At 55.0% G+C, this 280,976-nt stretch overlaps 6 protein-coding genes across 16 annotated transcripts in view; 3 read left to right on the forward strand and 3 right to left on the reverse strand.

The window, feature by feature from the left end:
* Window positions 1–4,537: 4,537 nt before the first annotated feature.
* CREG1 (cellular repressor of E1A stimulated genes 1) lies at window positions 4,538–12,405 on the forward strand. Of its 2 annotated transcripts, none has more exons than XM_036273496.1 (4): window positions 4,538–4,894; window positions 8,462–8,581; window positions 10,207–10,397; window positions 12,025–12,405. In XM_036273496.1, the coding sequence occupies exons 1-3, from the start codon at window positions 4,541–4,543 to the stop codon at window positions 10,393–10,395; spliced, it is 663 nt and encodes a 220-aa protein (XP_036129389.1). In that variant the 5' UTR covers window positions 4,538–4,540; the 3' UTR covers window positions 10,396–10,397; window positions 12,025–12,405. The 2 variants fall into 2 exon arrangements, with proteins under 2 accessions (XP_036129389.1, XP_036129388.1); XM_036273495.1 differs by having other exon boundaries at window positions 10,207–10,391.
* Window positions 12,406–14,616: 2,211 nt separating this feature from the next.
* Window positions 14,617–68,724, forward strand: CD247 (CD247 molecule). Of its 2 annotated transcripts, none has more exons than XM_036273117.1 (8): window positions 14,617–14,883; window positions 62,032–62,135; window positions 63,036–63,089; window positions 63,534–63,614; window positions 65,859–65,891; window positions 66,598–66,654; window positions 67,489–67,530; window positions 68,212–68,724. In XM_036273117.1, the coding sequence occupies exons 1-8, from the start codon at window positions 14,826–14,828 to the stop codon at window positions 68,275–68,277; spliced, it is 495 nt and encodes a 164-aa protein (XP_036129010.1). In that variant the 5' UTR covers window positions 14,617–14,825; the 3' UTR covers window positions 68,278–68,724. The 2 variants fall into 2 exon arrangements, with proteins under 2 accessions (XP_036129010.1, XP_036129011.1); XM_036273118.1 differs by having other exon boundaries at window positions 14,619–14,883; window positions 65,862–65,891.
* Window positions 68,725–79,777: 11,053 nt separating this feature from the next.
* POU2F1 (POU class 2 homeobox 1) lies at window positions 79,778–183,502 on the reverse strand. 3 transcript variants are annotated; one of them, XM_036272931.1, is made up of 16 exons: window positions 183,438–183,502; window positions 125,902–125,967; window positions 114,058–114,158; window positions 111,055–111,108; window positions 109,383–109,502; window positions 106,822–107,010; window positions 104,653–104,779; window positions 100,715–100,809; window positions 97,878–98,051; window positions 92,236–92,377; window positions 90,331–90,476; window positions 89,233–89,412; window positions 87,694–87,799; window positions 83,401–83,743; window positions 82,707–82,795; window positions 79,778–80,317 (listed from the first exon to the last, which is right to left on the reverse strand). In XM_036272931.1, the coding sequence occupies exons 1-16, from the start codon at window positions 183,496–183,498 to the stop codon at window positions 80,007–80,009; spliced, it is 2,304 nt and encodes a 767-aa protein (XP_036128824.1). In that variant the 5' UTR covers window positions 183,499–183,502; the 3' UTR covers window positions 79,778–80,006. The 3 variants fall into 3 exon arrangements, with proteins under 3 accessions (XP_036128824.1, XP_036128826.1, XP_036128827.1); XM_036272933.1 differs by lacking the exon at window positions 183,438–183,502 and adding an exon at window positions 141,281–141,377; XM_036272934.1 differs by lacking the exons at window positions 125,902–125,967; window positions 183,438–183,502 and adding exons at window positions 113,442–113,495; window positions 119,841–119,924.
* Window positions 183,503–215,633: 32,131 nt separating this feature from the next.
* On the reverse strand, window positions 215,634–232,594 carry STYXL2 (serine/threonine/tyrosine interacting like 2). The gene is made up of 6 exons (XM_036273767.1): window positions 232,518–232,594; window positions 231,803–231,929; window positions 222,383–222,477; window positions 221,882–222,113; window positions 219,638–219,855; window positions 215,634–218,814 (listed from the first exon to the last, which is right to left on the reverse strand). The coding sequence occupies exons 2-6, from the start codon at window positions 231,913–231,915 to the stop codon at window positions 216,038–216,040; spliced, it is 3,435 nt and encodes a 1,144-aa protein (XP_036129660.1). The 5' UTR covers window positions 231,916–231,929; window positions 232,518–232,594; the 3' UTR covers window positions 215,634–216,037.
* Window positions 232,595–239,791: 7,197 nt separating this feature from the next.
* On the forward strand, window positions 239,792–254,664 carry GPA33 (glycoprotein A33). Its single transcript, XM_036272011.1, has 7 exons — window positions 239,792–239,825; window positions 244,270–244,424; window positions 244,982–245,198; window positions 248,791–248,943; window positions 253,385–253,504; window positions 254,032–254,152; window positions 254,535–254,664. Exons 1-7 carry the CDS (start codon window positions 239,792–239,794, stop codon window positions 254,662–254,664), a joined length of 930 nt encoding a protein of 309 aa, XP_036127904.1.
* Window positions 254,665–265,155: 10,491 nt separating this feature from the next.
* The window catches only part of MAEL (maelstrom spermatogenic transposon silencer), a 23,584-nt gene continuing 7,763 nt past the window's right edge, over window positions 265,156–280,976 (reverse strand). For 2 of the 7 annotated variants that reach the window (XM_036272619.1, XM_036272624.1), the window contains 6 exons: window positions 280,938–280,976; window positions 280,687–280,828; window positions 277,647–277,709; window positions 275,931–276,063; window positions 266,267–266,345; window positions 265,158–265,749 (listed from right to left, as the gene is read on the reverse strand). The exon at window positions 280,938–280,976 is cut by the window's right edge and continues 85 nt beyond it. In XM_036272619.1, coding sequence (XP_036128512.1) covers window positions 265,553–265,749; window positions 266,267–266,345; window positions 275,931–276,063; window positions 277,647–277,709; window positions 280,687–280,828; window positions 280,938–280,976 — 653 coding nt within the window. In that variant the 3' untranslated portion in view covers window positions 265,158–265,552. Of the gene's footprint in view, window positions 265,750–266,266; window positions 266,346–275,930; window positions 276,064–277,646; window positions 277,710–280,686; window positions 280,829–280,937 lie in introns of all 7 variants that reach the window. The other 5 variants (XM_036272620.1, XM_036272623.1, XM_036272625.1 and 2 more) reach the window with 5 other exon arrangements.

The following is a 280,976-nucleotide window of genomic DNA, read 5'->3' on the forward strand; positions in this document are numbered from 1 at the left end:
CTAAAAGTGTGAGACAAAGGGGACCATCGTCACAGAAGACGGCAGAAGCCCCCTGCCAGGAATTGGGGGTCTGCCATCGTGGCCCCCACAGATGCATCCAAAGGGGTTAGCAGAAGCCCAGATACCCTTGCAAGGGCAGTGGCGAGTGGGGGAGGGGCTCTAGCAGGACAAGGGGGGAGTGTCAGTGGGGTGTAGTCACACCAGGTGTAGTGTTACCACCACCTGCTCTGCTCCGCCTCCCTCCCTCCTTGCCCCTCTCTTCCTCCTCCCTCCCTCCCTCCTTGCCTCTCTCTTCCTCCTCCCTCCCTCTCTCTCTTTCACACACACACACACACACACACACATCCTGCCCCCCATCAATGGCTAAAAGAAAACTGTCTTCCACTCACAACACTTCTGACACCAAATGTGGGGTTTTCCCCACATCAACCAGTTCCCCAATCGTCAGCACCTCTGGGGCGTCCACAGTTCGATCTGACGCCAGCTGCTGGAGTTAGCCCAGACCGCAGGTTAGGGGCTCAGTCCCACAACACGGCGCCCCACGTCAGATGCCAATGGAAAGGAACGGATCCCCCTGTTACCCACCCTTCTGCCTGACTTGGCTCCCATGACCCCCGCCTCGTTCGACGAGACCTCAGTTCTTGTCTTCCCGAAGGAAAGATTCCAATCACGAGACAAGTGTAGTAAGGCGGTGAGAGTGGACTGGCTGCGGCAAACACACTCCTCAGGACAGTGCGACAAGGGAGGGTGGGGAAGAAGCCACAGGAGACCTGGTGCGGCTGCTCGGCTCACTGGACCTCAGAGCAAAGGGCCTCGGAGACAGATTCAGGGGGGAGCCGGGGCTGCCCGCTGCCCCCTGGTTGCAAGTCTCCTGGGGTCCCTCAGAGGGAAGAAGGGGAAGGGAATAATGGCACAGGTGTGCTCCCTGGGGGAGAGCTAGCTGGGCCTTTAACCCAAGCGTATTTCTCTCTCTCTGGCCAGCGGAATATTAGGGGAGGGTCTCAAAAGAATAATCATCAGCTTTCCAGGTGTGCGCTTTCAGGCTCGGTCTCCACTGATTGGCCGGCGCCAGGCAGGGGTCATTAGTCGATGCAGCTGGTCCAGGCAGCCACCTCGTCACTTGTCTGGTTTTGCTGCTTTTCTGGGCCTGGAGCTGAAACACAGCTGAGGTCTCGATGTCATCCAGCGACGTGGAAGGTCAGGGGGTCTCAGCCACGTGACCAGTGAGTGACCTGCTAGGAAGGAAAGGTCACCCTGGGGACCAGCTTCTTATTTTCCAGTTTTGCCCCTCGCTAGGCTCCTGGGCTTTCTGCCCCGCCACCTTCTGCACCGGCCCGTGTCCTAGCTCTGTGTCCAACTGCCTAGAACACTTAGTAGCTGCTTGGGGACTTCACATGTTGTCGTTATTTTTTCAGGAGGGTTTTTTAATTTTTATTTTACAGAGGTCACAGTGGAAAGCATTGGATCTCAAAAGGAGATTAAATGAAGCGATTTACGTGGTCACGAAGGGTTAAGCAGACGCTGGGTCCCTACTGACACAGCTAGCAATCACTGAGCACTTGCTACGGTCTGGGTGCTGGGCCGGGCATTTCCATTGCATTTTCTCATTTCATCCCCATAAAACCAACGAGGTAGGAGCTATCATTTCCCCTTTTTAATGACGAGGAAACGCATCCTCTCGAGGTCACACTGAAGTGGCTCCCTTCCCCCTCACCAGCTACCTGCTGTCTCAAGTGTGCCCTGCACAGAGCAGAAAGCCCCCACAGCAGACCGCCTGAGACCCGCCGGCGATGGCTGTGACCGTCCCCGTACAATTCGTTTTGTCAGCGGCGTGTCCTGCGTGCCTGCTGGACACCTGGGACATGGACATGATGAAGCCACTTAGCCTGACCCAATGACACCAGGGCTGGAAGGGACCCAAACAAGTAAACAAGGTCACCCCACGTGGAAGGGGAGCATGCGGGGGGGGGGTTCTTGACCAGGACTCAACCCAGGTACATAGGGAGATCGTATTCCCGCTGGGGCTGTTCAGATAGAGACGGGAAGTCCGGAGGTGAACCAGCACACTCCCGGTTCCGGGCTCTCCCCAGTGTTCCCATGACGAGGGTTTGCTCATTAAGAGCAGGAGCACCCACTGTTATTCTTCGGTGCCTCCATTCCATTGTTACTTCCTATTGTTGACTTTATAAGAATTTCATCAGAGATTTATGAACCCGGGCAGTCATTCGATAAATATTCACTGAGCGCCTACTCCGTGCCTTTGGGGATATAGGACAGAGGTGGACAAGACAGACAGCAATCCCGCTCTCCTGGAGCTTATTCTAGCTGGGGACACAACTCTCAAGTCACTAAATAAATACAAGTGGTGATTACACTGTGGTGATCACTGTGACAGAAATAGGGAGGGTGGTCCATGGAGAGGAAGCCCTCTTAGAAAGAGTGGTCACGGAGGCGCCTCTGAGGGGTGACATCTGAGCAGATTCCGGATGGGCGTGGGCTGAGGGAACAGCATTTTGGGCATGGGGAACAGCCAGTGCAGAAACAGACCCCCAGGGGAGGTGCTTCCTTGTCCTGCTCTGGTGCAGGAGACAAGCCCCAGGCACTGGTTTTGTGACGCAGCTGTCATGGGCCCTGCTGCGGTTGTGCACACACCGGCACAGAGTGGCCCAGCGGTAAACAGAAATAATTTTTTATCTTCTTGCAAAAAAATGATTCACGTATGAAACTTATAAAAGGCATGTTAACAGAAAAATAGACTATAGAGCCAGAAGAGGGGTCGGATTGTCTAACCCAACTCCTCCTTTCAGATGAGAAAACGGTCTCAGAAAGATGAGCCCCAAGTCCCGTGGCCACGTGGCTGGAGGGTGGCAGGGTGACGCTGGAATTCCAGCTTTGCAGTCATGGATACGTTCTTTCCTCAGCAGGTTTGGGATGAACGGTCTGTCACCGGCAGGCACCCACTCTATTTGGAGGAAGTATTTGTTTTGAGAATGATACCCTCGATTCTCCTCCGAAATGTCTCCCATGTGGTTTTCCATCCAGCTCGAAGGAAACCCACTCTGAGCAAGGGTTGTGCACCCCCTCCACCTGAAAATGAGAGCTTTGGGGGTGACATCCAGGCTCCTGGAGTGAACTTGACGGAGGAACCTGGGAACTTGGGCTACACGGAGGGAGCTGAGTTTGAGACGGGAAGTAGAGACTGGGACCCACACACCTGCTCACAGCTGGCCCCAGCTGCCACGTGAAATAACTTCACCTCTGTTGAACCACAGCCTCCCAGGGCCAGGTGATGGCAGAGCCAGAATTACGAGTTGACAAAACCCTGCAGGGGCAGGAGGCACAGCATTCTTGACAATTAAGGCGGGGACTTGAGGCCAGGCCCACGAGATTAGGACTCACTGAGGATATATAACCAAAGCTCGCAATCTTGTTTTTATTTTTATCCTCACCTGAGGACATTTTTCCATTTCTTGTTCAGATAGAGTGGGAGGGAGAGAGAGAGGAAGAGAGAGAGAGAGAGAGAGAAACATCGACGTGAAGGGACACATTGAGTGGCTGCCTCCCGCACGACCAACCAGGGCTGGGGACTAACTGCAACCGAGGTGCGTGCACCTAGCGGGAACCGAACCCGGGTCTCTCTGGACCACAGGCCGACGCTCTAACCGCTGAGCCAAATCGGCCAGGGCAAAGCTCGCAATCTTCAAGGATGTGGGTCAGCAGGTAAGAGCTCACTGACCAGTTCCCAGACTATCAGAATGAGGAGGCACCCCCCAATGGAAGAGACCTTGCAGGGAAGAGTGAACCCCGAGTGGAGGGGACCTTGTAGGGAAGAGAGAACGGAAATGCTGTTTACATGGGGTGAGGAGAGTCAGCAAGAGCAAGAAATGTGTGAAACCACTGACCCGGAGCCTGATGACTTAACAGGTCCCCAGATGGTTTCCATTAGCTCAAATTCCCGCACGGAATAATGAAGACAATCAACCACTTGGTGCCCCTGTCCAGGAGCGTCCCGGGCCAGGAGTAGAGTATAAGTCCTAAACTCTGGGGCTTCTGTCCTTTCCCTGGGGCCCTTGCTACTCTTTGGTGCGGACAGCGACGCAAACAGAAAAGGGAAAATTTGGGTAGAAAAGACAGCATTTCCCCCGGTGCCAGAGACCCACACCCAAAGGTGCTCAAGGAAGACGCCTGTCTGCTCCTGTGTGTACGTGCGCGCGCGCAGAGGCTGGTCCCCTTCCAGAAGGATGATTTCACCAAGTCACTTGATTCCTACGAGTCTCCGTTTCTTCGAGTGTCAAACAAACAACTTCCCACGTAGGACCGTTTCTCAATCCTTACAGATCGGTGGGTGGAGCTGCGGGAAGACAGACAGACCAAGCCCGCAGGTTGCTGGGCGACCAGGGACCCGCCCCCTCCGCCCCCGGCTCCGATTGGCTCCCCTCGGAAGGGGCGGGGCCTGACTGCTGTGGGCGGGGCCCGGGCGCCGGGCGAGTACAGGGCCGCGGGAGGGCGCGGGGCCGGGACTGTCGCCGGAGTCACCGCCATGGCCGGGCCTGTCCGCGGGTCCGTGCGCGCGCTGTTCGCCGCCCTGCTGGCGCCGCTGCTGGTGGCGCTGCTGGTGGCACCGGCCTCGGGCCGGGGTGGCCGGGGCCACGGGGACTGGGACGCGGACTTGCTTTTGCCGCCGCTGCCGCCCCGCGAGGACGCGGCGCGCGTGGCCCGCTTCGTGACGCACATCTGCGACTGGGGCGCGCTGGCCACCGTCTCCACGCAGGAGGCGGTGCGCGGCTGGCCCTTCGCCGACGTCCTGTCGCTCAGCGACGGGCCCCCGGGCGCGGGCAGCGGCGTGCCCTACTTCTACCTGAGCCCCATGCAGCAGTTGGTGGGCAACCTGCAGGTGAGCGTGGGCCCCGGGCCGCAGGGCCAGCCTTCCCCGTCCCTGCACCTGCCCAGGGGCACCCGGCTCACACCTCGGACTGCGCTCCGCGCTGGCCCGGGCGGCAGCTGAATACCGGGAACGCTCCACCGCGCGTCGGGCGTCGAGATTGTTGGAAAGTTAAGCATTTCGGACGCTTAAGGGTTTCTCCGGCTCACCCCTCCTTCTGAGTTAGGAACGCTCCCTTCTGCACCAGGAAGCTGCTATCCCACATTGCGGGCCACCCCGGCAACCTCTAGGCACCCTGTGCACATTGGGGGCCTGGTGGGAGCCAGAACCGATGGGAGATCCGGCTCCCTCACCCTTGTCCACCTTTTGGGGGCCAGGTTTACAACTAGGGGGACGGCTGTCAGCCCACGAGAGTGTCACAGACAGACAGCTTGGGAGGCTAGAGCCACACGGTCCCAGATTGAAGCCCCATTTGGTGAAGGGTCTTTTGACAGAGATCCCAGATTCGGGGTTAACTGGGAAAGGACATCGGTGTTGATGAGGATGAGAGGAAAGAAAGTGATATTTGATTGAGTGCCTGGCCCACCTCCCAGGCGCCAGGAGGACCATCACTTTCCAGTCATTGTCTCTTGACAACCCTTTGAGGAGGTTTTACTGTCCTCATTCTAAAGCGTAGGTCAGTCACATAACTTTCCCAAAGCCAGTGGCCAAACTGGAATTTCACCCCAGGTCCACCTGCCTTTAACACAGGTCACAGACCCGTTTCTCACGGACTGAACATGTCCACCAACCAGCTTCCTTTGGCCCACACAGAGTTCTGTTTTGTTTTGTTTTGTTTTTTATCCTCACCCGAGGACATTTTTCCATTTTTTGCACAGATAGAGTAGGAGGGAGAGAGAGGGAGAGAGAGAAACATCGATGTGAAAGGGACACATCGAGTGGCTGCCACCCGCACAACCGACCAGGGCTGGGGACAAACTGCAACCAAGGTATGTGCCCTTAGCGGGAACCGAACCCGGGTCTCTCAGGACCGCAGGCCGACGCTCTAACCGCTGAGCCAAACCGGCCAGGGCCTGTTTTGTTTTTTAAATAAATTTGAGTTAGTTACCATCGTTTAACAATTGAGATTGCAATTAAAACTCTAAACTTGTAACTTCTTGAAAAATTGGAGATCCCGTGACAGGTCTGCACCGTCTGAGCGAAAGCAGAAGTTTCTCCTTAGCTGGGCTCACGCCGGCGCGCCTGCGCTGTTCCCAGCCCACTCCACCCCCGAGCGTGGGCTCAGAGCAGGCTTTCGCCACCCCGAGAGCAGGCTCAGCATTGATGGCAAATCCGGTCACCTGGGAAGACTTTAAAAAATGTAATGCTGAGGCACTTAATTAAAATGTGTTTTACTAACCAACCCTCCCTCCCAAACCCTTCCTGACACTTCTGATGAGGGGAGGTGGTTGAGTGCCACTGCTGTACAGGATATATTTGAACTTGTGATGATGACACAGTCGGAGGGGCCGGGACCCAGCCGTGACCAGCCCCCTGGTGGCTGGCAGGTAGGACTCCAGCCCAGGTCTGACGAATCTGGGAAGAGACAGGGGTGAGGACCTGCCCAGGGTTTCAGGTTTGCGCGATGGAGTGGGAAGGTGAGGCCACCTACGTCGTCTGGCTCGGATCCTACGTTAACCAGGCAAGGCTGGTCCGCAATTCCTGCCCCCCCCCCCCATTTCTGTCTGACCTCTGTCTGCTCCCATCCACCTGCCTACCAGGTTGACATGGAGCAGTCAGGATTGCCTTCTCTTCAGAAACCTTTAACATCTGAAGCAGAAGATCCACCCGGGGTGTTTGTTATTTTTTACTTTATTGTTATTATTATTATTATTATTATTTTAATCCTCACCGAGGACATTTTTCTATTTGTCTTCAGCTAGAGTGGGAGGGAGGGCGAGAGGGAGAGAGAAACACCGATGTGAGAGAGACACATTGACTGGTTGCCTCCCGCATGACCCGGACCAGGGCTAGGGATGAACCGCAACCAAGGTACATGCCCTTGACCGGAATTGAACCCATGACTCATTGGTCTACGGGCCGACTCTAACCGCTGAGCCAAACCAGCCAGGGCCCGGGGTGTTTGATTAAAATGTATGTACCCGCCCCGGCCAGGTAGCTCCATTGGTCGGAACATCATCCTGTACACCAAAGGTTGTGGGTTTGATTCATGGTCAGGGTACAAAGCTAGGTTGTGGGTTCAGTCCCCAGTGTGGGGTACGTACAAGATGTTTTGCTAGCTAAAAAATCAATAAACATATCCTCAGGATTCAAAAAAATGAACCACTATAAAAAATAAAAATAAATAAAATGCATGTACCTGGGTTAGGAAGGGAGCCCAAAAATCAGCATTTTAAAAAATCCTCACCCAATGCCAGCCTACAAAATACCATCTTGACTGCTGAGCTTGGGCTTGAGCCACCCTCCCCCCACCCGCTCCCCCAGAAAGCCCCTCCTTCTAGCAAGTTGGGTTTCTCACCACTGTTACCCTTTCCCAGTCCTGCCTCTGCAGTCAAGGCCCCTTGACTGTGAACTCCCTGGTTGGAAGACCGTACAAGACTCCCGACAGCCCTGTGTCTCTGGGCTCTGCCAAGGGCTCTACACCAGACTTGAAACCACTTAACTGTCCCAGCCACTTGGCGATTAGTTCTCTGCTGCCTTTTGATGTCTTCTGTATCTTTGTTTTGCATTATTTAAGCTTTGTCTGTCTGGCTTTTCAACCAGACTGTAAACTCACAGAAGGGGGACGCCTTGTCCCAGCCCCCGCCCCCTCTTTTTCTGCCTCTCCTGGGTGGCCTGCCTCATCACGTGCCCACAGCAAATATTTGGCTAAGTGGTTCCAAGAAGGTCTCTTCTGGCTCACGGTTTTGCTGAGTCACCGTGAGATGGCAGAGTGCCCCACACGAGACCCTTTGAGCCAAAGAGCTGAGCAGTCTAAACACAAAGTGTGGCTGTCCGGCTGCCTGTCAGAGTGCCTCCGTGCGGCTGACTTCTGAGGAAGGAAGCACAGGCATGTCGCGCGCCTGTCTCTGCAGCCAAGCGTGCCTCCCCTGCTGTCAGAGCAGGAGCAGAGGACAGCTTCCCCGTTTGAAATCCCGTGGCCGTTTCTGCCAACGCAAGATAACCTCGGAGCATGACTCAGCCGCTTTCTTGCTGATACTGTAGCATGAGCTCGTTGAGCAGCTGGTGTTGTTATCCACTGGTTCCGCCTTAGCATCTAAGCCTGGAGTCTTGTACTTGGGTGGTCCTGCAATTATAAGTTCCCCGGCGAAAGTGGGACAAGGTAAGAGTTTAAGAAGTATTAAAATACTTCTGAGTCTGATAGTTCCAAATATGAATGTCCCCTCCCCCTTTTGGAGAAAGTGTCAGGATTACTCTCTGCCCACATAGTAATTGTCCCAAGTGGAAGGTGGTGTTTTACACGTCCCTGTTTCCTGGAAGGACCACGGTCAAGCTCTGGGGACAGGGTGTATGTGACTTGTGAAACTCATTTCCCGTCCAGAGACGACGTTTCACGACAGGGTCTTTATTTCCCTCCAGGAGAATCCATATGCCACGCTGACCATGTCTTTGGCACAGACCAACTTCTGCAGGAAACATGGATTTGACCCCCAGAGCCCGCTCTGCGCACACATCATCCTGGCGGGAACCGTGACCAAGGTGCGCAGCTACCTAACGGTTCAGAGACGGTCTAGACGAGCGCCGTCTTGTCAGCAGGGAAGGGAGACCCAGGCGGAGAAAGAGTGAACGGGGTTTGTGATGGAGGTGCAGTTAGAATGTGCTCCGATGCGTATTTTATAAGCAGGGAAGGTCCCAATCGGTTCAGAGACGGTCTAGAGGAGCGCCGTCTTGTCAGCAGGGAAGGGAGACCCAGGCGGAGAAAGAGTGAACGGGGTTTGTGATGGAGGTGCAGTTAGAATGTGCTCCGATGCGTATTTTATAAGCAGGGAAGGTCCCAATCGGTTCAGAGACGGTCTAGACGAGCGCCGTCTTGTCAGCAGGGAAGGGAGACCCAGGCGGAGAAAGAGTGAACGGGGTTTGTGATGGAGGTGCAGTTAGAATGTGCTCCGATGTGTATTTTATAAGCAGGGAAGGTCCCAATCGGTCGCTTCCTGTAGGTGCTCCCTCAGACGCCCAGGAGCAGAAGGAACTGTTGTCTAGGCAAACAGATCTCATCGCGGTAAAGCCCTAGGGAGGAGCGTCTGCTCACCGAGGCTGCCTCTCTCGACCGTGTTGCACCCCGGATAGCATTCGCCGTGTTGGGGTTCCTGTCTCCTTCCTGTGACGGTGGCTGAGGTCAGGGAGTGTCCTGAGTCGGTTAGAAGGGGAGAACCCGTTACTAAGTCGTGGGTGCGCCTCCAGACAGTTTGGGGTGAGCGCTGGAGGGAGGAGGTTCAGTTCACCCGTGGGAAGGGCAGAGGGCAAGGTGCCTTGAGCACTGATGTGATGGCCGAGCCAGCAGATGGCCCCGCGGGCAAGTCCTGTTGGGGGCTGGAAGCTGCGTGTCCTTCCCGGGCAGGGGGGCGGGGCGGGGCAGCAGGGGCTCCTGACTCCACTGTGTCTTCTGAAGACTCGTCCCTCTGGGCACCGCAGCTCACGTCCCACCGTGCTCATCCCGGGATAGCGAGCTGACGTGCCCGTCACAGGCACCGGGCACATTTGCTCTAGTACCTCGGGCCAGGTTCCCTGACAGCCCGACACGACTGTCCAGCAGCGGGAACCAGGACTGGCGATGGTGTCCCCGTCATCGCCCCGGTCCTCACCAGCGTTTGAATCCTCATTGCCGTCTGCCTCGTCCGGGCTTCCTTCCTTCTCCGGTGCCTTAGGCTTATGGTCAGGATTGTAGTAGATCCTAAAAGTTCTCACCACCAGAAAAACAAAAAAGTAGAAAGGAAGCGGAGAACGTTTTTGTACGATGTGAGGTGATGCGTGTTGACCGAACTTGCCGCGGCGGTCACTTCAGAGCTCGGACAGTGTGCGCACACGGAGCAGTTTCCCCTGGGGCTGTTATTTATTCATTGTGTTGTTTTCCGTGCACACAACGGTTAACCCACTTTTGCCCACACCTGTACTATATCAGAGCATTATGTTGTACCCCGAAAACAAACACCGCTATGTGTCAATTATATCTTCACTTTAAAAAAAAAATAAACATGAGCAAAAATGAGGCTCAGGGACTAAGCAAACGCCATAGCATCCGTGAAACGCCAGGACCACGCGCTGTTAACAGACGAGACACTGAGACGTTCCCCCGTGAGAAGGTTCATTTCACGTGTGTCTTTCAGGTGAACGAGACAGAGAGGGACACTGCCCAGCAGTCATTGTTCATTCGCCACCCCGAGATGAAAGACTGGCCGGCCAGCCACCAGTGGTTCTTTGCCAAGTTGAACATAACCAACATCTGGGTGCTGGACTACTTTGGGGGACCCAAGATCGTGACGCCCGAGGCGTACTACAACGTCACGTCTCACTAAGTGTATGTTCACACATTGCGCGCCGTGGCTTGTGCCTTCCTTCAGCCAGGGCGGTGGTGACCACTCCACGTGCCGTGGACTCCTTGGGCACAGGGAGGGGGGTGCAGGCTAGTGGTCGCGTTGTCTTTGGCCTGGCAGAGCCACCGTCCCTCACAGGAACACAGAGGCGGCCATCAGGACGTGATGGCCAGGCAACCAGTGCCCCGGGAGACGGCGGTAAGATGCCAGGCGCGCTCTTCAGGGCCGAAGTGGACGTTCCCAGGTTATAACTGTCGCTGGAGTGCGGTTCTCTTCGTGTGAACACCACGCCCAGGGCAGGGCTCGCTTTAGGCACAGAATTAAAATGTGTTTTCTTGTAGTAAGTCTCCCTGCTGAGTGAGTGAAATAAATGTGAGGCTCCCACTTTACTGCACGGAGGAGGGGCCTTTTCAGCAGCTCAGGGATAAGAGGGGGTCCTTTCTCCTTGTCCTTTTGATGGGGGTGGGGCCGGGCGGGGGGACCAAAAGACTGCACCAGGGTGTGGCCCCTTCGGAATGAGGCAGTGAGCCAGAATCCTAATGGACGGCGCCTCCAAGCTGACCTTTCTGAACAGGTCTGACAATTAATAGTCCATCTCGGAGTCCAGGGTGGCCCCCCCACCACGCTGCCCACCCGGATTGCCCCAGAACTGTCCAGTGGTCCGGAGAGTGGACAGTAGTATCTGTAAGGGCCGAGGGCCTGCACGTTCAAGTCCTCAGGGAACCCCCCCCCAGGGGCCACATGGGCCTGCCGGAGCTCCCCCACTTGGTGGGCTGGCCCAGATCAGCTTTGGAGGGTGCTAGTCTCCACACCCCATCTGCACCCTGGACTCTGCTGTGCTCAGAGGCCTCTTCTGAGACCTCAGCACAGAGGCCACCGGGCCAGGCAGTGAGGGGCCTCACGGGATCCGGTTTGCCTCGCGGGGCTGCTGGGTCGACCTCCGGAGCGCATCTGCACACGGGGTGACTGTTTCCACCTCCACCAAGGTGTCTGCTGACCCCGAGTAAGCTGTTCTCGTAAGAATCAGCAATCGCCTGCACTCACGGCTAAGCTGGGCATGGGCCTCGCCCACCTCCAGGTGTGCCCGCCTGGCCCTAGTAAGGTCAGAGGTAAGGGGAGGCCACGGGTTACAAACCTGCCTGGACTCTCGTACCTGGAGACGGGGTCTCTGATGGCCGTGGTCAAGGCTGCAGCAGAAAAGTGGGTCAAAGTCGCCTCCCTGCCTGGATTTGATATCGCCGGGCACTGGCTGATTCAGACTCTTTTGCCCTAGTATTTGGGACCGCATCTGTTTTCAGCTGTTTTTGACTTTTAAACCTTCAGGTGTTCTTGAATGAGAACACACAGCCGAGTGACGTTGTGGCCCGCACGCTTACGGACATGTCAGCATGGTCTTGGGACAGGGGGGCTGCTGACGCGAGAATCTCTAGGCACGTTGATAGCAGAACTCAGGGGTCTCGGCGATGCTTCAGCGCCCAGAAGTGGCCGAAAGTAACTAAACTCTTCAACGGTTAGATCAGAAGTTTCTCTAGTCCTCCCTAGAATGAATCAACTTCTAAGATATGTCAGCTCGGTTTAATGACACACTTCCTCTTCCTCTCTCTCCCGTAGGTGAAGCAGAATTCAGCTATCTGACCACACGGGTGAAGTTTCTCGGACATTTGGTGCAGACGTGAAGGGCTCCCTCTGCGCACGGTGTCCCGGGACGCCAGCCCGCGGGCTTTCACACGCGGCCGGTTGGCTTGGTCACAGGGTCAATTCGGACTGCCACGGATTTCCTGGAAGATGAGGTGGCTAAATTTTATAAATGTATAGTTTTATAGCATATCCATGGTTCCAGGGGACGAGATAAGATCCCTCGTGAAGAGGGACTCAAGCCAGGGAACCCTTCAGTGGCCCAGAGAAGAGCTGATATGCATCATTATGTTTGAAAACAACACAATGAACCCGAAATCCGGCCAACAGCTTCTGGTGGGAAAAAAAAAAAAAAACCGATTTCAAAAAGAAAAAAAAAAGAAACATGTTTTCCACTTAAACTTGGTAAAATAGGTTTCTTATTCAAAGCATCAATAATTAAAAGCATTATTTTAAAGACATGAATTGGATTTGTTCTCGTAAACAGATGTCCGTTCATTCCACCGTCCCGGAGACCCTCTGCGTGCTCACTGTAGCCTGCGGCGAACCAGACACCGGCTCTTCCAAAGCTTTGAGGGGACAATGCGATCCCCCCTTCCACAGCTCATCAGGCCTACAATCCGGGGCGTGGCCGGAATGCCCCGGTGGTCAAGGGTCAGCCCTCAGCTCCTCCTTGCTGAGGTGCCTGTGATGGAATTAGGTCAAGGGCACCTGTTTTTCTTCCTTTACCCAGAATTTTGTCTTGACCATTTGGTGCCATAAGAAAACATGTCTGTGTTCAGGTCAGAGACCGTTACCATGGAGAAGAGAACAGCTGTGTCACAGCAGGGGTCCAGGTTGAGTGGGCAGGACATATTCCTGCTATGTTCTGATTGGCCACTAGAGGGCCCCGCAGACCACTTTTTGGGCAGGTATCTGTTCCTTTTCAGGGCGGAGCTGAGTGACACCATGGGCGGGGCTGGGGACCTGATGCCTGGATGAGATGACACTGGGCCAAAGGTGGCACCCCAGGGACAGGAGGAGACACAGAGGCCTGGCCTCAGGCTCACTCCCTGCACGTCATGTGCTTCGGGGCCCCTGCACTCTACCTCCTGCTGAAGAGGGGACAGAGCCCTGGCCTCGACCGCAAGGGCGTGGTGCCTTGGACAGGACCGACCGCCTTTGACCCAGAGGGCAAGGCTCTGATCCAGGAAACAGAAAAGGAAAAGTAGAAGGAGGGCCTGGCTGGTGTGGCTCAGAGGTTGAGCGCCGGCCCCTGCACCAAGAGGTCACCAGTTCGATTCCCGGTCAGGGCACATGCCCAGGTTGTGGGCCCGATCCCCAGTGGGGGGCGTGCAGGAGGTGGCCAGTTGATATTCCATCTCTCTCTAAAACCAATAAAGAAAAGTAGAAGGAGGGAGTGACCGAGGAGCCCGGAGCGACTGGGCTCAGCGGCTGCGTTTGGCCTCGGAGATGAGCTAACCGCCAACAGCCCTAGTCTCTTCCGTCTTCAGTCCAGTCTCCTTGCAGGCCCGTGGCGGGTGGAGAAGTCAGTCCTCCAGGGCCAGCAGACTGCGCACACACCCTGACCCTGCGTGCTTCCCGCTCAGCCGCCCTTCTCGGAGCCGAGTCAGCGAGGGGAGAGGAGACCCACTTCCCCACAACAGTGCACTGTCAGTGTCACCGCTGGAAACCCCCCCAAAAGCAGTCTACTTTGTGTCACGCTGGTAGGTCCATATTTCTTAGGGAAATTCCGAACTGTCACTTTAAACCAGGTCCATCTTCATCTGAGAAGACAGTTCTAACCCATGTCCTTTCGGGAGTTAAGGGTCATATCAATCACCCGCGAAACTGCCTCGTGCCCTGGCTGGTGGCTCAGTGGTTAGAGCGTCAGCCTGCACACCAAAGGGTAATGGGTTCGATTCCCAGTCTAGGGCAGGTCCCTGGGTCTCTTGTGGGAGGCAGCCAGGCAGTGTGTCTCTCTCATGTTGATGTTTCTCGCTCCCCCTCCCCCTCCCTTTACTGTGACTATTCATGTAAGTGTTTCTGTGGCCGCACATTTCCTTCTGTCTGGGTAGACACCTGGGAGTGGGTGGCTGGACCCTACGGTACGTGTACGTTCAACTTTTTAAGAACCCGCCGAACTGTCCTCCAGAACGGCCGTGTCGCCTGACATCCCCCCCTCGGAGTGTGGAAACGCCCAGCTCAGGCCAGTGCAGGACTGTGCTCAGGTCTGCGCCATTAGTTCCTGTAGACACCGGGAGGCCGGAGCCTCGTGCCGTGCGGCCGGCCCGGCACAGCCAGCCGGTCAGAGCCGCAGGAAGGCGCGGTGGCGTCTGCGTGGGGCCTGACCCCAGCCCGAGCTCCGTCACCCGCGTGAAGCGGCTCAGGCGAGGAAAACAGCGAGTGTTCTTCATGAGTCAGGGGCTCACATTTTTCTGGGGACCACGTCACCAATCAAGGTAGAAATTAGGCAGAAATGAGACCAAAATTCGGGGAAAAAAGATGAAAAGGAAAATGAAACAATGGTTAAAGGAGAGAAAAAGCAAAATTCAGGCAGGCAGGCAGGCAGACACCCTCACACCCCAAACCCTCAAACCTCCAGAGCTTCCTGCGCCGAACCGAGAGGGGGTGTGAGTCCCTGGCTGGGTGTGTGAGGTGCTGCCTCTCGAAGGCCCCTGGGCCTCCACTTCCTGGGGAGGCCACACAGAACCAGGCAGCACACACGCCTGTGTCTTCTTCGCCCCGGCACGGCTGCCACGGCCCCTGCGTCGCAGCACCATCCCGGCCAGGACAGCATGCAGTGGGAGGTGCTCGTCATCGCGGCCGTCCTGCAGGCCCAGGTCCCGCTCACAGGTAAGGCGACGTGTCGATGGCACTTTGAGAAACTCTTTGTGCTTGTGGGGGGCACCGGGGCGCTGGCGAGGACCCGGTGTCTTCTCTGAACTCTGTTCTTCCAAAGTCAATGGGCAGCCGAGCAGGGAGGGCCCAGCTCTGTGTCACCGTGGTGGTTTCACGGCGAGTCGGGCGTCAGCTCAGGGAGTGGCTCCATCCACCTGCCCAGGGTACGCGTTGTCGGGTGATCAGAGGGAGGCAGGGGGAGAGGAAGGAAGCGGGGGGCACCGAGGCGGCCCGTGTCTAACAGCGGCTGGTGGGATCAGAAAACGTCCAGGCCAGGTTCCGTGCTGCGACGTTGCTCTGGTGCCTGGTCTTCCTCCCCTGCTGGCTGCGTCGCCCGGGCCCCGTCCTTCCCTCGCCAACAGAGACCATTCACTCGCGGTCAGGCGGGGTCACGGCTGTGCGCCTGGCTGACTTGAGCCACCTCGATGGGCCGGAGTGGGGTGGACGGAGGCCGGAGGTGGCCTTCGAGGTGCCCAGGTCGAGGCTCAGCTCTGCACAGCCCAGGCCAGCGCCGCCCGTGACGCCCGAGTTAGGCCAGGGGCTCACCCATCCAAGGCCGAAAAGCCAGGCGCCTCAGAACGTAGGGGGACAGAGGAGAGGCTGTGACCTCAGTCACCACCACGAATGACAAACAAGCAGCCAAGGGAACTTACTCCTCACGCCACTGCCGTTCTGGGGGGACTTTTTACCCAGTGCCATTCAGGGGAGACTCCTTACCCACTGCCGTTCTGGGGGGACTTTTCACCCAGTGCCATTCAGGGGAGACTCCTTACCCCACTGCCATTCTGGGGGGGCTCTTCACCCCACTGCCATTCTGGGGGAACTCTACCCCACTGCCATTCCAGGGAGACTCCTCACCCTACTGCCCTTCCGGGGGGACTCCTCAGCCTACTGTCCTTTTGGGGGGACTCCTCACCCAGTGCCGATCGGGGGAGACTCCTCACCCTACTACCACTTATGGGAGACTCCTCACCCCAGTGCTGTTCACAGGGGACTCCTCACCCCACTACTGTTCGAGGGGGATTCCTCACCCCATGACTGTTCGGGGAGACTCCTCACCCCACTACTGTTCGAGGGGGACTCCTCACCCCATGGCCGTTTGGGGGAGGAAGCGTTTCCAGACACTTTTCACCCCTCCGTGTTTTCGCGGGGGACGGCGTTGTGCATTTTCGCAAGGAAAGGGACAAGCTGCGTTTGAACCTTTGAAATGAGGAGGGTCACCAATGTCCGTCCTCACCTCGCAAGGGACGCAGTTCGACGGCAGCGGGAGGCAGGAGAGGCCAGGGCACTTCCGCTCCTGCCTGGGGACGTGGCCCCGGCCTGGCCCAGCGCCGGGGTTTCGAGGTCTGCGGGTGCAGTTTTCTGTGAGAGCACAGCTGTCCTCAGAAAGGCCGCCTGGCATGATTCACCCAGTGCCGGGCGTGCGGACAGCAGGGCGCCCAGGGCAGCCATCCCGCCCGCAGGGGACCGGAGGACCCCCAGGGCCAGGCCAGCGCTCAGCCGGTGGTGAGGTTCAGACCCTGGGCCAGGGCGTGGGAGACAAGGCACCATGTGGACTTTCCTCGCGGCTCCGCTGGGGCCGAGGTCGGGCAGAGGGCTTGGAAGGGACAGAGCAAGCGTCCGAGAGCAGAGAACACAGCCCCACCCGGCTCACCAGATGGGGCCGTGGCCATTGCCACACCGGGGGGCAGGGGGAGCTTCCTACTCCTCTCTCACCGCCGTGGCCGCGGTGCAGGTGGAAATTCAACACAAGGAGAACTCCTCACAGATGCGACTCCTGGACAAAGGTGTTCAAGGTGTCCCAGGCCTCCGGCAGTGCGGGGACAGAGACTCAGAGGGGCCTCAACACCCCCGGCAACCGTCCCGGAGGGCAGGCTGCTGTTGGAGGTCGACCTCGGCTTCCTTCTTTTCTTGCTCAGTGAAGTTGCCCCCAAACCCTTTTAGAACATCTGCTTTCACTGAGACTTTTCACGTCCATTTCCTCGCACATGCCCAGATTGTTGGGGTCAAAGCAAGGAATGACTTCATGCATCTCCCTGAGGTTGCCCTGGGGAAAGCCAGCCAGGGGTCGACGTCACCAGGGTCCGAGGCGGGTGGAGACAGAGGATGTGCTGCTGCCGGGCACACACATTGGTGCACAGGGCCCGGCTCCACGGTGCCTTGGACTCCCCAGCGCGGCGGCCAGGGACGAGCTTGGTGGTCTGTGTGGCCTTCCTCCTTGGCCTGGTGAGGCCGTGCAGCTATGGCACAAGGCCTCAGGGGACATGGGCTCCTACACTCTGCTCTTAGACCGTGGGAAGTGCCTGTCCTGGCTGTGCAACCTTAGGCGAGGTCCTTAACCTCTCTGGGCCTCGGCTGCCTGGGCTCCAGAGTGAGGAGGACCTCACTGCAGGGCGTGAAGTGAGCAGTGGCCGGTCATTGGAGCCGCCAGCAAGTGGAGCCGCACCACCGATCGCCCCGCCGCCCGGGGCCTGTTTCCTCGCTCTGGGCGCCCAGGGAGGAAGCGGAAGCCCACGGCTGGGATGGCTGGCTCCCTCTCGGGTGTGTCGTGCAGCAGCCCTGGGCATTTTCTCCACGTCCCTTGGATTTCTGAGCATGCTCACACCAGCATGGGATGGTGGCGGGGTCCCTCCCGGCCCAGCGGGGAACCTGGAGAGAAGATATTGTGCTGTGGGGAATGTCCCCCAAAGTGCAAACACGCCTGAAATCTTTGTCCTCGGCGAGTCAGGGGAGGGACGCAAGGCAAAGCCCTGGTCACTGCTGGTCAGGGGCCACCGGACTCCGAAGGGGCGGAGGGTGTGTGGGTGCGCCTGGGGTCAGGGCAAACTCCCTGGGCAGCTGAGCTCAGGGGCGCCGGGAAGCGACGTTGGGGCGTTTTGACCAGCGGTTTCTTTCGGCCTCGGGTCCCGGCTCCGCTCACCCAGGTGGGCCGCCTCATTTCGGCCGCGGCCGGATTCTCAGACTCGCGGGCCCTCAGTCCACCCTGCAGCCTGACACGTCCCCAGAAGCAGGCCTGGGAAGCCCTTGTCCAGTGAATGGCCACCGTGTGTTTTTCAGTTTCGCCTCTGTCTTTGGAAAACAGGTTTAAGTTGTATCGCACGTTCGCTTTTCTGTTCGAGGCCCCAGGCATGGTTTCTGAGCCTCGCTGGGAGGGTCGGCCGCTCTGGCTCTCGGCCTGCTCGCCTGCGGGTCAGCGGATGGGCTGGGCACACCGCAGGTCATTCAGAAGGGACCCCTCCGCTTGGCCAGGGCGAGTCCTGAGCAACAGTAACGTGTGGGAGGACTTACCCCCCTCTGAGCAAACATCCAGTCCACCTGGTAAGAAACGACCAAACCGGTCATTCGACCAGTTAGTGGAAACCAAATGGTCATCTGAGCCGCTGCACACACACAGCCCTTTCTGAGGTTATGTTCCCTGAGGGAAAAGGGGCCTCAGCCCCTCTGCGCCCCAGGCCTAGCTCAGCGCCAGGAGCAGAGCCCGCGCGCAGTGAGCAGCTGCGGAATGAATGAATAGCTGGGTGGACGCAGGATCGAGGCGTCTGTGTAAGTTACCTTTAACATGTTGGAGGGGTGTTATTCAGACCTTCCCTCTAGAGAATGCAATATTAAAGTTGTTTTTTTTTAAAGAGAGAGAGAGAGAGAGAAATTGAACGGGTGGAGGGAACGGCCATCTGAGTGAAGAGAATGATCCAAAGCAGTTGTAAGGACGGTTTAAGGTGAAATCCTGCCGTCATCCAAATGTTCTGGTCGAATCATATGAACTGTTCTGGTTGAATCATATGAACTGTTCTGGTCGGATCATATGAACTGTTCTGGTTGGATCATATGAAATGTTCTGGTCAGATCATTTAATTTGGACTGACAAAAATCATCATTTCCTGGGACTCCATGAACAGATCTCAAAAATAAACACATGCACGAGGAAAGACATTCGTTTTTCTGACCTGGCTTCGGACTAGAGCGGGGCAGCAAAGGCGAGTGACCAGCCAGCGAGGAAAGGGACCGAGGAGAAAAACAAGAGTCTGTGGATTACAGCACAGCTCACGTTCTTCCGTTTTATCCACTGCCCGGTAGTCTCAAAACAAGGAAAGAACAGAAAACAACAACAGGATATCTGACCGCCATGTTCAGTTTGGTCCGGGTCCCTGCATAAATGTTCCACGGAGCCACCGCCTTCTCCCCGTCTTCATTTGAGGTGTTTTAATAGAAATACCGTAAACATCATTAGAGGAAGTTATACATTTCTTTAAAAAATCCATAAACTTACCAAGCTAGCCCACTAACTTTTCACTTTCACTTTTTATGTGCCATGCCAATGTTTTACTTACTTATTTATTTTTGTTACAGATGTTTCTCCTTTCCCCCCACTGAGCATTCCAATTTTTCTTTTTTAACAAGGGCACACAGAGCTTCATATAGTTGCTGTTATAAAAATGGTCGTCTGTGCTTTTTTCCTCTTGATTGGTGGACGTTTCTTCACGCTCGGCGTTCACGACAGCTCCTAGCTGCTCTGTGAACGTCTATAACGCATGCATCGTGTTTCTCGGCCCCTTCTTGCTTGTTGGACCTTTGGGCTGTTTCTGATGTTTGTTATCATAGCGACCCCTCCCAGGAAAATCTTTACGTATGTGGCTTTAAAAAGTTTTTTTTAAATTACGTCCTTGGGCTAATTTCTCCAGGACTGACCATGAAAAGGTGGATTCGAAGGACATCGCTCAGGGTACTTTGGGCGTCTGTGCAAAACGGCCCCGTGGAGGGAAGAGTTTGTTTCTGACTCTCCATGTGGTGGGGGCCGGGAGGAGGCCTCGGAACCAGGAGGATCTGGGCCCAAGGCCTGCTTCGTCCCCAGCCTGTCCCTGCCGAGAGTCGCTGCCTGCAGAGCCCTGAACTTCCTCTGTCAGGTGGCGGTCACGCCGTGCAGCTCAGGAGGTGTGGTGGGCGCAGGCACCTCGGACGGGCCTGCACACGGTGCTGGGAAATCAGCAGCCGTGACCGTGTGTGCCTCTGTTTCCCCACCTGCAAAAGGACAAGGCTGTCCTTTCCCCCACGCAGGACGGTGGCCGCCCCGGCCCCAGCAGGCCTTGTTGCTCCTCCTTGTCCCCAGCTGCAGTGTGGGTGTGGGCAAAAGCCTCCCTCTGGGCTCGAGCGTCCTATCTGTACAAAAACAAAACAGAGGTCAGGCACCCCTTTCAGACCAAATGCCTGCAAGGACATGGAGCCCCCGGCCCTCCACCCCATGGGCGCTGGCGCCCAGCGTCAGGACGCCAGACCTCACTCTGTCCGGCCCCCACTGCCTTGGTCTGCGTTTCCACCTCAGCACGATGGTTTTCACTCCCCAGCGGGAGCCTCTGGCGGGAACATGCGAGGACGAAGCCCCACCTTTGCCGGCTTGTTCCTTACGCGCACACCAGCCACAGATTTGCTGAGGTGCTGGGACTTGGCTGGCGGCTCTGACTTGGACGGAGAGCACACAGGGGTCAAAGGCAGCCAGACGGCAGTGGTGGACACGCCAGGCGCGTCGCCGTCCACTTCGCTAGCCCGTGGTGGTTAGTGGCGCGTCCACCGTCCACTTCGCTAGCCCATGGTGGTCGGTGTTACTCGGCAACTGATTTTCAGGCTCCAGGGGGAAAAATAAATAGAAAGCGTTCAAACAAGGACAGCAGGGTCCCTGTGCCGTCCAGCCTGCCACCATCCTTCTCTGTTTGCAAAGCGCTACGGACACCTCCATGGACTCGATCCTCCAGACAGTCCTGTGGCGAGTAGCAGAAAAGTCGGGGGTTCTTTTTATAGATGAGGCTGTGGGGTTTGATGACATGCCTGAGAGGAGAGCGTGGCCCCCCCAGCCAGGCTCTCCAACCCCTCGTTCAGGGCACACGTTCTCGAATCTTCTGTGCTGACGTCTACCGGGTCTCGGTCGATTTGCAGTACCTGCACCAACGCCCGCGCCCGGGGCAGACTTTGAAGGCGGTCTCCTTAGTAAGCACTTACTGCTGTTTCCCCTCCATGTTTTAAAGTAAGAAATCATTATTTTGATGCTGGACATCCTCATGTAATGTGACTTTCCTGCTGAGTAGGAAATATTTGCTTGTTTACACAGAGTTGTCTTCCTCTGGCGTTTTGTTTAGTTCTGAATTCACATGTCCCCTAAATCCAGTAACACTCACCTTTTCTGTTTTGCTCTTATACATATGTCTATTTTGGAGCTTTTTCTGGGGGAGGAATGGGCCCCAGTTAGCAATTCAACTTGTGTCCGTGAGCAGGTACACCCGCGCTGCCTCAGCCAGGGGTGGACATCAAACAGGTAAATCAAAATGGACTTATGTCGTGTTTCAGGGGCCCTGGACCTAGATACTAAATGATCGATCGTGGGCAGTGTGTGCCCTGGTGTGTTACGATGTGCGTGTGTCCTGCGTGTGTGTGCCTGTGCACACGTGTGCTCGTCTGTGTGCGGTCGGCTGCGTGCAGCACCAGCAGATGCGGTGAGTGGTCCGTGTGTCTCATGGAGGTTGGTGGCAGCAGCTGGCTCGAGAAGGAAGGGCCGACCCTGCTGCCCCTCAGAGCCGGTGGTCTGCACAGGCGCACAGCGGGGCGAGATGTCGCTGAGCACGTTCCAGGGACTCTGGGTGGAAGGGAGACAAGAAAGCTTCTGTCCAAACTAGAATCTCCAGGGTCCAGAGAGGTGGAGGGTCCTCCTCCTAGACGCACAGACTCCTCGGGCTGGGGAGACTCCCCCGAGCTCCCCTCTATCCCAAGGGGCCTCTGCCCTCCCTGCTAGGCATCTCCCTCCCAGGCCCCTCTGCTCCGTCCCCACCCCACCAGTGGAAACCCTGCCTACCCTTCAAATTCAAGCCAGATGCGTGGGGATCCCCCGCACCCACTGTCGACATTGTTACCAGCATCAAGGTGACAAAAAACAGTGGAAAATTATCGTTCTCAGAATTCGGGGCTAGAAACCCAGTGCAGATAACTCCCTAGGGTGAGGCCTTCTCTGGGGGGGGGGGCAGCCTGCTCATCGACAGGAATGTGTCCCCGTCAGCAGAAACTGCTACCAGCTCCCCGAATTCTCACAGTGCCACCCACAGCGGGTCCCTTGAGGTGGATGAACACGGTCAAGAGGCCTTTGATGCTCTTCCTGCCCCCAGGGCGGACGGGCCGCGGTCCCACAGCGAGGCTCTGGGTGTCCTACTGGGGCCGTCAAGAGTAGGTATTGCCAGACTGAGCTATTGTTAATATCTGATTATTCGAGGCATCTGTTCAACCGCCCGGCTTGTCAGTGAGTACATTTTGATCAAGCACACGCTTATGCCACCAGCCCACGGACCTGGCCAGCGTCTTGGAGAGGGACGTCACACGACTGAGAGCCCATAAGTCAAGGACAGATTCCCTGCTCTTGGGTTTTACGGAAAAGTCTTAATTTGCCCAGAGGCCTGCTTCTCTTTGGTCCAGTTGAATTCTCGTCGCTGCTGCGCCCGAGCTCCTCCCCACGCTGAGTTTAGTGGCCAAGGAGGCTCGTGTCGGGAGATGCCACCCGGGACTGTGTGGCGTTAGGCTAGAGAGCTTCAGAAATCTCCCCTTCGATTCCCTCCGATTAGAGACACTTTTGTCTTCTCGCCCACTTAACTCTCTGAGCTTCAGGGCCCAGCCCGAGAGAGCACACACCAGCGCTTTCCGGACAAAATGAAAATTGTCCGTCTCCTTTGGATGTCGGCGGGGACAATAGATTGAGCGACAAAAGGCTGGCAAAGAGGATTATTCCTTTTCTTTCTATTAAGCATGGAGGCTTCAAAAGAACAGCTCAGAAAGCCCAGTAATTGCACCCACCGCAGCCCCCCCGTCCGTCTGCACACCCGCCTGTGGGATTCTCTTCAGAAACGTGGCCAGCCCCCACCTGCCCACGGCCACCCCGTGTCGTTGAATGTCCTCGTCCCCGGGTCCCCGAGGCGGCTGCCCAACAGCGGTTCCCGGCCATTCCAGCAGGGCACCCCCTCAGGAATAGCTCCCCGGGGTGACGGGAGGGGTGCATCTGATTTTCAAAGCTTTGCGATCTCATCTTGGAGAGGGAGCTACTTAGAAACCAGAAATGGATCGTACATAAAGCGACACTCATGATCTCTTGCAATCCAAAGGGTCCTGCGGGAGGCACGGAAGGGACGATTGAGAACAGTGTTTGATTTGTTTAATTTTACAAAAATATCTTTTATTGAAGAAGGGAGAGAGAGAGAAACATCAGTGTGAGAGAGGAACGTGGACCGGCTGCCTCCTGCACACCCCTCACTGGGAACCGAGCCTGGCACCCGGGCTCTTGCCCTGACCGGGGACAAAACCAGGACCTCTCAGTCCCTGGGACAACGCTCAGCCACTGGGCCACACCGGCTGGGCAGTGTTTGATTTTCATGGCAATGTCTTGATGTGGTGGGTCTGGGAATAAAACACATCTGCTAGTTTGTAGCTGTGGCTTGAAACACAGTCTCCAATGAAGCTGATCTGATCCCTGGTTTGGTTCCAGGCCACAAAGTCCCGGAAATTCCCACCAGCCCTTTCGACCAGCACAGAATGACTCCTCTGTGCCAAGGGAAAAAGAGAGGATTCGGCTATTCAGACATTTTTAAATCAAGGGTTAAGCATTTTCTAGCAGCGTTCAAGCCTGGAGTGGTTTCAATTTAAAAAAAGAAAGAACTCTGACCTCCACACTGGCAATCATCTTAATTCAGTGCAGAGTGGTCCCCCCGAGACACAGAACCGTGCTGCTGGGTCCTCTCCGGGGTCCTGGGTGCACCCCTGGACAGGGCCTCCGCCCGGGGTCTTCCTCCATCCGTGACCCCCGTCTCACCTCCCTCCGTGCCTTCTCTTTGAAGGTTTGAAAAAGTCCTTTCAGAGGGATTATACGAGTCACATCTAATGAGCTTTGGAGTTATACACATTCAAAGTAACGCAACACAAAAAACTAACACAGTCCTGTGTCTGTGCACCCTTTGAAACACGGTGGCTCTCACTCCACACTCACCCCCGTGCGAAAGTCATTTGAATTTTGTGAGGTGCTTTGCAATGTGCCTCTCGGGTCGTGTAACTGACTTGCCATCGCAGGGGCTGTGGTCACATCCTGCTCGGGTCGGGCTGGGCATGCGGCCTGCGCACCTTCTCCTTCAGTGAGGAGAACAGAAGATGGGGCTTCCGCAGGGGCGGGGGAGCGGCTATTCTCTGAGGTGACAGAATCGCAGACCATCTCAGCTGGAAAAGATAACGCCAGGTTCACTCGCAGACCCAACCAGAGGGGTTAAGTGGTGGTCCAGGGAATCAGTCAACCGGCCGAATGTCACATGGCAAGCCTAGGGCACCTTTGATTCCTGCAGCAGCCGTCTGGCCTCTGGGCCATCGGCTCTCCCTGTTGTAAGCGATGCTTCTGGAGCTGGTCACTTGGGTCTCAGGGACCTGGGAAGGGGCCTCAGGTTGAAATGGCACCCACAGATCGCTCGGGTGGCCGGGCCGTGTTAGCTCAGCCGCTCAGAGGCCCTGATGGTGAAGGACCAGTGACATCCACGCTCAGAAAATACACTTAGGAGGACGTTCAATCATTTAGCCGTGTTCTCACTGAGCGGTTTTCATGAGCGTGAATTTCAGATGCTGGGTTTTCATGGAACGGACAGGCACGGATTGTCCTGGCGATCGATCGTTCAAGGAGGGTGACCTCCCTGGGGCAGGCAGACGTGACCCTAGAGTCTGGAAGGGTTTCTTTGAAGGCTTCTCTGTGATGCAGTTCTGCCCGCGGTCCTGACTCCCCCTGGCCTCTTGTCCATGGTTCAGAGGGAGAGATAAAGCAACAGCATCTCTGATGCGCCTGCTGAGACTGTCCAGGACCATGGTGACCACAAGGACAGGGACCTGCTGATCCACGCGCACCTCTAACAGTGACGGGGCGCCCCTCAGGTCGATCTAGTTGGGGGAAGAGACTAACACCAGTGAGAGAAAATCAAGGAACGTCCTGCTGGTGAAGAGAGCATGTTGTGAGATGCGTGTCATTATCAGAGAGTGATCAGACACAGGGACAGAACTCACCCTCCATGGGTTTTCTGACCAGCTCTCTGGCGTGGCAGGTGCTGCCCTGTGCCGAGGCCCAGCTGCTGTGCTCAGAGAAGTCGCATGTTGAGGGCTGATGGTCTGGGCAGTGACCGGCGCCGCTTCGGAGAGGAGCTGGCTCTGTGTGTCGGTTGCTGCCTCAGATCAGCTCTTCCTGCTGCGCCCTGATTGGCGTTTGCACTTTGCAGGGGGGACTGAGGCCCAGGGGTCCGTGCCAGCAGGAACCACAGCTGGGCTTTGACCCCAGGTCGCCTGCTCCCCACCATGAGCCATGTTGCTTCTGGGTGGGGGTCATAATCTTTGGGAAAGGGGTTGAGGTTTGTTTGCCACGTGGAGAAGGGGTTGGCAAAGGGCTGGTGGAGGGGGCAGGGAAACCAGGAGTCACCAGCCCACCCCTGGACTCTCAGTCCCCCATGTACTGCATGTCCAAACTCCCCCTTACCTAAGGACACAGGCGTATTGGGCGAGGGCCACCCTAATGACCCCATCTTACCTTGGTTGTCTGCAAACACCCTATTTGCAGAGAAGGTCATCCTCACATGTCCCGGGGCTCAGGACTTTGGCATTTTTTTTATGGGCTGTCATTCCGTCCGTAACACCCACGGAGGCTTCCTGGGGTCATCTCCCAGGTGAATGGCCCTTTGCCTCAGGGTCCACTCTTGGAAGAGCCCAACCTGAGGCACCCTTTCCAAGGTGGCCCGAGGTCCAGAGAGACGAGGCTGCAGGTGCCCTGGCCCCGGGGTTTCCCGCAGAAATCGTGATTTGATCAACACATTTATCGGGTACCTGACATGTTTCCTAACGCATGTGGCACAGTTTCTCCACAGCTCCGTCTGTTTTCCACCCTGCCAGTTCCCACGAGGGGGCTCAGTGAGGAAGGGGGCGACGGGTTCACATAAATAGGTGCCCAGGGGTCTCCGCCCCGGCGTCGTGCCGGGAGGCCACTCGCAGCTGCAGCAGAGCCGGGGCCCCCGGAGCCCCGCTGGCGGAGGCCCCGCTGCGGACGGCCTGCTGCGGAAGATGGAATAAGTATGTCAGAAGGGAGGGGCCTCCCAGGCCGGGAACACCAGGGTTGCCCTTTAGAAAAACATCACCAGCACCTTGTGCAGTCTCGAAATGAATCTGAACGTGATCAGAGCGGCAGGGCTGGTTCTGGGTTTAGACAGTTCCCCGGGCTGCTCCAGACCCTCTGTCCCCTGCTCCAACCAACACCGAGTCTGCCTGGCCGAGGGGCCCTGCGGGGGAGGGGAGCGAGCGGCAGCCGCTGTCCCCCCCCCCCCGTCCCCCCTCCCCCCCCGCGCCTTCTGCAGGTCTCCTTGGCTGGTGACGAAGAACAAAGCCAGGTTTCCAGGTCACAGCTGCCAGAGGCCCCAGCTGTGAGGAGGGTGGTCCCAGTTCAGCTCCGGGTGAGGGCTGTGAACGCGTTTTCCTTGGGAAGGGGTTCGAGGACCCGGCCATCCCCTGGGGCTGTCTGCAGCCCGTGGGCCTCTGAGAAATCGGGCGGGGGTCCAGCCTGGACTTGCAGGGAAAGACCGTGTGGTGCGGGTTTAAGAATCATGTTTAATTCTAGTGGAAACTGCTTGTTTACATAAGCCAGGGCTGGGGGTGACCTTGATTTTCTCTGCTGTTGCAAGTGTGTGTGTGTGTGTGTGTGTGTGTGTGTGAGAGAGAGAGAGAGAGAGAGAGAGAACTAGGAGTCAGGGAAGGGACAGGAAGGTGTATTAAGAGGATATTCCTGGGGAGAATACAGTCCCCATGATTCCTTTGCTCACTCAGATGAGCTCTGGCCGGTGGGAGAGGGAGGTTATGTTGACCACAAGGACACTGCGTCTTTCCTGCTGCTGGAAAACGGTCCTTCTTTTGAGAGAAGGCCTCCTGGTGTGTCACATACGGTCCATCTTAGAGCTCATGCCATCTATGCAACCCAGCGAGGTCAGTGGTAGGGCTCCATTCTTTGGGTGGAGAACCTAAGCTCTGAGCCACTGCGAGATTTGCTTCAAGGCTGGTCACTAGTAAGTGGTAAAGCCCAGGTCTGGACTCGGAGTCCCTGATGCCTGTCCCTCCCGGGGTCCCGGCTGCACTGAGCCACCACCCAGATGGCTGCCGGAAAGGGGCTGTCAGAGGGGGAGGCCCAGGCACTGGCTGCTGGGACCAAGTCTGAGTCTGCGCCGGGTGACCAGGCGCTCCTACCACGTGTCCCATCGGGCCCTCTCCCAGGGACTCGGATCACCGCCAGGCCGCCCGTGACCAGCGCTGCGGATGCCTGGTGCCTGGGGCTGCTCGCAAACACTCGTGGGGTGCTCTGAATTGGTCTGGGAGCAGTTAGTCTGGGCAAACCTGCCCTCCGGCCTCGCCCCTTCCCAGGCCAGCTGGCCACGCCTCCTGTGGGAGATGGCCTCTCAGACTCTTCCCCACCCTTCCTGACATGCTCAGACCCCGCCTCTGCTTTGATGCCTTGGCGGCCCATCCACCCCACAACGACGCTCCCTTCACGGAGCCCCGGAGCCATTCACCATCTGCCCTCTCCACTGATGGTGAGAACGTGGGGTCTGGGGTCACACTGACTGGGTTCGAATCCTGCCTTTGCTACTTCCGCTGTGCATCCTTGGGGCAAACAGGAGCGCTCGGGGGCTCTTCGTCCGTTTGCTGAGGGTGGTCAAGGCCCCCTGAAATGCACCGGAAGGCTGGGCTCCAGCATGTCAGTACCCGTGTGCGCAGGCTCCTGAGGCTGCTGACTCGCCTCGCCGCCCAGCTCTTGTGTTATCACCCAGCTTTGCAGGGGCTCCACTCCGCCTTCCTGGGGGCAGACTCTCGGCCGGGCCCTGACACCTGTTACTGTGTTCTCTCTGTGCCTGAAGAATCCACCACTGGGCTTCCTCCAGGGACACCCAGCGGGTGACAGTGGTCAGCACACTTGTTCACCGAGGGACCAACAGTAAACGTCTCAGTCCTCACAGGCTGCAGGTCTTGCTGGCAACCACCCAGCTCTGCAGACGTGGCTCAGAAGCTACTATGGGTGACATGTAACCAGCGCGCCTGGCGACTTTGCAATAAAACTTTATTTACAAAACAGGCCGCCACAGGCCACCCTTTGCCAGGCCTTGGGTAAGAGCCACTGGCTCAGATGCTTGCGTCCATATCTGCCCTCACTGCCCTCCTGCCTGTGTTCCCACCTCTGCTTGGAAGGAAGCCCTGACCCCACGTGACCGGCCGCCTCTGCCCGTTCCCGCCCCACGGCCCCGGGGACACCGACGTGTCCTCCTCAGGCAGCTGCGCGGCTGCAGCCGGTGCTTGGCCGGGGAGAGCAGGGGGCACAGGTGCCGCCTGACGCGAAAATGACACGTTGGCTGAGGGAGCCCCTTCCAGGGTGTACCCCCCTCGCCGAAGCGAAGTGGAAAACCCGGTGTGAGTCGCTGGCCCGGGCGACACAAGCGTCTGTTGTTATTCTCTGCTTTGCTCTGTTTGTGGGGAGTTTAGTCACAGCAGTTTCTGTTCTCAGGAACTCAGCTCATCACAACACAGCTCGTTCGTCCTCAGATAGCTGCTCCCAGAGCAGGCCTGTGCGGGCCAGAGGTGGCGACAATGAGGAGCCGCCTGTGGGCACGGCCACCGAGCTCCAGGGTCGCACAGACGGGAGTCCACACGCGTCCGTGGTCGGGCCGCCCCAGGGTCCCACTCACGCCAGAAGCTCAGCTTGTCCTGAGACGGTGGCGTTTGCTTTTTGAAGCTTTTTTAAAAAACCGCCCTTGAAATTGTGTTGATTTTGAAAGTAAAAATCCAGCATCCTGTTCATCAAGGGAGACAAAAACAAGCACACCAGCGAGAGCCATGAGATCCGGCTCCATGCGGCAGGAACGACCGTAAGGACCCCGGAGCACCGGGTGGCATCGGGAGTTCGTCACTCGTTCAAAGGGGAGCTGTGTCGTGGACACTGGCCTCCCAGAGGTGATCATGACCCTTTGGGTCACGAGTGAAAGAAGGTGGACTCGGCGTTTCCACGAGACAGGGGTGTCCCCGGGGAGCCTGAGAAGCAGCCTCCCCCAGAGGAGTGTACGAGGCAGCGACCACACGGGGCCACCTGAGACGGGACCACCTGAGACGGGACCACCTGAGACGGGATTGTCCTCGCAGGGAGAACGCTGTGCGTCCCCGCCCTTGTGGGGTGGGTAGACCACACTCTCGTCTCACCATGTGCTTTCCTTTCATCCTCACCAGAGGACTCTTGCATTTATCTTCAGATAGAGTGGGAGGGGGAGAGGGAGGAAGAGAGAGAGAGAAACATCGATGCGAGAGAGCCAGACCCGGGCCTCTGGTCCGCGGGCCGACGCTCTCACCGCGGAGCCAACCCGGCCAGGGCGCACCGAGTGCTCTTGTGTTGGTCCCTCCTTGCAAATCCACGGCCCCCGCTCCCCGGTGGAGGCAGAGCCCACAGGCCAGTGCTCCCCCCAAGGGCAGTTATCGGTCGAGCTGAAATTTCAACCCCATTCTTCTGGACCCCAATCTAAGCACACGTGGGCAGCCACGTCCATCCCCGTGGCCGGGGGGGGGGGGGTGCCGTGCGGGGGCGGGGGAGCCGCCTCATAGAGAAGAACACACTCCACTAAAGTTTGCCCAGGGGCTTCCACTATTACACATACTTTTTCATTTTCTGTTTGGTTTCCACTGAGAGACTGAATTTTCCGCTCCTGATTTCAACCCAGAGGAAGGCTCAGTACGTTCCACGGGCCGTTCTCAGATGAAGCAAACTGGAAAAAAACACGCAGCGTCCAGGGACAAGCCCAACGGGATGTGGACAGCGGTGGTCACAGCCACCTCCTGCACCGCCTCACCCTGGGAACGACAGCTGCCCTTCCTGTGCTTGCTGAGTCTCCAGCGGAGTCGGATCCCTTTGACTGTTTGGAGCAGGAGTTTCGACCTCTGCACGGTGACATCAGGGCTTGGGCGATCTGTGGCCGCCGGGAGCGGCCCGGGGCCCTGCAGGAAGTTCAGCCGCATCCCTGACCTTCTATAGCACCTCTGAGCTGTGACCACCCCAAACTCCTCCGGGGCAACATTCACCCCTGGTTGAGGGCCAGGGGATCGGAGACAGGATTTCTGTTGGTCCCTCCCTGAGTCGTGGATGAGGCCATGAAGGTCTGACTCATCCGGGGCGCTGAATTGACCAGCACCCGCTTGCTAACCACGGTCCCCAACATTCTCTGAAAGGGCGGCCTCGGGGCTGCCCCGTGAGCCTGGCTTTCGGGGTGGCTCTTGCCAAGGGGAGCAGCCCTAAACCACGGGAAGCAGCCACTCGACACCGGTGTCCACGGCTGTGCCACGTGCCTCCTTCCGCCTCCCATCTGCATTTCCGTCTAGACGTGGGGTCCAGGCAGGTCCGTTTCAGCGGGAAACGGAAGGAGCATAGGTTTATGGGCGACCAGACCTACAGTGACATTCTGGCTTTGTCATGACCTTGTTATGTCACCTTGAGCAGGCGACCAGACCTCCCTGAAACTGCCCTCTCCTTCATGAAATGAAGGGAGCTCCACCCACCTCGGAGAGCTGGAAGAGGGACGGTGTGTCCCAAGATCCAGGTGGGGCTGAGCGCGCAGTAGCACCGTAAGAGGTGTTTGCTATCACTGTTGGTAAAAGAAGGACGGGGTGGCCGTGTTCCTCTGCGGCTGGTCTCAAGGGCCTTCTGATGACCCCTGAAGCATGTGCTCATCTCCAGCTCCCTCGGGGTCTCTCCACCTGACCGCACCCCGGTGTCCCCGCTCCTCTGACCTCGAGGGACCTTGCAGAGCAGCAGAGTGAAAAGACGTGGATTCGTGTAGGAAAACACAAAGCATTGTTGGTTTCAGCAGCTGATCTGATCCGGGGAGTGAAAAACAACCAGTCACGGAGCCACAGAGTGACAGGAATGTGAACCGATGGGAGGACAGGAAGGTGGCTCTCGGTCTGAGTGGCACCGAAGCCACTACCTTGGCACAGGCTGGGGAGCAAGTGGGCACCCATTGCTCACGTGTCCTGGCACCCATAGTGCGTCTGCAGAGGGTCTGTACCAGGCACCGAGAAGAAAGGGCCAGACCCCGGGGAGAGGAAGGAGGCGTGTTCGGCAGTACGGGTCTGTGCTCGGGGAAGGACCTCGGAGACCCCTTTCATCCCAACCCCTTCATTTTGCTGGTTCTGAGAAGGGAGGTGGCAGGGGCTGAGCCAGAAGACGCTGTCGGTGGGATTCAGGCCATGGATGCGGCTCCCGGTTTGCTGAGTGCAGGGGTGGTGATTCCGAGCACCGGGGTGACTCGGCCGGGGCTCTGCTGGGCCAGGCCACCGCGCGCATCGTCTTGCTTTGCCTGAGTCCTAGGACAGCAGGCGTTCGCAGATCGGTCCTGCTTCCGAATCAAACACCAGCAGCCTCCGCAGTCAGACGTCCTTATCCGCTTAACGCTGCCCCTGAAAGTCGTCACTGACCGCCAAGAACGGCTCCCCTGCCGCGAACACTAAAGACAGTGACCAACAGGCAAAAGATGACCCGACGTCAGAAATTCCACCGCGGCCTGTTCTACATGGGATGGGCTTTATTTTCTGCCTTTCCCGCCGAAAACACACGCACGTAAAAAGACCCTTTTTTTCCTATTTCAATGATTCCAAGGTCATTCCAAGGTTGTGTTTTGGATTCACACAACAGCCACACGAGAGGTGTCGTTACGCATCTCTCGACAGAGATGCTGAGATGGTTAAGTGACTTGCCCAAGGTCATACAGCCAGACAAGGGCAGAGCAGGGACTCGAACCTTGACCGCCGACCTTCAGAGCCCAGACCTGTGACTGTGGTGCTGTACTTTTTGCAAGTTCTCCTCCCTCCTCCTCTCTTTTCTCGTCCACGGCTCCCCCTTTTCCTTCCTCCTCCTAAGGCAGGGGGCTGACAGCAGTGTGCCCCAGGGAACTGGGGAGAAGTTTGACTGACGACGAGGCAGCAGGCGGAAGACTCAAGCCCTGATCACCAGGGGATGCGGGTTTATCCCGAGTGGCGGCGTCCCAGCGCAGACGGCGGGTCTCTGTCCAAACCTCATCGCCCGAGAAGGGAACAGGGTCAGAGACCTCAGGAGCCGTGCTTCACCGGGGGTTGGTGCCATCCTTCCGAAAGGGTCAGGTGTTCTGCTGCCTGGGGAATGGCCAGGTGGGTGGCATGTTCTAGAGACTGCCGTGGAGTTGGCCTGAGGATTTGGGGTTCAACAAATACAGGGGCTTCCCTACAGGGCGGTGCGCAGGGCCTCAGAAACCGCACCGCTCCCCGGGCTGCGCTCGGCCCGTCGGGGACCTGGGAGTGATGTCCACGCCCTGGGTCAGGTGGCAACTAAAACTGTTGGGAGAACTGCTGAACTGTTTTCCGCAGGGCCGCCCGTGGCACCCCCCTGCCCCCCGCCAGCGCACGGCACCCCGACTTCTCCGCGTCCTCACTGACGCCTGTTGTCGTCGTTTTTGTGTAATGGCCATTTTTACAATGCCGCTTAGTTTTTAAGAGGAAGAAATGACAAAACTGGGATTTCGGAATTTATATAGAACAGAACATACGATTTTAAATTGGAAACTAATTTGACACAAGACCCCTTCTCGCTGCGCCTGGCCGGGCAGGGCCAGGGCTGGGGGCGTTCGGGGTTGTTTCATGCGTCGCGAAGCCCCCTTCGAAGGAGGAACTGTATCTCAGTTCTTTCTTTTCAGGGAGCCTCTGTGAGAAAGGGGAGCCCAGGAGGGTACCCCGGGCTTGGGCCCAGCAAAGCCCCCTCCTCAGCGGCCGGGCTCTTGCCCGGGAACCCCCAGCCCCCTCCTGCGGGCTGGACACGTCTCATGTCACAGATCTCGGAGAGGGGACCAGTGCCCGTCCTGTGTCCCTCTGGGCACACAGCCTGTGGGCGGACGGCGGCACCTTGCTTCTCTGTTCCCTGAATGGGGCTGGTGTCCGTGGAATCCCCGACCGCACCCGGTGAGCAGAAAGAAAATGACAGAGCCCGCCAGGTGGACAGGGCGTCGCTGGCCTCTCAGTGTGAGTGTCCCCGACGCACAGAGCAGGAGGAAACCTGTCGTCAACCCTGTCCTCAGACACAGACGCTGAGGGGGTGCCTCCCATCTGAGTGCCCCTCTCACCGAGGGCCACCTGCGAGCTTTCGTTTGTGTCCCTGGAATGCTACTCTGACACCCTGTCTGTGTCACACCGTCATACAAGAACTCCAAACCTGTCCCTACAAATGCAGAGTGTGTGTGGGGGGGTCCCCTTCTAGAAACTTCCCTTTGCCTTTTCGTTTTCATTCCGCAGTGACTCACCCGCCCTGGGAGAACCTGTCCTGGACTTTGGCTTTTGCAGGCTGTCGGGCACTAACACGGCGCAGACCCCTCCTGTCTCCTCGGCCCTGCTGTTGAAGTCGCCGGAAGGGCTGTGGACTGGGTGGGGGCAGCCCCGTCTGTCTGCCTGGGGAGGGCCCACCGCCCGCCCCCCGGGATCGCCCCGTCTCGTCCCTGGGTTCGCTCAGAGCTTCCCCACGCAGCCCGTGCTCATCAGAAAGGTCTCTTCTCTTTATTCAAAGTCTCAGCGGTGCCATGTCTGTCATGTTAGCGATGGAACCCTTGGTAAACCCGTCAGAGTTCGGTTAGGAGAGACCGCCCGGGCCACCCCACGCACCCCTCCAGAGTGCCCCGAGCCCGTCAGCTCTTCACCTCATGGCGAAGTGACAGGGACACAGGGGTTCTGGGAGGCCGGGTGAGCTCCGAAGGGACCACAGAATGAAGGTGATACTGAGGGACAGGACCACGTCTTCTAACGTCCAGCCCAGTGCTCCCTCCGTGTGGCCAGGCTGCCCGCCACGGAGCCACGGAGCCACGGATAAAGCGCGACTGAGTGAGATTAGTGACCACGGGGGTCTGTGGGTACCAGGCCGACACTGGGCAGGGCACCAGGCTGAGGCACCACCTGGAGGGGGCTCCCTCCAGTCCCCACAGGGGCCCCGGAGGGCTCTCTGTGCCTGGTGTCAGTGGTCAGAGCCCTTCACGGGCGTGGGGGCATGTCTCTGGCCCCACAGGCCTGAGAGAAAGGAGGTGGTCTCATGGGAAACAGGGCCCGAGTGGTGCCGGACGGGCCTGGGCCCAGGGAGGGCTGGGCTCTGGTCTCACACCCCCTGCTTCCAGCCGACAAGCCTGTTCGCTCTCTGTGGGTCCCCAGCCACCTTCTGAGCGGGCCCGGCCACCTGGCTCTGATGGTCGGAGGGGCGAGGCGACGCTGCCGCCCGTGGCCCTCAGGCTCTGGGGGCTGCACGGGTGTCCCTCGGCCTCAGTTTCTCCTGCGGAGCTGGAGCAAGTCCAGTGCAGACTCTGATCGCGCTTCCTGCCGACATCCGGGCCGCTCCCTCTCTGCCCCACGGAGCCCCAGCCGAGGGAGCCACCCCGGAGCACAGGGGCTGTCCTGTGTCCTGGCTGGGGTCCCGGGCAGTGTGGGGGCGGAGGCTCTGAGCAGGGGGACATGAGTCAGCTTCCCCACCTGCCCCAGGCCTCCTATGTGCTTCATTTTGGTTAGTGACCTGGTGGCTCAACCCCTGGGTCAGCACTCGGCTTCCTCCTCCATGCCCACCCTCGGGCCACACTGGTCTCCGGGGCTCAGCCCAGAGAGCAACATTCCTATTGTTCCCGGTGGGACATCACCAAGGGGAGCCACACCCTCCCACGGGCTGGGGTACTGAGCTCGGCTCCTCATGCCCCCACCCCTCTGGGGGCCCTCCCATGGAGTCTGGCCAGCTGTGGGCACAGTGGAGTCCCTAGATCAGAGCAGGCAGGGCCAAAGCTGGGGCTGAACAAGGGCTCTCTGTCCCCCATTTTAGCTCCTCAGCACCCTGGGCCCTGTCCTATTGGGCTGGCGGGGAACATGAGCAGGATACACCCCCTTCCCAGGGTGGGGGGCTCCAGGATTGCTCTCAGGACACAGGCCAGGGTTCCTGTCACTGCAGTTGTCCACGGTGCTGGGGGACAGGGCCTGGGCTTCCCGGGAGCCGCGTCCATAGCTGGGTCCCTAGAGGTCACACCTGCCCAGCCTGCGGCTGTTCCAGGTGGGAGGGTGTGGGCCGCGGCGGGGAGGGCGCGCCAGCTGCCGCCAAGGGGCTCGGGAGGTGCTCAGAGAGCAGAGGGGTGAGACGAGGCTATAAAAACGAACCTGGGCGCCACCCGGAAATCGGCCCCTTGACCTGGGGCTTCCGACCTGCCCCTCTGTCCCGCCAGCACCTGCACGAGCTCAGTGTTCTGTGAGCACTGGGCTCCGGAAGGTCCCAAGACAGACGAGGAGGTGTCCTTCCACCCCTTCGTCCAGAGTGCTGGGGCCAGCGGGCGGGGAGGGGTTCATGGCCCTCTCCCGTGGGAGGGGTTCATGGCCCTCTCCTGTGGGAGGTCTTTCCATGAGACCCAGGAAGGCCTCCGATTCCTGACAAACCCGTTCAGAAGGTTGAGCCTCCTTCTAAGAGTTGTGCAGACAGTGACCAGAGCAGGTCCCCAGGAGTCTGAGTTGAGGCAGGGGAGGGAGGGGACAGTAGGGAGGGGACAGTTGGCTTTGGCAGGGGTCACACCCCGTGAGAGGGACAGAGAGCGTGCTGCCCGAGACCCGAAACCAACTGCCACGGGGGCCTGGGGTCTCTCGTACACCCTCGCTGGGGTTCGTCCCTGCCCGCCCTGTGCCTCAGCCTGTCCCCTGTGAACTGGACAAACAAGAACTCCTGGCCAGTCTCAGGGGACTAACTGAAGGGATGACCCTGTGCCCCCTGCTCTTCCTGGAGGAAGTTGGGACATTTGCAAGGTGGCCCCCCGGGCGTGTCAGGGACCAGCACTCCGGCAGCTACTTCTAGAGACCCTGGTGCTCAGACCTGGATGGCGTCACCCATGTGCCGCCTCTTGGTCCCCGAGCAACATCTGGTTTGGGACAGAAACAGGCCTCTCACCAACCGATCAGAGCGTCATTCTGAACTTTTCCTTCACCCTCGACCACACTGTGGATGCACCGAACTGTGGGCGCCCCAGGCCCCGGCTCACGCAGCTCCAGCCTCCGCCCCGTCGAGGACGTTTGGGGAAAGCAGGAGAGTGTGGGCAGCTGCAACTCCACGTCACGCTTTTCCATCCAAGAAAGTCATTTCTGTCCAAGTTCTCGCAGCCCGACGATCAGAAGTAAGGCTTTTCTGTAACGGCTCCTGGCAGATAAGGTGGAGGATTCCGGGCGAAGCCGCACGTGTGCCGGTGTCAGCCTCACGTCGACGTGAGTAGCCACACGCGTTTCACACGGGCAGACGAGCGGCCGGTCAGCTTTCACCTGACAGTCCCAAGAATGTCTTGCGAACAAAGCCAAGAAATCAGAGCCAATCTCAAATTAAACAAATTATTCATAACTAAACAACCTCAGAAGCGAAATTATGAAGATACTTTTGTATCTTTTATAGCAAATTAACAATAAAGTCATTGTTCTTTTAAATAATACATTCCTATAAAATAACAATGAATATAGCCCTGGCCAGTGTGGCTCAGCGGTTAGAGCGTCGGCCCAGAGTCTCAGGTTCGATTCTGGTCAAGGGCACGTACCTCAGTTGCGGTTCGGTCCCCGGCCCTGGTCGGGGTCGTGCAGGAGGCAACCAACTGATGTGTCTCTCTCACGTCGATGTTTCTCTCTCTCCCTCCCACTCTATCTGAAGATAAATGGGAGAAAAATATCCTTGGGCGAGGATTAAAAATTTAAAATAACAACAAATATATCGTTATCAAAATAATGTATATCAACAAAATGACCCTGTAGTGTGGAGTGGGTACAGCTTGGTATTTGGTCCAAAGCAGGGCAGGCCAAAGACTTAAAAGATTTGCAAAGGTCCTGCTTACCCCAGCCTCCAAAACACGTCTCTGTGTTCTGTAAAGTCCCCGAGAAGGCCTCCGCTGTCCCCTCGTCGACATGCCCCGCAGCCTGCAGTGTGCGGTCTCAGGTTCTGAGTGGCTGAGCGGGAAGAGCCCTCGGGGGTGTCGAGGACAGGACTGGGGACGGGGTGGTCTCTACAGCTGCCGCAGCCTGTAATGTGTATGAGACTGGTGTGGGCTCTGGCAGCCCTTTAGCCTTCACTGTTTATTCCCTTCTAAGCTGTTTCCACCTTCACGCCCTGAACACCTGCCAGTTCATGTCTGGTTGGCACATGCTGCCCTGCCGGTTCATGTCCCGTTGGCACACGCTCCCTGCTGGTTCATGTCCGGTTGGCACACGCTCCCTGCCGGTTCGCGTCCGATTGGCACACACTGAGCAGCTGGACACCTCGTGTGCAGACAGCGACAGAGCTGTTCTCTCGGGGCAGCAGTGCGTCTTGGTGGCAGGGCCCGGAGGCATCGCCTCCAAGCTGCGGGCCCAGGGCCTTCGCACACCCGGCCGCTGCCTGGCTGGGCCCTGGACTCTGCTGGGCCTGGTGCCAGACCTCAGGCCGTGGGCAGCGAGCAGCACGGTCCAGCGGTGGCGTTTTGCACCCTGAGGACCCCTCAGGGCAGAGCTAGGCGGTCTGGCTGGGGGCTCACACCCGTGGGAGAGGCGAGACTCGGGCCGCGTGGCCGAGAGCCGGTGGGAACTGTGCAGGACAGAGATGACGTTTGCAGGAGCTCAGGGCCCGGTGTGGAGGGAGCGGGTCTCGGCCGATGGGCGGAATGTGGGTAAGGCAGGAGGGGCGTGGGCGCCAGGTGAGGGCTCGGTGGCCAGGTGTCGAGGAGGCCGCGGGGAGGCGGGCCTGACAGGGCGGGAGCGGCGTAGACAGGGTCTGGTGGAAAGTTGGTGACCAGAATGCGAGACCCTGAAGCCACACGCGTGCAGGCCGTGCTGGGGTTCCTGGGCCGCGCGGAGGCGGGGGGTCCTGCCCGCCCCGGCTGCAGTGCGGCGGGCATGAGCATCAGGCAATTGCCACCACCTTGTGGTCGCAGGCTCACGGCCGTGGAAACTGGAGCAGCAGGTCTGGGGGGGCCTCTGAGCTAACCGAGGCGACCTCCTTTCCCTCTAATTACAAAACTTTGCAGCTAATCCCAGACCCCCTCGTTTTCAAAGTCATGCACACTTCATTTAGAAAGTTTAAAAAGTGCAGAGACCACAGAAACCAATCACCCCCTTCACCGTCCGTCCCTGTCGAGCGGCCCCCCTCACCGGTACCCTCTGCCGCCCCCACTCCGTTCGGCCCCCCCGACCCCGTGTGTTGGTCTGTCACATGTTTGGGATTCAACAGTATAAGTGACCCAGCTGTCCACTCGCCATATGGGTTTGAACATTTTCGGTGACAGAGTGGTTTAAATCCTTGCAGTGACCAGGATCTCACTACATTTTTAAGCATACTGCGCTTTTTAAAAATAGAGATACCATTAAACATGTATTTCCAAAAAGTGTTTTTCCATTTATGAAAAGAAATCTGCAATATTTTAAAATGCAAAAATTAGCTTTGGCTGGTTTTGCTCAGTGGTTAGAGCGTCAGCCCTTGGACCAAAGAGTCACAGGTTTGATTCCCGGTCAAGGGCACGTACCTTGGTTTCGGGTTCGATCTCTGGCCCTGGTTGGGGTCATGCAGGAGGCCACCAATTGATGTGTCTCTCTCACATCAATGTTTCTCTCTCTCTCCCTCCTTCCCTTCCAGTCTATCAGAAAATCAACGGGGAAAAAATGTCCTCAGGTGACGATAAAAACAAATAAATAATAAAATGTAAAAATTAAAAACACTCGAAACCCTGCTGTCCAGAAATCATCTAATCGATTGTTGGTGTTTTTGATCATTTCTTCCAGTATTCTTCTAAAATAATGTGCATTTCAACCACAAAATCATAACCACGCCGTGTGCAATTTGGAGCCCGACATCTTGATTTGCCAGAGCATCGAAGTTCCCATTTTCTGACCCTTGTGGCCATTGTGTTACCATTTATCCAGCACTTAGCATGAACCAGGCCACTCAAAGCATTTTACATGTACATGCACTTTCTCTCCACAGCAGCCCTTGGACATAAGCTCTGTTTTGCCTTTTAATTCCCACTTCACAGGCAAGATAACGGAGGCAGAGAGCCCTGTCCCTAATCCTGTCTCTGTTGGTTTTTTTTTTACTTAAAAAAAAAAAAAAAAAAAAGTGTGTTGCTCCAGTGAGGAGCAACTGGCGTACTTGTTTGTTAGTCTCATATCTACGGCTTCCTTCCCCCACCCCCGCCCTGCCCCACCGTCTCTTTATTTCCTTGAACTCAGTGTGGAGGAAGCCAGGCTGCTTGTGCCCTAGACTCTCCCGCCACTCGCATCTCCAGTGCGTCCCTGTGTCGCCTGGCGACTTCCCTGCCATCCTGTGTTTCCGTGAAGCGCAGCTGGGCCTGGGGGCCCAGCAGGGATGGGGTGACGCTGCAGCGCGGACTCTCCCAGGGGGCCCCATGAGGGTGCTCAGGAGGCTGGTGCTGCCCCGAGGGCTTCCCTCGCCCTGCCGGCCCGGTGACCGCGGCCTCGCGCTGTGCTGCTGGGGATGAGGTCTTCCGTCGAGACCGCTCCCGGTCAGTTGGTCATCCTGACAGACACCAGGACAAAAGCTCGACTCCTTCCTGACGTTCCATGATTTGCTAGTTTTAGATACAATGAAGGCAATGATGCCTGTGGTTGATTAAAACAGTCCTGGGGCTGGGCTGTGCCAGAGCCATGAGCCTGGCGTCGCTGAGCTCTGGTGACCGTACACCCAGGTGCCTTCCACTTCTGTGTGTGTTTGACATATTTTACAATAAAAAGCAGATTCTTTTTTTTTTTTTTCCCCAGTATACATGTTCAGTACTGATTTGTTCCCTAACAGGGGCCTAAGGGCCGCGAGGAGCTGCCGGTCGGCGCTGGCGTCGGACTGGGCGGTGTTCAAGTGTTTTCGTCTGTGTGCGGTGCCTTGCAGGGGGGCTCCCAGCTCTCTCTGCAGAGCCCAGAGCCTGTGGAGAGCCCTGCTTTTGGGGGCCCTGATTTCCCAGGGGGCCCGGGCACCCCCAGGGCGGGCTGCTGTCTGGCCCAGGGTGGTCTTGGTGCCCACGGGTGACCTGGGGCTCAGCTCCCCCTGCAGCCGGGATCCTCTGTGCCTCCCAGCCGCCCGCACGCCCACCGAGCAGGTGTCTCCGCCGTTGCTGAGCCGGGGGTGGGTGGAGGGGAAGGAGATTAAAATCTGACTTTAAAGGCTGCGGCAGCCACTCGCCGGAGGCTGGCTCCCCTTCCCCAGCCCAGCCCAGCCCCAGGAGAAGGAAAGAGGGCACCGAGAGCAATCGCTGTCTCCAGCCGCCACCCACCTTCGGGCAGACTTGTCTGGCAGACGAAATCGGAGGGAGGCATTGGGGCGGAGCAGGGGGTGCCTCCCTCACCTTGCTGTATCTCGTCTGCCGGGGCGGGGGCGGGCGGGGGCGCGGGCAGAGCCCTCCACAGACGAGTGCCAGACAGACAACGGGGGCACAGAGGAGGAAGGAGTGTCGGCCCAGGACGGCCTTCGGCCTCGTGAGGCGACAGGGGGAAGACAGACCCTGTCGGTAGACTTTTGAGGGCAGAGCTAGTCCGAGGGCCGAGCTGGACTCGGTGTGGGCGACGAGGAGGACACACAGTGATGCCGTGCGGGCTGCCCCGTACAGCAGGGGTTCCCCTTTACAGGGAGCACGCCACCAAGTCTGGGAGGAGTCCTTGGGGAAGGGGGACCGAGCATGATGTGACACCATGGAGGGACATGGACCTCACGTGGCAGAGGAGAGAGACCTGGGCTCGGGGTCCACGCCCCTGTGAACTTGGTCTGGGCAGGTCCTCGCCACTCCTGCACCTCGGGGACAGGGCCGTGCCCCTTCCTGGAGCTGTCCCAGGTTAAAGGACCGGCTGTCAGGAAGCCTGGGAGGCGCTGGTGTGATGCGACCACTCCATCTTGTCCCCCTTCTGCGATCCTGGGAGCACAGGTGACAGAGCGCAGGGGTGGGGTGCAGGGAGGGAGGTGCCCTGGTGTCCCCAGGCCGTGCTCCGGGCCCTAGTCATTTCAGGGGTATCGGCACCCAGAGGCCTGCTAGTGAGTCTGACCAGAAAACCAGTGCTTGTCAAGGGAAGGCCTCAGAGCGGATGTCCCTGTGAGGTGTGTGACATCCTGAGCAGACAAATGGCAGGCGCCGAGGTGTCGGCCCTGGCCTCCTTCCAGGCCCGGGCACCGGGTACTGCTGTGGCTGAGGGCGGACGGGCACGCGGTCAGGCCGGAGGGGCCAGCAGAGAGGCCGAGCCAGGGCTGGCTGGGCACCAGCGGTGTCCCAAGACGCTGTGTGCCCGGCGGCAGAGGGCACAGACCAGGCACGGCAGTCACTAGACCAGGGGGCCATCGCGCCGGCTGGGAGCCCAGACGTGCGAGGGGCGCGACCCCCCAGGCGGTGGGCAGCCCCTGGCTTGGCGGCGCCCACAACTGAAGCGCCCCTAAGCCCACCCTGCCCCTCTGCTCTCGGGGCTTCAACGACAACGGTGGTCAGTGTGATTCACGAGCCGCAGGAGGCCTGATCTCCAAGGCCCCAATCCTCCCAGGGTGTCCCGACATCACTCACTGAAACACACAAAGTTATTTAGAAAACGGAAACAAATACAATTGGAAAAACCAGCAGTGGTGTCGGCTGCGTTGTCACGGCCCCAGAAACCCACAGTTCTGCCTTCTGCATTCCGCTGCGACCCCGCCGTGAAGCTGGCTTTGGGGCCTGCCCCCCCCCCCCACCTGCACGCACACACGCTGAGCACCCAACCCGGGCTGGGCCTAAAGCAACCCTTAATTTTTCTTATAAAAGCTTTTCAGGACATCACTGAAAATGACACCTCCCCGTAACATAAGTGAATACATATTTGATTCTAAATGAGGACATATTTTCTAAGTATATGAGTGGAAAACAGAAACTTGGCCACTTAAATTCCCACGTCTCGGTGTCAAGGACACCAAATGACAGATAGATGATAAAGTTGGAAACTATTCACAACATAGACGATGGGAATGGATCTCCCGGTATGTAATGCTCCTCGAACCCGCTTCTTGGCACACGAACAGAAAGCAAACAACGCCCTTCGTCACCACGCTGACGGTGGGCAATCTGACAAAACGAAAGCCTGTTGGCAGCTGGCGTGTACACAGCTGTCCTTGGGCGAGTGCACAGCTGTCCTTGGGCGTGTACGTCGCATTTGCGAGGTGATGGGCTCCAGTAAAAGTTCTTTCTTTTCAATGTTAAAGAAAGTTGTCACCACACAGTTAATAAGCAAGAGACACGTAGTGAAGGGCACGAATGAGCGATGTTTGGCGCCGCCAGCGGCTACGAAACACAAGTTTTAAAATCAGGTTCTGGACCATAAAGTTTGTGGTGAATACTAAGTATGTTAATTTAATAGAAGATCTTGCCATTTAAAAATTCTTCATGACAATTTCTCCAAGTTATAAAGCTCCTAGAATAAAATTTTAAAAAAGGAAACAAAAAATATTTTGGTGAAAAACTACAATACTGTGATTTTATTATTATTAAACTCAATATTAACTATTAAAAACAATTTGTGAGCCCTGGCCAGTTTGGCTCAGCGGTTAGAGTGTTGGCCTGCGGTCTAGAGAGACCCGGGTTCGGTTCCCACTAAGGGCACATGCCTCGGTTGCAGTTAGTCCCCGGCCCTGGTTGGTCGTGCGGGTGGCAGCCACTCGATGTGTCCCTTTCACATCGATGTTTCTCTCTCTCTCACTCTCCCTCTCTCCCTCTCTCCCTCTTTCCCTCCCACTCTATCTGAACAAAAAATGGAAAAATGTCCTCCGGTGAGGATAAAAAAATAAAATAAAAAACAAAACAAAATGATACCTATTAAAAAAAACAAAAAACAAAAAAAACAATTTGTGATTAAAAAAAAAAAGTCAGATTCTGCGTTTGCCTACCGAGCGGGCTGCCCGGGTTTCTGCTGTCTGGTGATGACACTCAGCGGTGGGAATGTGACAGTCGAGTGAACTGTCACTGGTCCTTCAGGAAGGACTTCAGCCCTAGGCCTAAAGATTTTCTTTGGGTACACATTTCCACGTGTCTCAGTTGATTTCTTAAGAGAGCATTAGAAGGCTAAAAAGATCTGTGCTCAGGTATGTTCGTTGCAACACTACAATACAAAACATCAAACATAACCTGTATTTCTAACAAGGGGAGTGGCGAAATAATTACATAAAGCAATACCTAAAAAAAGAGTAAACATATAGGTAGTCCTGAGGAGAAAAGGAATAAACAGAAACATTAAGATCCAACCCCAATAAAAAAAAAAGCATTAGAATGAACATCGAGAGAAAATGCAGCACAATGTTAACAGTGATTGCGTGCTGGGTTGTAATTTCCACCTCCTTTTTCACGCTGTTCTAAGTTTTCCAGTGTCGCTGTTAATAACATTTTTACTCCTGTGATCGGAAGAGTTGTATAGAATATAAGAATCATTTCCCGCCCTGGCCGGTTTGGCTCAGCGGTTAGAGCGTCGGCCTGCGGTCCTGAGAGACCCGGGTTCGGTTCCCACTAAGGGCATGTACCTCGGTTGCAGTTTGTCCCCGGCCCTGGTCGGTTGTACGGGTGGCAACCACTCGATGTGTCCCTTCACATCGATGTCTCTCTCTCTCTCTCTCTCCCACTCTACCTGAACAAAAAATGGAAAAATGTCCTCGGGTGAGGATAAAAAAAAAAAAAAGAATCATTTCCCCCGGTTTCAGCCGAGAGGTCAGACTCATCCTGACCCCGTGGCCCCAGGGAGGGCGGGCTTGGTGGGGAGAGGCCAGGAGTCCCGTTGAGGACAAGCGAGAGCTGAGGTCCTTTGGCCACAGGAGCAGATGTTGAGTCTGGATTCCAGGGCACTGCAGGTGAATGTTGGGTCAGCAGCAGATGGACAGCGTTTCAAAGCCCTGAGAAGGAAGGACATTAAGATGAAGGTTAGAGAAGGGATCCAAGGCCTTCGAGGGACAAAGGCATCAGCACAGGAGCCCTGGTGACCACCACAGAGTCCCAGTGACTTAAAAATGTTCCTTCAACCTTTGTGACCACCTTCAGAAGCCTGGAAGGCTATCAGCAGCAACAACGCCCACTTGGGCGAGCTGGAGGTGACCCAGGCCTAGGGGACAGGAGAGAGGGGATCCCTTCCGCCCGTGAACCCCACCCACCACCTTACAGTCTGCCTGCTGAAATCGGGGGTCTCCGCCCTGCAAGCCAACGCGCCAGTCCCGAGGACCTTGGCTTCGTATCAGCACATTTAGACTATTGAAATGCACAATTCTTGCTTGCTGGAATTTTTTTTTTTTAAGATTGATTTCAAAAGAGACCCCATCTTTTCAGTTTTGGACGCTCCTGGCTTTGCGTGCCCTTTACCTCTTTGCCTGGGGGCACACCCTCCGTGGGAGGAGAGGATATTTGATTTTTCGCCACCTCACGCACGGGAGGAGGAGTGAGGTGGGGGAGGGACAGGTGGACCCGGAAACCGCTGGAGATTTGCTGGTTACACTGTAGCAGCAGGCGGGGCTGGGAAGACAGACAGTGAGGGTCCCACAGCCTCGGGCTCCCCTTCAGGGCACAGGCAGTGAAGGTAGGCAGCCCAGCCTTGCCCAGGGCGAGGCCCTAGTGTGGGGCCCTCTGGCAGTCACTGGGCGTCAAGGAGGGGGGCAGCCCTGAGAACCCCGTTGGGCCACCAGGAGGCTGACTGTCCGGCGGCGTCCTCACGGGACCTGACGGACAGCCGCCGGGCAGGGAGGCGTTTCGGCTCCACGCCGGGCTCTCAGCAGACAGGCCTGTGCTTACGGGAGGTTTGAAAAATGGTTCGGATGAAAAACAGACTCTGTTCAATAATAAATTACAACAACGCTTTGTATTTTTAGACCCTTTTCAGCCGAGGGCGCGCTCAGCTCTTTGTGGACATTAACTCACAGTTCTCGCAACAGAGGGAAGATAATTTTGTCAGTTCAGTATTTGTGTATCCCCCCCCCCCCATACCGGGAGAGGAGGTTAGCTATCACAGGGGTGTTTTCTTATATTAATTTGGAAGCAATACATTTTTCTTTTATTTTCCCCCCCACTGGCTATCTTTTCTTAGTGGACATCGCATAAGAAATTAGAAGTGAATGGTGATGCCTACACCGTGTGTGCATTTATGTCCGTGTGGGCGTAGTATCCATATAAATATTTAATTTTTATGGTCTAAGCCTTCTAGCTCGGTGTTCATGGGCTAGAATTTATTAGCTACCGAATAGTAGGGCCATTATTATTTGCTTTTGCACCTAGATGATTTAAAAGTCGATTCCGAGCTGGCCGAGGGGCTGGGGGAGCGGTGGCGGGTAATTCGGCTCCGGAGAGTTCTGTACGAACGTCTGCAATGAGGAAGTGCCCGGGGGGGGGGGGGCGGACAGCCCCCGGGCTCGCCAGGCCTATAGAAACCGCCAGACGGAGGCCTGGTCACTGCCGGCTTCCTCTGGGTGGGGTAGGGCCGGGCAGGGGTGCTGGGGTGCACAGGCAGACACGTTACTCTGAGAATCAAGTGGGACCCCAGGATTGGCCCAAACTGTCACTGAGAACCAGACCAAGCCAAGGAGGGTGGGTCATGCACTTGGTTCGTGCTCTGCACCCTGACAGTCTTGAGGGTGAGCCCAGCCCGCTCCAGGGTGCCCGAGAGGGGTGTGACCACCCACTGCCTGTGAACATCCACCCGCTGAGGGCAGAGGGAGGCAGGAGGGCGGGAATGGCCTGGTGCTCCAGGAGCGTGTGTTGAACTGAACGTTCCCGACGGGGACCTCAGTGGTAAGGACAGCGTGACCCATGCACTGGGCCCTTGGCTGCCTCCACGACGGTCTCCCGCAGGTGGACTCAGGTTGGTCCAGCCCGAAATCAGCTGGGAGCAATGGCGAGTCCTGGGCAACACGTTTGGAGCCCACGGTCCATCTCACGGTGCACCGCAGTGCGCGCCCGTAGCACCTCCTCGGTGCCTCGGGTCTGGCCCGGCACTGAGCCGTCGAAGCACCTTTGGGAGAAGAGCCGGGCCCGCCGAGGTCTGTGCCCGTGACTAGCCCATCAAGGTGCTCTGGCGGCCGGGCCCCACTACCTGCTCCATGCGGACCCGGCCTTGGAAAACCGAGATGTCTGCACAGCATACATCACACACATGTGCACGCAGGTGTGTGAGCATGTGCATAGATATCCACGTGTAACTGCGTGTGTACGTGTGTGTATGTACATATCTATGCACGCACGTTTCCCCTGCAAATAATCTAAATTAAACTTTATTTTCAGTAGCCGGGTGACTCCGAGGGGGTAATTGGGGTTAAAAAAGCAAGGCAGGGCCCCAGCCTGGGCACTCGGTCGGTTGGAGCATCATCCTATACACTGAAGGGTTTCGGGTTCCGTTCCGGGTCAGGGCACATTGGGAGGCAACCAGTCGATGTTTCTCTCTCACATCAATGTTTCTCTCTCTCTTCCTTTCTCTGAAAAATCAATAAACATATCCTCAGGTGAGGATTTAAAAAATAATAAAGCAAGGCAGGGAATAAGTATTTTATAGGCTATGTCTACATTAAAATTTCCCCCCAAATCATCAGTTCCAAATTCTAATATTTAAACAAAGGACACCCAAGTAGCTCACACGTAGACGGACCCCCCACGAGCTGCCAGCACCTGGGTCCGTCCAAAGACAGGCGTTTGCTTTCCCTACTGGGGTCGGAGCTACCCTGCCGACGGGCGAGGCCGGGGTTGTCTTCGCCGTGAGTGTGTTGACTCTGGGGACCCCTGGGCGCGTGGCTGGCACGGGTCCTGACAGCTGCGCTGGGCCTCGGACTCCGAGCTGCGGCTCCAGCCCAGTGAGGTCACCAAGCTCGGGGCTCGGCTCCCGCGCGCGGGAATAAGCCTCACGCGCCGTCGGCCAGCGGGGCCCAGCGCAGAGCTCCGGAGAGCAAGCTGCGCAGTCAACGTCATTCGATTCCTCTTGAGGTGGGAGCTGGTGTCCCCCAAAAGCAGTATTCCCTGGTAATGCTGTCGGGAGCAGAGGCACCAGACAGTGAGTTCATGTCGCCCCACGTGTCCAAGAGCAGCTTTCTCTGCAGCCAGAGAAATATGTCGGGGGCACTGCCAAGCCATCAGTGACCTCCTGAGGACGGTGACCCCGAGTCCTGGCCGCCTGGGCTGGAGAAAGAACCCCTGCTGTGAAGTAAATGCCTCTGAACTATCTCAGGGCCCGGTGCTGGGCAGAGGGGAGCCAGGTCAGGGTCCAGGGGCTTTCCGCCCATGTCACTGGCCCCCAGAGTGCGACAGGCTGGCCGCCCAGTGAGGGAGGTGCTGGGGGCCCTTCCCGGAACTCTGAACCACATTTGTGAACCCCCGATTCTCAGGTGCTGTGGACAGGCCTTCAGAAAGGAAGGAGGGGGGAGGAGATGCACGGGCAGAGACGAGATGGCAGGCAGAACGGACAGAAGACAAAGGCAGGCGAGGGAGAAATCAATACGGGGAATAAAGGAGCAGCGGAGAGAGAGGAGACAAGGAGAGAGGGATTAACACCCTTCCCCAGGGCAACGCTGAAGAGAAATAGTACCACCCTGGAGGCTCCTATACGTGTATCATTCTTCCCTTTGCTTTTTAAGACTTGAAATGTTTTGCCTTTGAAACAGAGCCGGTAAACATCTGCCACAAAAATAAATTAATAATAAATAAATAAATAAGATAAAAATTAAAAAAAATAAATAAGACCGAGCCGGTGGACTCTTGGGTGAGTGCTGTGAGCCCGTCTCCAGGCATTTCAGACGCAGGGCAGCCGGGAGCAAAACTGCTCCCTTTGCCCCACTCCCTCGCCCTCTGCTGCCTCCCCAGCCGGGGTCCAGGACAGGGACCCGAGGACAGAGAGCAGGGGCCTCGGCCGGGAGCCCCACCCTGGCCCCCAAGCAGGAGGCCGCCAGCCCTGAGCCTCAGCGGAGCTGCCTCGGGTTGGCCAAGGGGATTCTCTCTAAGTCCCCCTTGGAGGGAGCCACCTGGGGGTGCTCAGAGCCAGGACTGAAGTCCCCTCGCCCTGGAGGAAGTGGGGTGTTTAAGAGCCCGCCACGCAGCGGGAGGGAGGCAGCCACGGGGCTGTGAAAAGCCAGGCGGGGGGAGGAGAAGCGTTGTCCAGTGGGAAATTATAAACGTGTCATTTCCCGTCATGAATGAAGCTTCTCCCAGGGCGGGAATTTAAAATCAGTGTTATTAGCGCCCAACGGACGGACAGTTGCTGCCGGCCACAGCCGCACATTCTAGAAAAACACAGGCACACACACACATGCACGCACACACACACACACAGGCACACACAGGCGCACATACAGGCACACACAGGCACACACAAGCACACACACACAGGCACACACAGGCACACACATGCACGCACACACACAGGCACACCCACGCACACACACAGGCACACACTCGCACACACACGCACACACACAGGCACACACACACGCACGCACACAGGCACACACATGCACGCACACACACAGGCACACACACACGCACACACACAGGCACACACACACGCACGCACACACACACAGGCACACACAGGCACACACAGGCGCACACACACGCACACACAGGCACACACACAGGCACACACCGGCACACACATGCACGCACACACACAGGCACACACACGCACACACACAGGCACACACAGGCACACACACAGGCACACACACGCACGCACCCTTCAGCCACAGAGGTTTCTTTCCAAGGCCGTTATTAAAGAAAGGCAGGTGTTTTATTGGCCGTGTCAGGGTCTCTGGGTGCCTGCTGTCTTATAGAGCGAGGGGGCTGTCTCCAGGCTGCTGTTGCCTCTGGGTCAGTGAACAAAACACAGACCAAGACGAATCGCCTTTCTCCCTCACCGTCTCCCGGACCACCCCTTCCAAACGCGTAGGGCGTAGTGTGCCCAGGAAAAAGCCGTTGTTAGCCGAAACCACTGGTTTTAAGTCACAATGTAGGTTGACATGCTCCTTGGTTTAATACTCTCAGAAAATAAATGACTGTAGATTTGGATCTAATGCCAACCATTCATTTCAAATGGGGGCCTTTTTTTTTTTAAGTTTAAAAGTTTGATTTCGTTTAAAAAGACGACTCTTTGGACGTGGCACTGAACTAATAACTTAGCACGATGTGGCCCCAATTCCCACCAAACCGGAGGCTGGCCTGCAGGAGCAGGAGGGAACCGGCGAGCCACACACCCAGACGCCAGACATCCCAGCGGGCCAACGCCACGCATGACTTTAGTTTTTTGAGTAAGTGCATGTGGGTTGCCCACCCTTTCCCGTTCTCCCCTTTAAAAAGAGGTGATGACTGTCTCGGGTCTCTGCTCCCGCTGTGGAGGCTTTGGCTGCCTGAAGCCAGGAGGGAGGCAGAGCGCGCGCCGAGGTGGGGCGCCTGGCGTGCTGGCCGAAGGAGCAGCCACGGGGCTGGGCCTCACCGACAGCCCGCGGGCCCCAGGCCCGGGCCACGCTGCGATTCCCTGGGTGATCCCTGTGCTGTAAATAGCTCAGAGCAGCGCACACGTGGTGGTCACACAGAAGAGCCGCCCACAGAAGTCAGGAAGGATGGCCAGGAGGGCAGCGCCTGCCCACCCCCCACAGAGTGCTGACCCAGGCAGAAGGAGGCCGGGCCACCCGCAGCATGCCACCCAAGGCCACGGAGGTGACATGCCACCCAAGGCCACGGAGGTGACAGGCCATGGTGCTATCTTGGGAAGGGACCATTTGGGATGAGGAGACACAAACTCCCAACGGCCTCCTGGGCTTGAAGAGGACCAGGCGGGGGTGGGGGTGGGGGTGGGGAGAGGACCTGGGCCCCAGGAAGGCTCAGCACTGACCGGCCCGACGGTGGCCAGGTGACAGCCCTGCCCGGCCTCCCTGCTGTGCGGCGCTGGTCAGAACAGCCTGTGCTCAGCGCCCCCCACCACCCCACGCTTCGTGCCTGAGGGGCGCAAACCAGCCTGACCTGCGTTGACAGAAGTCAGCTCGGGTGGGGACAGCGGGTGGGGTCACTGTGAGCCGCCAAACCCGTACTTTTACAAATTTCTCCTCGTCCAAAACGTTGCGCTCTCATAGAATGCGCTGCGGAGCGTGGGAACTAGGAAAAGACGGACTGAAGCCACCGTAGCTGCACCAGAGTAGCTGACACCGCGGCCAAACCGTGGGACGCGGGCTGCTCGTCCTTCCGGCAGCTCTTCTCCAGCTGCTCTCTGTGTCCCCCCGAGAAATCGGCTCGGGATCAAACAGGAATGGCCGTGAGGAGTGCAGACTCACAGGTCCCCGTGGTCCTGGTCTGAGGGCCCAAGTTACGGGGTCGCTGAGATGGGGGCACACCCAGGCCCCCCCACCCCTGCCTGGGGAGGGGGCCAGGCTGCCTGTGGAAGCCGCGGGCTGAGCTCCCTCCCAGGGGAGCCAGCGCGGCTGGGGGTGGCGCCCACAGGCTGGCTCTCAGCCCGGTCGCCCATGCCCCCAGCGGGTCCCAGGCACCGCAGCTGCAGGGGTGGCAGGCTTGTGGGCCTTTGATCCCAGCGGACCCAGTGCGTCACAGACGAGTGCTCGCAGGCGTGGGCTGGGCACCGAGGGTTACCGAACTGACAGGCACATCTCCAGGGAAGCCTGCCAGCTCCACGCACCCCACGCCAGCTGCAGGCCCGCGTCTCCCAGAGCCTGCGTGGGGCCCTCGGCGGCCCCTCCCCGGCGCAGGGCGCACAGAGACTTGCTGGGGAAGCTGGTCTTTCTCCCGCCCCTTCCTGACCTTCGGGGCAGAAGTTTCTGATGCTCACAAAGGCTCCCAAACATCAGAGACAGAAAGCGCCTGGTCTTTGTATCATTTACATTATTTCCTGTTGTCAGTCTCTCAGGGGGTTGGCGAGAGAGTGGAAGACCCAGGAATGAAGCCGGCAGCCAGCTCTCGGCTCAGCCTGACTGCATCGTCCACTCCCTCACCAGACCCTCTGTGCCACCCCGCGAGGGCTTGCCACGTCCAAGGAGAGTACCATACACCCAGACCTCGTGGGGTTGGCTTTCGAACAGGGATACACCTGTCATCAAAGAATTAGTGAAAAGTGGGTCAAGAAGGACAGCGTCTGCCAAGCCCGAGCTACTGCTCTAAACTTCTCTGTAAACATCGTGTGTGTTTTCCACACAACGCGCTCGGTGCGGCCTCTCTTCAGGCCCCCGCGCGTCAGGGGTTCCTCTAAATTCACAGCCCTGAGTCCAGTGGTCAAAAATGTGAAAAAAGTGCAAGAAATACGCAGCAGACAAAGGCTGGAAACAGAGCAGTGTGCGCCTTGGACACGTTTGCACGGTAACCCGGACTCCGTCCTTCCGTGCAGAGGTGCTCACCTGGACGGGGTGTGCAGGCGAAGGCAGAACGTCTGAGTGTGTGACTTGACAATGCACCTCGGGGTCTGTTCCACGATAAGTTCCTACGTGGCTCATGACTTTGGGGGGCCCTGCAGGGCGGACGCGGGTGCCAGGGCAGGGAGGTGAGTCTGGCCCAGAGGAGGTAACCTTTGTGCTGAGCCTTAAAGATGAGAAAAAGGTTGTCAAGCTGAAGGTCTCACTCGAAGGGGGGCCTGGCCCTCTGGAGGGCACACTTAGGAACCTGGGGCGTTGTGCCCACTGCCCACTGAGCCATCACAAGCCATTTTCCTGACGACCGGCTGGAACTCAGGGGCCCGGAGTAGGCGGCCTACCAGAAGCCAGACGATTGTTCTATGATCATCACCCTTATTTGGGAGGGGAGAAACCGGGGCGAAGCAGCTTTCCGACAAACACGTTCCGGGGGACAGCACTGGCCGAGGCGCCCCTGAACACGGCCTCTTCCAACTCACAGGTCCTCTGAAAGGAAAGGGGCGAAATCCATCCGTTGCGCGCACAGCATGATTGACGCGGCCAGTCCGTTCCGTCAGCCTCGACCAAGCGGCCACGTGGCTGCCGCGTCCCGGGAGGCCACGGCTGGGCTTCTGGCCGTGGCTGAAACAGGGACGTAGAAGCTGGTCGTGGCCCCTGAGCAGCCTACAGCCCCTGGAGCAGGGGAAACCCCAGGACACATGTATCTGTGGCCACCGCTCAACTCGCTGATGCAGCACAAAGTGCTCTTGTCCTCGGAAGGATGGAGCCGGGAGGTCGTGGCTGGAGGTCTGGGAAGGACGCTCCGGGAAGGGAAAGCTGAGGCCAGCTCGGGGAGGGCAGGGCGAGGCAGCGGAGGGCCGTTCGTCCCCGCGCCCTCCGTGCCCGCAGGGTGGGTGGCTGCAGTGCACACAGGTCTCGTTGCCCAGGGCTGGTGGGTGTCCCCTCTGCTTCTCCATCCAGGAGACATCGGGGTAGACAGGGCCGGGACCCGCTGCCCAAGGCCCCAGTGCCTCTCTGTTTCTTCTCCTTCCCAGCCTTTCCGGTCTGTCTGGGGACTGGACCGGTTCTCGCGGTGAGTGTGGGGGCGGGGGCTGGACGCGTTCAGAGGGGACCCAGCCAGCCTCAGGCAGTGATCCCCGAGGACGCGCCTGGGGAGAACGGGGGGCCTGTGGGAGGCAGAGCCTTTGGGGGCCCCAGAGACCAACTCAGCTGCGAGGTGACCAAGGCCCAGCCCCGGCCAGGCCAGGGGGCACTTCCCGAGGACGCTGGTCCTGCTGGCGGCCCAGAGCCCCATGGAGACCCTCTTCCCCGCCCCGGAAACAGCTCATCCATTTCCTGTCCTTCTGAGTCAAAATTTCCTGCCCCCGGACTTTTCATGGACCAGTCAGCCCGAGCAAACCAGAGAAGGCCATCAGTGACCATCTCCGCGGCCACTGCCGTCCCCAGGGTGCCCCTCACTCCTGGGCTGGGCGGGAGCGGACACAGCCCGGACCCAGGCGCGCCCCACGGGCTCCCCAGTGCCACACTGAAGTGCCCCCCACGGCGTGCTGGGCGCTTGGCGTGCTGAGCCCAAGCAGAGCCAGAAACTCTCGGGGGCTCCCAGGGGAACGCGGCTGTGGGAGCAGCAGCTTTGACGACATTTGGGGTCCCCCTGTGTGTGAGCAGAGAGACCACCGTGCTTCCTCCCTGTTCCCTTGGGCGGGGGGCTGGGTGGTGACTCCGCCTCCAGGCTCCTGTTTCCTGGGCCTGGTGAGGAGAGACAGCCGGTCCTCATGGCTGTCCAGCTTGGGCGCCCGGCCACCCAGAGCCAGGCCGTCTGCGGTCACTGTGCCCTCCCTAGGCAGGGCCGCGGGCCGTTGAGGGGGACCCTTGGGGAAAAGCCCTCTGACCTCAGCCCCCCAGCCTGGCTGAGGACCCACAAGACCCCTGAGCTCTGGGCCGCCGACCTCCCCAGCAGAGGGCCGGGAGTGCGGTTCGGGGGAGGGGACCGCAAGTGGGGGTGGGTGCCTGTGTGTGAACAGGCGATGGGAGATCTCGGGGCACAGATAACCCAGGCTCCGGTGCCAGCGTGACAGGAAACCTCGAGCGAGGAGACAGCTGTGGGCCGAGGGCGGGGCTGTGCCCCCCGTAACCGCACAGAAGGCGCAGGGACAGTGCCGGCCTGGAGCCCGGCCTGGCTGCGTGGGGAGGAGGAGCCTCGGGGTCCCTTCTCGGGGTCCACCTGGTTCCTCCTGGGGGCCGTCCTTCCTGAATGTGCTGAGGCGTGGGGGCCGTGGGTGTGGCTGGGGGGCAGAGCGCAGCACTGAGCACCCTCGGGGCAGACAGGCTGGGTGGCCGGAGCCCAGGGCGCTGTGAGCAGGCCCATCTCTGCGCAGGCTGGAGCCGTCCCCTCCTCCTCCCTTTGCCACCAGGGAGGGAGCCCAGTGGCCTTGGAGGACCCGCTGCTTCTTAAAAACCCCAGCGAGTCACTGACCCTGTTTCCCCGGGAGGGATGTGTGATCCCACATCCAAACAGCACCTCCTCCCCCACCTGCGAGAGGCTGGTGCGCTGGGCCGGCCCCACCCTGTGCCTCCGCCCCCCAGCCAGGTGTCTGCAGGGTGACGGCCCCCCAGCGTCTCCAGGGTGGGGGACGTTGTTTGTGTCTGTAGCCATCCAGATGTAGGTGGACACACACAGGTGCGTTTTTACAATAAATACAGACACACTATAAAATTGACCCTTTCTACCACTTTTACCATGCGGTTCAGCGGCATGAAGCAATGTTGGGCGACTATCTCCACCGCCTGCTTCCAGAACTTTCTCGTCATCGCAAACAGACGCCCCATCCAGACATGTCTTCCTGTGCACACGAGGACACACAGGTGGCCCCACTGGACGTGTTTGCTTTTTACACACAGATGTTACCCACACAGTCCCAGAGCCGGGCTTCTCCGGGGGGCTTGGAGCTCTTCCCACAGCAGTGCACACAGAACACCTGGCGTGTGTGTGAGAATGTGCGTGTGCGTGCGTGCATGTGCATGTGCATGTGTGTGAGTGTGTGAATGTGTGCATGTATGTGTGTGAGTGTGTGCATGTGAGTGTGTGCATGTGTGTGTGCATGTGAGTGTGTGCATATGTGTGTGTGTGTGCATGTGTGTGTGTGTGTGTGTGAAAACTGCTGTATATGAACAGACCACAATGTACTTACCAGGTTCCCAGTCGGTAGAAGTGTATTGACTTTCCTCCTGCTGCAGATAATGAGACCCTAAAGCATCCCTGCGCCTGTGCCTCCCCTCTGCGCGGACTTCCTGCAGAAGGACAGTCCGAGAAGCGGCACCGCCCGCCTGGAGTTTGTACGGGAAGGGTTCCATCTAGCGCGGACTTGTAACTCGTGCGGAGTTCGAGAGCACGGTGTGAGGCTGCGGGCTGGGTGCGGGATCTAAGGCCGGGCAGGCCGGCCCTCCTCCAGATGCTGCGGGGCCTCGGACCCTCCCTCCCTGCCTGACCCTCGGCCTCTTTCTCTGCAAACGAGCGGACACCACGTGCTCCTCCTCCATTGTGCTGGGACCCGGCGAAACCAGGAATATAGAAGGGTTTGGGAAACGGAAAGTGTAAAGCAAGCGTGTGGTGTGACCAGGACTTTTATGGGTCAAACCCTGGGGTCAACCAGGAAAGCCAAGTGCCTGAGCTGGCCACCAAAACGGGAGAATCGCCCACTGGCCTCCAGGGGCTGCTGGGAAGGGGGTGAGGGCAGGGACGAAGACCTGAGTTCTGCTGCAAAGGAGGTCCCTCGCTCGACAAGGTTTACCCCAGCCAAGGTCGCAGGCCATGCCTCCCGCCGTCCCTGGTGCTCTCTCGCCCAGGCCGACGTGGCTACCCCCGCCCTGCTCCCTGTGCGGCGTGTCTCCACCTGCTCCTCGCTGCCTGGCACCTCCTGCTGGTAGTGATGCCACCACTCTGCGCCAGGCACTGCGCTCGGTCCCTGCTCACATGGACAACACCCTCTTCCTCACAGTCCCCCAGGTTAGGGATCATGGTGCTGTTTCAGGAGAAGGAATGGAAGTCGGTGTGCTGGGCTGTAACCAGGTGCCACGCGCGGCGTGAGCGCAGATGTTCGTGTCTCCCACTCGGAGGGCTGGAAGCCTGGGACCAAGGTGGGGGCAGGGTCGGCGCGCCTGAGGCCTCTGTCCTGCGCCTGCAGACGGCTGTCACCCGGCATGTCTGTGCCCAGTTTCCTCTGGTGAGGACGGCCATCACATGGGGTTAGGGGTCACCCGAATCACCTCATTTTCACCTAATTGCCTGTTTAAAGACCCTGTCTCCAAGTAGGGTCACTTTGTGAGGTCCTGGGGTGAGAACTACAACATAGGCATTTGGGAGGACACCATCCTGCCCATAACAGAAACAAAGGCTTTGAGTGGAGCGCAGGCCTGGCTGGGGGCGGGGCAGGAAGAGGTAAACACTGCTACATCCGCGTGAATGCAGACAAATCCGGGGCGTCTGGGGAGCCACCTGGCGCCCAGGCAGCGCGGCCGATCTTCGGCCTGTCATGCAGCTGGCCGGGTATCCCCAGGCTACCCAGGGGCCCGAGGCCGCGGTGAACCAAAGGAATTCCAATTGGCTTCAATTTTTTCTTTTAAATTTTAAGCACATTTAAAAAATGATAACAGTCATGTGTGTTCGTTGTGAAAAGAGAAGCCCTTGAACTGCTTCCTGTCTTGTTCCGAGGATGTGACTAATGCCCACCCTCTGGTCACCCTCTCCCCACGTCCTCTACCACTGTCCCTCTCGGCCGCCCGGCCACACCCGCCTCCTTCGGTTCAGACACAGCAGGCCTGGCCCCACCACAGGCCCTTTGCACCTGCTGTTCCTCTACGCTGCCCCTACTTATCCTGACAGCAGAGGCCTGCTGGCCACCCGTGGAAAATGCACCCTGTCTCCATGTCCTTTTGTAGTTTGTGCCGCCGACCCCCAGTGACATCGTCTGTTCTATGTTCATAAGCGGTTCGTTGCCCTCCTCTGAGAATCCCCTGTTGTACCTTTTGTTGGATTTCCTCTTGGACTAGTTGTCTTAGCTCTTGTTTTTCAAAGTGTTGAGTGGACTCAACCTGTAACAGCTTTAGGATGAAGCTACTCATCCGAGAGTTATGACCAGGGGAAGAGCTGGGAACAGACCGCCCACAGCTAACGGACAGTGGAAGCATCACCCGCGTGAAGAGGGCGCCAGTGAAACCGGACTGGCACGGAGCCAGAATATTAAGTTATCATTGTAACGAGAAACTCTTTTCTTAGGGGAAAATTTTCATGCAGGGTGATAACGATTTGTAAATCAGCACCATGGAAGGCAACCTGCCAGGGCTGTATGCGAATGTAGGATTCTGGGTGGTGATTTTTTTCCCCTACTTTCTTGCTTTTTTTTGGTGGTCCGTGCCCTTAGCAGGAACCGAACCCGGGACTCTCTGGTCTGCAGGCCTATGCTCAACCGCTGAGCCAAACTGGCCAGGGCTACTTTCCTGTTTTTTTTTTATAATGAGTTGACTCACTTGAAAATAAAAAGTGGCCTTAGCCGGTTTGGCTCAGCGGTTAGAGCGTCGGCCTGCGGTCCAGACAGACCTGGGTTTGGTTCCCGCTAAGGGCACGTGCCTCGGTTGCAGTTTATCCCCGGCCCTGGTTGGTCGTGTGGGTGGCAGCCACTCGATGTGTCCCTTTCACATCGATGTTTCCCTCTCTCTCCCTCCCACTCTATCTGAACAAAAAATGGAAAAATGTCCTCAGGTGATAAAAAAAAAATGATCGCCCAAATCATACAAGTTTCATGGAAGCGAAAACACAGGAAGGGAACCATCTGTCCACAGTTCTGTTCCCCTGATGGATCAGACAGCATGCCCCTTGCCAGGGACCCTTTTCTGCAGGGATTCGGGGGCAGGTTGACCGGTGAGCAGCCCCGCGATGGAATCTCCCCTGCAGCAGAGCCTGCGTGGGCCTGTCCTGCAGGTGGAGGTGATGTGGGTCTCCAGGTTGGCCTGTCCTGCAGGGGGAGGTGATGCGGGTCTCCAGGTGGGCCTGTCCTGCAGGGGGAGGTGATGCGGGTCTCCAGGTGGGCCTGTCCTGCGGGTGGAGGTGATGCGGGTCTCCAGGTGGGCCTGCCCTGCGGGTGGAGGTGATGCGGGTCTCCAGGTTGGCCTATCCTGCAGGGGGAGGTGATGCGGGTCTCCAGGTGGGCCTGCCCTGCAGGTGGAGGTGATGCGGGTCTCCAGGTGGGCCCGTCCTGCAGGGGGAGGTGATGCGGGTCTCCAGGTGGGCCCGTCCTGCAGGGGGAGGTGATGCGGGTCTCCAGGTGGGCCTGCCCTGCGGGTGGAGGTGATGCAGGTCTCCAGGTGGGCCTGCCCTGCGGGTGGAGGTGATGCGGGTCTCCAGGTGGGCCTGCCCTGCGGGTGGAGGTGATGCGGGTCTCCAGGTGGGCCCGTCCTGCAGGGGGAGGTGATGCGGGTCTCCAGGTGGGCCTGCCCTGCGGGTGGAGGTGATGCGGGTCTCCAGGTGGGCCTGTCCTGCAGGTGGAGGTGATGCGGGTCTCCAGGTGGGCCTGTCCTGCGGGTGGAGGTGATGCGGGTCTCCAGGTGGGCCTGTCCTGCAGGCGGAGGTGATGCGGGTCTCCAGGTGGCAGCAGCCTGTGAGCACGACCCCGCCCCCCAAGGAAAGAAGGCCGCTGCCGAGTCGGGCAGTGTCCTCTGTCGCGGCGCGATCCTTGGAGAGGGACTCCTCAGCCTGGTGCGCCCCTCTCCCCAGCCCTGAGGACAGGACCTGATGGTGTCCGGACTGGGAATCCAGAGGGGTCTGGGCTCAGCCCTGGCTCTAGGCCTCGGGCCTGTCCTTGGCCTGGCTCAGCTTCCCCAGCGGGAAGGTCACGGTCATGGAAGGACTGAATGAGAACCTCCCACGCGCCTCCTGGCCCAAAGGAACTTCAGCGAGTGGTTAGCATCCCGGCCCTGTGGGGGGTCCGCACCTCGAGGGGAGGCCCAGCCCCTCTGCCGGGTCAGCGGCATCATGCCCAGCACAGGCCCACGGCCTTCCCGGGAGCACGTGACTTCCTGTTTTCTCGGCTCAGGCGGCAATGTCTTCAGAGGTGGTGTCTGCGCCCAGGGGTGGGGCTGGCAGCGGCAGGACCCTGGCCTCAAGGTTGGGGGTGCAAGAGGAGGTGGGGGGTTGGACGCTGGCGATCCTGGACTGAGGGCTTTAGGAGGCCAGCTGTGCCGCATGGGCCTGCGCAGTGAGCCCCCCACCCCCCGGCAGTGTCAGGCCTGGAGGAGGCCGCCCCGCGGCCCGCGGTCCACGCTCGTCAGGTAGCAGGGCCCGACTGGACTCAGGTTCTGGACGCGGTGGGGCTCTGAAGCTGCCCCGGGAGCGGGGGGACTGTGCCCTTGTGCTTCTGGAGGCACACTGAGGACCAGCGTTGTTGGAAAACTGAAAAGTAGAGGTCTCTGCCGGTTATCGATAGGTGGTGAGCTCCCTGTCACCCGAGGTATTCAAGCAGAAGCGGGAGGTGTCAGAGAGGAAATTCTTGCAAACCCAGCGGCAGCCCTCCTTGAAAATCTTCCCGGTGGGGTGCAGCATGGGCTGTGCTCGGCCCCGCCCCACAGACTGGACCCTGCGGCCCACTGAGACGGCCGAGTCGCAGTCTGTGGGTCTCCTGCCTCACTCTCTCCCAGGAGTCCCCACACCACCCGCGGAAACCTTCGCGCTGCCCGGGTGGCAGTCCTGGAGCCTCGGCCTCAGCCCCTCTGCGTCCTGGCCCTGAGCCCAGGTGTGCTTCCGGGTCCAAAGCCCCCTGGTAACCCCCTGGTCTTTACTTTCAGCCTAAGAGGCTGGGAGACGCCCGAGGAGACTCCAGGGGCGACCAGAAGTGGCCCGAGTCTCTCTATACGGGGCAGGGAATCCTCACTCCTGGGTTTGCTGAGTCTGCCTTGTGTGGGGCCACAGCATGGCTGGGGGGCCCCGGTCAGATGGGAAGGCTCCGGGGTCAGAGCTCACCTCGGCCAGCTGAGCCCGACTCCTGCAGAGAGCATCGTCTCCTTGGGTCTCACCACAGCCCTTAAGAGGGGGCAGGATGACCCTCCATTTTACAGATGGAGAGACTGAGGCCCAGAGATGTGAGGTGATTTGCCAAAGACCACACAGCGACTCTGTGGGAGGGGAAGGAATAGAACCCCCCACACACACCCCCCCAATCCAGGGCTCTTTCTAATTCAATACCTGCCCCACCCCCGGCGTCAAGCAGATGCTCAATACATATTTAATCAATTACAAACTGAGCTCCCCACGGCCCTTCTGGCCCTTCGGGGGGCATTCTGGGCTACCGCTGCCTTCCTAGGCCCACCCCTTCCCCAGGCACAGCTGGGCCGGCAGAGGGAGGGTTCCCCCCACCCCCACCCCCGGGCCAAGCCACACTTGTCACTGGTCAAAGAATCAAGCTGCTCTTTGAAAAGAAAACCTGCCTCTATCACTTACCCCGGGGGACGTGCTGTTCCCCCCCCCCTCCCGGCTCTGCACAGCACAAAGAAATACTCCTTTTTATTTGTTCTGAATTTACTGTCTAGTGAGTTTTCTGTTCTCGTTTTATGTGACAGGCAACCAAGTGATTTTCTCCCAACCCTTTTTCTGAATCTCAATCACCCCCATAAATCACGGCTGACACCTCCTATCGGGTCCTAAAGGGAAAATCGTCCCAGCTTTAGTGGCCTTTGTGGGGTGGAGGGTTGACTTGTTCCCTAGAGCCCTTCGGACCCCCACCTCGGGTCAGGGGGGCTCAGTGCGTCCTGGGGCCAGAGGCAGACTAAGGGGAAGGGCCCCGCCTCCCCTGACGATTGCCCCCCACCAGGTGAAGGTCTGCCCTGTGCTCGCTGCCAGGCTGGGGCTGGAGGTCAAGGCAAAGGAAGATGCAGCCATTGGTCTGAGGGAGGGGGTCTCCTAGCCCCACATGTGATGTCTACAGTGTTTAGTGGGGGCCAGGCCCCTGCACTGAAGGTTCCAGAGGGGATAAGGCGGCTGGACAAGCCCCACTTGGCAGATGTTGGGCACAGAGCCAGGCAGGGAGTGTTCCCGGCGCGGTAGGGGGGCCTTGACCGCTGGGCTTTGCTCAGAGCAACGGGGCCGTCTGGGTTCTGTGCGGGGACCTCAGGGAGTTTACAAGGAGACCGGCTGCCCCGCAGGAGGGGCTGAATGAGGGCGGAGACAAAATTTGGGGGAGAAGCCAGAGCATTGCGTTCTGCGGAAGGGTGGGCCCCGCGGGGGTTGGGGAGAGGGCAGATGCACTTTGGGGGCAGCCCCCCACTTGCTGCGTGTGCTCCTGGGAAACCTGAAGTTCTCTGTGCCTCAGGGCCCCTGGCACACAGCTGGGAGGAGCTGACCAGTTACTACAGGACAGCAGGTGTAAACAGTAAAGAAACGTGACCCTTTTCATCCCCTTAACAAAAGAGGCAGCTGGACCAGGGTAAACAACTCGCCCCAAGTCAGTCAGTAGGGATAGGAGGGCGCTCAAGGGCACACGAGCTACTCCCGCAGTGGCCACCAGAGGGCGCCCCAGCCTCGGCAGCGACAGCCGCTGTGCCGCACCTGGCGCCTGGCTCCTGCCACAGACGCGCTGCCCCTGGTGGTGGGGGGGTGTCCCCGCACACATACCTAGTAGGAAGGACGGTCTGCGCCTCCTCGCTCATCGTTCAGTGAGCTTGCACGTAAAATCCAACTGGTTTTAACCAGAATGCTCGCTGTATGTCCTTCCCCAGCCCCACTGGACGCCAGCGCGAGCTGGAATCTGCATCCCTACTGCTGGACAGTTGGCTGGGGCAGAGGCCCCGGTGACCTGCGGTGGGCGAGGCTGAAGCCGCGGGACCTCTGAGTGCCCTCTGTGGCTGCCTCCAACTGGCATCAGATGGGGTGGGGTTGCAGGGACAGAAAGGAAGGGAGTATGTAGGGAACAGCATGTGCAAAGGCACAGAGGCACACAGTCTGGGAGAACAAGGTGTGTCCTGGGAATGGTGCGTGGGGGAGGGGGCTGAGGCCGTGAACCCGGACTGTGCGCAGAAGGCTGCCAGGTTTGGGGGGGGGTCACTGAGGTTCCTCTGCTGCTCAGGAGACCCCTCGGGCCCAGGGGAGGGAAGCCAGCACCCGAACCCACTAACCTGGGCAGGGGGCTCTGCTCAGTGCCTGGCACTGCGGATGCAGGAAGGGAGGAGAGTTGCCCAAATTCTCGTTCTAATTTAGAAACTGGAACGACCTCATTTGACCATCAGTCCTTTCTGTCCCTGCGGGGAGGCCTCAGGGAGCCACGCCCCTGAATTCAGACGCCATTCATCCAGACAGGGATGGACACCTAGAGGTTTCCAGAGTGCGTGGTCCCACGCACAGCGGGGCTCCCCTTGCGCCCCGGCAGCTGTCCTGAGTGCAGTGGACAGACGGCCTCACCCGCCCCACCCACCCCATTTCTGCCCCCCTCCCGGCTGTCCGGGTGCTGTGGCCCCACAGCTGGCGTGCCCACGGGTGGTGTGGGCCAGGTTTCCCCAGGAGCTGGGCCAAGGGGGCGGACGGAGGCTGAGGTCAGAGGGGGTGGGGACTGGATCCATGCCCCTTGTCATGCTGTCCCGTCCTGGGCCTGGCTGACCAGTCTCATGTCTTGGTGCAGAGGCACAGAGCTTCGGCTTGCTGGACCCCAAGCTCTGCTACCTGCTGGACGGGATCCTCTTCATCTACGGCATCGTCATCACCGCCCTGTTCCTGAGAGAGAAGGTGGGTGCCACTGGGCTCAGGAGGGGCACGGGCTCCCCTGTTCGTGGATGTTCCAAGGGCCCTTGGGCCTGCCAAGTCTCCAGCGTGGGTGGTACCTACGGCTCTGTGTCCGTGGGCAAAGCAGGGACAGCCCAGGGTGCACTTCGGGTGGGTTGGGGTGTGGGCCGGGACTGGGGGCTGAGCTGACAGAGTGGACAGAGATGCTGGGCTGGACACTCTGCCGTGTGAACCCCAGGTGTGCGGCGGGGCAGCACCGCTGGCAGGAAGTGGCCTTTAGGAGCAGGGAGGGGACCTCCTGAGGTCTCCCCAGATCCTGTCCAGCTGCCAGTGCAGGTCCCGGGCAGGAAGTGGGAGGCTGGCTCAGAGCCTGGTTTCCGCTGTGCCTGTCAGGCCTGGCTTTCTCAGAGGGGCAGGGGCTGGGGTAGCCTGATGTGGGCAAAGGAGGTGGAGGGGCTCCAGCCCTGTCCTCACTCCAGCACCCCAAACCCTGCCGTTTGGGAGTTGAGACTTGGGTCACAGACCTTATTGGAAAAGCAGAGCATGCTGACGTTCCTTTTAGAGTCTGAACACGGCCACCAGACCTCTTGCACGATGCCAAGGCTCTGACCGGCAGATGCTCTGAGAAGGGCGACTATGTGCCAGGCAGGGGCAAGATAGGAGCGGTCCTTGCGCAGCATTGCCAGCCTGAGTTTGTCCTCCGAGTCCCCAGAAGAAGGGCCTGAGAGGATTCCCCTGGACCGAGCTGGAGGACACTACCCAGAGACACCTGACGGCTGCAGGTGTCCCCAGGAGGCAGGGAACAGTCAAGTTCAGACAAGGGGCCACCCCAGCAGGCAGGACGAGGCTGCGGGTGGTGGTGGCCCCTCTTGGCACTCACTTCTGCTGTCCCCTCTCTTCCAGTTCAGCCGGAGGCCGGATGCCGGGGACCTGCAGGGCCCCAACCAGGTCTACAATGTAAGTCAGCTCGGCACAGCCCGCAGGGAGACTCGGGGAACTGGGCCAGGCTCCAGGCTCTGGGTTCTACCCCAGGAAACGGGGACGGTCATTGCACCAGCCTCGTGGGGGCACTGTGAGCCAGCATGCTCTTAGGCCTGGGTGCCTGGACAGCATCCACTTAGTGTGGTGCCTGTTCCCCAGCCTGCCAGCCGCTGGTGCACACTGCTCAGCTGGTGCAGAGGACACGGGCCAGGGGTGGGCTCCTTGTGCACCGGCTCCAGTCGTTGATCACCACCCCCACCCGTGGAGACATGCCCCTGGATGTGTGCTGGCATGCTGGGTCCCATGGGCCAGTCACCACCCCAGTCCCTGCTCCTTTCTCTGAGAGCCACCCGGGGACCCCCAGGCCAGCCGGCAGTCCTCCGGAACGTCACCGTCTGTGACACCTCCTGTGTGTTTCAGGAGCTCAACCTAGGAAGGAGAGAGGAGTACGACATGTTGGACAAGAGACGCGGCCGTGACCCTGAGATGGGAGGGAAACAGGTAGGACGTCCTCCTTCTGCTGTGTGAGCGCATCAGTGTGTGTCGGTGTGTGTCCGTCCGTGTGTGAGTGTGAGTGTGTGTGTCTGTCGGTGTGTGTCCGTGTGTGAGTGTGTGTCCGTGTGTGAGAATGTGTCAGTGTGTGTGTCGGTGTCCGTGTGTGTGTGTCCGTGTGTGAGTGTGAGTGTGTGTCCGTGTGTGAGTGTGTGTTTGTGTGTGAGAATGTGTCAGTGTGTGAGAATGTGTCAGTGTGTGTGTCAGTGTCAGTGTATGTCTGTGTGAGAATGTGTCAGTGTGTGTCAGTGTGTGTCAGTGTGTAAGAATGTGTGTCAGTGTGTGTGTGTATGAGTGTGTGCCAGTGTGTGAGAATGCGATTCTGTCAGTGTGTGAATGTGTGTCAGTGTGTGAATGTGTGTCAGTGTGTGAGAACGTGATTGTGTCAGTGTAAGAATGTGATTGTGTCCATGTGTGTCAGTGTGTGAGAATGTGATTGTCAGTGTGTGAATGTGTGTCAGTGTGTGAGAATGTGTGTCAGTGTGTGTGTCAGTGTGTGAATGTGTGTGTATGAGTGTGTCAGTGTGCGAGAATGCGATTGTGTCAGTGTGTGAATGTGTCAGTGTGTGAGAACGTGATTGTGTCAGTGTAAAAATGTGATTGTGTCAATGTGCGTCAGTGTGAGAATGTGATTGTGTCAGTGTGTGAGTGTGTCGGTGTGTGTGAATGTGATTGTGTCAGTGTGTGCAAATGTGTTGGTGTGTGTGAATGTGTCAGTGTGTGAGAATGTCAGTGTGTGTGAATGTGTCAGTGTGTGAATGTGTCAGTGTGTAAATGTGTCAGTGTATGTGAATGTGTCAACATGTGAGTGTGAATGTGTCAGTATGTGCAAATGTGAGTGTGTCAGTGTGTGTGTGTGGGTGTATCGGTGTGTGTGAATGTGTCGGTGTGTGTGAATGTGTGCCAGTGTGTCAGTGTGTGTGAATGTGTGTCAGTGTGTGAGAATGTGATTGTGTCAGTGTGTGCAAATGTGTTGGTGTGTGTGAATGTGTGTCAGTGTGTGAGAATGTGATTGTGTCAGTGTGTGCAAATGTGTTGGTGTGTGTGAATGTGTCAGTGTGTGTGAATGTGTGTCAGTGTGTGAATATGTGTCAGTGTGTAAATGTGTTAGTGTATGTGAATGTGTCAACATGTGAGTGTGAATGTGTCAGTATGTGCAAATGTGAGTGTGTCAGTGCGTGTAAGTGTGTGGGTGTATCGGTGTGTGTGAATGTGTGGGTGTGAATGTGTCAGTGTGTGTGAATGTGTGTCAGTGTGTGTGAATGTGTGTCAGTGTGAGAATGTGATTGTGTCAGTGTGTGCAAATGTGTTGGTGTGTGTGAATGTGTGTCAGTGTGTGAGAATGTGATTGTGTCAGTGTGTGCAAATGTGTTGGTGTGTGTGAATGTGTCAGTATGTGAATGTGTGTCAGTGTGTAAATGTGTCAGTGTATGTGAATGTGTCAGCGTGTGTGGATGTGTCAGTATGTGCAAATGTGAGTGTGTCAGTGCGTGTAAATGTGTGGGTGTATCGGTGTGTGTGAATGTGTGGGTGTGAATGTGTGTCAGTGTGTGTGAATGTGTGTCAGTGTGTCAGTGTGTGTGAATGTGTCAGTGTGCCCATGTGTGTGTCCATGTGTTTAAATGTGTCAGTGTGTGAATGTGTGTCATTGTGTTCATCTGTGTGAGTGTGTCAGTGAGTGTGTCAGTGTGTAGAGTGTGTCAGTGTATGTGTGTCAGTGTGTGGAGTGTATCAGTGTGTCCGTGAGTGAGTGTGTCTGTGAGTGTGTGTCAATGAGTCAGTGTGTGTGAATGTCAATGTGTGTGTGGGTGTGAATATGTATCAGTGTGTATGAGTGTCAGTGTGTATGAGTGTCAGTGTGTCCATGAGTGTGTCAGTGAGTGAGTGTGAGTGTGTCAGTGTGGGTGTGGAGGGCCAGGGTGAGCTGGGCAGGATGTGGAGGGCCAGCACACTCTGCCACTACTCTCGACCCTGCCGTGTGGTGCGAGGGGCCTTGTCCAGAGGACAGGTGGAGGCCCCGTTTCCTGCAGCGCCCCCTCCTGTGGGCCCGCCTGCATCTCAAGGGGCCCCACTTGCCCTGCGAGGCTGCAGAGCCAGGGGAGGGCCAGGCCCATGTGGAGGCCACGGCGATGGTGGTGCTGCTCTCCCCCCGCCTGGACCTTCTCCACCTCCAACTCTTCCCTTGTCCCCCAGCAGCGGAGGAACCCGCATGAGGGCGTGTACAACGTGAGTGCAGGGGGTGAGGGGCGGGGGGAGGGGAAGGGAGAGGGAGGGGGAGGGGGCGGGGGGGCGGGGGGGCGGGTCCCTCCCAGCGGGCAGGAAGGAACGAGCTGGGGGGGGCGTTCTTACGGCCTCACCCCCGTGGTCCCCTGGGCCACAAGATGCCTGCGGCTCTGTTACAGGAGGCCCCGAGGCCCCGAGCTGGCCTCCTGTCCCCCAGCCTGAGCTCCCTGCTGCAGGTCCTGGGTGGGGCTGGGGGTCTCCAGGTCAGGCTGAGCCAGCCCCCTGGGGGACTCCTGTTCCTAGGGGCTGGGGTCACCTCCTGACTGTCACCTCTCATGGCCGGTCCACCTCACCTTCGCGGGTGTGGGTCTCCCACGGGGGACTTGCAGGGGAGGGGTGCCTCTCCTCCCCTCCGCAGTTGGACGGCAACTTGCGCAACGATGTGGTCCCCAGGCCCCTGGGGAGCCCTGCATTGTCCAAAGCCCATGTCCTTTGGCTAGAACGCCCCGCCCCCTCTTACCTTTCGGGGCCTCACTGAGCTCCCAGCCCAGGGCACAGGGCCGGGGGCTCAGGCTGAGGAGGAGGGTGGGCTGGAGCTGCTGTTGGCGGGTGTGTGTGAATAAGGCTGGGCCACCCCACCGACCCGGCACGAGGGGCTTCTCCCTGGAGGGCCCGTTCCCGCGTTGGTGAGCGCGCCCCTGCCCCCCAGGCCCTGCAGAAGGAGAAGATGGCGGAGGCCTACAGCGAGATCGGGACGCGAGGCGAGGTGAGTGCGCCCCGCTCCCCGATGGGCGGGTGCTCGCGGGCACACCTGCGCAGGCACACCTGCACGGGCACACCTGCCACGGGTACACCTGCAGCGGGCACACCTGCCGTGGGCACACCTGCGCGGGCACACCTGCTGCGGGTGCCGTCCGCCCCCTCGGAGCCCTGCAAAGCCGGGAGGTGACCAGCGAGGCGGAGGTGAACCCGCTCCGCATCTGGCCGCACAGACGGTCCAGCGAGGGGCCCAGGCTCTTGGGGGATTTAAACAAAGCCGATGCCGGCACAGTCAAAGCAGCTCAGGTCGGTCACCATGAGTGACGACGATGTGTCCAGAGCGTGCGGCGTGTGTCCAGCCCTCGGGACTGCGGCCCCTTGGTGGTCGATGACTACGAACTTGCACAGGCTCCAGCCGGAGCCGTGACCACAGCAGGGCCGCTGTGCTCGGCCGCTCGGTGCCCAGCAGGACCAGCAGGGCCGCTGTGCTCGGCCGCTCGGTGCCCAGCAGGACCAGCAGGGCCGCTGTGCTCGGCCGCTCGGTGCCCAGCAGGACCAGCAGGGCTGCGGGGAGGCCGGCCCATTCCAGGTGCAGGCTGTGGGGCCGAGGCCAGGGGTCTGATGTCTGTGGGGTCGGAGGGCAGAGCAGACCTGGGCCCCTCGGAGCCAGGCCTCACCTCACTCTGGGAGGCCCCGGTCTGGCCAGTGGCCTGCAGTCCCTTCTCTCCTGGGGCAGGGGTGCTGGCTGGGGGACAGTCACCTCCACTCTCTGGGGCCCTGGAGGGCATGGGAAGGCCACCGCGGGCGGCCTGACCAGCCCCCTTTCCGGTCTCTCCCACAGAACCAGCGCCGGAGAGGCAAGGGGCACGACGGCCTGTACCAGGTGAGAGGGCTCCGGGTGGCACCCCAACTCCAGGGCAGGCTCAGGCTGCCGCGCTCCTGCCGACAGCTGGGAGCCTCAGGCCGCGCAGTCCCCGCCCCGGGCTGGGTGCAGTGACTCAGGCACAGGACTGGGGTGCAGCCAGGGGCACTGGTCCCGGGGCCGAGAGCTGCTGCCTTGGGCCGTGCCGCCTGGCCCGAAGGACACCACACACCGCGGTCCCGTCGCTGCACCGCTAGGCCCTGCAGAAGCCTTGTGGCCTCGGACCAGTCACATGGCAGGCAGGGTGGGACGGCCGAAGGAAAGTGACCAGTCTGAGTGGGACGTGTTGTCGTCAGAGCCTGGCTTATGCAGACCAGTGGGCATAAGCGCACCCAGGCCGACCGCCCCCAGGCTCACCTTCCCTGCCGCCTGCCCTGGCGGGTCCCCAGCTTGCCCAAGGTCAGAGTGATGTCACAGGGTCCCCACATGGCTGCGTGTGGCTGCTTCGGACCCGTCTGCTGGACCAGGAGGCGGCCAGCCTGCCTGTGCCCTGCCAGGCCCGAGACGGTGTCGGCAGGCGAGAGGCCTGCTCAGCGCTGCAGGCCCAGCAGCTGGCGGGCACACGGCCCCTCTCCCTGTGGCACAAGGAGCAGCCCCGAGATGGGCTCCTGACCCACTGTCTTCCCCCATTTCCCGTCGCAGGGGCTCAGTGCGGCCACCAAGGACACCTACGACGCCCTCCACATGCAGGCCCTGCCCCCTCGCTAGCGGCTCGGGACCCCACCTCTCGCAGGCCAGACCTGCGGACGCCCCGATTGTGGGGGACACAGGAGGAAGCACTGACGCCTGGTTCGCACCTGCTTCTCCCCACCTGAGTTCCTCCCTCGGACCAGACGCTTCACGTCATCCTGTCGGCTCCACCCAGTCCCAGACCTTCACCCACAGAACGTCGGCCCTGCACCAGGCCGGGCCCATCCTCCCGGAGCCCGTGGGGACCCAGGGGCCACGGTCTTACCTGGGGGTGCACACTCCTCATGACATCCCCGAGGAGCCCCCGATGTCGGCCCCCGTCCACTCGTCTGTCCTGTTCTGTGGGTCCCCGAGTGGCTTCGCTCCTGCTGTGAGTTTGGCTTCTGTTGCCTCCCGCCCCCTTACTGCTCCGCAGCTTAGCATGGGCCTAGGAAGGTCCGCAGGAGGGATGCGGGGTGCCCGAGCCTCAGCTGCCGGGGGCGGGGCGGGGGGGGTGCGGGGGCCCGGGCAGCACCGGCCTCTCAGCGGTTCCGAGGCTGGGGACCAGGGAGAGGAGCCCCCCCGGGGGCTGGTGTGAGCCGCTGGAAAGCAGTGAGCACGGACCCAGCAGGCCCAGAGAGGCCAAGGCCGCGTGCTCCCTGGGCGCTCAGCCATGTCGCACTGGGTCTGGGACAAGCCCACCACCTGGCCTGTAAGGGTCCTGGAGGACCGGCCCGAGGACGGGCCAGGTGGAGCCCTCTGCTGCGCTGCGTGTAATTTATGCTAAAGCCTTGCTCTCTGCGTAATAAATGCTCCGGTGACACGCTTTGCATTGAACTTTACTCCGGCAGCGAGCCCACGGGGGCAGGGGTCCCCCGTCGCAGCGGGCGGTCCAGCCCAGGGGCTGCTGGGGCAGTGCCTGGGGACTGTGTGGGGCGGTGGGGTGGGCTGGCGGGCAGGGCCCTACGTGGCGTCGGCTGTGGGCTGTGGGAGGGCGGGGCAGCAGAGGGTGTCTGGGGAGGATGGAGGGTGGCAGAGGCCTTGAGGTCTGTCCCCAACCCGCCCTCTCCTGGCTCTGATCAGGCTTGTCCATCCTCCAACTAACGTTGGGTAAAGGCTTCGGAATCCATACCTTCGCGTGTTGGAGGAGTCCCTGGTCAGGGCTGTGGCCACCGCTCACGGCAGCGCACGAGAGGGCCGTCCCCCTGCGACCGGGCCCGAGGGCAGCTGCTCCTGCCGGCACTGGGCACGCTCCCGGGGGGAAGGATCACGAGCCCTTGCAGAGCTAGGGCTTCACACCCTGCCCGCGTCGCCCGAAAGGACGCAGCCCCTCTGCAGTGTCAGGACCGTGGAGACAGGCAGTACAGGGCAGGAGTGCAGTCAGTGAGGACGAGGGCAGGACGGCTCGGGAGGGACCGGCCTCTGAGGGCCAGACGGTCCGGCCTGCTGGTGGAACCCGGCCTGAGGGGACGGGAAGGTCACAGATGTCACGTGGCTGCCTTCGCACCCACTACGTTCACTAAGGCGACAGGCAGCCTCCCCTGGGCCCGGCTTCCATGGCTGCTCACCTGGCTATGGAAAGGCTGAAGCTGGTCAAGTGAGACAGCCTCGCGCTGTCCACGAGGGCCAGGTCAGCCCAGCTGTGGGAGCTGCCGTGCGCCAAGAGTGGGTGGGGCGAGCGGCAGTGCCCTGCGGTGCTGAAACCCCAGGTGTGTGTGTGCTGCACGCAGGTGACCACAGGTGTGTGTGTGTGTGCTGCACACAGTTGACCACAGGTGTGTGTGTGCTGCACGCAGGTGACCACAGGTGTGTGTTGCACGCATGTGATCACAGGTGTGTGTGTGTGTGCTGCACGCAGGTGACCACAGGTGTGTGTGTGTGTGTGCTGCACGCAGGTGACCACAGGTGCATGCTGGGGGAGCACTCAGCAGTGTCCTGACAGACCGAGCCTGGGGCCGAGGCGAGAACAGCCCTCGTCTTTGGGGAAAAAGCAGCAGCAGAGCCCGTCTCCGTGGTAGCTCACTGCCCCGAGTGGGTTAGAACACATTGCCTTTGAGAGGGACGACAGGGTCCCAATCGAGTGGACCTCATCCTCGCTGCTGGGTGTGACCAGGGCTTTGCCCTCGGGTGCCGCGAGCACACGGGGCCTGCAGCAGGCAGGGTCCCCCCTGAGAACCTGCGTCTGAGGGAGAACTGCACCTCCTCAGATGGAGCCCTGGGTACAAGGGGTGGAGCCCGAGCAGGGCGGAGCCTCCCCCTCCCCAGGCCAGGAGAGCGCAGACCACTCAGACAGCCCCCTCCCCTGCGAGGGGCTCCTGTTCACACTCAAGTTCCCTCTCTCAGCAGCGGGCCCTGCTCGGCAGAGCTGCAGCCCTCAGACAGGACGGCCGGCCGGGGCAGGACTGGGCTGGGCTCCCCCGAGGAGCCCGGGGGCATGCGCAGGGCCCTGCAAGTGAGCCGGCCAAGGCGAGCTCGGCGTCCTCTCTCGTCAAGCCCACGGTGATACGGGAGCGTTCAAGCCCCTCCGCGGACCCGAGGAGGGCGTGTGTGTCTGGTCACGCGAGCCTGTGCCCGCACCTGCGAGAGGTGCTGGCAGGGCTGCCGTGCGTGGTCCGGGTGGGGAGGTGGGGCACCCAGGCAGCCACACGACGCCTTCAGAGAGACTCAGACGATGCGGAACACTTGGAAAAAAGGTTTAATGACGTTTTACAACAGAAATGAACTGTACAGTTACAGTTAAGTTTAATATATATAAAAATTACAGCAGACAAATGCATCTACACAGAACCTAGCATTTCCTTCTGACTCACTGTCCCCGACACAGCCGCCCCCAAGCCCACAGCCCCGGCAGCCCAGCAGGGTCACAGGAAGGGCACTTCTCAGGAGACAGCACCGCTCAATCCCCCCGACTTCTCAGGGCTCGGGAAGCATCAGCGAACCCCCAAACGTGAAGCTGCTGTTTCCCAGGGGCCCAGATAGGAAGGTGCCCAATCCAAGGTGTCGCTGACTCTTAGGAGCTGTTCCTCTCGGAGGGGCACCGGGCACCCAGCGTCTGGGGCAGGGAGGCTACACGACAGCCACCAGAGCGCGGCGCCGCCTCGGAGAGCTTGGACGGCCCCGGTCAGCTACGCAGGGACCCTCGCTGCCGCGGCGACGCTGCTGGGCAGTGCCGGGTCGTTCACCCACATCTGAAGTTTCCACAGAGAACTCAGACTCACATTTTAAAGTTAAGTACATAGAACGAAAAATTCTGGGAGGCCAAGGGGGCCAATTCCCCTTGTGTCCCTCCCTTGACAACAGTGGAAAAACACCCCTGAATCAATATTTAAAAAAAAGTTAGAGAAGGAAAAGTGGGGAGTCATTGAAGACAGAGAGAGAGACGACATAGAAAAGCACAATCACTGTCTCTGAAAGAAAACAGCCCGGTGGGCGCGGCAGAGCACGCCGACGGAGCCGGACGGAGCGGACGGGGACGTGTCTCGGGAGCGCGCACCGCGGACGGCTGTTTCCTTTGTACTGTGAACACCTAGGCAGTGAGGACTGCTGTGTTAATACACAGACACACCCAAACATACAAAAATACTACTGTTCCAACTACCAAGAATAGGACAGTTCCGCTATTTCCATGCTAGGACTTTACACTGGAACAGACGAGAAGTTAAACGACATTTTTTTAATATCCCAGAAATATACCAAAATATACATCTAAGCTTTGGAATTGCTGAGGTTAGACTAATGCAAGTGCGGGGTAGTCATACTCCAACACAGTCTATGGTTCTGCAGGACAGAATTATCTTTGGTATCTGCATCAGGCTAAGATGATTAACATTTGGATTTTGCTTTGGGATAGAGCTTGTATGACCCTAGAACCAAGTCCCCCCTCCCCCAATCAACTGAGATTAAAAAGATCCGTGTAAAAAGTTCCTTCATTTGCACCCCCCACCCCCCAAGTTAAAAAGTCACAGGCATCTACCTAGCACAGGTGTGGACACGATGCATAGTTGCGCTGCAGGGAGGAGACCAGCCGGTGGGGCGGGGCGCTCGGCCAGCGCTCTGAGGGCTCTGGCAAAGGGCCGGCGCTCCGAGCGGCCCGCGGAGGAAGGGAAGGAGCTCTGGGCCGGAGCCCGGCCAGCGCCCGGAGGCCAGCGCCAGCAGAGCGGCCCGCCCTGCGCCAGTGTCCGCAGCCTCCCCACCCTGTGGAGCCCCGGGCTCGGGCAGCTCGGCCCTGCAGGGCGTGTGGCTGTGGCCGACCACCGTGGCGGGTCTGTCTGCTGCTCTGACGAGTCTGAAATGCTGACGTCCCACGGGCACGCTCACAAGCTGGCCCGAGCCACAGCTCCAGCCGTGTGCACCTTGGCAAACCCAGCGTGAAAGGCACACACCTGCTCTCCGCGGCCAGAGCCCCGCTGGCCCGGCCTCGCTCCGGACTGGCCAGGACACCACAGACTGGATCGACGCTGAAGACTGCCCTTTTCTTTGGTTTTTTTGTTTGTTTTGAGTTTATACAATCATTAAGAAATCTTTGGTTTTGGCTGGAAATTTAAAAAAACAAAACAAAACCAAACAAAGAAACGCTCCCTGGCGCACGGCGGCGGCGGGAGGCCTGGCAGAGCTCACGAGGGCGGAGCTGGGCTACATTCAAAGAAAAGGTAGCTGGGCCGGTGCAGCCGGGAGCCCACGGGACATAAGATTGTCAACTAAGAATAATAATAATAATAATAGAATAACTTAAGCATCTGGATTTGGTCGTGTCAAAGGGACAAAGTGAAGTGTGTGCAGCAGTCAGCGTAAAGGGCCCTTCAGTGTCTCCTCCACCCAAAGTCCTGAAAACCAGCGCACCCGGGGCCTGGGGAGGGGGCCTCCCCCAGCTCTCCCCAGCGAAAGGCAAGGACAGGAGTTGGTGTGGCCAGCGGTCAGACGGGGGCGTGGACAGGTGGCCAGCCCCTAAAGGCAGGCGGGGAGTAGACGCTGGACCTGTGAGGACCTCCTGTGACAGGAAGAAGCGGGGAGCGCAGTCTGCCCGCAGGCCCAGGACGCTCTGGGCCACCGCGGACAGGCCCCAGCAGGAGGCGGGCGTGGAGACTCGGCGGGCTTCAGAGGGAGTCAGAGCGAGTACTCAGTCACGAGTGGGAATGAGGTATACGGCGACCACTCGCCTAGCCGTCGCTGCCGCCAGAGGAGGGGCCAGCGGGACAAGGTGTCTCCGCGGAGAGCAGAGGTAAGGAGCTAGGAGTCCGTCTGTGCCCGGACCTGGCCTCGGGGCGGGCAGTTTCTATTGCAAACAGGCCATGTCCCAATACGGCCGCAGGTCTCGATGCTCACACAGCAGGTGGGCCCCCCCCCCCCCCCCCCCCCCCCCCCGCTCAGGCCTGTGCCGCCAGCACCAGGAGGGGCACCTGGCGCTGCAAGTCTGGCCTCTGCTAACAGGATGGTCGTGGGGCTTCTGAAAGTGCATCGATTTGCTGCCGCGTGGCCCCCACGAGACACGGGCAGGCACAGAGGTGACTCACGGCAGCACTGCTGGCCGTCTGCCTGTGGGCTTTGGGGTGCAGTCGGGACCCAGGGTCCGGAACCAGCCTGGGGCTGCTGTGCGGCCACTGAGCAGGTGAGGGGTGCGTGGCCGAGACGCCAGGCCTGGCAGCGGCGCGGGCTCCCCACAGGGAACTGCCCTGGGGTCTGTGTGAAGGCAGCACGGGCGGGCGGATGGATTCCAGGGCTCCGGCCCCGGCCCCAGGGAGTCCCTCTGCGCTCACAGTGGCGACCACGCGCACCTGTCCCACCGCCTTGGTTTCAAGTGCTCCACCTGCAACCCCCCAGGACCAGCCACCTGCGCCCGGTCCGCCGTGTCCACGACGTCAGAGCGAGGTCGCAGGTGCGGCCCTTGTGCCCTCCGGCAGCGCCAGTGTCTGAAGAACAGCGAGAGGGCACCTCGTCCCCTCCTGTCCGGGTCCCATCAACAGCACCCAGACAGCTCCTCAGCCCCCGGGACAGCAGAGCCGCTGGGAGCGGGGAGGAGGGCAGACGCCCATCTGCATGCCCCCGGCCGCACTGGCTCTGTAGGTGTCCGATGAAGGGGAGTGAGGACTTCTGCCCCTTTCTCCCCACCCCTAATTTCCCAGCAGTTCCAAGACCTCACGGGACACGGAACAGCCCACCGCCCTTGCAGACCAGCAGGGGAACCACAGGAATCCCCCCCCCCCCCCCGAGCTGGACGACCAGCTCCCTTAGAGTGGGGAGGAGGAGGGCAGAGGGAAGCTTTTCCCGTCCCAGCCTCTTGCTGACCCTCTGCCTGTCTAGAAACGTAAGGTGAGCAAGGGCGTGGCAGAGTCTTTGGTATCCGGCCGGGTCCCACTGAAGTCCTGTGAGGGGCGGCTCGTCTCCAACCAGCCTTTCAGGTGACGGTCTACTCTGAACTTGGGGCCAAGGAAGTCTGCCCATAGTGCGGCGAAAAGGGCTCGTCACTGTCCCCAAACGTGCCCCCCAAGAACAATGCCCCTCAATCTCACCAACCAGCCAATCCCCAGAGGTCACCCTCACGGAGGGTGAGGCAAGCAGGGCGCCGTCGACTCCGCCTGGCTGTCCTTTGCACTTCTGGCCTGGACGGACTCGCCGGGTGCGAGACGGACGGAGGCGCTCAGAGCGCTCCCAGCAGCCCCGGAGACAGGAGCCTTCCTGCAGCATCTGCCCAGACGCCACGTGGGCCCTCAGCCCTGCCCCCGCCGCCCGGAGCACACGTCCTCCTCCGCCACAGCAAGGGACAGCGATGCCCGAAGGGACCCCGAACCTGCGGACAACCCTTGTGCCCCCCGTGTGCCCCCCGAGTGCCGCCACACACTGCCCTGCAGAGGCTCACAGACCCCAAACCCAGTCACAGGGACAATCAGTTTCCTTTGGCAAGACAGAGATGGAGAAACACACACACGAGCCACGGTTTCCTTCTAACATAATCATCTCCTCGCCCCACCCACCCCCCGAACCCTATAAACTGTAACCTATAACCAGGATCTCAGTACATACAGCATCAATCATGTTCATCAGTCATAATAAACATCAGTTAACTAAATGCTACAGCTAGAACTGTTTCCACTATTTATAAAGTTTTTTCTTTTTATTTATTCATTTGGTTTTTAGTTCAAAACCAGTTCTGCAACAATGCTGAACTACGCGAGGTATGTTACGGGGTGCCGGGCTGCTGCTCCCCTCCAGCACTGCCCTCACGGGTCCAGGTGTCGCCCTCACAGGGAGCAGGGAGGGTGGCAGGGGTCCCGGGTCCAGACTCCCACGGCTGCACCCACGTGCCCGCATCTGGCCAAGGCCGAGAGCGGCGGGCAGGACAGGCGGCTGGGGACGGGCGGCGGCAGCTGGACCGCGTGGACATCGCCTCAGCAACAGCCTCCGAGAGGAGCCTCCCGACCGCTGCCTGGGTCTCAGGTCTCAGCACCGCGGGGAGCACGAACGAGGCGGAACAGGAGGCACCAGCCCAGGAGGACCACGGTCCCCGCCCGCTGTCCGAGTCCACGCGAGTGTGCGCCCTGCAAGGCTGCCCTCGCTCCCTGATGGCCCAGGAGGGTCTCTTCCTTCTCGGAAGTGAAGGTTAATGCTGAGGAAGAATTCCCATTTTATACAGTGTTGTCCTCACAATGTCGTAAGGCTGAGAATGACTACACAATGGCCAGCTAGCACCCCACGAACAATGCCGTGCTCGCACGCACACACCTGAACTCGTGACGCGATGTTCAAACTCACCCGCCTGCTCTTTCCCATCTGAACCGCTTTGCATTCCAGGTCTTTGGTCTTTCAAGGTTTCAGCTCTAATGAACACGGCTGGGAGACAGAGCTCCACTTCGCCCGCTCTCGGTACCGACGTAGCGAGAAGCGGAGGTGCCCCGCGGGCACTGGGCGGCCCCCACCATGGCCCCGTGTTCCCACTGGCTGCCCCGGCCGCCGCCCTCTCCTGCCAACACTTCTCCCTTGTCTTCCTAGCACAACGATCTTACTTCCTCTTGGTAAGGAAAGTCCGGGAGGGGGCGGGGCCTGAGAGCCTCGGACCACGGCCTCCATGAGCTTCTGCAAGCCACAGGTCACCACACACCAACTGCGCTGTTCACATCAGCACCCACTCCTGTGAAAGTCCACGCTGACTCCCCCGTTTGCAAACATAGCCAGCTTCCCCAGCAGTTTAAACAGGAACTTCAAGGTTAGAGTGGGCGGAATTCAAACACCTGCCAAGCGAAGGCCTGTGCTCTGGGGATGGAGACGGGCACCCACCTCTGCAGCCAGTGAAGGGCAACAGGACAAAGCAACATCAAAAAGAGGTATCATCGCGCTTCCCCAGCGATGGCGGGGCGGAGCGGTGAGCTCCCTCGCTGCGCACCCCACACACGCCGCTGCCCCAGCGTGCGCCCTGAAGCAGAGCCACGCCGCGGCCGGCCCGCGCTCCAACCCTCCGGTGACAAGCTGCGTGAGCGGGGATGGTGCTCATGTTTCTTATCGAATAATAAAGGAAGCGTGTGTGACATCACATGATTGGATGTGGACAAATCCAAAGAGCTGTAGAGATACCTGCAGGAACACCTGAACTCACACAGCACTCCACCCGCCGTCTTCTGAGCCAGGGACAGTGCAGGGCTCACAGCCAGGCGGCACGGCCTGGCCAGGCAGGGCTCAGACAGCCCGCCCCCCGGGAGGCCAGTGCCAGGGAGAGCCCACCACAGGGGCACCAGAGCTAGTCTTTGGTCCGATGTGTTAACCAAATGCAGGGATGGAGAAAACCTGCATAAACATGAGGGAAGACGACGACGCACACATGCGCTGTGATGACCTGCCTGGCCTTCCTCTTAGAAATGCAGGGACTCTACCCAACACCTCCTTTTGGTCAGATGCCCCCTAAACTCCAGACTCCCACAGAAGGCGTCGAAGAGCTATGTCTAAGTACCCAGCTTCAGAGACCACTCCCGCGGAGGACACAGGGCAAGGACGAGGGCCGCACCAGGAGCTGTGCGTCGCGAGCGCCCACGCAGGGTCCGAGCTACCAGCTGTTTTAGTGTCTCGTGTGCACGTGTACACGTGCACCTTTCATTTCACACTGTTTCTTAAATACTAGGGAAAAAAATTAAGTTACCTTTGTCTAAGGATTTCTTTCATTTAAATACAGGTTTTATGCTGGTTTAAGGTTTATCCTCAAAGTGATCCTCAGGCAGGACCCTCACCCCACACCGACTGGAGAGCACGGCGAGTGACCACCATGCTGACACTTAGAGCTTAGTCTCCTTTCGAACATCAGTCTGTGGGTGAATCTCACCTGGGAGGGGAGTCACTGTAGCACATGGGTGAACACAGACACAGCCTGCGCTGCCCTCTCTGACCCAATGGGCTTCAGCCCCTTGGGGCGTGACTCTTCCTTTGGTAGCAATTTGGGGCAATAAGGCTACAACCTCTAATCCAGGGTGGTGGGCCTCAGCACCCCCTCCCTGGAGCCTGCCTCTGCACCCCCCACTCCCAAGGGCAGGACTGTCACCAGGGCAGCTGCAGTATTGCTGACAGTCCTAAAACCATTTGCGCAGACTCAAATTAGAGATGTTAAGCCAGGATAAAAGATGAAATGTAACTACATCAGAGGAACAGCGGGCGGAGAGAGAAAAGTTAGTCACCGACACTGCCCTTCTATTTACACACCATACTAAATAAACTAGTTAAAAATCAAGTCATGTCTGCCCAGAGGATAGTACAGTTACCAACATAAAAGGTTAAAGCAGCAGCAACTTGTACAAACATCAACAAAGACAGTGAGAGAGAAGTCGTCAGTAGCATCCAGCTCCGCAGAGCCTGAGCCGCACGGTACAAGCGAGTCCATCGGTACAGCAGCTGAACATTGACTTTGGTTCAAGCTTAGTTAAAAAAACACAACATAAAAACAACCACACACAAGAGGCGGTGGACACTGTCAGTTTCCCTGCTTGCAGTCACAGGTGCGGGGCTTCGGGGAAGGCCAGGGGAGAAGAGGGCACTTGGGGGAACGCAACACTTCGAGATAAAACAGGAAGACAGAGGAACAACATGACCGACGAGGGGTGACAATGTTTCTGACCCGTGATGTCACGAGCCCCCCAGGCGCTTGGCGGGACAGGAGCACACAGATCTGAGCTCCTCCCACAGGCAAGCGACGAAAGGGGAGCAGCCGGTGAGCCCACAGCCGCAGCTGAAAGGGGCAGCGCGAGCTGGCCAGCGAGGTCGGGGGGCACCGCGGACAGCGCCCACCTCCCTGCAGCGGTGGCAGGAGCTCACTGCGGCAGGAGACCTGGGGGCCACAGACACTGCAGGGAGGGGCACGGACGGAGAGGGCACCTGATTTCCCAGTCGCCCGCCCCTCTCCAGCTGCCTCACGAACTCGTCCTCTCCTTGGCTCGCTTACAGGCCAGACACACCTGCAGCAGAGCCAGAGGCCTGCCACCCCTCGCAACAGGCGCTATTGCCACAGACCCGCCTCGCAGGCGACGCCGAGCGAGGTCGGTGCGGGTCCCTGCTCAGCCCCTCAGAGGCTCTGCGGACCCGCGCAGCTGGCGCGCCTGCTCCCGCCAAGGGCAAGGCGGTCTCAGGGTGCCCGGCCATCAGCCTCCTGGGAAGGGACAGCTGTGGCCAGAGGCGGCAGCGTGGCCCAGACTCTGCTCACACATCTGTGGGTGTCAATCAGCAACGGAAACAGTCTGGGAGAACTCCCGTACAGAGCAAGGAGGGACGCGTCCCCACCCCAAGTCCATTTGTTCTTTGCCCAGTAAGTTAAAGGAAGTTCGGATGAAACCCTCCCACACAATGGAACGAACAGACACACAGCGACAATAGGAGCATTTCTCAGGAGACGAGAGTCAGGGGAGCCGCCCGGTCAGGGGCCTGCAGTAGTCTTTGCTCTGGGAGCCCCGCCCGCTGCAGCGGCCTGGGGGGCGGAGCAGCGCTGGGGGCCGGGACCGCCCAGGTCACTCAGGGTCGGAGTGGGAGCCGCAGTCCAATGGGAACTCCTTCCTGCACCCAGCACTGCGAAGGCACCCCGTGGGCGTGGGGGAGGAGCAGCTGCAGCCACCCTCCCTGGCCTTCTGCACGGAGCCCGGCGTGCGGGCAGGAAGCGATGCTCTGGACCCGCGAGCGTCCAGGCAGCGGGCAGGAAGCAGCGAGCACATCCGCAGGTGAGAACGCAGCTCCCCGCCCGCCCGCCCTCCCCAGTGTGGGAGCTCACTGAACCAGGATCCAGGAGCGAGACAAACATGTCCAACCATATATATAAAACAATGACAGCAATAATCACAGAGATACAGTAACACGGGCCCGCCTCAATTGTACCAGTTAAGAAAGGAACCCCCAACACAATTGATATGATTATAAACACCTTGTTATGACTTCTTGGCCTGTACAACAGGCCCATAAAAATGATTTTTTTTTAAGAAAAAAAAAGTTTAGACAAACAAGAAACCCCTTCCTATGTTAAAGTTGTGACCCACCTTGACTGTCGTCCTGGAAATGAGAAGTAGTCCTTTCACTTATTTTTTTGTTTTTGATTTTTTGTTTCTGCTTTTTTTTTTTTAATTTTTGGTTAGAAAGTTCTCCAATCCATGAAGCAATCCTGAAGAAACAGTTTTATTACAAAATTAGGCAAATGTCGTCTGGTTTCATCCTTTCCTCCCAGTGCCCGTCCTTCCTGCTCTCGACGTCCACGGGCCGGGGAGCCACCGCACCCCGGTCGCAGCCCGACGTGCACGCGGAAGGGCTGGCGGCGCCGCTCACTGTGCCTTGGAGGCGGTGGTGGTGGTGGACGCCGCCCCGCTGGCTGAGGCCGCTGTGAAGAGAGAGTTCTGGATGGACTCGGCGGAGGTGGAGGCGGCGTGAAGGCTGGCGACAGGCCCTGAGTTCCCTGCGGTGGCTGCGGCGGCAGAGACCAGGCTGACCGGGTTGCTGGTGAGCAGAGAGAGGTTCTGGGGGCTCAGGAACAGAGGGGCAGTCACGATGTTGGGGGCTCCGCCCGCGTTGGCGAAGACCAGGTTCCCAGTTGCATCCAGTGACGTCAGTGGAAGAGAGCCGCCGGAAGCGAGAGCTGCGGACAAGCCCCAACGGGCGAGGAGGGTTATTCCGGTCTGGGGAGGTGGGGGCCACCGAACCCCAGCTCTCCCAAGACCACTGCACGCAGCCCTTGCTGACGTTCCTCCTGGGCAGAGTCCCTGTCACCACCTCACGTTCTGTGCAAATTCTGAGGCAGCCAAAGGGCCGAAGGAGCTAATGCGCGTGACCAGGACCAAGAAGGGATGAGGCCTGTCTAACCATCAGTCACGCTCTGAGAGCTCGGCCTGGTTTCCATACCTACCAGAAGCACCTGGTAAACGCAGTGACTGTGTAATGCAGACCGTGACCTCATGCTCCCCCTTCCAGTGCCCCTAGTCCAGTGTTTGCAGCACCGCGCACAGCCGGCCCCGTCGGCCCCCAGCACCGCGCACAGCCGGCCCCGTCGGCCCCCAGCACCGCGCACAGCCGGCCCCGTCGGCCCCCAGCACCGCGCACAGCCGGCCCCGTCGGCCCCCAGCACCGCGCACAGCCGGCCCCGTCGGCCCCCAGCACCGCGCACAGCTGGCCCCGTCGGCCCCCAGCACCGCGCACAGTCGGCCCCCCAGCACCGTGCACAGCTGGCCCCATCGGCCCCCAGCACTGTGCACAGTCGGCCCCCCAGCACCGCGCACAGTCGGCCCCCCAGCACCGTGCACAGTCGGCCCTATCAATCACCAACACCGTGAGAGATCTGAGCACCTCACAGTTGATACATTAGATGAAAAGCTATCTTTTTCAAAAGTGTCTAAAATAAATTACAGTATATGTCACCAACTACAGTGTAAGGTGTGACCAAGCTGTCTCTTTCAGAGGCAACCTGAGTCCCTGACTGGTCGGGGGTGCAGAGGTGTCATAGGAGGAAGCAGAGACGGGGATGTGACGGCCGAGGTGGCATCACAGGTCAGGATTCGCCCTGATGCACGAGCATTTTCTGTGATAAAAGAAGGCATCAGCGAGATTTCTTTAAAATAATTGGGCGAGCCCTGGCCGGTTTGGCTCAGCGGTTAGAGCGTCGACCTGCGGTCCGAAGAGACCCGGGTTCGGTTCCCGCTAAGGGCGCGTACTTCGGTTGCAGTTTGTCCCCGGCCCTGGTTGGTCATGTGGTGGCAGCCACTCGATGTGTCCCTTTCACGTCGATGTTTCTCTCTCTCTCTCTCTCTGTTCCTCTCTCTCCCTCCCACTCTACCTGAACAAAAAAATGAGAAAATGTCCTCGGGTGAGGATAAAAAATAAAATAAAATAAAATAAAATAATTGGGCGATCTCTTTATTAAATGTTCCTGTTATCTGACAACCCCCCAATATCTCCCTGGCCCATGACACCACACCCCCCACATGTAGACGTGAAGGTCTCTCTAGGTGTGGAATTCGGCAACTTCACTGGCGGGACTGGGGCGGCCTGGCCCTTCCTGAGCTCCCAGACCCAGGGCCACGAAGGGCCCAGGTCTCCAGGGAGCCCTGGGCTGCACCCCACCTGGGCAGCATTCTGCCCTGGAGCAGCGCCACGGCCCGGGCGCCCACTGCACGAGCGCGGCCCCCACAAGCCTATTCCGAAAGCGAGCCGTGGCTGACAGGATCCCCCCCCCCCCCGATTCAGCACAATGCGACCTCACGTGAGGTCGAACGGCCTAGCTCGTCCGGGACTCATCGACGACCGTGTCTCCTGCAGAGCATAAGCTGTCGAAATATCATCCACACAACACTGACTTTTATTGAGGTTAGTTGGCAGCTTATTCTTGGCTCCAAGAACTCTCACTTAAGTACAAACTATTTTAATTTTAAGAAAAAAAAATTCCCTGATTAATGTAAGGCTGTCTCTCTGACTGTCATCCTGAGTCAGCACCTTCAGACACCAGCCCAGAGGCACACCCGTTGGCACGCCTGGAGACTGGGTCGCACGCTAAGGCCAAAGGGGACCCTGGGCTTGGGCGAGATGTCACAGCCGAGGGCACCCATGCTCTGTGGTGACGGGCACGGAGGGCAGGCCTAGCACGAGGTGACAGTGCTCTCGAAGTCATGCCAGGACCTTTTCCGCTGTGGCTCTTGGGTTCCGACGGGGAGGTGTTTCACTTGGTCAGAGCTGCCTCAGAGGGGTCTCGGGGGACTTCTCAGATAACCTTTTCGGGGAAACTCTGCCCCGAGTCTATTCCCATAAGATGGACATCACACAACAGTCCTGGTCCCTACAGCACACCAAACTGGCACACCGCTGTTCCACCACATGAACTAACACCTGCGCTGCTCCGCAAGGCCTTTTTCCAAGAACGTCTGCTTGGTCCTCGTCAGTCACATTATCAGTTCGACTCTCCCGACCACCCTGACCTCTGGCAGAGGAGACCACCTCCATTAAAACAAAGAGGTGAGGAAGGAACCAGCGCTACCGACCTTGGATCGTCGCCAGCGTGCTGTTGCTCATCAGAGCTGGGCTGAGAGCGCCGCCCAGGGTCCCGGGGTTCAGGCTGAGTAAGGCACCTCTGCAAGAGAAGACAGACAGCCTGTGAGCAGGCATGGCGCCCAGAGGAGGAGGGCACAGGCCGGGAGCAGGTGCGCACACCCGCCGCCGTGGCCTCGCTGTGCCGGCAGCGCCCAGGCTGCTTCCCTGAAGCCCCGCGCGGCGAACAGGACCTCGATCCGCCCAGCGCCCAGGGCGCAGTCTTGCTGGCTCTTCTTTGCGTTAGCTCATGCTCTGTTTTCAAAAGAAGACACCAGGGGAAGGAATATATTTAGAGAGTGGTTCTCACATGTATGCTGGTACACAATTGGGACCTTTACTGCTACATCTCCTGTGAGTGTGAGAATCAGAAAGCGGTCAGCGGAGAGGTCAGCAGGAAGGTAGGGACGGCGTCAGGAGCAGTGGGCCCCTGGCCCACCCCCAGGCGTGGTCAGTGCCTGCTGCTCGGAGCACCTGGAAGGAGGATGACCACTGCCCTCCCAGGCTGTGCAGACATGGCACCCACACCACCAAGGCCCCGAGCCGCACAGCCCACTTCAAGGAGACGGCTCAGAGCGCCTCCTGGAGGCGCGAGCCCGACATGACCTCCCCGGGGTCTCTGGTCGGAACAGACGAGAAAGCCCTTACCCAGCTGCGAACTGAGACGGCGCCATCAGGCCTGGGCTCAGCCCTGCAGCGGCTGCCATGGCAGCGAGACTGGCGTTCGCCGGCAGCTGCGTAGCTCCCTGAAGGGCGGCCGCTGCCGTCTGCAGCCCCGACGCCGTCACCACCACCTGGCTGGTGCCGAGAGGAGAGGGCAGAGGGGTGGAGGTGGTCTGTGCTGTGCTGGTCTCGCTGGCACTCGAGGCCTCGGACGTGGAGGCTGAGGCAGACGGGGAGGGGCTCAGAGCGGGGGAGGTGACGGCGGAGGCAGCCGGGGGCGCGGTGGAGATCACGGTCGCGGTGTGGTTGGAGGCGGTCTCCGTGGTGCCTAGAAAGAGGGTCGGGTCAGGAAGGAGCCCGAGCGGGCTCTGCGGAAGTGGCGGCCCCTTCAGCCGCACTCCAGAGCCCACTGACGGACGTCTGCCAGCCAGTCACCTCTGAAGGGTCCTTTCTACTGACCTAGATAGTGCTTCTATGGAATTAACCACAAAAACAAACATTTTAGGACCAAAGCTTAGAAAACAATGAACTACAGGGTGTTGGACTAGAAATGGAGATACCAGTACGAACTCGCGGACTTTCATACACCTAGACAGCTGGTGAGGAGAGTGGATGTAGGTGTGTGTGGATGGACATATGTGAGTGTGTATACATGTGTACATCTTATACATAGACCCATGGTGTGTGTAGACACTTCTTTCTTTTTTTTATCCTCACCCGAGGACACTTTTCCATTTTTTGTTCAGACAGAATGAGAGGGAGAGAGAGGAAGAGAGAGAGAGAGAGAGAGAAACATCGACGTGAAAGGGACACATCGAGTGGCTGCCACCCGCACGACCAACCAGGGCCGGGGAAAAACCACAACCGTGGTACATGCCCTTAGCGGGAACTGAACCCCGTCTCTCCGGACCGCAGGCCGACACTCTAACCGCTGAGCAAGACTGGCCAGGGCTGGACACTTATTTCCGTCAAGACGCCCCAGAAGCACAGCACACGTGTGGGCGCGTCTGGCCCAGGCCTGGGCTCCGAAGCCCCTCCCTCACCAGCAGGAGTGTGGGCCCGGCAGTGCCCTGCGCCCGGCTGGGAAATGTGGCGACGAGCCCGAGCGCGCCCTGTACAGGGAACAAGGGATCGCTTGGCGACACTGGGGCCAGCGGAAGGCACCCCTGGCCGACCCGGGGCGCTGCAGGGAGGACTGACGAGCTCCAGCCGTCGGGCACAGAGGACGGAGTCTGGACTGAGACACCAGACGGGAAAGTTCACCCTTAGATTCACACGTGTGTGAAAACGTCTATTCACTTTCTATACCAATGTTGGGTCACAGAGCCCAAGAGTGTGGGAGTCAGACAGGAGCGCAGAGAACCAATGTCCCCACAGCGACACTGTGAGCCCCAGAAATCCAATGTCCCCACAGAGAACCAATGTCCCACAGCTACACCGTGAGCCCCAGAAATCCAATGTCCCCACAGAGAACCGATGTCCCACAGCTACACCGTGAGCCCCAGAAATCCAATGTCCCCACAGAGAACCGATGTCCCACAGCTACACCGTGAGCCCCAGAAATCCAATGTCCCCACAGAGAACCAATGTCCCACAGCTACACCGTGAGCCTCAGAAATTCAATGTCCCCACAGAGAACCAATGTCCCCACAGCTACACCGTGAGCCCCAGAAATCCAATGTCCCCACAGAGAACCAATGTCCCACAGCTACACTGTGAGCCCCAGAAACCCAATGTCCCCACAGAGAACCAATGTCCCACAGCTACACCGTGAGCCCCAGAAATCCAATGTCCCACAGAGAACCAATGTCCCACAGCTACACCGTGAGCCCCAGAAATCCAATGTCCCCACAGAGAACCAATGTCCCACAGCTACACTGTGAGCCCCAGAAATCCAATGTCCCCACAGAGAACCAATGTCCCCACAGCTACACCGTGAGCCTCAGAAATCCAATGTCCCCACAGAGAACCAATGTCCCCACAGCTACACCGTGAGCCCCAGAAATCCAATGTCCCCACAGAGAACCAATGTCCCCACAGCTACACCGTGAGCCCCAGAAATCCAATGTCCCCACAGAGAACCAATGTCCCACAGCTACACTGTGAGCCCCAGAAACCCAATGTCCCCACAGAGAACCAATGTCCCACAGCTACACTGTGAGCCCCAGAAACCCAATGTCCCCACAGAGAACCAATGTCCCCAGAGCTACACCGTGAGCCCCAGAAATCCAATGTCCCCACAGAGAACCAATGTCCCACAGCTACACTGTGAGCCCCAGAAACCCAATGTCCCCACAGAGAACCAATGTCCCCACAGCTACACCGTGAGCCCCAAAAATCCAATGTCCCCACAGAGAACCAATGTCCCACAGCTACACCGTGAGCCCCAGAAATCCAATGTCCCCACAGAGAACCAATGTCCCACAGCTACACTGTGAGCCCCAGAAATCCAATGTCCCCACAGAGAACCAATGTCCCACAGCTACACCGTGAGCCCCAGAAATCCAATGTCCCCACAGAGAACCAATGTCCCCACAGCTACACCGTGAGCCCCAGAAATCCAATGTCCCCACAGAGAACCAATGTCCCACAGCTACACTGTGAGCCCCAGAAATCCAATGTCCCCACAGAGAACCAATGTCCCACAGCTACACTGTGAGCCCCAGAAATCCAATGTCCCACAGAGAACCAATGTCCCACAGCTACACTGTGAGCCTCAGAAATCCAATGTCCCCACAGAGAACCAATGTCCCACAGCTACACCGTGAGCCCCAGAAATCCAATGTCCCCACAGAGAACCAATGTCCCACAGCTACACCGTGAGCCCCAGAAATCCAATGTCCCCACAGAGAACCAATGTCCCACAGCTACACCGTGAGCCTCAGAAATCCAATGTCCCCACAGAGAACCAATGTCCCCACAGCTACACCGTGAGCCCCAGAAATCCAATGTCCCCACAGAGAACCAATGTCCCACAGCTACACCGTGAGCCCCAGAAATCCAATGTCCCCACAGAGAACCAATGTCCCACAGCTACACCGTGAGCCCCAGAAATCCAATGTCCCCACAGAGAACCAATGTCCCACAGCTACACTGTGAGCCCCAGAAATCCAATGTCCCCACAGAGAACCAATGTCCCCACAGCTACACCGTGAGCCCCAGAAGCCCACCTGAGACCCCGGCGTCCTCAGCCTGGGGGAGGTCGAGAACGCACACACATCGCACGTCCCTGGAATCTTCTGACGACTACCCCAGTCTGTTTGAATGTGTTTGGGAAACTTGCTGTTCGAAGGAGGGCCCAGGGGAAGCGCACTCATTCATTCAAGCGCACATAATGAGTGCGCCAGGCACTGAGCGAGGCCCAGAAACTAAAAGAACATCCAGACCTTGGAGCAGTGCCAAGCCCACTGGCACAGAGAATTAATTGTAGAATGAATCACGTAGGACACAGGCAGGGGAATGCGAGCGTCCTGGGCGCTCCACACTGTCCCCAGGAGGCACGGCCGTCTCAGCCGGGCAGCAGGGAGACATGCAGACGGGTGCCCGTCACGAAAGCCCGCGCCTCTGCGTGCTGAGGATGAGGGGAGAGAGACGCGTGGAGACAGGCCCACAGGAAGCGCCTTCTAAGAACCACAGGTGACGGGAGGCTGTCCTCACGCGGACAGCTGTGCTGGCAGGTTTGTAAGGGGAGCGACTTGGGAAGAAAGCTGGTGTTTGAGAAACAGCTCTGGGAGCAATGAAGACAGTGAGGTGAGAAGGAACAGAAAGATGACGTCTTTATGTGAGAGTATTATTTCTGGTGAAATCACTGTGCCTGATTTTTTGGAGTTCAGGTTTTCACATGTAACTTTAAAACAAAGCAATACCTCTTTGGAGCTGTAACTGACAGTTTAAGGGCAGATTCTCAGAGAAACTGCTCATCATAGCGGCGTAGCCTGGCTACCATGTGCCTGCACCAGAGAGAGGTACCTGCACCAGAGAGGGGTACCTACACGGGAGAGGGGGTACCTGCACCGGAGAGGGGTACCTGCACCAGAGAGGGGTACCTACACGGGAGAGGGGGTACCTGCACCGGAGAGGGGTACCTGCACCAGAGAGGGGTACCCACATGGGAGAGGGGGTACCTGACCAGAGAAGGGTACCCACACGGGAGAGGGGGTACCTGCACCGGAGAGGGGTACCCACACGGGAGAGGGGGTACCTGCACCGGAGAGGGGTACCTGCACCAGAGAGGGGTACCCACACGGGAGAGGGGTACCCACACGGGAGAGGGGGTACCTGCAACGGAGAGGCTGGGCACCGCGGCGCTGGTCAGAGGGAGGACAGGGCTGACCGTGAGGGTTGTTGCTGAGCTGCTCGTCACAAGGCTTGGCGTGGTTGCCACCTAGAGGTCACAAACAAAAATATGCAAAAGAATTTAAAAATTAAAATTAAAAAATTTAAGTCCATCTGTAGACTTATGTCGCACATAAAATTTTAAAATTCCAAGATAGAATTTAAATATTATAGACGAACAATAGAACAAAGCACCAGGGCCCAAGAGGTGATTTCATAATTCCTCCCTGGCCCTGGCATGAGACAGGCCCACGCTGAGGCCGTGCGGGGCGCGGCCCCTCCCGAGGCCGGCGACTTGGAGACCCCATCGCAGCCGTGTGGGTCGAGCACAGCACCAACCGCCACCCTGAGCTGAACGAGGACACTGTTCACCAGGATCAGCACATCTCGGCTTCCTGTCTGGTTTTATTTCTGACTCTGTGGGGACAAGACTGTTCTGTTTTTGTTCTTCATGAAATGATGTTATGCAAAGAATGTGAAACAAATTTTTAAAAAACAGACAATTTTTCTTTGAAATAACAAAATAGGTCTAGAGTTTGGGAAGAAACGCTGTCTCCTCTCTAGTACAAGTGGACAGCCACCCGCCAGAGCGGAGCTGACGGCCACCCAGGCCGTGGCCGGAGCCCACCTGCCCTCGCACCGAGTGCTGCAGCCGCAGGAGAGCCTCCTGCACGGGGCGCTGGCGCCAGGGCAGAGCAGGTGAGCCGGAGGGACCAGAAGGCCACCCAGGCCGTGGCCGGAGCCCACCTGCCCTCGCACCGAGTGCTGCAGCCGCAGGAGAGCCTCCTGCACGGGGCACTGGCGCCAGGGCAGAGCAGGTGAGCCGGAGGGACCAGAAGGCCACCCAGGCCGTGGCCGGAGCCCACCTGCCCTCGCCCTGAGTGCTGCAGCCGCAGGAGAGCCTCCTGCACAGGGCGCTGGCGCCAGGGTAGAACAGGTGAACCGGAAGGGACCAGAAAGGCCACCCAGGCTCCTGGCGCTGGGATCCTGGGTGGACGGGGCGTCCCGCTTAGTCCCCCTACAGGTCTAGGGTGTCCCGCGGGCACTGGGAAGGGTCTGTTCTGACGGGAACAGTGAGGCGTCAGTGAAGCCCCGCGGTGACGGCTACAGCACAAGGCCGGCTCTCGAGCAAAGGCCACCTGGGAACTTGCTGTCACTTGGTGGTGCGGATGTGACAAACTGGGCATTAGAATTCAACACAGATGAGAAGAGTGAGTGGTTCTTGGACAACCAGGGTCACAGCGGCCTAGAACGCAACACCGGAGAAGTCAGGGAGCCCGAGGTGGGGAGACCGGGCTGTGTGCTGGAAGCAGATGGACCAGTTCTTGGCTCAGCAACACGAAGGCCAATTACTTTGGTGACATTGACAACGTAAGTCACATACATTTATGCAACATGCACGTACATACAACGAATGCTACCAGGAAACACACGGCCGAGCGGCTCACGGGTGGAGCCAGCCCGCGCCCGCCCCATCCTCACCAGTGAGGTCGGGCTGGGGAAAATCGCTTTGATGGGCGAGCTGCTCGTCCCGCCGCTGCTGGGCGGGTTGATCCTCTTCTCCTTCTGGCGGCGGTTACAGAACCACACGCGGATCACCTCCTTCTCCATGTTGAGCTGCTCGGCGATCATGGTGATCTCCTCCGAGGTAGGCTTTTGGTTCTGCGAGGGGAGAACCGTCTGTCGGAACAGCCTGTGAACTACCGGCACAGCTGTCGTCATGTGAACACAGAGATGGGGGTGGGGCGGCAGGAGGGGGCCTGGATGCAGAGGCCCACCCCAGCAAATCGTCCACAGCACACACTCCAGGGAGCACATGTCCATTACATCTATTCCTAGTAACTCAGAATACGTTATTCTTGAATGTTTACATTCTTTTTAGTTTTAAGGGTTGCTAATCTTGAGTAAAATTAACAGTAAGTTAGTAACAAGTCAGCCTTACACACCAGCAGGAACCTGAGAGCTGGCTCAGCGCACAAATGGCAGTTGGACTGCGGGAGGCAGGCGTAGCCTCTGGGGCAGGAGACGTGTTTCTGCAGAAAGGGACGTCCGCCCAAGGGCCCAGGGGCTGACCAAGCACACAGGTCCTAGGTGGTAGACGCTAAGGACTCCTGGCCCAGTGCTCCTCCCAGGTGCTCAGGCTCTGGCTCAGTCGGAGCTGTGCTCGGGCCTCGACTGGGACGCTCCCTGGCATAAAACCCAGAGAGTCAAGTATTGTTGACTTAACGTGAACTCCCCAGCCTGGCTCTCAGGCCCTTGGTGTCCGGTCCCAGGCTGCTGCTCTAAGCAGACACTGGACGCCAAAAGCACAGCACGTGTGTGTGCTGACCCCTCCTGGCTCTCCCGCAGCCGCTGCTCTCGCACCCCTGCCCCGTCTGTGGGCTCCTGTGTCCTGTGGCAGCTGCCACCTGTCCCACGAAAGCCCGTGGATGAGCCTGCGCTCCTGGGCCCCAAGCACTCTCGTTCTGTCCCTGTCATCTTCCTTTCTCCATGACGGCGTCAGCACAGGGCCGTGGCTGACCGTGTCTAACATTACAGTGCCGCACAGATGAGCCCACGTCCAGGAAAGTGACTCCTGACCTCCAAGAAGCTCTTCTCTAAGGCCACGCGGATGTTGGTCTCTATGCTGGTGCGTTTCTTCCTCCTGCGGTTCAAGCCCTCAACCCCCTGCCCTGGAGAATTCAGGGCGCTCGGGCTGGAGAGAGCCGAATCTGACGACAGGTTCTCTGTACACAAGGAGAGAACAGGTCAGAGGAGCTGAGCGTGCTTCACACACGTACACGTACATCAACAACACAGCTGACGAGCGTCCAAGCAGTGAGCGCACGCAGAGGTCGCCGCCAGGCCGCGCTGCTGCTCTAGCTGCTGTGTCTGAGGATGGCGACTGCCCTGTCCCCACGGCCTCCGCCTTGTTTCTGAGGGACACACATCTACTCTTCTGCCGAGACTCAGGTCTCCACCTCTTCTGCGCTGTTCTTAATGTTTTGGTTTTATTTGCTTATTCATTTATTAGCTCTAGGGACAAAGGAACGCGTGTTGGAAATCGCTGCACATTCAATATTTATCTTCAAATGGTCCCTCACTTTATTAGTACACCTAGGGCGGAACTTCCTCCACAGACGGAACACTTCTCAAGTCTCAGACGTCGAAACAGCAAGGCTCCGTCACTGGCAGCCGAGTGGCCCGGCACCTCGGAGCCAGCTCTGGGCTTCTTTCCGCCCCGTGCCAGCAGGGGAAGGGCAGCGCAGCGGGTCTCACCTGTGGCGCTCAGGAAGGTTACCGGGCCACGGAATCACTGTCCAAGGGTGGGGTTCCAGGTCTATCTTTTCCAAACACCTGGTTTTGTTCCCACCTAAGTGAGAACCACCATCTAGCAGGGGTAGGAACCCTTTTTCTGCTGAGGGCCATTAGGATATTTATAACATCATTCATGGGCCACACAAAATTACCAACTTGAAGGTCAGCCTGCTCTGCTTGGTCAGGCTCAATGGAAGGTGTGTGATGCGAGCTGGCACTGGTCTCATGGGCCTTAAGCAGCCCGGGGGGCTGGACAGTCCCCGCCCCCGGAGGGATCTGCATGTGCTCTCAGTCTGTAGTTCTGACTCAAACTCCTCATTTCCCAAAAGGAAACCTCAGCACAAACACACAAGGTAAAGCTCAATTTCTCACGTATGAGATATGTGGGCATTTTAGTAGTAGAAACAGAAATGCTATCAAGAACAGGTTTACTGCCTCGGCCAGTGTGGCTCGGGGCTTAGAGCATCAGCTTGCAGACCCAAAGGTCTTGGGTTCGATTCCCAGTCAAGAGCACAAACTGGGTTGCAGGTTCAGTCCCCAGCCCATCGGGGCAGGTCCAGGAGGCAACCAATGGATGTGTTTCTCTCACGTTGATGCTTCTTTATCCCTCTCTTTCTCCCTCCCTCCCTCCCTCCCTCCCTCCCTCCCTCCCTCCCATTCTCTCTAAAAAGCAATGGAAAAATATCCTCAAGTGAGGATTTATAAAAAAAAAAGAAAAGAACAAATTTATTATAATTCATTGAGGAAGAACCAATAAACTTGTTTTTCAAGTTTATTTAAATACATAGGTCTTTTTCCCCTTCCTTCAACTGTCACTAACCCTGGCTCCAATACAAGAAATCTTCCAAAGCCAAAGGTTGTTGATTGTGTGCCCAGCAATGACTATTTAAATGAATTAGCTCTCGGGCTTATGGGACCGTAATTTACACGAATCCTCCCAAGACTGCTGCACGTCGGAATTCTATAGCCCAATTAGGCAGTAAGACATAGAAACCCCCTTTACACAACAGCACCTGCAAGGTCCCCATGGACAACGAGGCCAGCTGTCACCCAACAGCACCCACGAGGTCCCCCCGGAAAGCGAGGCCGGCTGTCACCCAACAGTACCTACAAGGTCCCCCAGGGCGCTGCTAGGCTGGCTGTCACCCACCTGAACCCCCAAGGCCCCACAGTGAGGCCCCCCCTCACCTGCATCGTTGAGCCACTTCTCCAGAAGCGGCTTTAACTTGCACATGTTCTTAAAGCTGAGGTTCAAGGCTTCGAAGCGCGAGATGGTGGTCTGGCTGAAGTCGTTTCCGTACAGTTTCCCCATCGCGAGCCCGACGTCGCCCTGCGCGACATACGGAGCAGGACGGGAGGAAGAGAGACAGTCATCTTGCTGACAGTGACGGCGACCCAACAACCAGCTCATCTGCAGCGCCCGTGGGAACGCCATCCCTGAGCTGGGCCCAACGCTCCGGTGCAGGAGCCAGGCCCTGCCCAGCACCCACCCCATGCCCCACATTCTCTCCATGTCCAGTCTCTTCTTGCACCTTACGTAACAGTCAAGATTACAAACATTTCTACTAAGTCTCAAAGGACGGTGCTGATACTCCACCAGCCCGATTCATGTCCCCAAGGTGACGTGAGTGACCGCAGATGCCTGCGGACCCGCCTCGCTGCCACAGCTGCTTCTGAGCTGCCTTCCCAGGAGCCGCTTTAAAATAGAAATGGTGCCGAGTCCGTTTTTTCCTGTAAAGTATTTCTGGAAGCATTGAAATAACCTATTTTCCACCCTTAGTTTGGATTTCAAAGTTGGCTAAAAAAACAGGTGTTCTAAAAGACCACGTTGATAACTCGAGACGCACAGCAGAGAGGTCTGACCCACTTCCAGACGTGGCTGGGCGCTGAGGCTCGGCGCCGCCCGGCAGAGCACAGCCCTGAATGCAGAGACCCGTTCCCCGCGGCGCCCTCGGCAGCACAGAGCTCGGGCCGGAGCCGCTCTGGAAGAGCCGGGAAGCCGTACCCTAACAGAGCCGTCCTATTAGACAGGTAACGCAAGCTCCTGAGCTGGAGCAACACCCTGTCACCTCCACGAGTCTGCTGACGGCAGAGAGCAGCACCGTGGGCCAGCCAGGCCCAGCTCCGGCAACACTTCCTGTGCACGGGGCTGTCCGGGGCCTCCCCTATGCTCCAGCTGGTGGACACAACACTGTTGATTCGCACCTGCGCTTGGTGGCAGTCAGGGAGTGGAAAGGACATCTTTAACCCCATTTTCTCACTGGTGAGCCACTTCTAACACACAGTCTAACAGCAGAAGTGCTAGCTCTGGACAAACACGGCGAGGAGAGACCAGACCTCCCACCTCCTACCCTGGCCGCGTCCCTGCACGAACGCCCAGCTGCGTGTGCTGTTTCGGTGGAGTTTTTCGAAGCGAGTAAACTGAACCCCAGCTCCTCAGCTCCACCAGCCAGTCACAAGTGGGGGGCGGCTACTCGGCCAGAGAGCACAAATGCAGGTCACTCCCACCATCACTGAAGCTTACCCATGGCTCTGGACAGACGTCTCCAGAACAGAAGTGACTGCTCACTGACTTCCGCCCGGTCGCAGCGAAACTAGGAGAACCGGGGCAGTGAGCAGGGATAGATGCGAACTTATCTACAGACAGGTTTGATCTGGATCGACACCTTGGTGCCCTGACTCAATCAGCAAATGCTCACTAGGTGCCAACTGCATGCCAGACGCTGAACTAGCTGGGTGCCGCTCATCTGCGCCTCGGCCACGGCATCTGTTCAGACCATCACCTTCTAGGGGACTGGGCCCCGGCCTGCAGCTCTTCGCAGGTCAGGCTGCTGCCGCAGGTGAGAGGCAGTAACGTTCAGACCATCACCTTCTAGGGGCCTGGGCCCGGCCTGCAGCTCTTCGCAGGCCAGGCTGCTGCAGCAGGTGAGAGGCAGTAAACGTTCAGACCATCACCTTCTAGGGGCCTGGGCCCCGGCCTGCAGCTCTTCGCAGGTCAGGCTGCTGCAGCAGGTGAGAGGCAGTAACGTTCAGACCATCACCTTCTAGGGGCCTGGGCCCCGGCCTGCAGCTCTTCGCAGGTCAGGCTGCTGCAGCAGGTGAGAGGCAGTAAACGTTCAGACCATCGCCTTCTAGGGGCCTGGGCCCCGGCCTGCAGCTCTTCGCAGGTCAGGCTGCTGCAGCAGGTGAGCGGCAGTAAACGTTCAGACCATCACCTTCTAGGGGCCTGGGCCCCGGCCTGCAGCTCTTCGCAGGTCAGGCTGCTGCAGCAGGTGAGCGGCAGTAAACGTTCAGACCATCACCTTCTAGGGGCCTGGGCCCCGGCCTGCAGCTCTTCGCAGGCCAGGCTGCTGCAGCAGGTGAGCGGCAGTAACGTTCAGACCATCACCTTCTAGGGGCCTGGGCCCCGGCCTGCAGCTCTTCGCAGGTCAGGCTGCTGTCGCAGGTGAGCGGCAGTAACGTTCAGACCATCGCCTTCTAGAGGACTGGGCCCCGGCCTGCAGCTCTTCGCAGGTCAGGCTGCTGTCGCAGGTGAGCGGCAGTAACGTTCAGACCATCGCCTTCTAGAGGACTGGGCCCCGGCCTGCAGCTCTTCGCAGGCCAGGCTGCTGTCGCAGGTGAGCGGCAGTAACGTTCAGACCATCGCCTTCTAGAGGACTGGGCCCGGCCTGCAGCTCTTCGCAGGTCAGGCTGCTGCCGCAGGTGAGAGGCAGTAAACGTTCAGACCATCGCCTTCTAGAGGACTGGGCCCCGGCCTGCAGCTCTTCGCAGGTCAGGCTGCTGCCGCAGGTGAGAGGCAGTAACGTTCTGACCTTGAAACTGCATAATTCGCTCACTTTCCACAAAATTCTGTATCTTCCTATGAAAAATAACAATATTGCCAACTAAACAGAAACTAAAATACTTCTTCAAAAATCACATCATAATCAGAATAAACAATGCCCTAAGTTGGTGGCTATGCCATCAATTAAGTAAAACTAGGGCAATAAATGGCAAATCCACGTGGACTTGTAACCGTCTCACTGCACGTAGAAGCTGCTCAGTGGAACACAAAGCGACAGGTCCCGCCAGTGCCCTGAGGTCCACCCCTGCGCTGGAGCGAGGCCCCGAGCTTTCGTAGCTCCTGATGGAACACAAGCGACAGGTCCCGCCAGTGCCCTGAGGTCCACCCCTGCGCTGGAGCGAGGCCCCGAGCTTCCGTAGCTCCTGATGGAACACAAGCGACAGGTCCCGCCAGCGCCCTGATGTTCGCCCCTGCGCTGGAGCGAGGCCCCGAGATTCTGTAGCTCCCTCCATGGCTCTCCCTCCAGAAGTTCGTGACGGAAGCAGCGGACTCCTGAGCTGTAATCTGAACTGTAGCGTAAGCCTCTGATATTGTTTTAAAATGCAAAAGGAAAAAAAGGAACACAGATTGCAATAGGAAATGATGGGTCCCATGAGGAAGTGTCACCCTGGCCTCTGACTCTGTAATGACAGCTGCAGTGACCCTGCAGGACTGAGGATGTGGCCGAAAACATCTAGTGACACGTAGATTCACGCAGAGGGGAGGGCGTTTTCCTCGGCCACCACCCTGAAGCTGTGTGTGCATCAGCTGGACACAAAGCAGCCTCTGAGTAGCGACACTGAGCCCACGGCATGAACACAACGGCTGATTTCCTGTCCTGCGCCGAAACGTGCTCAGTCCACGTGGTCGAGGTCTGTGCTATGTGGCCACTGCTATGTCAGTCGTTTCGAAAAATAAGGAACAGCCATGCCAAATAATAGGCTAAAACCGTGAAGGAGACCACCAGGCCACGGGGAAGCTCTTTCATATACAAGATAGAGAGACACCGACAGAGACAGACAGACAACACTGCGACATGTTGGGTCAAATGGCACAGAAGGGAAACCACTACCTGGGAAGAGCTGCAGGTTCTAACAGCCTGACGTCCCGGCACGTGGTCCGGCAGCAGCCTCCCAGGCCGCGGGCACCCTGCGCTCTGGCGGGCGGCCAAGCTCGGAGGGCCGGGCCAGCCCGACCTGCGCCAGCTCACTGCCGCACCCGCTGGTCTAGCTGTCCCTCCGCTGTCTCCTTCAGAACAAGGCACATCCTTCGATGTGTCAATGTTTCATTGTAATTTGTTTCTTCACAAACGAAACTCTATCACAGACACATAGCTGCATATTCTCTAACATTTTATCTATTTAAAAAACCATTTTTGTCCCTGATATATAATTAGTTTCTCTGAGCAACAATAAACTACCGAAGAAATACAGGGAATAAGTGTGCTGATAAAAACACGCAGAGCACAGGCAGGGTGCCGGCCCCGACCCTCCAGAACAGGCGGCGCGTCACTGTGCCGCCAAAACCATCCATGGTGGCAGTGAGTGGCGACGTGGGTGTCGAACCGCAATCAACTGTCCGGACAGGAAACACCAAGTTTGTCCTGATTCCATGAACACACCCAGTCCGATCTACACTTCAGCACTTTTGTTTTTCAGCTCATGATCTTGTATCACTTTACGTAAATGCCATTCAGTCTCCTCCGTTCCCCGCCTCAGAAGTATCACTGTGACGGGCTAACCAAGACGGAATCAAGTCCATGCTACACGCCAGACCCCGTTTCAACCACTGAGTGTGCTCGACTGTAAAAGCCCGGATACGTGGCATTAAAAATAAAACAATGGATTTGGACTTTAATTAATCTGGACTTTTCGTCTTCAACAGATTCTTACTTGATTAATGTTTCAGTTTGAGTTTACGGTGTGTGTGTGCACACGTGTGTGTGTGTGTGTGTGTGTGTGCGCGCGCACACCAGGGCATGTCTCCACTCCACCCTCCTTTCCTGAAAACTGTTCCAACAAGGCTTCCTGACACCCCTCGAGCTACTCTGCAACCTTGCAGTCTCTTCTCTCTGCCTCAAAAATCCTGCACTGAAGTCTAGAACCAGACGTTCTTCAAATAACAAAATCCTCATCCAGTCATATCATCCCCTCATAGAACCTTTCCATTTCTCACCACCATTGGTATAACTATAATTTCAGAGGGTTAGGTTCTGATAGGCTTGAGGTTTTAACCTCACATTAAATCATAGATGCATCAGCAAACACACACAGCAGCCGAACCGCAAGTGCGGGGAGAGCCAGTGCGCGCAGCAACACAGCAGCCGAACCGCAAGTGCGGGGAGAGCCAGTGCGCACAGCAACACAGCAGCCGAACTGCAGGCGCGGGGAGAGCCAGTGCGCGGCAGCAACACAGCAGCCGAATCGCAGGCGCGGGGAGAGCCAGTGCGGCAGCAACACAGCAGCCGAACCGCAAGTGCAGGGAGAGCCAGTGCGGCAGCAACACAGCAGCCGAACCGCAAGTGCGGGGAGAGCCAGTGCGGCAGCAACACAGCAGCCGAACCGCAAGTGCAGGGAGAGCTAGTGCGCGGCAGCAACACAGCAGCCGGATCGCAAGTGCGGGGAGAGCCAGTGCGCGCAGCAACACAGCAGCCGGATCGCAAGTGCAGGGAGAGCCAGTGCGGCAGCAACACAGCAGCCGAACCGCAAGCGCGGGGAGAGCCAGTGCGCGGCAGCAACACAGCAGCCGAACCGCAAGCGCGGGGAGAGCCAGTGCGCGGCAGCAACACAGCAGCCGAACCGCAAGCGCGGGGAGAGCCAGTGCGGCAGCAACACAGCAGCCGAACCGCAAGTGCAGGGAGAGCCAGTGCGCGGCAGCAACACGGCAGCCGAACCGCAAGTGCGGGGAGAGCCAGTGCGCGCAGCAACACGGCAGCCGAACCGAAAGTGCGGGGAGAGCCAGTGCGCGCAGCAAGCCGAGGGAGCCCAGGCTCGGGAGGCTCGTCTACCTGAGTGAAGCCGAGTTTGATCCGTCTTTGTTTGAAGGTCTTGGCGAACTGCTCCAACTCCTCCAGGTCACTGGGCTCCTCCAAGCTGGGCGTGTCGATGCGCTTCGGCGCGGCCTGGCTCTGCGGGAGGGTCTGGATTGGCGTTGCGGCTATTGTGCGTGTTGGGGTCGCTGGCTGTTACAGAAGGAGCGGAAGGGTAAGAACAGACACACAAAAAGGTGTTTAGGTTGCAGCTGGAACGTGCGGCAAGCAAACACCCCAGGAAACAGCTGCCTTTGGGAAGGGCTGTGAAGACCCTGCAATGGGATGTCCGTGGAGAAAAGCAGAGTGTGAATTATGTACACTGTGACCACAGTAAGGTTAAAATGTAGGTGTATGTGAGGAACTTGACTACCTAAAAATGAAACCCAGTATATTCGGGTTTTCAAATGATCTGAATACATGTATTTTATGCTTTTTAATAGATCGGTCTTCTTTCTTTGTAATCCTCACCTGTAGACATTTTTCCATTGATATTCAGATACAGTAGAAAGGGGAGTGGAAGGGAGGAAGAAAGAGACATTGATGTGAGAGAGACACATCGATTGGTAGCCTGCCGCACGATCCCAACCAGGGTTAGGGATTGAACCTGCAACCCAGGTACATGCCCTTGATCAGACTCAAACCCGAGACTCTTTGGTCCTTGGGCTGACGCTCTAACCACTAAGCCAAACCAGCCAGGGCTAAAGTGTTGTTTTAATCGAGGTATGACTGACATACAAAGCAGCTATGCAGCCCTGGCCAGTGTGGCTCCATTGTTAGAGCGTCGACCTTCTGACCAAAGGGTCGTGGGTTTGATTGCCGCTCAAGGGCATGTACCTGGGGTGCAGGCTCAATCCCTGGCCCTGGTGGGGTGTATGTGGGAGGCAATCAATTGATGTGCCTCTCTCACATTGATGTTTTTCTCTCTCCTCCCCAACCCTCCTCTCTAAAAATCAATGGGAAAAATATCCTCTGGTGAGGATAAAAAAAAACCCAAAAATCAAAAAACAACAGAACAGCTACACATCGCACTTACCCATCGCCTCCGGGTTTACTTCTTCCCTTTCACATTTTAGATCTTTCATTTTTTTACTGTTGTATTGACTTTATTGGGGTGACACTAGTTAATAAAATTATATAGGTTCACCCTGCTGGGTGGCTCAGTTGGTTGGGGCGTAGTCCCGTACGCCAAAAGGCTGCTCCTTGGATCCCAGGCCGCGCTTACGGGAGGCCCCGAGGTCTCGGTCACCCGGGTTTCTTCTCTGCCAGGTGCCTCACTTGCGTGGAGCCTTGGAGTTCGCACGCGGTGCTGACTGCACAGAGCAATGTCTTGCTCCTGCTGCACAGCCTTTGTCACGTGGCTGTGCCACATGACATGCTCCGCACCAGCTGTGCATCTGTGGCTTCCAGTGTGGCGTGATTATGAACAAGAGCACTGCGAACACTCACGTAGCGCTCGTGCGACACAAACGACTTCATTCCCAGGATCGGAAGTCCTGGGCCAAAGGTGCCCAGATAACGACTCGCGAAGGAACCGCCAGGCCGTCCTCCAAAGCGCCCGCGCCAAGCTGCAGCCCTCCGGCTGGCGAGCGCTCCCGCTGCTGCCTTCTCGGCAGCCTAGGCGTGGCCACAGTCTTTCCATTTTACAATTACATTTGTGTTTATTTTAGAGAGGAGAGAAACAGCAATGTGAGAAACACCAATAGGCCGCCTCCTGCATGCCCCCTGCTGGGAATCAAGCCCGAAACCCAGGCATGTGCCCTGACCGGGAATCGAACTGTTGACCTTTGGTGCATGGGACAATGCTCAACCACTGAGCCACCCCGGCTGGGCCGCCTGACTTTTTGGTCCGTCCTGCTCCAGTGGGTGTGCAGTGATGTCAGCACTCCCTGACGGCGAACACTTCAGGCCACCTTTTCACGTGCTACTTACTGGGCATTCACATACCTTCTTCGGTAAAGTGTCTCCACTTATTTGGCATACGCTACCCCCCTTTTAAAACAACAGGCTGTCTTATTGTTGAGTTGTATGAGCTCTTTATATATTCTGGAAACAAGTCTTATCAGATAGAAGTTTTAACAATATTTTCTTCTAGCCTGTGGCTTTTCCTTTCACTCTTTTAACAGCAGCTTTTATTTTTTGCTTGTTTCCAGCTACACTCTGGCAGAGACGAGCTAAAGCACCCTGGGAGCTGAGAGGACAGAAAAACCCAGGGTCAGAGTCTCTGCATCCCCAGAGGAAGGGCCAAGGGTGGCGTGGGTGTTCACTGGGCACCAGGCCTCTACTTCAAGTGGCGCCCTCTGCTGCAGGGGTGGAGGAGGGCAGCCAGACAGCTGGAACTCACTGCTCCCTGGCTGCTAAGTTATTCTTTATGAATATATATTAAAGGGACTCCCTGAAGATTTTCAAGACTACATCAATTCGGTAGCATTGCTCTATCAAGCTGATAAGCACAGCTTTGAATTTTTGGTCAGTTTTTGAATACTAGGATTTTTTTTTTCTTTATTGATTTGAGAGAAAGAGAAAGGGAGAGGGAGAGATAGAAACAACAATGAGAGAGAACATCGACTGGCCCCCTCCTCTATGACCCCCATTGTGGATTTGGCCCACAACCTGGGCATGTGCCCTAATCAGGAATCAAACCAGCAACCTCTTGATACATGGGTCAACGCTCAATCACTGAGACACACTGGCCAGGCTAACTAGGATTATTTTAATTAGGAGGTTTTTTGTGTGTGTGTCTTTAATTAGACACAGTCCAAAAGTCCCTTAAAGCAACAGGACAAGAGCATGAAGCCCTGTGGGAGAAAGCTCACCTGGGAGGTGAGGGTGATGCTTGGCTGCGGCTGCAGGAGGCTGGCTTGGCTTTGCTGAGGTAGTTGCGTTAAAAGGTTTTGCGCTTGCAGGAGACCTGTTAAAACACAACGCATTACGCCAGGAACACCAGGACTACCTTGAACATATGGTAAAAAAAGAATAAGACAGTGAAGTTGGAAATTCCGACTGATCTGATAGTATTATTGGCCTTAAATTCTTAATGTGTGATTTGCTTACAGTTTGATCTTGTTAATACAACTTGGGCGAGAAGACATGAAATATCAGACTAAGACTAGTATGTCGCTGGTGTGGCCAAATAACCCTCTGGTTGGAAAATTCTTCACTTTCGGGCGGAATGGATGAAAGTGAAGAAGTCATCTAAACGGAAGCAGCTTGACATGCCCAAGAGCTCCGTCTCCACCCATGACCCTCACAAAGGACCGAGAACTGTCTAGTGGTGAGGAGCGGCCACCCTCTGGGCGGGACAGGCACCGAGGAGCCGCAAGAGGCTTGGGTGGTCACAGCCCTGTCCCGACCCTCTGCCCTGACACCAATGCCAGCTTCACAGACACGGCGAACATCACTGTTGACACAATATCCAGCACGGAAAGCTGCGGAGACATCTTTTATCATCCACAAACTGCACACCGTCTAGCAGGACGCCCTCTCCTTCTCCAGCTTCAAAAGCCAGAGGATTGCTAGAAGCATGTATGTTGATACTTGGCCCACATTCCTGGACTACCTTCCCATGAAAAACTACCAGAATATCAGATGCAATTTATCCAGTTTACGCTCACCAAGTTGAGGCATTTATTCACACCTCAGGGCAAGCTCTCGGTTCCTCCTTGTGACTAGAAAGACAAACGGCAGGGAAGGACGGCCTTCAATGTTGGGTGTGCATGAAAAATCCTTTTCTTAATATAAATATTGAGTTTAAAGGTCAGTAAATGGAAGGAAACTCTGTTCTAGTGGAGGTTTCAGGGCCAGACATGCGGGGGCTTTGAGTGACAGGGTGTGAGTGACAGGCTGTGAGTGACGGGCTGTGAGTGACGGTGTGAGTGACGGGGTGTGAGTGACGGGCTGTGAGTGACGGGGTGTGAGTGATGGGCTGTGAGTGACGGGCAGTGAGTGACGGGCTGTGAGTGACGGGCTGTGAGTGACGGGCTGTGAGTGACGGGCTGTGAGTGATGGGCTGTGAGTGACGGGCTGTGAGTGACGGGGTGTGAGTGATGGGCTATGAGTGACGGGCTGTGAGTGACGGGGTGTGAGTGATGGGCTGTGAGTGACGGGCTGTGAGTGACGGGCTGTGAGTGACGGGCTGTGAGTGATGGGCTGTGAGTGATGGGCTGTGAGTGACAGGGTGTGAGTGACAGGGTGTGAGTGATGGGCTATGACAGGGTGTGAGTGACAGGGTGTGAGTGATGGGCTATGACAGGGTGTGAGTGATAGGCTGTGAGTGACAGGGTGTGAGTGACAAGCTGTGAGTGACGGGCTGTGAGTGACAAGGTGTGAGTGACGGGCTGTGAGTGATGGGCTATGATGGGCTGTGAGAGACGGGCTGTGAGTGACAGGGTGTGAGTGACGGGCTGTGAGTGACAGGGTGTGAGTGACGGGCTGTGAGTGACGGTGTGAGTGACGGGCTGTGAGTGACAGGGTGTGAGTGACGGGCTGTGAGTGACGGGCAGTGAGTGACGGGCTGTGAGTGACGGGCTGTGAGTGACGGGCTGTGAGTGACGGGCTATGACAGGGTGTGAGTGATGGGCTGTGAGTGACAGGGTGTGAGTGATGGGCTATGACAGGGTGTGAGTGACAGGATGTGAGTGATGGGCTATGACAGGGTGTGAGTGACAGGGTGTGAGTGATGGGCTATGACAGGGTGTGAGTGATAGGCTGTGAGTGACAGGGTGTGAGTGACAAGCTGTGAGTGACGGGCTGTGAGTGACAAGGTGTGAGTGACGGGCTGTGAGTGATGGGCTATGACGGGCTGTGAGAGACGGGCTGTGAGTGACAGGGTGTGAGTGACGGGCTGTGAGTGACAGGGTGTGAGTGATGGGCTGTGAGAGACGGGCTGTGAGTGACAGGGTGTGAGTGACGGGCTGTGAGTGACAGGGTGTGAGTGATGGGCTGTGAGTGACAGGGTGTGAGTGACGGGCTGTGAGTGACAGGGTGTGAGTGACGGGCTGTGAGTGACAGGGTGTGAGTGATGGGCTGTGAGTGACAGGGTGTGAGTGACGGGCTGTGAGTGACAGGGTGTGAGTGACGGGCTGTGAGTGACGGGCTGTGAGTGACAGGGTGTGAGTGACGGGCAGTGAGTGACGGGCTGTGAGTGACGGGCTGTGAGTGACGGGCTGTGAGTGACGGGGTGTGAGTGATGGGCTGTGAGTGACGGGCTGTGAGTGACGGGCTGTGAGTGACGGGGTGTGAGTGACGGGCTGTGAGTGACGGGCTGTGAGTGACGGGGTGTGAGTGATGGGCTGTGAGTGACGGGCTGTGAGTGACGGGGTGTGAGTGATGGGCTGTGAGTGACGGGCTGTGAGTGACGGGCTGTGAGTGACGGGCTGTGAGTGATGGGCTATGACAGGGTGTGAGTGATGGGCTGTGAGTGACAGGGTGTGAGTGACAGGGTGTGAGTGATGGGCTATGACAGGGTGTGAGTGACAGGGTGTGAGTGATGGGCTATGACAGGGTGTGAGTGATAGGCTGTGAGTGACAGGGTGTGAGTGACAAGCTGTGAGTGACGGGCTGTGAGTGACAAGGTGTGAGTGACGGGCTGTGAGTGATGGGCTATGATGGGCTGTGAGAGACGGGCTGTGAGTGACAGGGTGTGAGTGACGGGCTGTGAGTGACAGGGTGTGAGTGACGGGCTGTGAGTGACGGTGTGAGTGACGGGCTGTGAGTGACAGGGTGTGAGTGACGGGCTGTGAGTGACGGGCAGTGAGTGACGGGCTGTGAGTGACGGGCTGTGAGTGACGGGCTGTGAGTGACGGGCTATGACAGGGTGTGAGTGATGGGCTGTGAGTGACAGGGTGTGAGTGATGGGCTATGACAGGGTGTGAGTGACAGGGTGTGAGTGATGGGCTATGACAGGGTGTGAGTGATAGGCTGTGAGTGACAGGGTGTGAGTGACAAGCTGTGAGTGACGGGCTGTGAGTGACAAGGTGTGAGTGACGGGCTGTGAGTGATGGGCTATGACGGGCTGTGAGAGACGGGCTGTGAGTGACAGGGTGTGAGTGACGGGCTGTGAGTGACAGGGTGTGAGTGATGGGCTGTGAGTGACAGGGTGTGAGTGACGGGCTGTGAGTGACGGGCTGTGAGTGACAGGGTGTGAGTGACAGGGTGTGAGTGACGGGCTGTGAGTGACAGGGTGTGAGTGATGGGCTGTGAGTGACAGGGTGTGAGTGACGGGCTGTGAGTGACAGGGTGTGAGTGACGGGCTGTGAGTGACGGGCTGTGAGAGACGGGCTGTGAGTGACAGGGTGTGAGTGACGGGCTGTGAGTGACAGGGTGTGAGTGATGGGCTGTGAGTGACAGGGTGTGAGTGACGGGCTGTGAGTGACAGGGTGTGAGTGACGGGCTGTGAGTGACGGGCTGTGAGTGACAGGGTGTGAGTGACGGGCTGTGACAGGGTGTGAGTGACGGGCTGTGAGTGACGGGGTGTGAGTGACGGGCTGTGAGTGATGGGCTGTGAGTGACAGGGTGTGAGTGATGGGCTGTGAGTGACAGGGTGTGAGTGACGGGCTGTGAGTGACAGGGTGTGAGTGACGGGGTGTGAGTGACGGGCTGTGAATGATGGGGTGAGTGACGGGCTGTGAGTGACAGGGTGTGAGTGATGGGCTGTGGGCAGGCTGTGGACAGGCTGGGAGTGGCCGGCTGAGTGAGCGGGCTATGAGTGCCCGGTTGAGTGGCCGGCTGAGTGGCGGGCTGTGGGCGGACTTACCCTGCTGGCCCTGGGGCGGCTGTGAGATGATGAACTGTGCTGGCTGCAGGTTGGTGGTCGGATGGACCAGCACGAACTGCTGCAGGTTGAGATTCTGCTGCTGAAGTTGCTGTAGTTGCTGCAGATCCTAGAACATCAGAATTGGAACGTGGTCAGAGGCTCTGAGGTAAAAGCTCACGTAGCCCTAAGGTTTCCATACGAGGCACCCTATCCCGTGCCAATAAGGCAGGCAACACCCCCCACACGCATGTGCAGACAGAGCGCTTTGGGTGCGGTCACACAGCGGGCCAAGAAACCTCAGCCCCTACGAGGGACATTTTTTAAGAAATATGTTTTCATTGATTTTTTTTAGAGAGAGAGGAAGGGAGAGAGAGAAACATGGATGTGAGACAGAAACATCAATCGGCTGCCCCCTGCACGCCCCCACTGGGAATCGAGCCTGCAACCCAGGCATGTGCCCTGACCAGGAGCTGAACCCGGACTCTCAGTCCCTGGACAACGTCCACCACTGAGCCACCCGGCCAGCTGAGCGAGGAGGACTTGTCAGCAGATGCTGTGTCAGGACTTACACTGAGCCAAATTTTCAAGAGTGTTTTAAAATTCCCACAGAATAAATGGTTATAGTTGTGTTTTAACATGTAGAGACCAATATAGGATTTAAAAATCAACTGAGAACAGAATGTTGAGTTTCTAGAGTTGACTGATTTTTCTCTGAAGTAAAAATTGAGAGGGCTATCTGAATTTGTAAAAATAAGTGGAAAAATCTCTATGATTTCTGAAACTGAGCACCAGCTTATTGAATTAACTGAGAAATCACTGTGAAAATGTCTACGTTGTCCCCAGAAAAGTCTGGTCCAGAACAGCAGTGTCACCTTGCACCGGCCCAAGGTTTACACCATCACTGACCCTCACTTGTCTTATTGAAACAGTGTGACACAGGGTCTCCTGGCTCAGGCACGAACAACGCGTATTTGGTGATGAAGAAAGTGGCCAAGCCCTGGCCGGTTTGGCTCAGCGGTTAGAGCATCGGCCTGCGGTCTGGAGAGACCTGGGTTTGGTTCCCGCTAAGGGCATGTACCTCGGTTTGTCCCCGGCCCTGGTTGGTCGTGCGGGTGGCAGCCACTCGATGTGTTCCTTTCACATCGATGTTTCTCTCTCTCTCTCTCTGTTCCTCTCTCTCCCTCCCGCTCTACCTGAACAAAAAATGGAAAAATGTCCTCGGGTGAGGATAAAGAAAAAAAAAGAAAGTGGCCAAAATAAAAACGTTATCTTGATAAAGATTATGTGCAACAGTCATAAGATCAGTCTGGCACCCACTCCTCGCTGTCCCAGTAATTGTTCTTCTCACTGTCCAGTCAAACGCCAGCTCCCACCCGAGTCTACGTGTCAGCACCAGACCCAGAACAAGTCTTCCCAGCCTCTGCCAACAGGACACGTACCCCCTTCCTGTCCTTGGGGTGAAGGGACACGTACCACCTTCCTGTCCTTGGGGTGAAGGGACACGTGCCCTCCTCCGTCCTTGGGGTGAAGGGACACGTGCCCTCCTCTGTCCTTGGGGTGAAGGGACACGTGCCCCCTTCCTGCCCTTGGGGTGAAGGGACACGTGCCCTCCTCCGTCCTTGGGGTGAAGGGACACGTGCCCTCCTCTGTCCTTGGGGTGAGGCCCCACTCACCTTTCCTCCGAGGCCGCGCTGTCTGTGCCTCTTGAATACACTTGAATGATCTCTGGAGACTTGGCCCCAGAATGTGAAACACGAAGCCAAACAACACCCTAACGTAGTTCTGCCCATAGCGCATGTCGCTGCAGTGGAGACAATGCCCCGGCGTGCGTGTGGGTGGCGGCCCTCACCACAAGCATGCGGCAGAACCCAGGCCGGCCGTAATCAGTTAATTAAAACGGTCATCCCCTGCTTCAGACATATGCCAGCTACTTACTCAAGAACTGTCAGTTAATACAAACAGTCAGTTATTCCAAGAATCACTTACGTGTTTATAATATCAACTCAAGCAAACAAATGTATTAGTTGTGGTTCAGTGGTAAGGAAGGCTACCGCCTACCTCACCGATCAGAGCTCCGCAGGCCTGCTAACAATCAGAAAGAGCATTTCCTACTAGAGCAAAGCTGCAATCTGTTCATGTCCCGCCCCGGCTCCAAGAGGCCCCACTCACCTGTGTGATCTGTATGGGCTGCGACAGGGGGATCTGTGTCATGGGAGTGGCGGCGGAGGCGGAGATGGTGGCCCCTGCAGCGCTGTGCTGCTGGCTGGCTGAGTGTTGCTGCACGGCCGCAGCCAGCAGCTGGGCCTGGGCCTGGGCCTGCTGCAGGAGCAGCTGCTGCTGGGCCGGCGTCAGAGTCAGCTGCACAGAACAAGGACACACATTGGAAAGGACTGAGGGAGAAGGCCCTCGTTCAAGCGACTGCCCTGAAGTAGGTGGCTCGAGTGGCAGTAGACCTCAGCAATGTTCATCAGCAATCACCATCACGGGCGGAACATTTAAATAAAAATGTGGCCTCACTCCGGACTTAAGCATTCAAGCTCGCCCAGGGCCCTAGGGTTCAAGCTAGAAAGTAATTAACCAGTGAGCAAGAAGGAAAGTCAATGCTGACGGGCTGTGAAAAGAAATTCACACCCAGCAGACAGCAAGTGATTAGTCAGATGCGTGGAGATCAAGGAAGCTGGGTCTGGCCACGGGAAGGGCTGCTAAGGCCCAGCTGCCTCCCATTAGCGTGAGTCCTGCCAGGTTCCATCTTTCCCATTATGTCCGAAGATATGACCGGGGAACAGGAACGCCATTTGTTTCATTTCCCAGTCACCTTGCAGCCCCTCCCCGGCCTTCTCCATCCTTCCCTGTTACTGGAAGCAGGGTCTCTGTGACGTCCATGGCCTCTGCAACACATTCCCTGTGAACAGGTGGTCGCGCTGGGCTCCACAGGACATGGTTCCTAATGCCCAGGCTTAGCAGGAGCTCCAGCCACATGAACCTGGAGCCCCAAGCGCCCTTACTATTGTAGACACTCGCACCCCCCGCAAAGCTCCACCAGCAGCACAGAGAATGTGTTCACGGCAGCTCTGAGCTGGCTTTCCCGGTGCAGCTTATCCCCAGCGCACTTCGAGTGACGCGTTCCTCCTCCCACTGGGTGACACTCTGGTCGCACGAGGAGGAATGCTCTAATGTTCTGAGGAGCAAGTGCCGCCACTCAGCACAAACCCTCCTCCTACAGCACCCAGTACAACCTGTGCCTTGGGGACAGAATTCGAATCCATTCCCTTCGAGGTATGTTTATAGAGGCTATATACAACATACAAACATGTATTTATCTCCACTAATGGGATTTAGTAAACAATTTAGTAATAATTCTTTTTTCTTTTTATCCTCACCCGAGGATATTTTTCCATTTTTTGTACAGATAGAGTGGGAAGGAGAGAGAGGAAGGGAGAGAGAGAGAAACATTGACGTGAAGGGACACATCGAGTAGCTGCCACCCGCACGACCAACCAGGGCCGAGGACAAACTGCAACCGAAGTACGTGCCCTTAGCGGGAACCGAACCCGGGTCTCTCTGGACTGCAGGCTGACGCTCTAACCGCAGAGCCAAACTGGCCAGGGCCAATTTTGTAATAATTCTTAAAAGAGCCTTCCCCTGCCAAAACATACTTAACGAAAATGAAGAATATAAAAAATTGGGGGGGGGAGGGCTGGCTGGTCTTGCTCAGTGGTTAGCGTCGGCCTGCAGCCCAATGAGTCGCAGTTTCATTCTGGCCAAGGGCGTGTACCTCGGTTGTGGTTCGCCCAGGGCCCCAGTTGGGGTCGTGTGGGTGGCTACCAGTCAATGTGTCCTTTTCACATCAATGTTTCTCCCCCCCCCCCATCTGAAGATAAACAGAAAAATGTTCTCTGGTGAGGATTGAAAAAAAAAAATAAGGGGGGGGTGTTGATGTGATATCAATTGATTAATAAGAAACTCTTCCTTACCACTCTTCAACCCCCTCCCAAAAACATAATTTAACAGAAAAATTTCCAGCACTGGAAAAATATTTTAAATGGTGTCTTAGAGCAAAGACAGCTGAAAAGTTAAAAGTCCAGAATAGTCACATTGGCCAGTTCACTACCAACAAAACAGAATGACGTCTACTGAACGCTATGTGCCGGGCACTGTCCTGTGAGTCCCATACACACGGGTACCTGGTCTGTGCGGCGACGTTGTGGTGGGGTCAGCAGCGCCTGCACTACTGAAGGGACACCATGTGCCGGGCACTGTCCTGTGAGTTCCACACACACGGGTACCTGGTCTGTGCAGCGACACTGTGGTGGGGTCAGCAGCGTGTGCACTACTGAAGGGACGCTGAGGCCCGGGGAGGAGGTGCGTCAGCCCAGGCCGTGAGCTGAGAGCCCGAACGCCAGACCAGACGTTCCCTTTAGAACATCACACAGCAACTCAGAGCTTCTCCCTGCGGCATGACCCGTTCCTTCACGTGAGCTCTGTAGTGACGTGGAACCCAAACTGCTAACCACAACGTCATCACGCAGTCTCCTCCACGGGCCACTGCAGGGTGAAGCCACTGTGGAAATGTGGGCTTAAAAACACCCTTCATTTACCCCGAAAACTTAAGAAAAGGTCATTCCCTTTTCAGAGCTGCCTCCAGCCTGGGCCAGGTCACTGCCTCCACAGCGGGACCCAATCCGACGATGGGCAGCAGCAGGTAGAGGCCCGTCTCTCAGGAGACTTACCCCGGTTATCTGCCCTCCGGCCAGCATGAGCTGGGTCTGTGGGATGGCTGCCTGCACTGAAGGCTGCTGGGAAGGCTGGCTTGGCTGCTGGGAGTCCCCCGACTCTTCATTCGCTTTAGACTAAAAGTGGGAGGGAATCAAGAGATTTCAAATCGTTCATGAAAAGAAATGTACTTATAACTCCGTATTTCAAGAAGTATTTAAAACATGATTCATTCAGTCATGAGTTTTCTAGTTTCACTCTTTTCCTCTCTTATAAATCTTTGTATTTTCCTAATTTTATATAAGTTTTCAGATTTTTTTGTTTCAATGCCAGCAAAGCTGCACTTATAATTTTTAAGCAGAAAAAATAATTTGACCCTCCACAAATCAACGGAATTCACCCAAATCCTGCCCTCCGGGAAGTGGGGGTACACCTGCCCTCTCGACCTCAATGCCTCAGCCGCGGTCCCACAGGATCTGGGGCCGTCTGGACTCGCTGTCCCGAGTGCCCCCTGGCACAGGCCCTCCTCTGACGCGGAAAGAATGGGACTGCGCTCCGCCCGTCCAGGGGCAGCTCTTAGAGGGGACGCTGCAGTCAGAAGGGAGAGGGCTCTGCGGGGCTCTGAAGTTCTGCACAGATCTGCATATTTCCCACCACCTGTTTCGGGGACTGCAGCAAGGCTAATTAGCACGGAGGCTCTGATGAACCTGCCAGTCAGTGAGAGATAATTATAGGGCAGGACTGTAAACACTAGGCACTGGTGGTGCAGCCTGTTTGCCAACATCGCTAAGGGATGAAAGTTCACCATGGCAACCGAGGGGCTTTCCTGCCTCCTCTGCCTCAGAAAGTAAGGGCACATTCTCTCCCTCTGGCTTCCCTCCTTGTTTCCCTGGTTACTGGTCCATACTGAAGCCACTGGGCTTCACGGGATGCTCAACCCAAGGTCTTCAGTCATTAGCAACACTGAAGCCAATCTTCCAGAACATGTTTCCCTCCTGACTGGGAGCTACCTAAACACCGAGGAAAGGGCGCAGCAGGTCGGCGGAGTGTCAGGGAGCCGCCCACAGCCCTGACCTTGGCATGCTTTTGCTGTGTGCCTCGTGAAGCAATGCAACCAGGGTTAAGTTTGGTCTTAAACTGTGCCTGTCTGAGCCCATTAGCATATAAACAGGGTCCTCGCAAGCTCAGAGCTGTAACATTTCGGGGCAGAGGAACCCGGGATCCCAGGTAAGCGTCCACGAGCCGGCAGGGAGTGGCGCGCCCAGGCACGCAGCAGCTGGCAGAGTGAGAATCAAGTCAAGGCTGTCTCAGCCTGGCTGGTCCCTCTGCGCCAGAGGGTGTCTGCGAGACGTGGCAAGGACCAGCAGAAAGACATTTGGAAACAGAAGGGCATTTAGGACATTCTTCGGCCTTGTGTTCAGGATGTGCCACGGCCGTGCGGCGCGGGGGCCTCTCCCTGGGCTCACACATGGAGCGGCTCTTCCACTCGCTCGGGCCGTCGGGCAGCCGCAGTGTGAGTCCGTCCTCATTAACGGCAACAACTAGCGTTACTGAGTCCTCTGGAGTCAGTGATAGAGAAAGGAGCTACTCCTAAGCATTTCCTGTTATAAATTACTGATGCTCCTTATATGAAATTGGAAAAACATGGGAAAGTGGAAAACTGCCCCATAAGCCCATGGGCCAGCTTACCTGTACATTTAAGGACTGAGCAGCAGCCTGTAAACCTGTCCCAGAGAGCTGGACCTGCAAGGAAGTGACCAGGACATCAGGGTCTAACTGCTGACGCCATCATTCAAGCTGTCATCAACAGGGACTTTACAAGTCGCTACCAAGTGTGCCATGGAGCTAGGGCTGGGTCTACAAAGGATTTATCTTCTGGGTTAGAACTGCAGACAATCTCACACTCCCTCCACCTCCCACCAGAAAATGTTCCTCCGTGCTTTCTAGAGGGTGCTCCCTACACTAAGTTAGCACACCAGGACACCACACTCATATCAGACATTCGCTTGCATGCATAGACACGGAGATCTAAAAACTTAATTCATCTTATACACTGTCTTCAAGAACACGTAAGAACAAACTACTTACGTGCATTATTTTTACCATTACAAACTACCAGAATTATCTGCTCATTCTCATTTGAAAATTTCCATGTATACGCCAGAGTAAAAATCTTACCTATGTGCACACCACAGGCGAGTCTTTAAGACATTTAAGTCACCACTTAAAGCTCCTGGCTGAGAGGAGGGGCTGCTCTATGAGCACACATGAACGGCTCAACCATTTCACACTCGCTTTCATACGTTCAGAACTTCCAGCCACCGTGATATTAAAATAAGGACCACCACCTGGACTGTGATAAATAACCGATTCAAGCAATATCGTCAATGGAGGAATAATGTGATAACAAATTCTGAGTCATCTCTCCAAAAATACTTATTAATTACTAGGGGAAAACAGTGACTTTATCCTGGGGAACCGGAAGAGAGTGATCACGGTTAAGTTACCAGCAAGGACATGCGTGCCTCTGGCATGATGCACTAGGAAGAAAACGGCATGACCTATGTTGTACTCCTAGCAAGAGAAACTAATCTAATCATGACGAACATCAGACAAACTCGAACTGAGCCACACTTCACAAAGTAACTGGTGTGTACTCTTCAAACACGTTGTCCTGAAAACAAGGAAGACACCCGGGCAAGCTCCTGGGAGCCTCCGCAGCCGGCCGGCTCCTGAGCAGCGGGCCGCACTGCCAGGACGCGGAGGACTGAGCCCTGGCCGCACCCAGGGGGGGAGGAGTCGCAGGCTGTCCAGGCTCGGATCTGGACGACTGGAGAAGCGGCAGTGCCACTGGCAGGGCCGTGGACAGGCCGCCCGGGGGCAAGGCCCCTGCAGCCAGACACTGGAGTGGCGTGGGGCTCGGCGCAGGTTCGGAGCTGGGGCTCTGACGGACCGCTACGTCCTTTATTTAAAACTGACCATCCCCAAAACAAACTCATAGACAGAGAGCAGACTGCTGGTTACTGGAGGGAAGGGGCCAACTGTGGCGAAAGGTGGTAGCTAGACTTTTGGTGCTGATCACCTGGCACACAGATGTGAATTACAACGTTCTACACAGGGAAAGTTTCATACCAACTGTACCTCGAATAAAACACAAGCCTTGCCCTGGCCGGTTTGGCTCAGCGGGTAGAGCGTCGGCCGAAGGTCCAGAGAGACCCGGGTTCAGTTCCCGCTAAGGGCGCGTATCTCGGTTGCAGTCTGTCCCCGGCCCTGGATGGGTCGTGCAGGTGGCAGCCACTTGATGTGTCCCTTTCACGTCGATGCTTCTCTCTCTCTCTCTCCCTCCCACTCTCTCCGAACAAAAAATGGAAAAATGTCCTCAGGTGAGGATTAAAAAAAGAAAAAACAACCTCTGATAGTCCCACAAGTAGATGAGAAACCTCAAAAATAAAACCCAAAGCAAAGAATCCAGAGATTGTTACAAAGAACACATTTCAGATAGCGTGCAACCTGACAGGACTCCCCGAAAAGGTCCAATGCTACGACCCGAAGCTAAAAGCCCGCCCGAGCCAGAGGGAAGGGGTCCAGGCAGAGGGTCAGAGGAGACACGGCTCCAGCGCCCTGCCCCACGGCCCCACCTCCTCACCCCCTCCGCTCCGACCACGCCCTCGGCCTAGCTCTGTCTTTCATGACGGGACCTTTTTATTTCCTTGTTCGTTTTTGTTTTGTTTTGTTAATCCTCACCAGAGGATATTTTTCCATTAACTTCTGATTTTTAGATAGAGTGGAAGGAGGGGGAGGGAGGAAGGGCAGAGAGAGAAAGAGAAACATCGACGTGAGAGATATGAGAGACACACGTCAGTTGGTTGCCTCCCAAACAGGGATCGAACCTGCTACCCAGATACATGCCCTTGACCAGGAATCAAACCCTCGAACCTCCAGTCCTCAGGCCGACACCCTAACCGCTGAGCCAAAGCGGCCAGGGCGACAGGGACACGTCTGCGAAGCAGGGACCAGCTGTTCCACAGAAGGCCTTCGACCTGCGGTTGCTGGACTGTCCTCACGGCAGAACTCACGTTCGCCTTGTCGGGACGACAGTGGACGGCCCCTGACATCAGCTCGTCCCAGCACTGCGAGAGGAGGTGTGGTCACTGAAGTAAGATGGGTTCCATCTGTCCTCCTTGCAGGCAGTGAATGCGCTGGAGGAGGTGCTCTAAGACGTGTGAATATTCTGCTCCTCAGTACACTTTCACCCACAAACAACACGATCGAGGCGCAGTCACACAGAAACCATCGAGCGGAGGCTCTGACCATTCTGCCCCGTGAAATCGGTCTGAGCTGAACACGGGGAGCCGAGTCGGGCGCACGAGCCTGCTAGGCAGGCCTCAGGCATGGTGGCTGCATCTTCTGGGTGACTTTGTAATCGCAACCTTCAGAGAGCCACAGACACACACGCACAGAAACAGTCACCCAGCTTTAGACACCTTCCACTCAAAACATGAACTTGCTTATTTTCCTATAGCTGTGGGGTCAAAAGCTATGCGGTCAACTCAACTACAGGACTGTGGACAAGCCCTTCAGAATGACATGATTAGATGTGTTAGGACCAGGCTCAATTGATGTAAAGTCCTAACCCTGAAAGGACTGCCCAGGGCCCAGCCCCATGCCCCCTTCACAGAGCAGAACACCTACCTGGTGGAGGTGTCCAAAGAAAGCCTGGGCCTGGGCTGTCGAGATGGCCCCTCCGACGGGCACGGGCTGCTTCTGGAAGTCCAGACCGTTCGCCTGCGCGCCTGGAGAGCAAGCACAGGAGCGTCACCCTCCGGCGGCACTGCGGCACATCTCGCCCCAGCAGGACAGCACGGCACAGAGAGGGAGGTGCCAATGCTGGCAAGGTGTGGGGAGGCCGCGACCCCTGCGCCTGGTTTTGTAGCAGTGAAGTGGGTCCGCCGCTGTGAAAGAGCTTGGCGGGTCTTCAGAGTTCCTACTGGCCCATCGACCCCACCGCCAGGCATACTCTCCAAGGGACGGAAAACAGGAGCCCGAGTCCTTGGCCATGGATGCTCACGGCAGCGCTATCATGGTCACACAGCCACAAGGTGGGAACAACCCAGAAGTGCTTCGACAGCTGACCAGATAAATACACTGTGGCATACACACGCTGTGGAGTAGTATTCAGCCATAAAGAGGAATAAAGTACCAACTCAGGCTACAGTGTGAACAAACTGAGAACACGACACTAAGGAAGGAAGCCAGGCACAAAACGTCACATGTGCAGGATCCCAATGTCTGAGATGTCCTGCACAGGTATGTTCATGGAAACAACACAGTGGTGTTGCCAGGGGCGGGGGAGGGGAACACGGGAGCTCAGTGGGTGAGGAAACGTTTTAGAACTAGACAGAGGCGGTGCTTGCCCAGCACAATGAATGTACCAAATGCTGCCGAACTGTCCACTTTAAATGGTTAATTTTATGTCACATGCATTTCAACTCAACTGAAACCAAAACAAAAACACAAAGGAACCTGCAGCCCAGGACCATCTGCCAGCACGGCCCCTGCCTGCAGAGCCAGCTCGCCTCGCACTGGCCACGCGCCCCTGCCGTCGGCCACGGCGCGTGCGGCACCAGGAAAAGCACGGTTCCTGACCGCAGGCCCCAGGTTCTGGAACGTGAAGTTGGTAAAAGCTGTTTTTCATCGCTCAGCAGCTATATGTCGGATAATACTTTACCACATTTTCATCTGTAATAAAAATCATATACTCCTACTTCAATTAAACTTATGTAATTTAAAAAAGTACATTCTTAAACAGATTTCTATTTGTCAGTAAATTTAAGTTGGTCAAAGTGAAATTTACCAACCATAGCCTAAATTTCAGATGCCGCAAGGAAAATAACGACAGTACCTGGGCCTGTCACTCCGTCACCCTGACATGCATGCACAACTTCGAGATGAAGTGCACGGACAGCCAAGCAGCTGCGCAGGTGACTGACAGAAGTCGCAGCTGAGACGTCCAGGAAGCACGGCCTCTGCTCGGCGGGACAGTGTGTCTGTCAGGTGAGCCGTCACGGCGGGAGACCGGGGACAATGGACACCCAGGAAGACAATCACTGTGAAAGCGGAAGGACAGCCGCAGAGGCACGTGGACCACCGTGGACGGTGAGGATGGCACCTGTCAGCACTGCGGCTGTCCCTCCGCGCCTTCCGCGTCCCGGGCAAGGGCCTGTTTCTCATTCTGCGTCAGTCACCTGGCGACGTCTGTGCCATTAGTGATGCCCGACAAGAGTCCTAGGAGCGGTTAACGCTGGTTGAATTAGTAAGTCTGTCTGGATGCAAGGGACTATCAAAACAGATTTTAGTTAACTTTATTCTCAACTGTAGAAAAACGAATGACTTGTGACCTACCAGCGATTGTGACCAAGTCTTTTTCAAATAACTTAGACGTGCCACACGAAGGGAATACTTCGAGGACCAAGAAAAGCAGAGAGAAAGTCCTTATTCTAAAATTCTAACATTATATAAACATTTTCATTGGTAAAAAAAATTTCTATCAAACATGCACTCTGCTGGGTCCTTCCCCTGCCTCCTCACCGAGCCACGAGCCCTCCTCGTCTGCACCTTTGAGGCGTGAGCCAGTTACACGGTGGAGCCCCGCCTGCTCCAGGAACACAGAGCAGCCCCCGGGAGCTGCAGGAACGCCTCGTCCTCTGATTTCATCTGCTGTCAGGGCTCCCAGCTTGAACTGTGACCCTTTGCTGCCAATCCTGCCTGTACTGTCTGTCTGGGTGACCGGCCACTCCTGGGTGTCCTTCTGCCTCTGCTCCTGGTCTCATTTCCCAGCTTCGCGAGGACTTCCCTGACTGCCTCTGCCCCTGCCCGTCTACTGTGCGTCCTTCCACCTGGAACTGACTGGCCTGGACCCGCCGTCTCCATCGGCCTTCACCCGCCACTCTCCCGTCTCTCTGCCTTAAGCGGGAGCTTGCTCTGCTCAGCGGCCCCAGCCAGGGCGGAGTGCAGCACCTTCCTTGTGTTTGCTATCCCCTCCCCGTCCTAGCACTGACACAGCTCTGACCGAGCGGACTGAGCTCCCCACGCCCGTGCACACGTCAGTTCCAGGCAAGGGGTCATCACGGCTCGTCTCTATCTCATGACCATGGAAACTGCACAGAGAGAAATGACCTGCCCAAGGTGACACACTGCAGCCAGTGTGGGACCAGGGTCTGAGCCCAGGATGTCTGGTCCAGGGCCTGAGCTCTCAGCCACTAGCTACACAGCTTCCCTTCCGAGAGTCACCTGAACGTGTCACGCCCCTTCCTCCACCATTTATTTCTCTCCACAGCAATTTCTTTCCCTGTCACTTACCTAAAACCCTTCAAAGGTCCCCAGTAACTGCTGTCAACCCCACACGTCACATTTTAGGATTCCTATGTCCTGACCCTCTTCAGGACCAGAGGACCCTGATCGCTAAGGCCATGAGCAAGCGGCCGGCTTTGCTCTGATCTCTGCAGGGCCCCACCCTGGTCTACCGCAGCCCTGTCTAGTGGGCATTTCTGTGATGCTGGAACTGCTTTATGGATGTGCTGACCAATATGGAAGCCGCTGACCACAGGTGGCTGCTGACCACCAGCAGTGTGGCTCGAGACTGAGCTTCGTGGCCTCCTGCTGGGCAGTGCGGGCACTGCAGGCTCCAGTGCCAGGCCCTGGCAGCGGGCAGAAGAGCTGTCCTTGGTCCTTACTCCGCTCTTCCAGCAGCCGGTTCCATACAAGACTTGCACAGCCATCCATGCAGCCCAGACCTTTCCTCAGGAACATCTCTACCTCCAACAGGTCACTTCTCCACCTGCAAGTACCACGGGGCACCCACGCGCCCCACTTCAGAACCAATGCGCCACTTCCTCGTTGAGTCTCTACACCTCGGCAACCCCTACGCAGGGACCGGATGGCAGGCACCACACCAGCCTGATCCAGACGGAAAGGCAGGTCTTCACTTGACACCCCCTTTTCCTCTTTCGATCCTTACTCCCCGTCAGTGCCCCCCCCCCCCCGACTCACTAACCTGACCCGGTGCCCTCTGCCACTGCTCTAGGCCAGGGTGCAGCACAGTGGACCTGACAGGCTGATCAAGTCCAGAGTCTGTGTGTCAGGCCAGAGGGGAAGTATAACATGGCCGGAAGATTCTCTTACACTTGTTAGAGAAGGGTCACAGGAAAGCTGCCCCGAGGGAAGAGAGAAAAGTAGGACAATCTCGCCCTCCGTGTGTTGGGCAGCCTTTCAGAAACAAACCCTTACCAGGGCCCAAATTCCACTGTAAAATGGCCGGTACCTTAAAAACCCTAAACGTGTGGCCGGGTCATCTCCTGGTGAGAGTCGACTGCTCGCTCACTCACTCACTTAACAAAAGTATGACCTCAACTCAAATGCTGCTTAGCATCTCAGATTTCATGAGTATAGCTCCCTGCCCCAAACCCGGACAATCAAACCCGCAGACGCACCCACGGGCGGGGCCAGGCGCGCTCTTCCTGTGCAGTGTGGAGTCTCCTAGAGGCCACGCCCTGTGGCTGTCACCTGTGTCCCTGTGCTCCAGGGCTCCCTCCAGAATGCCCAGCTGGCGTCCACGGCCCTCGGAACCACCCACTATTTAACGTCACCCTGAGGAACTCCGAGGAAACTCCTGTCGGACTCCACCCTCAGGCCGGAGAGCACTTGGGCCAGCAGGGAACGCAGTCCGCACAGTCGACCTTGTAATGAACTGCAATGAACCTGACAGGCCAAGAGACATCAGAAACAGCCCCTGACAAACACGCGCAAAGGCAAAGCAGCCCGTCCACGGCAGATCCCGGCCACCCCCTGCTGGGATGAGCACTTCATGTGAGGTCTGCTCCGTAGAGAATTTCTGAGGCTCCTCCTGAAACCGCTGCTATTTTATCTGAAAATGCCTCAAACAAGTGCTGGCCAAGATCTCAGGGCTCTACGGTCCTGTGAGGAGCAGCAGGACGCTCACGGGCGCCCGGGCAACCACCACCCTCCTCTCCCGGAGACAGTGACGTCTGGCCACCGCCCGGACAAACCGCACAGGGCAACACAGCACTGGTGCTGGGAGCGGTGACCGCCACGACTTTGGAATGTATGTCATATGTATGTGTTAGGTTGTGCCGATACGTTTCCTTGGCCTTTACAGTCTCCAGAAAAATCTTGATGTTATCCTGGGAAAAATCATCTGAATGAAAAATCAAGTGGCCTGGCTGGTTTGGCTCAGCGGTTAGAGCGTCGGCCTGCGGCCCAGAGACCCTGGTTCGGTTCCCGCTAAGGGCATGTACCTCGGTTGCAGTTTGTCCCCAGCCCTGGTCGGTCGTGTGGGTGGCAGCCACTTGATGTGTCCCTTTCACGTCGATGTTTCTCTCTCCCTCTCCCCCTCCTACTCCATCTGAACAAAAAACAAACAAAAAAGGAAAAATGTCCTCCTGTGAGGATAAAAAAAGAAAAATCAAGTGAACAGGATGAGATAGGAGAGCCTTATTCTATTGTAATTAGGATGAAAAAAGACACATTTAATTTACTACCAACTCAATGAATCAACAGGTGAGTCAGTTGTTTTAAAATAAGTTTTAAGTCCAGCCGGTGTGGCTCAGTGGTTGAGCATCGACCCACACACGGAGAGGTCGCCAGTTCGATTCCTAGTCAGGGCACATGCCCAGGTTGTGGGCCAAATCCCCAGTGGGGCATGCAGGAGGCAGCCCATCCATGTTCTCTCTCATCGATGTTTCTATCTCTCCCCCTCTCCCTTCCTCTTTATCTAAAATCAATAATAATAAAAAAAAAAGTTTAATATTTCAAAACAATTAAATATTATCAGGAAACACATTTTATATTTAAAATTTTAAATTTAATGTCATTTTTACCTTCATTAACAATAATAAGCCAATAGTAAGTTTTCAAGAATAATACTAGTGAGTCAATGGCAGTGTCAGTGGCCACTCTGAAGTCTGAAGGTCTGGAATGGCCTCATCTGGGCATGAGTGAAGGAAACGTGGCAGGAACTCACATGACCAGCTGGAAACCCCGGAGGAACTAGGGACCACTAAGCTAGGTTTCTTCCTCCCCCTTCGGCTTTTACTGGCTTGTTTCTTCATACTGACACACCACCCACCACCACCGTGTTTAAATCACACCCAGTTTCCAAGGCTCAGCTGACTGCCCACCAACGGAAAGCCGCCCGGACCCGCCCGGCAAGCAGCCCCGCCCCGCGCTGAAGTCCCAGGGCCCCGGCGCTTCCTCGGGCCTCCGGGGCTCCCCACACCGTGCTCTCCGTGCGGACTTCTGGAGCGGGGTCAGCGCGGCACTGTGCTCGCCTGAGCGACTCCGTGGTGTGTGGCGCAGTCTTACACTGGGGGCAGATTGTAAGGAGCGACATGCTCAAGGATAGTATCGGTGTGACTTTTGTTAGGTGACTAAGCATCTCTGAGCCTCAATTCTCTCACCTACAAAAAGAGAAACAGCTTCACATGGTCGTGATAAGGATGAACTGGATGGTCTATACAATACGCTTCACATATCTAGTAAAGACTTAATAAAAAACAGCCATGATTATACCATTATAGATTATCACTTTATAATAAATTACAGTATTCATAGTAAATTATTATTTTACAGTAAGTCACTTAACAATAAATGTCAAATTAATGGAAAAGACTTAAAACAGGGCAATGGCCCCCAGAGAGCTTCCATCTAAAAGACGCAGGAACCGTCCACTCCGCGCTCTTCCAAGGACAGGGTCAAAGGGATGCAGACCACAGGGCCACCCGAGCAGAAGCCCAGGCGCAGGGCAGAGGGCTGATGGTCAGGAAGACCGAGGAAAGAAACCAGGCCGCTCATTAAAAGTGAAGAAGGCTGTAAAATTTGTCCAATATTTCTTTACATCAATCAATCAATCAATAAATAAATAGCCCTGGCCAGTTTGGCTCAGCGGTTAGAGTGTCCGCCTGCGGTCCAGAGAGACCCGGGTTCGATTCCCGCTAAGGGCACGTACCTCGGTTGCAGTTTGTCCCTGGCCCTGGTTGGTCGTGTGGGTGGCAGCCACTTGATGTGTCCCTTTCACGTCGATGTTTCTCTCTCTCTCTCTTCCTCTCTCTCCCTCCCACTCTACCTGAACAAAAAAATGAAAGAATGTCCTCAGGTGAGGATAAAAAAATAAAAAATAAAGCTTTGGCTTTTCCTACTAACACTTATAAGACTTTACACAGCTGCCATCTAGAATACAGCTGATCAGACTTCGTTTAGGGTCAAGTACTGTGATAGGGAGAACAGTGGCCACTCCCAGATGTCCAAGGCCTAATCGCTGGGAGCTGGGCACAGTCACCTCACGGGGTAGAAAGGACTCTGCAGAGCCCTGGCTGACTGCTCGGTGGTTAGAGTGTCGGCCCGCAGACCAGAGTCTTGGGTTTGATTCCTGGTCAAAGGCATGTACCTCAGTTGCAGGTTTGATCTCGGGCCGTGGTCGGGGTTATGTGGGAGGCAACCAATCAATGTGTGTCTCTCACATCACTGTCTCTCTCCACCCCGCCTCCGCCTCCTTCTCACTCTACCTAAAAAATCAATGGAAAAATATCCTCTCGGGTGAGGGTTTTAAAAAAACAAGGACTCTGCAGATCTGATTAAGTTAAGGGTCCTGAGATGGGGAGATTACCTTCAACTATCTAGGTGGGTCCAATGCAATCACAATAGTCCTTGTGAGTGAAGGAGGTGGACAGGAGGGTCAGAGAACACGTGATAATGGAAGCGGGGGTAAGACAGGGATAGCGACAGAGACAGAAATGGAGACAGAGATAGAGAGACAGAGGCAGAGGCAGAGAGACAGAGATGGATGCAGGATGCACAGACCTACGACGCCACACACACAAGGACGCAGGTGTCCTCCAGAAGCTAGAAAAGGGAAGGACAGAGACTCTCCAAAGAGCCTCCAGAAGGAACACAACCCTTCCAAAACCTTGATTTTTGTGATTTCTGACCTCTAGAACTGTAGGATAATAAATTTGTGTTGTTTTACCCAGAAATTTCACTACCAATTTTATACCCCCAAAATTGAAATAAGGACCTAAGATATGACACTGTTCATTGCAGCATTATTCACAATAGGTAAAAGGCAGAAATAACCATGGTCCATCAACAGACAGATGGATAAACAAAACGTGGTATTTGCATACAGTAGAATATTATTCAGCTCTACATGCTACAACATAAATGAACCTTGAAAACATGATGCTAAGTGAAGTAAGTCAGACACCAAAGGAAAAATACTATATGATTCCACTTACATAAAATATCTAGAATAGGCAAATTCGTAGAAACAGACACAGACTGCAGGCTGCAAGGGCTGGAGGAGGGAGAAATGGAATTACTGCTCCCCAGGGAACACATTGTGGCAGCATCCTCCAGACAACTATGTTAAAGAAACACCATTACTGTTCCCTCTTATCCAGATGGGGTTTTTGTTGAGAGGATATTATTTTAGCAAAATAATTCAATTTTCCAGTTTTTTCGCTCCTGATCTTGGGCCCCTGGAGCTACTCTCGGGAAAGGCCATGTCACCTGTGGGCTAGATAAACACTCTCTCCCTCAGTCTGAGCCTGACCCTCAACAAGACGATTAATCCTTTGTATTTATTTATGTCAATCACCTCCTTAAAGTAACCATGTCAAAACATACTCCCTCTACCCAGAACCCCAAATCCACCTCGAGGCAGCACGAGGCGGTGGAAGGTCTCTGCAGCCCGGACCCTCAGCTCTGCACCTACCTGCCCCCGTCGTGAGAGGCACCGCACACCAAGCGGAGCCCTAGCGATCGCGAGGAAGGCGTGTGAACGTGTCTGCCACGCACACGCACGGGATCCAGCGAACGGAACGGGAAGTGCTGCCGTCAGCTCAGCCTCACCCTGCCTGCCCCCAGGCCCCTCAGCGGCGTGAAGGGGAGATGGGATGGTGACGGGAGCTGGTGTAAACTAGTGCCCGTCTTCCTTCTCCCCGCCACCTCAATATTCTCTCCTTGTTTAATCTGACCTTCTCCCCAACTTCAGAAAAACAGTCTCTCTCTGTACCAAGGGAAGCCCCCATTCTGTACTTTTTATTTTATTTTTTAGTATTTTTTTCTTTATTGATTTTATGGAGAGGGAGAGAGAGAAACATCGATGAGAGAGAACATCGACTGGCCGCCTCCTGCACATCCCACCCTAGGGATCAAACCCACAACCTGGCACATGCCTTGCCCAGGAATTGAGCTAGAGACCTGCTGGCGCACGGGGCGACGCTCAACCCTGCGCCGCACCAGCTCGGCCCATCCTGTGCTTTTGATCCCAGCCCTCCTGCCCTACCTTGATCCCATCAATTGCTTCTTTTCCTCGATCTCTTTCCTCCAGTGGTTCCTTCCACCTGGCCTAACACATACTCACATTTCCTGAAAGAAATACCACTGTGGCACTTTCTGCACCTCCCCCTGAGTTTCCATGCTCTACCCGGGATCCGTCACCTGTCCATCTGTCTGATAGTGGAATGAACAGCCCAGGTGTGACAGCACCAAGCACAACGTCCACACGGGGCGGCGCTGCTGAGTGACCACTGGCAAGCCCAGCTGCCGACCTCCTGTGCGCACCAAGGGCTCCGACGGAAGCGCAGCGCCGGCATGGCTGCTCCGCTCAGACAGACCCGCCGGCAGGAAGTGCCGTGACAGTCCTCGATCATTTCATGCCGTTCTCTTTACAATATCACAGATCAGAATTATCTTACCAGAGATGTTTGCAAATGCCATGACCTAGCCCTGGCCAGTTTAGCTCAATGACTGGAGCGTTGGCCCGTGGACCAAGGAGTCGCTGGTTGGATTCTGGTCAAGGGCATATATCCCGGTTGCAGTTCGGTCCCCCGTCCTGCTTGGGGTCATGTGGGCGGCAGCCAGTCGATGTGTCTTTCTCACAGCAATGTGCCTCTCTCTCCTTCTCTCTGTCTCTCCCTCCCTCCCACTCTATCTGAGGATAAATGGAAAAATACCTTCAGGTGAGGATTTTAAAAATATAAAAAATGCTGTGATCTACACAAAAGTATTCATCATAGAGTCTTTACAATAAAACAATGTGCTTGTTATATTTTTAAATAAGAATCAATTTGTAACATCTGAACAAAATGTAAGTTTGCACCTAACCTATCATACACCGTCATTCGATGGAGAAACTAGAACCCAGTGCCTGCCAAGGGTCCTGGCCAGCAAGGTGACAGGGCTGGGAGGAGCTGAGACCGCGGGAGGCTGAGCCCCAGGAGCCAGCTGTTCTCATGGGGGCCCACGGGAGGGCTGTGGGGTTCACAAGGCAGCCGAGGTGGGCAGAGGAAGTGAGTGTCATGCACAGGGCAGGGCACAGGTCCCCTTGGGCCCAGCTCCTGGAGCTCCTGCACTGCAGCGGCTCCTGAAAAAGCAGTTCGGTCCTCTGTTGGCAGGGAGAAGAGACCATCTCCTCTGCTGCTGCTGGTGGTCAAGACGTCGAGGAAGGGCCAGTTCTCAGCCAGAGTCAGTATTAGAGCCCTTAGACAACAAGATGCCTAAACTGCTACACACGTTTCATGTGAACACAGGGCAAGTTCACAGCAGTGTGCTCCAGCTGGAACGTGCCGCAGCAGGTGCTCCAGCTGGAACGTGCCGCAGCAGGTGCTCCAGCTGGAACGTGCCGCAGCAGGTGCTCCAGGTGGAACGTGCCGCAGCAGGTGCTCCAGGTGGAACGTGCCGCTCCAGCAGGTGCTCCAGGTGGAACGTGCCGCTCCAGCAGGTGCTCCAGGTGGAACGTGCCGCTCCAGCAGGTGCTCCAGGTGGAACGTGCCGCAGCAGGTGCTCCAGCTGGAACGTGCAGCTCCAGCAGGTGCTCCAGGTGGAACGTGCCGCTCCAGCAGGTGCTCCAGCTGGAACGTGCCGCTCCAGCAGGTGCTCCAGCTGGAACGTGCCGCTCCAGCAGGTGCTCCAGCTGGAACGTGCCGCTCCAGCAGGTGCTCCAGCTGGAACGTGCCGCTCCAGCAGGTGCTCCAGCTGGAACGTGCAGCTTCACTTTATTGCCGTGCACGGCAGAGACCACAGGTGCACATCCTGACCCTGCCTTATTTCCTGGCTGGCTCTGTGCCTCAATGTCCCATTTCTTGAAATAACAACAATACCAAACCTGCAGGCTGGCACAAGAACTCAGGCTTCGATCACGGCTGCGGCCCAGGGAGTCACATGCAGACGGTGCCGGTGCTCCGCAGAGATCCAGAGCCAGCCCCCCCCCCCCCCCAGAATGCTCGCCCTCGCTGGCAGGGGCTCTTCAGGCGCAGGGTCCTGCTCTCTCCGCCCTGATGCTCTCTGTGAACAAGTCCCACACACAGGCCAGGTGCCGAAGCACCTGCACTGCCAGACGAGAGGTGGGGCCACACAGGACAGAGGAACACAGAGGGAGGCCCTGCACAGTTCAGACAACAGCACGTAGCATCCCCCTCAGGAGGGACAGCAGTCTGCTCGGCCGGGCTGGCTTCAGGGGCAGTAACTGGAGGGAGCCCAACAGCTCAGTGTCCCCCAGAGGCGCAGGTATGTTCAGAGACGGCAGGATTAACAGCACCCCAGGTTCAGGACAGTAGCTGTCAGGAAGCTGCTCCGTCGGTTCATCCGCTTCACATGGAAAGGCTATGTGGCCGGGGACCCGGCTTCGGGCCGAGGCAGCTTACACAGCGGGCGGCAGAGGCGACCTGATGGCCAGGGCAGAGGCCGTGTCTTCAGGAACCGGCCCCCTCTGTGCCCCTGGCCCACGGTTCCTGTGGTTGAGGCTGTAACTTCTGCCTTGTCCCGAATCTGGGAAGTCCCTGTCCCACCCCTGGCAAACAGACAGAGCCAATGTCTACGGAGCCGTGTGCGGAGTTAGGAGGGTGGGCTGTGGAGACAACCTACCCTTTAGGGACAGCTTTCCTCTCCCAGGACCTGTTTTCTCATGGATGCAGCCATTTCCCCCGATAGAGGGGTTAACCAAGTGTAATTCTTTTTACTCACCAAATAAAAGGTGGTATGAGAAATAGGTGTGTGTCGTCAGCTATGTGCAGACACTATCCTAACCCTAACTCACATTGAATGTCGGGCGGTGGGATTTACTGTTTGTTAACACCTGTGACAAGAGCAACTTTCCACTGAAATACGTTACTTATCCCACTTTGCCATAGAGCGCACGCGTCTCAAACAGACCAGGGAGACTGACGCCACACAGCTAATGGCAACCCCATAACTCATACCCAAAACCAGAGGCCCAAAGGACTATGCTCTGAGCTGCTCTGTAGCTTCACTGACAAATGGCAGCAAAAAGACAAGCCGTGTGCAGGAGAAGTCAGGTATCTGAAGAAAATACAATCTCAGCTCCTGCAGGTACTGAATTATATCTGACAACTCAACACTCAAAGCAGCCTTCATCTGCCCAGTGCGGGTCCCGGTTCATGGACCCCCACCTGTCCCCACCCACCGAGTGAAAGGCTCAGTCCGGGTTGGCCGGCGTCTTACCTGTGCTGCTGTCCCCACTCTCCACAGATGGTTTACCATTTTCTGGAGGACTGTTCATTCTCGAGTCTGCAATAAACCAGAGGTGAACGAAGTTAAAAAACTGGGGATGTGGTTAGGGCAGAGGAAAGGGTTACGAATATTGCCTAATGTTACAGTCCTACAGTTCGAGGAGACAGTCAATGCTAAAACATTGGAAATTGCAAAAGAAGTTTATCTGAAAGAAATTCAAGATTCCATCAATCCTGAAGTGATCCAAAATTAAGTAGTCTTTCTAATGAATTTTAAGATGCTTCCAAGAAAAATAGCAGAAATCTGACCTGAAAAGTTATGAGTCTGATACGTAAAAGGAGTAAATGCTTTATATTATGAAGATAAAGGACGTTAAAGAAATAAAGCTAGGGAAGCATCTCAGAGTAACATGTGTTACTGCCCAATAAAGTTTATTTTTCCATAAGCAAAGATATTTGCTAATTACGACCAAAACAATCCACTGATAATCTTGACAACAGTAACTCAACAGAGTAACACAAAGCACATCTAAGAAAAATATCTCCCTGTCCCCCAGACCAGCATGTGCCAGAGTGATGTGCCAGGTTCACCGCTCGGTCATACAGCAGCACGAGGAGTCATGCACAAGGCACAGCAGATGTATCAGATGACTCCAGACAGACCCCACACCCACTGGCATCAGCTACCTCGATGCCCGGAATGAGCCCGCTGACGTGGCTCCTCTCTTCGGGAATATCTGTGTCTGTTTCAGGAAGACTTTGCAGGACAAAGTCCTCATCACGAAGGCCAGGTGTCCCAGATGATGTGCGACAGAGACGAGGACAAGCCTGCTTTCCTTCCACATCTTCAAAAGGGGGGAAACTAAATACAGACCCCATTCCACTCTTCCTCAAACTCAAAGTCGGCGTGTTTGTAAAGCAAACTAGTTTACCTTCGAGCAGGTTCTGCCTCCCCTCCAGGTTAAGAACCATTTACTACTGGTTAGCTGAGAATAAACACTTTAACTATGTTATACTGGATTTCCGACCAGAGGGCACATTTTGTCATCTGCTTCAGTGTTTAAATAGAAAATTAAAATGGTCATTTGCGTCCCAGCCACGTTGTCCCAGTGACACTATCCATGTGCACAGGGATGAGAGCTTCAGGAGTCCTCCAAAAATGTCACTTCCACCCGGGAAGCTGAGGACCCGCGGCTCTAATAGAGGTAAACAGACACCTGTCCTGCGTGATTATGCAGTTCTACCATATCTTTGGTTTGTTCTTTGAAGCTCAAAGGGTTCAGATTCTTATGTCTTTGGTCATAAATGAGGGTTTTTGTATAACTTCCTTCCCCCCACTGCCCAGAAAAATTTAAATATCATCTGAAAGCAGACTAAGGTTTGAAAGAAACAGGTGTACAACGTAGTAAAAATCAGCTTTCTGAATGACTTAACCAAAATCTTATGAAGGTCAACAAAGACCACAACAATGTGACAGAAAACACCCTGAAGCACACACAGGGCTCCCTGCTCCCTTCAGACTGCATTTTAAAGGAAAGCGGGAAAAACAATGAATCGGTTAGCATTCATTTTAAAAGATGCCAATTTCCTACATATCATAAAAACAATAAGGCATAATTCTCAACAAGTCATGAGCTTAACCCCGCAGTTTGTACCCTAATTCTCACATCCACAAATTAGTTAGGTCACAGGTGTCTATGGGATTTTCTAAGGATTTTCTATTGAACTGTCAAGACCTTCAAAGACATTTAACAAAATTACTTCCCACACAAAATAATAAATATAAATTCTGATTAACGGTACAACTATGGGAAGACTGTTTAAATATTTGTTAACTAAAAATAATAGACATAATTTCTAATTCTGAAATATAATGCTAAAAGTATTTCAGGAAAGTATTTCCTTCCCTTCTCGCGCCCCCCACTTGGTGAATGTGTGCGTCCGGGTGAGCCTCCCGCACGGGAGCAGCCGTGCCCCGAGCCGGACGCTGCGGGCTGCGCTTGGGCTGAGCTCTCGGCTCGGTTGTTGGTTCAGCCACCCACGCGGCGACAGTGGCTTTCACACTTTGCACGCACGCCACCACTACTGTGCTTCCGGCCATGCCTTCTGTCCACCTGAAACTCAAACACTTCCAGAACTATCGCTTGACTCTGCCCCTGGTGTCCGTGAAGCGATGGGGCAGCCTGCTTCTCACGCGGGGAAATGACACGCAGGCACAAAGGTGCAGTGTGAGCCGGCAGAGTCCCGGAGTTCGCTCCAGCTGGCTCTCCGGGACCAGGTGAGCCACAGAGCTGTCAACAAGTCTGCACAGGCAGACGAAACGCACACAGACGTGGCCACCAGGAGCCATCCCTGTCTACAAGCCAAAGCGCCTCACTCGGTCTGAAACTCAGTCCCCAAGGACAGTTTATATATTCCAGTCAGAAGCTCCCTCTTCGAAGGGCTTCTTCTTCTATAGGGAAAATTCTAAAAACAGGCTTTTCAGAACTTAAGGTTGTTTTCTGAAGAAAGGTTAATTTTTTAAAGTAAAATCGGCTAGTATTAGTCAGATGTGAGAAGTCCCATCCTAACATCTGGAGAGGGACCCACAGCCCGGCGCAGCACCGACTCGCAGGGCAGTGGCTCACCCGGGGCTCACGGGGGCGAGTCCGCACTGCGGCTCCGCCTGCTTCTCACTCAGGACTTTGGTTTTATATGAGACCTTCTAACTAAGTATGCAAAACACTTTTATTAACACACATATTATTTAGGTGCATTCAGACCTTGTTTCTGATCTAGAGCGCTTTCAGAGCCGCACGAAAGGCTCTCAGTGGACCGTCCCAAACAGCAAAGACGCCCTCCGCTGAAGCTGCATCCCAAGTCCACACTGTTCACTGCAGTCTCCGGACCAGGGGCGCTGGCGGTGGAGGGCCCACTGCAGGTTCAAGTGCACGGCGCCTTCCCACGCTCCCCTCCTGCTGCACCCGCGTCTCCCCCCACCGGCCGCACAGGTGATGGAGCGTTTCTGCCGCCAACCCCACCCCATTTCCACACTGAGCTCGGAGAGCGCTGTCTGTACCCACCTAGCACCGAGTCGCTGCGGTCCAGCATTGCTGGGAGATCCTCTAGGGCCGCACCGTCCACAGCGAGGAGAGCGGCCAGCGGGCTGGGTGGGCTCAGAGGCACCACTGTTTCTAACAGATCTGGGGGAACAGGGCGGGAGGTGGGCAGTGGACTGGGGGAGATGCGAACTACAACCAGTTACACCATCACCATCTCAGCTGAATACGGAAACTTCAGTTGCTCAGAGGAGTTTTAGTCTCTCCTACCAGCTAGGACTGACATTGTCAAGGCAACTGAAGCATGAAAAGTTCCCCTTTTTGTAATAAAATAGAAACAAAGATTGCAGCTGGCAGTTTCCATAATGAAGCTTAATCAGTATGCGCGTGATTAGGGCCTCATGCAGATCTCTCCTCGTTAGAGCAGCAGCCAGCACTTTGAAGTCCCGACAATTCATTTACAGAGTACACTGAGCACTCCCTGCATAATTTAAATCATTACATAAATATTTATCAGTCCATTTGCATATTAATTGGCAGTGCATGAAGGGAAAAATTATCTCCGGAGTGCCAGCATAATAATTAGGAGGATGAAATGAGATTTCTTCCAATGGCCTGGCTTCTCAGACCTGACTTGAGATGGTGCTGGGGAGAAGGGAGGGACAGGCGACAGGGCTCTGTTAAAACCACCAAAATGACACGTACAAATTAGAAACAACTCTGGCGACTTAAGCACCTTTAATCTTATTCCTGCTGGCAACAATGACTTCAGTAATAAGAGGATTTGCAAAAACCTTTCTACACAGTCCAAATAATCCCAAGGAACAATTAGCAAGGTAGCAGCAGAACACAGGACTGTCAAGATGGTGCTAGCCGACTGATAGGAAAGGTTCCAGATATTAACATGCACCCGCCTTCCGGGAAAGTCACCCCAGCAGGCAACAGTGGAACTCCAGAAGCAGGGCAGGGCCTGTACAACCCCCTTTGGGGGGGCTCTACACAATCCCTGTGCACTGTGCTGACGGACTCCACTAGTTGAACAGCACAAGGTATGTGGTACCTTCCCCATCAAACTCAATCCAAAGTGGAAGACAGTGTGTTGCTTACAATAACAATCATCAGAAAATGGGCCGTGTAAATCATGGAATTACTTAGTATCTCAAGTAAATTCTACTTAACAGATATGAATAAATGTGTGTGTGTATAACACCCTGCTAAATAACACATCTATTCAATTTCAAGAGAATTTACAAGGTAAAACATCAACCCCAAACTTTTGGGGCATTATATGACGACACTGTGTTCGAATCATAGATGATGCAGGAGAAGATTCACAGAAACCACATGCAGTGGACATTATGATGCCTTTTAAAAAGGACAGCCACAGAGAGCCGGAGTGCTCTGCCCTATGTCACACAAGCAGCGTGGGGTTGGGACTTCAAATCAGACTTGCTGACATGAAAACCTCAGCTCTGGGCTCTCCTACACGATGGACCAGCTGTGCACTCGGGGAGGGGCAGGCGTGGGGGAAGGGCTCAAAGAAGGCAAGGCTAAAGAGCTTGTTTTCAGTGTGGCCAGGAGACCGACAGTGGTGACAAGGATTCATGTTTAAAGTCAAGTGTGTGCAGACGCACAGACGCGCACCAGGCTGGAGAGTTCCTGGGGGTATTATCCCGCTAATCACTGCTTTGATTTGGAACTGGTCTCCGAGCACGCCAAGTGTCCGATTTTAAAAAATATGTCACTTTTGCCAACACTAAGGCTGGAAATGAACTCAACATGCATATGAGGAAATGAAAGACAAGATTTTTATAAAGGATCTTAAAAAGATTTCCTTGCAAGTCAGTGACAGCTGGGAACAGAACCAAGAATCTCTCGGCTTTCAGACCAGCATTCTATTGGTATGGCTGGTTCTTCTGTTTACAGAATCACCAAGCGCATATGAGGGGAGCGCCTGGGGAGACACCGAACACGGCCCCACAGCACCTCCGCGCTCACGTGCCTTCCCTCTTTGAACCTTAGTTTTCCTGTCTGTAAAATGACAATGTCTTTCTCATGACATGACTGCCAGGATAAGTTGCTCAAGCCTGTCAGGGCAGCTGTACCAGGGAGACATCAAGACATGAGACAGACATGGGACAGCTTTCAAGAGCATCAGTTTTATTCAATCATAACCCATAACACTTTGCATTAAACAAGCAAGACTACAGTTTGGAACAGCGTACGAAATTCACGAGTTTTAAGGCAGAATGCGTCAGACTATACAAGCTCTGCTTGCTGGGGAAAGATGAGATGCAATGACGAATGTGACCAGACCACAGTAAACATCAATAAATGTTTCCTTCCCCCTCTCCTGCCGTCACAAAATGTCGCATCTATCGCCTGTCCTTATGGAACACCTCTGCAGCTCACCTCCTCCCTCCGTGCAGAAGCAGTGACACCACACTGCTTGCTACACAATCACTGCCAACGAAGGAGCGTTTGCTGAAAGGTACTGCAGAGCCCAGGGTCCCACGGGGGCCTCTGCACAGCAGGGGCCTAATGCTTACCAGGCCAGTATCCACAGAAAGACCCCCCAGCCCCCATCTCCCTGCAGGAAAAGGAAGGGGAAAGAGGAGGAAGCAGCCCTGGGACCCCGAGACCCTGAGACGCAGCTGTCCAGGGTCATAGGAAGCCCGCCCTGCGACAATGGGGTGAGCAAACTCCCTCTCTGGCACCTGGATCCAGGCCCCACACGTGCTAGTCGGCAGGCTTCAGTTCTCGGAGGCGGCCAGGCCCCCCAGGACTGAGGAGGCTGGCTGCCACCACTCCCCTGCACCGCCCACGGCGTCAGACCTGGAGGAGGGAGCAGACCAAGAGCTTCACTGTCTCAGGTGAAACTCTTGGTCTGGAATACCAGAGGAAAATGGGACCCAAAGAGACCCTTACAAAGTTCTTCTGGGTTTCCAGGAGGTCTGGGGGATTGTCAGTCATTCACACTTCAGCACGAATCAATCCAATTTAACAGCTTTCACTTTACACCTAGTTTGGAGTCGATATGTGATGTAATGGTGGTTTCCATGGGAAAGAGGACAATAAATACTCATAATCTTATTTCACAAAAAAGTAAATGGAGCCTAGACAATGCCTCTCAGGTCATTTACTATTGAGTGGCAGAGGGGGCAGGGGGAGTAGTGACTGCAACAAAACAAGGAGGCATGAGAGGAACGTAAGTAAAATAAAATGTGCAGAAGTCTTATCCCAGGACACAGATCTGTAGTTGGTCAATCAAAAAGGTCAAATTAGCCCTGGCCGGTTCGGCTCAGCGGTTGGAGCGTCAGCCTGCGGTACAGAGAGACCTGGGTTCGGTTCCCGCTAAGGGCACGTACCTCGGTTGCAGTTTGTCCCCGGCCCTGGTTGGTCGTGCGGGTGGCAGCCACTCGATGTGTCCCTTCACATCGATGTTTCTCTCTCTCTCCCTTCCTCTCTCTCCCTCCCACTCTGTCTGAACAAAAAATGGAAAAATGTCCTCGGGTGAGGATAAAAAAAAAAAGGTAAAATTAAAATAAATACCATATGGAATGCAGACTGGTGCAGCCACTATGGAAAACAATATGGTGTTACCTCAAAAAATTAAAAATTGAACTTCCATTTGACCCAGTGATCCCACTTCTGGGAATATACCCTAAGAAGCCTGAAACACCAATCAGAAAGAATATATGTACCCCCATGTTTATAGCAGCACTATTTACAATAGCTAAGATCTGGAAACAGCCCAAGTGTCCACCAGTAGACGAATGGATAAAAAAGCAGTGGTAGCCCTGGCTGGTTTGGCTCAGCGGTTAGAGCATCGGCCTGCGGTCCTGAGAGACCCGGGTTCGGTTCCCGCTAAGGGCGCGTACCTCGGTTGCAGTTTGTCCCCGATCCTGGTTGGTTGTGCGGGTGGCAGCCACTTGATGTGTTGTCCCTTTCACATCGATGTTTCTCTCTCTCTCTCTCTCTCTCCCTTCCACTCTACCTGAACAGAAAATGGAAAAATGTCCTCTGGTGAGGATAAAAAAAAAAAGCTGTGGTACATATACACAATGGAGTACTACGCAGCTGTAAGAAAGAAAGATCTCTTATCCTTTGAAACGACATGGAGGGACCTGGAAAGTATCATCCTAAGTGAAATAAGCCAAACAGAGAAAGACAAGTTTCATATGATCTCACTTATTTGTGGAATATAATGAACATAACAGTCTGAGGAATGGGGTAGTCCCAGAGGCGTGGAAGTGGGGTACAGACTGACAATCCCCAGAAGAGGGGGTGGTGGGGGAGAGATAGACCACAGAACTCATATGCATGTGTGCATGAACAGTGGACATGGACAACAAACTGGGGAAAGGGCAGGGAGGGAGGGGGAGGAGGATGTCAATGGGGGAAAAAGGAGAAACACCTATAATAAAAATTAATAAAAAAAAATTTATTTTAATAAATAAATACCATAAAGCCACTATGTACATCTTAAACATTTCATTTTAATGCAAAGTTCAAAAATATACTTTCATTCACCAATTTTTTTATGTCGGACCAAACCTGCTTCCAGTGTGGACCACTGGTTGCGTTTCCTCTCTGCCCTGGATGAAAACTACGCCCTGAATGCACAGTCTGATCTTCCAGTTCGATTTCTCTCGCTTCGTTTTTCAAGCTTTTCACATCTTCACATTTCACATTGTGTATAATGTGTACAGAATGAATATTATTTCACATTTATCTTCAGATAGAGCAGGGGGGTGGGGGAGGAGAAAAACGTCGATGTGGGAGAGACGCATCGAGTGGCTGCCACCCACACGACCCCAACCAGGGCCGGGGACAAACTGCTCCTGAGGTGCGTGCCCTTAGCGGGAACCGAACCTGGGACTCTGGTCGCAGGCCAGCGCTCTAACTGCTGACCCAAACCAGCCACGGCTACATTCCTTTTTTTCTTTTTTTTTTTTCTTTTTTTTTTTTTTTTTTTTTTTTTTTTATCCTCACCCGAGGACATTTTTCCATTTTTTGTACAGATAGAGTGGGAGGGAGAGAGAGGAAGGGAGAGAGAGAGAGAGAAACACCGACGTGAAGGGACACATCGAGGGGCTGCCACCGCACAACCAACCAGGGCCGGGGACAAACTGCAACCGAAGTACGTGCCCTTAGCGGGAACCGAACCCGGGTCTCTCCGGACCGCAGGCCGACGCTCTAACCGCTGAGCCAAACTGGCCAGGGCTACATTCCTTTTTTTCATTTGCTGTTTCCAACCTACTAAATAGACCTCATGAATTTCCTGCAGATTGAAAAAGTGCTTTAAAAGCAAGACAAGAGCCCTGGCCAGTTTGGCTCAGCGGTTAGAGCGTCGGCCTGCGGTCCTGAGAGACCCGGGTTCGGTTCCCGCTAAGGGCATGTACCTCGGTTGCGGTTTGTCCCCCGCCCTGGTCGGTTGTGCGGGTGGCAGCCACTCGATGTGTCCCTTTCACATTGATGTTTCTCTCTCTCTCTGTTCCTCTCTCTCCCTCCCACTCTACCTGAACAAGAAATGGAAAAATGTCCTCGGGTGAGGATAAAAAATAAAAAAAAAAAGACAAGAACTCAGGACAGGGGAGGCCATCGGAGTGCAGAATCTTTTCCCTCCTCTCCTCTAGAACAATCGATCCCTGACATCGACAGCACTCCTATTCCAGCCCAGTTCAACAGCACTCTCAGTGCTACCCTTCACCACGTCTTCACTGCATTCGAGTTTTCACAGAAACATCACTTTCTTTTCCTTGGTGTATGTAATAATTACTGACACGTGTAACTGAAGTGAGTGGTACAGCCGACTGGGCGACCATACCACCCACTAGCAGAAGCAGATCTGTGAGCTCTTGGGGAACGAGCCAGTGTGTGCGATCCGTGCCTCAGGCCACTGAGGAGTGAGCACCAAGCCTCTGCTGGGGCAGAGACGGTGCCAAGTCGGTCAGCCTGACCTGTCAGCTCAGCGGTGGCTTATGGAGAAAGCCACCACACTAGGAGGCAGCCAGTATTCAGTGCACATGCTTCTGATCCCCTCTGCGACCTGTGCTACCGCGTATCTCTGCAGCCATGTGCACGGCCCATGGACGCTCGACCCACCACTGCACCCAGTAAATACACTGTCATTACCAAATCCAACCCTGACATTTTCATGGTGAAAGTGTCAATGTCACAGGGCACTACTGAAGTTCTACCATCACGACCCCATCAGTCTCGCTGACCTTACCATCTTGCCTGTGCGTAACTGTCTCTCTGCAGTCCGGCCCCGCTAAGGCACGGATCGCACACACTGGCGCCGAGAAGACTCCGGGGCTTCAACAGCGAGCCACAGACCACGTACCCTGAACAGCAAGTCTCCTAAATATGTCATCACAGAGTGTGGGGATCCATGCTGTAAAAGAACGTGTGACTGCAGGGCTCAGCACAGGCCTGCGATTTGTCGTGACGTCCCTGGCTACTAGGAGAGTTCTTTCTCTGATTTCCATTTCTTAAATCTGTGAAAATCAGGCTTTGTTTTATTTAAAGCCACATGCTGCTTTGATTATTCTCATGCATTTTTGAACTACTGTTTTATTTTCTGAAGTTGGTAATTTATGTCTTCATGAGTCTGTGTGACAATACAAGGGTGACAAGTACCCCAGAGTTCCATGCAAGAAACAAAACTTAAACACACATTCTTCCACTCAACTAGCTGAAATGTTCTTCAGCTATTGGGCGCTGCACTGCATGTTGACAGTGTCAGCAGCCCAGTGGTGTCCCTCCACAGCGCCCTCCCAGCCTGCCGGAACACCCTCCTCCGCTCAGCACCTGGAAAGTGGGCCTGTCCTACAGACACTTCCACAGTGATGGCCTCACCTCTTCACCCCATTGTTGGGAGGTGACTCTCTGGTACCCTGGAGCCCTGCAGCAACTATACCCCTCTTCTGTTCACGACTTTCTGTTCTGAAGCAGTTAGACATGCACAGGAATCTGAAAGAGGGTCTCCTGCACCCTCACTCGGTGTCCTGCACTGGTTCCAGGTCACACAACCATGTGTTCTTCAAACTCCGGGACCAGGCATCAGTACACAGTGTGTTTCCATGTCCTTCACTACCACACGTGCGGACTGACGCCCACCTCTGCAGTCACAACTCTGGTCCTGCTTCCCCGTGACAGGCATGTCTGCCCCTCGCGCTCACTGCTCCTCCACCTTGACCCCTGCCCTGCGACCCACATCCATACTCGTGTTAATCTGAGAGCAGTACAATGGGTCAGACAGCACATGAACATCGGGTTGGCATACCTTACTCAGCATAATGCCCTTAAGGTCCACCCACATTGTACATGTCACCGATGTGTTTCTTTTTATTGACGACAGTCTCCCATGGTGTGGATGTACCGTAGCTTGTTAACCAGAGACCTCTGGAAGGATTTAGGGCTGTGTCCAGTTCCGGGCTATGACAATCGAGCTGCAATAAACACCCACAGTGGGGATGCACATAGGATCACCAGCTCCGCACTGGAGAAAGTATTTGCAGTACATATGCTTCTGTGAGCATGCTTTGTATTTCTCTGGGGTGAGTCACAGAAATGAGGTTGCGGGGACATAGAGCAAGTGTGTGTTTAGTTTTTATAAACATTTCCACGTCTTTTCCAGAATGACTGCCCCATTTTACACCCACACACACCATGAGGGCTCAAGGTGTTCGAGCTGCACCAGCGTCTGGTGGAGTCACCCAGGGTCACCACTTGTAGCCAGCTGTTCTGGTAGGTGTGTGAGGGCCCCTCACGCTGGCCTTTAGTTAGCGTTTCCCTAGTGGCCGAGATGGCCGAACATCTTCACAGGCCTGTCTGCAGCCCATACTTCTTCAGTCACGCGCCTATTCCTTTCTTTGGGATTTTCTAAACATCCTAATTTTCGAATGGACTGTTTTGTTAGGGATGAGTGTTAAGAGTTCTTTATATACTGTAGATAAGCGTCCTTCATCAGATATATGCTTTGCGAATCATTTCTACCAGTGTGAAGCTTGTCTTTTGATTCTCTTCAGAGTTTTGATAAAGTCTAGTTAAAAGGTTTTTAGTTGTATGGACCCGGTCAACGTCGTGTTTAAAAGCTGTTCACCAAGCTCCGTGTCCTGAAGATGTTTTCTATCTTTTCCCTTATGTGCAGAGTTTGGGTTAAGGGTTTTATTTTTAAATCATTTGTCAAAAAGACTGCCCTTCCTCTGCTGAACTCTTCTGCCCTTGTCGCAAAGCAGGTGGCCGCACTGGTCTGGCTCTGCTTCTCGGTCCTCCCTTCCGCTCTGCTGATCACTGTCGGTCACGCTGCCCGAGCCTCAGGCAGGTCCCCAGCTACAGAAGTCTGGAAATGAGACGCGTTCTTCCCACTTGATTCTTCTTTTTCAAATGGTGTTAAATATCTGGTTCCTTTCCACTCCCACACTGATCTCAGGATCTTCCTATTAGAGAGCTTGTGGGGTTTTGACAGGAATCGCCTCGACCCTGTACACCTAGCGGGGAGAACTGCATTTCCTGTGCTGAGAGCTGTCCACTGCTCTCCAGCCTCCTGGATTCCTCCCATCGGCATTTTGCAGTTTTCAGCACACAAGTCCTGAGCATGTCCTGGGGGATTTAAAACGAAGCAGCTCATTTCTTAGCCACTCCTTTAGGTAGCTCTGCCGGAGACGAAGTCTCTTTGTCTCCCTTCATCCAAGAATGCCGTCTTCATCCCTGAAGGACGTGCGGCTGGAAACAGAGCGGGGAATCTGAGCTCCCCGCCCCTGACAAGGCCCGGCCAGCCCTCCGCGCTCCGGTGAGAAGCCCGCTGCTCTCTCCCTGCTTCCCCCTGTCCTGGGGCTGGAAGCTCAGCTCACTGTAGGCGAGATCCACTGACGTCAGGGGCAGCGGAGAGCGGACAGTCGGTGTCACAGGGATGCTGACACGCTCTGCGAACTGCAACCTCCGCAGCGCAGCGCAGCACTGTGCCTCGTCCACCCAGGGGCCCGAGCGGAGCCTTGACGCCCGTGAACTGAGCCCTCACAGCTGCCACAGGCCCGCCCGCAGCACCCTGCGCATGGCCTTCCTGGAAGCCGGGCTTTCGGCGAGCGAGTGGACGTGAGGGCCCGAGGACGGGCCATCCAATGCCTCACTGTCCTTGTACAAAGGGGAAGACGGGACACAGACACACGTGGAGGGAGAGTGGCAAGAAACAGATTCTGCCCCACAGAGGACCCTGTCCTGGTGACGCCATGACCTTGAACCCTGGCCTCCAGAGCCCGAGACAACACGTCTGTGGTTGAGCCACGCAGTTCGTGGTACTTGTCGTGGTGGCCCAAGGAAGCTGACCCAACACCTGAACTTAATTTCCTCACTGAAACATTGGTTGTTGCTTTAAAAATTAAGGTTGTTTTAAAGTTAAGATGAGATTATAAGCTAATTTTAAGATAAGGAATTATAAAAATGACAATGATAGTATAATCTCTTGATAAATATTTAATAAATATAAGATTTTCCTCACTTGGAACAGCAGAGACTGAAATGCACATACATGACAATTCCGTGCGGGAGGAGCGCCACCCCGCTCGGAATAACACAGCTCCGTGACGTGAGCCACTCCGAGTGCAGTGTTGAGGGCTCTACTCTGTGCCTCCTGCCCTCTTGTCCAGCAGGTGGCAATGTCATGAAAGACCCCTGGGAAAGGTGAATCTCAGTGGGTGACTCAGGCTTTAAGGCAAAGCTTCTCCTGGTTTGGACAAACTCAGGTATTCTGGGTATTTAACTAAAGAAGAAGGAATTTACTTTATAATCTCAACATTACAATTTCATTTAAGATAATGGGCTTTTTTTTTAACAACAGCTAATGAGCAAACCCTAATCAACAAATAATTATTTCCCCCCAATTTTTAGTTAGTTAGTTAGTTAGTTAATTAATTTTATGTGTAGTAATAATAGTTTTCCCACTTGGTATTAGAATGAGTCCTTGGTTAATTATAAGAATGTATAAGCATTCCTGCATTTTCAAATGTTAGTATCGATTATCTGTTGGAAATTAAAATTTGAGTGATTTTTATTTTTCCTGAGTTATTTTTAAAAGGAGAATGTATATCTTTTATACTAACAATAACATTCTATTTATCAATCACTATACCTACCTTACTGCTGGACTCAATTGATAATATTTTATTTGGCAATATTTAATATGTATTCACAAATAATGTTGCTCTGTAGTTTTGTTTTATGATTGTTTTGTTGGTTTTGGTAGCAGGTTTAGCTATTAAATAACATAAAAACTGGAATAACAAAAAAAGTGTAAGAATGCAGAGTACGTCTATTTCCCCAAGATTATTTTACATGTTGTTTGGAGACAGCCAATGGAAATGCTTACTAGTATTTTGAAAACTTTTATGACAACTTCAAGTGTTTTGCAAACCTTTTTCTTTGACGTTTATCCTGAGGTATTATTTACTATTGTTTATCGTCATCCTGAGTAAACTCTGCCTATTCAGACATTTGAGGTGGTTTGAGCGTTGTTTCCAGCAGTGGGTTTCTATACTAACTCACGTAGAACTGGGTTACTTTCTGTCATTTATATTTTTGGTTCTTTTCAAATTGCTCATAATATAATGATAGTTGAAAAGAGTAGAATTTAGAACAGAATCAGCTAGTGTGTTCCAATAGCTGGGTAGGTAGCTGAGACAGACAGGGACAGATGATGATGCATGTAAACTACTTAGCACAAAGCCTGGCAGGTGGTTTGCCCTAATAAATATTAATTGGGTATTGTTTTATAGAAGCTTGTTATTAATAGTTATTGCATATACCAGGGGAAGGTATTAATCTTAAAAATAAAATAATTATTGGACAGTTGTATCATTAAATGTTTTTAAAATGTTACACACACACACACACACACACACATATATATATGTGTGTGAGCTTTTCTTTTTTCCAAGCAAACCAGACACATGAAATGTATTAATTTTTAATACAATTCTTTGCTGTAGCATCAACTTTTTTCACTAAAGGTGTCCTACCTAATTTTGAAAGGTTTGTTTTTAAAATATTTTGGGAAACCAATCATTGCTTGATCAACTATAAAAGTAAAAACATGGAGACAAATGTTCAGTTATACAAAATACACCTTTGCTCAAATTCATTTACTCTAGTTAAAGCATGCTCATAATGTACAAATACTTCATAAACACCTTTTTAAGGGGATACGATCTACACCTTTGAGCCTCGTCATAAAGACGGCAAACAGGATTGCACGGAAACCACGACGGGGAAGGTGCGGTCGCTGCACTTCCTCAGTCTGCCTCTGGATGCTCCGTGCTCGATGCGTGAGGGATGCGTGAGCTCGGGGAGGACAGGGCTCCACAGTCAGGCTCAGTACATTAGTTAGCCAGGAATGGGCTGGATTTATAATTATATTTTAATTCCAAAAATAAAGCAGCTTCAAAGCTTAGTATGAGCTTCAATCAGGGGGAAATGGGTTTAAACTCCAGTTCTCACATCCTAACCTCCAGGATTCTCCGCCGGAGCCTCAGTCTCCTTCTCTGTACATTAGATACAATAATGTGCCTAAGGGTGCTCCTCGGGCTTAAATAAAATGTCTGAAAACTTCCATGGCACTTAGTAGTTAATTAACAGTTGTTACACTGTTGTTAATAGAGAAAATATTGGATGTAGAAGAAAACCTTTGTCTTCTCTGTTCCCACATTAACACTTTAAGTTAAACAAAGGGAAAACTCATATGAACTGTCACTACAGTGTGTTTATTCTCTTAAGCATGTTAATCTACATTTAAGGTACTTAAAAGAAAAGAATTTCTAAAGGCACTCTGGGAGTCAAAACGTGTAGATTCTGATCTCATCTTCACACTGGCTAGCTGAACCTCCATAAGCAAGTTACCTGACCTCTCTGATCTTCACTTAGGTCAATTTGTAAAGTGGTAAAATGTAGGCTATAACATTCTGATACGTAGATTAATCTTATAAAACATTATTTACAGAATACTTCAATTAAACTACCATACAGAGATCATTGCTAAAGTTATAGTATCACAGAATAAACCCAATTAGCATTACTTTCCCAAGTTTTTCTAAAGAAACCAGAGCCCTTTCTAAGTATGAGGGCCCATCCCCAGTGCCCTCCACGATGGCAAAGGCCCAAGTGTCCCGAGCACCACTCCACCAAGCAATTCATATCAAAGCAGACAAAATTCAGAGTTAAAAAGAAAATATTGCTATATTTGGTAAGTCATTCTTATAGTCATTCCATAAAATTAAAGGCAATCATCATAACACCTGGATTCATCAGAGGCTTGTATTAGCAGAAAATATTTACCAGGTATAGAAAGACTGCATTCTTTCTTTGAACTGATCACTGACAACTGAGAGGTGGGTAACTAACAAGGCAGGGAAGCTCTTCTTACTTTTCCAGTCTATGAATACAAAAAGAGAAAAAGGCAACACTGAGTGACTTGTATGAGTAACCTGGCACTCTCAGGGGAAAGATCACACACAGGGCATGGACTGACTGCCCATCGAGGTGTGGGCTGCTGGCCTGGGCGGACCCCGCACTGTGCCCACTTCCACGTCTACAACAGAGGGACTAGCAGCTGCCCTTAATGCAGGAACATGGAGGCCGATTAGAAAGTTCTTGGAACATGTATCATAAGGTGTTGTTCTTTCATGAAGCTGGATAAAACGGCCCACTTATTATTTTCTTTAAAGGGAACATTTCATGCAAACACACACACTCCCAACATGACCCTCCCTCCAATTTATGAGTATTTACTTCGATTAGCTTTGGATATATACACAGATACACAGATAGATCATATAGGTTGCTATCATGGTCAAGTATTCTGAGAAAAGGTACAAGGCACATTTTGTCTTTGGAAAATGAGGGAGAGCGACACTTGGCACACAGGTGTGGAAACTCGCTCGCCATCACTGGCTGACCACCAGCCTCTTCGGCACGAGGCCTCCGAATCCTGACCAGTGGAGAGTTCTGAATTCAGGCTCACCGAGGCAGTGGGGCTGGAACCGGCACTGACCTCTGCCTGCCACTTGCCTGCGCTCCACAGCTGTGTTTGAATTTCTGCAACAGTGTAGCTGCTATAAATCAGTGACCAGACAGAGCACTGTGACTGATTAAAGAAAACTGCCTATGTTTTACGTTGTGCCCGTGCTCATGTCACCACCCCATATACTTTTTTCCAATACATTTGTGATGTTCCTATTTCATGAAACTGTGAATCAAAAACTTAATTCAATAGGGCAAACAAAATTCAAGTATGTAAATAGTTCAAACTGCCTTCTTTAAAAGGAGTTACTTTTGGCCCTGGCCGGTTTGGCTCAGCAGTTAGAGCCTCGGCCTGTGGTCCAGAGAGACCCGGGTTCGGTTCCTGCTAAGGGCATGTACCTCGGTTGTAGTTTGCCTCCGGCCCTGATAGGGTCGTGCGGGTGGCAGCCACTCGATGTGTCCCTTTCACGGCGATGTTTCCCCCTCCCCCCCCCTCTCTCCTTCCCACTCTATCTGAGCAAAGAATGGAAAAATGTCCTCGGGTGAGGATATAAATAAACAAACAAACAAATAAATAAATGGAGTTACTTTTGTGAGAGAAGGGATCATACTAGCTTAGAATCCATGAAAGTAAAGATCAACATATAATTCTTCCCAAACTCTCCAAGAGTGGTCTGAAATTTACTAAGACACTTTGTTACATTACAAAACTGAAGTCTTTCTCGCTGGACAAGAAAAGTCTGATTTATATGCACTTTAAGTTCTTTAAGGACATTCTTTAAAAATCATTTAATTGTAAGAGGATATGCCTAAAACAAAACAAAAAACACCTTGAGACAAATAAATACACAAAACAAATATAAATTTCAGCACCTCCCACCCCAAACCCTCCAGAGCAGAAACTGTAACAAATAAGGAAAACCCACCGGCCCTTCACCATAAGATGGTTACAAACTGACAAGTTCTTTCTGGCTGTCCATTGGCTCATCTACAGACCTTGCATTTTTTTGAAATCTCCCCAATTTAAATAGAATGCAAAGAAGCCAGCTGTGGTCCTTACAACAGTCATCCTGCGGGGCCACTGCACGTCCATAGACACACGCACAGCTGGCGATGGCGAGAGGCTGTGTGGCCTCAGCGTGGCTGGAAAAATTCTAATGCTCAATGAGTGAAATAACAATTATTCTTAGTAAAGAATAAATACAAAAAAAAAAAAAAAAAAAATCCCATCTTTGTTGGAAACATCAAGCAAAATAACGCCAAGTATTTTCCTCTACCCCAAAGCAGCTTTCAGTCACAGCAGCAATAAATGGATCTGTAAAATTTACAAGATGCCAATTACCAAATGGTGACGATTCTTTTTACATAATAAAAGCACACAATATTTTCAGAGCGCAATCCCTGTGGGTCACTTAATGCTATAACCAACATGGGGCGTATATAATCTAATCTAAAAAGCAGCTAATATGGAGTATCTTTTCCTTAAATAAACTGAGTATGACCTTTTGTTGTTTTTATCGAAAGTTAATGCTTTTGCAGCAGAGATTCTCAAAGGGCTGGCTGTACCTGGCTCAGCATCACCAGCATCACCTGGGAACTTATTACATTCTTGGGCTCCACCCAAATCTACTGAATCAAAAACTCTGGGTGGCAGGCCCCGAAATCTGTGTTTCCACCAACCCTGCAGAAGATTCCGATGCACACTCAAGTCTGAGAACCACGATTCACTGTACCAGCTTCAGAGACGAAGATACAATAGGAATTGCAATGCTTTACCTCACTTTTTGAAAATAAATGAGGTGCAGGAACAAACCAAATGCAAAGGAGAACTCAGTGGCCTCCGAATGGGGTGTGCGGGCTAGTGTTCATGGTCTACAAGACACCAGAGATGAGCAGCTGACGCACAGAGAACTCGTGTCCATCGTGATGACTCCAGGCAACCAGGCTCCTACACAGGAAGCGCGCAATCCCTGCGTTCATAACCCACAGCCACCCACCGCGTCTTCAGACCTAACCATCTATCTCTTTATACGGAAAAAAGAGTAACTTTTCCAAGATGTCCTATGTATATGTAGGGATGACTCTGAAGTTTTAAGTCATAACATTCCTCACTACTAATGAAAACTTAAAAAACACATACAAGGGGGCAGTTCTTCCTTAGTATCCAACCCGTTGATGCTGCCTCCACGTTACCAGATACACTTCTCGTTCCCTGTCGCATCAGTGCACCATTCACAATTCCCTCGCAATTTCCTTTAAGACGTGGGCAGCACTTCAAAGAAATAGCTGAGCTAGTACATTTAAGTGACCAGAGACCGAGATCCAATGGAGAAAAGACAAGACACTGGGTAAATCAAACATGCCATCTGCTTGTAGAATTCATGAATTCAAGCCAACTGAATAGTTTTCTGCAGCTCAAAATTAAAAATAAACTGCTAAATACCTTCAGTATTACACTTGGCAAAATGCACTTTTAAAAGTATATATATATATGTGTATACATATACGTGTGTGTGTGTGTGTGTGTGGATGAAAAAAATATCCTCGGGTGCCCTGGCCGGTTTGGCTCAGCGGTTGGAGCGTCGGCCTGCGGTACAGAGAGACCCGGGTTCGGTTCCCGCTAAGGGCACGTACTTCGGTTGCAGTTTGTCCCCGGCCCTGGTTGGTCGTGCGGGTGGCAGCCACTCGATGTGTCCCTTCACATCAATGTTTCTCTCTCTCTCTCTTCCTCTCTCTCTCCCTCCTGCTCTATCTGAACAAAAAATGGAAAAATGTCCTCGTGTGAGGATAAAAAAAAAAAAAAAAAAAATCCTCAGGTGAGGATTAATTTTTTTAATCCTCACCCAAGGATATCCTCAGACAGAGCTGGAAGGTGGGAGAGAGCTACATCGGTGTGAGCTACATCGCCTGGCTGCCTCCCACATGACCCCATCCAGAGCCAGGCATCAAACCGTAACCGAGGTGCACTCTCTCGACTAGAATCGAACTTGTGACTGTGGTCCATGGGCTGATGCTCTAAGCGCTGAACGAAACCAGCCAGGGCTAAAACTATATTTTAAGTTAATTGAAGACCGGTGACAATTTTTTTTTTTTTTTTTAAATCCATGAAATTCAAAGGAAGTGTTTATTTACTTACTCCCGGGATTATTTTGTAAGCCGATGAAATTGTACTCAAAGGTCAGATTCTTAACCTTACACACAAGGTAGGAAACTAAAAAGAGTACACATTTGACTTTTCTTCTGCTTGTCATTTTCTTTTCTTAAAATATGTGTCAATTTTAGGGACTTTTTTACTTAAATGTTTAGGGGTGTTTTTGCTTAAGGAGTAAATCCAAATCTCAGTTTCTAAGCTTAACGTATGTCCAATAATTATTCTTCTGGAAAAAGAGAAATGTTATGAGAAACAAACCCTCTGGTCACCACTTCTGTCTCATTCTGCAACTGAAGTTGGAAATTCTGGCTCCCAGGCTCCTCTCCCTGTTAAACGTTGGTGGTCCTATGGGGCCATCCTTAGCCCATTTCTCACTGTCAGTGATTGCGGAGCACTGTCTTTGTGCTAATTTTGTTGACCCTCATGGCTCTCTGTGGGCTGCACCCTCACAGGGGATGCTGGCTGCTATTCCCACTCTCCTACTTGGAGGGAGAAGGGCGATGACTTTCAGCCAATGACCTCGGCTCAAGAGAAGGAACAGAATGATCAATCCCAGCCCCAAAGCTATCGAGTTGCTCAGGAATGGACTGCATCCAGGATTTTACTCAATTCCAGCCACTGAAGCCAAGGAAAGAGCTCCTAGGCCTTTCTGGGTAGTTGCTCTCTCTGCGTGGAGAACGATGAGTGGTCACTCTCCTTTCTCTGGACATGAACAGGAAGCAGAGTTCCCCGGCTGCTGGCAGCTATTTTGCAACCATGAGGAAAAGAACTTGAGGGCAAAGTAGCATGGAGCCCTGTCCTGCTGTCCCTGCCGCTGCTGTCTCTTAGCCCTGTGAGCCACGCAGATTCCCTTGTTCAGCCTGGTGCAGTTTCTACTACCTGAAGCCTAAAGCAACCCACCAAGAACAAATATGTAAATTACGAAGAGTTACTAATTGTGTGTTCGTAAACTGAAATTAGATTTTTCAGACTATACTAAGCATTTATTTTCTTTCTTTTTTTAAATTTTTTTTCCTTTATTGATTTTTTAGAGAGAGAGGAAGGAAGAGAGGGAGAGAGAGAGAGAGAGAGAGAGAGAGAGAGATATCAATGAGAGAGAACATCAACTGGCCGCCTCCTGCATGCCCCCCACTGGGGATTGGGCCCACAACCTGGGCATGTGCCCTGACTGGGAATCGAACCAGTGCATGGGTCTACACTCACCCACTGAGCCACACGGCCAGACACTAATGTTTGATAACTTTGCAGAACTGTTGTTCCTGTACATCCCGGACATGTCGCAATCCCTAAAATGGGGTCCTGTGACGTGCACCTGACAGTACTGAGTTACGGTTTCCAGTCTCAGCTCTCTTCAGTCCTGCGCAGCAGTTAGCTCTGCACTCGCATACATGTAATAACAACACTAGTTAATAATTTCCCGAAACTTTCTACACCATCATAAAATGACAGCTACCCCACAAGATGCCAGGCCAGCTGAGCCATTGCGTGAACACAGCGCTGAGCGCGCCGCAGGAGCACCCACCCCGCGCCTGTGGGCCCACAGCTCTCGCAGTCTCTGCTCCTTCAACCCAGATACTTCTGCCCGGGGGGGTCTCTCCTGGCTGATCGTGCATCTGTCTGAAAGTCATCTCCTCAGCAAGACCTTCCCCAGCGATTAGTCTAAAATGTATCCCCCTTCCCAAGTTACTACTATGCCCCTACTTTATTCCCTCTCTGCTCTGCTCATCTTTAAACTTGCTTCCTCGCCCCACTAGAAGGCCAGTGCCCAGAGCACAGGCACCTTACTGGTCCTGTTCACTGTGGCAACCTCAGTGCATGGGAGAACCTGACAGGTGTTCGAAAAAATATTTGCTTGTTTTTATGTATTTTTATTGATTTTTTTTTGAGAGAGAGAGGAAGGGAGAGAGAGATAAAAACATCGATGTGAGAAACATCAATCGGCTGCCTTCCGCACACCCCCTACTGGAGATCAAGCTTCAAACCAGGCATGTGCCCCACCGGGAATCGAACCAGGACCTTTCCGTCCATGGGACGATGCTCAGTCCACTGAGCCACACAGGCCGGGCATCAAAATTATGTGTTAAATGAATGAATGGTGTCTAGCAAGTCAATAAATCTTAGATCATGAATATTGGTATAATTCTACAACAAAACTCCTTAAAAGAAACTATTTCCAAAAGAGAGAGGAATGTGTGCTGACAGAACTCATCTATGGGTCTTGAATACAGGCAGCCCTCTTACCCAAATCCTGCTGTTCTCCTGATAGCATGTCTGAATCTCCACAGGCAGAACATTTTTGACTAGCAAATACTTCTTTTGCAAAGTCAGGACATAAGGGAGGAAGAATGACTTCTGGTCTGTTCTTGGCCAGTTCAAGACTACTGAGCTCTGCTGCAGCCATCTGTCTGTTTCTCCTAGATCAGCACGGGCTCTCAGAAACAGCACATTTAGAACTGTCTTCCAGTTAACTCATGTGAAATCTGAGAACATTATAAGCAGAAATTCCGATTCCAACTGTAAACCCAGCCTGACATTTAGGGTCTTGGGAAATGGGGGTAAACTTAGCTAATACTCAAGTTAAAACCTGCACAGCAGCCTATAAATAGATGCAAAGCTTTCAAGAAACTCAGCCATTCCAAATCACATCCCAGAGACTGTGTCTCTGATCTCTGCAAAGCAAGGCGAGTCATGATGGGAGTCCTACTGAGAGTCCAGCTTCTCTTGGAAAACCCAGAGGAAGAAGGCAATTCCTCCCCTTGCCGTGGTAGAACAAGAAAGCACACTATTCCAGGAAACAGATGAAGCATTCATCTATTAGGCCAGCACTTCTATGTGCCAAGGTCTTCAGACAGGTGTGTGGAGTTTACTCAGATTCACCTGCGCTGCCAATTGCTTTGCTCACCATTCAGTCTTGCTTCCCACGCTTTCCTCCTGAGCTAAAGGTCCTTCTTTGTAAGCATATCCTCTAAAATTCCTCTAGCAGAGCTATGAGGGGAGCCAATTCAGTGTTCTATTTGTGAAAAAAGGTGTCATTTCATTTTTATTCTGTTTAGCTGGCTAAAACTGTTCAGGCTGGTCGTTATTTCTTAGCATTTTAGAAGCTCACTGTCTGTAGACTTCCACTGTTCCTGAGTGTGGGGAAAAGGGGCTCCGTTATGGGCAATTATCTATTTCTCCTGTACCCTTGTTAAGGTATTCTTTATATTTTATTTTCTCAAGTTTCATATACCTAGGAATAGAATTTATATCTATCCAGCTTGGGGTTTCATGGTGCGTCCTGAAGTTGAGAATTCAGGTCTTTCATAAGTTCTAGAAAATTCTCAGCCAGTATGTATTTGATTTGATAACAGCTGAGAACTATCTCTATTCTTTCTGGATGTCCAATTAGATTCATTTTGAACCTTCTCATTCTATTCTTGCTCTCTCTCAACTTCTCTTTCACATTTTACCTTTCATCCACTGCTACAGTGATCGCTGCTGTTATATCTGGTTAATTTCCCGAGACCTATCAATTCACTCTTCAAAAGTGTCTAGCCTACTAATTAACTTTTTTCACTGAGTCCCTATATTTCGATGACTATCTACTTCCATCCTAGAGAGTCTTTGCCAAAACTGCGTGGCCACTTTTATGCTTTGTTTTGGCCCATGTTTTCAATCCCCTTTTATTATTAAAATATTTTTAATGTTAACACCGAATGTGATGCATTCCAATACACTGAAGTCCTCGGCGGGGACGTGGGCTCTGCCTCTCTCACTGGCTGTGTGCTGCGTGTCTGACGTTGCCTGCTCCTCCCTGGGTCCTGCAATCTGGGGTTCCAGACTCGTGTTTGGAAAACTGACCTGAGGAGCTTGGGTTGCTAGTACAGTCCTTCAGAAAGGCCACCTTTTGCCTCTGCCCCTGAGCACTTTTGGCCCAGGGTCATTTTTATTTATCACTAAATGAAGCAGATGACCAGGATGACCGCCACCTTCAGGCTTGAGCCACTGAGGAAGGTGTGGAGCCACAGAGGGAAAGTACAGAAGGGAAATGTGGGATGAAGGTTCAGAATGAGTCTAGATATGTTGAGTCTGATGTGCCTATGGGAGAGGTTCTGCTGACAGCCGAATTCACAGGCCCGGGATACAAAGGAAACGGCCCTGTCTTCTTCCTGATCAGTCCCTCCACACACTGCCTCACTCCAGAACAACCCCACAGCAGGCAAACCTCCAGCTCACCTGCAGACTGTCACCCCGCCCCCCCAACCACATCACACTTCTCTTAAACCTTCATGGTGATTTCAAACACTGTCCCACAGATGAATGCCAAGGCTCTCAGGTCTTCAGGCTTGGACTTTTCTTGCTTCAGTCGTGAACTTGGTCATTCTTACTCAGTTTCCTCACCGCTCACCTTGCCTGGTGTGCAGAGTGCCTTCAAGAGGCAGGAGTGCTGCACAAGACACACAGTGTCTAGAAAAGATCCTTGCTAACAGTTCTAGAGCACCCTCTAACCCTCTCCCCCTAGGCTGGCAGGGAGACAGTGTGGAACAGGCCAGCGTCCTCAGGTTGCAGAGTGACAGGAGATGCTGGAACAAGAATAACTTGAGCTAAATTTGCACATGTGTGCACTGGGTGGTGGGTGGAGATGACATTACAAGCACAGGGACCCTCACCGCACCTGTGCCAGCAAGGATTTCGGAACCTGCATTGCTGACACCAAGGGTCAGGTGGCTCTCGACTATCAGGACTGTCCTGTGCACTGCAGGGTGGTCAGCAGTAAGCCAACCTCTGATAACTAGAAGCCAGTAGCACCGTCTCCCGTCAGGCAATCAGCAATGTCACCAGCCATCAAGTTTCTCCCTAGGGGCAATGTGTCCTTTGAGGACAGTGCTCCAGACCCACACAGATATCCTTAGCACCCCCCTTTCCGAGCTCCCCTTTCCAGCTCTGAACCCCCTCTCCAGCGAACCCTGGCTCCCGGTGTTCTCTTCCACTCCGGCAGACCAAGCTTCTGTTACCCCAGCAGCTCTCGCCCCTTCACAGAGTCGAGCACCGCGCTGCCCAGGTCCTAGTGCACGGGCGTCCACGCGCTCCTCGGGCTGTTCTCCACTGGGGCCCACGCAGGAGCCTGCTGCTCTGCACGGCCCTGTCCAGTCTCTCCGTCTTCCCCAGTTCCAGTGCTCCTCCCCACACAGCCACATCCAGGGACCCTTCCTCGCTGCGGATCAATCGCTGCTCTTTGCACGCGGAGGACATTCTCCTCAACACAGCCCTCCATAGAGATGATGCAACCCCGACAGACACCGGGCGCCAGGACCGAAGCGCAGGCGGTCGGGAGCTGGAACCCAGGTGCAACCCCGACGGCCCTGCCCCCCAAATGTGGGTAAAGGAACTCGGCAGCACTCCACCTGGTCAGGATTTCATAACCTGGGATCCCAGACAGTGTCAAGGTTTCATCTGTTTTATTTTCTCGTCCTTTGTTTCCTGTCATAGCACAAAAGACAAACTGGGGAGACAGAGACGGCGCAGACCCGTGGTCTCCTGTCTGACAAGGGTCGGAGGGCCTCTGTGAGCCCAGCACAGGGCTAGAACACAGCTGTTTCTCAATAAATAACTAGCTGAATGAATGCCTAACACATCTGAATTCTTACAGTGGTCAAGATGGAAGTGCTCCAGTTCCTTTGTTTTCCGATCCTTGGTCCCCCCTCTACTGGACCACCCCTTACGGAAGCGCTTGTCCAAATCTACAGACTAAAACAACAGAGAAAGCATGTTGTACAAGGGTAGGAATTTTTTTCCAATGCTTCCAATAAACTTTCACTTAAAATCCAGAACTAGTTTTTGGGCCACAGTACACCAACATGTCCCCTTCAAATAATAAACACCACCTTTACAATGATCTTCACTGCTAACAGCTTGGAAACCATAACGGTACAAGCGTGGGCTGGAATGCCTTCCCCAGCCCCATCCTTACACGTGGGCACTGCAGCTCTTGGCCTTTTCCCGTGCTCAGACCACCGCAGGCTGAGCACTGTGCTCCGGCTGAGCGCTCCCAGAGCTTCATGCAGAGTCCAAGGCTGCTCTAGAAATGGGCCTCTGGAGAACACACAACTCACACTCCTCCATCTGAACAGATGCGATGAAGGCGAGTAACTCCACCCTGCTCCTGGGGGATGGGGCCGCCAAGCGTTCACACCCTGAGCTTGGGGTGGTGGGGGACTCTGCGGGAATGCCGCGGGTCCCAGGACGGCACAGTGGACCTGGCCAGCGGAAGCGGCTGACAGCGCTGAGGGGCACGTGCTGCTGCGCACAGGCCAGCACACACGGACTCCAGCGGCCTCCGCAGGAGGACGGCCAGGGCCCTCGGAGACTGGCGGCTCAGCACCTGCCGTCCCAGGGAGGGCGAGAAGGCAGGGCCATCTTCCCCTCCAGGCTGAGTCACGGCTGAAAATAAAAACTGAGACTGTGGAAAGAGCTTGCAAAGGAAACCATCTCAATGACAAAGGTCAGGTGCTCACAAAAGCCTGCATTCCAATAAGTTCAAACAAAAGCAAAGCAAGTTGGTTTGTAACCCATCTTGACCCTCACCTTAAAAAAACTAAGTGTCCTGTAAAAGCCCAAGGTCAACTATCTTTTTCAAGGTTTCTGCACGGCACAGAACAACCTCCCGGAGAATGTTCTGCTGAGAGCAGAATTAATGCAACAACTTACTCAGAAGCCACTGGTCCCTGATGAGCAAAAACAAGAGCACATGAAAGAGACGTTAGTGTGAGCACGCCTGGTCTGGGAAGAGCTGCACCGCCCACCGTGCCCACTGCGGTGGTCCTCAGACAGCGGCTCGTTCTGCAAAGGCCGGATAAACGCTTTGGGCTGTGAATCGCGTTGCAACTACCGTCCTCTGCCCTGCAGCACAAGAACCACAGATAGTACCCAGATATCACAGAAACTTACCAGGGTAACACAGAAAAATATCAGGATAACACACAAACATACCAGGACAGCACAGAAACATACTTAGATAACACAGAAACAAGTGGGTATAGCTGTGTCCCAATAAAACTTACTGATGGACACAGAAAGTTCAATTTCATATAATTTTCATGTGTCGTGAAATCCTATTCCTCCTTTTTTTCCCCATTTAAAAATAGAAAAATCCATGTCGACTCCTCGGCCAGATGAAGCAGGAAGCACGCACGTGCTGGACCACCCCCGTGCGCCTACCTCTCCCTGCATTCTTCTCAGCGTGTCTGCAGAAACAAATCGCAAATGTCTATAAAGTACTGTCTTCTTGGTGTTGCACTCATTTCTTTTCTCCATCTCCCATTCCAAGCCTTCCAGACACTTTCTGAAGTTTGGCTTATCAGACCCTCCTGTCCTTGCACATCCCTCTCCCCAGGGTAGAGTGTGCTGGTCCCTTCGATGTTTCTAAATCAAAACCTACCCATGTCAGAAAAAAAGCCACCCACAGCAACTCTGTATAAGCCCCACGCCCTTGAGCTAGCGTAGGGCTCCAAAGCTCACGCCCTCACTCTCAGTAAGCGCAGGTTTGGCCGGCCGGTCGCATTAGGTCACCGTTCCAGTCTGGTTCTCCGCGGGAGACCCCGCGAGGGCGCAGCGCTCAGGCAGCTTTCTGGCACAGACACAGAACGTCCAGCATCCTACAGGAGCTGCCCCGTGGCTCCGCGGGGGCCTCCGGGAAAGAGGTGGTCCATTACTTTCGAAGCCTCTCCACTTCCCAGTTATGAATTTATTCTTTATTATTTTCCTAATTACTATTATTAATTATATTACTAGCATAATGTTTCAAAATGTTTTTAAAACTTACATCCAAATTTAAAGCCACAAGGTCCTAAAATGTTAAATTATTTCAGTAATTAAAAGCGTGAGCTTTCCTTCACCTAGTCAGAGTACAACCTTTGAAATGTGCTCAGATCCGTACTGACTCAGAAGGTGCAATCACACCTGGGAAGTGTCGAGGAGCCATTCATTCACTTCACAGAAGTGTGCCCACATGTGGGGCCGCAATGCGTGCCTCTGGTGCAGGGGCCCCTCAGCCTAGCAGAGAAAGGAGGTTGGTGCAGCCACGTGTGGGGCCCAGCTGTGTTCAGGCAGGGTGACAGCAGACTGCGCATCCAGTAGGAAGGAGGCTTTACTCCCCTCTGCCCCTAACGCAACTGTCCCCAGCAAAGTCAGCATGGCTGCAACAACAGGGATGCCACAGTTCAGCAGTGAAGCGATTTCTCCCCAAGGGACAAAAGCAGACAAACAACCCCACCTACGACCAGAGAGCACAGCAAGAAGAGGGGAGAACCCGAGTCTCCCCTCCGAGACTCCTGCCCACACTCAGGACGTCCTGCCCCGGCTACAGGAACGGCGACTTCCAACACGGTGCAGAGCAAGGAGCTCTTGCCTTTCATTTTGCTACCGAGTACAGAAACCAAGTTTTGATTACAAAATAATATGGAAAAAGAAAATAATAATCCTTTTCCCCCCTTCACCACTCCTCCTCTTCCATCTCTTTTGCCACCGCCACCCCCCCAACCCTACCACAAACCACTTACTGACTATCCAATTTCTCTGAAGGAATAAAAATAAATAAAACCATAGCCCAAACCTCCAATCATTAGATAGTTCAACTCTGCAGTGAATTGAGGCTTCAGGCTATTTCAGCACACTTGCTACCCTGATGGCATTTAGCTGGTTAACTGCAGGCAAGTAGCTTGATCCACAGGCTCCCTTCAATCGCAAGTGCTGTGTGTCAGCAGCTCTGGAACTTTCCCATGGGCAGGCTCGCAGTAAGTCTGTGCAACATGAAACTTCAACAGTTCATCTCCCAACTTTCGGGTTCGGTTCCACATCTATCCTTTTCTTATTTGCCACTTAAAGCTTTTTTCCCTGTCATTTCTCAGTTCCATCCCAATGAAAAGACACGTAAGGCAACAAATCTATAGCCGAGCCGTCCACGTGACACCAAAGAGCCAACATCCAACAGGACACAGGGAGATTAACAAGTTTCTCATTATTACAAGAACTGTGCTCAGCAATTAAACTTACTCCCATTTGTCTGTTCTGTTAGAGAGGAGAAATGACTCATTAATCGACAGGAGGGTAAACCAGCTATTATTTGTAAAACGCAGGGCACGGAGCAGAATGGGAGCAGGCGGCTCCTTCCTCCTGCCCTGGGCCCCGGGCTGGGCGGCTCTAGTCACTCCCTCCCTGTGGGTTTCACTTGGGGCACTACCCTCACTTCCCTTTCTCCTCCTGTCCTTCTTTCAAGAAGATAAAGCAACTGTATGCGCAGGCCTGGCAGACTGCAAAGCCCTGCAGCGCGGCTGGCTGTGTGTGGCCTGGCCGGGAGGAAGAGGAGGGAAGCGTGAGGTAATGAGGATCTGCGCATTTACCTTCTGCGCGGGGCATGTGGACGACAAGAGAAACCAGGCAGGGTGCACGTTTACTCAAAAAAGAACACGGCAGCCTAATGGGAGGCCTTTGTTCTCCCAAAGGGTCTCCTTTCCCCCTTTGTGCTTCACTTAATTCATGGCATCTGAGCTGCTCTTGAACTTGACAGACGGGGAGAGAGCGAGGGGAAAGGGGGAGTCGGACACACAGAGAGAAAGGGGAAGGGAGGGCTTCAAAGAGAATTCATTTCAGAAAATTAGTTCTGCCAGTTTTGATGAAGTTTTGAAATTTTAAAGGAGTTAGGGAGGATGATTCTGTGTTGGCATAAATTCAATTTCCCCAGAATGGAACAAGTAACAAAGTAGATAAGGAACAAAATATCCTAATAACTTGTTACATATTTTTCTGCTACACTGTATTTCTTGAAATAATGGTAAGAAAACACCTGATTCTCAACAATTACATGAAAGACAGCAGTCTACCACCAGGCAGGACCAGTAATGAAATGATTGCCCAGTTGAGGAACTGGATCAACACACCGAGAACCCTGCAAACCCACCAGCGCCACCTGCAGGAGCATTCCACAGCATGTTTCAGCCTAAGACTTTAAAAAAAAAAAAAAAGAGTCACAACTAGACTTTAGCACTCTCTGTCTAAAGCGAAAAATCACAAACTTTTTAAGGCAGTGAATAACTTTACATGAAGAACAAAGCCCTTGCAGCCTGCGGACAGTGTTAGGCATCCCTGACTATCAATTCAGGCTGTTGGAAGATCCTTTGCTATGTTAGGTATTTATACAAAAGGCTGCCAAAAGCCCTGGCTGGTGTTGTGCAGTGGTTAGTGTCAACTCACAGACCGAAGAGTCACGGGTTCGATTCCTAGTCAAGGGCACATACCCGGGTTGCAGATCTGATCCCTGGTCATACGGGAGGCAACCAATCTCTCCCTTCCTGAAAAAAAAATCATTAAAAAATATCCTCAGGTGAGGATTAAAAAACAAACAAAAACAAAAGGCTGCTTAAAAACAATGAATGATCTGGCTATAAAGTAAGCTGATTGTCCCACAGCTTCAAAATAATTAATAATCTTTTCCTGATGTAAAACATACATTCATTTAAAACCATCAAACATGTCTGAAGTATAGGAGGGTACCCTACTCCCATAGTTAGATTAGTATTTTTCTTCTATGCATATCTGACAGACATAATTTTGTACTGGATGCCACACGTACTAGTTTTTGAACCCCCCTTTACAAACAAAGCTGTAAGAAATAGCACTATGTATATGCATCTCTGCTTTCTGAGGTGAATGTTTCTGAAAATGAATGGCTACAGATAGAATTCTTATGAAAGGGTACAAACATTTTAAATTTCAGTAACATTATCAAACTGCTCTCCAAAGTGTGCCGAGCTCCGTCCCCAAGCCGCCTGCGAGCGCCTGCCCGAGCCGAGACGCCTTCTCACGTGTGCCTGGCAAACACGGCTTGCGTCTTCAATCACTGCAGAACTTTCACACAAAGCACTCACCTTGAAATTGAGAATATAATAGTTATTCCCAATATTTACTGATAAAAATGTTATACAGAAGAAGCATTACTTTTAAACTACCTTCGGAGCGAACTATTACGTTATAGTCATATTTCATTTCCTCTCACAACAGAACTACTACCCAACCTCTCGCTCATCACAATGGCTCCGAAAGCACTGCATTTGTCCAAATCTACCCCAGGAATAGCACGTGGTGCCAACAGGCGATGTGAAGGGTTTGCTACAGACCTCAAAGGCAACTGTAAGAGGCAGGGCCACAAACCAAGGAATAACCTGCTGAAGAACTGCTCCGAAGAGAGCGCTCCAGGTAGATTTAGGGACACAAACATGCATGTGTCATTACAGATTTGTTTCAAATACATGCGACCAGCTGGGGACAGGGCGAGGGGGGAGGGAAATCAGTGGGGGGGGGGGACATCTGTAACAAAAATAAATTAATAAATTTAAAAAAAAATACATGCGACCATTCTAATCACCCTCCATAGACAAGAAGGTAAAGAAAGGTCTGCGGATACTAACAGCACGACAGTCTGGGTTTCGATCCTGGGCAGGCTTCTCAACCTCCGCCGACTGACATCCTGGACTGGGTAACTTGTTGGGGAGGCAGCCTGACCTGCGTTCGCATTGCAGTGTTTAGCAGCACACTAGGCCTCTACTGACAAGTGCCATCAGCACCACCCTACAAGTTGTGATAACCAAGAATATCCTCAGACACTGCAAAATGCACCCTGGTGGCAAAATCACCCCCGCCAAGAACCAACCACCCTAGGCTAACTGAAAGAACTACTGCACTGACTGACTCATACGTCAATTGTCAAAGTTTACAACTATTTTAAATACTTAGAATACGTATCAAATTCTTACTAACCTTCGCCACACTCTGCACCATCAGTGAATATGGCAGACAGTGGACACACAGATTAAAACAAAAACAATGACTCAGCTCATTACTAACACGTTTCAAACAGTGATGTTTCATGATAGTTCCTGAATCTGTGGGGTTAAACTCGGTTATTTCAGTCGCTTGACCACCCTGTCGACCCTGCCTCCCCGGCATACCTGAGTCCACCGCTTCTCCGCGTCACAGCATCATCTCATGCAGAAGGGCTCACCTGTCCCTCAGCCCCGCTCTGGCGCCAAGCCACACTCCGTCGTGCAGTCCCTCCCCTCAACTATGCGGCCTGGATGCCTGCTCCACGCAGGCCCTCTGCACGCTGTGCACACGTCAGCGCACAGAACTCGCTGACGAAATCCTTGACAGAGAATCTTAAATTCTAGTATGAAACGGCAGATGGGCAGCAAGCGCTTTGCAGAAGAAGAAAGCAGGGAAAGACAGGCTGGGGCTGGGCTGGCGGGAGATACAGCGGCAGGGGTGGATTCACCGGCTGTATAAAGATGGGAAGAGGCTGGGCAGCGAGCACGCGGGACGGAGGGAGAAGCATCCCGGGCACAGGGAACAGCAGGCAGAAGGCCCGAGCTGGGAGCCTCTGCCTGCCCTCTGCAAGCAGGAGAAGCCACGGGTCGCGGCGTCAAGAACCACTGCAGGGCTGCGAGGGGAGCACAGACCAGCATTTCCTGAGATCGCGACCAGAGTGGGCAGTGGAGATGAGAGCGCTCGGATCTGAGATATTTTATTAATCACAGAGATATTTTAAACATGTAAAATGGATTGTGTCATTCCTCAATTGACACTTTCTTCCCACTTTATGTAAAATGAGAAATCCTTAAAACACCTAAAAGGCTCAGTGTGATCTGGCTAACCCTCCAGCTTCACGCTCCGCATCGGCAGTCAGAATGTGTTCTGGCCACACGGCCCGCTCAGGTCGTCCACTACCAAGCTCCCACTCGGAGCCCGGCCACAGCTGCTCGCAGGGCCTTCTCACCAGTCCATTGCCTAGCTCTCCAGCTCGCACGCGGTCTCAGTTCTCAGCTTGACATTCCCTTCCTTAGCGAGAACCCCTACAGGCCGCTCTGCCCTCCCCCGCTGGTGCTCCCGCACACTGTTCCTCGATGAGACCCACCCGTTAGCAATTGTAACAATTCTACCGGCTGATCGATGTCTGCCTCTCAAGACCTCGGGCTATAAAGAGCGGGAACTACTTCTGTTTCACTCGCCATCACTCCCTCAGGACAGGGCCCAATGCAGGTGCCAACCAAGTACAAAAAATACTGTTTGGTCAAACGACAGAACTTTCCTCCGAGTCACTGAAGTTCTCAAGACAGCCATGTACTTGATTTTTTTCTGTGTTTCTTTTTTTCTTTATTGATTTTTAGAGAGAGAGAAAGGGAGAGGGAAAGATAGAAACATCGATGAGAGAGAACATCGATTGACCACCTCCTGCACGCCCCCCACTGGGGATCGGCCCACAACCCGGGCATGTGCCCTGACCAGGAATCGAACTGGGACCTCTTGGTGCAGGGTCAACGCTCAACCACTGAGCCACACGGGCCAGCAGGCCTCATACTTCACATCTCATGACCCTAAGAAAGGGCATGAGGTCAGAGTAAATGAGCAGAGAGGACCTGGCCAGGGGTCTCGGGACCGTCCGGCCGAGGCGGGCAGGAGTGGTGGGGAGCAATGAGATGGCCCTGACTGTTGGGCTACGAAGTTCGGACTGGCTTCAGCAGCCACGGGGAGGGTGCCGAACGCTTTCTGAGTGGTACAAGGCCACGGTCAGAATCATGTACTTGGAAGATGAATCTATCTGTGATATACAACTAACCAAAGAATCTGAATGCAGAAGTTTAATTAGAACCTAGCAGGTGAGCAGGGCCTCGCCTAGTTGTAAAAGGTGGTGGGAAATGAGCACGCACACATATTTACACACACGTTTTTACTAATGTTACTTAGGAAAGATTCTTAGCACTATTGTTTAATAACAATTAAGCCTTCATTTGTTTTAGTTATGTTTATGCAGAAAACAAAATCATGATCCAACAATGGAAAATACTTTCATTTCCCATTCATTAATTACTCGAAATTCAACCAGGTTAATCTTCCGAAAGCATGGCTCAGATCACATTACTCCAAAAACGTTAGTGGCTCCCCACTGTCTACTGAACCAAGTCCAGACACCTTAGCCTGATATTTAAGACCCTGCACAAACTGGCCCCAACTTACCTACTTTTATTCCCCTATATCCTAGCCAAATTCAACTACTTTTGCTCCAAACACAGCCGGGTTTTTCTGCCTCTCCCAGGCCTGGTGAACACTGTTCTATCTTTCTGAAATGCAATCCCGTCCTCCACTCCTCATCCACCTGTCAAAATCCTACCTTCCGCCTTAAAGACCAGCCCCTCTTCCTGCCACTCTGGTCTTTGTCCAGCCCCTCCACGTGGACATATGACTGCGCCCTCTCCGGCAGCTGCCCAGGACCAGCTCTGGACCTTACCAGTCTCCCTTAAATGATCTTTTCCTAAAGAGATCATGATAATAATAGAATGGATCTCCCCAATTAAAATCAATAAAAAATGTATGGGAGTTTATTTTCTCTCCTGTTATATAAGTATCTACACCATATCTGATTTTGCTTCTTGTCTACAGAGCCTAAAATATTTACTATCTGGCCCTTCACAGAACAGTTCTGCAAGCCTCCAACTGAGGACAGTAGCTCTAGCCCGCTGGTAGCTCTGCTGCTTGGAGCATCGTCCCAGTACGCCAGGTCTCACACTCAGCCCTCAGCCAGGGCACAGGTAAGACTCAACCAACGAGTGCATCAATAAGTGGAACAACAATCAATGTTCCTGTCTCTCTCTAAAATCGATCAATCAATCAATTTTTTTGTTTGTTTGTTTTGTTTTTATCCTCACCCGAGGATATTTTTCCATTTTTTTGTACAGATAGAGTGGGAGGGAGAGAGAGAGAGAGAGAGAAACATCGACGTGAAGGGACACATCGAGTGGCTGCCACCCGCACAACCAACCAGGGCCGGGGACAAACTGCAACCGAAGTACGTGCCCTTAGCGGGAACCGAACCCGGGTCTCTCCGGACCACAGGCCAACACTCTAACCGCTGAGCCAAACTGGCCAGGGCAATCAATCAATTTTTTAAAAAGCTCTAGATGTTAACTCATGTGCAAATTTAGGTAGGTTGTTAAATTCTGTGTCTGTTTCCTCGTCTTTATCCACCTGAAAGAGATGTAGGTAGAAACAGAAGTGACATGCAGAGAACACAGCTGGCCCTCGGGAAGAGCTCAGCAAATACTGGATATTATTATTAATGGAAGGAAATAAAATGTAAGCAGAAGTTGATATAATTACGCAACTTCTTCTAAGCGCTGTGAAGAAAGAGGTGGCACAGATGATAACCAGGATGTCCCAAAGTGCCGGAGAATCATAGGGTGTGGCACACTCAGAACAGAAAGAAACTGAAAGAAACACAAAGGGGAGTCGCTGATTCTCATCCCTTAAATCATCTCACAAAAAAGATGCCAGGCCATGAGAAATACCTCCACTCTCACACTCACAGTTTAGCTTGGAAACCCTGGGCAAGTTATTTAACTTAAGTCTCAAGATTCCTCTTCTGTAAAATGGGGGTTGAAAACTATCTGCCTTCTAAGACCCTGAACACTAAATGAGATGACAGTTCTGCACAGTGCAGTCCGGGAACATCGTCAGGGCTCGGTAAGAAGTGGGGCCATTAATAACTGCCACTGGTTGCTAAAGTCTCATCTAAAGAGGTCCCTTCATGGTTCCCACAGAGCCAATCATTTATAGTCTTTTTCCAGTGTCTCCAATACTCTCTGCCTCAAATCGTGTTTAATAAAGCTTTTATTTCACTCCTCAGCAAATTTCTTCAGATTTGAAGGCACTGTATATTCTTAGCCCTGTATATTTGTAACACTTTCAACTGAAAATCAATGGTGTGCTCAAAAGACAGGTATTTTTCTAGAGAAAAGAATTACAGTAACTGACATTAGGCCAAAATGCCATCATCCACTTAACATTTGGACACAGGTACATATAATGCTATATAGGGCTCTTCTGTTTCAGCCTCCATACAACAAATAAAATAGAGCCCATGCCTCAAAGAAGTTGTTTTTAAGAAATCTTTCCTGTGCCCACATGAGCATTGGCTGGCTTTTCTGTTAAATCAAAGAAAAAGCAGCGCCAATGTCAGATTTTAATGCGAGAGACCATTTGATGGCCCAGACAGCGCGGATGCCTCTGCACTCCTTATTCTCACCCAGAACAGCCGATGGCTCCCGCAGGGCGTCTGCGGCTCCCCTTCCCGACTTGATAACACTCCTCACCGAGAGCATCCTGAGCAATAGATGGCCTCAGGAAGCGGCTCCGTCATAAATTCAGGGGCAAAACAGAGGCCCTGGGGAGAAGTTTCCACAAGCACCCCAGACAGTAGGAGGGACGCCACACCAACAGGGCTTCACTGCTGTCTGCTAGCCCTCCCCCCGAGGCAATGCCAAGTGACGACTGCCTCCAAGCGGAGGTCTGGGCAGCTGAGACCAGGGTGCCAGGCGCGGGCCTCCAGACGTGCACTGCAGCTCTGAGCAGCAAAGTCACTGAGCTGCCAGATCCCGAGAGTTTTCAAATACAACAATAACTGAATGATCATTCCTTGCCCTGGCTGGTTTTGCTCAGCGGTTAGAGCATCGGCCAGCAGACCAGAGAGGCCCAGGTTCGGTGCCTGCTAAGGGCACGTACCTCAGTTGCAGTTTGTCCCCGCCCCAGTTGGGGTTGTGTGGGTGGCAACCACTCGATGTGTCTCTCTCACATCGATGTTTTTCTCTCTCTTCCCCTCTCCTTCCTGCTCTATCTGAAGATAAATGAAAAAAAAAAAAAGTCCTCGGGTGAGGATAAAAAGTTTGAAATACATAAATTAATTAATTAATGATCATCCCTTTCACCCACACCAGCTCATCCGAAGACCATCGTTTCCCCACCCTTCTGGCAGCCCAGTGAGATGACATGGTACAAACACTGCTGAGCAGGAAGCCCAAGGTCAGAATGCTAGTCCTCAGCCATCGCGCACCAGATGCTGAGCCCTCAGCAAGTCCCTTAGCCTCAGCCACGTCCACTTTACCCAGGGACTCAGGGGGAGTGTCCGCATCCACTCTTCCTCTAAAACCCAGGTTCTCTCCACCATGTACCCTCCCATCTTACCACCACCCACAAAAAGCATTATCATTTCTCTGTCAGTCAGGACCCTATCAATTTCAAGGAAGGGAAACCCTTAACACAAACTGATATAAGTTTTTGTTTAAAGGGAGGGGGGATTTATTGGCTCAAGTAACTGGAATAGCCAGAAGTAGAGTTCATCACAGACACCCAGGCAGCATCTTCAGGACCTGGTATTTCCCCTCCCCTCCCATCCTCCATCCCTCTCTCTTTTTTTTTTTAAATCTTCACCTGAGGACATTTTTCCATTTTTTATTCAGATAGAGCAGGAAGGAGAGAGGAAGAGAGAGAAAGAGAAACATCAACGTGAAAGGGACACATCGAGTGGCTGCCACCCGCACGACCCAACCAGGGCCGGGGACAAACTGCAACAAAGGTACATGCCCTTAGCGGGAACCGAACCCGGGTCTCTCTGGACTGCAGGCTGACGCTCTAACTGCTGAGCCAAACTGGCCAGGGCCCTCCCTCCCTCTCTTATTTGGACTTTATTTTCAGGCTTTGGGGGCCAGATAATTGCAGCCCCTTTGGCTTTCCAGCAGCCTGGATTAGGCTCTGCAAGGAAGCCCCTTGGCACCAGCTCAAGCAGAAGCAAAAGCTGTGACTGGTTTCACCTGAGAAAGTGCCCACCGCCCTGAGCCCTCCACTGACTGGGAGCAGGACCCTGAAGGCCACAGCAGACAGCACCACCCACCAGGCAAGCACTAAAAACGGGGAGGAGCAGTCCCTCCGGACCGGAAGGTGTTCTTTACACCTTCTCCACCCGAGGCCAAGCCCTCCACTGAGGCCCCTGGTCCGGCTTCCCTCCCTCGTCAGCTGTGTCCCCAGCCCCATCACCTCCTTCCAACCCACTCAGCCCCACACCTTCACTTTGGTGCCTGGCTCATTGTTCACACCCTTTGGACAAGTGAGCAACCGCGGGCTGCTCGTCTCCTCAGTCCGACCAGACACCAGTTCTTGGTTCAGGCCTCCGCCAGGTTCTCGCCTGATCACTGAGCCGGCAGCTGAGTGCCCGGCCGCCAGACCCACACCACTCAGTCCACGCTCCACGTCACCTGTGAGCGACAAGTGCATGTCTCTCCTCTTGTGATGCTGTTGAACCTCCCTACTTCCTACAGCACAAAACCATCTTATTTCTGACCATCTCCACCTTTTAGTTTAAGCATGCGGTTCCCACGTTCAGTAAGCTGGTTTTCACCTGCCCTTTGCTCACACTGCTCTGCAGATGGGCATTTCCCTGTGCCACGCTGTGGGTCCAAGGGGCTCTCCCCTACTCTAAACACCAGGGGGACAAGATCCAGCCAAGGTGTCCCTATCTCTGTGACACCTCCTGAGTGCCCGCACTCCAGCCAATGCGGCGACTCTCCCAGCACCTCGCACACTGCACACTTCCCTGCCCACGGCCTTGCCCCGCTCGTAGGTTCTCAAGAGCAAGCATGCCCTTGGACCATCACGAGCTGTGACACACGCAGAGGCCTGAGTCCACCCCCCACGAACACACCGGCCAGGGCCAGGGCCAGGCTCCAGACCGCAAAAATGCTTCACGGGGTTTAATATCACCTGCCCCATCTCTAGGTAAAAACCACCGACAGATCTGCTTAAGAAAAACAATTCCTATTAAATATTTCCAGTCCTTCAAACTGTTCCTGCTGAGCAGGGAGACGATAAATGCTCTGGGATGTAAGTAAGTCTCACACATTACTGTGAGTTATACTCAGCACAAGTCACCCAATGGAAGAAAACGAACCATAACATACCATTTCTGGGCATTCCAATTTAAAATTCTTATACATTTGGGTGGGGGAGGGGGGTGGAAAGAGGGACAGAGAAAGAAATGACCTGAACCTCCATCTGCTCTGATAATCGAGAATAAGACATTATCCTACACATTCAGTTGCTGGAGCCAAGAATAAATGCTTCTGATTTTAGTTTCAAGGTATTCTATGGTTATGAGTCAGACTCGAGCCAGTTGTGCTGCTTTTTAACAATGAGTGAAACTCACACCACCTTCCACATGGCTTCTGTGCATCCGGAATGAGCCACAGGTGGACAGCTCTGGCGTGGGCTCAACTTCAGCAGCGCACAAAGAACCAGAGTGACTGCCACGTCGGCTCTAACTTAAGAAACACCTTCTGCCACCTCCAGGGCAGGACTGGTCCAGGGGCATTAGAGGGCGGCAGAGGCGCAGAGTGCCCTCCTGGGCTGGGAAGACTCCCTGCAGCATGGGCACACTGGCTGTGCTGCTTGGATCCTAATCGATAGAGCTGAAGCCGTGTGTGTCTGATTCCACCCTAACCTCCATGTCAGACTAAACTTTTCTTACTAAAAGTTTTCTTACTAAAACTTTTTAGAAGAATACTACGGCATTTCCTGTCTGAAGCAGCATCACGGAAAGCGTGCTTCTTCAGACGAGGTCAGGTGCAAGCAGGCTCACAAAGCCCAGCAACACCGACAACGGGCCTCGCCTCCGTGCAGGCCTCTGAGCGCTCCGCCCAAGGACGTGGCCAAGGCAGAGGACATCCCACTCCACATTCTAGTAAAAGCAAAGCGATACGACTGCCTAGATGCAGCTAGAGCCCGGGTGTCGCCCAGCTGCCTTCTTCTAGTTGCATCATGAAAGCAAGGAGCAGAGAGAAAAATAATACAGCAAAGACACCCAGCCAACTTTTCTACTTTTCCTCATTGAGACAGGCAAACCTAGCACCAAGTTAAAAAGGAAAGAAAAAATCCAAGGGAAATTTTACTTTTTTTAAATTAAAACAAACATGGTTCCAAGTTTTCTCTAACAACAACAACAACAACAAAATAGGCTTGAACATGACAGCAGAAAAGAGAACATGACAGCACCTTCTTGTACAAGAGAGTTAGTTAATATACGTACAATTCGCAGAGGCCAAAGTTTTGTTTCTGACCCTCAAGTACAAACTCTTGGGCTGATGAGAGATAAAAACATAATAATTCAAATCATTAAAAGCAGGTCTGCAGGCTTTTCTTTGAAGTGAAACTCTTTTAGCCTCCTAGGTGAACTTGGCCCTTAACAGTCCAGTGTCTACATGAGGAGCAGCGCAGGAGCAAGCCCGCCCGGACGCGCTCCTGGGGCCATCCCGTCTCACACGTGCTGCGTGAACACTGCATGGCATCGGCTGGCCATTTCTTAAAAACCCAAAGGCCCAATTAGCTTATGTAAATGCAAATTACATGTAGACAGAAATCAGCCATATCCACAGCTCCCGTGCCGGGCCAGCCAGCACTGTCTGCGGCAGAGACCATGAGAACGCACGCGAGAGGCACGGCGCCCCCCGCACCACATGGTGAGTAAGCTGCTGGCGAGCCCTCCATGGTAAGTAAGTGGGCTCTTCTGTGAACAAGCTGCATCATACTCGGTCACATTCTGAAAGAATGTGTTAAGCTTTTCTACTGGCCAGAATACTCTGATTCTTTTTGCATTTGTGCTCAGCTATGAACATTCTTTGGTTTGGAGTTTGCAAAAAAGTAAAAAACCAGATCTAACAAAAGAGCTGCAACTTAACGAGACAATTATACAGAATATAAATAACAATCTGGTTTGTGCTCTTAAATGGTCAACAGTGGAACTTATTAGGGTGCCAGTTCCTGACGACAGATCTGGGGGGTCTCAGACCCCTCTCAGCAGTTCACACCGGTGATTCCTGCTGGGGCTGCTCTGGCCTGGAAAGCTGCAGGCGCAAGTCTGGAGAGCACTTTGGAAAAGCACGCCGAGATCCTCCAGCAACTCTCCGGGAGGAGGGCAGGCACTGCTGTTTGGTAGGCATATTCTAGAAAGAAAAACATCTGTGCTTCTCCTCATTTGCAAAGACAGAACACATGAAACCTGGGCTCTTGGTTCTAAATATACTCTCCACAGAGGTCTGGTCAGACAACCCTGACAGCAAACAGATTGGCCTTCATGTGTAAGAAGCTTCTAATGGGACCCTGTTACAAGATAAACGATAAGAAACTGTATTTTAAAAACAAGGGGTAAACCACCAACCCTTAGAAAAGAAATATATTTCATTTAAATAATCAATACAGCCCTGGCCGGTTTGGCTCAGTGGTTGGAGCATCAGCCTGTGGACCAGAGAGTCCTGGGTTTGGTTCCCGCTAGGGGCACGTGCCAAAAAAAAGACTAAATAACCAATACATAAAGAAACAAGGAAAATATTACCTTATACCATATCTGTTTTCTCTTAATTCTTAATAATAGAATCCAGATTCATTTAATTATTTTACATTATACACTGTGAAGCCCATTAACACCGTAAACCCAGTGATGACAAATGATACAGCGTTTTCACCACTTTGCAAAACCTACTAGTCAGGCGGAAACATACCCTTAATCAGACCAACAAGCTCAGGCTGCCAAACCAGGAGAATTTCCAAGAAGTATGGCCTTTTAATGGAAAATGTATTTTCCTAGCACCCAGTACAGAAAGACATAAAAGAAAATCAAACCAAAAATGTCCCACTAATATATTGAAACTGTCCCCCCAAACTCTATTTCTCTCTACACTCAGCAAAATATTGATAAATATGGGGCTGAATTCACTAAAGTACAAATGAATCCAAGATTAGTCTTAAAGCTGAGAGCCTCATCATCTGATCATGAGGTTTTCTTATAATTCTCTCTCTCTCTCTCTCTCTCTCTCTCTCTCTCTCTCACACACACACACACACACACAATCTTACTATTATCTGAAACTGCTGTTAATTAAATCTGTACCGATCTCGAGAAACACATTCTGAAATTACTAATGTAGCATGAATTTGCTTTCAGAACCCTAGCAAAATAAATTGAAATCTGCCTATGCATATTCATTTTTACTCTAGCCTAAACTGAGCCTATGAGAACAGGCAACACAATTTGAGGAATAAGATAATTCACAATAAAGAAAACAGGGTGTTACTAAAATGTTTAGTCCACCAGAAGACTAAAGCGTGCACGGTATCCCAGGCCCTCGGATCACTGGAAACCAGTGTTCAGTGGTCTGACCCCTGTAGATCAGAAACAGGCTCCCAGACGCAGCGCCTCGCTCGACACCAAGGTCGGGCCCAGGTCCTGACCGTGCTCACTTCCCTGCGTCCCGCCAAAAGCACACGTTTCCCTGATGCTTTGTCCTTTTGGTGTTTTTAACCTTTTGGACTTGAAAAGGTTTCTGTCTTTACAACTGAGGCTTTTATCGGGGTTCATGTGCTTATATTCCCCTTCAAAGTGAACTGCTTCTCCATACCCTTTGAGCAGCTTTTCCACTGGAGTGGTTGTCATTTATTACTGATGTTTGAGAGTACTTGCTATATTAAGAATGTACTTAGCTCTACCATCTATATATTTTCTCCTGTATCTTAGATGACTCAATTATATGTGAGCATCTTTGGCGGGTAGAATCTTGAATGCTTCCCACACTGAAATCCCCGCCTTTTCTTTCTATGGCCTCCGAGCTATGCATTGTGTCCAAACCTTTCCACTCCCAAAGCTAAATAAAAATCCCTCCTAGTGTGCCCAAATACTTTTCTGAGTGTTTCTTTAAACAGTCAAATCTTTAATCACTCCAGAATTCATTTCTGAATGGTGTATAAGGGACAACCCAGACACGTCATTTTTCCAACCCAACAGCCAGCTTCCGACCACCACCTGGCCCTCCACCTGCACAGGCAGGCTCCTGAGCTCTGTTTAACGCTGCTGGGAAACGCGCAGGTGTGCATTCAAGTGATCACTTCTCAAAGCACGCTTCTAGCTTTCCCAGCACCTGCTAGAATGACAATAGCACGGAAGGGTGGGCTGGGAGTATCAAATTTGACTACAATGCCAAAATTCAACCAGTGAGCCACCTGAGCGGTTTACTGTGTGCACATCGCCTGTACACCGGGGGTATGCGCTGAGATTACACCTGACTTGCTGCCTGTGGACAGCACTTTTCGGTGTTCTTGGACTCTGGCAAAGCCCTGAGAAACAACACAAGAGGCACATCATGCTGAAGCTCACTGGGAGTTGACGATGCCTGGCAGACTCAAATGCTGGGAGCTGAGAGTCACACACAGTCCAAGGGCTGGATTTCAGCCTTTCCTCTTGCTGGAAACACAGCTCAAGTCGACCCTTTATGCCGGTGCTCTCCTGGCAGTGGGACACAGGCTTTAGAGGACAGCGTGCCTGGGCGGAAAAAGGGTTCGGGATGTGCCCAGCACTGCTCAGGACAAAATACACCCTAGCAGCACAGGAGTATGTCCTGACCACTAGCATAACTAGTTAATTTCCTTGACCTTGACCTTGACCATGAAGCAACAACTCTGATTCTACTTGGGCTTCTCCTAAAGCAAGTGAGATACTGCCGAATGGCAACAACTCGACCAGCTTCGCACCTGCATTTCCCAGAACCGGTGTCCAGGTTCACGAGAACAGGCACTGTTTCTATGTCTGTCTGTCCTGTTCTTGAATGGAAAGAGTCAGTTCCCTTGAACTCGATTACCAGCAGGTATGGCAGCAAAACCAAGTTTCTGAGAACCAGGCCTGCCCAGAGCTGACAAGGTAGGGGTCAGGTGCCGCCTGAGTAGCCCCTGGTCTCCCTGAACAAGACCATCTTCTCTCTCTGCCTTCGATGAAGACAACCAACAAACATAATTTCAAACCCAGCGCAGCCCAAGGTTTATTCTGAAAAATCTTCCTGACGGCCTACGTGGTGCCTGCAACCCTGCAGTAGTGTGGACAGAGCAGATTACTTCCTGCACTCGTGCAGTTTGTAATCTGTGAAAAGTTGAGAAAGAATATTGTATGGAAGACTGCCTAAAGGATATGCAGTACCTCCATCCTTCAAATGTTTCCAAAGTCTCGTCCCCTTAGAAGGCAGACTGTTTGAATGACGCCCACCTCCCCACTCCCTAAGCCGCTTGGGAAGCGCTCGGCATCTGTTGGCCTAGGAGGGGGACACTGTGATGTTGGCTGGTGTGTCCACAGCAGGACCACTGGGAGGAAGCCACTGTTTACAGAGAAATTTCCTTCTGATCTTTGAATCAGAAATAGTGCTTTTCTTAAATTAAAAGTTTGCTTGCTTTCAAACGTTATGCCATCAATGGACTAGGTTTCTCTTTTGCACCATTAACTATGAAGAACTATTTGTGCCCCACTGAAAACAAATATCAGAGATCTATATCGGGCTTCTTTTTATTTTACATATTTACTTTGCATTTCTTGCTATATATTATAAATCCCTACAAACCACATTAAATTTGGGACAAAATGAAACAAACAAGGTTGGCATTAATGTATCATAAGAAAATTTTTCTGTTGAAATTTAAGGAGTCAGAAAACAAGTCACACTGAGAAGTCAAGGGAAAGGATTTCAAGAATATGATGTATGGACTTAAAATATAAAAACCACTCAACTCTCAATGAACAGAGGCAAGTGCAGAGAATTTGCCAAGTAATTTTTTTTTTTTTATTTATAGAAATTAGACAAACAGTAGCAAAAAATAACTGTGTAAACTTAAACTTACATGGTTTAGGTCATATGCAATATTTAAAATATTTATGATTCCACTCAAAATGATAAAGGAACTGTCACAGTTGATAAAGAAAACATAAAAACTGCTTCATAAAAATGGCCAAAAAGGTACTACCTGGAAAAACAAGCAAATAGGTTGTTATTAACCTGTTTCTTTTCTGAGCCCCTCCCAATAAATAAACTTATTCAATAAAATAGATTACTCTGTAACGTACTGCAAAGAGCTAAATAACAAGCCCACCGCCAGCAAGTGGCAAGGCCAGGACTCCAAACCAGGTGTTGAATAATTTTAAATATTTGATATATAAAACAAATACTGATATATTATGAAAGAGAATACGGAATTCATCATCATTTCAATTATATGGATCATCACCTTTTTCATTTTGCGACAGCCCCAGGCTAAGGACACCAGTGCACTCTCCTCCTGGAGGTGCATGGAGAGAAGAAAATCGGAATCAAAACATCATTCCATAAATACTTGTTGAGCACCAAAAGCAGAGCAAGCAAGTGTTAAAAGCCAAGGATACAATGTAGCTCCTGACCTCAAAAACCCTGAGCTGTTCTAAAAGAGAAACAAGTTAACCAATAATGAAGAGTGCTAAGATAGATGTTGCAGAGGGTCCTAGGAGTTAGGACAGGTCTCTACCTGTGACTCTGCACCTTGAGGGCATGGAGAGCCTGTGGGGAATGTTTAAGAATTTCCAGGGGGTGACCCAGGCACTACCCATATCCCTAAGCTGCTTCTCCAAAGAGATATAAGAATTAATCATAAAGGGGAGTTGGGGGGAAGGTACTTATGGAAAGAGAATAGTGTTTAACAAGTTACAAATTTTCAGGAAAACCACAGTATTCTGAAAGGGCCAGAACTAGTATGATACAAGAGAATGAAATCATATTACACTGGGAAAATATACAGAAAAAGAAAGAAAAATTTCATAAGATGCCCAACTTACAATGAAAATGAAAACAATGAGTTCTCATCTGGTAACATAGCAAGCATTCAAAAGAAGCTGCAGGGAAAGAGACACTATTAAATATCACAGATAAAATCCGTTCTGTAGATAAAAATCCAGAATGGTGCCTCTCTCAAGGGCAGTCTGGCTACGTATACAAAATTCAAGTGTGGATGGATACTTGTAACTATGGAAAAAATCTAACACACATAAAAAAAAATCAAGTAATTAGGCTGGCCCAGCACTACAATAAAAGACTATGTAACCATCAAAAAGGTAAGGTAAGTAAGGTAAGGTGTGGAAGTTGGGAAAGACTGTTAGGTTAAAAGAGCAGGTTAGGTTAGTTTTTGAACTCAAATCTGTAGACACATCTATATATTCCAGTTTTCTAGGACAAGATAAGGTGAAAAGTGCCCCTCTGCTGACTTCACTGGGCCTGTGATTAACCTGAGAATCACCAGTGGTCAGCTATGGCCACCCTGAGTGACAATTCCACAATCAACTACCATTTGTTATGTATGCCAGAAGTTATTCAACTCAATAAAGTTTAGAGATTGCTTAAAAAGTGAGCCTTAAAATTACCCAGAGATTATATCTAGCAAATAAAAAGGCTTGTTTAGTTACCTGGGTAAATCCTAAAGAATTAGAAGCCATGCAAAAAAAAAAAAAAAACACAAGGCAGAGGCAGGTTATATAACAGGCTGCACACTGTGAATCCTTCTCTAAATGACATGCACATTCACGAGGCGTGTGATGTGGATGCGTGTGCAGTGCACTGCAGGTGTGTCTGCACACACAGGGGTACACTCCAGGAAAGGGCTCAGTGTGGAACTAGGAAGACGGTTCCAGCAGCCGGGGCTGGAATGGCTCGGACATGAGTCTAGCCCCCTGAAATCACACCACTCTTCCAGCAATACTCAAAATGGTGCCTTCAGCTCCTCGGGCTGGAGTAAGTTGACTGTATCTCCCACAACATCAGACTTCACCGGTCCCTCCGCACAGTGATGGGCATGAGTGTCAGTATATCACAGTGCACCAAAATGGCACTCCTGCTGACTGCCGGGGAAGCGTGGGGGCGGGGCTCAGCAGGTGTTGTAAAGAAACCATTTCCGGCGGGCGCAGAGAGCCTAACAACCAAGGATGACTCGGGGTGTGATTCAACAGGCTGTTCGGACTGGGAGTACTAGTACCATGAATGACTGACTTCTCAGCAGAAATAGAATCAACTGTCATGTGTCCTTAACTGAAAGCTACACCCCGTTTCATAACAGCTTGGTGGGGGAGGGCATAACAAAGCCATGGCATCTGCCTGCACATTGATTTCAAGTCACAACTCATTTGAGAAACATCAAAATATTTTAAATACACGTTAATCAAAATAATATGTAACCACAGTAAGGCCTAATTTCCAATCTAGCCAACTGAGTCACAAAAAAATATGATGTCCCAAATGAAAACTATGTGGGTGCTAACATCTGCAAATAACTTCAGTTTAAAATATAACTCTTAATAGAAATCCGAAAGGTTCAGGATTTCTGGGTACCAAGATCAGCAATCTGCATACAAACACCTCCGAAACATTTTGATAGTCAATGTCTGGAGATGGCCGAAAGCTAGGTTAGCACTAGCTCTGTAAGAAGTGTCCGTCTCTCCAAAGTGCAGACGGAGGGGTGCGTGACTGATCCTGGACCACGCGATCTGGACCTGGGAACCAGGTACAAGCACTAAGGACCCACTCAGAGATGACTGTTGCTCATTACTTGATCACTCCGCTGACCCGAAGCAGCAGTTAGTGGCTGAGGGCATGACAATGCTCTTGATCGCCCACTTCCATGACCAATGTAGGCTGGAGACCTCGGTGTGCCCTCGGCCTCTTTACAGGGCAGTTTTCTCAGCTGAAAGTGGGAGTGACGAGTGTACACACCTCAGCGGTCATGGTGAAGACAAATATGAAGATGCTGTAAAGTGTTTACTGCAGTAACTGGCACAAAGACCCAGTGAATGTTGTCTATTACTATTGTCACTAGAAAGGAATACACTGGTTGGAAGATGTGGCATCTCTTCCAAATTCTGCCTGAGCGTTTGGCCACTGAAAAGGACAAGGCCTGGAAAGTCATCTCCAGCTCTTCAGCTGGGCCCTGCTCCTCCGGACAGCCAAGCTCCAATCCCTTGAAAGCGCTGTGTTCAGTTACAAGCATCATGTATAGAGAGTTCGTTCCCTTTGCTTGGAACCGTTCAGCCCACTCCCGCCCCTGGCCTTGGGCGATTAGCTTGCAGCATCCTTCAGGTCTCTGTACACACCACTTCCTCAGGGAGCCCTTCCCAACCCTCCTGTGAATGTGGAAGGACCAGTCCGGATGGTTAATTACAATCTCCTCAGTGTTCACACTGAGAATGACTACTGGTCCCAATAAGCTTACTGTCCTTGTTCATTCACATTCTAATAAGATGTTTCAAGTTTAAAGTCTAAACACCACCTTTCCAGAGTCAGCTCTGTTGCTAAGATAGGATCAAGCCTATCGTGCTTTATATTCTTAATATGTCTGTTCAAATGGCATCAGATGAAAGCCAGCCTACTCAAGGGATATGCTGTTTACTAGTCTTCACCCAAGAGACGTTTCTGAAAAATCCCACAACTTTAAAAAAAAAAAAAAAAAAAAAAGGATGAAAATAATCCACAACTTCTCAATGAGAATCCCATGGGCCAGAAAAGTTAAATGATTTGTTCAGCATGAAAAGCTACACAGAGCTACAAACAGAATGATGAGCCGGGGTCCTGGTTCTGTTTCCTTCCACTATCAAGCTATTTTTGTGCAGAGAACCATTCAAAGATACTAAGCAATCATCTTGAAATGCACAAGTACTCACTCAATGCTACGGAAGACTTGCAGAGCTTCCTAAACCATGGACGGCCTCCGCTGCAGCAGAGGCTCAGGAGAGAAGGCCTGGGCCTGCACACGGGGCCCTGGCCAGCCGCTCAGCTGGTTAGTGCCAACCCGATGCGCCAAGCTTGTAGGTTTGATCTCTGGTCAGGGCATACAAGCATCGACCAGTGGATGCCTAAACACGTGGAACAAATCAACCTCTTGTACTTTCTTTCTCTCTCCCTGTCCCTCTCCCTCCTTTCCTCTCTCTGAAAAGCAATCCAAAAAATAAGTCCCATGGGTGATTTTTATCCCAGCAAAAATCGAGAATCCCCGTTTAATCGATCAAGTGTCATTTGCTGAATGTCTGCTCTGTCCCTGACACTGTATTTCTGCTCTCAAGGCTCTTAGGAGATAAAAATTACATATATAACTAGGTTAGAGAAAAAATAAGACTGTGTATAAGGAAGTGCTGAACTCGCTATACTCAGAAAAAGGCAACCAGGCGTGAGGGGTGAGCTTCATGGAGCTGGAACCATGGATACAGAGCCCCCGTGATGAGCGGGTAAGTTCTCACCCACTGCAGCAGCAGGTCCTCAGGACCCTGGGAACAAAGGGGCAGGAGGGCGCGCCCTGCACCCCCGCGATCACAGCAGCTGCAGCTTACCTTCAACACCAGTGAGCTCTGGCTGGCAGCAAATTCATGTTTAAAAAAATTCCAGCCCTGGCCGGTTTGGCTCAGTGGTTGGAGTGTCGGCCTGCGGTCCAGAGAGACCCGGGTTCGGTTCCCGCTAAGGGCACGTACCGCGATTGCAGTTTGTCCTCAGCCCTGGTTGGTCGTGTGGGTGGCAACCAATGGATGTGCCTCCCTCACACTGATATTTCTCTCTCTCACACTGTTTCTCTCTCTCTCCCTCCCTCTCTCTCTCTTCCCCCCACTCTATCTGAAGATAAATGGAAAAATATCTCTCAGGTGAGAATTAAAAAAAAAAAGAAAAAGAATTCCAATGGCTTTTAAGAGTTTGAAAACTCTCTTATTTACAAATGCAAAAGAAAAAAATCAGTGGTGAAGTGACTCGTCCCAAAGTGGCAAAGCTAACCAGTGGTCTAGAAGCCAGGTCTCAGCTTCCCGGGCCCTCTTCGCTCCACACCACCTCCAGGCCACTCGGAGGGAGGCCAGGCCGGGGACTCCTCCCGAGGTCCTCGGAGCGCCGGCTTGCAGGGCCTGTGTGAACCAGGACGGGGCGGTCTGTGGAGCAGGGGCGGAGCCTGAGCGAGCGGCAAAATGAAACAAGCCACCCTCCCAGGACAGCTCTTGAACACAGTTTTGGGGAGCTTTTTCTTTTAATTAAAACCTGACGAGAAAGTCGGTGTTTGTGGTGGGCCGCAAGGGAAGTCCCTGGGTGGACACGTCCAGCCATGCTCTTCAAGGACGTGGAAGGGGGGGGGGGGGTGCGGCAGACAGCGCAGGGGCCTGATGCCAGGGCCATTCTCTGCTTGCATGTCTGCACCCCTGGAACCCCGGGGGGCTGCAGATCCTCCTCTCCAGCAGCACAGTCAGGAACGTGCAGATCGAACTCTTGTGCTCGTGTAAGAAAAACTTCTACAGAACTTTAAAAATGCACCTGGCTGGTTTGGCCCAGCGGTTACAGCATCAGCCTGTGGACCTCAGAGTCTCGGGTTCGATTCCAGTCCAGGGCACGTATGTACCTCGGTTGTGGTTCAATCCCCAGCCCTGGATGGGGTTGTGCAAGAGGCAAGCAATCAATGTGAGACACATCGATGTCTCTCTCTCTCTCTCTCTCTCTGCCCTTCCTCCTTCCCTCCCTCCCACTCTGTCTGAAAATCAATGGAAAAATATCCTCAGGTAAAGATTTTTTTAAAGCTCCTGCCCTCCATGTGCTGCCCGCAGCACCCCTCTGGCACTGGCGCTGTCACCACCTCACTGCTGGGAGAAACCAGGCCAGCGCCAGGCCAGAAGGGCCTAACCCTAACCCTAACCCAGAAGTGCCTAACCCTAACCCGTACCCTAACCCTAACCCTAACCCAGAAGTGCCTAACCCTAACCCGTACCCTAACCCTCTGGCACTGGCGCTGTCACCACCTCACTGCTGGGAGAAACCAGGCCAGCGCCAGGCCAGAAGTGTCTAGAAGTCAGTGTTCAGACTCAGTGTTCAGTCCTCACATTTCTGTTTATCACACATTTAATCCAGTGAAAGTTTTTTGATTTTCACAGTGAAAATCAAAAACCTACCCTAATAGGACCCACCCAATCGTGTCTGCCTACTCCCCGAAGGCCTCTGCTGCCAACTTCCTTGCTTCTGTTCAGAGTACTGCTCTTGATCAGCTAAACTCAAAACCGTGTTCCCCCTTTGACTCTGATTAGCTAAATGAAGGGCTTTGATCATAGCTCAAGAAAAAAACTTCAGTGACTCCCTACCACCCAGCAGATGGAACCCAAACTCCTACACCAGCAGCACAGCATCAGCGCTGCCCTGACTCCCACCAATCTCAGAACACAGCCCGTCACCACTAACCTGCAAACTCAGTGCTTCTAAGCACACGACCTTGGGAGAGTCACTCAATGTGGGCTTTATTTAACTCAACTATAAAATGGGTATAATAATACTGGCCTGAAAGGACCAACTGAGGTAATAAAAATGAGAGGGCTGCTGTAAATTTTAAGGTACTATAAAAACTCTGACGTTATCATTATGTAACAGTTATGATAATTTTATTTTATTTTATACCTGCCTTGCTCCAGAAAGCATATAAGGTAGTCCACATAAAACAAAAAATAACAACAGTTGACGGTGGAAGCAATAAAAGAAATACCAAACAAAATGGAACTGGGAACGAGGCTAAGAAAAATGCCTACCACAAACACCTGTGTAATCTTCCAATTTAATAATCTGGCTTAGACGCCATAGTCTAATTGGAATGACCACTAAGTCAAGTAGACAATTCAGTGTCCAGAAGACTGAAAACAAAACCACTGGTCAGAATAAACAACTTCCTACTGTACGGCCAGGAAGAATCCCTCCCATGGGTCCCTACTCTGCTGTGCGTGGACAGCGACCTCACTGTGTTCATCCTGCACGGCTGTTTCATCACCTCCTATTGGACTGAAGTCCCTGGGGTCAGGTCATTGTCTTATTAGGTTTGTATCTCTAACGGCACTTAAAGCAATTAGTCAACAAACAACACACCTCAAGTTTTACATACTGGTTTCCACGGATCCAATCTCTCCCTTCCTATTTCAAACCCTCTTGCACACCACCATGTTAATCCTAAAACATCACTTTTATCGCAAGATTCCTTACTTCACAAACCTCCACCAGCCTCCCTGTGCACAGAAAAAGCTTCCGTTTTCACCCTCACAGCACAGTGCAGAACTCGGCCTGTCTTCTCCCTCCTCCGATACCTTCTTGCCCTTTTAAGCTCAGCTTTAAAATCTCACTTTCTGCTGAAAGTCTGACCAGCAGCAAAGCAGTGGAGGGGAGCGTGGGGAGGAGGAGACTGGACGGTCAGAAGTCTTGTGTTCTCATCACTACTCAACTGTTTAGAGACGGAGCAAGCCACTGACCCACAGGAGACCATCTCCTGGGCGTAGGCACGGCTCTGGACCAGTGCATCCGCCTCACCTTCCAGCTACAGTTCTAGGATGTGTGGGTTCCTACGAACAAGGGCACACCCAGATCTCCACTCTGATTGTCACACATTTTAACATGTAATTACAAACACTGTCTTCCACTCTTCCCTGCTGAGTAAGCACATCAACTCTCCCAGAGCAGAGCCTTCCACTCCCGTGTTGTCCCCAAATATCACGGGCACAGGACCAGGACAGAGACACTGTGTAAACAAAGAACTGTTTAAATAACCATTTTTAAGAGATTGATTATAATATACTTGCTGCAGTATGAATCAGCAAAAAAAAGAAGGCATTTTTTTTTTCATTAAATAGACCATTAAAATAGGTGTACTCAGACAAGAAAACAGCTAAGTCAGTTTTCTCTAAAAAGTGTATCCACTCAGCAGCTTCCAAAGCCAGTCGGTCCAGCTCAGTACTTGAGGTGACTGGGGCTAAACACAGCTGAGCTAACACACACAACGTAACACACACAACGTAACGTTCATCTCCAACTGTATCGAGAATGCCATCAGCAAAATAAAAATAAGGCAACCAAAATTCTTAATATTTTACTAATTCTACTTATACATTATCACCATAGGTCCAACATAAAAGCCAATAAGTGATGCGGAGAACTATGAAACCAGTCACGTGACGGATTAGGTCCAGCCCACAGTGCTTTCAATGCTGTGTGAAGCCCCGACCCGCAATATGCGCACTGAGCTTAGTTCTGTGCTTTTCACATGGTCTTTTTTTTTTTTTTTTATCCTCACCCGAGGATATTTTTCCATTTTTTGTACAGATAGAGTGGGAGGGAGAGAGAGGAAGGGAGAGAGAGAGAGAAACATCGACGTGAAGGGACACATCGAGTGGCTGCCACCCGCACGACCAACCAGGGCCGGGGACAAACTGCAACCGAAGTACGTGCCCTTAGCAGGAACCGAACCCGGGTCTCTCCGGACCGCAGGCCGACGCTCTAACCGCTGAGCCAAACCGGCCAGGGCTCACATGGTCTTTTTAAAAAAATTTATATTATGCATCCTTTGCGGGATGAATATCCAGGTTCCTGGACAGTACTTAAAAAATAATCTGATAAATCAAGAGGCTTGCTGACTCTTCTTCTGCTCTTTACTGGTCCTGTCAGCAAAATCTAGGCAACACTGAAAACTTGAGGGTTTAACTGGAAAAAATAAACTGAAAAAACAAAGAAGCTATATCAGTCACTGAGTACAAACAAGACACCCTGTCAATGCTCAGTAAATCAACGTCCTACAGGGAAGACACGCAGAACTCGGTAAGCCACGCACAGGACCAGTCAAGAGCGTGTTCAGTGGGAGGCCCTGAAGCTCAGGACACCGCTCACAGTGCAGCTGGGAATAGCCAGCAGACAGACCAGTCTGCCAGGCCGTGGCTCCGCTCACGCTGTTTGGCCCATTGCTGTCACTGCTGAGAGTTTATAAGGGCTTACTGCCAGCTTAGACACACAGAAAGATGTCAGTACAAAATGAAACAGAAATCTACAAAGTTGTCCAATTATCCTGATCCACAAAATGTCAATAATGCGCAAAAAATGTCCAGCAAAAGGAGAGAAGGAATTGCTATTCTCTGTGAACCGTAATCATTACCTTGTTCAACCCTGACTCCACTCCGAAAGATATTCATCTTACTTAAGCAACACAAAAAGATAAGAATAAAGGAAAATTCTGACCCAAAGAAGGTCCTTAAAGTGGAAGAGGAGGAAAGGCTTCATCCAGGAGGGATGGTCCACACGCTACTGCCCGATATCAGATTTCCCCAGAGAAATACATAAGCATGTTTGTTCATGCAGCTGACATTGAAGGAAGCAACAGGAACCGGGGTGACTGAAAACGGGCATGTTTTGTCTGTGACTTGTTCTGTTCTGTAAACAGTAATTATCTGAATAGTTCTAAATGCAATCGCTTCCATTAGGAAAACACATCCCTGCTTAAAGTGAGACTTCACAGTCTTTATGAATTACAAAAACTGTGTAATTGAACCAATACTGTCATATAAAAGCAAATTAATGAGTCACATACCAGAGTTTTAAAAGAAAATTAATTTTAATGGTGCCCAAAAGAAGACTAGTATGTGAAGACTGGGGCTGTGAGTTTTCAATGTTAAACACAAACCAAAAATAACCGGTAACAATAAAACAGGCAATCGTCACTACGTGGTATTATAGTCTTCCTGGTACAAAGGGAACAGATATTCATGAAAGTGAGTGACCGATTTTAAAAACACAACTAAATTCAAGATCAAGTGATACAGATTCAAAAAACTTCAAATATTTCCCTTTGAATGGAAAACACTTATGAACGATAACATTTAAATGTCCACCCAGGTCTGTAATTTTAGAACCACCTACTTAAGATATTAAAGGCCTTTGAACATCTTTGGTGGCTCGATAAGAGCAATTTAATTTAACGCTCCGAGCCCTGAACATATTGCAGAATCCACTGACCAGGTGGGTAACAGATTAACAATGACTCCAACCTAGGCAGCGATGAACCTTTCATCTCTGCTGCTTTATGCTGCCTGTCGCTGCAGAGGAAAGGGAGTTAAAATATGGCAGAATACCACACCATTTAAACCCGAGACGCGGTAGCTGTTTGTATGTCCCGACTACTGGGATTTTTGACAATGACAAAATGAAAGAAATTAGAAATTAGCTTGGGGAAGAGGTTAAAAATTACTTGTTCAGTAACGGCTTGCAGGCAGAATGGCCCTTTTAAAAATTCAAAACATTTGGTCAGCTCTGACATGAATTTTCAGGACCTAAATTCAAAAGCACCATTATAATTAATAGGTGGGACAAGTCAAGAAGGAAGTAACAATAGGTTTTCTGGAAACTTGTGGGAAGCCACCCAACAGATGCAGAAGCTGACAGACAGGTCACCCCTTCTAGGGGCTCAGAAGTGACGGAGAACCTCCACCGAGCTTGGCCCGTAAGCCAGAGTCAGGAATACAAGCACAGCGATGCTGCCACATTCCCAGGGCATGTTAATCATCACTAAGATAAACTAGTGGAATTTTTTTTAAAAGGTCTAATAGGAAAATCTACTCAGATGTCAAAAATCATAAGCGAAATCACTACCTGACAATGGGACAATTTTTAAAATCACTAATCAATCAAAATAAAATGCACACACTTGTCCAGACTAAGCAAACCCAAAAAGAATTCTGAATTTTACTTTTAAAAACTGTCTGCAAAACACATGCTTCCCCGTAAGTATTCTACCTTATTTAAAACACTGTTTTCAACCTAAAAGGACAGCCCTCATTCGCAACTTCGTGGAAATAGGTATAGGCACACACGAGGTCTCTCCTCTGGCCTGGGCTGTGTTCTGATTAAGTCAGGAAACACACTGCTTGTTGGCGCTGGGGGATCATGAGGGAACCACCTAAAACGAGTCTGCATCTGTGTCACTTTCAGGATAACACTTATTTAAGGCCTAAAGTCTCCATATGAGAATTTAAGGAAATGAATTTTTACAATAGCATGAAAAGCCAACCAGAATATAAAAAGCCAGTTAATAATACTCATCCTTTTCTGTATTACAGAAAATGTACCAGTGAAATTTTGTTTGTAAAATGCAATGTACATTTTCTCCTCTTGGATAAAATACCTACAGCCTCGGTGGTGGTTAAATTGCAGCTATAAAGGAAATTGTCCCGAGATAAATGGTTTCCCTATGAGAAGGTTTCACTGCTACACTTCACCTCAGGACAATAAATCAAATTAACTGCACCTTGTCCTCTGTCCAATGACATCATCAGTTTGACCACATCTTGGGACTGGGTACAAAAACATATGTATTTAAGACACGAAATCATATTCCATTTTGTCCACCTGACCTCATGCTTCAGGTCTCTGAAGCAGTCACTCGCCTGCACATTCTCGTGGAAGCTACAGATTTTTTTCCCTGCTGCGTTTCAGGGCCTGCCTACTGGAGGTTAAAGAGGAAAAATGGTGAGAATTGGTCATTTGAAATTGGCTGGCTTCTAGAATTTTGTTACAAGTGAAAGTGAAGACCAAAGTCTCCCCAAATCTATAGCTTGCAACTGACCCTAAAGTGCCTTAACATAATGTCAGAGGTGTAACACATCAGTGTTAAACAACTCTACTGGCCAGGGTAAAATCACATGAGAAGCAAGACCCTGACTTAAACAACACACTACAACTACACAAAATAAAATGCAAAGAAAACTTGACCAAGGGAAAGACCAAAAATCAAAATCACGGTTTCTTCTTCGCCAAAGTCAACCTGCCTTTCACACGCCCGCTGCCCTAAATCCATGCAGAACATAGAATCAGTTCTGACAACTTAAAGGAGAGGGGCGGGTGTGCTGGGAAGGGAGTCAATCCCGAGATCAGGGTGGACACAATGCCCGTGTTTATTCCTCCATTTTCACTCATTTAACCATGACACAAACACTCAAAGAAAACAGAACCCATTGCTGTCCGGGAGTGCTGCAATTAACACAAGCAAGTCTGTGACAACACAGAACTGGTCGCAGCCCCGTTTTAAATTCCAATAAAGAGGCTGAAAAGGGAGCACAGCTCTGAGAACTTCTGAAAGTGCCGTCAATTGCGATTTCTAAAATACTTAGCTATTCCACAACTGAAAAAAACAAAAGCCAAAAAAACTGGTGTTAGAAACCCTGCAGACCCACCTTTATAAAGCTTGCAAATGCCTAATTTGGGGGTGGGAGCCAGGAGGCTAGGGGTATCTGTCACCAAAACAAAGTGAAACCCAAATACACTTCATCTGGCCTCTGAAAACAGGACAGTGCTCCCCCCACGAAGGCCCAATATTCCTGCACACTCTAAGCAAGTCTTTTTAAGAGAAAACAAAACAAGGCAGAGTTGATGCTCAGGCTCCAGGCTGCTGTAATGCTGGTGAGGCCCCAGGAGGGTCAGCTGTGCCCGAGGAGGAGGGGATGGGTGAGGACTGGGTGGGGGGAGTCATTTTGGTTATTAGTAAATAAATCAGGCGGCAGAGAACATGAGGCCTAGGCAACTGCAGGAGGAGCCAGGCCTGCTCCCCCTGCTCTTCCCGGCACAGCCTGGGTTTGATCTCAGAGCCCTGTGGATTGCCAAGGAGGAAAAAAAAAAAAAAAAGAATCATATCGAACCACAAAAGCACATGGGGCGAATGTAAAATATAAACACGGCGTTGGGCTGTGAGTGGCTGTTATTAAAGGTCTGAATTACTAAACATGAGAGGCGGGGAAAGCCAGGCGGCCATTTCAATAATATAAACCTCCCCGAATTAGACATTATTCAAATGAGAGAGGATCCGCGCAGCAGCGAGCGGGGAGGACCCAGCCCCCGGCGAGCAGACGCGGCCGCAGACCGGGGCGGCGATCCCCGCTCCCCGCAGGAGGCCGGGATCTGAGCAACTTGTCAGGCCAGGGGTCCCGGGGCCGGCCGGCCTCCCCGCCGCGCTCCGGGGCCCGGGGGGCGCTCGGGGGCCGCGGGGCCCGACCCCGGCCCGGCAGCGCGGTCCGGGAGGGGCGCGGGGGCCACAGCACGCCGGCGCCTCCCACCCGCTCCCCCGGGACTGCGCCCGACGGGGACCCGCGGGGTGCGGACCGCCGGCCCGAGCACATGCGGCGGCCCGGGGACGTGCTCTCCGAGGGGCACTTCCCGGGGGTCCCCCGAGGGCGCGGAGGGGCGCCCACCCGCCGCGCTGCGCACCCCGAGCGCGGGCCTGCTCGGGGCGGGCCGCCCCCCGGGGGACGGGCGTGCGCGGCGCGGTGCGGGGCCGTGACCCCGGCCGGACCCCGGGGCCCGGGCGGCGGCGGCGCTCCCCGCGGACGCCCCCCGCCCGCGCCGCGCCCGGGGCACGCGCGCTCGGTGCGGCCGCCGGTCCGCCCGGGCCGCCGCTCCCGGCATTGTGCCGCCGCCGCCCTCCACGCCCCCCCCGCCCGCCGGCCGCCCGCCGCCCGCCGCTATGAATATGTAAACGTCTTCATTGTCCTCCGCGGCCCCGGACCCGCTCGGGCTCGGGCCGGCGCGGCGGCGGCGGCGGAGGCCGGGCCGGGCGGCCGGCGGGCCGGGCCGCAGCCCCCGGTGCCCCGGGCGCCCCTCCGCCCGGCCGCCCGGAGCCTCTCTCCCCCTCCGCTCGGCGCCCGGCGGGGGCTCGGCGCTCCGCGGCCCCCCAGCTCCCCGCCGTTAATTATAATAATCCTGAGTACTAATAAATTATGCTAAGTCGCGGGGGGGCCGCGGGAGCGGGCTCGAGTATGAATATGAATATGTAAAATGCCGTAATGATTACCTGCTGCTGCTGCCGCCGCGGCTGAACTCTCATCTTGACTCGCTGCTCCTCCGTCCGCCATTTTGAATATTTTAACCAAAATCGCCGGGTCGATAAGCCCTCCCTCGCTCCGGCTCCCCTCCCCCCGCCCGCCCTCCACGCCGCCCCCTCCTCCCCGCCCCTCCCGCGCCTTCCTGGCCCCGGGCGCGCGACAGGGGGCGCGCGAGGCCGCCCTCGTGGAGGAGCCCCACCCCTTCGCGTGCTCTGCGCACGCGCCGCCCGGCCGCCGCGGCTCCTCAGTCGCTAAAGCGCCCTCAACCTGCCAGTCACCCTTTCGCTCCATTTTTCCGCCTGGGTTCTGCACATGCGCGACTCTCTCCCGGCGCCTGAAGGGCAGGCGGCGCATGCGCGCCCCCGGGGGCGCCCTCCTGCCGCGTAACCTGTGCGGTGAAGTACGTGGAGCGCTCGTGCCTCTCCCAGCCCGTCCCCTCCGCCGCCTCGCTGCCCGCCCGCCCGCCCGCCTTGGCGGCCGTCCCCCCAGGGCCCAGGGCACTCTAGAGGAAGCACAGGGGCCCGGCGGCCCGGAGCGTGAAGACGCGTGACTGCACGTGGGCGAACACTTTCTCGGGCTTCGCGCGCGCCTGGAACGCCGGCCCCAGGGCGGGGCCGCGCCTCCGCTAGGTGACTTCCGGCCCTGCGGGCAGGTAGGGCGGAAACGCCCGCCGCGGGGGCCGGGCCGACGCACCTGCTGAGTCCCGGCCGGCGTCCCGCTCGAAATTTGAATCCGCACGAGTCCCCGCCCCCGGCCCTGCGGAGCCGCAGCCCCGCGCTCCCTGCCTCGGCCCGGCTCCCTTCCGCCCTCCCGGTCCCCGGGGCTGTGGCTGCCGCGCGGCCGGGCGGCCGGCGACCGCGCTGCTCCCCGCCGGCCCGGCCCGGGCCCGGGGCTTCCTCCCCTCCCCCTGCCCGGGAACTGCTGTTCGCCCAGCGGGAACGTGGAAGCTGACCACCTAGGGATAGCAAAACCCGCGCGGCTTTACGAGTTGGACTTGGCTGCGTAGCCCTGTAAAGATGATAGTTTTCCACTGGGAATCTCTCTTTGTAACTAGCCATTCTGTCCTAAGAGTTCTTTAGCTCGGATGGTCCACTTCCCTGGACAAGACCCGGCGTAATTCTTCTACCAAGTCTCACTAAAGCCTTAAGATGTTTTTCCAGTTTTTTATTTCGTTTGTCGATGGCAGTGTCCATTCAGTATTATTTTGTATTAGTTCCAGGTATACAGCACAGCGGTTAGACAATCAGAGGGTAAAAAGAAAAGTGTATTTTATGGTCAGCAAAAAAAAAAAAAAGAAAGTTTTAAAAAATTGTCCAGGATTGCCCCACAGAGAGAGAAATGACTGTAAAACTTAAATTGGGTAGAATCACAGATTCTACGCTGAAAAAAATTCATTTCTAAGAAATGGTCAACAGTTGTTTCAAAAGGCTCGAGTTTTCGTCACGGGTCCTAGGCTGCTGGTTGAATTCCTTACCGCAGTGAAAGTATAGTTCGAGAAAGCTATTGTTAGTTACAGCCAATGAACTTGGGCTGGGATTGATTTACTCACGGTAATTAAGCCTTAGGGTGTGTGCATGACTGTTTACACCAAATAATTGGGCCACCCTGTAATCTAATTATTTCAAGCCACACCAACCAACACCCAGATAAGGAAATGCACGATTTAATCATGTTGCAATTAATCTGAAAACATGGCCTAAATTATACTCACTAGCATTACTATAGGGGAAGTCTCAGAATGGTCAACCTATGTGAAACACAGTACATGCCTTTGCTCTGAAGGCAACAAATTTGAAATCAACTTTACTAAGAAAAAATAACTCAAGTACCCTCACTTAAATTCCTGTTTTCTAGTTAATATTGGTTTTGACCTTTGGTTCTAAAGTAATATCATTCTTTATTGTTTCATTCAATAAAAGAAATTTTTCATGGGATGAATAATACAGCACCAGTAAGAATAGCTCTGTGTGGCCCTGGCCAGTTTGGCTCAGCGGTTAGAGCGTCGGCCTGCGGTCCGGAGAGACCCGGGTTCGGTTCCCGCTAAGGGCACGTACTTTGGTTGCAAGTTTGTCCCCGGCCCTAGTTGGTCGTGCGGGTGGCAGCCACTCGATGTGTCTCTTCACGTCGATGTTTCTCTCTCTCTCTCCCTTTCTCTCTCTCCCTCCCACTCTATCTGTACAAAAAATGGAAAAATGTCCTCGGGTGAGGATAAAAAAAAAAAAAAAAGAATAGCTCTGTGTGAAAAAATAGTTTAACATAGTCTGTCAATTACTAATTTTTCTTTCAATGAAAATATTTGTTTTCAGATTTGGTCCCAGGGCCTAGCATAATGCCTGGGCATAGTAGGTACCCATAAATATTTGTTCAATTAAAAAGAATGAATCATACAGTTATATATATTAGCAGTGTTTTTAAAAAGTGATCGTCATTTAATATATTTATGACCATCTGCGTTCTACGATAAACTTGACTAGGTGCTAAGGATATGAAAATGTGTAAGACACTGATTTGACCTCAGCAAGCTCATGTGAATCAACTCTTTTGTTGTTGTATTAATCCTCACAACTCTGAGGGTAGGAAATCTGTGTTTTCCGATTTTCTAGGATGAGGAAATTGAGACAGAGAAATGTTACAAAACTTGGCTGTATTAGGGTTCTCCCAAGGAGGAAACCAATAGGAGATACAGAGATAATTCATTGTGTGTGTATGGGATTTTTTATAAGGAATTGGCTCGCACCATTATGGAGGCCGAGAAGTCCCACGATTCGCAGTCCGAAGGCCTAAAAAGCAGGAAAGACGGTGATGTAAGTTCCTTGAGTCCAAAAGCCAGATCCAACGTTATGTTCCTTCCACCATTATCCTTCACCCTTCGTAACCATTCCCACACATACTCCCTAGATGCCCGTCTGTGTACATGAGAAAATTCAGGGAGTTCTGGAGTGTGGTGTACCTCCTCAGGAGTCGTTCATACCCGGTTTATGCTGGGCAGCTCAGGTCCATGTAGCTTGGTGGCCCAGGGCTAAGTATTCAGTCTCTGGTAAGGTCCCGCAGCAGGCCACGAGCTGTTTCTCAAAAGAACAGTAGTTACTCAGGATGGCGGGGCTTTGCTCTAAAATCCTACGGGTCTAGTTGCAATTCTTCTGGAAGGCTGCTGAGGGCTCCTAGCGGCATCCCCCAAAGCCACCCACACTTCCAGCACCAGGGGGTCTGCCGGATCAGGTGGCCCAAGGGCGGAGCAATTTGCAGAGCACTTGACCTGCTTCAGAGCCTTGTCTGGCTCTGGGCCTCATTCAATACTGACAGCTTTTGGGTCACTTGGTAAATGGGTTAAAGCAGTGGTTCTCAACCCTCCAGATGCCGCCACCCTTTAATACAGTTCCTCATGTTGTGGTGACCCCCAACCATAAAATTATTTTCGTTGCTACTTCATCACTATAATTTTGCTACTGTTATGAATCGCCATTGGAAATAGGTGTTTTCCCATGGTCTTAGGCGTCCCCTGTAAAAGGGTTGTTCAACCCCCAAAGGGGTCGCGACCCACAGGTTGAGAACTGCTGGGTTAGAGGCACACACCTGAGGCCTTCTTCCTTGAGCAGTAGAGAAGGCTTCCCTTCAATTAATGGCTATATCCTGATCACATATCAGCATTCATTAAGTATGTCATACCTACTGACTGTAGCTGACTGCTGCGATTTACGTCTACCCTTAATGTACAACGTAGAACATCTGTACTTCCCAGAGAGTGTACACTGAAATCTTGACAGATCATTACTTCTCAGAAAGCTAGATACCGTTGCCGGAGAACTGTCTGATGGGTACATAGTCCATTTTTCCCCCGGGTTCAGGGTCAGCAAATTCATGAGACTACTCTTGCTGCTGTCCTTCCGAGCCGCTGGCCCACTTTTTGCGTGCACAGCCCTCGCTTCTGCTGAGCCTAGACTCGTTCTTGTTTAAACACGAGCCCTTCCAGCCAGCCTCGGGTCCTCACGGCATCCCATCAGCACCGGCATGCCGGATGCAATCCGTCTGTAATTCCGATACTCTTAAAAGCCAAACTGTCAGAAAGCCCTGCACTTGAAATACATTCTGTCCCCTTGTAAGATTCTTTCCTAGAATTATGCTTTAGACTTATGTCATCAGCCTACATTAAAATCAAAAGAAAGAAAAAAAAAAACAACTCTGAGAAATGTATCATATTTACTGTTGCAGGGTTTGGGGAGTGTCTGTCTTCTTTCTGAGGATTGATTCTTAATGTCGGATGGGCAGAGGTTAAGTCATGTTCGTCCAGTCTTGTTCAGCTGTGTCTGGTCATACCTAGCAGAGTGACACAGACCAGCAGGTGTCTGTCTGCCTGCCTGAAGGTCTACAGCTTCTGGGAGGAAAACTATCCTAAGTCACTCTGTCACTGATCATTCACCCAAACCCATCTGGGTCTTTGAAGGGGGCAGGAGTCTGGTGTCCATCCCTCAGATTAAACTTCTGGCTCAGATTCCCAGGAGCACACATCTGTGGATTCCTGTGATGAGAAAGCAGAGGTGACATTCCAAATATTTAGCACCCACAACAACACATGCAGTGACCAGACAGGACAGACAACCCACCCTTTCCAGGGCATGCCTGATGAACTTAGCCCTGTCTATGAAGACCATGTCATGAAGCTTTGTGGAGGACATGAAGACGCAAGGAGCTCTCGTGCTCCTCTGATACGGTTCAATGCACAGAGGAGAGCGGGAGAACTCTGGCCAGCCCTGGCGATCAGGGGCCCACCTCAGTGCTTGGAAAAGGGACAGGAAGCCCCACCCCAAACAAGAGTGTTTGGAGAGGAATGCATGATCCCATTTAAATATAAAATGCCAGATGCCACCAGACGCAGTGAGGAAGGAGCAGAGTGTGCCGTTGGGTAGGTTCTGGCATCGGCTGGATCCGAGATGGATCCCAGTTCTGCCTCTCACCTCCGTCAAGAGACTCAGAATGCCCCCAGCTTGAGGGTCCTTCTCTGTAAAAGGGGATCACAGTGCTCCCTTGGAGCTCCTGTTGTTGCAGTGGTGGTGGGATCATGGGACATACCCAGAAGGTCCCACCGGAAATACCCGCAGGGACCAGTCCAGCATGGGTTGGCTGGGCAAGGGCCAGTGACCGGAAAGCCACACACATCAGCAATTTAAGCACCAGCAGGGACAGGGAGAGAGCAAACTGGGATTTATTGAGCAATTGCTCTGTTATTTCAGTCCAGTTCCATAGATATCATTTCCGGAGGTAAAAAAACTACAATTCCGTCCTTCAACAAAATGTTGGGTTATTGAGCCTTCCCCACTGTGGGTTAAGCACACACCACGAAGTGTGCATAGGTCAGGTGATCTCCCACATCGGATACAAATTGGGGGGCAGGAGGGAGTTAGAGCCAGTGGGAGGAAGGAGATGAAGAAGGCGTGGACAGCCACGAGCTTCCAGGCCGGGTGGCTGAGGCCCCTGTGCAGGTAAGACATAGAGGGGGCCCTCAGTTGGCAGTGAGGACCAGCACACTGGGGGTGTAGCCCTGCAGTGTCCAAGTAGAGGGAGCGTAGGGTGGGACATAAATGTACATTATCTCATGTAAGTGCGATGCCATCCTGGGAAGGAAGGAGAACTTCCACTACCTGAGGGTCAGGGGGACTGGGGTTGGGGACATTGAGACACTTGCCCAACGTCACACAGGCACAGAGATCGGAACCCAGGACCAGCTTCCATTAGCTTTCCTCGCTGAGCAAGCCGCCTTAACCCAGGAAAGGGAAACCCTGGCATTTCTCATTGCGGATCGTTCTGACTGCGATTTACTTTCTCATCTATTTCATATTATGATAATGTTTTCCTGGAATTGGATGATATAATACTAGAAATTGAAGATGTTTATTCGCCACAAAGATTACATATGCAGGCTTCCTGTCAGGACGAAGGGACGTTGCTCAACTCACAATTTCCAGTCTTCTCTGGGGATGATAATGCTTATTTTAGGAAATCTGTTGTTTTTACTAAGCCTGCTGATCTTCAATAGGAAAACAGGCAGAGGCAGGACAGCGTACACCCTCTTGATATTTATCAAGTCTGGAGTCTGTCTTAAATGTGTTTTCTGGGAAGTGTTGCCTGTGACTAACGGTACAGTATTTAATGATGCTGTGGGTGGTCTCCCTTGTAATAAAGCAAATTACTCTAACAAAACTATTTTGTTTTATTTCTTCATACAAAATTCATGTTTGAATTTCATCTAGGCTCTAAAATATTAAATTCCCATAACAAGATTTTGCATTGTTCAGTTTTATACACCACTGCATTATGCTTTTGCCGTGATGATGCAATCTAATTAATGCAGAATATATAGTAACTAAACTTCCGTAAAGCAAATAGGACAATGCTGATGGGGGTGAGAGGGATCACCTCGTCCCCTCTCCCCAGGATTTCAGTTACTTATACACTGAAAGCTCATCCTCTGGAGTCCCTCATCCAGTAACTTCAATTTGGGGGAACACAGCCAAGACCGAAAGTTAATTTAAAATGCCCCCCAAATAGCCCTGACTGGTGCTGCTCAGTGGTTAGAGCATCAGCCCAAGGACCAAAGGGTCTCGGGTTCAATTCCCAGTCAAGGTCATGTACCTCGGTTGCAGGTTTAATCCCTGGCCCCAGTCAGGGTCGTGTGGGAGGCAACCCATCGATGTGTCTCTCTCACATGGATGTTTCTCTCTCCCCCTCCCTCCCTTCCACTCTCTCTAAAATCAATGGAGAAAGATCCTCAGGTGAGGATTAACCAAAAAAGAAAAAAATTCCCCCAAACAGACCAAATAACTCTTGAAGACCTGCACTCCATTCCCAAGCAAACCTTTGCGACCTTCTATCAGAAGTTAGAAACTAATTTTTTTTAGGAAGAATTTTCTAAAGAGTCACATGACTTCTACACCCAAAGCAGACTTCGTATCAAACTGAAAGGCTGACGTGGGAGAGGCCCAGCAAGGTCTCCCTGGGAGAAGGGAAGTGTCTAGTGACAGCCCAGCAGTGGGGGGGGGGGTGCACAGTGTGGATCTCAGCCCGCAGAAAGCATGGCCGTCTGGGCACTGTTCATCTAAGGGGAGCCCTGGGCTGTGGATGCCAGCGGGTCCTGGGGGCCTTGCCGTGCCAGGATACAAGACCTAGTCAGCCCTGGCCGGTTTGGCTCAGCAGTTAGAACGTCGGCCTGTGGTCTGGAGAGACCTGGGTTCGGTTCCTGCTAAGGGCATGCACCTCGGTTGCGGTTTGTCCCTGGCCCTGGTTGGGTCATGCGGGTGGCAACCACTCGATGTGTCCCTTTCACATCGATGTTTCTCTCTCTCTCTCTCTCTCCCTCCCGCTCTATCTGAACAAAATGTCCTCGGGTGAGGATAAAAAACAAAACAAAACCTAGTCAGCGCTGGTGAGGACTGGGGGGCACCAAGGACGGGCTTCATGTCGGCTGTTCTCTGTTTAAGAAAGTAGCAAAGTAGCCCTGTCGGTTTGGCTCAGCGGGCAGAGCATCGGCCCACAGACCAGAGAGGCCCAGGTTCGGTTCCCGCTCAGGGCACGTACCTCGGTTGCAGTTTGTCTCCAGCCCCTGTTGAAGTTGTGTGGGTGGCAGCCACTCTATGTGTCTCTCTCACGTCGATGTTTCTTTCTCTCTCTTCCTCCCTCTCTCTCTCTCTCGCTCTATCTCAAGATAAATGCAAAAATGTCCTCGAGTGAGGATAAAAAAATTTTAAAAAGTCCTCTGGTGAGGATAAAAAAAGAAAAGAAAGTAGCAGAGTGTACGTGTGTTTGGGCAAACTTTCCATCACAAAGATTAAAACGCTATCAATCTTAAAGGGCTAGTTCATTCATTTGGAAATTTGACTTATTGGCTCTATCATGTGTCCTAACAATGTGAAATAAATAAGGGTCTTATTATATAGCATAATCAAATCCTCTTTCTTTTGTTAGAAAATACACCCTGTAAACCATGTTGGCATCATAGAGCCGGACTCTCAAGACCCACTGCCTATGGGTACAAATTACCATCAATGATCCCAACATTCCTCTTCCCAGCACCAACCCCTGCAGGATGCCACACAGCCATCCAAGTTGTCCCTTTGTACCGGGCCACTCTGCCATTCCTCCCAGCCAGGAGGCTGCCATAGTCCCCACCCCTGGGCACGCCAGGGGGCTTCTCTCTTGTGCTAAAAAACACTATTTCTGACTGAATGTGTTTCCTGACCCTCCTGGTGTACCAACGTCCTGCTAAAATAGCAAGTGAGTCAAGAGCCCTAGGGCGCCTCATCAACCAGCTTCCAGCCTCAGGAACTAACACTTGGAGAGCACCGCTTATTGACCGGTCTTTGGCCATTTTGCTTGCTGTGCGTTAACTCCTCTACATTTTTCTACAGCCCTAAGAGGAAGTCCTGGAACCCACTCCACAGAGGAGGAAACTGAGGCCAGAGAGGATGGGTGTCAGCCGGCACCCGCACATGCAAAGGGGAAGCCAGGCTTCAGGCTCCAGTCGGTTTCTCTCCCGCGCAGGCCCCCTGCAGTCCGCGGGCCTTGTCTGGTTTGGGGACTGCTTCAGGGACATGCTGTCCGCAGCAATGCCGGGAGCACCTAGACTTCGTTACCAGGATCACACACGACGGCGGCGTCGACAAGGTGCCAACCACGCTCAGCACCCAGTACGGGCTGAACAACCCGAGCAGACCTCTAGCTAGTGGAGTGGTGGTCACAACCACAGTGAGAGCACCTTCCGTTTGCACCACAGACGCTGCAAAGCACTTTCACGAGCCCTCTCCATAGACCGTAGAGAACCTAGACCTGCACTTTACAGATTCCAACCGGAGTGTCAGCTCCAGTCCCGGCAGCCGCTGCCTGGAAGTCTGCCTTGAAGAGTCCTGAGCATCACTGCAGGATCGATAAGAACTGGGCTGCGATGGATTAGTCATGTCTGCCAGGGCCAAGGCGTTGGGGGCCGTGTCCCATTCGCCCTGGCTGCTGTCCGTTATCTATGCCAGTACACTCTATGCAAATGAACGAATGACTTGCCTCGTTCCCTTTGGTGTCAAATCGCGCTCCATGCAAAGACATTTACATACTCTGGAGTTCGATATACAAACGGACTGGACTTTATTATAAAGTTTTGATCTCAGTGGTGTTTAATCTAGAACAAAATTCGATGCTTTCTCCAGCAAAAGTCAAAGTTTGCTACAACTTCGGACTCACCACATAGGAATGGCCTCGGGTGTGTGGTGACCCACGACACAGCTGAGGTTACAGACCTGGGCTGTCTTTGGCTATGTCCTGTCCGAAAAGCTCAAAACCCTATTTTAAAGGCCAAGAACATTTCAGTGGTGCAGAGGTCGCATCACCAGGACATCAGACGTCACATCAGGTCTCCAAGCTCACACAGCAGTAAGTGTGACCAACCTCTGGGTTAACTGCAAGTGTCCTCCGGCCTAGAACAGAAGAGGGACTTTGCTGGAGTAGATTAGTGACCACGTGTATGCAAGCATGACAAGAGAGATGGCCTCTGGGACCGAAGGCGAAATCTACCAGGCGGTGACGGCTTCTTCGGAGTAAAAGTGGCCCAGGCGGCTGCCCGAGACTTGTAAAGAAAGCCACACAGTGGCCCCGTGCTGAGAAGGAGCTGCCCCCGCTGGAGGTCCCAGGCTTGGACACTGCGGGCTCCCTCTCCTCTGTCGGGGTTATCTTTGAGTACAAAGGTCGAGGAGATACATATCATGTGGTCAGCAGAGGCCATCGAAGGCCACACAGCTCTTTCTTCCAGCCGGAGCAGCCTGTCCGACTGCACGGTCCCCAAGCTCCAGGGTGGTCAGAGGCAGGGGACCCCACCGCACCGCTTAGCCCAGCCACCGCTCGGAGAGCAGGCGGATTTCTCAGGGCTTTGCACTGCCTTTGTGGGCAGTTTCCAAGGTGACAGAGTGTTCTGCCTTTTGCTGTAAATAAAGGCAGGAGCACGGGGAGGGCCCTCTCCTCCTCCTCGATTAGCTTCTGTCCCCGCAGCTGCACGCTTGCCGCGAGGGTGGGTGTCAGAGCCATTCCCGCAGGCAGGCTGTGCTTGGGGGTTCGGCGCACACAAACCTCGCTGCCAGTCCAGCTGCCCGGGAGTCGGCGTTCCAGGCCCTCTGGGTCTCACGCTTGCCTCTTCTCCACGTATTTCCTCATCAGGAGAGGGAAACATCCTAACGCCGTTGAAAACTGCATTATATGTTCCCCGTTAGTCACCAAGCATTTTCCCAAACCACCGCGTGCGGCTTGCTTTGGCCAAGTGTGCCCCCAGAGGAAGGAGCCCGGGGTGAGACTTGGTAGATGTAAACCTTGGGGCGTGTTTCCACTGCAGTGCACACACCCACACCCAGCGCCAGCTGACAGGGTCAGGCTGGGCACAAGCCAGAGGAGGGGGACAGAAAGAAGGGCTGGTGGGGACAGCGCCGGCGTGGCCACCAGCAGTGACTCAGTGACTCAGCCTCAGGGCTTGTTGCCGGAACGCAGGCCCACTGCGGCTAGACTTTCCCACTTTTAAGAGACTATCAGAAATCTAGATTTTGATGGGAATTCTACCAGTTTTCCAATACTCAAGCTGCACGGAGTCGTCCGAAGAGTTCACGTTCTCCAGCCCAGAGCCAGGTCTCAGGCGCCTGCTGGTAGGCTGTTGTAGGCCTGCCCTCGCCAGAGCAAAACTGGTCTGACCATCGCTCTCCGTGGCGCACCCACCCCCACCTGCGACCGCCCCCTCTGAAATCCCCCTCTTTGCCCCACTCTCCACCCGCCACGACTGACCAGGCTGTCCGTCCCCGAACTCGGGGTCTGTGTTCTGTTCAGCATCTGCGTGCTCCTCCAGTGCTGGGGATTGTCCACACAGATCCTACTCCTGAGCCTGTAACCCATGAACACTGGCCGATGTCCTCAGTGCCTCGAAACCTCGATAGGGACAAAATTAACATGGTCACACTGGTAGCTTGTTGGTCCCAAAGGACGCCCACTGTCAGTGGTCTGCTTTCGAGGGTCTTGAAAACAAAGGGGAAGCTCGGGGGAGCCAGACTCTAGGCGCTAACTCGCCTAGTTTATTTTTTATTCTAAAGGATACAGCTCATCCCAAAACAAGCCAATAAACAACGACTCGGCCTCGAGTGGTCGCCACTCACACGACCCCAACCCCGGGCCGGGGACAAACTGCAACCAAAGTGCGTGCCCTTAGCAGGAACCGGACGCGGGTCTCTCTGGTCCACGGGCTGACGCTCCAACCGCGAGCCACACCGGCCGGGGCAACGGCTCGGCTTTGAAGGCCGCACACGCATCTCACGCACGCCCGGCTCCTTTGTCTGCGGCGACAGACACAGTTAGGGATACAGTATCAGGGTCGACGCGGTTCAGCCCGGACTGAGTTAACCTTTCCGTCGCCCATCCTTTTAAGACTCCAGTTAGAGCTCATTTTATGCCTCATCAACCAAAATCAGTTATGACATTCGGCTCAGCTCTTTACTTTTCAAGCTGCTGGGACATCCTTTCAAGCACTTCGTGTGTGTGGGGGGGGGGGGGGGGGTTCCTACCACATGCCACAGCTACAGCAGTGTTTGTGGTGAGCCCCGGGATGAGTCTGGGAGTGGACCAATGAATGAGCAAAGTGCTTTGACACCGCAGGTGTTACTTCTCCAGCATGGGAAGCTCAAACTCCCACTACTCTCCCCTGCCCTGTCGTAACCCAACTGGCTAACCCCCCAGAATTCCCTCAGCCTGTGAACTGATGCTGTGCTGAGATGCCCTGATTTCCCCGGGAACCTAATTTAAACAGTAGAAGCTAGTTCTTTAATTAGCAAATACTTATTACACGTGTTTTCATACACACACAGTGCATATGTGAGAAGGGCCAAGTAGCCCCAAAGATATTAAACCACCCACTGCAAGATATCTAACCCGATCTGTGCTAGGAAGATAATGTCAGAGGCGGAATAAATTGCTCGCAAGTGAATCGTTTCCCTTTGGCAACTGAAATGACCTCAGAAAACTCCCCCATCTCACCCCCATGGTTTTGTCTGACATTTCTTTCCAACGTCAATGAGCATGTCACTCTGTCAAGTTAGATAAACCTGGGATGAGACTCCAGAGCCAGGTGGCCGTATGTAATTTTGATCTTTTTAATAAAGGCAACTTGTTAAACATATAACTAAATATGAAGTCATTTTATACCATTGTAAAACTTCATATAATTAAATTCACAAGTAAGAAAACATTCTCGTTCTACCATTCCATTCAACCAGTGTTTACTGACTGCTCTGTGATATGCTAGTCCCTCAATTAGGTCAAAGGGATCAAGAGGTACAGATGACATAGTCCCTGCCCTCAGGGATCTTACAAAGTCAGCAATAAATTACAATCTGCTGATTCACATATAACCATCAAAGCATATCCAAACCACAAGGGAGCATATAACTATTTAGTCTGAAGGCGAGTCAGTGAAAGGGAGGCTTCCCAGAAGAGGTGACTGCTTGGCTGGGTTTTGAAGAATGAATAGGAGTTCACTCGGTACATCAAGGGATAGGCCCTGCCGTTCCAAGCAGAGGAATACCCTGTATGTGTCCTGATTTCTTATTTAGGATCATAAGATAATCCTATAGAGATATCAGATCCAAAAGCCTAAGAGAGAGCTGTCGGCTTAATGATATTTGCTGTTTTTCAGAAATGTCTCTGAAATTTTAATTTTGGCTTAAAATGTTCTCCAGTTAGCTTCAATTAGGGAAAACATTTCTTACTGAGTACAGTTTTGTTTGTTTAAAAACTATGCAAAAACCACTTCTTGGATTTTATATTTGTTGGTTATGAACAAGAAAGATCACTATCGTCTAGGTCTTAAGAGAAAATATAGATCCTGAACAATGATGCAAAGGAGGAGACATCCCTCTAGGCCCCTCAGTTACCCTAGGGACACGCCTGGTGGGGGTCGCTCTGCTCCGAGTGGATCAGGCCAAGCCTCACACATTCCGCTCCATCCCGACACAAACTCCTGAATTGCAGTTTGACCTGGAAGGCAGTGGCTGGTATGGCAATGGAACATGAAAACACGTTTGAATGATGACCGAAAGACCCAGAATCTCCAGGAAAAGAAGAGAAAATTTAGCGAAGAATATGACCGTGATCTTCAGGATTTTGCATGGAAGGCTGGTTCATACAGATGTGCTCATTATTGACCCCAGAACACCGGTGGGAGCCCCAAGTGCCCGCTGCAGACAGTGGTGCTCTGCCCCAACGGGCTCAGCTTGGCCTCGGCAAAGCAGCTACCGCCCAGTGGCGGGCTGGCCGGCCCGCAGACACTGGGGAAAGTTCGAAGTCCCAGAGTCCTGAAAAAGGGCGAGCCGTTTGGGCACTGTTCTCGCCCTGTACCTCCACACTGCTCCACTCTGAACCTTTTGGGTTCATTTAGTGAAAGAAAAAAATATATATAATGGACCATTATTCATCCATAAAAAAGAATGAAATCTTGCCATTTGTGACAACATGGATGGACCTTGAGGACATTATACTAAGTGAAATAAGTCAGGTGGAGAAAGAGAAATACAGTATGATCTCACTTATATGTGGAATCTAAAAAAACAACAACAACAAGAAAAAACCCTAGAACTTTCTCTGACCGGTTTGGCTCAGCATCGGCCATGGACCAAAGAGTCACGGGGTCGATTCGGGTCAAGGGCACGTACCTCAGTTGCAGTTCGGTCCCCGGCCCTGGTTGGGATCATGTGGGAGGCAACCAGTCGATGTGTCTCTCTCACGTGGATGTTTCTGTCTCTCTCCCTCCCAGTCTATCTGAACAGAAAAAGAAAAATATCCCTGGGTGAAGATTAAAAAACAAAACTAAACTAAAAAAACCCCTTGAACTCTTAGATACAGAGAACAGTTTGGTGGTTGCCAGGAACGTGGGGAGGGGTGGGCGAAATTGGTGAAGGGGTCAGAAGATACAAACTTCCAGTTATAAAATAAACGGATTATGGGGATGTCATGTACAGCATGGTTTTCTATCGTTAATAATACTCTGTTGCACCCGGACTGTGTGGCTCAGTGGTTGAGCATCGTCCCATGGACTGAGAGGTCGCCAGTTTGATTCCCCGTCAGGGCACCTGCCCGGGTTGTGGGCCCGATCCCCAGTAGGGGGCGTGCAGGAGGCAGCCAGTTCTCACTGATGTTTCTCTCTCTCTCTCCCTCTTTCTAAAATCAATAAAGAGAAAAATATATATATTTTTTAAATGTTGCTTCTTATTCTGTATAAATTAGTTTTAGAAATGCGGAGGCCTCCTTTTTTTGGAGGTTGAAAAATAATTTATAGCAGTTTTTTTTTTAAGAAGAAGAAAAGGATACATCCCTGCGCTGGTGAGGCTTATACCCCGTTGAGGGAAGGAAAGCAACCAGCACCTCCAGGACGTGGTGGACGGTGACACCTGCCCTGCAGAGACAGCCGGGGAGCCGCAGAGTGACGGAGGGGAGGGCAAGGCCACCTGGCTCTGGGGACTTGGGAGGCCACAGGGAAGGGAGAGCTGGAGGACAGCCCTGGTCAGGCAAGTGCCAGCCCCGTGGCAGCGCCCGTCATGCCGGCTCAGCCCGGATTCCTCCCCCGCAGCACCCTGAGCGCACGGCCTCGGAGTCAGCCCAGCCTGTCCAAATGCTGTTGTGAGACCGGAGGGTGGCAAGGGAAGTCTGTCTCTGGGAGTGACCTCAGGCCACCGCCGCAGGAGCCGCACTCGCTGAGAAAGCCCTTCCCCAGCCCTGGGCCACCCGCGGAGCACCCCCACTTCTAGGAGCACCCCCCACTTCCAGGAGCACCCCCACTTTAAGAATACCCCCCACTTCCAGGAGCACCCCCACTTCCAGGAGCACCCCCACTTCAAGAACACCCCACGTCGCCCTGGCCGGTTTGGCTCAGTGGTTAGAGTGTCAACCTGTGGTCCAGAGAGACCCGAATTCGGTTCCCGCTAAGGGCACGTACCTCAGTTGCAGTTTGTCCCCGGCCCTGGTCGGTCGTGTGGGTGGCAGCCACTCGATGTGTCTCTTTCACGTCGATGTTTCTCTCTCTCTCTCTGCCTCTCTCTCCCTCCCACTCTACCTGAACAAAAAAAATGGGAAAATGTCCTCGGGTGAGGATAAAAAAAAAAAAAGAAAGAACACCCCACGTCAAAGAGCCTCATGTCCCCACGGGCTGCACAGAACTCCTGCCTGCCCTGTCGGCAGCCACAGTGAACACCCCAGAACCTCCAGGAAGGCTGCCCTGGCTCCGGGGCAAATCCGACTGCTCCAGGCACCTCTGGGAGGTGCGGTTTCGGGACAGGCTCTGCTGTCACACAGGGAGGTGGGAGCTCAGCATGGGCCCTGGTTCCTGTCCTCTTCACTTAACCGGACCTCCCAGGGCGTCCAGCGATTGTCTCTGAGCAGTAAAGGAAAACCGTCCATTCTCACCGGCAAAGACCATGGCTGTCCTAAACATCGAGTCTGCGCATCTTCAAGGACTCGAAGCAGGGCACTGCATGGTGGAGGGGTGCCTGCCCCCCACAGAGACTGAGGAGGGTAGAGAAGAGCCCCCAGACCGAGCTCCCCTCTCGATCTATCTCCACGCCGCTGCTAGGAACCCCCCACCTCCTCTGCACCGGGCACTTTGTGTCTCTGCCACCTTGCAGGGGGTCAGTTCAGGGCAATGGCCTCCCCTGCTGGCCCGAGAGCCCCGTCCTCCGCCTCTGGTCTCATTCACCTCCGAGGGTCCGGCCCGCTTGGCAGGCACAGAAATGCTTACACGTGGCTGCAGGAGTGACAGAGCAGGGGCTTGACACCTGAGGAGGACCTCCAGCCCCGCCTGGGGTCCCTCTGACCGTCTCACATCACCACAAGGACTGTGCTCACCCACCTCCTGACCTCCCCTTTCCTGTAGCTGAGAGGCCCGGTTTGCGCTTCCAGGGCACTGGGTGCATTGCAAACAGTGGAATCCAGCTCTGAGTGACATTCTGGAGAGCGGAGTGACATCTGGGACTCATCTGCCAGCATTGGGGTGCAGGCTGGAAGCCCCCAGTTGTTTGTATGTCATGGAAAACAAGGGAGGAAGGAAGGGAGGGAGGGAGGGAGGGACAGAAGGGAGGAAGGAGGGAAGGAAGGAAGGAAGGAAGGAAGGAAGGAAGGAAGGAAGGAAGGAAGGAAGGAGAGAGGGAGGGAGGAAGGAGGGAAGGGAGGAAGGAGGGAAGGAAGGAAGGGAGGGAGGGAGGGAGGGAGGAAGGAGGGAAGGGAGGAAGGAAGGGAGGGAGGGATGGGAGGGAGGGAGGGAGGAAGGAAGGAAGGAAGGGAGGAAGGAAGGAAGGAGAGAGGGAGGGAGGGAGGGAGGAAGGGAGGAAGGAAGGAAGGGAGGGAGGGAGGAAGGAGGGAAGGAAGGAAGGAGGGAAGGAAGGAAGGAAGGAAGGAAGGAAGGAAGGAAGGAAGGAAGGAAGGAAGGAAGAAGGAAGGGGGCAGAGGGAGGGAGGGAGGGAGGGAGGAAGGAGGGAAGGAAGGAGGGAAGGAGGGAAGGAAGGAAGGGAGGGAGGAGACGGTTGGAAAAGGAAACAACCAGCTGGAAATGACCTCATCTGTTCATTCACTCATTCGTGGGTCAGTCACAGGAGAGCTCATGGAAGGGCTGAGCGAACTCTCCACGGCGCCCCACGTTGCAGGCCCTGGTGTGTGCAGCTGCAGCCTCACAGTATTTATGGTCCTGCACCCTTTGGGAGCCTGGGGGATACGCAGGCCCAGGTCACATAGCTGGGATGCCTCGCAGCTGTCCCCTGTTGCCATGGAGACCTCAGGGCGAAGAGGAGGGTGGTCCTCTCTGGTGTCACCCAGCAGCTCCCACAGTTCCTTCATCTCAGCAGAGCTGTGGCCCTTCCTCTGGCTGCCAGCACCTCCGCCCTGGGCCCTGGGGCTCATGGAGGCTGAGGGGTGCAGGAGCAGGAGCAAATGGCCCTGCCCCCCGCTGGCCCAGTCCAGCTGCCACAGAGAAAATTATGAGGGGAATTAAACTTTCATTTTGTTGTTATTTGGTTTCAGCAACCAATACAAGGGACAGCCACTTCCCAAGTCTTGTCACTGGTTGGAGGCTAGCTTCGAGAACATCTGTTTTATTAACAGCTGCGACAATAAAAGCCAACCCTATATTTGTGGAGCGCCTTCCAAGGCCGGGTAAGCGCTCCCTGACCCTCTCTGTCTGCTCTCCTACCCACGCATCGACTCTAATTAAGCTTAAAGCTGACCTATCCTGCAGCCCCCTCCCCCCTCCTGCAGCCCCCTCTCCCCTCCTGCAGCCCCCTCTCCTGCAGCCCCCTCCCCCCTCCTTCAGCCCCCTCCCCTCCTACAGCCCCCCTCCTGCAGCCCCCTCACCCTCCTGCAGCCCCCTCCCCCCTCCTGCAGCCCCCCTCCTGCAGCCCCCTCTCCTGCAGCCCCCTCTCCTGCAAGCCCCCTCTCCTGCAGGCCTGTCCCCTCTCCTACAGCCCCCTCCCCTCTCCTACAGCCCCCTCCCCCTGCCTGCAGCCCCTCCCCCTCTGGCAAGCCCCTCCCTCCGGCAGCCCCTCCACTGCTGCTGCTCTGCCTGTTCCACAGAGAGGAGGCCGGTGGTGGAGGGGGCGGAGGGGGAGGGGGCGGAGGAGGGGGAGGGAGGGCAGTTTTCATTCCTACCCCTTCATTCTCTCCTCAGCACTCACTGGGCACCCAGCACCCCCCAGGGCGAGCTCTCTGTGCTCTGAGCTTTCAGACTTGAGAAAGTGTAGCGATGTGTGAGCATAAGGAAAAAGGGGGGAAATTCCTGGTTTGCATAGAATTCCATTGTTTTTAAAGAATAAAAAAACACAAAAATCTCCTCTCTGCCCCCAAATCTTTTCTCCCCCTTTTACTCTTCCTTTTGCTGAGATGCCCAAATTACTTTTTTTAAACAGATGTAAAACAAACAAACAAACACACACATATCCTTGGGGAAGAATTTTTAAAATTTTTTGAAATGAATTAAAAAATAGATGTAGCTCTGGCCGGTGTTGCTCAGTGGTTAGAGCGTTGGCCTGCAGACCAAAGGGTTTCGGGTTTAATCCCCAATCAAGAGCACATACCTGGGTTGCAGTGTGATCCCCAGCCCTGGCCAGGGCATGTGTGGGAAGCAACCAATCAATGTGTCTCTCTCACATCGATGTCTCTCTCTCTCCCCCCCGCCCCCTTCCCTCCTTTCCACTCTCTAAAAATCAATGGAAAAAATACCCTGGGGTGAAGATTAACAACACAAAATGGATGTAATTTATTCTAATTACTCAACAGAAAGTATAGACAACAATTTCAAAGTTGACTATAGTTTAGGTACCGGAAGTGATGCACTCTCAATTCCAGAGGCCCAGTGAATAACAAAATGCTGAATATCCATGCAACGGAATATTACTCAGTGGGTAAAAGGAGTAAAATACTGATACTGTTCACTGTGGATGAGCCTTGAATACATGCTAAGTGAAAGAGGCCAGTCACAAATGACAACATACTGTGTGCCTCTATTTACAGGAAATGCCCATAATACGCAAGTTCATAGAGGCAGAGTAGACTTGTGACTGCCAGGGTTGGGGGCAGAGGGGAATGGAGAACTACCAGTGGGTGTGGGGTTTCCTTCAGGGGTGAGGGAGGCATTCCGGGATTTGACAGTGGTGACCATTGCACAACCTGGGGAATGCACTAAACATCACTGAATTACACATTTCCAACATGTGACTTCTGTTGTTGGTTTCTAAGCTGAGCCCAGCGAGTCTGTGTCCTGTGGGTACTTTGGTTCCATTACAGAAAGGTCCCTACAGAAACCTGGAACAGCAGTACAGCCGTTCCCCCGTCCCACACCGCTGGGCGTCCACATGGACTGTGAGCAGAGAGGGAGCCACCTGCTTCTTCCCACAGCTGCGTTCCCAGGCAGGTGTGACCGCTCCCTGGACAGTCCCCTTCTCCCTCCCCTGCCCAGGCTCCACACAGTGCAGGAGGCATGGACCACACTCAGAGGACACGTGTCCACTCATCACTCCACACCCTTCCTTCCTAAGAAAGAGGGGCAGGCTTGGGTAGCAATGAAGGGAACATTTCTGGAAGGCTCACTTCTCGTGTGTGTGTGTGCATGCATGCGCATCTGTGTGTATCTGTCTATATGTGTATATGTGTGTGTGTGTCTGTGTGTGCATCTGTGTATGTCTGTGTGTGTCTGTGTCTCTGTATGTCTGTATGTCTATGTGTATGAGTATGTGTCTGTGTCTGTCTTTGTCTGTATAGAACAAACCCCTGTGTTCTTTTCAATAAATGCAGGGACCAGGCCCCGTGGCAGGACACTAGGAGTAACTAGAAAGGAACAGGCACGGCCTGAGGCAGGACGATGTTTTTGTGGAGAGGGTCCCCGCCGCTTCAGAACACCCACCGCCAGCCCTGACTGCCACAGATTAGCTCAGAGAGACGGAGGATGCCTGTGCGGGTAGGGGCATCACCATCCCCCCAACAACCCAGGAATAAAACAAAACAGAGAATATACACTAGCCCCCAGTACACTCTGCAGAGGGGGTAAAAAAGCGTCCTTAAGGAAGGGCAGCCTCAGAAAGTGCATTCTCTTTAGAATTAATGTGCAGCCCAGGGGCAGGGTGGGAACAAATCCGTCAGCGCACCACCCGGGAGAGCCGACGTTCAGAGGCAGAGTCTGCTCCTGACTCGGTTTGAAAGGAAGGTGGACCTGAGAGAGACACGCAGGTTGAAAGGAAGATGTCGCGAGGAGGGAGCGCTGACATCAATTAGCGGTCCCTGCAGAAGGACGATTCCGATCTCCCGCAGGACATGCTTGTCCTCTGCGCGTGCTGTGCGGGGAGCATGCTGGGGAAGCGAGTTCCGGGGGCTCAGAGGCTCTGTCTCCCCAAGCAGCAGAGCAGCACCGGGGGGACCGCTCAAGGCGAGGCCTGGAGGGAGCCGCCACAGACCAGGGTCGACCAGCTGCCTTGGAGCCCACCTGCGTCAAGAACAAAATGTCTGTTCGCGTGTGTGCGCAGATCCGTTCACAGACATACGGTGAGGGAGGGAGGGGGTGAAAGTCCTTGACACCAGAAATGGAAACTGGGCAGGTCCAGGCGGGACGAAACCCCACCGGGCCCCACTCTCGAGGTCCGGGGAGAGGGAACAGAGCAGAGGCCGTTCACCTGGCCTGCCTGTCAGGGTGGTGGCGTCTTGGATGCGGCTATTTGTTGGGTCCGGTTGGCTCTGGCATCCTTCTGCACTGACTAATGAGTTTTGTTCACCTGTGACCTTATGAGACGGGCGTGACTATGCCCACACCATGGGGACTTCTCGGGGCAGTCTGTATCCGTGACCACAGCACCAAACAACGCCGAGCAAAGCTGTGCTTGCCTCCCAGGGACGGCATGAATTGCTTTTTCCTTTTTATGAGTTCCTCAGGGTAGCTTTGATGGGGAGGCAGGATCGTAAGCAGCTAGGATATTCCCTGGCAGGTGGAATGAGGAAACTGAGGCAAAAGAGTCAAACAAGGCTGAGCAATGAACAGCCTGCTAATAAATCACAAGATCTTATTTTCCCGGACTGAGGATGCTTCGGAGCAGATGGTTTACACCTCTCCTCCCAAACCAGAGAGTGAGTGGCGTCACTCGCCCTGATCAAGGAGAGAGATGACAGAGACCCAGTTATTGTCACTAGTGCCAGCCAAACCCCAGGATGGATGAATCAGGGGAATAAACAACAAAAGAACCAATTAGAACCACAGACCCCAGATAAAAGTCAATCAGAAAGCTGGCCAGAGAATGATCCCTAACTCCCCATATGCTCATTTGTTATTGTTAATTCGTTAATCCTTACCTGAGGATATATTTCCACTAATTTTTTTCTTATTCTTTTTTTTTTTAGATAGAGTAGAAGGGAGGGAGAGAAACATTAAGGGGAGAGAGACATAGCGATTGATTGCCTCTCAAATGACCCTGACAGGGGCCAGGAATCAAACCTGCAACCCAGGTATGTGCCCTTGATGGGGAATCCAACCCTTGACCCTTCGGTCTGAAGCCTGATTCTCTAACTGCTGAGCCTAACTGGCCAGAGCCCTATACACTCATTCTGATTCATCTGTGTACTCAAGGACTCTCCTGAAAAGCTGCTGAATATTCTATTGAGACCCTCCCTGAGACCTCCCCTAAAAACTCCACCTTTGAAAAACAGATAAGAACCCTGGAGCCCTGGCTGGTTTGGCTCAGCGGATAGAGCATCAACCAGCAGACTGGAGAGTCCCAGGTTCAGTTCCTGCTAAGGGCACATATCTCGAGTGCAGTTTGTCCCCAGCCCTGGTTGGGGTCGTGTGGGTGGCAACCACTCGATGTGTGTCTCTCTCTCTTCCTCCTTCTCTCCCTCCTGCTCTAGCTGAAGATAAATGCAAAAATGTCCTCCTGTGAGGATAAAAAAAGAACCCTTGAGACAAAGAACCCAGTGTGTGCTCTCTCTTGAGCCTCCCATCCGCCCCCCCCCCTTCCTCAGGCATGTACTTTTGCTTTCTTTTTCCTGAGCTCTAAGGGTCTGCATGAGACTTGCAACCAGGGGAGCAGCGAGCAGTGGCAGTTTGTCCCAGGCTAACCCCTTGAACCTATTTCCAAGGACTCTCTTTTTGCCTCTGCAACTTCCTTTTCTGAGTCCACCCAGCCCAGCGTGGCTCACTTCTGTCACTGTTACATCCTTTCCTGAGTCCACCCAGCCCAGCGTGGCTCACTTCTGTTACTGTTACATCCTTTCCTGAGTCCACACAGCCCAGCGTGGCTCACTTCTGTTACTGTTACATCCTTTCCTGAGTCCACACAGCCCAGCGTGGCTCACTCCTGTTGCTATCATCTTACCTCTTCTATCTTAAGCTTTCCTTTGTTTCACTGTCCCCAGCTTTAATAAACATACTCTCAAAATCACCTGGACTCATGCATGAAGTCAAGAACCCACACATTCTAGACTGTGCTGCGGCAGACCCTCCTTGGTCCCAGTCCCTTTCCAGTGACAATAGTAAGCCTTATTTTCCTCTCCCTCCAGATCGGCAGGACAGGTCAGGGGGAGCCCAGAGCCCACCTCCACCTGATGGCCCTGCCTTCACAGGTTGGGCGGTTCCGCATGGCTTCCTGAGCTTGTTGACATCTGGATTCTACATAGCAATGGGCGTGCCCTCGTCTACCTGGCCCAGGAAGACCCTTCCTGGAGTCTCTGAGGAGTGCTCTGGCAGCCATTTGGACACACGAGGCAGCACTGTGGGGTATTGGGGCCACTGTAACGCAAAGGAGAAGAGGGGAACACTCCCCACACACCCTTAGTGCATAACAGTGCAAGGTCAGCAGTAAAGCCTGGCTTGGTGCCTGGAGGACCTGGAATAGTCCACACCGCTTTGGCTGCAGGTGGAGAAGCTCTGGGAAGAGGCCAGGCAGCAGAAGGCTGCTCCTCCGTGCCAGCCCTGGCCATGGCCACCACGAGGAGTATATGGGAGCAGACAGGACAGTGGCAGGGCTGGCTGAAGACCTCATCACACCCAGGAACTCCTTGGGAATTCCCCTAAATAACTGGTGAGGCTTTAGGGGTTTGGGGGGGTAAAGCCTGGAAAGATGTAAAGCCACCACAGTAGGTTGAAGCTAGATCCCACCCAATCCTATGCATTTCTGTTGATGCACCCGAGTCGCAGAATTGCAGCCGATGCTGCCTTGGATACACACACAGGCTATCACCTCAGGGCTCTTACTAAAACATGTAATAAAACTATGTTATTCTCTCTGCAATTATTTTAGGTCCACTCTTTAAATGTAGAGTCTTCCTCAGCTGTGCATTTACAGGCTCTGGGAACACAAAACAAAGATGCAGAGCCACCTGGATGAGCTCGGGCAGACCTGGGCCCAGCCATGCCTCACAGGTGCCGGGAAAATTCATCTTACCAGGGTCCTGGGGGCAATCAGACTCCCAGGCGTTGACCCACACTTGTAAAGTTCGTAAAATACAGGTGCGAAACCAAAGACCCCCCCTTATTCACACATGTCGAGATGGATACGCAGCTGGTGACGCGGTTCTCCTGACTCCTGCCGACAAAGCCTCTCTCTGAAGGCGGACCAGGGAGGCTCAGCCCCCACCAATCAGAGGCCTCCCAGGTGAGTGTGGGTCAGAGGAAGCCCTGGGGATGCGATGCACCTGTCCCGGCAGCTGGCTGAGGCGCTGTCGTCACGGGCGGTGGGGATACTTGTGCAGGTCGGAAGTGGCAGTGGGACCCATGTTAATGGGCTGAGACCCCCCCCATGATGGCCTCTGTCGCTCTGTCGTTTCCGACTCCCCTCCTGCCGATTGTGTCACTTCTTGCGCAGAGCAAACCAACTTCCCCAAAGCCAACAGAGCAGCTTGATCAAAGGAGATAGTGTGGACTCCAGCACCAATTTGCCTAATGACCAGCTTTGCCCGCTGCCGTGGCGGCTCGTGGAGCAGCTGTCAGCACTCCGTGGCATGGAGTCTCCGAGGGCTGAGGTTCAGTTCCTTCTGGTGAGCACCGAGTGTCCTGTTCAAGATATTCACGAACAACGAGACCAGCCCAAGAGCAGGAAGAAGGAATTAATGATAAAGCAGATGTTTACCAAGGAGAAAACACACAGTAAAATGCAGCTGTTTTCGACCAGCTACAAGACAGTGGATCCTCTGTATAATCTAAAACAAAAATAAATCAACAGCCCTGGCCGGTTTGGCTCAGTAGTTAGAGCATTGGCCTTTGGACCGAAGAGTCAAGGGTTTGATTCCAGTCAAGGGCACGTACCTTGATTATGGTTTGTCCCTGGCCCTGGTTGGGGTCATGCAGGAGGCAGCCAGTCAATATGTCCCTCTTGCGTTGATGTTTCTGTCTTTCTCCCTCTCTCTCCCTCCCGCCCACTCGATCTGAAGATAAAGATAAATAGCAAAATATCCTCGGGCAAGGATTCAATAAAATAACAATAAATAAATAAACAAATACAAAAAGAGAATATGGCCATAAATATTGAAGAAATGTTTAAGATTTATAAAAGTATGCTCTACTATTAAAAACAAATAGTAAAATATTGCTGTTGTTTTTTTTAAATCCTAACCCGAAGTTATGTTTATATTGATTTTTAGAGAGAGGGACTGGAGAGAAACATCGCCCTATCTGTTGCCTCCCTGGGGGGGGGGCGGGTGTCAAACCCACAACCTTCTGGTCTCAGGACAGTGCTCCAACTGAGAACCACCTGCCAGGGCGGGTCACAGCTTTTCTTCTTCTTTTGTGTTTTTCTGTATGGTCTAAATTTGCTTCAGTGAAGTTTCTGTTTTTTTCTTTTTTGATAAAGGAGAAAAAGGTTATTGACAAAAGTATAGGTTATTGAAAAAGGTACAAAGATGTATATCATCCAGTCCTTGGGGAAGTCAAGGCAGGAATTTCTGAAAACGGACTTAATGCTTCAGACGGGAAGAAACATCCTTTCATTTAACAACAAAGACGATGACCGTATGACATCTGATGCCCTTTGGTTCTAAAACTTTCTGGATAGTCTCCTAACTTTTTTTCATCCTCACCCGAGGACATTTTTGCATTCATCTGCAGATAGAGCAGGAGGGAGAGAGGGGGAAGAGAGAGAGAGTGAAAAACATCAACGTGGGAGAGACACATCGACTGGCTGCCACCCACACGACCCCAACTGGGGCCGGGGACAAACTGCAACCGAGGTGCGTGCCCTTAGCAGGAACAGAACCCGGGACTCTCCGGTCCGTGGGCCAACACTCTAACCGCTGAGCCAAATCGACCAGGGTAATTGTCTCCTAACTTTATCACGATGACATAAGCCCAGCATGACCTCATCTTTCACAGACAGGCCAGTTAATGGAATGGCCTTCTATGGGCCAAAGGGAGGGAGAGTTTGGATGCTCTCTGTGGAATTAAACCGCCCGGCTCACTTGCTTTCCATAGTGAACACCGCTGGCTTTGCCCAGCGTCTCGGGGACAGTGGGGGCCCCGTGGGGACCCAAGGGCCAACCACTCAGCGGCACATGTCAGTGCCTGGACGGAACTCAGTCCAAAGCTGAGATTTCACTGATGACCGGGCCTGCGAGGTCAGACTGCACAGTGCTCTGTTCATATCATTATTACGGCGTGATGAAAACATTTTATTATCAGTAAGTGCAACAACAAAAAAAACATTCTGTGTACAATCGTAGCAGAATAGACATTTGTGTGTCCGGTAGACGTATCACCTAAAAGTCTGAAGTTCCTGTGGTCAGAGAGGAAGTCAGAGCGGCCGGCCAGCCGAGCTGCGGCCCCACAGACTGTCCCCTCGCGTGGGGCCGGGGTGTCCCAGGCAGCTGCGCTCCGTCCTGTGGCTCCTGGCAGCTCAGAGCTGTAGATCTTGACGCTTGAAATAATCGACAGGAAGGAGGACGGGAGGGCGCCCGCTTGGTTTGTGCGTGGCCTCGGCTTGCCAAGGTCATGCCCCTGACACAGGCTGCGGGCTCCTGGGCCTTTTGACATTCATCATCAAAACGTCCTCTCTCTGCGTCTGTCTCATTTCAAAGGGACGTTGGCTAATCCGTGCACCCGAGTTATCTCTAATTCACAGACTTTTCACTGGGGCCGGTGCTGGGCGTCAAAGGGACACATCCAAGGCTGGGGTTTCGAGCCGGAGAGGCTTGTGGCTCTGAAGCGTCTTTGTTCCAGAGCCCGCGGGACGGTATTCAGCCGGTATTCAGCCTCTGCAGAGGAGGGCGCGCTGTGTCTCATCTGCGCTTGCGTGTCCGGCTCCCAGCGCTATTCCTGTCTCCAGCTCCCCTCCCAGGTGCTCATGGCCTGCGAGGAGCGAGTGGATGAAACCGGCCAGGGAGCTGAGCTCTTTATGGCGTCCGATCGCCCTGGAATATAAATATAGCACAATACGGGGCTCCCGACGGGGCTGGTGTTAGACCTGTTCGTCTAAATGTTGGCTGCATCTGAGGTCCCCGTTCATCCGGACCCCACGGCTATCGGACAGGGACCGGCTTTCCTTCTGTTTGAGACGCTGAGGATGAGAGGTTTGCCTAATCTCTCCCCCTCCCCCCTCACACCCCCTCCAGTGCTGCCATCTCCCCCAGCAACCTTTGTAATCAATCAAAACCCACGCGGCTGCGGCCTCGCAGCTTTAAAGAGAGAAGGCGCCTGAGAGACCGCAGATCCTGCGACGCCCCGGGACGAGGGCTTCTCTGCCCGGAGCCGGGAAGAGCGCGGGCGGGAATCACAGCCTCTTTGAACATCCTGTCCTTCATGTGCAGCTCCTGCTTCCCGGCCGTCCCCAGGGGCCAGGCCTGTCATCTCCCCACCCTCTGGCCCTGGACTGTTTACTAGTGAGCAGGACAGGGCAGCCAGCTCGGGCACAGCTTTGTTCAGGGACCCTTGTACCTTCGGGATGGCCAATCCGTCAGCAGCCCCGCAGTCCGCTTCCAGATTTGTGCAGTTACAGCTTTAATCCCTCCCCGGCCTCCATCTTTCTCAAAGGCAAGGCGGTGGGGTAGGAAAAGTGGCGCTGATCCGACTCGCCTGGGTTCCGGTGCCCGTTTCCCTGCTTCTGCTCTGCGCCTCAGCCTGAACTTTTCCTCCCACCTGGCGAATGGGGACACGAACTACGGCTTCGCGGAGCAGCTGTGTCGGTCAGCAGGGCCACGTGGAGCACAGCAGGAGGCGGCCAGCACCGTTCCAGGTGGAGTTCCAGAAAGAACGAGAGCTCGGGGGCCCTCTAGCTGCGCCCTGTCTGGGCCCCGAGGGCCGGGCTCAGGGGCCACTACCTCGTCTTCCTGTTTGGGAACCGTCGTAACTGGAGCCACTTGCTCGTGGTGTCCTGCGAAGGGCAGTGAGTGAGCCACGCGGGCTGTCGTCTTGGCCTCCGGAGCGCTGAGGTCTTCTGAGCAATGCCTGCCTCCCGGTGACTGAGGGCAGAGCAGGCTGGTGGAGCCGGCTCAGAGCAGGGCCTGGACCTCCCATTGCTGTGATGGCCCTTGGAGGGCTCCCCCAGCCCCCGCCCCAGCCTCTGCTCCGCCTCGGACAGCAGACAGTGTGGACATTTGTCAAGACAGGGCCGTGAAGCTGCTGCAGTCGCGGTGGCTGAGACAGAAACACTCTCTGCACCTCTGCTCAGCCATCAGTGACAGGTGGGACTGCTGGGCCCCCAGAGGTGCTTGGGGGTCCCCCCACCACGAGTGTCCTTGGCATCCTCTCTCCCATCACATCCGAAACATCTTGCTGCTCATCGCAGAAAAAAGGGAAGACGCCCCTCTGAAACTGAACGGAAACAATTGGAGTCTTTGGGTTGTAACAATGTAACAACGCCGGGAGCCGGATCCAAGCAGCTGATCTGTAATTCCAGGCTTTCAAAGCAACATCGGTTGAAACACTTACAACCCAACAGAGGATGTCCACGCTGCTGACTGATGATGACACGCCAGCCGTGGTCCTAAGTACTTCACAGATGTCACGCACCTGTGAGCTGGGCGGGCTCTGAAGTCACACCGTCTCCCCTTCAGGTTGGGGTTTGACTTAGAGTAGTCGTGTGGCTTTGTGTAGCTGGTTATTTCACCTCTCTAAGCCTTGGTGTCCCCATCAGTTTTTTCTGGGGCTCCTTGTCACGCCAGTCCCTTCTCATCCATCAGGTTCAGCTTAAGTATGGTCTCCTTTGGGAGATACCTTCCGATCCCCCTGCCCTCCCCCAGTTTCCCCACCAGGTCACCCTGTTTATGTCAGAGCACTGTTGTCTTCAGCCACAACCGACGTCTGTTGAAGGTGCCCTTTACGCGGGACTCGGCTTCTCGCGCCCCCTAGCAAGTACATGGGACACCATGGAGTTACATACAGCAGGGAGAGACCGACGGACAGGCAGGGGAATCGTAAGTAGCATTCTCAAGTCCTTGTCCACTGCCTATCTTCGTCAATAGAAGTATTAGCTCCTCAGGGCACGTTCTCGTCTGACTTGATTTCCTCCGAATCCCCAGTACCTCCTGATGCTTCGGAAAATGAAGTGAATAAGTAAGTGGCAAGACTCTGAAGAGGACGAAGTGGACAGTCCGTGCCCCAGCTCGCAACATAGTCCTGGAACGTGATGAACATTTAGCAGAGTGTTGGTTGCTTTTCAGTTAGATCCCAGTCTCCCAGTCCCCGGCCCCGGCTGGGGTCATGTGGGTGGCGACCATTCAATGTGTCTCTCTCACATCGATGTTTCTCTCTCTCTTCCTCCCCTGCCCCTCCCCAACTCTATCTGGGTGAGGATAAAAAAAAATTAGATCCCAAAGCTGTGTTCTTTTTAAAAATCATGATCATAGTAGTAATTCTTTTTTTTTTTAATCCTCACCTGAGAATATTTTTCCATTTATTTTCAGACGGGGGGGGGGGGGAGAGAGAAACAGTGATGTGAGAGAGACACATCGGTTGGTTGCCTTCTGCAAAACCCCAACCAGGGTCGGGACTGAACCGCAACCAAGGTACATGCCCTTGACCAGAATCGAACCCGAGACTCTTTGGCCCATGGGCTAATGCTCTAACTGCTGAGCAAAACTGGCCAGGGCTCAAAGCTGTGTTCTTTTTTAAAAAAATATTTTTCCTTTATTGATTTTAGAGAGAGAGGAAGGGAGAGGGAGAGAGATAGAAATTTTGATAAGAGGGAACATCGATTGGCCACCTCCTGCATGCCCCGCACTGGGGATCGGGCCCACAACCTGGGCATGTGCCCTGACCAGGAATCAAACTGGTGACCTCCTGGTGCAGGGTCGACACTCAACCACTGAGCCACACCGGCCGTGCAAAGCTGTGTTCTTAAGCACTTTGTGTCTATAGTAATGGCCATAACAATAAGAATGCGCTATTATGATTATACAATTACATGTAACAAGGCACATCCCACAGGCTCCTGTGCAGTCCTCCCCTAACTGTGGGAGTTTTCTCCTGGTGAGCACTTTGCATAACTCAGGGGTAGAAGAAGACCATAAGCTCACAGCTGCCTCCTCTTTTTCTTCCTATGAGACAAAATCACTGACTATCCGTTGGTTTTGTGTAGCTAAAGCCCTGTTTCAATCACTAATTAATGTCTAAGATGGACAGATCTGTGTCGGGGCTCCGTGCCGCTGTCATTTACAATGACATCTGTGGAGTGGCCCCGGGGATCCGGCCTTTCCCTGGGGATGTGTTCACCTCGTGTAGGCCGCTCTCTGTTTGCCCTGCAAGTCCGCAGTCCATCCTTCTCCAGACCGCTGGGCTCTCCTACCTGCTGGGGTGCAGTGGTTTTGGCCAGTGGACATTCCTAGTGTGAGATCAAACCCCAGGAGGAGAGGGAGCTCGGGGTACTCACCCCCGACCCCCTCCCCATGGTCTCTCGCTGGGCTCTATAAACAGCCCCTCGCTTGTCTTCAGTGGCGTTCGTGTCTCGCTCTCGCTAGCACCTGGCTGCTTTCCTGTTCTCTCTCGTTCCCTCGTCTCTGCAAACAGTTTCTTCAGGACTGGAGGCCAGAGTGCAACCTGTCGTCCTAGGTCACCCTGGGAACCCTAACACTTCAAATCCCAGTCATTCCTTCAAGTTCGCCATCAGCGGTCATGGACCATTTCCATGGACGTGCTTCCCCGATACAGAGTACGGGACCCGGGAGGAAGCTCGACTTCTCAGGCAGACACCTCTGTGAGGGCACAGTCCCCAGGGAGCTGTCCTTGGAGATCCGGCACGTGAAAGGCTTCCAGAGTCTAGGCTTGGACTTGGCCCTGGTCTGGCTCCCCTCGCTAGTGAGCTGAGCTGGTCCGCATGTGGGCCGTGAGGGTCTCCCCTGCTCCCCCAGCCAGACCAGGGGCGTCCTTGGTCCGTCTCTTCCAGGCTCTCATTCAGGGGTGGAGAAAGATGGGCTAACTCTTTCAACCAAGATGCTGCAAATGTTTGTTCAACACCCATGCTGTGAGGTATGAGTTAGGCTGGACTAGGACATTTTTTTTTTTAATCCTCACCCAAGTACCTTTTTGCAATTATCTTCAGATAGAGCGGGAGGGGGAGAGGGAGGAAGAGTGAGAGAGAAACATCGATGCGAGAGAGACACATCGAGTGGCTGCCACCCACATGACCCCAACCAGGGCCGAGGACAAACTGCAACCGAGGTACGTGCCCTTAGCGGGAACCGAACCCGGGTCTCTGGACCGTGGGCTGATGCTTTAACCGCTGAGCCAAACCAGCCAGGGCTTGACTAAGAATTGTTTTTTTAATTTTCTTGTCTACCTTGACATGATTGAGATCAATTCGTTTACTTTTCAGTTATGTTAAAAAATAAATTAAATAAATTAAAAGATGTGTAGAGTCCTGAGTTAGTGGCTCCTGTGGGTGGGCACCGGGGCAGCTGCTTGGAGGACCTGCCATTCATTTGGTCTATCCATCCCTGAACTTGGCCCTGAGTATCTACCCTCAGATTTCTAGATAATTCAAGGTGAGGGCATCAGGAAAAGAAAGAGGGCCATTGCCCCGGGATCCCCGCCCTCCCTCCAGAAGACCCATCTTCTCAGATGCCTGCCCACTGGCGTGCATCCGCATCAGAAGCTCCCCCGTGGGGGAGGGGCCTCGAGCTGCCCGGAAGGTAGAACAGGCACGAGCAGCCTGCTTGCCGTGGTGTGCTAGGGTCAGGCCGGCACATGCACTGAGAAGGGCCCAGCGAGCGCTGGAAACTGGGCATGGAGGCCACCCACTGGGCATGGAGGCCACCCACGCTGCATGAGCCAGGGAGGTAGGGGCCGCGGGGACCAGGGCTCAGCAGTGTCCGTGCTTCCCCAGGCCTCGCTCTCCCCGCGGCAGGGGGGGGGGGACCCAGCAGCAGGGCTGTTAGAAGGAAGGTGGGCACTTTAACCCAGGTGTGCTGGCAGCAGCTGTGTGCCCGGTGGAGCGCAGGCCTGCCCCTTGGCGCCCTGTGCGTGTAGGTCTGCGCTCCTAGAAATGTGTGACGTTGAACGAATCCACCTAAAAGGCTCGCCTGAGCCCCATGTCCCGTGACACTCGGGTTTCAGAAGAAGTGACTCCAGGGTGAATGGCCCCTTCCTCTTTGTCACTTCCAGGAATCACTTCATCACCCACTGTGTCTCTAGAACTGCTTTTCCCTTTTTCAATCCTCACTCAAGGATATCTTTCCATTGATTTTTTCAGATAGAGTGGAAGGAAAAAGAGAGAGAGAAACATTGACTTGAGAGAGATACATCATCATCTGCCTCCCACACGACCCAAGCAACCGAGGCACATGCCCTTGACCTGGACTCGAACCCATGACCCTTGGGTCCTCGGGCTGACGCTCTAACCGCTGAGCCACACCGGCCAGGGCTGGAATTGGGTTTTTTGATTGGTTGGGACATCTCAAAGCCCCACACGGCACAGGCCGTGCTCAGAATGCGTCTGCGCACTACAGCAGCCTGACCTGCGTTCTGGGGGCCGAGAGGCTCGGGAACGAGGGGAAAGAGCTCTTACAGCGCAGCCCGGCGGACCACAGGACAGATCAGGGGGCCACCCTCCGCATCGGGCAGTGACTCCGCCAGGAGCAAGGACGACCACAGGACTCCCTAACACCTCGCCCCCCTCCTGGTGGGGCCTTCTGCTCTTCTCTCCCCACGGTTTGCTTGTGCTCTTCCGACAGCCCGGAGGGACCCTCTCTCCACCCGAATCACATAGTGTCACCGCGACATCGGAGGAATCTGTTCTCTTTCTCCAGCTTCCTCCACTGCAATCAGGGGTCTTCCCAGCCCCCCCACCCCCCACCCCACCCCCCGCGCCGCAGGTACAAATAGACGTCACCGTCGATCACGACGTGGTGATGGGATGCTGTCTGGAGGCTCGGTGCGTGGGACAAGGTGAAGCTGCCTCACGGTAACCCATCTGTGTGTTTACAAGTTTGCCACCCGCTCGATGGTGGAGCATCGTCCTCTGCACCAAAAGGTTGTGGGTTTGGTCCCGGGTCAGGGCACGTGTGGGAGGCAACTGATTTCTCTCAACATATCCCCAGGTGGGGATTTAAAAAAAATTTGCCCGAATATCCAAAGAGCTAAAAGTGACCAGGTTGAAGAAGAAATATTGGACATCATACCAATTTAATGCCGATCCAATGCATTTACAAGGAATGACCAGAACGCAGCATCGCCGGGACAGGTGAGACTTGCCACAGGGTCGACCTCCTGGGTCCCACTAGAAAAGCTCCACGCAGAAGCACGCCTGCACCCACAGCCTCGTGGACGAGCGCCAGGGTCTCCCCCAGCCCCAGCGCCTCTGTGACCAACACTACGGAACACACGCGGGAACCTCCGAGGCTCAGAGGATGGGCAACAGGAAACGGCGTCAGTGGGTGCAGCGTTCAGCCCTGCCTTCCATGGCTCTCCTCCTCTGCCCTTCTGCCTGGCACCTCTTATTCCAGCTCTGCCCCTTCAATGAGCCTGTGCATGCCCTTGACCCTTGACAGACGGTGGCAATGTGCACCCGAGCCCTGTGCTAAGCTGCCTGGCTTCGGCCTGTGTCCCCAGTCCCTCCCAGGTCCACCCGGCCCACTAATCCTCCCTTCTCCTCTGCAGCTTGGTCCTGGTCTCTTCCTGCCGGCGTCTCCAGGCCGCGATGATGGCCTCGTCATCCATTCCTTCCTCCTCCTCCCCGTCTGTGCGGCGCCGGTACTGGGCCCGCCGTCCTGACGCAAACCTCCCCTCCTCTCTGCGCTCCGTCCTCGCCCTCTCTCCCTCCTCTTCAGACCTCACGAAGCTCTGGGTGAACTTCCTCTTGGCTCCAAGCTCAGAGAAGTCTGCCCTGGACGACTCTTCCACGTCCTCCCAGTCCCTGGGCCGGGCCCAGTCCGGACGCCGGGGCTCGGGCGACTCTTCCCCGGCGGAGGGCTCCGGGCTGGCCTCTTGGGAGCTTGTGGTCTCGCTGAACACGGCCCTGGAGAAGCTGTGTGTCTCCCGGCCCTCCCTGGTGGAGGAGGAGGAGAAGCGGGACGTGCTTCTCACGGAGCTGCCGTCGGCCGTGTGGTAGGAGGACGTGTCCTTTGCCTCCGAACGTGACTTGGAGAACTTGTACCTGGAGGAGTTGGACTCCATCTCCTGGAGCAGGGAAGACCTGGTGTGCTTCCCCCTGGAGGAGCCTCCAGACCAGTCGCTCTGGGGAGGAGACCTTTCCTCCGACCCGAGGCCGCTGAGCCACGTATTTATGCTGCTGTTTGTCTGGTGGCCGGTCCCGCTGCTGCCGCCGTAGTGACCAGGCGCATCCAGGGAGGAGCTGGCGTCCGCTCCGGGTTTTTGGGAGCCGCTGCGGGAAGAATCTCGGAAGCTGCTGATGGCGCTGTCAGCATCCTCGTCCTTCTCGCCCACGTCCCCGTCCTCGTCCTCCCTGACCTTCTTCTTCTTGAAAAGGTTGCTGCGTTTGTGGTCGGACGCCAGCTTCTCCATCTTGTACTCGGACATCTTCTCCCTCAGCTCCAGCTGCATCTCCTTCTCCTTCTGGTCGAGCTCCTTCAGGTTGACGTGGTCGGCAAAGAGGCTGCAGATGGGCTTGCTGGTGGCCCTCCCTCTGCTCCCCGCACCGTCGGCCCTGGAGCTCGGGGTGCTGCGGCAGGACAGCACGGACTGCGTGTCGGAGCTGGGTCTCGCCCGGCTTTGAGGCGGGAGGCCCAGGGAGGAGGCGCTCCGTGCGCCGAGCTCGGAGACCGCGTCATCCTCCGGGCAGCTGGCCGCGGGTGCCGCCCGGGTGCTCGCCGCGGACGGGGAGCGGGACAGGAGCAGCATCTCGTTTTGCTTCTGGGCGAGAGTTTCGCTGACGACGTTGGCGATCCAGTTCTGGATGCTGGCGATGGAGATGGTGTCTCCAGGCCCCACCGGCAGGCTAGGCACTGGCGTGGCGTGGCCCACAGCCTGCGGTGGGTGGGAGCTCAGGCTCTGGGTGCTGAGTACGGACGCGGTGTCCCCGTCGGCGCTGACCGAGGGGGCTGCAGACCAGAAGGCAGACAGGGGGATGCTCCTGCTGGCCGCTGTGCTGGCCGCCTCCCAGCTGCCCATGGACTGGCTCTCCTCCAGCGTCTGCCTGCTTCTCTCCAGCAGCTCCAGCCTCCGCTGCCTCTTCTTGGCCAAGGCCGAGCCCTCGCCCTTGCCGAGCTCTGCCACCTCCTCCTTGTCCTCACTGCCCACCTTCTCCTGGTGTTTCAGCTTCCAGGCCTGGTAGGCTGTCAGGCTGACGTCGGAGACGCCTTTCTTCTCCTGCTCGGCCTCCTCGGCCCCTGGCTCACCGCCGCTCTCTCCTGCCTCCGAGCCCCTCCTGTGGAATCCGAACTGGATTCTCTTGACCTTCCACCTTTCCAGGGCCGTGAGTCTGTCCTTGTTCCTGCTGCAGAAGTTATAGAAGGAGCTGGCCTCGGACAACACGCTCTCCTCGTCGTCCCCTCGAGCCCGGCTCCCCGCCTCCGAGCCTGCGTCCGCCTCCTCTCTCCGGCTCCTGGCGTGGAACCTCCGGGAAGCCTCCGTCTCCGCCTCCAGCAGCCTCTGGTCCCACACGTCCCAGGTGCTCTCTGTGGACACGGAGTCTGAGCGGGGCCTCCGGGCGCGGCTCTGGCTGCTGGTCTCCAGCTGCTGCCTCAGGACCCGAACGGCATGGCTGCTGACGCTCTCCGAGGTGCTGCTCTCGCTCACGGTGCACCTGCGCCTTCTCCCCTCGAAGGGGCCGGCGGCACCCTCCTCCTCTCTTTCCTCCTCCCGCCCCCACTTCCGGTGCCCCTCTGCCTGGTACCTCTCATTCCGGCTCTGCCACTCCCGGATGATCCTCTCCAGGTCCTCGTCCTCAGACTCCTCCCCACCCTGCTCGGACGGGGCAGAGCGGGTGGAGCGCCTGCCGTCTCCGCCCGGGGGGCCCCTGCTGGTCGGGAGGCCCTGCTCCTTCGTCCACTGCTCGTAGATCCTCTCCTCCTCGTCTTCATCGATGAGGGCGAGGGGCTTGGAGGCCTGGCTGGCCGTGCCCAAGGAGGAGCCACTCAGGCGGCTCGTGGCGTCGTCCTCCTCCTCCACGGTGAGGCGGTGCGCCCCGGCCCCGGCGGCGCTGCTCGCGTCCTCGTCCTCCTCGGCCCCAGGGGCGCCCCCCTCCCAGCCCTCGTCCTCGTCCCTCTCTCCCATCAGCTTCTCGTTGAGCTCCCGGAGCTGCCTCAGGAAGCCGTCGTTGGGGGCGATGGCCCGCCTCTTCCGCACCGTCATCAAGGCCTGCAGGACCGGCATGTGGTGGAAGATCATCAGGTAGGCCGCCACCAGCACCGCCGACCGGCTCACGCCCATCTCGCTGCTGACCAGCACTTTCCCTGGGGAGAGAGCACCAGTCACGGCGCCGCAGCCACAGCACGGCCTCGTCACGGTTTCCCCTACACAGCGTTTCGACGAGCCGGGTGTCACGTGTCCGGGCCTCTGGCACCCGTGCAGGGTCACGGCCTCCCTGCCCTGAGTTGTCGCTGTCAGCAGCAGGGAGGCTGCTCTGGGCGCCAGCGCACTCGCCGTGCGTCTGAGCCAGGCCAGGGGCAGGAGAGCGTCCTGCCACGGAGCCTTCTCAGGACCTGGCCTTGGCCTCCACCTGTCTGCCCGCGGGGCCCCTGCACCCTCACCCGCACCCGCACCCGCACCCGCACCCGCAGGGCCTGCCCACCCCAGCCCACGACTCCTCAGCAAGCTAATTCCCCCCGGGACTTGCTCCAGCACTTTCCTCGGCCACGTGCACTTCCCCCAACTTTTCCACAGCGAATTCCTCCTTGTCACTCAGCGTACAGGTCCCCTTGTCGCCCTCCCTGTCTGAGGTGCTGGCCTGTCTCCAACGCACTGTCCCAGGCACAGTCTCTGCCTCACCCCCGCCGGCACCTCACATTCCTCTTTCTCTTTTCCTTTACATGTCGCTGTCTTCACAACCACGGAAGATGCAGGGACCAGACTCTGGGCGTCGCATCCCAGGGCCCCAGGCAGCCCCTCGGTCCTCACTCACTGGACACCTGATGGCCCTTTCCTTCCCCCTCCACCCCTTGTCCAGCAACCTTGAGACAGATAAACCCAGCCAGGCGGGAGGTTTTCACGGTCCTGCCTCGCGTCTCTCGTCGCCGGGCGGGAGTCCCAGCTGCCCGAGGCGGGCGGACCCCTCACCTCGGCACGTCAGCAGGGCTTCGTCCAGGAACTCGGCGGCCTTGCGGAAATGCTGGGAGATGTCCACGTCGGGAAAGTCGTCCACCTCCACACCCAGGTACTGGATGCTCAGGCCGGTGTAGAAGTCAGGCCCCGTGTAGACGCCGGTACCATGAGCAGCGTTCAGGATGTGGGTGATTCCCAGCCGCTTCAGCCTCCCCTTGTTCACGGCCACGCTCCTGAGGACAAAAAGGCAGGGGCGTTTTGGGGCCAGAGTCAGAGCTAGAACGGTGGGTTACTGCTAAGGGTCAGGAGGGCACAGCCGGTGAGCGCCTCCTCCTCTGCTCCCCACGAGTCTGGGGCTCACTGCAAATACACTCAGAAAAGGAGCCAGGGACTGGGTCCCAGCAAAAGGGAGAAGACACAGGAGCTGGCCAGGGAGGGCAGGGTGAAGAAGAGAACCAGATGGGCTGTAAGGACACCTGTGAATGTCCCGAGCTTGCTGGTTTAAAGCCCCAGGCCTTGGGAATAAACACCCACCGAGACTCAGGAGAGGCCGACAGAAATGAGCAGGTGCGATTCACGTTGATGAGGACTGCGGGCGTTCTCAAAGTCCGGCCGCACGCTTTCGTTTATCTTATCCTCATAACGCACTCCGGAGGCAGGCAGGGAAACGATTTCATTCCCATTGGTAAAAACGAACCGGAAAAGCTCTGGCCTCCCGAGAGGGCGAGGGAGACGTCGAAAGGCCCAGTGGTTTGAGATTCTAGCTCAGAGCTCTCTCTCGCTCTTTTAAAAAAATATGTTTTTATTGATTATTTTTTAGAGAGGAAGGGAAAGAGAGATAAAAACATTGATGTGAGAGAGATACATCCAGCAGCTGCCTCCTGCACGCCCCCTGGTGGGGATGGAGCCTGAAACCCGGCCATGTGCCCTGACAAGGAATCGAACCGGGACCTCTCAGTCCATGGACATGCTCAATCCACTGAGCCACATGGGCCGGGCCCAAAGCTCTCTTTGCTGCTGGGGAGTGAGGGGCTGACTCTGACGAGGCCCTAAGGCCAGGGCTGCCCAGGGAGCAGAGGCCTGCAGCTGGGGACCACGTGCGAGTGTTTCTGGGTCTACGGAGCTAAGCAGAGAGCACCTGGGACTCAGTGCCCAGCCCTGGGAATCAGGCTCCGGGCAGGTGACTCCACTGTGCAGAACAAGACCCACCGTCCAAGGGCAGTTTCCTTACTGTCCCCCCAGAGGCCGCCATTCCCCTCCTTCGCTTCTGGAGACGGGTAATTACACCGGGAGAATATCCCGCTAAGTAGTCGGCAGATCTGCAGCCCCCGCAAGGCCACTGGCGCCCCCCTCTGCCTGGGCAGAGCCTGAAGGTGAGTGAGATGGTTCTGGAAACCACTGACACATTTTTAAAAACTAACTTTTTTTTCCTGATTTTGACAACAATAAATGTTTACTCTAGGAAATCTGTACGCTTCTAAAGAAACCTAAAGAAGAAACTAAAAATCAAGTGTGGCCCTGGCCGGTTTGGCTCAGCGGTAGGAGCGTTGCTCATGGACCAGAGACCCAGGTTCAATTCCTGCCAAGGGCACATACCTCAGGTGCAGCCCCGGTTGGGGTCATGTGGGTGGCAGCCAGTCGATGTCTCTCTCACGTCGATGTTTCTCTCTCTCTCTTTCTCCCTGCCTCCCTCCCGCTCTATCTGAAGATTAATGTAAAAATATCTTCAGGTGAGGATTAAAAAAAAACAAAAAACAAAAACGGCGTGCGGAACCCCCTCCTAGGGAGACGTGCGGTGGAGATTTGGTTCCACTTGGTTCTCGTTTGCTGTCAATGCAGACGCTACACAGGCGTCCACTGCCACCCCACAGCGCCATGCTGAAGCCACCTGGTGTCCTCACTGCTGTGAGTTTCTCAGCACAGCGGCAGACACGCTCCGAATGTGCCCCGGGGGCTGTGACGGAGGGCGAGGGGGTGTGTTGGCTCCAGGCAGGAAGGGAGCCCAGAGAAGGCACCTGGAGGGGACAGAGGACAATTGTGCCAGCATTTTGCCCTGAGGACCTGTGAGGTGAGGGCGGTCTGTGCGTGCAGGTGGGCGGGTGGGGCCTTTCTCCGACATGGGGGGCAGGGTGGGTGGTCAGGCAGCATCGCTTCTCTGGCTGGAGCTATCGGGCCTTTGGTGAGAATGGGGGCAGTTGCATCTCCATCGGGCGCTACCGGAGGGCGGGACACAGGGTCACACCCCACCGTCAGACTCACTTCTCCGCTATGAAGACGTTGGGCCAGACCTCGTCCACCTCATTCCAGGGGGCCTCCTGGCGGTCTTGGACCAAGGCCCGCTGCAGGTCCAGCACGCAGGGCGTGTTGTACAGGCTGGTGCCGTCCATCTTCTCCCGGACGCGGTTGTACAGGTCCTCCACCAGCAGCTGCTCGGCCGACTCCAGCATGCCCCGACCCGTGGCCTCGGTCCGGACCCCCCGCGGCTTCAGTTCTAGGGGCACAGGTGGGGTCTCAGCAGGGCGGGACCGCACAGCCGCCCGCTCCGGGGAGAGCTTGCTCCCGGCCAGCTCGCTGCCGGCCCCTGGGCGTGGGCTGACAGGCCAGCAGCACCTGCTGGGAAGGCCGGATGAGCCGCCTCCTGCCCTGCTCCTCTCGGTGACATGGGAGCGCCCGAGACGCACACGGACCCCTTCCGGGCCCGTCTGAGGCCTCCGGGTGGCCTGCGGGCTGGCCGACTCCCGCCCCGCCCTGCGGCATTACCTTCGCTGATGATCCTTTTGGCAGCCACAGCGGAGGAGAGGTGGATGGGCTCCATGAAAACGCTCTCTGTGTCTGCCTCGGAGACCACGGAGCACCTGCGAGAGGGCGGGAGAGACTCCGAATGGGAGCCGTCCTCCTGACCTGAGGGTCCTGAGCATGCTGTTAGCCACGGTGGGCAGCGCTGCCCGCCAGAGGGAGCCCTCCGCAGCCGAGGAGCCTGAGAAGGCGGACGCTGGGGCCGGGGCACAGAGGTCATCTGTCAGCCCGGAGCTGGCACCCAGGTGAGCCGACGCTTAGGGACACGGTCGTCCAGGTTGTGGCTGGGGGGACTCACCCTGATGCGGCTTGACTTTCTGTACTGTGTCCCCACCCTTGGGCGGCCCGCTGCTCCTGTACCCCTCGGCCCGTTTCCCTGCCATCAATGCAGAGATGTGCCTCACTGCCTCTGCTGGGTGGTAGCTGGGTGCCCCGTGTGGTGTCCCTGCTTGTGCGGGAGCGGCTGGGCACAGAGGGAGGCCTGGCACAGCGGAGGGAGCGGGCGGACGTGCTCCCTGCCCACCCTCGTCTGACCACAAGGACCGGAGGACCAGCCTGGGCAGGGATGCAGTCAGGCACCTGAGCAAAACACCAAGGCCGTTTCCGGGATAAACCCAGCAGAGGGGTCCTCAGGGCCTGTGGAGGGAGCTGTGGGTCAAAGGCGGAAACTGATTAGGGCCACGGTCTAGTGGCGGGTGTCCCCCTCCCGGTGGGGGTGTGTGTCTCCTCTTTTCCAGTGTTGGGTGCGCTCTGGGGATTTTTCCGCTTAATCTTTCCTAGGTCCAGAGAGGTTTAAAAAAAAAAGGTGAGCCCTGGCCAGTTTGGCTCAACGGTTAGAGCGTTGGCCTGCGGTCCGGAGAGACCGGGGTTCGGTTCCCGCTAAGGGCACGTACTTCGGTTGCAGTTTGTCCCCGGCCCTGGTTGGTCGTGTGGGTGGCAGCCACTCGATGTGTCCCTTCACATCGATGTTTCTCTCTCTCTCCCTCCCACTCTATCTGTACAAAAAATGGAAAAATATCCTCGGGTGAGGATAAAAACAAACAACAAAAAACAAACAAACAAAAAAAAAAGGTGAGAGGGTTTAATGGACACCTTTTTTCTTTCCGATCACAAACCTGCCCTCATTCTGCCCTTTGATCATCCCCGTGCCCCGCCCCTCGTCCCCTGGCCACCACGAACGTGGGGCACAGCACAGCGTGGCCTTTTCCAGAATGGTCGTACGTCGTGGAGTCTCCGGACGCTGCCCGGCTCACTGAGCAGTGTGCCTGAGCGTCAGCCACCCACTGCCCACGTCACAGCTGGCTCCTTTCTGTCCCCTGGTGGCACCCACTGTTTCTGCCCTTCAGGCTACTTCCGCCACCACTGTCCCGTGCCTGGGGTCCAGGCTGAGTGTCCCAGAGGGGAAAACGACAGCCCGCCTCCGGTTTGGTACTTCGGATTCTGTCTCCTTCCTGAATCTGCTGCGATGTCCTTCCCAGAGCCCTCGGACAGCTGCCCTGCCATCCGTCCAGGTGTGCGGAGGACAACCCACGGGTGGCCACTTCGCCCGGACCTGGGACCTCTGTCTGTGGTCTTTTTGCTTTGAAAAGTCTGAAGTGAGTGTGTTTCCTGATCCCGGGACCTGACCTACTTTATATTTATGGAATCCTGCAGGGTCTCGTTTTAGTTCCCAGGGTTGAAATATCCCAGTGATGTTCCCTGGTTTGCTTTCATCCATTGTGCTAGGAATAGATACCGCTTTCTGAGTGCCTGGTATGACTTTAATTTTGACAAAACTCCCACAAATAGGTATTATTCCTGCTTTAAGATGAGAAAACTGTAGCTCAGAATGTTTACCAAAATCGCCCAAGGCAGTAAGCAGCAGGGCTGAGCTGCAAACACAGAGGCTTTGCTTTAAATCCAGTCCCTCCACCGCGACACGCTGACGCCATTTAGACTGGCAAGGGCAGGGGAGTCAGCTCGTAGATGTGACCCCATTGGATCCCCAGTCACAGCCCAGACTCTGACACAGCAAAGTACCTAAAAGATACATGTTGAAACCACGGATGGATGGATGGATGGATGGATGGATGGATGGATGGATGGATAGGTAGATGAGTGGGTGGATGGGCGGGTGGATGGGCGGGTGGGTGGGCGGGCGGGCGGGTGGATGGGTGGATGAATGGATGGGTGGATGGGTGGATGGGTGGATGGGTGGATGGGTAGATGGGCGGGTGGATGGGTGGATGAGTGGGTGGATGGATGGATAGATGGATGGGTGGATGGGTGGATGGATGGATGGATGGATGGATGGATGGGTAGATGGGTGGGTAGATGGGCGGGTGGATGGGTGGATGAGTGGGTGGATGGATGGATAGGTGGATGGGTGGATGGGTGGGTGGGTGGGTGGATGGATGGATGGATGGATAGATGGGTGGGTAGATGGGCGGGTGGATGGGTGGATAAGTGGGTGGATGGATGGATAGATGGATGGATGGATGGATGGATGGATGGATGGGTGGGTGGATGGACGGGTGGGTGGGCCGAGGCCCATGTCCGCTGCCTGCACACTTAGCCCTCCCTGCTTCGCCACCTTCACCGTAGGTTCGTGGTTTCCCTTGGGAAGAGTCTTCCCTGGCCTCCACCTCACACTGCCCATTCTCCTTTCTGTAGGGCACCTCTACCGGGTACACATTGACACCAACCTGTGAGACTGTGAGGCAGGCCTGTGTCCTGGACGAGACCACGCCCCCAGGAGGCAGGGCCCTGCTGGGTGTTTTGATGACTGTTGGGTTCCCTGCACCTGCACAGTAACTGGCACTGAGGGAAAGGTCATAGGTACGTTCTGATTCACTGGCCGAACGTGTCCTCAGTAGCATCTGGTTTCAGGGAACTTGGCAGTGAGCAACAAGCATGTGCCATGCTCATCATTTCACTGGGACGCCTGTGGCGACACCCGAGCCCTGGCTCCGCCGGTCCGTGCTCACTGTGCGCCCCGGAGGCCCAAGTGCACCTACTCTGGGAGGTCTGTGTTGACAATTAGCAGCTTTTTCTTATGGTGGATTACAGGTGGCCCCAGACCTGTGACCCTCCTCACTTAGAGAGGTCAGTCCCCTGCCCTGGAATCTGGGTGGTCTCTTGGAGGCTTTCACCGGTAGAATGTTCTGGAAGTGACACTGTGCAGCCACTGAGCCCGGGCTAAAGGGCAGCTTCCCTTCCTGGCTTCGTCGTTCTCTCTGGCGGCCCCGAGCTGCCAGAGAAGAGGTCTGACTACCGAGTGGGGACGGCTGTTGGCCGACAGTCCCCGCTGGGCTCCCAGCCCACAGCCAGCCACGTGCACGGGCCCCTCAGAGGCGGAAGCTGCACCTGCCGCCCTTCCCGCAGCGGCCCAGCCTAGTCCTGGCAGGTTCCTGACCCACCGAAGAGGGAGCAAACAGAGCCATGGTCCTGAGTCATCGCGTGTCGGGGAACGTTGTGAAGCAGTAATAAATAACAGGCACAGGCTGCTCCAAGGACTAAGAGGTGACATTTGAGCAAATGCCGGGGCACGCTCTCGTGGCGACAGAGCCTAGTCAGAGTCAGCGACCACCCACGTGTCTGCCGTGGGGAAGAAACAACACGTGGCACCCACAGGGGACAGTCTGGGCCCAGGGTTCAGGGCACCGTGGCTTTCAAATAACATCTCGTGCGACTGTAGTCAGAGCCTCACGTCCCGTGTAAATGTGAGCCCGTCGCCACTGCGACAACATCTATTAAGGGACAGTCGTCCTTTTACTTATAAAAGTGGTATTTATCCTGGTAACAAAATACTTGTTTTGTGTACTAAAGGCCAGAACTATGTAAAATGAGGTTTGGGGAGGAGAGCGAACCTGACCCCGGCAGGTCATGAGCCAGGAATTTTTTTTTTTTTTTTTTTATCCTCACCCAAGGATATTTTTCCATTTTTTGTACAGATAGAGTGGGAGGGAGAGAGAGGAAGGGGAAGAGAGAGAGAGAGAGAAACATCGACGTGAAGGGACACATCGAGTGGCTGCCACCCGCACGACCAACCAGGACCGGGGACAAACTGCAACCGAAGTACGTGCCCTTAGCGGGAACCAAACCCAGGTCTCTCCGGACCACAGGCCGACGACGAGCCAGGAATTTTTGTTCTGGTGGGATGACAAGGTGCTTCCTCCAGGCAGCCCCCCTTGCTCCCACAGGTCAGTTTCTGTCCTCTGCTGGCCTCCAGGGCCCTGCATTCTGAGGAGGCTTTCTGGTGTCTGTCCTCGGTACTCCCAGTTGGGGACAAGGTGAAAGAAACAGGGAAGAGCCCTCACCTGTCAGGTGCGCAGAGGCCGGGACGACTCAGCAGGTGGCTCTCCACCTGTGAGCCCTTGACCTGGCCGTTTTCCCTCGACAGCGTTAACTTCTTACAGGTGGGTCCAGTTTTAAGTGACAAACACCGGAAACCAAGCCTCTGTCCTACTCGCCCCTAAACTCAGAGGCTGGGGTTTGATTTGAAATTGAAACTTGGGAACAGACACGACCGAGAAGCACCTTGCCTTCCTGTGGGCGGTGCAGACGGAAGTTCAGCAGCTTCCTCAGCAAACCGGGGGAATCGCACCGGAAGGCGAGACCCAGGACACCTTGAGACGACCTCCAGCCCCACCACCAGCGGTTCCTGGCCGCTGCTGTACAGGGGTGAGATCAGGACCCTCAGTGACAGGCCAGGGGTTGCTCACAGCGCTTTCACCAGACGGCCGCTAGGAGAGGGGGCACGGGCACCGGGGGGTCATGAAACCGTTTGCCACCAATGTGGTTCCCAAGTCTGTAAGGAAGGAGAAGGGGAGGACACGGACGGGCCTGGGGGGGGGGGCAGTGAGGAGCAGACAGAACTGTCCAGAAAGAAGGAGGAAGGAGGTGAGACTTGAGCACTGACCTTGCGTCGGTTACAAGGTCAGCGAGACTGCGGCCCTGGAGGTCTGACTTGGACCACGTCGGGGCCGCCACCCGCGATGCCCACACGCCTAAGGTGCAGTGAGGGGGCGCCCACGCCCGATCCAAAGCGGCAGGGGCTGGCTGTCCACCAGAATCGATAGACATCTCATCACGGGATCAGCAAGAAGCAGCTGAAGCCCTGAGGGGAACTGAAAACGTGACCGTGAGGTGAGCTTGACCAGCGTCCTGACCAGGAGCCGGAGGGGTGCTGCTTCCCTCCGCCCCGCTCTCCCAGCCCAGACTGTGCCCGTTAGTGTCACAGAATCGGTTCACTGGCACGCCCAGCTCCGGGGGCACAGAGAGAAAACCAGAACAGCACCGTCCACAGCAAGGATGAGTACGGTTTTGTGGAACCTCTTTGTAAATGTCCGCACACCTGGCGCTGGTTCTGAGCCGGGAGGTGAGTGTCTCCCACCGCGGGGCCCTCGGCACAGTCTGAAAGCCAAGGGACAGGCTGTCAGGACACAGGATGGAGCGGGATTGGGGTCCTTCAGCCCAGATCCCCCGACAGCCGATCACGTCCTTTCCAGGACTCCTTGGGAAACATGCAGGCAGAGGCCCAGGAGGGGGTGTCTTTCTTGATCTGACTTTTGCTGAAAAGGCACAGGTATCTGAGCACCCTCCGAACGTCCTTTGGCTTCAGAGAAAGGGGCACACAGGCCAGGTCAGGCTCCGAGGAAGGAGAGAAGCCAGTCCACTAAAGCAAATCGATGTCCAGCCCCCGCGGCCAGCAGGCTTGCAGAGAGCGGCAGAGGCGGAAAAACCGTCACGGGAGCGGGAACATCAAAGAGAGAGGGGAGACGGAGGAGCCGTTTCCTGAGGACCCAGCCTGGCCCGTCCACAGCCAGCTCCCACCCGCCACACCCCCCACGTGAACTTGGCCAGGAAACGTCACCGACGGTGGGCGGAGACGCCAGCTCGAGAGATGGCCTGACCCTACCACCGAGGAAGTCCACCAAACGGCCACGGCCGGAGAAATTCAGATCCAGAAAGAAAAAGCAGAGACGGATTCTGACTCGGTGAGAAACAAGGGAGGCAGAAAAAGGTGACTCGTCTTCCTCCTCTACTCCTGCCTGGTCTCACAGTTTCCCTTCCCAACCTACACTCTAAGACACTCCGTCCCCCAAAGTGAGAGGCTCTTCAGACGATGCCCGGGCCCTAGGGCAATAATTAAATATATACACAGACTTCATTCTGCCAGCCTGCTGTTAACTGGACAGTTCGTTGTGCTGTTTAAACATTCTGTACCTTGACCACCACGAGCTGCTGGAACACCCTTCTGGTGCATGGGGTCCTATTCCTGTAAGTATCAGCATCAAGGCTGCTCGGTCACGGGACGGGCATATGTTTGGTTTCAGTAGATACTACGGGAGAGTTTCCTAAATGGCTGTACTAATTTACACACGTACCAGCAGTGATGGGAGTCTGTCTCCCATCATCATTCCGATTGGCTGCCGCTGGGTTTTAATTTTAGATAGTGTGGCGAGTCTGTAGCGGTACTGAGGTGTCGTTTTCATGCCAGTTTCTGTGACATATTTCGGCTTTTATTGGTTTCTAGCTTAAGTCTCAACTGGTCAGAAAATGTGTTTTGCATCGTTTTAAGCATTAAAAGCGTGTTGACAAAGCAATGAAGCCTAGCGTGTGTTGTTCCACTTCGGTAACTGTGCCCTGTGCAGGCGATAAGAACACATATTCGGCGATCGTTGGGTTCATGGTCTATAAATGCCAATCAGATTAATTTTGTTTATTGTTTTGTTCAAATTTCCTATAGATTTATTTTTAAATTTATTTTTCAATTATAGTTGGCATACAGTATTATATTAGTTTCAAGTGCACAGCAGTGATTAGACATTTATATACCTTACAAAGGTCTAGTACACAGTCCATAAGTGACGCCCTGGCTGGTTTGGCTCAGTGGTTACAGCGTCGGCCCATGGACCAATGAGTCATGGGTTCAATTCCTGTCAAGGGCATGGACCATGGTTGCGGTTCATCCCCGGCCCTGTTGGGGTCATGCGGGAGGCAACTGGTCGATGTGCCTCTTTCATGTCGATGATTCTCTCTCTCCCCCTCCCTCCCACTCTATCTGATGATAAATATCAGGTGAGGATTAAAAAAAAATGAGAAAAGACCATGTTATGCCCTGGCCGGCATGACTCAGTGGTTAGAATGTCAGTCCTCTGTGGGTCTTTTTCTATTTTGTTTGGTTTATTCATTTGTATTGTTTTTATAGATTTCACGATAATAAAAAAATAATCATTTTTTAAAAATTTATAAAAAAGAATGTCGGTCCTTATACCAGATTGTCTCAGGTTTGATTTTAGCCAAGGACACATACTTGGGTTGTACGTTCGATCTCCAGCCCTGGTCAGGGTGTGGGACGCAACCAATCGATGTGTCTCTCTCATATCGATGTTTTTTTTTCTCTCTCTCTCTCTCTCTCCCCCTTTTTTCCCTCCCTTCCACTCTCTCTAAAAATCAATGGAAAAAATACCCTCCAGTAAGGATTAACCAGAAAAGAAAGAAAAGACCATGTGAGGTGTCTGGCCAACAGGAAATGCCAAACACGTGAAGAGGCCTCTAAGATCCTGCTGTGGGGTCGGCCTGGCCCTCAGGTCATCCCGTCTCCAGGTCTTCCCAGCCGAGGCCTCAGACACCTTGGGGCAAAGGCCAGCCACACCCCCGTCCCTCGCCCAGGTTCCCATGCCAAGCTAATAAGCGGTTGCTTTACGTCACTAAATCTTACGGCATGAGCAACGGTCACTGGAGCCCTGTAACCTTTGTACACCCTCAGGCCTGTCTCTTGTAAGCAGTACCTGGGCTTTCCAAACACTGAGTCCGCCGGTGGTAGTGCTTTGATTGCAGTGTTTCGTCTATTGGTGTTTAACGTGATTACTTATATATTTGGATTTAATTCTACCATTTTCTTATTATTTTTTTTATTTTAATTTTTTTATCCTCATCCGAGGACATTTTTCCATTTTTGTTCAGATACAGTGGGAGGGAGAGACAGGAAGAGAGAGAGAGAGAGAGAGAGAAACATCGATGTGAAAGGGACACATCGAGTGGCTGCCTCCTGCACGACCCAACCAGGGCCAGGGACAAACCGCAACCAAGGCACCTGCCTTTAGCAGGAACCGAACCTGGGTCTCTCTGGACCGCAGGCCAACGCTCTAACTGCTGAGCCAAACCGGCCAGGGCTTGTTATTATTTTATGTATATTTTTTCTCTTCTTTCTTGCCTTCCTCGGCATTGATTACATTGTATTACTGTGTCTTCCCCGCCCATTTGATTGTTAGTTACACGTTCTGTTCCGAAACTGACAACACACACTAGAAGTGACAGGACTTCCCACCCACACCGAGTGGAGGGTGAGCATGCACGCAGGGAAGCGAAGAAATGAATTGGGATGAAACATCTAAGAAGGAGCTTTGGTGTGGTTCCTGACTCATGGAGTTGTCTGGTCTGTGTAGATCATATTGTTAAAGAAACCATGAGCCTTTTTAAAAAGGCTTGGGGGCCCTGGCCGGTGTGGCTCAGCAGTTAGAGCGTTGGCCCTCTGACCAAAGAATTGTGGGTTTGATTCCGGTGAAGGGCACGTACCCCAGTTGCGGTTCGTCCCAGCCCTGGTCAGGTCGTGTGGGTGGCAACCAGTCGATGTGTCCCTCTCATGTCAATGTTTCTCTCTCTCTCCCTCTCTCTCTCTCTCTCTCTCTCCCTCTCTCTCCTCCCTCCCTCCCACTCTACCTGAAGATAAATAGAAAAACATCCTCGGGTGAGGATTAAAAATATAAATTAATAAATTTTAAAGACTTTGGGTGTTAAAACCCTTAAAACTGCCTACAGGCCCCAAATGACCATAAGCAGGACAGTCTGCCAAAGGCCACGATGGATGAGGTCCCCCCTTCATTTCCACCTCTCTCCCGTGGGGGAGCCTGTAAGACCCCAGGTGACCTTGAGATACTCTAGCCGGGTCCTTGCTTCCCGTTCACAGAGAAGTCAGGCTCGGGAAGCGGAGTGACTCTGCACATGAACTGGGTGCCAGGGCGGAGGGGAGGAGGCAGGCCCGCTCTTATTATGACAGAACCATTCCAAACAGCCACGAGGCATTTCTGCTGTCTCTGGTTTTTCTTAGAACTTCATGAAATTTTTGACTCTGCCTCATAATAGTCTCTCAAGGATGTTATGTAAAAGACAGTGTTACATTGTCCTAAAAGAAAGGGGACTCTCCAGGAAAGACACCGTCAGACTCCTACTCATCCTTCGAGGTTCAGGTCCAGCCTCGCCTCCTCCAGGAAGTCTCTCACGCCCCCTCCAAAGCCAGTTGTTCCTGCCCTGGGCCCTCCGCTCACCAGACCCCAGGCACGCGGTTCTAAGGTCGACCGCAGGCCGGTGCGGGGGAGACGGCGCACAGAAGGTACTCACTGGCTGGGCGAGGGGCTCCGGAGGAGGTACCGGGCCTGCACGGCCCGCACGTCGGCTCCCTCCTCGTCACCCGGGACGACCTGCTCCTCCTCGGGGTCCCGACCGGTCGCCATGACAGCCTGTCAGCCTGTGAGTTTCGCAGGAAAAAGTTGAGGAATCTGGTCCTGGGGGTTAGGGGGAGGGGGGGCGGGGTGTCAGTAAGGCCACTTCGGTGGACCTGGGAATGGGGGTGGGGTCACCACATGCTAATACTTTCCTGGTGAGAAGACCCACGGGGGAAACTAAGTCACACTTGGCCCAGCCACTGTCACCAGGACACCAAGGCTCACGCCCTGGCTGATCAAGAGCCGGCCTCAGAGTTACAAGGTTTAAGAAGTGACAACGTGGCTCTTTCCACAGATGCCAGCAAGGGGGGCAGGGGGACCAGAGGTTGAAAAGTGACTTCCCTAGCAGAAAGCTTTCTGCTGAAACAAAACACACACCTGCAGTCACACACCCCGTCTCCGCTGGGGGAGGGCAGCTGGCCCCCGCGTCTGACCAAGGCCACCGGGGTCCGGCCTCGGGCCCAGGCACCATCCCCCAGCCCTCAGGCAGGAGAAGCCCCCGGAGCTGAGCTGGTCCCCGGTGGCTGGGCCCTGACACCTGGGGCAGAGCTGCTGCCCCTGTGCCCACCCCAGGGGCCCACAGGACCAAGCGGAGAAAGAGGCTCACTCACCGCAGTTCTGCCTGTGTCTCCACACCGAGGGGGTGTCCCGAGGCCGCAGGGACCCAGAGGAAATGGCTAGAAGGCCCGACCAGTGAGAGGGGCCCACTGTCCCTCAGTGCCTCTCCTCTGAGGGGCAGGACAGCTGCTCACAGGAAACCTTAGCCACCTGCTAAATTTAGCCTCTGGCCCCACAGCCGGGCTATCTCTGGAGAAAGGAATGCGAGCTCCATCCCACCCGGGGAAGCAGGTCCCACTTAACTCCTTCCCTCCGGGCCAAGTCCCCAGAAGCCCCAGAGCAGCCTAGTGGGGGGTGGGGGTGGAGTTCATGCTTTGTAGGTGGAGAGGCCTGAAGGAAAGCTTTGGGGGGCTCTCTCTTCATACCCTCCCGGCTGGCGCTGCCTGTGCAGTCCTTCCCGAAGACAGTCTGAGCCAAGGACCTAGCGGAATAGACAAACTGCACCTCGGCTTAGAGGGACTGGAAAAAACACCCGGTGTGTAGAGCGGGGGGCCCTCTCCAGGTGTCGGGACAACGCCGTGGTGTGACTGTGAGCCGGGGACTCCTTTTGACACAGTGACTCTGTGTGGTGGGCTGGACATCAGTGCTCCCCTCCAGAGCCCTCCCCACTCACCCCTCAGTGAGGCGGATGGCAACCTGGGCAATAGAACAACTCCATGAGGTTCATAGACTTCAAATAAGCCCATAAGCCACCCTGCACCTCGACACCACCTCCCACCATCACTATGATCACAGCAAAGCCCAACACCCAATAATGCATCCCCGATCCCACACATCCCATGATTGCCAATCCACCCATCCACCCACTCATCCATCCATCCATCCACCCACCCATCCACCCGCATCCACCCACCCATCCATCCACCCACCCACCCACCCACCCATCCACCCATCCATCCACCCATCCATCCACCCACCCATCCACCCGCATCCACCCACCCATCCATCCATCCATCCACCCACCCACCCACCTCCATCTGCCCATTCGTAGGTGTCTGCTGAGCACCCACTACGTGTCAGACGCTGTACTTGACCAAAGTCAGCAATTACACCACCCCAGTCTTAAATGGCCTTCCTTCCTGGCCAGGTGGAGCAGGCCTGAGGCACAGTGCCATAAAAATCGGCTGAAGACACGAATGAGCTCACAGTTCATTAGGAGGCATGAGACCAGGTCGAAAATAACTCGGGAGGAAGGCAGGCAGTGGGTGTCCTCAGGGAGCTCCCGAGTGCGGTGCGCTGGAAGGAGGGACACAGCCCTCCGGCCGAAGGCGGCGGAACCGTCACAGAAGGGTCCTGGCTCAGCTGGCCATCGTAGGACACGGAACAGCAGATCCGGCGGAAGGAATCCCGGAGGGGTCGGCCCGGACAAAGTCCTGAGCAGGAGTGTGTGAGCCCCGGGCCTGAGAGATGCCTGCTGGGCCAGGCACGGGTTACACACGTTGGCCCCTCTGGGAGGCCGGCTGTGGTTGAGAACAAATACCGGAAAACTTAGACCAAATGGCTGCGGAAGGCACCGATGAGCAGGTGACTGGGAGACAGAACGGGGAGAGGTGCTCGTACACTGTATTTCCTCTTGAATGTTGACTTCTGTATGTATTCAGAGGAGTAACTGTTAAATAGAATGTCTGTGGGCAGAAGGGAGGGCCCACCCGCTGCCCAGACCTCACCACACCGGGCACAGGGTGGGTTTCAATAAGTATCTTCGTAAAGAGGTGAATTCCCACCCTGGCTCGTTTGGCTTCGTGGTTGGAGTGTCGGCCTGCAGACCAATGCGCCTCGGGTTCCATTCCGGTCCAGGGCATGTATTTGGGTTGCAGTTTGGTCCCCAGCCCCGGTCGGGTCATGCGGGAGGCGGCCAGTCCATGGGTCCCTCTCACATCGATGTTTTTCTCTCTCTCTCTCCCCCTCCCTCCCGCTCTACCTGAAGATAAATGGAGAAATACCTTGGGCGAGGATTAAAATAAAACAAATGAGTGAATTCCCTAGGGAGTCCTCCTAAGATGAGTTATTAAGTGAGGCATGAGCCTGTTGACTCAAATACAAAAACATGCCACAGTGGGCGGCAGCACGCCTCTGTCTGAGGCCAAGGAATAGCGATCCGGGCGCTCCGACGGAGGCAGCGGCCCACACGGCTGCCGACGGGGCGAAGGCGACGGGTTCTGAGGAGAAAGGAGGGGACAGCGGCCTCGCTCGAAGGAAGGCGTTGTCATGGGTGCAGATAATTCTCAGCAATCTCTCCATGTTCCGTCCCCTCGTCATCGTGCCTGCTTTCTCGTTCCCTTTGCAGACAGCTCTTCAGGACAGCGTTGCCCTGGGCCCGTCCAGAGGTTCTGTGCCCTGTTTTCATCGGCCAGATGTTGGAGGCACGGGGTGTGCGCGGCGGTTCCCCTGGGACGGCAGCTCCAGCGACGGTTAAAGCGGCTCCGTTGATGTTAGTTTTACTCACAGTGGGAACAGGGCAGGAAGGGTCAGGGAGGGACTGCAGGTGGCATCATCCAGGGCCAGGCTCACGGTGACAGCCCCAGCAAAGGGCAGGTAGGAGGAGAGGAGGGGACGGGAAGACAGGGTGCTACCGCAATGAGAGGCGACCGGCAAGGGGGGGACCACGCAGGAGGAGAGAGGACTGTGCCCTCAGGCACCACCCCGGATGAGGAGAGGGTGGCATCTGGACTGAGGTGGTCGACCAGAAGCCAGAAAACCACTCACCAGCCAGGTGCCCTTGGAGAACTCACCTGGCTTCTCTGAGCCGCAGATCCCGTTGGTGATACACAATATCCCAATGCCCACCTCCCAACCCGGTTCTGACCACCCGTCTAAAGAGAAGCCCTTCCCTGGCCCATTTCTTCACGTTGATGACCAGCCACCCCGTTGGTTTGGGACTGAGAGGTTCCGGGACCGTGGGACTTTCTGCTTTGAAACCGGGACAGTTCCAAGCAAACTGAAGACCGGGGGTCACGGTTTCCCAAGGCTGTGTTTGTTGGCAGGTGAACTGTCGACCAGACGGTCAGCCCTCCGAGGGGACAGGCTCCCGTCTTCCTGTGACGTCTCCAGCCTGGGCTGGGGCTGGGACATGGGGAGGGAACGAGAGGGACAGGTCATACTGTGCCTTGCGGTGGCTCAGAGTGAGGACAACACCCTTCATTTACAGGTGCCGGCCTCTTCTCAGAGATCATTTCCCTTTTTATTACGAGGCGGCAACTTCCTGTCTATGGAGGAGAAGCCCACGCCTGGGTGGGAAGCCCAGGACTTTGTACACCTGTCGAACGGGGAAGAGGCAGGTCAAGGAGAAGGTGGGCAGGGTCCCGCGGGGGCCTTTGGTGGAGGAGGTGGAGCTCTAGACAGTGCCATTGGTGAGCTCACCTGCCAGTCAGGTGTGGGGCGGGGGTGGGGGGCCAGGCTGAGCTGGGGTGGCCAGGAAGAGGAAATGACAAGAAACTCTGGGCCAGGCCGAGGCCGTGGTAGTTCCAAGGAGCCAGCCCGGACCTGTGTGGGTGCCTCAGTTTCCGGCTGGGCTTGAGGCCCCGAGGCAGCAAGACCATGGTGGGGAGGCTGCAGCCAGTTCTGTGGGTGCTCTGTGCGGGTGAGTAGGCCCCTTCCCCGTCCAGTGCCCGGGGGGGGCGAGGCCCTGGGACACAGTTGTGCTCCTGCCGGGCAGAAGGTCAAGTTCCATTGTTCGGGTGGCAGGTTCTGGTCCAGAAACCGGAATCGGATGGTTTTTCATCGTCATATTAGCAAATAAAATTCCAGCCCACCTCTGGGGAGAAGGATGTGTGACTTCTCACAGACCATACAAGCTGATCCCAAAGCAGAGCAGCGGGGCAGACCCAGGGTCGGATGTGTGTGGAGCTGGGTCTGTCCTGGCGACCCCAGGACGTGCGGATCTGGACATGTTCACCGCTCACAACCGGAGGAAAAGGCAACGGTGTCAACGTCTGTGCCACATGAGGGGAAACCGAGGCAGAAGCCACGTTAGCTTGCCCAATGTCATTCCCAGAGCAAGGGAAGACTCAACCCCTCGACGACAGCAAAAACTAGACGGACCTTTTCCAAAGGCCCAAGCTCCTCGGTCACCTCTCCTCTGCTCATGGGAAACTCGGAAGACAGGCACCCCCACAAAACAGAATTCATGCACCGCTGATACCCTGCTGAATCCAAGTCAAGCATCCATGGCCAAGAGCAGTGTGGGACGTGCGGCGATCTCCGGTTAGGACGGCAGGCGCGGCGTCGAGGTCCTGCGAGTGGCTGGAAGGAGGGGGGGGGTCCCTGAGAGGGGGCTGGGAACTTCAGGAGTGGGTTTCGTTCCGTGAATCTGACACCACTGAGAAATCCCATCAGCCTGCCACTTAGAAGCTACTGCAGGCTCTAGGGATGGGGAAGAACGGAGGGAGATGCAGTTGCCGTGGGAAACGGAGGAGTTCCTGGCGTTAGGATGTGGAGCCTGGGGGTTCCCCTAGTGATGGACCAGAGGTCAGCTGCCAGCTGGGACCGACAAGCCCAGGGCCCCTGGCCTGCTCAGGACGGGCCACCCAGACCCCACCTTCCCCACCTCCCAACTCCTGGTCTGGGTCGAGGCTTGGAAATAGATCTGGAAAAGACCGATTCGAGTCCTGGCCGGTTTGGCTCAGCAGTTAGAACGTCGGCTGCGGACCAGAGAGTCCCGGGTTTGGTTCCCGCTAAGGGCACCTACCTCGGTTGTGGTTTGTCCCCGGCCCTGGTTGGGGTCGTGAGGGTGGCAGCCACTTGATGTGTCTGTCTCACATCGATGTTTCTCCCCACCCCCCCCCCACCCCCACTCTATCTGAAGACAAATGGAAAAGTATCCTCAGGTGAGGATTTTTTAAAAAGTAATAATAATAATAAAGAAAAACAATACTATGAGCCTGACAATTCTGAACAATGTCAGAGACAAGACTTCTCCCTCCAGGCTTCCCCGCCACCCCTCTCCTTAGCCGCCCAGCGCGGGGCTACGCAGCTCACCCCGATACCCTCCATCGCCGCCTGAGAGACGGATCCTCTCCGATGTGTGAAGTGCACACTGCTCCCCCAGAGGTGTAGGGGACAGTCGCCGGTCCCCGGGGCCAATCCTCCGCTGGTGGCTTTCGACTCAGTTCTGTGCTGTCTGCCAGTCCCTGGAGCTGGGGTGTTCATCATCTGATAGTCAGAGTGTGGGGGTGTACCTGGAACATGAACAGAAACGAAGTAGGGGCAGGGCAGGGCCCCCACTGGCCACATCGGCAGCCCTGTGACTTCAGAACTGTCTTGTAGGAGAGTCTTGGGGGCCGCGGGGAGCAGGTCCAAGCTGCCCTGATGGAACCGAGGGCTTGGCTGGGACGTGTACTTGGGGCTACAGGGGGAGGCTCAAGGATATCACACCGGGGGCTCACACCCCCAAACCACCACTGTGTCCGTTTCTGGAATGTGCCCTACCGTCTCCCCGGCCCTGACCTCCACCACTCACCCCTCCTCCCTTTTTGTCTTCATCCTCCAACATCAGCTCGAAGGGCCCTTCCTCAGGACAACCTCTCCCCATCCCCTACCCTGGTTCCGTCTTGTCCTCGAACGTGTGACACTTGTTACCACGGAGGCTTATTCGCACGTATCTGTGGTTAGTTACTACCGTGTGGCTGATGCAGAGGACCTGCCACGCGTGTGGCCACTGCCGGACCACGGGGCCTGGACCCCGGCGCTGAGCCACCTGCCGGACGCAGGGAGGAAGGAGGACCTGCCCCGAAACCTGAGCGCTTCCCAGGCCTCCTCCCCCGCCTGCTTCTCCAGGCTGAGCCCGCTTCTCTCCAAGCCCCACGATTCTCACCTGCTTCCATCAAAATGTACCCTCCGGAGTCTGTCTGGGGTTCCGTGGACAAGACGGACAGTTTGGGGAAATGGATTTGTCCTGCAGGTTAAAGAACGAGAGGGTCTGCCCTGCCCCCCAATGCCACCGGCATCTCAGTGGGAGCGTCAGCGCCGGCCCTTGGGGGTGCCAGTTTCAGGACCGTGTGGAGACACCTATGGGGAAGCACTGGACTTGGAGGTGAGGTCAGGTGGCCCCTAACCTTGGTAGTATCCGGATTTTGTCTCTTCTCTGCCTGCTGATCCTGGCTTGGTTCCCAGGTCACCTGCCCAAGGTACCGACTGCCACACCTGGGGCCCACTTCCTTCCTGAGGTGCCCCCTCCCCTCGGCCACCCAGCGCCCTCTGAGCTGCTTTCCTGCTTCCTGCCCTGGTGAGTCAGGGATGCCATAAACACCTGGCAGAGCACGGCAACCGACAGACACTCCACCCAGGCCGGTCAGAGGCCACTGGGGGCAGGCATGGGTGCGGAGGGCAGGGCCCCCTCCAGCTTGCTGCCCCACACACGGGCACAGGTGACACCTGCTGTGACCTCCTGCCCGCCCAGAGGTCTTTTCCCATCTGCCCCTCCTCGGGAGCTCCTGCCCTGCACCTCGGAGTCCGCTCTGGTCTCTCATCCTCCGCCCCCGTGGGGACCACAGAGCCCTCCCGGAGACGCCTGTGGCTCTGTGGCCCCAGCTGGCTCCTCCCCTGCCACAGGCCACCTGCTTGACCCACAGACTGGAGCCCGAGTTCTGGCTCCAGGGGCACCGCGTGGAACCAGAATGCCCTGAGAAGGAACCCCAAATGGCCCCCGATCCCAGAATCCAGAGACAGCTGTCACTCATCCTGCACTTGGGTCTATTTGCTTCTGGAATCTGCTTTCTCTCTGCGACGACAGGGGAGCGGGTACAGCCATGTAGACGGTGTCGCATCCTGATTCAGTCGCTTGTGAACGGAACCCCCTGGGGGCTAGTTCAAGACCAGCCCCCTCGAGAAGCCTTTCCCCCACCATCCTGGTCCCACACAGCCCATCCGGCCCCCACACTTTGCTCCTTAACACCTGCCGTTGAACCACTCAATCAACAGGTCGTGTTAGCACCCAGCTCCGTGCAGACCCCTTGGGGTGCGAAGGAGCATGCATCTGGTGAGGGGAGGAGGCCTGCACCCAACCCACCTCACCCACGTGAGAGCAGCGTGGGGGGGACAGATGCCTGCCTGAGGGGTTTTCAAAGAGCCAGCCAAGAAAACGAAAACACGAACTCGGAAAGACATCTGCATCTGTGTCCCCGGCAGCACTGTTCCCGGGAACCGAGACGGGGAAGCAGCACAGGTGGCCGTCTATGGACAAAGGGATAACGAAGATGTGGGCATACACACAATGGAATATTACTCAGCCATGAAAAAGAATAAGACCTTACCATTTGTGACAACAGGGATGGACTTCGAGGGCACTATGCTGAGTGACACAAGTCAGACAAAGACAAAGACGGCATGATTTCACTTACATGTGAAATCTAAAACTAACAACTCCCCCTCCCCAAACAAAACCAGTCTCACAGAATCAGAGATCAAACCGATGTTGCCAGATGGAAGGGAGTGGGGGTCGTGGAAAGGAGAAGGATTCCCCGTCAATGATACTGTGATAACTTTGTGCCATGACGGATGGGTACCAGACCCAGTGTGGTGACCACCTCGTGAGGTGTATGGATTCTGAATCACTACATTGTGCACCTAAACTAACGTAATATCGTGTTCCACCTATACTGAAAGAAAGAGAGGAAGGGAGGGAGGGAGGAAGGAAAGCCGGCACAGTAAGGCTGGGATGTTCCGGTGGGTTCTGAGAGGACGCGGGCGAGCAGGCCTGTGACCGGTTGCCCAGAGCCTGGCACTATACAAGGCCATGGGGAAAATCACTGAACTGATCAACATTTGTGGAATCCTAAGGTCCATGCTGAACAAAAAGTTTAACAAACATTCGATTTCTAACCTCCCTCCTCCCCCGGTGCCAGCTGGACAGCCTACAGAGGCCATTGATGGGGGGTGGGGGAAACCCCACCTGTAGGCATGAAGCACCCCCCCAGCGACCAGCACTTTCTCAACCCCAGAGCCCGTGTCTGGTCCTGGGGCTCCCCTCTGGCCTCCAGCGCCTGCCTCCTCCCTGCCTGAGCCATGGCTTCTCCAAGCAGATGGATTTTCCTAAGCGGGGCACGACCGCCGGGTCCCCAGGGCCCCATAATGTGCTGTGCGCCTCCAGCAGCCAGGCCATCAAGCATTTCATTACCCTCCGCGGATGTATTACTTTCCCGTGAGCTCTCAAGAGACAGTTTATCATCTTCTTAACAAACCTTAATTATTTACAAGCAATCATCGGGGCTTCAAGCGCGGTCTCCACGCCCCACCCGATTAAGGAGGTTAACTGACCTCCCGGGCTCCACCTGGGGCACTTCAAGGACTTGGCTTCGCCTCGCCGGGGCTCCTTGGGGCTCCTTGATTCCATTTTTGTGTGCGTGTGGCATTTTCTAGCCACCTGCGGGATAGGGACTTCAACCAGGTGTCTCTGGCTGTGGGTCCTGTCCAGGTTGTAAGGTTGAATTCCTGGGACTCATTCATGGGCTGTGACACAGGACTTACCAGAGCCGATGCCGTGCGGAGGCACTTGGTGGAGCCCCGGGGACCTGCAGATGAAGAAGGCAGATCCCACCCCGCCGGTGTGGCTCCGTGGTTGGAGCATCGACCTGTGGACCAAAGAGTCACAGGTTCGATTCTGGTCAAGGGCACGTACCTCGGTTGCGGTTCATCCCCGGACCTGGTCAAGGTCGAGCGGGAGGCAACCAGTCCATGTGTCTCACATCAGTGTTTCTCTCTCTCCCCCACTCTGTCTGAAAATAAATGGAAAAAATATCCTCAGGTGAGGATTTAAAAAAAAAAGAAAGGAAACACCACCTGGCAGAGGAGAAAGACATGAAAACACAGAAGGCCGGTCCCTGCTACGTGCCAGGGACAGTGTGTGCACACTGAATGCGCTCAGCGCTCACCGCAGCCTTGTGCGACCGCACACCCTCATTTTAAATGTGCTACTTACTGATCTTGAGAGAGAGAGAGAGAAACATCGACTTGCTGTTCTACTGACTGGTGCATTCATTGGTTGATTCTCATATGTACCCTGACCAGGGATCGAACCCACAACCTTGGTGTATGGGGACGATGCTGTCAGCATCTGAGCACCCAGCCAGGGCTCCTCATTTCACAGTTGAGGAAACTGAGGCACAGAGGAGTTAGTTAAGTTGCCCAGGTGACACGGCTGGCAAGTCAGAATGAGGTGCCAGCCCGGGCAGCGGGGCCAGCGTGTGCCCTGGGCCACCCTCCCGCGTGGTGTGGCATACCCTCACGAGAGAGGAGCTCAGGAGGCAGGTGACCGCGGCTCATGGGAGGCCCGAGAACAGGCACCAGCCCTGCTGGGGAGAGCCTGGATGTGCCTCCGGGACACCTTCGCGCTCAGAACATCTCCCTCTGCGCAGGACTCCAGCGGGGGCAGAGTTTCCTTCCTTCCTTATGGGGAAGCACCTGAGGCTGCAAGTGTAGCCCTGCCCCCGGGAAGGGTAGCCCCGCCCTGGGGAGGGTAGCCCCCACCTAGGAAGGGTAGCCCCGCCCTGGGGAGAGTAGCCCCGCCCTGGGGAGGGTAGCCCCCACCTGGGGAGGGTAGCCCCGCCCTGGGGAGGGTAGCCCCGCCCCGGGAAGGGTAGCCCCACCCCCGGGGAGGGTAGCCCCCACCTGGGAAGGGTAGCCCCCACCTGGGAAGGGTAGCCCCGCCCCGGGAAGGGTAGCCCCGCCCCGGGGAGAGTAGCCCCGCCCTGGGGAGGGTAGCCCCCACCTGGGAAGGGTAGCCCCCACCTGGGGAGGGTAGCACCACCCCCGGGAAGGGTAGCCCCGCCCTGGGGAGGGTAGCCCCGCCCCCGGGAAGGGTAGCCCCGCCCCCGGGGAGGGTAGCCCCCACCTGGGAAGGGTAGCCCCCACCTGGGAAGGGTAGCCCCGCCCCGGGGAGAGTAGCCCCGCCCTGGGGAGGGTAGCCCCCACCTGGGAAGGGTAGCCCCGCCCTGGGGAGAGTAGCCCCGCCCTGGGGAGGGTAGCCTCCACCTGGGAAGGGTAGCCCCGCCCTGGGATGGGTAGCCCCCACCTGGGAAGGGTAGCCCCACCCTGGGGAGGGTAGCTCCCACCTGGGAAGGGTAGCCCCGCCCTGGGGAGGGTAGCCCCCACCTGGGAAGGGTAGCCCCGCCCTGGGATGGGTAGCCCCCACCTGGGAAGGGTAGCCCCGCCCTGGGGAGGGTAGTCCCGCCCTGGGGAGGGTAGCCCCACCCCCAGGAAGGGCAGCCCCGCCCCGGGAAGGGCAGCCCCGCCCCGGGAAGGGTAGCCCCGCCCCCGGGAAGGGTAGCCCCGCCCTGGGGAGGGTAGCCCCCACCTGGGGAGGGTAGCCCCGCCCTGGGGAGGGTAGCCCTGCCCCCGGGGAGGGTAGCCCGGGCTGAACTAGCCCTGGACACCCGTGGTGAACCAGCCTCTCCCGTGGGTGCCCAGAGGAGCTCAGACTTGAGGAGGCGGGTGGAATATTCTGGAGCGTGGAGGACGCAGCTCCAGGGAGGCAAAGGACGAGGGGGCAGCAACCCCTGGGGCCGGCGGTCCTGGGCAACTGGGAGGAAGACGCCCAAGGCTGACATGTGCAAGGAAGGGGGAAGGAGGGGGCTGGAAGGCTCTGGAAATCTCTAGCATTTCTCCCCTTCCTAGTTTCTGATCAGCTGGGGCTCCTCCACTGAGCAGGGGTGCAAGGATCACACAGAGAAGACCAGGTGGGAGGGCTGCAAACCCTGAGCCAGTGGGGAGAGGGGGAAGGACCTGAGCGTCTTCCGGCGGGAGGTGGGAAGCGGGGGGACAAACGTCGAAGCCTCCACAACTGTGATACCAGTGACGTCAGAACAGGGGCGCCGGCCAGGTCAGTGGGAGGGGGATTGCCCAGGAGGACCCCAGGAGGGCTGTGGCATGAGGTTCTTAGACTGGGATAGGTCCTCAGCAGCAGGAAGGAACAGGTTAGGTGCCTCGGGGCCCAGGACCCGCCTTCAGGGGTCCTCCTTGGGTTCACACATGGGGTCCAAATAGTGTGACCCGTGACCCCCTTTTCCACAAGCTCTTTCTCGTCCGTTCCTTTCCATCTTCCCCTCATAAATCTATCAGCGCAGAATGATTCTAACTCGCTGTCTAATGATCTCTAACGCGGATCTATTCCCAAGGGCAACGCCTGGCACCTGCTCTTCCTCCCTGGGAGTCTGCCCAGGGTGCTGGTGGGTGGTGACCGTGTGCGATTCACTGTCATACCCAAGGGGGTGCCTCAGAACAGACTCGGGGGCGGGACACTGGACGTGGGTCAACCGGACCAAAGGACGCGTGGTATCTAACCGTCACTGGGCGCTGGTTACGGGAGCCACCGTTCTGCGCAAAGTCCACGCTCACGTCACTCCTGCCACGACCCGGGTGTCGAGCGAGGACACGACGAGAGCTGAAGGGAACTAACTTCTCGGGGTCACGCCGCGGTGAGCGAAGGAACTCCCTTCGACGCATTTGAACCTCCTCGGATGGCCACGGAGAAGCTGTGCTCAGGGTGGAGGCGCAGACACGGGACCCGAGGACCCGAGGGAAGGGCCGGTTCTGAGCCCGAAGAGCGGGGACGGGACAGGGTGGGCGGAGGAGCTGGGCTGAGGCCCCGGCCAGGCTGCTGCAGCGTGGGGGGCCGAGTCGCCGGCGGGTCCCTCAGGGTGGGCGCATCCGCGGTGGGTGCAGGAGGGTGTCCCTGGGCACCCGCAGAGGTCCTCTGGCCAGAGCGGGGTGCCCACGGCCCTCACGCCTCCCCCACTCCCGCCTTCTTTGCAGTCTGGGGGACTGTGACGGCCATCTCGGTGAAAACCCCGTCGGAAGTCCTTCGGGCCGCCAGAGGAAGGAGCGTCACCCTGCCTTGCACGTACGAGACTTCTGCCCCCGACCGGCAAGGGTTTATCCAGTGGGACAAGCTTCGGTGGAGCCAAACGGTAAGGGTCCTGGGAAAGCCGGCGTCGGGGGAGCGGGCCAGGGAGGACGCGGCAGAATCGGGGTCAGCGTGGAGGCGGAGCTGGTCACAGCCAGGCCCGTGTCCTGTTTAATAAGGGGTGAGGGTGTCGGTGAATAAAGCGCCCCCAAAGGCAAGAACCAAGTAAAGGGAGCAGCTCGGAAGCCAAGGGTGACTGCCTGGCACGGTGCCTGGCACATAGTAGGTGCTCATTAAATACTGGCCGTCCGAACAAGTGAGAACAGACAGTGGGCTGAGAAGGGACAAGTGAGAGAAGCGACAGATGCCGGAGGTCAGAGGAGGCGAACGGGCTGGCATCTGAGGACACGCCCTGTCCACACGCTCCCGCCGTGGGAACAGCCCGCCTGCCCTGGTCTTTCCCTGGTGTTGTGAAATGTATGTAAACATCGTCAGACGGTGCCACCCATGACAGCTGTTGGTTCTGAGGGCTGGTGGCCGAGGGTGGGCAGCACCGACCGGAGAAAGCGCCATGCCAGGGCCTGAGGGTGAAGACCACATGGCCTATCTCCCTCCTCCCAGGAAAAGGTGCTCATCTGGCAGTTTTTGACCCAAAGCTACATCTACGGCGACCTGTATAAGAACCGCGTCAACATATCGAGCAGGGCGGAGCAGTCCGATGCGTCCATCACCATTGGCCAGCTGACCATGGACGACAACGGCACCTACGAGTGCTCGGTCTCCCTGCTCACCGACCTGGATGGCACCTCCAAGGCCCGCGTCCGCCTCCTGGTCCTCGGTGAGTGTCCCCACCTCCCTCCTGGGCGTAGGGAGCAGGTGCGCAGGGAGGGGCGCGTGGAGGACAGGGCCTGTCTCGGGCAGGGGCGCAGCGCCTCCCCTCAGAGCTGAAGAGTGTTCTGAGTTCTCCAGGACTGGGGCGCTCCCGGGGCAGAGGACAAGGCCCATTTGGAGTGGCCCTTGGGGGTCAGCCTGGAGATCCTGTCCATGCACACACCTCTCCTCTTTTTTTTTTTTTAATGATTTACTGATTTTTTTTTGAGAGAGAGGGAAAGAGAGAGAGAAACATCGATGTGAGAGAGACATCAATTGGCTGCCTCCCGCATGAGGCACCCCTACTGGGGGTCAAGCCCGTAACCCGGACGTGTGCCCTGACTGGGACTCAAACCGGGACTCAAACCGGGACCTCAGTCCATGGGACAGTCCACTGAGCCACACCGGCCGGCCTCCTCTTTTGTTTTAAATCCTCACCCGAGGGTATATTCACTGATTTTCAGAGAGAGTAAAACCTCAATGAGTTGCCTCCCACAGAGATCCGGAGCAGGGACCAAACCCACAGCCAGGTATGTGCCCTGACCAGGAATCGAACCCACAACCTTTTGGGTGTACAGGACAAAGCTCCAACAGCTGAGCCACCGGGCTGGGAAAACACCTCTCCTTGTTTTCATGCCAAACTTACTCCGCGGAAGGAAAGAGAAAGTCCAGGTGCCGCTAAGACCTCCAACCACATCCCAGCGCCTGCGTCCTCCCTGCGGGAATGCGGCTCCGGCAGAAACCCCCGCACACCAGCGCCCACACCCACACCCTTCGGCCAGGCTCCGCTGCCTGGGAAATCCGCCCGAGAGGCCGTTCTTCTCACACGACTTCTTATTGGCGTTTAGTCTCGGGAAAATCTGAACAGCCACCTACATTCGTACCTCCATTCTGCAGATGAGGCCCAGAGAAAGGCAGCACCGGACTCAAAGTCCGAGTCGCTGGGAAGCGTTGCTGAGCACCGGCCCCGTGGCCACCCGAGAAAGCGGCATAGGGCTTCTTCTGTCCGCTCTCCCGTCCACCCACGCGGCAGCCTCAGTCCAAACGCACATGACCGAGTAGCTGTGTTAGTGATTCTCGCCTCTCTAACAAAACTAGTTTTTTTTCTTTCCCCCCCCGGCTTGTTTGACTCAGCAGTTAGAGCATCGGCCTGCGGACCAAAGAGTCATGGGTTCGATTCCGCTCAAGGGCATGTACCTCGGTTGTGGTTCAGTCTCCGGCCCTGGTCAGGGTGGTGCAGGAGGCAACCAATTGATGTCTCTCTCTCTCCCTCTCTCCCCACCCCCCACTCTGAAGATAAAATGGAAAAATATACTTGGGTGAGGATTTAAAAAAATACTAATTTTTTAACAATAAGAAACTGACAAGGAAAAGCACGCCCCTGTATCGGGAGGTGGTGTACGTGTTCTCTCCCAGCCCCGGGCACGTGGGCATCTGGGAGCTCACTGAGGGTACAGCTAACGGCCGGAGCGTCACCCGCCATGCACAGGACACTCCCGCTGTGCCTGCCCCCATCCGCTTGCCCTGTCCCTGCGCTGCTGGCTCAGGCGCCTCCAACCGGACCTGTTGGAAATGACACCCAGCAGGGCCTGGCGTGTGCAGGGCTCTTCACGTATGTGCATTAGCACCTGGAGGGAGGCTCCCAGCCAAGAGAAGGAGCATTTTCTCCAGTTTCTCTCCTGCCCTCCCCCAGCCCCCTTCCCCCAGCAGAGTCCCCCGCTTCCCGCCTGGTCTCCCTCTGCCTGACTCTGTCTCCTATTGGCCCCCTTTAAACAACTCCTGTGTTCCCAAGGAGCCAGCTGGGGAAGGTGACGGCCCCCCTGCCAAGTGTGACTGTCCCCACCAGGGCTGCTGCATTTTAGTTAACTTGCTGGGTGAGGGGGACACACTTCATCTGAGGTTATGGGACTCGGCGAAACTCATGTTTTGCTTTAAAAAGAGTGAGCGAGCCTTGGCCGGTTTGGCTCAGCGGTTGGAGCATCAGCCTGCAGTCCAGAGAAACCCGGGTTCAGTTCCCGCTAAGGGCACGTACCTCGGTTGCAGTTTGTGCCCGGCCCTGGTTGTCATGAAAGAGCCACGTGATGTGTCCCTCTCTCTCTCTCTTCCTCTCTCCCCCTCCCACTCTATCTGAACAGAAAATGGAAAAATGTCCCCGAGTGAGGATAAAAAAATAGTAAATAAATAAATAATAAAAAAGAGCGAGAGAAATCACTTTATACTACACATTAGGAAATCCAGCAATTTCTTTTAAAAAAAATAAAATTCTATTTCCAAATGGCTCTCCTGCAGGGCTGTTTTTTCCGCGGAAGGGCTTTAACTGTGCAGCACCGGCCACTCGGGCTGGGTGACCGCAGGACCAGGCAGGGCAGCAGTCCTGACCCCGGAGGGGAGGCCACCGGCCTCTGGCGCCCTCTGGTGCCCTCAGAGGGAGTCGCAGGCTCTGCAGAGGCCTGAAGCCTAGGCTTCCCCTGACCCCCTCCCCATCACTGCGTCCAAAAAGGTATTCAGGTGGCATCTACCTCCTGTCTGGAAGGACCAGCCGGGGGAGATCCGAGATCTCTGGGGGTCCTTCCGGTCACAGCCTGTGTCGTGACAGTCTCTGTCCCTTGTCCGTGCCTTCCCTGTCCCAGAGCCTCGCCTCCTGCTTGCTCGTGACCCCTTGAACACAGGGACTCCTCACTATGTGTCATGCACACAGTAGGTGCCCCATAAGGTCCCCAGAAGTGTCATGCACACAGTAGGTGCCCCATAAGGTTTGCGACACGAGCCACACCACATGGTTGTGTCCACAGGGCTGAGCGGAAGGCCCAGGGGAGGTCGGCAGGAGTTCTGGGGACCAGCTCAGGCGTGAGTTGCAGGGGTCCTCCGATCCTCGTCCCCCCAGCACACACCTCTGCTGCTCCCGGGGTCCCCCTTTCCCCCAGCCGCTCAGGACAGCTGCATGTTATCAGCAGAGCAGGGGAAGAGGGCAATGCTTACCCCGCAGCGAACATTCTGGGCACGTTGAATGAAGGGCTGGAGACGGGGCAGCCTCCGTTTGCCCAGGACCAGGCAAACCGCAACCAGTCTTACGTGACCTGCGAGCTAAGAATGGTTTCTACATTTCTAAAGGGTTATTTATAAAGAAGCAATGACAGAGGTCGTGATGTGGCCCTTTACAGAAAAAGTCTGCTGCTCCCTCATGTGACAGGTGGGGGGCCCTGGGGGCTCAGGCTGGCCTGAAATAGCACAGCTGCATCGCTGGAGGGCGGACCTACGGCTGGTGGGGAGACCCTTGGACCTGGGTTCAGAAGGACCCTTGCCAAGCCCCCTGCTGGGCCTCCGCCTCCCCATCTAGATGAGGGTGACACTCTGCCAGCCATCGGGTGCTCCCCATGGCACAGGCTGCCTCTGTGACGGGGCCAGGCCGCTGGGGCGGTGTTTCGGCTGCGCTGACCGAGTGTTATGTCTCACCTCTAGGCTGTGAATTCCTCTGCCTGTGAGCGTGCGTTTGGGGCGGGAGGTGGCTGTCACCAAGCCCCGCCTGATTCCTGATCTCTCTGGCCCCTCTCCCCACACAGTACCACCCTCCAAACCGGAGTGCGGCATCAAGGGCGAGACCGTGATTGGGAACGACATCCAGCTGACCTGCCAGTCAAGGGAGGGCTCCCCGGCCCCTCAGTACAGCTGGAAGAGCTTCAACCTGCTGAACCAGGAGCGGAAAGTCCCGCCAGGTAACCACACCAAGGTGCGGCTGATTGGCAGGCTGCCCAGAGCCCCCGAGGGCTGATCAGGGGTGCATCTGCACAGCTGTCTTGGGTCGTCGCCCTGTGCACCATTCTGTCCCAACAGTACCTACCTACCTACCCCATAGTGACTTCACGTGGAGCCCTAGCGACACGCAGGACAGGCTGACTGTGCCCTTGCGCCCAGCACGCGGTCCTCCCCAACACGCGTGCTCGTAGCCACTGTGTGGAAGCCCTCGCTGGGAGCTCAGCTTTGATGACGATCGTGGCCTACGGTCTACACCCGAGGCCCCAAGTCCAACGCTGGGGCTCCACTCAGGGTGGGGGCTGCCTGTTCCCCCGCCAGGCCGGTCCGTCTCAGGCCCCCTGAACCCCACCTCCCCGAACGTGCCCCCTTTATGGCCGCACACCACCGGACCAGGGCCGCTGTGAGGGCCCCACTCTCGAGGACTCAGGGACAGGATGGGAGTTTCACCGACGGTTGCCAGGAGACTGGCTTTGTCCTGGGCAGCTGGGTATTTGACCTTTAGGTCAGGAAACACACTGAAGGAAAAAAAACTATATAAATATCCCGTCATCATCATGGAGCCCACTGGCGTGGGAACACCCTGGCCTGGTGCCCACTGCTGCCGGGCAGCTGCAGCCAGCTCCCGGGGACGGAGACGAGGCGGAGAGGGGCCTGGGCCTGGTGGGCGGCGGGGCTGGGGAGGGCAGGGAGGAGCCAGGTCGGCGGTGAGCCCGGCCGCGTGGGTGCCGCTGGGGCTTCTGTCAAACCAGGACGCACCTGTCACTTCGCCCGTCACTCGTTTGGGGGCAAAACAAGAACTTCTTAAAAGTCAAAGACTTGCCGGAGGACACCCGGGCTGACGTGAAATAGATGTGTCGTGGGCGTCAACAAGCTTCCGGCTTGGGTCCCCCATGTCTGGCCGGCAGGCTGGTGTTGGGCGTGTCTGGACTTCCTGCTGACCCCACCTGGCCACCCTCCGCTGCCCCGATGGCCTCCCCTCTGGCTGTGAACAGTGACTGCGGCAATGGTCACCAGGTGTGCCATGGACACTGGCTGGTCTGCCCTTCCTGGTAGCAAAGTGTGTCCAGTGGGGTCGAATGTGACAATAATTTACACCCAGTGGCACTGTGACCCAGAGGACACACAGGAGGTCAAAGAGGGTCTCTTCAGGGGCACTGGAGCTGGCATACAGCATGGTGGCAGAGAGCAGGGCATGTGCTCGGACCCTGGCTCGGCCACTGTTCGCTGTGTGACTTTGGTGAGTGGCTCAGCCTCTCTGTGCTGCAGTTTCTGCATAAAACATGGGCATGAAACTAGACTTGACTGCACAGGGTTGTGAAGATTAGATGAAAGCACACAGGATGCTCTTCTGTGAGCTGATCCTTGAGGATGGGCAGGCTCGGGGACAGGGGACAGCACGGGCACCGGGAGCGTTGGGGGTGGCTGGGGAGCAGGGTGTGTGCGCCTGTGGCAGGGCAGGAACAGCGGGGACAGCGCCATGAGCAGCGCTGAGAGATGGTGAGGGGCCTGGGCACTGGGTGGGGGGCTGCCTGGGCCCAGAGGCCACCAGCTTCTTCTGAGGTGCACCCTGGGCAGGCACCCCACTCGCGGTTCTCCTGCGTCCATCAGGAAGGAGCCCGCTGGCCGGCACAGGCAGACCTTCGTTTCTGCAGGAATCCGAGACGGCAGGGGCCCGAGGGCACAGAGGGGTTACAGGGAATGAGTCCACCCACCTGCTCTGGTGAAGCTTCGCCCAGCCTGGGTTAACATTTGCTCACGGTCAGACTCGGGACCTGAGAGTGACAGGAAAGGGTGGTTAACGGTAAGGACAGCCAGAGGGTGTACGTGGTGCGTGGGGTGCACCACCCTGCCTCGCAGAGCCCTCGAGGGCCTATCCTGCCTGCTTCCTCCAGGGCCAGGACAAACCCATCTCTGACTTTTAAAGCATTTCGGTCCCCAGTGGAGAGCAGGGTCCCTCCTGCACCGGAAGACAGAAATCCCCCATTAGAGATTGCTTCCTTTGACTAAGCAGTCGGTGGGACCAAGCCAGCAGTGAGAACAGGGAATCTGGACCCAGTGCACAAGGTTCAAGTCCTGACTTCCCCATTAGCTGCAAGTCACTCGGCGCCTCTCGGACCCGTAGCAGTTTCACCTAAACGCCGGGGAGATCATTACCCCGCCCTCCCGAAGGTGGTGGAGGATGAGAGGAGAGTCTGTGTGTGCTCTTGCGGAACATCCCCTGTAAACCGGAGCTTCCTGCACGGAAGGAGTGGGCCCTGGGGTATCGAGGAGGGGGCGGGGCGGTGCTGGGGACTAGAGCACTAGGAGGAGGTTCTGCAGGGTGAGCGCGGCCTGCTCCCAGCAGCCAGGGAGGATCCTGAAGGCCAGAGGTAGCAGCCCGAACTTACTGACAAGCCACGGGACTGGGACAGCAAAGTTAAGTGTTGTCAAGTGACGTCAGTGTCCGGGAACCCGGGCTCCTCCGCAGGGAACTCTCTCCAGCTGGAGCAGAGGACACGTGGGAGCCGTGGTCCCTGCGTTTCCCACAGAGACCACAAGGTGTCACCACTGCAGCAGAAACACTGATTTTCGGAACTATTGGGTCCCTTCCAGAAAAAGGGGTTTGGAAGTAACTTAGCTTCACTGAGCCTCAGTTTCTTTATTTCTAAACGTCCACCACGTACGTGAGCATTTAACTTGTTGAAGCCACAGCTACCCCTGTGGGGTGGGACTGCTAACCGCGGCCCCCCTGAATCCAGGGGGTGGCCCCAGAAGTCAAAGCATGTCTGGGGGGCACCTGGTCCGCGCCGGGCAGCTTCCAATGCCCCGTTTGCGTGAGGAGCTGGGGGGGACGGGCTGACGGGGTAGGAAGCCCCACGCCCCGCGCCCTGAACCAGCCTGCCCTCCATCGACACGCTCACCTCAGAGCAGACCCGTCTCCCGGCTGCAGCAGTGGCAATCTGATAAGGGCTCCCCGCCCCCGAGGTACGGCCAGGGTCCGAGAGCATCTCCCATTCGTTTAGAAAAGGAGGCCACTGTACCATCACCACCCAGTGCTCGTTAGCGTATTAGAAATTCTGAGAGTTCTGTCGTTAAAAAATTCATTTAACCCTAACGCTGATTTCTGAACCCGCTCTGGTCACGGACTCTTTTCGGTAGGATGTATTCATGTCGCATGTGAGCGGCATTCCCGAGAGCACCCCGAGGGTCTTAGGGAGCGTGGGCGCCCAGAGAACACGGCTGGGCGTCCAGGGAAGGGGGTGGAGAAGGTGCACACGGAGCGGCTGGAAGAACGTACCTGCTCCACCAGCCGTCACTTCTAGCCGCATTGTTCTCTCCGTTCCTACAGGGGCTGTCCCTGACCCCGGGGAGCTGCGACTCCCATCCTGTAAACTCCAGTAGCACTCCATGTGATCACCGCCGTGACCACTGGGCCACGTCTCTTCCCTCGCAGACTGGGCACCCGCCACCTTGTTTAGAGCCGAGGGGATGAGCATGTGTTTTCCGGATCAGACGGAAGTGAAATAATTATTTTATGTCACGTATAAATTCTTTTTTTTTTTTTTTATCCTCACCCGAGGATATTTTTCCATTTTTTGTACAGATAGAGTGGGAAGGAGAGAGAGGAAGGGAGAGAGAGATAGAAACATCGACGTGAAGGGACACATCGAGTGGCTGCCACCCGCACGACCAACCAGGGCCAGGGACAAACTGCAACCGAAGTACATGCCCTTAGCGGGAACCGAACCCGGGTCTCTCCAGACCGCAGGCCGATGCTCTAACCACTGAGCCAAACTGGCCAGGGCACGTATAAATTCTTATAGCGAGTAGGTGACAACTCTCTTTGGAGAAATTGCAAAACCGATGTTGAGAAGCGGGCACTTGTTAATGAAGACTACGGGCTGCCCCTGCAGTGTGACCTGGGTGGTGGCTGGTCCTCCGGATGGCGTGCAAGCACCTGGTGGCAGCAGGGATCCCGGGAGGCTTCTCCTGCCGCAGAGGAGAGGACAAAGGTCTCTTAAACCTTCTCTCAAAACCGCGGTTGCAACAGAGCCAGTCTGAGGATGGGACATATACCTACACCTGCGCCGAGCTCCCCTTTTCCAGGCGGGGGTCCCAGGGCACAGCGCCAGCAGGACGGTTGCTCACGAGGACACTGGGGCCACCCCCTGGATTCAGGGGGCCCGGGGTTAGCAGTCCCACCCCACAGGGGTAGCTGTGGCTTCAACAAGTTAAATGCTCACGTAAGTGGTGGACGTTCAGAAATAAAGAAACTGAGGCTCAGTGAAGCTAAGTTACTTCCAGTCACATGATCAGTACCTAGCGCACCTGCCGGGCCTCAGGCCAGCAGCCCAGGTGGGTCCCCTCCAGTTTCCACGCCGCCGTGGTGCCCTCTCCTCACCTGGTGGTCTTCCTTCCCAGGCACCGGGCAGACCCTGACGCTGAGGAACATCTCCACGGACACGTCGGGTTTCTACATCTGCACCTCCAGCAACGAGGTGGGGACGGAGTCCTGCAACATCACCGTGACTGTCCGACCGCGTAAGAGCAGCTGAGTGTGGAGGGAGGCTGGGGGGACGGAGAGGTGGGATGAATCAGCAGCCTCCTTTGGGTGCCGCTGGCCGGGTGGCGGGGTGACCAGGTGCCCTGTGCGTGGCTCCCGCTGCCTGGAGGTCAGTCCAGTTCCCTCGCTCCTTTGGAAGCAGCACCCAGGACGCTGGCATCTGCCGGCCTGCTCAGGCAGCGGGCAGGGCAGTGACCGGGGCCAGCTGCACAGTCCTCGGGGGTGGGACACTCCCCAACTCAGGGGTACGCTGGAGCAGGAACCGCCTGACCAACAGCAGAGGACTTTTCCGGGGCCGGAGGAGCCCGGGGCGTAGCGGGAGCAAAGGCCTGGGCCCTCGGTCCCTGTGTGCGTCTCCAGGCCCGACGATGTTCCGGCCCGGCTGGTGGCTGGTCTCGTTCCCACCAGGCCTCACCTTCCACGTAACGCGCTGTCCCGGGGGTGGCTCCCTGCTCACAGGGGTGGGATTCTTGGGGCCGGGAGGCTCAGCTGTCTCTCCCCGCAGCCTCCATGAACGTGGCCCTGTACGCGGGCATCGCGGGTGGTGCTGTGGCGGCCCTCATCCTCGTCAGTGTCCTTGTCTACTGCTGCTGCTGCCGGGAGAAGGGCGAGGACGAGACCAGGCCGTGAGCGTCGGGGCAGCCTGGTGGCACGGGGCTGGGCCCACTGGGAAGACTGTCCCCGCTCTCCACCCCGGGGACAGCTGCCACTTTTATCAGCGTGTCCTGAAGTGGCATCGCGGCCCCAGACTTGACCCGAGGACCTCGGACCTCAGGGCTTCCTGTGGATGCCAGGGCCCAACGTGGCTGGGCCTTTGTCACCAGCGGGTCCCTCCTGCTCCGTAATGCCCTCAGTTCATGAGTGGAACCAGTCTGGGCCACTTCCTGTCCTCTGAGCCCCGCCCTTCAGCCCAGGGTCCAGCCAGATGGGTGGGGACGGCGGTCAGGAGGGGCACGGGGCACGGGGCCGCTCCCTGGGCCAACCTTCCCTCTGCCCTCATTGCCACAGGAGTCGGTCCATCTACCGGGAGCCTCCGGAGCAGCTGAGGCGACTGTCCAGAGGGCAGGAAGAGGAGGATGACGCCAATCACGGAGACCAGGGGAGCGACGGTCGCCAGTCCCCTGACTACGCTGTCTGAGGGTGACCGGGGCCTGTGGCTGGATGGGGGAGGTCAGGGGTTCGTGGCTGCCGGGGACCAGGCCGCAGCCCCCACCTTCCTCAGAGTTGTGGGACAGGGGGGCTGCCCACTCACGGTGTGCTCAGCACCAGGGCAGCGCCTGGCGGAGGGTCAGCACACAGCACATTTCTGCCGAATGACCGAAAGGCCCCCCTGTTATTATCCAACTGAAGTGCAAACTCCGGGGCCCACTTGGCCCGCCCTCAGGCTCCCGTCCAGTACCAGCACCAATCCCTGCACATTCAGACACTCCCGGCGAGGGCCACCTCCACCCCGCTGCCCCTGCCGCATGGCTGCCCACGCAGTGCCCATCTCTGCCTGCCACGTCCCAGCTGTCCCTGCAGGCCCATCTGGAACCCCTGTGAATTCCGTAACCTGTCGAGTTCCCACCCCCATCACCGGCCCAGGTCACAGCTGTCCCCGCAGGCCCATCTGGAACCCCTGTGAATTCTGTAACCTGTCGAGTTCCCACCCCCATCACTGGCCCAGGTCACGGCTGTCCCTGCAGGCCCATCTGGAACCCCTGTGAATTCCGTAACCTGTCGAGTTCCCACCCCCATCACCGGCCCAGGTCACGGCTGTCCCCGCAGGCCCATCTGGAATCCCTGTGAATTCCGTAACCCGTCGAGTTCCCACCCCATCACCGGCCCAGGTCACAGCTGTCCCCGCAGGCCCATCTGGAACCCCTGTGAATTCCGTAACCCGTCGAGTTCCCACCCCATCACCGGCCCAGGTCACGGCTGTCCCTGCAGGCCCATCTGGAACCCCTGTGAATTCCGTAACCCGTCGAGTTCCCACCCCCATCACCGGCCCAGGTCTCAGCTGTCCCTGCAGGCCCATCTGGAACCCCTGTGAATTCCGTAACCTGTCGAGTTCCCACCCCATCACCGGCCAACGTCCCAGCTGTCCCTGCAGGCCCATCTGGAACCCCTGTGAATTCCGTAACCTGTCGAGTTCCTACCCCATCACCGGCCCAGGTCTCAGCTGTCCCTGCAGGCCCATCTGGAACCCCTGTGAATTCCGTAACCTGTCGAGTTCCCACCCCATCACCGGCCCAGGTCTCAGCTGTCCCTGCAGGCCCATCTGGAACCCCTGTGAATTCCGTAACCTGTCGAGTTCCCCACCCCATCACCGGCCCAGGTCTCAGCTGTCCCTGCAGGCCCATCTGGAACCCCTGTGAATTCCGTAACCTGTCGAGTTCCCACCCCATCACCGGCCAACGTCCCAGCTGTCCCTGCAGGCCCATCTGGAACCCCTGTGAATTCCGTAACCTGTCGAGTTCCCACCCCCATCACCGGCCCAGGTCACAGCTGTCCCTGCAGGCCCATCTGGAACCCCTGTGAATTCCGTAACCTGTCGAGTTCCCACCCCCATCACCGGCCCAGGTCACAGCTGTCCCTGCAGGCCCATCTGGAACCCCTGTGAATTCCATAACCTGTCGAGTTCCCACCCCCATCACCGGCCCAGGTCACGGCTGTCCGAGCCCAGGTCTCTCTGTTAGCTGAGGTCCTTGGGGCAGGTCCTGGCCTCGCCCCTGCTTGCCAGGTTGGTCCTTCCCGCCTCGCGTCCCTGACGCGGTTGTGGACACAAAGGTGACTCCCACTCAAAGCCCTCTGCTGTTTGGTGAATTAAAGATGAGCTGATTTAACTAAACACACACAGGAGCCTGTTTGCAGCTGCCCAGGGCTTACCGGAAAATGGGGACTCAGGCCCACCACATAAAACCGTGGAACTTTGTCACCAGATCACTTGAAAAACTTCAACAGTCCTAGTGAGAACAGAGATGTTGAAGCTGTGCCGTCAGCGCCGAGTGTCACAGTCGTCACCCTCAAGCCTTCACACCCCCTGTGGGTGACCATTTCCGTAGAGAACCTCTTTCCAGAGCTAAAGTGATCCAGGCAGCTCACCGCACTGCAGAGTCGGAGAAGGTCACTGGGCTGCGCGCACCCTCTCCTGGCGATGCTCTGAGATGACACGTGGCCCCGTGTCGGCACGAGGGGCGGTGAGTGACGTGGGCCTGGTGACGTCAGGCTGCTGCTGGCCCTCTGACGACGAGTGACAAGCACTTTCCAGCTTCCCTCGGGCGCACGGACCTGCCAGCACCACTGCTTTGGGGCCCTTGTGACATCAAGGCGGGGTGACGTGCGCACAGGCCTCTTGGTGCTGCCACGTGGCAGCTGGTGCCCAGAGGCCCCTCGGTGCCCAGGGGGCGGGGCGTCTGGAGCCAGAGGGGCCAGAGGGCGGAGCCATGTCCCGGGCTGGGAGCGGCCTCGCGAGACTTCACCGCGCTCAGCACGTGGCCACGTGGCCACCGTTCAGCTCTGGGGTTCTCCCCGCAGTGTCTTCTGGACCTGGGCGCGGGTGGGTAGCGACCACCGGGAGCGGAACAGGAGTCGGGGAAGGGCTGCTGTGTTTGGTTTTCATCCTGACCATGGTTCTCAGCCTCCCTAACGCCGGGCCTTCGGTCCAGCTCCTCCTGTCGTGTGGGCGCGTCCGCAGGTGGCGGACGCCTGGAGGCGCCAGAGGTGCCTGGTTCCTGAGACCGTGGGAATACGCGTTTCCGATGGTCTTCGGCCACCCACCGGCTGAGAACCGCGGCCTCACGTCTCGTCGGAATCCACCCCACCCCGTGGAAAAGGAGCCGGGCTTGGCCGCCGCCGTGGGGGTCGCCCAGCCGCGCACCCAGGGGGTACAGTCACGCGAGGAGGACCCAGGGGGTACAGTCACGCCAGGAGGACCCAGGGGGCCGGACCCAGCACGGCAGGGCCCGGGCTTGCGGGCAGGTGCGGCGCCCCCCCGAGGCGCTGACACAAACCCTCCCGTGTCCCGCTCCCTCCCGAAGTCGGGGCGCAGCATCCCCGCGTAGCTCTTAAGGGAGCGGAGCTCAGCGTGACAGGCGTCTCTTCTTCTTCCCTGCCTGTTTCCACCTGAAGTTCACCCCGACATTCCCAGCGGCCTTGACAGACAGCTGTCCCCCTGGTCTCCCGCCAGGTGAAGGGCCCCCCAAGACTGTGGGGGTTAGCGTTAGGAGGGGGCGCGCGGCTTCCTGCAGAGACCCTGGTTCTGGCTGCGCTGGGCCACTGCTCCCCCACCCGGCAGGCGGAACCCACATGCTCGGAGGAGGTGGGCTCGCTGTGCCAGCCGCAGTCACTGCACTTCTGTCCCCAAATGGAACGCTCCGCGCAGCTGCCCCCAGCAGGAGCTCGGCGAGGCGCCTTCCCCGCCCCCCATCCGGAAGAGGCCTGGGGAACCGGCTTGAAGCCGAATGCAGCACTTTCTAGAAAAAGCATCCCGCTGTGAACCACAGCCAGGGGGCTTCCTAGCCACCTATCTTGGGGTTTGTACCCACGAGCTCGAGGTCATGGGGTTCAGGAATGGACTTGAAGCATGTTCAGACATGGCCCGTTTCATTCACGCTGTTTATTTTCTAAATGTATCTTCATTGTTGGAGACATGGCCACACTCCAGCCAGATGGCCACCCGACCCCAGTTCAGGGACGAGAAACCGAGGCTCAGAGATGGAAGAGACTGGCCGGGGCTTCAGGAAGTTAGCTCAGGGCAGGGTGGAGCCCAAGTCAGGTCTCTCTACTTGCGTCCTGGCCCTTTCTTTCTGAGACCCAGAACCCCTAAACAAGTGTCGCTGCTTGAGTCCGATGCCCCGCGGGAGCCTTGGTCCCTCCCTTCAGGAAGAAGCGAGGTTTATCAGCTCAGGGCAGCCTTCCTCCCCAGCATGGCATTTTCTCTTCCTGCTCTGCTGCTCCCCAGCGTTGATTGTTGTGAAACGGAAACACCCTTCAGGCCCTGGGAACCAGCTCCTGCCCCAGGAGCTCGGTGGGGCCAGGGCACAGCGGGGCAGAAACAGTGCAGCTCCAAGTACTGCTCAGGGCCCCATTAAGAAGAGGGGCCGCCCTGGCCGGTTTGGCTCAGCGGTGGGAGCATAGGACTGAGGACCAATGAGTCGCAGGTTCGATTCCAGTCAAGGGCACGTACCTCAGTTGTGGTTCGTCCTGGTCCTGGTCGGAGTCATGCAGGAGGCAACCAGTCGATGTGTCCTTCTCTTACTGTTTCTCTCTCTCCCCCTTTCTCTTCCCATCTCTCCCTCCAATTCTATCTGAAGATAAATGGAAAAATACCCTCGGGTGAGGATTAAAAACAAGATGGGACTGGAAGGTGGTCATGTTGACACAGACTAGGCAGAGGGCTGGGCTTAGCACGGACTCGGATTGTGCCAAACAAGGGACAGGAGCAAAGAGGCGAGCACGTGTGAGAGGGGCTGGTTGTGACACTCAGTGGAGGACCTGGGACCCGGTGAGGAGCAGAGGGAAGACAGCGTGTGGGAGACGGGGCGTGGGCACTGAATCAGCGGCGCTGAACTTGGGGTGCCGGAGGAGCTTGGAATGGAAGGCCTGGTGGGGGGTGGTGGCAATGACAAGAGCTGGGGCGGGACAAGGAGAGGGGCAGTCACGGGGTGAGGGGCAGCTCACTGAGGTGAGGAAGTCAAAGAATTGACACCAGGATGTGAGAAGCTCATCTCCATGGGGACGATGTGGCCGAGGAGGGCGGTGGCAGAAGTGACCGCAAGTGTGACAGCAGCGCAGGTGACAACCATCAGACAGAGAGGGAGAGCTCTGGGGGAGCAGTGGGCGCCACGGTCCCTCACCAGGACAGTCCAGCCTGGAGGTTTTGGGGAGGGACAGGGCACGGAGGAGCCAGAGGGGCCCACCTCACCTGCGGGGCTAGGGGTGCAAAGGGAAGGAGCGGCCAGCAGTGGCGGGGACTCAGGGCGTGGGGGTGGGGCGCTGCGGAGGGGTGGGGTGCGCAGGGGGCGCGCCCCACTGTCCTTGAGCTCCAGGTGGCCCAGAGGAAGGGTAGGGAGGGCTGGAGATGGGGCCAGAAAAGTGAGCAGAGCTATATGGGGCTCCGAGGTGGGGGAGGGGTGACCTGAGCCTGCTGTTCAGGGTGGGGGGAGGGTAGAAACAGGGTCGGGTGTGAGGAAGCTCCGGGTCCTGGGCCAGGGGACACTCCTGCCAGCAGGGATGAGGCGGGGGGAGGGAGCATCCAGATTCCGCAGGCTGGGGGCAGGGGGGGTCTTACCTGGAATTCGTTCACCTGGTGCCGAGAACAGTGTGAGAGCATTTACCTTTTCGCCCTCCTAACTGCAGGTGTTACCACCACCACTCTGAGATGAGCAGCACAGAGAAGTCAGAGAGTTTCTCCAAGGCCACACAGCCAGTACGTGGCAGAGCCCAGATCCTGGAGAGGCTCTGCCGAGGGCCCCACTCCCCGCCCCCACTCTTGACCTTGGCGTCCGCAGAGCCTCCCAGGCGGGCTCCCCTGGGGCGCACTCCGGCACTGCGCTCGCCCGCCCGCGCTCCCGCACCTGGGCAGTGCCAGGAAGCCAGGTGTTTAATGCGCGCGGGAATGATGAATGAACGAATCTGTGGACTGAATTAATAAGCAGATGGAAACCCGGGAAAAGGTGAGGTTGGGTTACTAATGAACCCCCCTGGCGGCAGGGTGCGGGAGCACGTAAAGCTCCAGAGTAGAAGCTCCGGGGGGCGCAGTACTGAGCAGTGCAGCCCCGCCTTAGACCCAGACACACCGGGAACTGACCACGGAAAGTCTGCATCGAGGTTCCTGAGAAGTGCGGGTTACTTAGTAAGTGACGTGGGGAGCTGGCCAACCACCTGGAAGGGTGCAGTGTGGACCCGCCACCACGCTGTCACCAGGAGATGACCAGATGGATCGAACTCTCTGAATACAGCACTGGCCGGTTTGGCTCAGCAGTTAGAGCATCAGCCCTCAGACCAGAGCCATGGGTTCGATTCTGGCCAAGGACCCGTACCTCGGTTGCGGTTTGTTCCCGGGCCTGGTCAGGTCGTGTGGAAGCCAACCAGTCGACGTGTCTCTCTCACGTCGATGTTTCTCTCTCCTTCCCTCCCATTCCATCTGAAGATAAGTGGAAAAATATCCTCAGGTGAGGATTAAAAAAAGAAATTTAAATATCAAACGATGAAGTCCTAGAAGCCTGAGAATTGAACATGCAACACGGGTGTTTTCATCTCACGCGGGGACGGCATTTCTAAGTGGAACATAAAGCCCCCAACATAGAAGAGCGATTCGTCTGCCCGACTGAGAACAAATCGCAGCGTGGCGAAAGCTCAGGTCAGAGACGAGATACACAACAAGCTGGGGCAGAATGTCAGCAACTCCTACCAAGGCCTGTCACAGACAGGGTTTCTGGGCATCAAAATAAAACCAACTGCTCCGTAGCTCAGTGGACCGAGGACAGGACACTGAGTTGACAGAAGAGGGAATAGAAATCGCTCTCAGACGCACAGAGCGCCCAGCCTCGTCGTCACAGAAGTGGATCTAAATTACAGCGCACGACCGCGCTGTGTTCCTATCGGCGTTGGCAAAACCCAACCCGCTTGCTAACAACGTACCGTGTGTGTGTGGGAGGACAGGCACCTCCGTACTCAAACGTGTGCAGATTCCATGTTCAAGGAGATTTACTGTGGCGCTGTAACTGCTGGAGAACTGCCCTGTCGGGACCGGGGCAGGCCACCGGTGCAGCCCTGGTGTGTACAAGCGCCTCTGCGAGGCAGGGGCACGGCGGGGTGCAGGGAGGATGCTGCCATCTCTGCTCCTGAGACAGAGTGTGAGCATGCGTGCTGGCACACTTCTGCACGTGCAGAACACTTGGGAAGGACGCCCAGGGAACCGGCAATGCCAGTTCTCTGCAGAGAACTGAGGGTCAGGGAGCAGGCGTGCCATTCAGGTCATGCGTAGGGACTACTCGGTACCCGCTGTACCTTTTGAATTTGTACATAAACACAGTCCCCATGCCTACTAACAGTGATAATCCTTTAAAAGGACGTCTCTCTGTCCTCCAGTCGGGCAGAGCACACACACGCAGTTCCACCACCAGAGGGAAGTGGGGTGTGCAGAGGCCGGTGGGTGAGGCTGCAGGCTGGGCCTGAAGGCGGGGCTGGTGGACACCCAGGCAGGTGTGCGCTGCTTTTATTCCAAAACAGTTAACTGGCGCTGGGAATGGACCATCCCAAGGAGCCCCGCGAGGCTCTGGTGAAAGTCGAGGGCCTGTGGCCAGTGCAAGGGTTTGTAGGGGCTCCTCCCGCCCCTACTTGGGGGCCGTGCCCTGGTGAGGGAGCTGTGCAGTGCCCGCCCGTGCAGGGTGCCCTGGGCCCTGCCACAGACTGCCACTCAGCTCCTGGGAGCCACCTGTTTAAATCTCCATCCTCGTCCGTCATCTCAGATGGAAAGCTGGGTTCGTAGATCCTTCAAACTGGAATGCAGCAGGTGAACCAGTGCCCAGGGTGGTGTCCACCTGCGGCTGGACTCAAAGTTCTAGGGCTTTGTTTTCCTTAAAGCTAAGAAAGGGCATGGCGTTTCAGCTCGGCAGCTAAGACATCTCATTGATGCAGCACCCAGAACTCTCCTGCCTCTCGTCTGAAATTCGAGAAAAGTCTCAGCTCCTACCTCTGGCCCTCCCACATCACCTGGCAGAAACGTGAAGATCGGAGAATGTGAGCTTCTAAAATTTACTTCACTTTGTTGCCTGATTCACCAAGAAGCCTCTAGTAACCCTTGCTCGTTTCTGCCCCTTTAAATATAACACTTGACACATCAACTGTGTGTTCCCACTTCCCGTCTCGCAGCGGCTGCCACCAAATTCTCTAGTCACGTCTCCCGTTTGTGGCTCATTTTTTCACATTCACTGTAGTTTTTTTTTTTTTTTTTTAATGAACACAAGTTCTGAAATTAATGTAGTTACACATGGCAAGAGTTTCTTTGGTAGTAAACTCTCTTGTATTAAGTGTTCAAAAAGTCCTTATGACCTCAGAGTCGGAAAGAGAGTATACATTTGCTTCTAAAATGTTTTAAAAGCTTCCTTTTCATATTTAAGTCCTTCAGCCACATGGAGTGGCTTTTTGCAAGTATGGTGGGGAAGGGCCCGATTTCAGTCTCTCCCAGGATGCATCTGGACAATTTTCCGAACAGTCCCATTGGTCTGAAAGGTTGTTATAAATCCCAGTCCCATGAATAAACGCAGGGTCTTCTGATTGTTCCATGTTACTTTGTCTCCTTACTGCAGGATCTCACACCTCAATGATCACCCCAGGCTTTATGATGAACTGGAGACCTTGGGGTGCAGTCCCACCCAGGCACACTGCTCTTCCGCAGGCTGTGCTGGCTTGAATGAGCTTGTCGGGCCCCACAGAAACTTGGGGTTTTAATCAAAGTTGCAATCTACACATCAGTCCAGGAAGAACTAACGTCTTGATAATAATCTTTACAGTATTACAGGTCTTTGATTTTTCACCAAGCCTGTAATTTTCTGTGTACAGGTCTTAAGTTTTGTCGGGTTTGTTCCTAGGCACCTCAAGTTTTTTGCTACTGAACATGCTGGGTTATTTTTTTTTCTTTTTAAACCTGTTTTCTAAACCATTCAATGCCGACATGTCAAAATGCATTTGATTGTACTTTGATCTTGCAGCCAAACTCTCATTTCTACTTATCTGTAGTTTTTTTGTTTTGTGTGGACAACCGTATCTGTGAAGAGTGACAATTTCATTTATTCCTTTTCAAATCTTTGCTTTCATTTTCCACTTCCGTGCGGTCCCTGCTAGAACTCCAGCCGGCGCTGGCCAGAAGAGGCTGTTTCCCGCCTCGGTCTCCACTGGGGACAGCTCTGCGAGCCCATGGAGGCAGCGTTTGCTGCAGAGCGTTTGCAGATGCTTTTCGCCAGGCGGGCGGGCTCGTCTGTTTCCGGTTGCTTGGTTTTTAGCTAGAATGGGTGCTGTTTTGTCAAAGGCTCCTCGATCCACCCATTCTAATGATGACATGCTTTCCCCCTTGAGTCTATTGTGACAAAGGGCATTTATAGATTTTTCTAATGCTAAATCACTCTTGCTCTCAATAAACCCAGTTTGGACACAACCTATTACATATTCTTATGTGTTGGAATGATATATTCCTAGGAAGTTAAACCTGTTAAACCAAGTGTCCAGAGCATGTTAAAATGAATCTTTCAATTCCTCTATTACAGAAAATGTAGGCTTTCCATTTCTTCCCGGGGCACTCCTAATAAATTACATATTCTAGGAGTTTGTTTCCAGTTTACTAAGTTTCCAGATTTATTGGTATGAATGTTCACATTATTATTTTTTTTTTTATCTCTGCTGATCTGTTCTGTGTCCCCTTTAATCCCTAATGTGGTCCGTGTTTCTTTCCCGCCTGGCTCATCTCATCGGAGTTTTTACCCGACTTGCTCTTTTCAAAGGGCCAGCATGGGCTCTGTGGGCCCCTCTGCTCTTTCTACTTCACTGTTTACTCCTCATCTCCTCCTCCTACTTGTCACGGGTTTATTGTTCTTGTTCTAACTTTAGAAAGTGATTATAGTTGGCATACAGTATTATGTTTCCAATTTTTTTTAACTTCCTAAATGTATATTTGATGCTTAATTTTCAGCCCTTCTTTTTGCCCAATATCACTATTTAAAGCTGTTTCCCCCCTTAGTGTTCCTAATGTGTTATGTAGTATTTACTAATTCCTCTAGGGAAATTTTACTTTCATTTAGTTATAAGTTGGTTTGGGATTCATTATGACTTCCATATATAAGGGGTTCTAGAAAATTATTTTTAAAATACACATGAATATCTGAATAGTAGAGCAAGAACGTGATTTATCAATTCCTCAACTTATTGAGACTTGGTAATGGGCCAACCCGTAAAACATTAAAAAAGAATATTCAATGTGTTGCCCGGCTGGTGTGGCTCAGTGGTTGAGCGTCATCCCAGGGACTGAGAGGTCCCGGTTTGATTCCCGGTCAGGGCACATGCCCGGGTTTGGGCTCGACCCCAGTAGGGGGCGTGCAGGAGGCAGCCAATCAATGTTGCTCTCTCACACAGATGTTTCTCTCTCTCTCCCTTCTTCTCTCTAATCAATAAAAACATTTTCAAAAACTAGTCCATGTGTTTGAAACGAATATAGTGAACAAACTATTAGTTCAAGTTTGTTATTTAAATTTTCAAGCATTCTGTATATTTACTGATTTTTAATATGCTTGATCTATCAAAAAAAAGACTTGTTTAAATCTTTCAGTTTGATGGTACTTTGGCTATTTCTCCTTAAGCGCCGTTCCGTCTACTTTTCGAAGCTCCTGTTCCAGGTGAACGAGAGCACGAGCCCGTCCGAGTCAGCTACGAAGGGCAAGCGCCCGGCTCGCCATGACACGGGCCTGGCGCATGGGAGGACCTGGGCTCAGGGGGACCCGGAACTCGGTCACTAACTAGCCGTGAGATTTTGGGGAAATTACATAACCCCATTTTTGGCTTCTCATCCTTCAAATAATTCCTTTTGCCAAAGTCAGCATATTTCAAAGACTTTTAAGTAACAAAACTTTATTTTTGTTAAAGGCCAATTCTCTTAGACATCTGCAATGAAAACAGCCAGCAGGTCTCGAGAGAAAGGTTCTGCATGTCATCATTGGAAGAAACACATCAACACTGTTTTAAAACCTTTCATAACAGATATTCGATACCTTTATTGTGGAGGAAAAGATTATCAAAATAGAACATTTGCAAAAGCACAACTCTGAAAATGCCAGTTTCGTCCTTAGAGACTCAACCCTTCAAAGGCATTGCCATTATCCAGTCAGGAAGCAGAACTAGCCCTTGAGAAAAAAGCAAAAAATGCCCAAATCTTCTCCAACCACAATTACTTTTAATCTATGAAACCGAGCTTCCTCACAAACTAGTTTCCAGAGCAGTGCTGGTCCCACTGATGAGTTGCCTGTTGACATGACTGCAGTCAGAAGGGAGGTCTGTTACTGCCCCAGGAACTGGGAAGTGCCATCATTGAGGCAGGGAGGAGCAGGGCGGGCACCCATCCTCTGGGGCCAGGGCAGGGGAGCGCCGGGCACGCTGCTGGCGGACGCCGACATGCTCTCCAGCAGGCGTGTGATCCCTCTGCCCCGGACACTGCTGCTGGGGCCCGGAGGCTTCACCCCAGGAGGGCAGTCCGCTAAGACATTGGAAGGCAAGAGGAGAAAACCCACTTTCTAGTTTGGTTGTCACGAGACCCCTCCACTGACTCGACCTCTACTGCAGGCCTCCCCTGGTCCTGATGACCTGGAGGTGACAGAGCACCGCGTGCAGGCAGAGGCTGAACAAGATGACTTCTGCTCGGCTCGGCCCTGGGAGCCTTACCACAGCTCCTCCCACAACCCCTGAACTTCACGTCCCCGAAGACGTCATCGTATCAAAACTACAAAACTATAGCTGCTACAAGTACAACAGGTTTTATTTTAAATGCTCTGAATAAATGTTTAGAATAAATTAGATTGCTTCAAAGTGATACAAAAATGTACCTATTGCAACCATTCAAGGTGCTAATGGCAGGTAACTCCCTCATGCACCCAGACAGGCCCTTGGGCCCTACAGCAGGTGCAGAGCAGCCCCTATGGACCACGCCCTGGGCTCCTGATCGGCCTGGGGCCCGACCATTTGACCTGCATGCTCAGCAGATATAAGATGCTTACCTGTGTGTGGGCTTGATCTTGGTTCTTGATTAGAAGAATAGTTGAAATGAGAGAATCCTGGACTCTCAAGCCTTAGCTTCTATGAAAAGAAGAAGAATACCAGGGGGAAATTCTTATTTCTCACAAATATTGGATCATCTACTACAATTTCAAATGACTCTTTAAAAACACACACATTTTCCCAACATCTGACCAACTTTTTAAGAGTGTCTGTGGAGGAGCAGAGGGGCGTCTGGGTGGAGAGTGTCTGTGGAGGAGCAGAGGGGCGTCTGGGTGGAGAGTGACTGTGGAGGAGCAGAGGGCGTCTGGGTGGAGAGTGTCTGTGGAGGAGCAGAGGGGCGTCTGGATGGAGAGTGTCTGTGGAGGAGCAGAGGGCGTCTGGATGGAGAGTGTCTGTGGAGGAGCAGAGGGCGTCTGGATGGAGAGTGTCTGTGGAGGAGCAGAGGGGCGTCTGGATGGAGAGTGTCTGGAGGAGCAGAGGGCGTCTGGATGGAGAGTGTCTGTGGAGGAGCAGAGGGGCGTCTGGATGGAGAGTGTCTGGAGGAGCAGAGGGGCGTCTGGATGGAGAGTGTCTGTGGAGGAGCAGAGAGCGTCTGGATGGAGAGTGTCTGTGGAGGAGCAGAGGGGCGTCTGGATGGAGAGTGTCTGTGGAGGAGCAGAGAGCGTCTGGATGGAGAGTGTCTGTGGAGGAGCAGAGGGGCGTCTGGATGGAGAGTGTCTGGAGGGAGCAGAGGGTGTCTGGATGGAGAGTGTCTGTGGAGGAGCAGAGGGGCGTCTGGGTGGAGAGTGTCTGTGGAGGAGCAGAGGGGCGTCTGGATGGAGAGTGTCTGTGGAGGAGCAGAGGGCGTCTGGATGGAGAGTGTCTGTGGAGGAGCAGAGGGGCGTCTGGATGGAGAGTGTCTGTGGAGGAGCAGAGGGGCGTCTGGATGGAGAGTGTCTGGAGGGAGCAGAGGGTGTCTGGATGGAGAGTGTCTGTGGAGGAGCAGAGGGGCGTCTGGGTGGAGAGTGTCTGTGGAGGAGCAGAGGGCGTCTGTGGAGGAGCAGAGGGCGTCTGGGTGGAGAGTGTCTGTGGAGGAGCAGAGGGGCGTCTGGGTGGAGAGTGTCTGTGGAGGGAGCAGAGGGGCGTCTGGATGGAGAGTGTCTGTGGAGGGAGCAGAGGGCGTCTGGGTGGAGAGTGTCTGTGGAGGAGCAGAGGGCGTCTGGATGGAGAGTGTCTGTGGAGGAGCAGAGGGCGTCTGGGTGGAGAGTGTCTGTGGAGGAGCAGAGGGGCGTCTGGATGGAGAGTGTCTGTGGAGGAGCAGAGGGCGTCTGGGTGGAGAGTGTCTGTGGAGGAGCAGAGGGGCGTCTGGATGGAGAGTGTCAGTGGAGGAGCAGAGGGCGTCTGGATGGAGAGTGTCTGTGGAGGAGCAGAGGGCGTCTGGATGGAGAGTGTCTGTGGAGGAGCAGAGGGCGTCTGGGTGGAGAGTGTCTGTGGAGGAGCAGAGGGCGTCTGGGTGGAGAGTGTCTTGTGAGGAGCAGAGGGGCGTCTGGATGGAGAGTGTCCTGTGGGGAGCAGAGGGGCGTCTGGATGAGAGTGTCTTGGAGGAGCAGAGGGCGTCTGGATGGAGAGTGTCTGTGGAGGAGCAGAGGGCGTCTGGATGGAGAGTGTCTGTGGAGGGAGCAGAGGGCGTCTGGGTGGAGAGTGTCTGTGGAGGAGCAGAGGGGCGTCTGGGTGGAGAGTGTCTGTGGAGGGAGCAGAGGGGGCGTCTGGATGGAGAGTGTCTGTGGAGGAGCAGAGGGGCGTCTGGGTGGAGAGTGTCTGTGGAGGAGCAGAGGGCGTCTGGGTGGAGTGTGTCTGTGGAGGAGCAGAGGGGCGTCTGGATGGAGAGTGTCTGTGGAGGAGCAGAGGGGCGTCTGGATGGAGAGTGTCTGTGGAGGAGCAGAGGGCGTCTGGGTGGAGAGTGTCTGTGGAGGAGCAGAGGGGCGTCTGGTGGAGAGTGTCTGTGGAGGAGCAGAGGGGCGTCTGGATGGAGAGTGTCTGTGGAGGAGCAGAGGGGCGTCTGGATGGAGAGTGTCTGTGGAGGAGCAGAGGGGCGTCTGGATGGAGAGTGTCTGTGGAGGAGCAGAGGGGCGTCGGGTGGAGAGTGTCTGGGAGGAGCAGAGGGGCGTCTGGGTGGAGAGTGTCTGTGGAGGAGCAGAGGGGCGTCTGGATGGAGAGTGTCAGTGGAGGAGCAGAGGGCGTCTGGATGGAGAGTGTCTGTGGAGGAGCAGAGGGCGTCTGGATGGAGAGTGTCTGTGGAGGGAGCAGAGGGCGTCTGGGTGGAGAGTGTCTGTGGAGGAGCAGAGGGGCGTCTGGGTGGAGAGTGTCTGTGGAGGGAGCAGAGGGGGCGTCTGGATGGAGAGTGTCTGTGGAGGAGCAGAGGGCGTCTGGGTGGAGAGTGTCTGTGGAGGAGCAGAGGGGCGTCTGGGTGGAGAGTGTCTGTGGAGGAGCAGAGGGCGTCTGGGTGGAGTGTCTGTGGAGGAGCAGAGGGGCGTCTGGATGGAGAGTGTCTGTGGAGGAGCAGAGGGGCGTCTGGATGGAGAGTGTCTGTGGAGGAGCAGAGGGGCGTCTGGGTAGAGAGTGTCTGTGGAGGAGCAGAGGGGCGTCTGGATGGAGAGTGTCTGTGGAGGAGCAGAGGGGCGTCTGGATGGAGAGTGTCTGTGGAGGGAGCAGAGGGCGTCTGGGTGGAGAGTGTCTGTGGAGGAGCAGAGGGGCGTCTGGGTGGAGAGTGTCTGTGGAGGAGCAGAGGGGCGTCTGGATGGAGAGTGTCTGTGGAGGAGCAGAGGGGCGTCTGGATGGAGAGTGTCTGTGGAGGAGCAGAGGGGCGTCTGGATGGAGAGTGTCTGTGGAGGAGCAGAGGGGCGTCTGGGTGGAGAGTGTCTGTGGAGGAGCAGAGGGGCGTCTGGATGGAGAGTGTCTGTGGAGGAGCAGAGGGGCGTCTGGATGGAGAGTGTCTGGAGGGAGCAGAGGGGCGTCTGGATGGAGAGTGTCTGTGAAGGGAGCAGAGGGCGTCTGGGTGGAGAGTGTCTGTGGAGGAGCAGAGGGGCGTCTGGGTGGAGAGTGTCTGTGGAGGAGCAGAGGGGCGTCTGGATGGAGAGTGTCTGTGGAGGAGCAGAGGGGCGTCTGGATGGAGAGTGTCTGTGGAGGGAGCAGAGGGGGCGTCTGGATGGAGAGTGTCTGTGGAGGGAGCAGAGGGGGCGTCTGGATGGAGAGTGTCTGTGGAGGAGCAGAGGGGCGTCTGGGTGGAGAGTGTCTGTGGAGGAGCAGAGGGGCTTCTGGTGAGAGAGTGTCTGTGGAGGGAGCAGAGGGGGCGTCTGGATGGAGAGTGTCTGTGGAGGAGCAGAGGGGCGTCTGGGTGGAGAATGTCTGTGGAGGAGCAGAGGGGCGTCTGGATGGAGAGTGTCTGTGGAGGAGCAGAGGGGCGTCTGGATGGAGAGTGTCTGTGGAGGGAGCAGAGGGGGCGTCTGGATGGAGAGTGTCTGTGGAGGAGCAGAGGGGCGTCTGGGTGGAGAATGTCTGTGGAGGAGCAGAGGGGCGTCTGGATGGAGAGTGTCTGTGGAGGAGCAGAGGGGCGTCTGGATGGAGAGTGTCTGTGGAGGAGCAGAGGGGCGTCTGGATGGAGAGTGTCTGTGGAGGAGCAGAGGGGCGTCTGGGATGGAGAGTGTCTGTGGAGGAGCAGAGGGGCGTCTGGATGGAGAGTGTCTGTGGAGGGAGCAGAGGGGGCGTCTGGATGGAGAGTGTCTGTGGAGGAGCAGAGAGGGCGTCTGGGTGGAGAGTGTCTGTGGAGGAGCAGAGGGGCGTCTGGGTGGAGAGTGTCTGTGGAGGAGCAGAGGGGCGTCTGGGTGGAGAGTGTCTGTGGAGGGAGCAGAGGGCGTCTGGGTGGAGAGTGTCTGTGGAGGAGCAGAGGGGCGTCTGGGTGGAGAGTGTCTGTGGAGGGAGCAGAGGGCGTCTGGATGGAGAGTGTCTGTGGAGGAGCAGAGGGGCGTCTGGGTGGAGAGTGTCTGTGGAGGGAGCAGAGGGGCGTCTGGATGGAGAGTGTCTGGAGGGAGCAGAGGGGCGTCTGGATGGAGAGTGTCTGTGGAGGAGCAGAGGGGCGTCTGGATGGAGAGTGTCTGTGGAGGAGCAGAGGGGCGTCTGGATGGAGAGTGTCTGTGGAGGAGCAGAGGGGCGTCTGGGTGGAGAGTGTCTGTGGAGGGAGCAGAGGGGCGTCTGGATGGAGAGTGTCTGTGGAGGAGCAGAGGGGCGTCTGGATGGAGAGTGTCTGGAGGAGCAGAGGGCGTCTGGGTGGAGAGTGTCTGTGGAGGAGCAGAGGGACGTCTGGGTGGAGAGTGTCTGTGGAGGGAGCAGAGGGGCGTCTGGATGGAGAGTGTCTGTGGAGGGAGCAGAGGGCGTCTGGATGGAGAGTGTCGGGAGGGAGCAGAGGGGCGTCTGGATGGAGAGTGTCTGGAGGGAGCAGAGGGGCGTCTGGATGGAGAGTGTCTGGAGGAGCAGAGGGCGTCTGGATGGAGAGTGTCTGTGGAGGGAGCAGAGGGCGTCTGGGTGGAGAGTGTCTGTGAAGGGAGCAGAGGGCGTCTGGGTGGAGAGTGTCTGTGGAGGGAGCAGAGGGCGTCTGGATGGAGAGTGTCTGTGGAGGGAGCAGAGGGGCGTCTGGGTGGAGAGTGTCTGTGGAGGAGCAGAGGGGCGTCTGGATGGAGAGTGTCTGTGGAGGGAGCAGAGGGGCGTCTGGATGGAGAGTGTCTGTGGAGGAGCAGAGGGGCGTCTGGATGGAGAGTGTCTGTGGAGGAGCAGAGGGGCGTCTGGATGGAGAGTGTCTGTGGAGGAGCAGAGGGGCGTCTGGATGGAGAGTGTCTGTGGAGGAGCAGAGGGGCGTCTGGGTGGAGAGTGTCTGTGGAGGGAGCAGAGGGGCGTCTGGGTGGAGAGTGTCTGTGGAGGAGCAGAGGGGCGTCTGGATGGAGAGTGTCTGTGGAGGAGCAGAGGGGCGTCTGGGTGGAGAGTGTCTGTGGAGGAGCAGAGGGGCGTCTGGATGGAGAGTGTCTGTGGAGGAGCAGAGGGGCGTCTGGGTGGAGAGTGTCTGTGGAGGAGCAGAGGGGCGTCTGGATGGAGAGTCTCTGTGGAGGGAGCAGAGGGGGCGTCTGGATGGAGAGTGTCTGTGGAGGGAGCAGAGGGGGTCTGGATGGAGAGTGTCTGTGGAGGAAGCAGAGGGGCGTACTGGATGGAGAGTGTCTGTGGAGGAGCAGAGGGGCGTCTGGATGGAGAGTGTCTGTGGAGGAGCAGAGGGGCGTCTGGGTGGAGAGTGTCTGTGGAGGGAGCAGAGGGGCGTCTGGGGTGGAGAGTGTCTGTGGAGGAGCAGAGGGGCGTCTGATGGAGAGTGTCTGTGGAGGAGCAGAGGGGCGTCTGGGTGGAGAGTGTCTGTGGAGGAGCAGAGGGGCGTCTGGATGGAGAGTGTCTGTGGAGAGGAGCAGAGGGCGTTTGGGTGGAGAGTGTCTGTGCGACGGAGCAGAGGGCGTCTGGGTGGAGAGTGTCTGTGGAGGAGCAGTGCGGCGTTCTGGGTGGAGAGTGTTCTGTGGAGGAGCAGTGGGCGTTCTGGGTGGAGAGTGTCTGTGAGGAGCAGAGGGGCGTCTCGGGTGGAGCGTGTCTGTGGAGGCGCTAGAGGGCGTCTGGGGTGGAGATAGTTGTCTGGAGGGAGCAGAGGGGCCGGTCTGGATGGAGATGTGTCTGTGGAGGAGCAGAGGGCGTTTCTGGGTGGAGTGTGTCTGTGGAGGAGCAGGAGGGCGTCTGGATGGAGAGTGTCTGTGGAGGAGGCAGCAGGGGCGTCTGGCGTGGAGTGTGTCTTGTGGAGGAGCAGAGGGCCGTTTGGATGGAGAGTGTCTGTGGCGGAGCAGAGGGTCCGTCTGGAATGGAGAGTGTCTGTGGAGGAGCAGAGGGGCGTCTGGATGGAGAGTGTCTGTGGAGGAGCAGAGGGGCGTCTGGATGGAGAGTGTCTGTGGAGGAGCAGAGGGGCGTCTGGATGGAGAGTGTCTGGAGGGAGCAGAGGGGCGTCTGGATGGAGAGTGTCTGGAGGGAGCAGAGGGGCGTCTGGATGGAGAGTGTCTGGAGGGAGCAGAGGGGCGTCTGGATGGAGAGTGTCTGTGGAGGGAGCAGAGGGGCGTCTGGATGGAGAGTGTCTGTGGAGGAGCAGAGGGCGTCTGGATGGAGAGTGTCTGTGGAGGAGCAGAGGGCGTCTGGGTGGAGAGTGTCTGTGGAGGGAGCAGAGGGGCGTCTGGATGGAGAGTGTCTGGAGGGAGCAGAGGGGCGTCTGGATGGAGAGTGTCTGTGGAGGAGCAGAGGGGCGTCTGGATGGAGAGTGTCTGGAGGGAGCAGAGGGGCATCTGGATGGAGAGTGTCTGAGGAGGAGCAGAGGGGCGTCTGGATGGAGAGTGTCTGTGGAGGAGCAGAGGGGCGTCTGGGTGGAGAGTGTCTGTGGAGGGAGCAGAGGGCGTCTGGGTGGAGAGTGTCTGTGGAGGGAGCAGAGGGGCGTCTGGATGGAGAGTGTCTGTGGAGGAGCAGAGGGCGTCTGGGTGGAGAGTGTCTGTGGAGGAGCAGAGGGCGTCTGGGTGGAGAGTGTGTGTGGAGGAGCAGAGGGCGTCTGGATGGAGAGTGTCTGTGGAGGAGCAGAGGGCGTCTGGGTGGAGAGTGTCTGTGGAGGAGCAGAGGGCGTCTGGGTGGAGAGTGTCTGTGGAGGAGCAGAGGGCGTCTGGATGGAGAGTGTCTGTGGAGGAGCAGAGGGCGTCTGGATGGAGAGTGTCTGTGGAGGAGCAGAGGGCGTCTGGGTGGAGATTGTCTGTGGAGGAGCAGAGGGCGTCTGGATGGAGAGTGTCTGTGGAGGAGCAGAGGGGCGTCTGGGTGGAGAGTGTCTGTGGAGGAGCAGAGGGCGTCTGGATGGAGAATGTCTGTGGAGGAGCAGAGGGCGTCTGGATGGAGAGTGTCTGTGGAGGGAGCAGAGGGCGTCTGGGTGGAGTGTGTCTGTGGAGGAGCAGAGGGGCGTCTGGGTGGAGAGTGTCTGTGGAGGAGCAGAGGGCGTCTGGGTGGAGAGTGTCTGTGGAGGAGCAGAGGGCGTCTGGGTGGAGTGTGTCTGTGGAGGGAGCAGAGGGTGTCTGGATGGAGAGTGTCTGTGGAGGAGCAGAGGGCGTCTGGATGGAGAGTGTCTGTGGAGGAGCAGAGGGGCGTCTGGGTGGAGAGTGTCTGTGGAGGAGCAGAGGGGCGTCTGGATGGAGAGTGTCTGGAGGAGCAGAGGGCGTCTGGATGGAGAGTGTCTGTGGAGGAGCAGAGGGCGTCTGGATGGAGAGTGTCTGTGGAGGAGCAGAGGGCGTCTGGATGGAGAGTGTCTGTGGAGGAGCAGAGGGCGTCTGGATGGAGAGTGTCTGTGGAGGAGCAGAGGGCGTCTGGATGGAGAGTGTCTGTGGAGGAGCAGAGGGGCGTCTGGGTGGAGAGTGTCTGTGGAGGAGCAGAGGGCGTCTGGATGGAGAGTGTCTGGAGGAGCAGAGGGGCGTCTGGGTGGAGAGTGTCTGTGGAGGAGCAGAGGGGCGTCTGGATGGAGAGTGTCTGTGGAGGAGCAGAGGGCGTCTGGGTGGAGTGTGTCTGTGGAGGGAGCAGAGGGCGTTGGGTGGAGAGTGTCTGTGGAGGAGCAGAGGGCGTCTGGATGGAGAGTGTCTGTGGAGGGAGCAGAGGGCGTCTGGATGGAGAGTGTCTGTGGAGGAGCAGAGGGCGTCTGGATGGAGAGTGTCTGTGGAGGAGCAGAGGGGCATCTGGATGGAGAGTGTCTGTGGAGGAGCAGAGGGGCGTCTGGATGGAGTGTGTCTGGAGGAGCAGAGGGGCGTCTGGGTGGAGAGTGTCTGTGGAGGAGCAGAGGGGCGTCTGGATGGAGAGTGTCTGTGGAGGAGCAGAGGGCGTCTGGGTGGAGTGTGTCTGTGGAGGAGCAGAGGGCGTCTGGGTGGAGAGTGTCTGTGGAGGAGCAGAGGGCGTCTGGATGGAGAGTGTCTGTGGAGGGAGCAGAGGGCGTCTGGATGGAGAGTGTCTGTGGAGGAGCAGAGGGCGTCTGGATGGAGAGTGTCTGTGGAGGAGCAGAGGGCGTCTGGATGGAGAGTGTCTGTGGAGGAGCAGAGGGCGTCTGGGTGGAGTGTGTCTGTGGAGGGAGCAGAGGGCGTCTGGATGGAGAGTGTCTGTGGAGGAGCAGAGGGCGTCTGGATGGAGAGTGTCTGTGGAGGAGCAGAGGGCGTCTGGATGGAGAATGTCTGTGGAGGAGCAGAGGGCGTCTGGGTGGAGAGTGTCTGTGGAGGGAGCAGAGGGGGCGTCTGGATGGAGAGTGTCTGTGGAGGGAGCAGAGGGCGTCTGGGTGGAGAGTGTCTGTGGAGGAGCAGAGGGCGTCTGGATGGAGAGTGTCTGTGGAGGGAGCAGAGGGCGTCTGGGTGGAGAGTGTCTGTGGAGGAGCAGAGGGCGTCTGGATGGAGAGTGTCTGTGGAGGTAGCAGAGGGCGTCTGGGTGGAGAGTGTCTGTGGAGGAGCAGAGGGCCGTCTGGGTGGAGAGTGTCTGTGGAGGAGCAGAGGGGCGTCTGGGTGGAGAGTGTCTGTGGAGGAGCAGAGGGGCGTCTGGATGGAGAGTGTCTGTGGAGGAGCAGAGGGGCGTCTGGATGGAGAGGGTCTGTGGAGGAGCAGAGGGCGTCTGGGTGGAGAGTGTCTGTGGAGGAGCAGAGGGGCGTCTGGATGGAGAGGGTCTGTGGAGGAGCAGAGGGGTGTCTGGATGGAGAGGGTCTGTGGAGGAGCAGAGGGGCGTCTGGGTGGAGAGTGTCTGTGGAGGAGCAGAGGGCGTCTGTGGAGGAGCAGAGGGCGTCTGGGTGGAGAGTGTCTGTGGAGGAGCAGAGGGGCGTCTGGATGGAGAGTGTCTGGAGGGAGCAGAGGGGCTCTGGAGGGGACTGTGCCCGAATGGAGCAGAGCTGGGGTGAATCCCAGGCATCCAGCCCACCCTCCTCGGGACTGTGCTCCTCCTGCCTGGGGCTACCCGTGGGCTTGGAGGAAGGCAGGTGGCGGGGATTAGAGAGCTTTCAATCAAACTCTGAATCCAGTGTTGTACATCCTTGAAGTAGGTATTTTAAATAATTATCCACATTCAGATATATATGTTTTGGAAAACCTTTTCAATGTTCTGCAGAAAGACTAATTGCCAATTTCAATTTCTTAACACTGGGCAAGAGGAGGAACTGCAGCAGGAAGGGAAGGGTCCTTGCAGGAGCCACCTGGACCGAGGACTGGGTGACACTCCATGAAGACTAAGACCTTGGATGGGAAAGAGAGAACCCAAGGCCTGATCCCAGCTGCTGCTGACCAGGACCACACTAAGTAAGACATAAGAAAAAACAGCCTCCCTGGCCGGTGTGACTCCATTTGGCTGGCGTCATCCCGTGCACCGAGGGGTTCGATTCCTAGTCAGGGCACATGCCCTGGGTGTGGGTTTGATCCCCACTGGAGGGTGTGCAGGAGGCGGCCCATCGACGCTTCCCTCTCACAGAGATGTTTCTCTCCCTCTCTCCCTTCCTCTCTATCTAAAAATTAATTCCTAAAAATCTTTTAGAAAAGAAAAAAAGACACAGTAGCTCCCAAAGTCAGCCCCTACCTGGTACCGCCCTGCATCCAAGACCACCATTTTGGGTGTCACCCTGTTGCTGGCCTCATAATCCCGCAAGGGCACGTGGGCCTCCGTGAGCTGGATCCCGAAGAGCGTGGCCAGAGAGTTACTGATGCAGTACCTGCGGGGGGGGGGGATGTTACTGATGCAGCACCTGCGGGGGGGGGGGGATGTTACTGATGCAGTACCTGCGGGGGGGGGGATGTTACTGATGCAGTACCTGCGGGGGGGGGATGTTACTGATGCAGTACCTGCGGGGGGGGGGATGTTACTGATGCAGTACCTGCGGGGGGGGGGATGTTACTGATGCAGCACCTGCGGGGGGGGGGATGTTACTGATGCAGTACCTGCGGGGGGGGATGTTACTGATGCAGTACCTGCGGGGGGGTATGTTACTGATGCAGTACCTGCGGGGGGGAGGTGTAATGATGCAGTACCTGCGGGGGGGTGTTACTGATGCAGTACCTGCGGGGGGGGGTGTTACTGATGCAGTACCTGCGGGGGGGTGTTACTGATGCAGTACCTGTGGGGGGGGTTACTGATGCAGTACCTGTGGGGGGGGTTACTGATGCAGTACTTGTGGGGGGGTTACTGGTGCAGTACCTGTGGGGGGGGTTTACTGGTGCAGTACCTGTGGGGGGGGTTACTGGTGCAGTACCTGTGGGGGGGTTACTGGTGCAGTACCTACGGAGGGGTTACTGGTGCAGTACCTACGGGGGGGGTTACTGATGCAGTACCTGTGGGGGGGGGTTACTGGTGTAGTACCCGCGGAGGGAGAAGCTCATCACCAGACCCCCGCCCATTCTACAAGCAGCCCGCCTTCAACACTTCTAATGCAAACAGCGGTCAGAGACGCTGTTCTAATTGGGACAAAGAAAATCAGAGATTCTGAGAAGGAACGGGAATGGTAGCGATACACATAGAACTGGTCACTACTGAAATATTAAGTGTTTTACCGGGTAAAATTTCAGGTTCATTGTAAGGAAATGGGAATGAGGATCAAAACTACTAGAACTTGCGAACATGTAACAGGGAGAGGGCGGCACCAGAAATAAGCTACAATTTAAAAGCAATCTGCCCTGGGCCTGGCCAGTTTGGCTCAGCAGTTAGCGTTGGCCCGTAGACCAGAGTCACCAGTTCAATTCCGGTCAAGGGCACGTACCTCGGTTGTGGTTTGTCCCGGGCCCTGGTCCGAGTTGTGCGGGAGGCACCCAGTCAATGTGGCTCTATCACTCCCCACCCCCCACCTTCCACTCTATCTAAAAAAATGTCAATGGAAAAAGACCCTCAGGTGAGGATGAACAATAAATGGTAAGTGAGCAAAGACACCCCCTGCTCAGATCCAGCGATCCCAGAGTGGACGGGACCCCCGAGCACCCCGACCCCAGGTGCTTCCAGGCAGAAGGCAAGGGTGTTTCCAGAACCTTCCCGAGGAAGCGCTGCACTCCAGCCAGCAGGGCCCTCTCCCAGGGGAGCCTCGGGGGCAGGTCCCAGCGAGTGCTGGTGCCACCCAGGAAGTCACTGTGCAGACTCGAGCGACCTGGGCGTGTGGTGAGAGAGACGCGGGACACCCTCCTTGCAGCGAGAGGCGAGTGTGGACAAGGAGGCCAGCGGTGACCCCCAATCGCAAAGCAACAGCAAGCAAAACCGCGCAGACGTTGATGACGAATACCCACTATAAAGAGACTTCTTTCTCCGACTTACGCAATTTTCTTGCAAACAGCTAGCGCACAGAAGAGGATGTCGTGTTCTTCATGCCACTTGCACCTGCGTGGAAAGGACTGTGACTCCTGGTCTGTGAAAGTGCACCGCTTCCGGCCACACCCAGACTTCTCATTCACCTGGAGGAAGCCGCTTGAGAAAAGCTGACAGTATTGCTTAAAGATCAAGGCTTCTAATTTAACACAAAAAATAGATTTTTAAAATCAGATCATGTGCCCAGCTGGTGTAGCTCAGTGGCTGAGCACTGACCCTGCACCAAGAGGTCGTCTGCTCGATCCTGGTCAGGGCACATGCCCAGGTTGTGGGCCCGATCCCCAGTGGGGGGCATGCAGGGGGTGGCTGATCGCTGTTCCCTCTCATTGATGTTTCTATCTCTCTCTCCCCCTTCCTCTAAAATCAGTAAAGAAAAAAAACCCAGATCATTTTATGTTACCTCCTCTGATGCAAATACACGATGCTATGAAGCCACTCGAGACCCAACAGGCCAATTGCACTTGAAATGAATGAGTGTTGCAGAAACACCAGCGAGCATACACTCGCCCAGCACACACTCACTGGGTGCAGACAGGGTTATGCGTCCTCACCAGCGGTTCTCAACCTGTGGGTCGCGACCCCTTTGCAGATTCAATGACCCTTTCACAGGGGTCGCCTAAGACATAACAGGAGCAAAATTATAGTTAAGTAGCAGCAACGAAAATAATTTTATTGTTGGGGGTCACAACATGAGGAACTGCATTAAAGGGTCGCGGCATTAGGAAGGTTGAGAACCATTGCCTGAGTCACTCCTACTCTGCAGACTTTCAGATCGACCTAGAAACCCAGGCGCAACGTGTCACCTCCTAGGGAAGCACAGATGACCACACTGACCCGCTGGAGGCCGAAAGCCCGCAAGGCAGCTCTCTACCAGCAGCATGGACCTGCCCACAAGAGCCGCCAGCCTCAGTACACGACCTGTGTGAGAGAAATTCTAAAACAGACTTGAAAGCTCCCAAAATAGATTTGAACACAATTCCATAAAGAGACATCTTGTTCTCTGAATAGGATATTCAGCTTTATAAAGGTTTCCGTTCTCCGCGGTCATCTGCACATTCCATGCATCCAAGGGCTTTCTATGGAACCAGACTGAAGTGACCCTTCTGAACACGCTTTGTGTCTGAGCCGTGTCACAGGCCGCACTGCCACAGGATAACAGCGAGGATGGGAGGAAACAGAAATGGAATGAAACTAGCCAATGGACTTAACTGTATTACAAGTGTGCAATGTAACCACTCTGAAGGGAAAGACAAGACCCAGGTAACCTTTGAATGAACTGTTTTACTATTTACTCTGACTGAAAAACAACTGGACACTAATCCTGAGCTAGTTAACGTGTCTGCTCCTAACTGAAACGTCGTCTCTGGATCCCAGGGCTGAACAGACACCTGCAGACCCCAGCGCCAGGCTGCTCGCTCAGAGGAGGGAGATGCAGAACCAGAGAGTGGAAACCAGAGGCCCCTGTGGTGGGGGCTGGAACTGCAGGTTTGGTACAAACAGAGAAGGGGGAGGGGGGAGAAGGGGGAAGGGGGGATGGAGAGATGGCCGAGCTACATAGAAACGCGCGCAGAGGGCGTGTGCACGCATGTGTTCGCGCTCTCTCCACTGAGGGCACCAGAATCAGTGCCGCTCGGGCAGCAGTGAGCACCCCTGGCGCCCGGAGCTCGTCGGCCCTGCCCTCACCTGCAGACTGGGCTCCTGGAGAAGCGCCCACCCACGCTGCGGCAGGCGCGCAGGGGAGCCAGGCCCACGCGGCCAGAGCAGAGCAGCACAGGGGGCGCAGTGGCCGAAGCACACAGACACCCCTGCCCTGAAGCCAACAGGAACACCGTAGCCCGTGAGCACAAAAGGCAGCAGGGAGTCCCCGCTCCCAAGATAAACAAGCATGTGGGCGAAGGACACTCTTCCCTACGGCACCTGGAACAACAGGATTAGAAAGTCCATTTCACAAACGCGGTAGTAAGATTCGGGCAGAAAGCACCAATGGATGCTAGAATCAGCAGATCCGCGTTTCAGGAACAGATTCTCAAGTATCCCCTACAAAACATCACAAGATGAAAACATCAACCTTCCAGTGGAGAAACCTGGCAGGCAGTCTTAGTAGGTGACCAAAGGTGTCATCACTGGACGCTCGCCTCCAGGGTGACGTGATGGAAGAGGTTCCACTGGGCACTCCCCACAGATCATAGCCTGTCTGATCGCCAGGAGACAGGCACACTCAGCCACGCAACGTGACCTCCCCTACGACTGGCCATGAAAGTCAGAGTGAGGGACCCTTCCGGTGACAGGAGCCTGAAGAGACCCAATAACTATATGCAACGTGTGATCCTGGGTTAAACCCTAGGCTACACGGTTTTGTTTTGGGGGTGTGTTTGGCTGTAAGAGACACACTGAAACACGGCCTTTGGTTAGACAGCAGTACCCATGGCTGTGCCGGTCCGATCGTCACCCTGCGGCACGTTGTAGAAATGTTCTTGTTCTCAGGAAAACACTTCCCACTTAGAGGCAAAAGGGCATCATGACTGCAACTTGCTCTCCAGTGGACAGAGAGAGAGTCACGCAGACAGACAGCGTTAGACAAGAGCGAGTGACGCGGAGAAAACCCCACGCGGTCTCTGCACCATCCCTGCAGCTGTTCTCTAAGCCTGAAGGTACCGCAAGGTGAAAATACTTCCGCTACCTCACTCCACTTCTGCATTTCCTGTATGTGAGCGCGAGAACCCTACACAATGAGACATCTAAATAAACATAAACTCGTCAGTACAGCAATTCTAAGTGATCGAGTGCTCTCAATTGAACGGCCGTGTTGCTCTTAGTAACAGACGAAGGAACAATGCATATCAGTCAGTGGAGTCTCATATTCAAGCAAATACAAGGACTTCAGAGTTTAACAGGGAAACACGGCCTGTACAGGCAACACGAATCCTGCCCTGTTTCCTGGGCTCAGCAGAGAGGGCAAATCACTCTGTCCCCCAGTCACTGTAAATACCTCGTGTTGCTAGAATAATCCCACATGGCCACGTCTAGGAGGCTCCGGACCCAGGTCTTGGAGGGCTCCTTGAGAAACTTTTGCTGGTAGATCCCCACAACAAGATCCTCAACAGCGAGAAGTTCTAGATTCTGCTGGATTTCTTTCATTGGTAAACAGAAAAACAGACACAACAGTGCACTGTTACCTAGAGTGTATACGTCGAGATGGAGACAAGCAGACATGCAGCCCTGAGCAGGGCTCGAACTCACCGGACGTTCTCTCCATGCGTTTCAGACACCAGCTCACTC

Source organism: Molossus molossus, unplaced genomic scaffold, assembly GCF_014108415.1.
Source record: "Molossus molossus isolate mMolMol1 unplaced genomic scaffold, mMolMol1.p scaffold_m16_p_20, whole genome shotgun sequence".
NCBI lineage: Eukaryota > Metazoa > Chordata > Mammalia > Chiroptera > Molossidae > Molossus > Molossus molossus.

What these genes read in the sequence shown, in the direction of transcription:
- CD247 (XM_036273117.1), top strand. Translation starts at nt 14,826, where the DNA reads ATGCAGTGGGAGGTGCTCGTCATCGCGGCCGTCCTGCAGGCCCAGGTC. An exon ending in GGCCCAGGTCCCGCTCACAG is followed by an intron (nt 14,884 to 62,031) that starts GTAAGGCGACGT and finishes GTCTTGGTGCAG; the next exon opens with AGGCACAGAGCTTCGGCTTG. An exon ending in CTGAGATGGGAGGGAAACAG is followed by an intron (nt 63,615 to 65,858) that starts GTAGGACGTCCT and finishes CTTGTCCCCCAG; the next exon opens with CAGCGGAGGAACCCGCATGA.
- STYXL2 (XM_036273767.1), bottom strand. Translation starts at nt 231,915, where the DNA reads ATGGCGACCGGTCGGGACCCCGAGGAGGAGCAGGTCGTCCCGGGTGAC. An exon ending in CAAAAGGATCATCAGCGAAG is followed by an intron (nt 222,114 to 222,382) that starts GTAATGCCGCAG and finishes CTGTGCCCCTAG; the next exon opens with AACTGAAGCCGCGGGGGGTC. An exon ending in AGCCCTGCTGACGTGCCGAG is followed by an intron (nt 218,815 to 219,637) that starts GTGAGGGGTCCG and finishes CTCTCTCCCCAG; the next exon opens with GGAAAGTGCTGGTCAGCAGC.
- CREG1 (XM_036273496.1), top strand. Translation starts at nt 4,541, where the DNA reads ATGGCCGGGCCTGTCCGCGGGTCCGTGCGCGCGCTGTTCGCCGCCCTG. An exon ending in AGTTGGTGGGCAACCTGCAG is followed by an intron (nt 4,895 to 8,461) that starts GTGAGCGTGGGC and finishes ATTTCCCTCCAG; the next exon opens with GAGAATCCATATGCCACGCT. An exon ending in TGGCGGGAACCGTGACCAAG is followed by an intron (nt 8,582 to 10,206) that starts GTGCGCAGCTAC and finishes TGTGTCTTTCAG; the next exon opens with GTGAACGAGACAGAGAGGGA.
- POU2F1 (XM_036272931.1), bottom strand. Translation starts at nt 183,498, where the DNA reads ATGGCGGACGGAGGAGCAGCGAGTCAAGATGAGAGTTCAGCCGCGGCG. An exon ending in TCAAACTCGGCTTCACTCAG is followed by an intron (nt 92,378 to 97,877) that starts GTAGACGAGCCT and finishes TATGTCGCGCAG; the next exon opens with GGCGACGTCGGGCTCGCGAT. An exon ending in TCCCCAGCCCGACCTCACTG is followed by an intron (nt 87,800 to 89,232) that starts GTGAGGATGGGG and finishes TGTGACCTCTAG; the next exon opens with GTGGCAACCACGCCAAGCCT.
- GPA33 (XM_036272011.1), top strand. Translation starts at nt 239,792, where the DNA reads ATGGACTTCGAGGGCACTATGCTGAGTGACACAA. An exon ending in CGTCCGCCTCCTGGTCCTCG is followed by an intron (nt 245,199 to 248,790) that starts GTGAGTGTCCCC and finishes CTCCCCACACAG; the next exon opens with TACCACCCTCCAAACCGGAG. An exon ending in CACCGTGACTGTCCGACCGC is followed by an intron (nt 253,505 to 254,031) that starts GTAAGAGCAGCT and finishes CTCTCCCCGCAG; the next exon opens with CCTCCATGAACGTGGCCCTG.